The sequence below is a fragment of the Strigops habroptila genome, chromosome 10, assembly GCF_004027225.2.
Source record: "Strigops habroptila isolate Jane chromosome 10, bStrHab1.2.pri, whole genome shotgun sequence".
NCBI classification, from domain to species: Eukaryota; Metazoa; Chordata; class Aves; order Psittaciformes; family Psittacidae; genus Strigops; species Strigops habroptila.
Genome location: NC_046359.1, coordinates 41,932,891 through 42,135,014, shown reverse-complemented (window position 1 = coordinate 42,135,014; position 202,124 = coordinate 41,932,891). Strand labels below are relative to the sequence as shown.

The window sequence follows — 202,124 nt, the reverse complement described above, 5'->3', positions numbered from 1 at the left end:
GGTCTCTAAAATCACAGAGAATGTAAGGAAGCAATGAATCACTGTTTCTCATAAGCACAAGAAATAATAGGGAGCACCAAACAAAGCTAGAAGGTGGCATGTTCGAAACAGAAGGAAGTGCTCTTTTCACACACCACCTATTAAATCAGAACTCAGTGCTATCAATAGCTTAAGAAACAAAATGATTAAGCAAGGTTGTGGAAAATGTCCCCATCACTGCTGATTAAACGTGATTATCCAAACACAAATCCCTGCTCAAGTCATCCCTGAACTGCTGCTTACCAGAAGCTGGGATAAACCAGGGAAAGTCCCACTAGACTTCCCTTATTTCCAATTCTCATTCCCCAATGGCCATGAGACATACAAAATTCCTGTAAATCTCTTCTTTGTTATATGTTTGGTAGTCTCCCAATATTCAGTGAAGTGGCATTTCATCTTCCTATGGATTTCTGCAAGAGAATGGACCAGCTCAGCTTGACTGGCAGCATGATGCTGTATCTAAGTAGACAAGTGTGAGTTACTCGAGTGCCTTCTCAGGAAAGAGCTCAAAATGTTTGATGTTTATTAAGCTAGCTTAATGCCGGGGAAGTGAAGAATTCCCACTGTTTATTTTGCAGGTGAGGAAGGGGAGATGCAGAGCAGGATATTTTTCTTGAAGTCACTGAGTGGGTCGCTGGCTGGGCCAAGAAGAGAACGTACCATTCCTGACACCTCGTTGGGTAATTAGGTCCTCAGCCTGGAGAGTGTGGGATCCACTCCAGCACTCACACACTGGTCATACAGATATTCTAGTTGTTCCATAGTAGTGTGCATTTATGACAGATGGTAATATGGCTACTCCTGTAATAAAGAATCAGTTCTTAACATAAAAATTCTATCTACAAGTAGGCACAGAGCTGAAGTAATACTTTGCTAACATACAGGTATTTGTACTTAATGGAAGCTAAATGGTCTGTAAGCATTTTGATATCTTTTCTCCAACGGAACTGAATGAGGATGGAAAACAGTAGGATTGCATTTAAATAAGCCTAATACAGCAGAAGCTGCTAGAACAAGATCTTGCCAATTGTTTTCTTTAAAAGCCTTAGGAATGTAACAAGGAGTTTACTGCATTATGGAACTGCACTGCTTAATGCTGTATCAAAGGGCACCCAAGATAACAAGGACAAAAGAAAACCAGAGTTAAACCAAAAAGCCTCTTTGTACATTCATGCCTTTTGACTCTTCCTGTGGAGGCCTGGTATTGGACACGCATCTTAACATCATGCTGTATGCCAGGTATTTCAGCATGCTTCTCTCACAGCAAGTATTGGCAGCTACGTGTACAGCAGTGGGGACAGCACTACTGCATGCTGATGGAAATCTGTTCCAGCAGAAGCTTCAGGCCCTTGCAGGGTCAAGCTAGAGAAGTTTGACACAAAACCCATCAAGTCACCGAGACGTTCCTTAACCATTTCAGTTGTTGGATTCCTGATCTCCCTCCTCCACCCCCTCCAAAAAACCCCAACCCTAAATGTGGAACATTTGAGTGCAAAAAGGCTCTGAGGCACTCTAGTTCACATTGGTATGGAAGTACCTACACAATACTGCTAAACTGAGTTGTGAAGAGCCGGTAAGAGCAAGAGACTTGGTCTTGCTGAGGGTTGTTACCACATAAGAGCAGTAACAGGGATTTGCTGTACATGGCAAACATCCTTTCTGCTTTCTGAGGAGGCACTTCAGTTGTGTTATCAAAGAGCCAAAAATACAGTTTCCACAATAAATACACTTTTCCCTTTATCCTATACAGAAGCACAGGCAGATGAGTCCATCGAAACCGAGGTCTTCACAACATCATCATTCTACCGAGAAAAGCACCTTCAAAGGGTTTTTACTGCAGAGGTGAACTGAATGAGTCATTCCATTATTTTATCTCCATGTGGATTTTAAAGAGAGGTGCTGTCATGTTGTATCTATCACTATCCTCTTCTTTTGTATTGGCAATTGTGCACCCAAAAGGCTTCATCACTGCCTCCTGTTTTAGAGCTGTGTGACATGCTGCTGGACTGTGGCTCCAGAGCAGGTAGCACCATGTGTCAGGCTGTTACTGGACCACTGAGTGGCTCTGGGAACAAGAGATAAAATGGGTGGTACGATGGCAAATTTACCCCCTGAGCACAGAGCTCTAATGCTAATGCCCTGCGTTGCTAATAATACTCCCACCCAAGCTAGCTGAAATAGTTCTCTAAAATCAGCTTTCCACCTTTGTAGCTCTCTGTCTGTTTGCATTCTCCTTAGCTAGGGCAGCAAGAAGTGGTTTTGCTGTTAAGATTTACCTCTGACTTTTCAGGACCAACACAAGAACTTCTTCATATGGATTTGAGCAGGTCTAAGAGACAAAGAGAAGGTGATCCAACAAGACTGCCTGCCAGTTGCCCAAAGCAAAGCCACACTCATTCAGATGGAGAAGGGAAAGGGGGCCCTTTTCTCCCACCCAACAGGATGAACTAACTTCACCCTTTTATTAATGCCCACCTAACTTCAGTACCAGCATGTTTGTGTAAGGAGCAGTCCATGCATGAAGTCCAATAGGTGTGCATGCCACAATTATTTCTCAGCAGCAAAGATGGACAGGTTATGAGGGGGTGAGGTCTAGCTAAACCAGTCTGTGTGTCAGGAAATAGATAGTCTGCTGTAGCCACCTACGCAGGATTGAAGCCATCCTCCCCAGTTACCAACGAAAACCAGTCAGTGTTCTGGATGATAAAGCAATCTGCTCTCTGCACAAAACATGCGATGGATAAAAACAGTAAAACCACTGGAATCAAGGAATATGAGCTTGTATCCTGGGAAACAAACTCCACGCAAAGCTGCTCAGTGGAATTAAGCAGAAAAAATTGCACAAGGCTCACCTATATTCTAGCACAGGTTAACAACCTCACACTTTTGCATGGAATAGTTCCAGACTAGGCAGCTGCACATCCATATCTAGAAATCCCTCAACATGGTTTCCTTATTCATCAGAAAAGTATACCTATCTATCTTATTTGTGAAACAAGTGATGATAGTACTGGTAGCCAATCTCTAACACATTATGCAAGTCTCACAGTCTTAGATGCGACTGTCAACAAAACTCACCTTGAACCAGCAAAGCAGCCTGGAGAGCGTGTATATGCACACACAGGGATGAGCACATTCCCCACTCCAGGCTGTGTTTTAATCACAGTTCAAACAAATCTGTTCTTTACATTGTGAGCCTTCCATCTCCTTATACAGCCAGTAGATCTGAGGAATCTGACAGCACTTGCCTCGTCCTGGCACTGCTTTTGTAAAGCACTGTCACCTGCCCATGTTATTCTGTAGGTCCCCAGTTCAGTAGGTTTCTTAAGTACAGCCTGAACTTTAAAGACCTCTTAAATCCAATGGAAGTCTGTGGACTTAAACAATATGCTTATAGTTCAGTGTACTCCTGAGTGCCTCTCTGAACTGGGAGCTCTAAGGAGATTTAGTCACTCGAAGAAAACATGGGCTGCTTAGTGCTAATAATTAGCTGCTGACTCCTGAATCTGTATTTTGAGCAGGGATTCTGGTTATATTGTAAAGATATGAAAAGCTTTGCTAGAGAAGGCTACTTGACTCCCAAAGGACCATTCACTAACTCATATCACCTCAAACTTCAGCTCATAATAGTGAATAAATCTATGTCTGGTTTTAGGCACTTGTCTTACATTCAAGCATACTAGGAAGTCCACTTCAGCTATACACAATCCTTAGGAAATTACAGTCCTTGGCCTGCAGTATTAATAACATCTCAGATCACCAAAACATGGGTTTACATTTCCATACGAGGGTTTTACTGTTTCACTTTTGCTGAAACTGAACGAAATTAAACAGCTCTGATGAGAGCTAAAGCTGAGCAAGGATGGCAAAAACCTAGCATTCTGTATCAGCAAGCTCCTAGTCTACTTGTTCAGTTTAACCATGGCAGTTAGGTACCAAGGGCCTCGCCAAAAATCACTGACACTTCCTTCAAATGGCTCCAGGATTTCATTTCAAATCTAGTCTGTGATCTCCAACCCAGTAACCTAAGCTAAGTTACACCTGATTGCAGTAGCTTCATTTGTGTGAGGTGAATCAGTCTCCAGGTAGCTGATGGTATTTGCAGTGTACTTGAATCCTTCCAGAATTTCAAGTGACTCAAAGAAAAGTTTCTATTGACCTGAAATACAAAACAGGCAAACTGGATCTGAAAGAAAATCCCTCTCATTTAAGAAGTTCTCCTTTCCAGCCTTGTCCACATCTAAAGGAACAAACTTACAGAAACTCTGCTTCTCAGCAGATGTGGCTGTAGCCGCAGAAAGGACAACTTGGATAAGCGTTTAGAAGACCTTTGGAGAATAAAGTCACATCTCTGACAATTCATACCAAAACGTTTTGTTCTGGTTTTGACTCTGAGCTCAGAATCTCACAAAGAAGGAGACTTTGCGTGACACAAACGAAACAAGCTCTGCAGCCTTGCAAGGTTCATGCCACTTGTAGGATTGAAGTATTACATGCTTGTCGAGAACATCAGAAAGGATTTCACCTCTTCAGACGTCCAAGCTGGAAGGGGAAGGATCCAGCTTAGTATTTCAGCCAGAACCAAGGGCTTCAGTAAGGTACATGCTCTGCATTTGAATTTCCAAATGCAAGCTCATAGATCTTTAAGTGGAAGATTTTTCTTAAAGTTGCTACATATTAGACAGTCACAGAGTATTCAAGAGGAAACAGCAGCAGTGCAATAATCTTGTGATTAAAGTACTACACTGGAAATGCGACGATTTCACTTGAATTCCTATTATACTGATCTTGGGCAGTTTTGGGGAAGTTATGAAAATCTCCATTTATCTCACTGTCTGAGAAGAGAATTTATCCAGTTCTGGCTGTCTTTTAGTTAGATTGCATGGTCCTTCTTTCTCCTGCACATTTTCAGCTCCTAGCATGGCAAGCCCCATCCTTTTTAATTGTTTCCACACCAGCAATGAAGATTTCTGAACGACAGGGCTCTGGGTGAGAAGGCAGAAGAAGGGTCAACTGTTCATACTTCCAACACAAGACGAAGGGATTATCGCATACAACTAGTCCATACTAGTTTAAGACAAGCAAAATACAGTGTTTTACAGCGGAGTTGTAGTGCAGATGTAGAACTCTGCCACGGGGTGCCACAAATGCTAAAATTTACATGTGTTCAAAACCAAGAAAAGCAAACCCCCACGACCTAAGCAAACTACTGAAAGAAAAAGGCCATGTAGGGCACGTATGGACAGAAGGGCCGCTTCTGGCTCCAAAAGTCTCCAAGGCACAGTAAGTTGGAGGCTATATACAAGACACTGTAATTGTCCATACTGCTGTATTTGCTTGCCCTGTTCTTTTCTCTTTCCCTTGTGCTGATGCTACTGGCACTATCTCACAAACAGACTGCACATCAGATCAAACAGACCTTTGACCCAACCCAGTTCTGCTGTTTTTGTGGCTATGACATTCCCTTCTCAATCAGGGAATTGAACCAACAAACGTTATGCAAGTCTCATTTATTTAATGTGGCTCTGCTAACCATAGTATGGAACAAACAAAACCATGCCACTTCTTGAATCATACTGTAATACAATTTATGATAGCCTATAATAGCAATTTCTAAGAGGATTTTAGGAGGATGGTTTTATCTTTTTTCAATCATGCCCACATAGAGGCCACCAATGTTGCTGAGTATGTTTATCTACTGTCAGCAGTATGCTGAATCCTGAACAACCACTACAAGCACTGAAATCACACATCTTGCATGATCACACATCTTTGCATGAGCAAAGCAGGAGCAAGGTGTAGATGGCTCAGCTTAATACTGTTTTCTGAAGGAGCTGATGAACCCTGGGGCCTCCCAGCTCCAGCAGCTCTCATGGAAATAACCTGTTTTCCAGACAGCCCTTGCTCAGTGGCCCTGGGGAAGGTGTAAATAACTCTGAACCCCAAGGGCTTTGAAGTGGCTTGTTTACAGCATAGCCTGGAGTTAGACAAATACAAGGCAGCTGCTGTTCCCAGCAAACTTCCACTGGGGAGAACCTGGCCACTGAGTGAGCCCAAATTTCCCATTCTGCCACAATGACAGCCTTAGCAAGAGCCAAAGCCCTGTGCCAGCTTGCCTCCAAGGTTCAGCCCCAGGGCAGATGAGGGCTAGAGAGGTAGCTTTGGCCTCCACTGTAAGACAAAGGACCAGCTATTTCTAGCCCTCTTCCAGTTGTAATTCAGGAGCTGTAAATTCATTTGTTCAAGAGAAAACAGGTGCCAGCATATGCAGTGAGGGACTGCAGGGTGTTGAGAACCCCTTTGTATATGGCCTGCCAGGACTATTTTCTTTCTAATCCCAGCTGAAGAATATGCTAGAACAGGGGAAGTGGATTATACAGGCCCATTTCACATCTTGGCTTTGGCTACGGTGGACCGCGCGGTGCTCAGTGACAAGATTTAACTTCAAACACCTCCCCCAGAGGAAGAGTCCCTTCCCTCCCCGCATTTTGGGTGCTAGAGCAGGCTCGTATCTATTTCTGAAGACATTTTCACTGAAGGTTACTCAGCTGGCCAGCAGCAAACCTGTACCTCGCACTTGAAAGGCTCAACAGCAAGTCCAAGAGGCTGTATCTATATGTACGGTGCAGAAGGCAGAAGTACCACCTAGCTGTTCAAGCCAACTGCATGCCCCACCTGCCTCCTACTCCACATGAAGGGTGTGGAGGGAAGGAGTGGGAGGGAGAAGCATGCAATCCCTCCTTTCTCTGGGAATACCTGGCTCACAGGCTGAAAAACAGAGTAGCACCTTTGGCTAGTCTGGACACTGGGGACAAATGCCTCAATAGACCTGCTGGACAGCTTAAACCAAGGAAGGCAGGCTCCAGTGTGAGTGGATAAACACCAAAGCAGGTTGTTCAGAGGCTGTGAAATCCCTGTCCTCAGAGATACTCAACAATAGACAGCACAAGGCCCTGAGCAACCTGATCTAACTTTGAAGTTGGCCCTACTTTGAGTAGGAGGTTGAAGCATGTATCTCCAGAAGTCCCTTTAAACCTCAATTATTCTATGGATTCTGAAGACTGAAGCAAAGGCCACCACGATACTTGAATGGTAACTGTTCATCGGGCAAGACAAAGCTTCTCTGGCTGCTCAGGGGCATAAAGCACTCAAGCCAGTCTCAGGGGGAAATGGCATTTAGTAACTTTATGGAGGAAATGACACTACATTAAACTATCTTAAAACATTAGATTTCTCTTCTTCCACAGAGACTCTGTCCCAGAATGACTTACAATACAAGATGCCAAGTTTTGGTTCTGTTGGTTTGAACCACTCTCCCTCCCTGCTCACATATCAGAAAGAGGAGAGGGGGAAAGGAAAGGTCTGTATCAGCACATCTCTTACTGTACCTGAGTATGACAGGCCCGCAGTAGGAAGGGTGGATTTTGGTACACATATCCTCCAGCTGCAGGCGTTCTCCAGGGCTGATATCATAGCTCTGCTTTGGATAGCTGACCAGCCAGCCGTAGTCCACCCCAGTCTTGATCTTGCGATACTCATTCTCCCGCTCTCGCTGCTGCTTCTCTGCCTGCTTGGTCTGCCAGCTCAGCTCCATCATGAGCGTCTCCACCACCATTTCTGTGGGGTTCTTCTGGGAAATGCGGCTTGGGGGCTCATTCCACCTGAACCAGGAGGCCAGTGACATAGTGCTCTGTGTGTCTTCATAGGGAGGGGGTTGAGGGAAAGAGAGAAAAAGAACAGTGCCATTTTCAACCGATCTCATCCAAGAACATTCTCCCCTGCATATCCCCTTGAGTCTGTTGTTTACCTAAAAATGCTACTGGATTAGCCAGTTAGGACTAACTGGTGCTGAGCACCTTGAGAAATCTCACCCACAGCAGCCAACTTGTGCAGAGGGTGAGGCAAAGGGTGAAGAGACAGTTTCCCTTGAACTGCCCCTCACCACATCACTAAAATGACAGTCATAGTTCTATGTCTGGAGTTAAGGAATAAGGATACCTTGCTCCCTCCGGTCAGGCTGGGGAAGCATTCTCCTGCCCACACAGAAGAGCTGCAGCTAAGGTTTGCCTGTCTGAATCCTCATGGGAAGGCACAACCTTGCAGCAACCCTCTATGAAAAACTCAACACATGGAGTCAAACTATTGCTGGGAGCCACATTCTAGCCAGCAGGAGATGCTTAGGGACAAGGGCAGGATAGCTGACCTGGTGTGGTGAGTTGGCCCTGGCTGGACACCAGGTGCCCACCAAAGCTGCTCTGTCACTGCCCTCCTCAGCTGGACAGCAGAGAGAAAATACACCAAAAGGCTCGTGGGTCGAGACAGGGTCAGGGAGGGACACTCACCAGTTACCAGCTCAGGCAAAACAGACTCCAGCTGGGGACATCAATTTATTACTTATCAAACCAGAGTAGGATAATGAGAAATAAACCAAATCTTAGAACACCTTCCCCCCACCCCTGCCTTCTTCCCAGGCTCAACTTCACTCCTGAATTCTCCACCTCCTCCCCCCGAGTGCCACAGGGGATAGGAATGGGGATTTAAAACATGTTGTCTGTGCAGCTCCTTCCTCCTCAGGGGAGGACTCCTCGCACTCTTCCCCCGCTCCAGAGTGGGGTCCCTCCACAGGAGACAGTCCTGCATGAACTTCAATGTGAGTCCTTCCCATGGGCTGCAGCTCTCAAACTGCTCCTGCCTGGGTGCCTTCCATGGGTGCATCCTTCAGGAACAGGCTGCTCCAGCCTGGGTGCCTTCCATGGGTGCATCCTTCAGGAACAGGCTGCTCGAGCCTGGGTGCCTTCCATGGGGTGCATCCTTCAGGAACAGGCTGCTCCAGCCTGGGTCCCCCATGGGGTCACAGCTCCTGCAGCAAACCTGCTTCAACGCGGGCTTCCCACAGGGTCACAGCCTCCTTTGGGCATCCCCCTGCTCTGGCTTTGGGTCCTCCATGGGCTGCAGGTGGAAACCTGTTCCCTCATTAACCTCTATGGGCTGTGGGGCACAGCTGCCTCCCCATAGGCTGCGCCATGGGCTGCAGGGGAATCTCTGCTCTGGAGCACCTCCTGCCTCCTTCTTCACTGACTCTGGTGCCTGCAGAGCTGTTTCTCCCCCATGTTCTTGCTCTTCTCTCTGGCTGCAGCTTCTCACAGAAGCCGCCCCTGTAGCCTCCCCGCTACCAAAACCTTGCCACACAAACCCAGTACACGCAGGTAGGTTTGCTGCTGCTGTAACCTAAGCAGTAGAGCTCACCTGTACTTAGGTAGTACTGGCAGAAGCAATAGGTACATTAACTACAAGGCCAGGCACAGCTTTATTCGTTATTGAGCAAATGTGCTGTTGCAAGCAGGAGAGGCTGCAGCATCTTCTAGAAACTGAAGTTGAATTATTAGCTATGCTAGAAGAGCACTACCACCAGTGTCAAGGGAACTGAGGCTGGGCTGACAGGGAAGTAGGCACATACTAAGGTTTAAATTGTTATTACTTCTAAGTGAGAGGTTTCTGCTGCTGGGAAGATACCCAGCACTGAGAAGGCAGAACAAACTGCCCCAATCAGCTCAGCAAAAGATGGATTTAACTCTCCACCCAGCCAATCTCTTCTTGGAGTCACTTCAAGAGGACAATGCATGGAACAAAGTTATTAACTATTGTATTTGTATTTAAACACAATGGAATCCAAAGCAGGCACTAGGGACGTGAACAGGAGCAAAACAGCATCTGTTTCTTCACACAGCACACTTACGTGCCTTGTTGCTCCCTTCCCTTGGCCCCCAGGGAGAAGGGGTGGCACAAAAAAGCGTTGCAGCTGGGATTACCAAAAAGCTACTCTTGGAAGCAGCCCAATCAGGACATGGAGTTAACATGAAGTTAATGACTGAAGAGCCTCATTCTGCAGGGCCAGAGCAAATCCTCAGTATTGAGACACAGACACAAAGACATGAAAGGGAGAAAAATATGCTTTTGATTCAAGCTGCTGTATTGGGGCCTAGGGCCTTTAGTGACAATGCAGATCACCAAAAGCTCATAACTACCCAGGGCTCCCACTAGAGCTGAGAGCCATAAGCTTCCAGACTCCCTACAACAGCAATGGTCAATAGGATTCTGCCTTCAATGCCTGGAAAACCATCACCATCTGCACCAGGTGAGAAGGATGCTTCAGCTGCCTTCATGTCTTTAGCACTTGCCATAATGTAGCCTTGTTCTCTTTCAAAAATGTTCATCTTATGTAAATATGTCACACCATTCAAGTACAGAAAAAGCTCCAAAACCACGGATAGTCTGTACAGTGTCCAGGTATGAAATTATTTCAGGATCTAATGCTTAATCTTTTCTAGAACCAGGAAGTTTGCCAAACTGCACCAAAGGACTCGTTTCTCTGGTCCTCTATCCTACCTCTCCCACCAAGCAATACCAGTTTCTTCAGGAGTGACAACTTCACAGGACACAGATCTAGCTAGGCAGATATGTAAGGCCACAGGCACTCTTATGAAACTGTATAAACATTAACACCTTTGCTACTTTACAGTGCTTACATGTGAGAGAGCGCTGTAGTGACCGCTCTTACCTTGGAGTATCAGCTAGGATTATCCTTATGATAGCAGCCATAGTCAGCAGCTGCTGGAAGTAATCTTGCTCCTCTTTCATTTCTGTGCTCGGCAGGAGGAGGAGCAGCAGGTCCTTTCATTTGCTTTCATGGCCAGGGTGAGTCCAGCTAACAGCTCCCAAAGCAGCACACAGTGCTCTGCCTGCCTGCCGCTGACTTACCTGCTCAAGACACATGAATGAGCTCACGTTGGAATTGATGTGCTGACAGCTTCAATTCCATACTCCCACCACCCTCACGTGTACCTGGATTTGCTACATGGTGGCCTCCACTCACCATTTACACATTATTTAGGATGAAGGTCCCTAAAACTTAAGACCCTTTCCTTCATCTTACCATTTATGTATCGCATAGGTAAGCCCTACCAGCAAAAGTGAGCAGCATAACAGAACACAAGTGGTTGTAAATGATTTAAAAGTCTCCTGTTTCTTTTCAGCTTATGTGACAACAGCAATTTTTCATAAGCTTTTACAGATACCTGACCAATTAATGTATCATTATTATTTCCATTTGTGCCTTCATCTGATGAAGGCGAGCATGACCTTCTCTATTTTACCAGCGAAGGGTTAGCTTGCTTTGTGCTTATTCTGGCTATGACCTGGTCTCACATTGGTGTAATTCTGCTGACTTCAGTGGTGTCAGGGGTAAATCAGTGTAACTGTGAAGCTGAGGAATGTCCTTCCAGCTATTCCTAGCTCACCAGCTCTTTTGCTCATTAGAAGAGGAGCAAGAGGGGAATTCAGTGGTCAGAACTGGGAAAGAGAGCAAGGAGACATGGGCTCTAATTTGACCTGCCCAGGCTTTCACATGGTCCTCAGCTGTTCTTACTGCCTTTATGTTTTACCTCACAGGTCTCCCTCAAAGGAAGTAGTTCTGCATGAGGAGAACCCTTTTACCTGGCACTGGTACTGCAGACAACAATCAGCTAGAAAAGTATTTTGGATAACTTTGTCTGAGCAAGGCTGCTGAATCTGAGCTCTGCCCTGTCCCAGAGCTTTCATAAAGCACTGGTAAAAGGAAGTTTTGCTTTTAATATGGGAATATGGACACCACTGATACTGAATGGGGCTTCCACTTGTCTCCCATACAATACCTGAAAAATCTGCTTCCACAAGAGAAGAGTATAAAGTAAGAAAAGCACCTTACCTGCAGTTGAAATGGCCTGTTCTCAAACGAAGACAAATCCCACGCAAGCATTTCATGCTCACTGGCAGCTTGTGCTGGCTGCTCCTAAGGGAGTCTTGTTTGTATGAGATTATTTCCTTCCCCATCCCTCATCCATCATCTCCTCTTTTTGAGAGCTGGAAACTGGCCATTTCTATTTAGCAGGCTTGACAAGCCACCACTCTTCCCCCTACTGGTCTTTGCAGCCTGCAGAAGACACTGTGGGCTCCATTAATTGTAGCTGCTGTTTTTAATTTAAAGCTTGCATGCAGGCTAATCATTAAATGGCTCAAAATGGCTTTCCTAGTAGGAAAGACACAGAGGACTGTCGGCAGGATGTGGGCAACTGGAGGCAGGCAGAAGTTTCAGCCTGACATTCTTACTGGGGAAGAGAACAAAGTCACACTCTGAAAGCATTCACTTTACAATTATGAAAAGAAAGAGACATTGCCCCATCTGAATACAGACCTTTATGTTGCACAGTGAGTCCATTTTCTGACTCCTTGTAAGAGGCGATCCTGGGAGCTGACAGAATCCAGCTGATGAACTACTCTGGTCTTACTCCAGTAAAATTTCAGAGTGGTTTATATACGTTCCACTCCAGAAACTGATCTGGGTTTCAAGACTTTTGCCTCACTGACCCTAGACCTTTGTCTAGAAGACAAACCTTCTCCTCACTCCATCAACTGCATGTGTGACCAACCACCTCACAGAGTTTTAAGCATACATTTACCTCAGCTGTGTTAAGGTCTGGAACACCTCACTTCCTCTCACACAGACACAGAGGGTTTCTTCAGTTTTTAGTGACTGCTAGTAAGTCCCTCTAGACTTGCATGTGGAAGTTTCCTGTTAGCTTTAGTTCTAAAGAAGCTTTTTGTCTTTCTCCAAATCTCATTTCTGCTCTCCATATTGTCAGCAATTCCTCAATTTTCCTCCTCACATACTTGACGGCTTTTTCCATTCTCTTCTCGCGGCAGGTTCCATACAATTTCACCTCCTCTTCTATTTTTTTACCTTCTCCCATATTTCCCCATATGATTTCCATTTCTTGCTCCAGAGAATGCACCAAAGAATCAGAATAAGTATCAAAGTTCACATGCCTTATTTGTTTTTCACCTGTCTAGAACAGGATTTCAGCCTTTCCTAGCTCTTCTGCTAACAAAGACAGTATGTTTCTGTAGCTTGCTCTCTGGATGTTCTTGGCCAGCTGCAGGCTGTTCATATAACCTGACAGACATCAGTCTCCTTCAGGCTCTTGCAGTGTGGATCACCACTTGCTAGACTTGCTACTGCTCGGCTGCTTTCTGGTAAACCCTAAGTCAAGCAGCAAGACCCTTTTGTTTTGTAGAAGATGAACATCTAAGAATAAAAAATGCCCTTTCCATTGATCCTATTCCTGGTGCCCAGCTTCCAATGCCCTCCAGGGCAGGAAAAGAATAGGCAAAGGGTGGGAAATGTGCATTTGTGGAGAGAGAAAAACCAAAAAAGAGAGAGAATGCAGCTGGACTCTCTATGAAGGTATGTCCTCAGTTTGACAAGCCTGCTGTGGTTTGCCTTCGCCTTCACAGTCTGTCAACCCAGGAGTACATTGACAATCCTTAGTGACTCTCAGTAGTCCTAGGGGGATGGTAGTTGTGTGAGAGCAGAAGAAGAGAAGTCTTAAGGGGTTTGACAAGTAGAAGCCTAACCCAAAGTCCAGTGATGTCAATGGAAATGTTGTCACTCAGCTGGCTATAGATAGAGTCCCAGGAAATCCACTGTCATCCAGGCAAAGCATACCAACAAACTGCTGGGCTGAGGAGCTGGGAAATGCCTTCCCTCCCTTCTTGGGGGTGGTAGTTCCTTACTGCCAGGGATCAGAGAAACAGAACTGCTTTTTCCACACACGCCAGATCAGAGGGTAACAAACAAGGAAAGTTATTTCTAAAAGAAGTGGGACAAGCTCCATCCCCAAATTGTGCTCATAATTGTACTTTTTAAAAGACATGCAGTCACAGGGAAAACAGAGGCTATTGAAGAACAAATTGAAGAGTTGAAAGAAAGAAATTGAAAGAAATTGAAGAACATATTAAACATTTGTTCTTCTTTTTCTTCTTTCATTAACCAGAAAAATTCGGCTTCCTTTGAATAGCAAAGGGTATCCAGTATCTTCCTAGATTGCAACTCAGGTAGATTAAAGCCAGTTTGGCTACCCCCATCCCTGAATTCTGTGTATGCTAACTGGTGTGACATTTAACCAGCTTCACTCGCAGACTTTGTGGGCATGGCTATGCTGCTTGCTGTACCTGCATGGAGTGGCACTGAGTAGCAACAACATCACAGGTCAACCCCAAATTCGATTTCTCCTGTAATAAAGACATTTTAATTCTGTTCCGAACAAAGAATCTTAGCAAATTCTAATTCAAGAAACTGCTGACAACACTTTCTCAGTTTTATTTATATAGTCCATCATAGTTTTGCAAAAGAATCCCTGTTCTCTGTTCTCCACTGCTTTTTTGCAGAATTGCTTATCATTATCCTCTCCATACAGAAATTTTTACTTTAATAGGGTCCAAAGAACCCTACTTCCTATCTGTCTGGAATCTCCCTTCTTATTTAGTGACATGGAAGGCCATGGTGTCCACATATTGCCACATGACTGTAATCCTAATGGAAATTATTATAACCTCAGCCAGAGAACCCACATCTATCTCCCAAAGTTGCTACGAGGCAATTAATGCTGAAAAAGCAGTAGACAGAGCTTTTCAATTAAGAAACTTAAAAGCAATCCATATATAATGATGCTAATACAGCTGCATTCCTCATGCTGACCTGCAGAATACAGAGAGAGAACTGCTGGGGACACTCAGAGGTCTCTTTACAGACCACAGCAGAGAACCTGTGTTTTGCTTTATGAGTGTACTGATTCTCTTGTTGTGATGGACACAAGCTATTTCTGGACCAAAATGAAACAATCACAGTTCAAATGCATTGAAGGACATGACCCTGTTACAAGCAGCAAGGAGTTATGAATAACAGAAGTACAGGGGATCAAGCCAACGTTTTAAATGAAACATTATTTACTGTCAAGTCTTCATGGCTGCAGGTGTTGAGGACAGCAAAAATAGCCTCACAGCAGTGTCTAGGAGTGAGCTAACGTGACAGGGCACGGTGGCACTCAGCAGGCCACAGCATGCCAGGTAATGCCTGTCTGCCCCTGGCAGGGCAGCACTCATGGTCTGACCAGCCTGCTGCAGGCTGACAGCTCCTGCTGCTGCCCAAGTCTGCTTCTGAATGACAAGTGCTCCCAAAAATGTGTGAGAGCCATGCTGCCATTCAGCATACGGTCTAATTTCTGCATTAGTTTTTTTCTCCAGCAGACTGCATTCTCTGCATTATAGAAATGGGCTAGGTCTTTGTCTGGTGTAATTGCCACGGAGAGTTACAAGTCACTTAAGCCATTTGTTAACGTGCATGACTAAAAATCACTGCTAGCTAGCGTAACAGTATAGTGACAGTCAGAGTGTACTACAAGGTGCTGCAAGACAAAAGAGAAACAAAAGAGGTACCATTTCTACCAGGGAAAGCTTGAAAGCCCTTCTATGGTGCACATGGGTATGTCACTTTTTGTACAGCTACTAGCCCTCGAAAGATTTTTTGTAATGAAACTCTTTAATGAGAACGCACACAAAAATACTGCTCTCACCTCCCCAGCATCTGTGTAGTTTGTAATATATTCTTAGAGCTTCAATCTTTTAGAAAACAAGTCTCTCTGATGCATTTTACATCTGCACTTTGATTGTAAGAGGGGTATAGAAGCAAGAATTCAGCATGAACTGGGCTCCAAGCCCGGGTATGAATGAGAAAGGTATTTTCCAGTCACTAGCCAAAATACGGTGAGAAAAGTTAGCTGATCCAATGGGTACAACTTCATGATCTACCATAGAACTGCACTAATATAAAACAGATTTGCCTCACCAAAATACATAAAAGAGCTGTGTTGATTAAAATCCAGTCCACAGACCTTAAAGAAAAAGGGAAGGAAGAGCCTAGAGCTCTACTAATGGCTGGGACTCTCTACAGAAGATAATCTTTGTGTTATCTGCAGAAGCAAAAGGGTGGGTGTTACTCAAATCTGCTTATGAAGCAGAGTAGCATTTTACAGTTTGTCTGCTTATGAGAGCAAATGAGTTCCATCTGCTGAGAAACAGGACTATTTTCATGCCAAATTCCCACTCATGCTTTAAACAGTATTTTCTAATAGCAACCATAAAAACACTCTATGAAATACAACCTACATTGGACTGTTACCTAAACCTGCTGAAGGTAGGAAGTTAAAACACACTGATCTGCTCTGTTTGCCTGACTTGTTATTAAAACTCCTGTATTTTGCTCAGATCTTTCTGTGCTGGATCAAACACACCTTCAATTCTGTATCTTTCTTTGATCTCTGCAGACTACAAAGCCAGGTTTCCAGTCAGGATGGACAGACCTAAAGTATTCTTCACCATTCATTGAGCCATGGAAATGAGAGTTCAGAAGGTAACACACATAAACAGTTTTGCTGTTACTAAAACTACTTAAACCATAGGAAAAAATAATTAATACCACCCCCCCCATATTGCTGCATAAAGCAATAGCAGCAATAGCATCCAATGGAAGGCTCCACAAAAGGCTTTCAAAATTAAAACTCAGAGAGATCCCCAGCCCTTCTTTCTCTTATTCAACTGTCACCGTAGCTATACAGTGTTACTAAAAGAGCAGTCATGTCACAAACCAGAGTTTCTAATACTGTCACTCACTGCAGATACTTATATCTACAGGATTATTTAAAGTAAGAGCTTGAAACTCAGACCCAAAAGCATATTTCACCTGTTGTCAGGTCCACTGAAGTTTTGGGGGGTTTATTCACATGTAGTGGCATAGACCAGACCGAGTGCTGTGAAATGGGTGGGTGAGATGTGCATTCTCCATCCAGACTGAGGACTGATTCTTCTGGGAAAGCAGGAGTAACTCACTGCATCATAAGGTAAGAATGCATTTTAATGGATGCCTGTACATTTCTATTCAGTACTGAAGCTTGGTTACAGTATCTATCAGAAAGAATATCGACCGGAGATCCCCAAAGTCTCACTCTGTCTCAGTTCACTGCACAACTATCAGCCTGAGTTTTCCCTGTACTGGAGAACACTAGGACCAGTGTCAAAGTTTGGTCTTTTGTGACAGGAGTTACTTAAAAATACACATTGTCTTAAAATTAGCACCCAAAAGAAGAATGCTAAGTTAACAGTTTGAAAACTCGAGCCTCTCTTTGTAGAGATCACGTACAGCACAGGGAGCAACCGGCAAAGCTCTGGGAAAACTCACCCTCTTCTTGTATGACCCACCTACGGCCCATCCGCAGAGAAGCTGCATAAGCAAAGAGCGCTGTCTTGAGACAGATCTTAACTAATGTATTAGCACTAAGCGAGGTAAAGTGTGTAGGGGATTCTCAGTTACAATGCCATAACTCCACAGCTATCTGACTGACCTTAGTGGTACCACACTGGGGTTACTAATCATCGGGGTTCCACATGGAAGACGCTTAGTAGGGCAGGTGTCTAATCTGAGAGATCGTAAACAAGAGCGGGATAAGCTTAAGGCAGCATAAACCACGCTTTCCTCCTCGGCTGCCTGCTCTTTATGTAACTGGTGACCCAGTGCTTAGCCATGCAGTGCCCGAGCCCAGCCTGGGGTTCCAGCTGGAGCACCCCAGCCCCTTCCCTGCCCACCCATCCCGCCTCACCTTGGGCAGCGGTGCTCCTGTGCGGGCCGACGGAGCCGGGCTGAGCGAAGAAAAGAGGACAGGGCTTGAAGTGAAGCCCTCTAAACCGGCACCGCAAGCTTAAACCCACACTGGGGCAGGGATTAGCCCTGGTGACGACGGATAACAGCTGGGCTTACAGCAGTGCTTTTGAGCTATCAGGGCTTGGCGCGGTACCTCTACAAGACACCCGTCAAAACCAACACGCTTCGGGACTCAGGCGGAGCTCGGTACCTGTTTAAAAGTCCCTCCAAACCCTGAGAACTTTGTGGGTGTTTCTAACCGGCAGCTCCGCCGCCTCTGTGAAGAAACGGACGGAACTCACAGAATCCGGACTTTCAGAAGCCGCCGGCGCCGGGCCGGTGTTTGACCCCTCAGCCGCCCTCCCAGCCCCTCGCCTCACGGCTGCAGGGCGGGCAGGAGCCGCTCGGCCCTGGCAAACGCGGGCACTGGGAAACGCAGCGGTCCGCTCCGCTCGGCACCACCGCCGCCGGGCGCCCCGCGGCCGCAGCACCCCGCCCTTCGCCGGCAGCGTCCCCTCCGCCTTACCGCGGTCACCCGCTCCCGTCCCGCCGCCGACGCTGAGGCGAGCGGCCGCGCCGCGCCGGGGCAGCACCGCCTCAACACCGCCCCTTCGCCGAAGTTGAGCGGAGCCGGCGGCGGCTCCAGGCGGGAGGAGGCGCGGCCGCCGCTCCCCCGGCGGCAGCTGCTGTTGCCATGGCGACTACTCTAAACCGGGTTGACCCAGGGGCGGCACGATCCCGGCCTCAGGGCCCGGCCCCGGGACGGCACCGGCCCCCTCAGGGTCTGCTCTGTGGGTCAGACATGCACTGATAAATAACGGCGCGGCAGAACCACGGAATCACAGAGTGGTTTGGGTTAGAAAGGACATTAAAGCTCATCCAGTTCCAACCCCCTGCCATGGGCAGGGACACCTCACACTAGAGCAGGTTGCTCCAAGCCCCTGTGTCCAACCTGGCCTTGAACACTGCCAGGGATGGGGCAGCCACAGCTTCTCTGGGCACCCTGTGCCAGAGCCTCAGCACCCTCACAGGGAAGAGCTTCTGCCTTAGATCTAACCTGAACTTCCCCTGTTTCAGTTTGAACCCATCACCCGTTGTCCTGTCGCTCCAGTCCCTGATGCAGAGTCCCTCCCCAGCATCCTTGTAGCCCCCTTCAGACACTGGAAGCTGCTCTGAGGTCTCCACACAGCTTCTCTTCTCCAGGCTGAACAGCCCCAATGTTTTCAGCCTGTCTCCATACAGGAGGTGCTGCAGCCCCTGATCATCCTCGTGGCCTCCTCTGGACTTGCTCCAACAGCTCCATGTCCTTCTTACGCTGAGGACACCAGAACCACACACAGTGCTGCAACCACATGGGTGGTTTCTGGGCTGCGAGTGCACACTCTTCAGTTTCTCATTGATCTCTCTCATTTATTTATCACGAGGGCTTCCAGTAATAGCTAGAGCTGTCCAAGGGGCTTCAGTCATGGGTCACACAGGTTTCACTGGCTTTAGAGGGATGAAGAGTGATGAGGGGTTGGCGTGGAGCTGGAAGGGAATGAAGGAGGTGAAGAGGAGGAGGATGAAGATGGAGAGTTGTGCTGTTGGGAAGGTGAAGGACATGCAGCGTCAGAGGGAATAGCTTCATCTGTGAAATAAGCACCTTACAAGAACAGTCCTGTGCACTGAGAGCTGCAAGGGTTGTGTGTGGATTTGGGAAATCATGAGGAGTGGTTGTGTTTATTAAGAGGTCAGTGAGGAGAGTTGTATTTAGTGAGGGATCAGTGAGATGAAAAAGAGTGAAACCTGGCCTGGAGACCATGTAGGTCTGTACAGTCCGTGCATAAATCAAAACAGACCAGCTAAAAAATTGCAGGCTAAAAGATGCCCGGTGCAGTCTAAATTAAAATGCATGAGGACTTTTTTTTCCTTATGTCTAGTTTATTATTAGATCAAATAACAAAACCAGACTAACAAAGAGATTAGAAGCATTTTCTGCTCTAATTATTCGTGGAGGATTATGTGTCTGTCCTGAGCTCCAGCTCCAGCCCAGCATACTACCCATTTTGCAGAGGTTTATAACATTCTGGCTGGGCTGTGCTCAACATGGGATTGTTGAGTTTTAATTAAAAGTCATCTTACATGGCTAAAGACCTTTATATTTTCATCCATTAAAACTTCTTTCAACAGTCATCAACTCTGACTAATGCAGAACAAACCCCATCTTGAAAAGACTTAGGGATGATGCAGATGAGTTGTTATATATTCAAATGGTGAATTCCTGGGAAATTCCTGCCATGAATTTGAGACAGTGATGACTGGGGAATATCTTCAGGAGCATTTGTTTGCAGACATATAAGCCTCACAATGAAAAAAGTAATTTATCTCTCCTATACCTTATTAAGCAGTTGAAACTAAGGATTCTTCCACTGTTGTACTGATAGGACTTACCTGATCAGCCAGCATTCAAACCACCAGTTGCTTAGTGCTCTGGTAATGTAGACAGGGTAAAGATTTATTCAATGGGACGTTTTCCAGGGCAATTCCATGATTCTCAAGTTTCACCATTATCATTTGTAGTGCTGTCCATTTGGAACTGCTATTTTGTGTGATTTATCAGATGCTGCCCTGGCTCACCTGAGCACATTACTAACACCAACCTGCAGGCCCCTGTGATGTGAGCTGTAGAGCCTTCACATTTCAGTGCCAAAGTCATAGACTTCTTCAATCTGCATGGGTCGAACCACAAGCAAACGATCTCACTTAATCACAGATAAAAGTCAAATATAATGTGGTAGGGTTATATCTGGCCTGCTGTTTTTTAGCTAAGTTGGTGAAGCATGCCAATGAATTTAATGGGGCTCACAGAGGGGAGCTGCCTTTTTCATAGGCTTAAAACCCTGCTTAGAAAAGTGCCACTTTCAGAGCTATTTGTCATATTTTTGTACTGCTTGTTTTCCCTCAGCAAAGCAGTTTATCACTGACTGGGGAGATCTTCTTCCTGCTGTTTACTTCCAATCCAGTCAGCCCACCCACACAGAAGTGCACTATAAGCAGAAAAGAGAAAGTTCATTCAGTCTGTAGCAGCAGTCCCCAGCCTTTTCGTAGCTGAGGGTCCTTCGGGAAAACTGGCAATGTTACTCAGCCCTTTCTAGTGAATGTCTCTTTCTTTTCCTCCTCACTGTGGGGCTGCCCCTTTCTCCCTCCGTTCGGCTGTGGGCTGTGCCCAGCAAGGCTTAAATGCTTGGATTTGATACTTCAGCTGCTGTGGGGTGTCCCCAGAGGTGTCATACTGCTATCAGGGACCACAATCCAGACAGTTAAGAAAATCAACTCAGAAAATAGTATCCCGGGTCAGAAAAAGAGGCAGATACTTGGATATTGTATTCCAGGGCACCGCTGGATGAAGAACACAGTATACAGGTCTTTCTCAGGAAAGCCTGTTGGATAGGACTATTGCAGAAAGAGCTGTACTTCATCAAGGACTTTTGTTTTAGACAAACATACCATAATGTTATTGCAAGGATAGTTCTTGCTGTAGTGAAAAGCATTTCTCCTGTTCGAGTTCCTCAGTGAGAGGCCTGTTACTGTATCTGAGTAGGCTCTGATGTTTGTTTTTTGCTCTCCTCTCATTTAAGAGAAGATGACAGTTGCTATGGTTTACTAAACCCTAGAGATCCTGAAGCCACTGAAAACAAAATCGCAGGGTACTACACTGCCAGGAGTGGAAAAAGATCACTTAAAATTAGTATGAACTAGAGTAAAGGAAGAAATTTAAGGAAAGAAAATCAGGCAGAAGCAATGACTTCAGACAAAAGATTTGTGTAATGGACAAGTATTTATTGTGAACGAGCCCCCAAGCCAAACATTTCAAAAAGGGCACTAGGAAAGCAATAGAAAATGTTTGGTTCACTGTAGGGAGGTGGAATAAGGTACTATCAGGAGCACTATGCCCCTAACCTCGATGGCACTAGGAAGTGAAAACCAACACGTTTCATCTTCGCTGCATGCATTGCCCACTCAGTGCAGTCAGCTTTAACTGCTTATTCATTCTGATATACTGTGATCAGTGAAGAGAGGCTGGATCTACACTGCTCCTTGTGTATTACAGAACCCTGTTGCAGTGATTGTAGGTAGCTACGGCCCTTAAAACCACTGATAGTCATTCATGAAGATTATCCAGAATGCAATAACCAAATAACCTTCCAGCCACGACATAGCCCCTTGTCCCTGAAACATCATTTGAGCTGGGGATTCAGAGCTTAGAACCACTGATGGTTTTGCCTCTGTGCATTTGAAGTAAACAGCACCAGAAAACCTGATACACAGTTGTTAAAATGTTGTTCCTTCCTTCTTGCCTTTGTGTTCACCATTGTAAAGAATCATTTAACAGAAGTGTAGTGGTCTGTTTAATTGTGGATTATCTTCACTGAGCAATTTAACAAATATTAATTCTGTATTTTTAGCGCTGTGAGTGAAAATGACGAAGTGTCATGAAATATTCAGCCAAAAAACAGATGTAGAAAGGCAAGCTGAGCAGCAAAAATTACAACACAGATGGTCGTGATAAATTAATTGAAGACACTTAGGCTGCACGGGGGGAGATGCAAAAAAACCTGCCATAGAGCCTATAAGTAGACAGATGTCAAAAATATCTGTGATTATGCACTTAATTGCACACTCTATGATTGCTTGATTCCTAATGTGCACTATTAACAAACAGTAATCTCCAAAGGGTATTATCAAGGTTGTTGGCTTTTAAAATGACCACATCTCAAAGGCTGTCACAGTCCCTAGTATCACCTTTTCACAGTGGTAGTATTTTTTTCAGCTTGAATTTTCATTACATGACAAAAGTTGCGCTAGTACTAGAGATGTAGATGCTTTCACACCACATTTAAAGGGGTTTTGCCTCTGTCTTACCCAAACATGTGTTGTTAAACTGATGCAAATCGAACTGACAGCAATTCACAGATTTTCATTAGTCCCAGGAGACTTTGAATTGTTTGTTCTCTTGCACCCAAAAATGAATTTTGTACTGTCCAAAATTCAGTGCGACAGGAATTTTGCCATTAAATTCAACAGGAGCAAGACTTCGTCCATATGCTGAGTTTGCTCCAGAATCCAGAGAGGATTTGAGCTGATTTACAAGGGAATTAAAAACAGAAAAGGGGTTGGGAGGAGGAAGATGATAATGCTGTAGTTTCTTTTAATACAAATGTAGAACAGAGAGAGAATCCAATTGTTGCTCCACACGGTGTATAACCTAATTATATCACTGAAACTTTATGGGATATATCATGCAAGAAATAGTGGCTTTACCTGACACATCCCCTTCAGGAGAGATCAGCAGGAAGAAAGAAGCCAAGGATACCTATGAAACTGCTTTGGGGATACGAGACTGGAGGACACAACAACGGGAGGATCCTCTGGAGGCAAGAACTGAAAACTCAAACAAGTCCCAGTGGTATCACACTGTTTGTGTAGTGCCTCCCAAAGAACGTTGTGCCAACTCTTCCCACTCTGAGGCAGACAGAGCTCTGGAGCGTGCCTGTATCCTTGATGGGTCTAACAGATGCTTCTTTTAAACACTTAAGAAAAGATGCAGAGTCCAAAATCTCCCTGTTACTACATCCTCAGACCTTGAAGCCTACATGTTGCAGTTAGGGAAGTAGGATCACCCTTTTCCTATTGCTAACAGAATAAAGGTTTCTGAAATGGTGGTGTTTCGGGGGGTGGGGGGGGCACCCTGTGGGCATTTGAATTAAGCCCACATTCCCTGGGGTATCACTTATAGCCACGGATCTTTCCCGGGTCACCCACATAGCACGTGGAAAATACTGGTGCCAAAGTAGGTTTCAACCCAACATTTGGGCTGCTCCTTACACTGTCCCACCAACCTGTCAGGCAGTCAAACACAGGCCATGAGCATCAAATGCCTTTTGGCACAGCTAGAAACAAAAGTTGGCATACTGCAACCGTCACACGGGCTTGGCCCTGGAGAAGTCTTTCCCTTCAAGGAGGCTGCTGCCTGCTTTCCCCATACTTTCTACACTTAGAATCATAGAACCATGGAACAGTTCATATTTAAAGCCAGAAGAGCCTGAGTGTTGCAGGGGCAAGGGGAGATTATAGTTGCTGCTTGTGGGTCACAAGCAAGCCGTTAAAGTAGGATCACAAGAGTGGGGAAGTGGGGAATTCCAGCATGAGTTTGTTTTTTCAGTTCTTATTAAACTTGTTCTCTTTAAAATATGGATTCTTCAGGTATATCTCAAATGCCTTGAACATAATTCCTTCAGTTAAACGCCCATTTTCCAACAGATACGTAGCATTACCCACCCACAGACCTGTATTTCTTTCAGCGTGGGAGATCAACATTTGGAACTCTAATCCCACAAATGGTGAGATTTATTCTAAATCTAGAGCCTGCAATTTATTTATTTATTTTAAGTTTCATTTAAATTCAACTCAACAATTGCTCTTTCCTTACAGCCAGCTCCAGGCCACCCCATTCATCCATTACCCAGCATTATGCTGAGACTACCAGCAACCAAAGACAGTACATGCCGCAGGGGAGCTTCACTAGAGAAGGTGTTAAATGCAGTGATTTAGCAATAGCACATGTTTTTAATCTCTTAAGCAGACGGTGATCTATGGAAGCAGATGCATCTAGTAAATTGTATCCACAACACGTAGAGAGTCAGCTCAATCAGTCCTAAGCCTCTGTGCCCACAACTGAGTTGTAGTATCTCTCTGCGGGATGGTCCTGCACAGCACTGGAAGGTAAAACTCCATACCTGTGGCGTGGAGTAGCAAATAAATGCAAGAGAACATGCAGGGGGTGCTGGGCAGCAGCTATCAAGATATATTTGAAATAACTCAGGCTCAGTCTAGATGAGATCTTCTCATTTGATGCTTATCTGCCACTCCACCCTGCTGTATGACAGAAATCCTCTGGAGCCTGCCAGTAAAATGTTCTACATCATAACTCAAAATACTAATTATTTGACAAGCTAGTGCTCATTTTCTTATCATTGCAGTTGTCAGGTTTCTGTTGTGATTCTAAATGGTTAAGCAAGCTGTATAGTAGGAGACGTAATCTGCTGTAATACACCGTGGTCTGATGCACGCACCTAGATTGGAGTGTTACTTAAGCCTTAATCCCCGAGAAATCAGTGATTACCCACAGGGACAAAGGGAGGGCTGTTTATAGTATAGTTGCTAGACAACAGTGCACCATTTAAAGTCTATTTGTCCAAAGATTAAGTGCATTTCAGAGGCTAACAACTTTTCCAACGACCTGCTTATGAAAACCAAAATTTAAAATATGCAGATTTTCAAGAGGGAAGAGAGTAACAGAATTATTTATTGCCATTTTCAGTGACACAGGGAAACAGTGAGTCTGATGCAGAATATAGAGAAAGAGGCTCGTAGGGCTTAGTCTGCAGAGAAGAAACAAAGGAGCAGCATGGTGGGGACTATGCACAGGTTCTTGCCACCCCTCTGCACACCCAAGGTATGCATTTCCTCAGCACTTCTATAGTAGTGCCAGGCAGCTGCTTAAAGCCTTTCATTCATTGGCTCCCTCACAGAGAAGAACCAAAAATAGTAAAAAATGACAATGTGTACCATTAAATCCATCTTTCCCCCCACCTTTTCCTCTCCCGTGAGTGTTACAGTGACTACCTTTGCTCCTTTTGGCAAGGCATGATATGTAAATGGTGCAGACCTGGGCTGCATGGATCAAGATCTCTTTGGAAATGCTCAACTACAAACTGCATTGCTAATGTCTAACTTAACTGGTGCTTCCTTATACACTGCAATGCTGTCACACATAGTTTTGCCTCTTCTTAGAGTTTTTTGTTGTCTCTTTGACCACATCGTCTTTTCCTTCTTCCCAATACAGAAAATGAAGCAAGGAAGGAATATAGGGTAGAAGGGGAGGCAGACCTGTGTGTGAAAGAAGCAGGGGGACAAGAAAGCAAACAGGGGCTCAGAAAAGTGAGATTTTCCTGACCTGTCCTTCAGATCCCATTCTCTGGTTTTTAAGAAGCAAGTGTCTGGATTATATAGTCTTTACAATATATGGCCTCTGTGTTGCTTGGCAACTTTCTCAAATAATCTTGGGTTTTTGCAGAGAAGGAGCTGTTCAAAGTGTATATGAGTGCTTCAAAATCCAATCTTCTGAAATGATCTTCTCAAAGCCTGGTCAGTGCTCTTGTGTCTCTTCTTAATATATGGCAACAAGACTGTCCCTTCTCCTTTTTTTGTTGTAAAGTCCATGTAGGACCTTACAGATACTTGGTGGCTGAAATGCCCTCTTATGACCTCTTCTTCTACATGGAGAAATTCAGCAAGTTTGGGCAATTGTACCACAACTTGTGCAGAATCAAAATCCTGTCTTTCCAGGCCTTATTTTTGCTGCCCACTGACATTCAGGGACTGTTTGTGTGGTGAAAATGCATTCCCTCAAACAAGTATTTAAGGATAACGTCCACTTTGCTGTCAAATGGAGGCAGAACCAGCTCCAATCAATCCTTCATGGCAAGAAGGTCATTGCAAAATGATATATTCTCCAGTCAGTGTCATTGGACACTAATAAAAATACCCAGTGGAGCCAGGCTCATAGCACATCCCTGTGAGACCTTATCTGAAATTACCTCCTACACTGAGATAGAGGAACCAGAGAGAGCTCTGAGAGTGGTTTTTCAACCAGCACTTCTTTGTTATGGTACTTCATCTACACCAGAGTGTCTCTAGTGAGTCATTAACTTCTAAATGGTGGCACAGAAAATCTGTGCAGCTGAGAGCAGGATTTGGCCTGCATATTACTAAGATTTGCTGTTCTGGTCTGTGCTGTTTCAACAGCCATCAAGTTGAGGACTATCTATTCTTAGCTTGAGAAATGGCATTAATGCACAGCATTGTGAGAAAAGCAGAGATACATGGCCCCCAAAGCACTGCCTTCTTGTGAGACAAAGGCAGTCAGGGCCAACTATAACTCCCAGGCCACCCATTCAGGCATACATACACACACAAAACCTCCTAACTACATCACACACGTCCTCCCAGGCTGAAGCTATAAACTGCAAATTCAGAGAAAGATTTGATCCTGGATTATCTGCATGAACTTGAAGGGACAAATGGGAACTAATACACACTTTGTTGAAGATTTCCTCCCCATAGACAAGCCAGGCAGATTGCAGTCACTGTACCAGACCATTTTGTTCCTTTTCTATGATTAGTGTCTCAGGAAGAAAATTGAGAATATGCAGGCTCTGGTTTTGCAAGGCACTGAGCTCCCTGTGTCCCTTCCCTATCAGGAAAACCTGGAATGTGAGGGATTTCCACACTTATGCCCGGTGTGGAAAACACCGGTTTAGTAGGTAAGGTCATTTTTTGAAATAAAGGGACTGGAGCTGCTGAAAAGCTGAGGGCTGGGTGATCAGGCAGCTCTGCGAGCAAGAGCCGAGGCAGTTCTTTCCATATGCAAAAGCTGTCCACCCCCTTACATCAAGAAAATACAGCCATTCCCTCATGGAATTCTGCAAAAAACCCTTGAACATCTCCATTCAACATCGCCCTCAATACAGTCTCTGCCCCACTGTAGTCACTTGGGCTCTCCACAGAGGAAAAGGTGGTTTGAAGTGCAGGAGTGGGCACCATTCCTGGTCCAGGCTCTGAGAGGGTCACTCTCTGCAGCCCCCGTTTCCAGTGCTTGTGGTCTGGAGAGAATGGCTGCACGTGGAGATGGGCACAGAGCCTGAGCTGTGCTCCTGGGCTGGGGCCTGGCCCCTCGGAGGGGATGGAGTCCTTCAAAGCAATGGACTTACCAACCTGCAACAGCTCTGCCTGTTTAGAGGTGGATGCTGCAGCTCTGCTTACCGAGGGCTGATGATCTGCAAGTGGTGCTGGCGCTAAATTCACACCAGTTACTTTCCCAACTCATTGCCTACCTGGAAAGGAACGGTTTAAAAATGAAAGCCTCCCTTCCTTCCTGAGTGAAATGGTACTGTGGAATGGTAGCCTGCTCAGGGCTTGCCTACCAGGAGGATGAGACTGTTTCGTTTGAGAATAGCTACTGCAAGGACAGTTATTCTGCTGTAAGATTGCTTTTTTCCAATTCTCACAAATAAGATATTCCATAATATTCAATGCTGTCTTATTTTTGTTTCATACAGACAAGCCTCAAGTGCCAGCAAAGATGAAACAGAAACTCGAATGACCAGGCTACTCTCTTGAAAGGGGAAGGCTAGGTGCTGCTTTCCCTGAGGATCTGTTTTAGCAGCTGGTAGCAGAACTAGAGAGATTCTCCTGGAAAATTACTGACAAAAAGTAAAATGCAAAACAAACAACCCATCCCACTTCCAGCTGCTTATTGCTAAAGTGAAATCATCTGTCAGCAATGAGGACATAAACATGCAGCATGTTGTTCGTGCCTGACAGCTCGGATCGTCTTCATTTTGCCAGCGGAGTCCAGCACAGCTTCCTGCAGGCAATGACCACCTTTCTTTGACAGTGAGGGCTTTTAATAGGGAAGTGCACACACAGCCACGATGCTGAGGAGAAATGTAACTTCTAGAGTGAGATTTTAGTGGCAGCCAAGCTGCAGCATTCAAAGCAGAGAGTCTGACTGCTGGGTTATCTTCCCCTGTTAGGTCATACCAGAAAGCAAACTGTCCTGGTGGTGGTGGTCTCTGGAGGAGCTGCTGGAATATGGGGTTGATGGATCTGAGGAATGGTCTCAGCAGCAGCAGATTGACTCCTTGGGTTGTGGTGCCCAGCGGCTGGCAGCTCTCCTCCTTGCCAAGTGGTATCTCTTCACACTGCCCGTGAACGTGCAGAGCATACAGCTTGTGGCACTGGCCTTCCTCTGCTGCCCAGGGGTGTAAGAGCATCTCCTTCCCCAGGATCTCAGCAGGTCTCTGGATCAATGGGACAGCTGAGCCAGAGAAATGAGCCTTGGCATTGCCTACTTTGCCTTGGTTTTCTGACGTGCTTATGAATATGTTGCTGTGACAACGTAAGAGTCTTGATGTAGGGATATATCAGCCCCAACCTCTTCAGTGCCTTTATGGGGACACTGCTCCTCAGTTGCTCCGTCTTCCTCTGTCTTGGTCTTCATAACTCCCAGTATCCTGGAAGCAGACCAGGGCAACCTTGGGATCTGCGCTGAGTTACAATGGTTCTGGCTGGTTCTGGCTCCTCCTCAGAGCTCAGCCCTACATCCTAATAGGAAACATGGCGTAGAGAGGCTCTGGGGCCAGGCCCTGGTGCCCACACCGACCATCTGCCTCACAGGAACGAGGAAGCTTCTTGTCCTGCACAGCTGTAAAGCTGCTCCGTTTCACAAAGGGCTTCCTAACATCTTGTTGCTGATCTAGTGATTATGGAGGAGCAGACAGGCTAAAATAAACAGAGCAGCAGCAGTTAACACTCTGTCATGAAAGAGAGCGTGTGTGTGTGTGTGTGTGAGACTGAGTCCCATTCTAGAAGGTCAAAGAGCAGACCTTAGCAGGCTTAATGCTTCAGGGCTTTTTCCTTTTAATGAAGTACATTTCATATGGCTGCAGTTCAGTAACTGTTAGTGTGAACGACTTGATATTCACACTAATATTTGAGGAGTACAACTACAGTTGTGCTGATTTCACTGTGTTCACACCAGCATGGGATCTAACCCACGCATACATCAGAGCAGTCTCTGGCTTGGGATGCCTTTGCCCTCTATTTACTCTTGTTTCAGCCCTGCTCTGAGCAAGTTCTCTGTGCCTGTCATACACTGAAGCTTGAGACTGGAGATGAGCTCCATGCAGAAGGTCAGATTTTAACCCAGCTCAGCCACAGAGAATTGAGGTCTCTTTGCTGTAAATATTTATCCAGCACATTCCTGATGCTCTGGGCGATAATGATAGAAGATTAGAATGATTATCATCTCTGCAAGGAGTGGCTTGCTGTGATTCATGAAACACAACTCAGCCAGAATGAACCTAGTCCTGTACCAGTAGCTGAAATGCAAGGAAGCTGAAAGGGAGAAACACTGATGTGTTTTCAGTGACAGGGCTGCAGGAGGATTAGTTCTGTGATGTCTGAGTCTAGCATTCCAGAAACTGCCTGGCCTCTGCAGAATAATTCATTAACTCTACTGAAAGGCTTTACTATGGATTTGATAAGGGCCGCAGAGAGTGGCCAAAAAAATCACACTGACTCATGGGGCCCAATTCTTGGCATTGAACTGATGTTCCTTTTATGCTAGCAAGAGAAAGCTGGAAGATGGAGGTGGGCACCCATGGGCACCATGACACTTTATAAAGTAGCAGGGCCAGCACTCAAAAATGGCTGAGGCAGAAGCACAAGGAAAAAAAGAAAGATTGAGTTGCAGTAAGCTGAAGTGTTCACAGAGCTTGTACTATAGTGCTGTTTTCCTCCCTTTCCTCCCCAGCCCACCATGCCATACTGGTGCTTGACAAAGACAGATAAATGCAGTTCTGAGTTATTATACCAACTGTAATGAAATCATAACACCAGTGAGGAATGCTGTTTTCAGCAGAAACACATCGGTCACCTCTCACAGGGGTTTCAGCATCCTGATTCAGATGGCCCTGTGACAGGATTTACCTGCACATTTATCCTTTAAGATGTTTCCTTCATATTAGAGCTATTATTTGGCTCAGTGGGTGGTTTATTTATTCTTTATGGAAGCTGTAACTGTCCTGAGAACTAGTCTTCTTTCCAGTGACCTAACAGGTACCATATGGAGAGCTGCTCGCCTGCCATCTGCTCCAACCTGGCTGTGGAAGCAGCAATCATCCAGTTCCCACTGACACTTAGTCCTTGAGGTGTGTGCTGATTGCCCATAACAGTTCAATAAGCCTTACTTGTGATGTGCACAACTATCCAATAAGCAGAGGATTAAGACCATCTGTCTCATTAATGGCCTGGATTCCTAAATGGCGATCATGCCCTGCCAATGCAGGTAGCTCCTCTGAGGTTAGCACAATGCGAACAACGTGTGGCAGCCACGGATCTGGCCAACATTCTGAGCCTGCACTTCACAGATGCAGTGCTATGGTCTTGTGCTTGGCACAGGGCACCCCTTACACTGCCCAAAGTGGTGTGACTGCTGGAATAATGTTTTGGCAGTGTGCAGGGAATGATGTGTGATGTGAGGGATGACAGCCTGTGCACAGCACGTTGCATACCTCATACCTGAGGAACATGGAATCCTGGAATCTGTAATGAGCAGGATGAACATGAGTGTGTGCACTCTTAGTGTGTTTTGGGATGATTTAAGGACAGACCTGCCTAAGAAAGGGGTAAGAAGCATAAGCATTCCATGCATAACAATTTTGGGAGCTGATTACGTACATTAAGTTGTCCTCTCAACTGGGTGCTACAGGAGTCAGGAGTTGTGCTGCAGGAACTGAATGACACCAAGGCACAGAAGCAGGGATCAGTATTTCAGGTCAGCAAAAAAAGAAAGGAATTGAAATGACAAAGATAAAACGCAATCTCGTCACTGCAGATTGCACTGCATGTCTCTGGAGCACCTTGGTTTAGAGGTAGAAAAGCAGTAGAAAAAGCAGAAAAATGAGAACTCCTGCTGTCCTCTATGACCAGGTCTCACCCCGCCTTGTCCTGCCACACACAAACCTGCAGACCAGGGGAGTTTAAACACCTATTTAGCAGCCACTTTGAAGGGGACAAAATTTAAGGGTCGCAGAATCTGGTTTTTGTAAGTGTGCAATGAGGAAACCTAAAAAGAGGAAGCTCCTGGCTGTGAAGTAAAAGATGCTCAACTATAAGATGGTCCAATATCTTTAAACAAAAACTGTGCTAATTTCACTAGCAGGTTTCACACTAGGCATCTACTCAGGCATTGCCCCAAGTGAGCATGCGGGTCACTTCAGAACAATGGTTGTGGAAAGCCAAGCCCTCCTTTCACTCTGCTTGCTGGCTGCAAGAAGGTTACACCAGGCGCTGATGCTGAGAAGAGACCTTGTCTCTGCTACAGACAGCTGAATCTGCACTGGAGCCAGCACTGCTGCCCTGCTTCCTGTTAAGAGCTCAGCTTGGTCTAATGAAATCATCTGGGTAGCAAGCAGCTCCACTGCACTGCTGCCCAGCAGCAACTCGCCAGGGTCTGCGAGGGGAACACTGGGAGTTACCTGCATCTCTCCTGCAGATATCCCTGTAGGACCATGCTGTCAGGTGAGCCCTAGTCTCTCCAGCACATGAGTTAATGCAGAGCTCTCATGTATCTCCCTGGCCTTTGGCAGGGACCTATCACCTGGAAGTTACAGAATCACAGGATCAATCAGGCTGGAAAAGACCTTTAAGCTGATCAAGTCCAACCTTTACCCCAGCACTGCCCAGGCCACCACTAACCCATGGCACTGAGGGCCTTGTCTACACGGGGTATGAAGACTTGCAGCAACGGTGACTCCAGCACCGCCCTGGGCAGCCTGTTCCAATGCCTGAGCACCCTCTGGGGAAGGAATTGTTCCTCATCTCCATCTAAACCTGCCCTGGTGCAGCTTGAGGCTGTTTCCTCTTGTCCCATCCCTTGTTCCTTGGGAGCAGAGACCAGCCCCCTCCTGGCTCCATCCTCCTGTCAGGTAGTTCTAGAGAGCGATAAGGTCCCCCCTGAGCCAGGGAGTCCCAGGCATGACAGCTCTGACACAAACAAACTGCGGTGGTGGATGAGGCATGTTCCATTCATGCATTCATTCCCAACACCACTGCTTTTGCCTCCTGTGACCCTGTCAGAAGTTTCAAGGCTCTCTGAGAAAGTTAAACCCTGTATTTTCAAGGAAGGGGGGTTACTTTAGAAATGGATGCCTTTCACCTGCAGTCACTGCTGCCTCTGAAAGGAAAATAGCTATCAAACCAAAGAGGAGCCAAGCCCCCTGCACTCCAAGGGAGCTTGGGATCAAGCGTGGGCTGATCTCTGCAAGCAGAGGTGAGCTGCCAAGAGTGCTGACATCCCTTCCTACACAGGAACCAGGCAGGGCCCGGGAGTGAGCAGCCCTTCCTGATGCAGTTAGAGGTGACAATAACCCAACCGGTCCTGAATCTTGATGATCTCTGCCTATCAGTAGCACATCCTCCACATTGCTTAATGTGATCGACAGTTTCTGCCTATAAAAAAACCAACAAAAAGCCCACCAAATATTACAGGTCAAAAGTGAGCCACTGCACAGAGCTGGAGGAAGGGTTTGGCCCTGACAGCACTTGCTGTCAGCAGCACCAAAGGCACATAGCAGCTCTTAAATGAACGGGAATAGACACTGCATCACTCGAAGAAGGTCAGTTTTACTGCAAGGTCAGGCACCTCTGCACCACGGGCTGGCTTTTAGCCGTGTAGTATTTCTATTGCTCATTGCAAATGTGGCAGGTTTAAGCACCAAGATGTCCCTTCCTCCCACAGCCTGCCTCCCTTACTGGTAAAAACCCTGCTTCACAGTTACCTTTGAGCCTGTATCCAGCTATTTAAGTGCTAGAAACAACTCAGATTTCATCACTACCTGCTGACTACAGAACATGTCTGTACCAGGTGACTAATGTCATGTCTGCTCTGGAAGGAGGTGGTATGGTAGCAAATACTGATCAGCTTTGCCTTAGGTCTGTCCTTAGGAACAGTCACTGCTATCATTGCTGGATTATGCCTGCTTCCATCTGGCATGAAAATTTGCATACAAGGACTGCTTGGAGACTGCACCATGGCTATAACCGGTTTCAGTCGGTACACATCTTTTGGCCCTAGTGATGTGATGTATAGATGTTTCAATCTGGAGAGGAAAAGCAATGCCAAGTTTGGTCTAGAAACTACTGGTGAAATCCTAAAATTAGCATTAAGCAGAGTGACTGCCTGAAAAATCAGAATGGTGGCTTGTGGATTGAAGACATAAAGCTGAAAGCCTGAGGATTTCTGTTGGGTGAATGCTTCAGATGGCTTTGGGCAGGGCCTGTGCATAGGCTGCATGCTGATCACATGGAGTCTGCCAGCTAAAACTAGGAACAAATTCACTTCTAGGCTGTCCTCAGGCTGTTCAATCCAAACAACTCAAAGATAAAACCGACAAGCTCAGGACAAGCAAACCACTGAAGGAGCAGAATCTCAGAGGGAGTTTAGCTGGCTTGCCTGGCTGATCCATCAAAGACACTCACTATTCAACAGATGGGAGCAGTGTGGGCCTCTTCGTGATGCAGCAGAAAAAAAATCTCCTCCCGCACCAAAATAGCCCAACCAAATGTGAATGTGTATTACTACCCAAATAGCACTGCCTCCCATCCTCTAGATAAGGCATAACTGTAACCTAAGATGTTCTGCAAAAACTGAGAAGACTCTGTGCCTGAGGCAGAAATCTCAGCACTGTGCCATAGAATCCCAGACTGGTTTGGGTTGGAAAGGACCTTAAAGCTCATCCAGTTCCAACCCCCTGCCACGGGGCAGGGACACCTTCCACTAGAGCAGGTTGCTCCAAGCCCCTGTGTCCAACCTGGCCTTGAACACTGCCAGGCATGGGGCAGCCACAGCTTCTCTGGGCACCCTGTGCCAGCGCCTCAGCACCCTCACAGGGAAGAGCTTCTGCCTTAGATCTAACCTGAACTTCCCCTGTTTCAGTTTGAGCCCATCACCCCTTGTCCTGTCACTACAGTCCCTGATGAAGTGTCTCCAGAGGGACTCTTGCTGGTGGTGCAGTGGTAGCAACCTGCACCTCTCACTTTTGCCAGAGAAAGCTGGCTCCTTACAGCAGCAAGGACATCAGCCCACATGTCTTTCTCGTTCTGGTTCCCTCCTGCAGATGCCTGGGCTCTTGCCAGGGCTGGTCTTTGTGCCATCTGAGCCAAGCCCAGCTTCATCCCAGCACAAGAGACTTGTGTGAAGGAGAGGGGATTACTCTTGCCCACATCTGGGCTCCTCCCCTGGCTCACTCATGAGGACCATGGCAGGTTCCCACTGGCCTCACAAAGTTCCCAGTAAAACCTTCCTACAGCCCTTCATTTCCCATACAGCTACACAGCAGGGAAGGGCTGGACATCCCATGGAGCACAGCTTGTGCACACAGGCAGGAGCAGGGGGCTGTGCTCCTGCCTGGATTCACAAGAGGGAGAAGCAAATTTTCCCTCTGAGTGAGCAGTAAGCAGGACAGCCCTGGCCAGGGGAGGTGGCTGAGTCGCTGCTGCTGAAATTCTGCTACATAGCTGCCACAAGGCATTTTAGTGGAAACTAAAAGCTTTGCAGAAGGACAACTTGACTCTCAAGTGAGCGACAGAAAAATGACAGGCTAATTTAATGTTTCATTTTTAGCAGCATTATTCTGAAGTGTAGGATAATGGTGAACTGATTTAACCAGGTTCTTACTTCTGATAAGAAAGGCAGAACAAAGAGAACTACTATTTTTTTTTCCTTTCTTTTTGCAATTCCTCATTATAATCAAGCAGCAACATTCATATCGTCAGCTAGATTTCCATATATAAACTTTTAATTGTCAATGAATGTGATCATAAGAATAGCTTTGCTTAAAACCAATACGCAGCACCATAAGTGTGCATTTAGTTAGGTTTGTGTAGTAACAAATAATAGTCACCCTCACGCTGGCTGAACACAGCGGTGTGCAGCCCTTTGAGATGTATAGAAAGCAAGCCAAGGAGAGAGTGGCTCCAAGGACAATGCCCAGGGATGGATTCCCAGATTAGGCAGGCTGCCCTAGGGAGGGGGCATGGATCGTATTCATCAGTCAGGATGAGTGCAAGAAGGTGGGACCTTTCCAGATGCCAAGACCATGCTCTGCACAGGGGGTAACTGAGCATCGCAGTGTCAGTGGGCTCCAGCCTGAGGGACAGAGGTGCACTCCTGCTTTGTTTGGAATCCTGCCCAGGAGGCTCAGGTGCCAGCATCAGTCCCCAGTGGCAAACCAACTTGTGATTAAATGCACAAACAGAACTGCTAGTAGGGGTTGTGCCTACATTACTCTGAGCAATAAGGGTAGGCTAATAACCAGCTGCGTATCTGTTATGGTGTGATTTACACTGGGAACAGGAATCTCCCAGGTAAACCAGGGGTACTTTGTCCTTAGCTCTAATTCTACCAAAGATGTAATGCTTGGCAGATGCTGGCAGGATGAAAATCCCCTCTTTCCTCTCCAGCTGCCTCTTAGCATGGATGGGGTGGAAGCAGACGCAGAAGGCAAGCCTGCACAGCCCTTTCACACCTCCTTTCCTGGGAAAACCTGAGAGAGCTGACTTGGTTCAAAGGTATTCCTCTCCCATTATCCCTTCATTAGATCCCATCAGGGTCTCTCAGCAGAAATACATGCACTCACAACACAGGCTTGACTGCTCTAATTCCCCTTTGCAGGGCTTGCCGCTTAGCTCCTGTGGCTCTCACTGCTTTGGCAGAAGGGACCAGCGTGTTGCATCCATTTGGGAGCATCCTACACCCTGCACCCCGCTGTGTGCCCAGCAGTGCTCCTCTGACCTGCGGCTGCTTCTGGTAGCTTTCCATGCCTGCAGCCAGCACCCATCAGCACTCACAGCCAAGGGAGTCCCAGCAGGGGGGCTCAGATCAGCAGGAGAACAGACTGTGCTGCCCTGGGTCGTGGGAGAAGCTGTCCCCCTGCCTTTCTCCACACACCCAAAACACACTGACGGCTTTCCTAATAACATCTTAAAACTCTGAAAACCAATAATGATTATGTGCTTCACCCGTTCTGCTTTCTTCTCCTCTCTTCCATGGGTCTGGCCTCCCCCCTTAGAGAGGACAGTGTTCTTAGGATGTTGCTCAATAGCACTTACTTTTTTACAGCAGCAAGATGCTTGTCAGTGGGACAGTAAGTAATGATTATTGTCTTGCTTCCCAAAGGGCTGAATGTTTGCATTCCTTTTCCTTCCTGATTACCTATCCCTGTGTGCTAACCCAAACCAGACCTTTGTTAGCAACATGATCAAACCGATGTTGCGTAGACTAAGCTGGGCAGGAACATGATGTGCTCAGTCACATGAGGTGGGGACGGTCAGACTCTGAGGTGAGCACTGGTAGGCATAAGCCTCTTATACTCAAATTCCCTCAGAGTTCAGGAGAATCCAGAGTCTGGTGTATGGTGCAGTCAGGACACCGGTGCTTTAGGGTGCCATGTCCCCCAGCCAGCCCTCTCTAGCTGCTGTCCTTCCTTTCTCCATCTTTTCTGTTTGGTCTGAGATACATCCTTGCTGGCAAATGCTTTGTTGCGCACCGTTTCTGCTCCACAACAGCACTGCCATTCCTAAGTGCCACAGGAGCATAAGCAATAACAGTACACAAGTGGAAAAGAAGAAACCACCAAGGTGCATCTACTGCTCAAGCAACCTCCAAGCAGCAACTTCCCTCTTTTCCCAGTTTTCCCTTAAAGTTTTCCCTCAAGTCAAGCAGAAGCAGAGCATCTCCTGCTGTTGCTGTGATGTCCATACATCCCCGTAGCCCTTAGCTGCAGTTCCACCTCAGTAAGCTCTGGGGTTTGGTACAGCCTCACGAGGCAAAACTGATAAAGAAAATCCACACAGGCAAAGACAAAAAGTGCTCATACAATAGTGACCCATTTTTTAAACTGTGTTTTTTTAGGAGCTGAGCCTGCATTTGATCTCCAAAGGCAGGGCTCTTGAGGTAAAAGGCACTGAGCACCCTTCCAGCAACAGACTAGAAATGACTCTACCATGCACAGCATGGGGAGTAGGAAACAAACCCAGCATTCCTTGATCCTCTGATCTCCTGTAATCCAGCCCGCTAGCATCCTGCAGTGATTTCCTCCATGCCCACCGTGCAGAACGTGCCCTCATTGCCCTGGGCCTGCTTAACCCGGCTCTACCTTCATTTGCACTAGATGCAGTGTTACATAAATTACTTACTCGCTAATGATGCCTCTTGTAAGTAAGCGAAGGGGTTGACATCACCCACCAGCAAGATACCAGCTGCTGGGGAGGGATGGAGAGAGGGAAGGGATGAGCACGTGTCTGCGGGCACAAGGACCATTTGAGCCGTGGCTGCACAGAAAGCCCGGTCCTTCCAGGAGTGAAGGCAGCATTCAGGGATGGTTCGGGCTGAAGGGACCTCAGGAGATCTCAGCCCAACCTCCTGCTCACAGCAGGGTCAGCAATGAGGCCACACCAGGTTGCTCAGGGCTTTATACAGCTGGGTCTGAGTAGCTTCTGAGGACACAGGCTCACAGCCTGGGCAACCTGCTCCAGCATTCGACTGTCCTCACAGGGAAAAAGCATTTTCTTGTATCCAGCCTGACCTCTTTCTGCAACTTGAGGCAACTTTGCCAATTGTAAAGCTGGTTTAAAATACCCCTATAGACAAAAATACCATGTAGATGCATTCAAATCAACCCACACCTCTGCCCACATCTTTGTTCATAGCAGCCCGAGCCCTCTCCAGCATTTAATAAACTTGTTATACAATATTTGTTGTACACAGCATCATTTAATTTCTCTGTGGGAGTGCAGGAATTTGTTCATCTCCTAAGTACCTTGAGCAAGCAAGACGATATGCACCAACACAGCCAAAATGACTGTGCAGCTTATGTTTCCTCCAGATGCTGTGTTACTCCCTCCATGCTACAGGGTCCTACCATTCAGGAATTGCTCACTGCTCCCCTCCAAGCAGGACGAGCCTTATCTCCAGACGATCTCTTCCTGCCCAGGTCAGCCTTCCCCATGGGGTTAGATGCTCAGGGCAGTCCTTCATGGGCCCAAACTGGCTGGTGACAGAGACATGACCCTCAGCAGAGGCCAGACACAGTCTTCTGAGTGTCTGATGCATCAATTACCTGCGCTCTGGGAAGGCAGATCCTCACCTCCTACAGGCACTGCTGCTCCACAGGACTCTACCCACCAGCACCTAACTTCACACCTCCCAGAAGGGCAGTAAGTAGGGTCTGGTGTGAGCTGCTGCAATGGGCACGAGAGGAAACTGCATCCACCTGCCCCATTCAGAACTCATCCAGCACACTGACAGCTGGTGGAGAGGAGGGAGGGAGGAAGGCACCGGCAGGCATGGAAACAAGTGGTGCTTGTTCATACCCACCTGTGGGAAGGGAGCTTTGTGTGGCAAGGTTTGGTGGTATCATGCAGGGTAGTGCCAGCCTGCATTTCTGGGCCCAGATGTCCCTAAAACCAGTTCAGATGAGAACAGTCCTGCCAAATCTCAGCAGCATTGTTTACAGTTTTACGCACAGACCGGCTCTGCATTAGACATGTGGCGGAAGCAAATATTTCCACCTGCATGAGACAGTTATTTCCAACTCCAAAAGCAAGGAATGAATCAAAATCCACTCATCCCCACCCCTGCACATAAAATGTGGTTTCACAATTGCCAGCTTTAACATAAAAGCAATTGCAGAATACTTTAATTTCTTTTCTGGTTTTCAGCCTCTTGGGTGTGCTCCAGTTATGTTGTGAAGCTTCTTTTTAGAAGGATGAGTGCCAGAATTGATTGGTTTTTAAACCTAAAGCAAAACTGTCACAGCATTCCATTATTCTGTGGTGGCACTCGGGGAGAACAACAAACTGTGAGAGCTTGCACAGAAGCCTGTATTGCTGCAGCCCATATCGCTTGCACTGAGACATACCTGTACCTTAGGGGAGCCCTTTAAGCTGAGGAACACCCCTAAAAGGCAAAAGACAGTGATGGAGTAAACCCTTCGGAAGCCTAAGGAAGGAAGGAGTCTTGCTGCTCATTTGTTTTGCTCCCTGCCTTGCCGGGGGGGCTGTTGGCCACACCAGCACCTCAAGCAAACATCAGTTGCAGGTTGAATACCCCCCAAAGACAAAAGATTGTCAGGGAATTGAGAGACCTCCCTTCTCCCTGTGGTTAGATTCCCAGAGCTCCCCAAATCTACAGCCTGCAAAACACTGTTCTTGAAAGTAAAACACAGGGGAAAGCGTGTTCAGCCTGAGGGCTGCAGAATTCAGCCTCTCCCTGCCCAAAGAAGAGGATCCACAATAGCACTAGCTGTCCTGGACTCCTAGCAGAGCAAAAGCCCCATCTGTACCCAGAAAGTGGTGCTGCCTGGTGGTAAGTAGTTCCCAGCAGGCAGCCCGAGGAATGCTGGATGTGTCTTCACCCAAAGCAATGCGGGGCCGGAGCACTGGGGAGGCAGCAGCAGCTGTAGGTGTTTTTGTGGGAGCTGGAGACCAGCCAGATGGAAGCTGCTCTGAAACCTGCGCTGAGACAGAAGTGAAAATCAATAACACGATGAATAAATCAAAGAGCGATCATCTGCATTCGGCCCAGCTTCACCCCAAATGTGGATTCATAGAATCCCAGGCTGGTTTGGGTTGCAAAAGACCTTAAGATCATCCAGTTCCAACCCCCTGCCACAGGTAGGGACACCTCACACTACAGCAGGTTGCTCCAAGCCCCTGTGTCCAACCTGGCCTTGAACACTGCCAGGGATGGGGCAGCCACAGCTTCTCTGGGCACCCTGTGCCAGCGCCTCAGCACCCTCACAGGGAAGAGCTTCTGCCTTAGATCTAACCTGAACTTCCCCTGTTGCAGTTTGAACCCATCACCCCTTGTCCTATCGCTCCAGTCCCTGATGAAGAGTCCCTCTGCAGCATCCTTGTAGCCCCCTTCAGACACTGGAAGCTGCACGCAGCTTCTCTTCTCCAGGCTGAACAGCCCCAATGTTCTCACTTGTCACTCCCGGCTGCTCTCCTCGGGGGGTGCAGCGAGCGGAGCCGCCTGGGCCTCACACGGGCAGCACCGATGCCGGCTCCTCCAGCTGGCTCCGGGCGGGGACAGCGGAAGATCCCGGCTTCGCCCATCACTTCCCGCTGCATCCCGGCTCCCGCCTGCTCCAACCCCCGGGATGCCCCTTCCCGGAGCATCCCCCGCCCGCGGGACGAGCAGGGATGCGGGGCCCAGCCGGCTCCCCCGGGGCTGCGACCCGCACCTCCCGCCCCGCACAGCTCCGCTGCGCCGCCGGGCCCGCAGTGACACCGCGCGGCGGGCACCGGCACCGCCGCACCCGTTCGTCCCCCTGCCCCGGGGCGCAGGGCTCTGCCGCGGTGGTGGGCTCGCTGTGCCCGCGTCCCACGTCAGCCCCGGGAAAGGAGCCGTCTCCTTCCTCCCCTTCTGAACATACAAACAGAAGCGCGACCAGCAGGTTGAAGGAGGTGATCCTGCCCCTCTGCTCTGCTCTGGTGAGACCCCACTTGCAGCACTGTGTGCAGCGCTGGTGTCCTCAGCATAAGAAGGACATGGAGCTGTTGGAGCAAGTCCAGAGGAGGCCACGAGGATGATCAGGGGCTGCAGCACCTCCCGTATGGAGACAGGCTGAGAACATTGGGGCTGTTCAGCCTGGAGAAGAGAAGCTGCGTGGAGACCTCAGAGCAGCTTCCAGTGTCTGAAGGGGGCTACAAGGGTGCTGGAGAGGGACTCTTCATCAGGGGCTGGAGCGATAGGACAAGGGGTGATGGGTTCAAACTGCAACAGGGGAAGTTCAGGTTAGATCTAAGGCAGAAGCTCTTCCCTGTGAGGGTGCTGAGGCGCTGGCACAGGGTGCCCAGAGAAGCTGTGGCTGCCCCATCCCTGGCAGTGTTCAAGGCCAGGTTGGACACAGGGGCTTGGAGCAACCTGCTCTAGTGGAAGGTGTCCCTGCCCATGGCAGGGAGTTGGAACTGGATGATCTTAAAATCCTTTCCAACCCAAACCAGTCTGTGATTCTATGATTATATATATATACTTATACACAGAGACACAAGCACATAGCTGCAACTCACCTCCTTCCTCCTCAGCCCATCGTGTCTCACCCCTGGCCTGTTGCCACCATCCTGCAGGCTGACGTGGCGTGGCAAAGGTGCCACCAAGCCCCCCCGGCTCAGCAGCGGGAGCCTCCAGGAAGCAGCCTCATCTGTAATCAAATGCATTCACTTTTTCCCAACCTCAATCCCTGACACCACCCCCATCTGGCTCGCCCTCCTGGGATGTTTAAAATGAGATTCTAATTTCTTCAGGCCAGGGATGATCTTTTATCATGTCTCGTACAACCCTCACCATGCTGGGGCCGGGCAGCATGGGACCTGCAGGCATAATTACAGTCCCGATGATAAATACCAGTCATACTGTTTTGTCTCCCCATTGGGGCTGTGCTGTAATCAAACTTGCTGATTGTTTTTAAAAGGCAGGTGTGCACTCTGAGCCTGATGCAAGGCTGTCCTACATTCTGCTCTGGGTCACGGCGGGCTCTTTGGATTCAATACTGAAGAGCAGTGGTGCTCCTCCAGGTCCATGTGTGGCAGGGCTCTGGCTCATCGCCTTCCCCAGAAGCCCCAAGTTGCTTGCACAGCATGGCACGTCAACACAGTGTGTGGGTACGATGCTCCCGCAGAGGATGCACCCATCTGTGTTTGTCTGCTGGGAAGGAGGAGTGAGCTGGTGCAGTCTTCTCATTATCGCTGTGAACTGCAACGAGTGTGGCAGCAGGTCAAGCGAGGTGATTCCTCCCCATCTGCTGACCCTGGTGAGGCCACCGCTGGAGCACTGTGTCCAATTCTGGGCTCCTTGGCACAAGACAGACAAGGAGCTACTGGAGAGGGTCCAGCGGAGGCCACAAGGATGATCAGGGGTCTGGAGCATCTCTCTTATGAGCAGAGATTGAAGGAGCTGGGCCTGGTTAGTGCGGAGAAGAGCAGACTGAGAGAGGATCTCATCAATGCAGATCAGTATCTCAAAGGTGGTGCAAGGAGGATGGTGCCAGACTCTTTCCAGTGGTGCCCAGCAACAGGATGAGGAGCAATGGCCATAAACTGAAACACAACAAGTGTCACCTCAACATGAGGAAGAACTTCTTTACGTGAGGGTGGCAGAGCACTGGGACAGGCTGCGCAGGGGGGATGTGGAGTCTCCCTCTCTGCAGCCATCCCAAACCCGCCTGGACACGTTCCTGTGCGACCTGCTCTGGGTGGCCCTGCCTTGGCAGGGGTTGGACTGGGTGATCTCCAGAGGGCCCTTCCAACACTAATGATGGATTCTGTGATGTGCTGGAGGCCGCCAGCCCGGCGGTGCCTGTCATGTGCTGGGTACAGCTCTCCTAATTTTCCCTTTAATAAGCACATGGTAAGGGCTGGTGCCGGGCGGCGCTGTACTGCCAGCCCCACAGACTCCCGTAAGGAGACATGGGAGGACAGGAAGACTCCTTGCTGCCTCTCAGATTTGCATATGTCAAGTCAAGCAGGTCGTTCCAGCTGTGCTGATCAGTACAGAAGAGATCCACCAGCACATCCCGAACTGCCAACTGCAGCTGCGGCTCCTCTGTGTGGCCAACCTGTCCCACAGGAGCAACATGCCAGGACTCCAGCATCCCTGATGATTGCTTGCAGATGCTTGCAGATGCTGCTGGCACATGATGCTGCTGTGGAGCTGCACCACAGTCACAAACTCGTGCAGAGTTCGGGTCCCAGGTTCTCCCCAGAGTGACCTGGCTAAAGGGCAAGTCTTTAGCTGCGGAGGTAGGACCAGAAGTGTCACTGCTCATGTGCAGATCACTCAGGGAAGACCTGAGGATGCACTGAGCCCATGGAGGACAGCCCTCCTTCCAGACGTTACTGCAACCAGAGCAGCAAACCCTGTTGGAGCGCTGACACGGCTGCATATCCTGCACTCAAGACCCCTTGGGATGTGTCACCCCAACCCTGGAGATGAGTCACCATCACATGTCCAGAATGAGAACTCAGGAATATGTCCCTTCCTTGTGCTCACTCCGCCCTTTGAACACCAATTGTTTCTCCTCAAGTCTCTGCGAGGTCCTCAGATGCTCATTCTCAAGCCCCCTCAAAAACACGGTTTGGAGAAACCCAAAACACATCCACACCTAGCATTGGGCAGATGCTCATCTGGATGCTGGAGAGCGCTATAGAAGAATCTGTTCTCTGAACATCACAGATCAGAGAGACCTGGGCCTCCCATCTGCTGAGCAAACAGAGTTGCATAAAGTGAAACTGCCGCAGGCTCGCTGGGGTAAACTCACACCCAAACTGTGCTGGAGCTGAGGGTTTGGAGGAGAAGAGAGCGGAAATCACCTTCTGCTGGGGCCGGTGCACTGCTCCTCCTTCCTCGGCTCTCCTCCGGCAGGGCGGCATCACTCCTCGCCTCTCACACAGCGCTCACTCCATCAGATTTGATTCACAAAGGCATTTCACAACACTTGCTCACTTAAATGAAACAAAAGCCCTGGATCTAAGGATCGTAATCAATGGCAGGGAAGATTCTTTGGAAGCAAACTACTGGTAAGTCACCAAATTTTAGACAATGCGGTTTCCTGCCAAAATCCCTTGCTGAGGAAAAAGTTCATGTAAGTTCAGCTGCTCAGCCCATGGCTTCCTGAAATAACAGGTGACAGGGGTTTGGCTCTTGGCTCCCACTCCAATTCTGTCAAATTAACCACTTGTCAGGTATGCAGGAAGCTTTAGCTATCTCTTCAGGCCTCAGACAAACAGGAAGCCACCAAGGCTGGGGAGGACATTCTATCTCCTACACCTTCACTTCTGGTTCTTTTTGCTTGGATTCCCAACCTGTGTGTCCAGTGTGCACATTAGGAGCAAGAGCAAAAAGTCATCACCCGTGGAGCAGTGTTCAGTTCCCAATCACCTCTGCTGAGGCTGACCTGGGAGGGAACATTCCCTGGGCTCCCATGGTTCCATGCTGAAAATGCACTTTTTCTCCCTAGCTGTTTTCTCCGTAGCTATGGATAGGTGGGAATGAGCTGGCTCCTCGCTGAAAGGTAGCACTGATGGTTACTGCTGGATTCATGGTTTGCCTCAATGCCTGCAATCATGTCTGCCCATGGCAGGGGGTTTGGAACTGGGTGATCTTAAGGTCCTTTCCAACCCAAACCATTCTATGATTCTATGATTCTATGTCCAGCTCCACACCTCACAGCCTGCTGCTCCCCTTGCCAGCCCATGAGCTGGAACTGCTTAAAAAACGACAAACGAAGGACGCTGCACAAGGAGAAACCTAATGGTGACATCCTGACACCCTTCCTGGGTGCTCAGGGAGGAGGCAGAGCTCACCGCTTTGGGATGAGGACCGGGAAGCACCGTCTGTCTCCTGGCAGAGAGGTCAGCCTCTCCGACCGGCCCAGCCATGGGCCCTTCCTGAAGCACTCACAGATCCCTGGAGGTATTTAAAAGGCATGGAGATGTGGTGCCTGGAGACATGGGTTAGTGGTGGCCTTGGCTCTGCTGGGTGAACAGTTGGACTTGATTATCTTAGAGGTCTTTTCCAACCTAAATGATTCTACAGCTCTACAGATGCTTGGGCCAGGCTGGCCTTGGCTCCAGCCCTTCTGGAGGCTTCATCCCAAAAGACAACCACTGCAGGGACATGTTCAGTTTCCCCTCCATGTGCCCACTTAAACCCATTGCAGCAAAATAATCTCTGCCAATTGTACTTTCATCAGAAGCAGCATGGAGCCTGCTCTGTGAATCCCAACAGCAATGTGCTCATTGAAAACATCCTGTTACACTGCAATGAAAGTGCTCTTGAGGAATGGATCTAAAACAGCAGTACAGTCAAGAGCACATCAATTAATTCATGGGAAAAGTTATCCAGTCAGACACACCATAGAATCATAGAATCAACTAGGTTGGAAAAGACTTTTAAGATCATCAAGTCTCCTTCGCTAGGATGGAGGTGCTTCAGTCTTACTGGAAAACGCCTAAAGGCAAAGCAAGAGCTGTTCCTGAGCAGAGGAAAACATGCAAGCATGCATTTCACCATCTTCACGTGGTGGACAGGGCACCCCAGGGCCACAGGATGGGTACCCAAGAGAAGGTCATGGTTGAGGTGGACCTCTGAGAAGTGTGGAATCTGGTCTGGAGCTCAGCACTGTTCCCATCAGCCTTGGTGAAAGTAGAAGGGTTTCACGCAGTGAAAGATGCAGCATGGGACCGTGCCGCCGCAGTGGCTGCAGCCCCTGTGCCCACACTCAGGCGCAGCCCCCCATGTCCTCCAGGGGAGCACAGCCCCCAGCTCACCAGGTAGGTCTGGAGCACCGCGCTGCAACATGAGGCAAGAGGAAAAGCTTTTGTCCGTATCAAAACGAGGTGCTTTGCTCGTCCTTTTAACTGGAAATTGAAGCGAAGTCCAGCCCGTTGTGCAAAATGTTTCCACATGGATGAATCAGCCGCTTCCAGAAGGAAAAGCTGTGCCATTTGAAAAGCCTTAGCCCGTTATACATAATGAGCCCTCCCCCAGAGACCTTGCAATTAAGGCCTGAGACAAGCTGAAGCAGGCAGGCCAAATAAACCCAGGTTTGGAGGCACCAATTATGCAAGCGGAGCAGAAATCTGAGTTTACCACTGACCCGACCATGCCAGAGGGGATGAGTTTGTTGGGAAATATCAAAATTAGACTTAAAAGGAGAAGAGCTGGTTAATATGAATCAAGCAGCCTCTCTAGGCTGAGAAATGATGAACTAACCTTTTGCGTGCTCCTGCCTTCCCCTTTTATGCACGTCATAAATAAGTAACTGGCTCTTTGTCTTAAGCCCTTGATGAATTCTGAGGTGTAATAACAGGAGTAGTCGATGGTATCTCGACTGTTCTCTCTTCAGACAACACCAGGCTCTCCATGTAATCCTGCAGTGGCACGGAGCAGGTTCTCCTTATCCTCCTGATCAGGTTCTCCTTATCCTCCCGATCAGGTTTCCATCCCGGAGGAGTGTGTCCTCCTCCTGTGCACATAATTATCCTCTGGAGCCACGTTTGTGGAAACAATAGGCACATACACTGCTCAGCAGCACGGTGCAGACTGGCAGACCGGCTAAGGCTGGGCTGTAATTATACAGTAAAAGGCCTTTGGCAGCAGTCACCAGTCCTGGACAACAACAGCAAGCAAGTAACACCTTGTAGGCCAGCTTCCCCTTAGGTGTTCTTATGATTTCTGTGGTCATGAGTCATATGGGAGTACCTAGCAGGTAACATGTCACATACAAGTGTTGGGCCTCGAGACCAACAGAGCAGACAAAAACATCTTTTCTTTGGCTGTAATCTGGGCCACCCTCAAGAGACAAGGCAGTCACCCTGGCATCCAGGCAGGCTGGGAGCAGGGTAGCACACCTATCAGCATCACATCTCCCTGGCCACAAGCGAGATGGCCACATCTCCCTATCTCACAAGGCCATATTTAGTAGAGAAAAGTGATTTCCTGTGATTTTGCTGAAGAAAGCTACAGCTCAGGACATTGTGGCAGGTCCTCCTGCCTGGTAAGCAGATGTCTGTTGGTACCCATGGCTGTACAGGGCCAGGAACCCATAGAGCTGCAGGAGACCATCAGCTGCTCACCCACTGTGGTCTTGCCTGCAAGTGATGCTCCATGATGTGAAAGGGTAGGACATTGGCCAGCTGATGGCCAGGAACTCCAGCCTGTCATCCCCAACGCAGCTCCTGGGGGTTGTCCAGAGCCAGAAGCCTTCCTGGTCCACACAAGGGACATCACCATCTTCCTGCTGACTGCCTTTTACCATTGCCCAGATGTCCCCATCCTCTGTCCTGAGAGATATTACCCCTGGGAAATTCCTCGGGATTCTCTCTGCATGTCCCATCCGTGACCAGGGGTTAGAGAGCTGCCAAAGCAACCGCAACACAAGAATGGAGTGGTGAATAAGTCGGATCTGCCACCACTGCAGGTGAGCACAGTTGCTGGTGAAAACAGGCAACAGAGAACAGGACAACGTTTGGAAATGTTGGTTATTTGGAAAGAACACAATTCCCACACTTCCCTGTAAACTAGCACTGTTTCAAAGGAGACTGTCTGGGCCTCCATCAAATGCCTGGAAGACAAGGGTGCCTAGTCCTTCTTTCTGATATCCCAATTTGCTCGTAGACGTATCCCACGATCACTCATGGAAGGTAGGGTAAGACAAGCAAGTTTTTACACTGAGATCTTGGGGGCTGATTAAAAAGATGAAGCACGAAGGAGGCCTGAAGAACTGCACGAGCACTCACAGTGAAGCACCACAGAACAGGAACTGCCAGTCTGCGTCTCCCTCCCTCTCCCCCACACCCCTCATCCTGCCCCACTGCTGGCTCCACAGTGCTTGCATCTCCATGCTCCCTCTGGGAAAGGAGGGCTTCCACCCCTCTGCTCTGCCTTGTGCCAGCATCTCCTCCCCAAGTCTCCCTGCCCTGACTTTCCCACCTTTCTCCATCCCCAGGGACACATAAGCCTTTTTGTCTTTACACACTTTCCTTCTCCCCACTGTCGTTTTCTGCTTCCCCACCAAGGCATTTCCCTTTCACCTCCCCAGTGAGGGCAGGCCATTGCTTCCACAGCTGAGTAGACACCCATGGGTGCTCTCCACCTCCACACTCCCATGGACCTCAGAGGGTCCCCATCTGGCAACGCAAAGGGGCGAGGGGCACCAGAAGGCTCCTGCAGACAGCAAGGAAGGAGCTGTGGAACCGCAGTGGTTCATTTTCCCCTCCTCCCCTCATGTATTACAAACCTTTTGTGAAAGCAAAGAATTAAAAACTACATTAATGAAATAAAATGAGCAGAGACATGACCTCAGCCTGGCCGCTCGAAGCACGAGGCGGTGTCTGGACCTGACCGACCTGACCTATGGCACAGCCCAATGGGAGGCATTTTGCAGGGTAGTCAGAGGAAAGGCAGAGTCCATGCTGCATGTTATTAGTGGGTTTTGGTGAAAGAAAAACACCATATGCCCTATTTTCCAGCTTTCTTATGGGACATGGAAGGATTTGACTGGGAAGGGTTCATATAACCACTGGAGCTAAGGGCGAAATGTCTGTGTTGCACTCAGTAAACTCTTCTCTTTTGTTTTCCTTTCAGAACAAATAAACTCACAGTGGGATCAAAAGCTGCTCTGTCCTATGGCAGAGGCAAAGTCCTCGCTTTGACCGGTCCCAGCCCAACTAAAGGTCTCCCTCCAGCTTTGCCCTTCACTTTGCCCCCAGCAAGCCTGGGGCTCCCAAAGTGACATGGAGACAACGCGAGGAGCTGTGCAAAGCCATCGTCTCTCTGCCAACAGCAAGGACTTCTTGCAGCCAGCAGGCAGACACATGAAGGGTGACCTCAGCTCTGGGTGTGCTCACAGCAAGCACCCAAGCTCTGCCCCGAGCAGGAACCCCGAAGACCAATGGTTGGCACAAACACTCCCGTGCAGGGTGACAGCAAGCACAAGGCAGGTGATTACCACGGGCTAGGGAGTGTATCCACCTCGGAACTGCTCCTGACTGCAGATGTATGATGAAACATGTCACCATTGCAGACAGACGTGTGCATAGCGATGTCTAATTCAGAACACTGCTAATTACTCAGGCGAGTATTTGAGGTGCCTTAGAAAGCCAACACCCACTGAAGAGGCACGATGCTTCCTGGAGTGATGTTCTGCCACTTATTGCAGCTTGGGTGTTTCAGCCCGTGCTTGTCTTTCTCCCTGAGAAGGGGGTTACAACTTCTTTTGGCCCTGAGCACCCACAAGGAGTGTATTCACTGCTCTACCATCAACTTCATAATGAAAACCCTAAAAGCAAGTAGATTTAGCACAGTTCCATACCAAGCTATGTACAGAACTGCTTTTGGGGTGTGGGGTTTCAGCCGGTTGTGCTATTGTCTGACAGTGAATTCATTCAGGAACTGAGGGAAAAGTATGATGTGAGCTGTGCCCTAGGCAAGGAAGAGGGAGGATGCTGACTCTGCCCTCTGGGAAAGGAGGGCTTTCCATGCATAGTCAGAGAGGCTCCAAACAAGACAACAAAGAGTAAGACAAGAAGCAATGATGGATGTGCAAGGGAAGAGGGAAATACAGCTAAATACCTTTCCCAACAGGCCATCATGACACCTCCAGCCCATCGTTTCCTCTAGCCGGCAGCAGGGACCTGAGAGATGTGAGGGACACTCTGGCCAAGGCTGGCTGAGTGTCCCCCAGGGCACTGTTCATCCTGCCCATCCATCTCTGTTTTCCAGCCACTGTGAGTGGAGAAGTAGATGCCAGCTCTCCTGGACCCTCCTGAAGTGACAGGGAAGCCCTGCAGCACAGGCATTGCTCCTGCAGGACAGGTAGCCTTCAAAAGGGCCAGTGCCCTGGGCCATAACTATTGAAGCATATTTGCAATTTGGTTTTAAAGGTTGGAGGACCCCAGGCAAAGAGCTCGGGAAAGGGCTGTGAAATGACCCCACTGGTTTTCTAATTGGCATCTTCTTAGCATTGCAGCGCTGTTCCTCAGCACACGTATTGGCAACGGCAAAAGGTCCAAGACAAACTCAACAAACACGAGGTCACTAGAAGAAGACACACTATTATCACCACAGCCACCTTGCCTCACCACACGTCTGGTCTGTAGAAGACACCGACCCCAACGCGATAAGGGATGAAGTGTCAGAGGCCACAGCACATGTTTCTCCCCAGTTGAACGTCAGCCTCTTTGACAGCTCCCAGTTTCACCTTTCGCTTCACCCTGTGCTGGTGTGAGGCTCCACGTTACCAGCCTCGTGTGACCAGGCATCTGCAGCAATGCCAGTAGCTTTTCCTTCTCCTGCACAGTATTTCTCATACACTGGTGGCACTGCTGCTGTCACTGTTGTGCTTCCTCCCCAAACCTGCCTCCTCCTGTGCTCTTACTGCTGCCAGTCCCCTGTCAGTTGCAGGGTGGGGTGTGTAAAAAAACAGGAGTCAGCTGTGGAAATAACCCATATTTTTGGCTAAGAGATGATTGGCAGTAGTTCAGACTGATAAAGCATTTGGCATTTCAGCTGCGTTTCTACCCCACACGAAGGCTGTATTCTCTCATGTTGCTCATGTATTTGTTTTCATACTTTTCTTTCCAAAATGTGACATGGAATTCATTTTTCCCCTCAGGTTTTCTTTCTGTTTGTTTTCGTTGTTGGATTTGGTTTGGGTTTAAAGCATCCCAACATTACTTGTGGGAAAAGGGCTTGCATTTTGGGCCTTGAAAAGTGGACCGGTGCAAGTAGGCATGGCTGAAAGGATACCCTCATTCAGACATCACACCGAGGTCATGCAACACAGGGAAGCCAGTCGGAATATTTTTATCACCATTATGGTAAAGACTTTGGAAATAAAGCAAAGGTCTTTGCTCCCAGTGCTGGGACTTAGATCTGTCTCCATGGGGCAGGAAATGCTAAGTCCCAGCACTGGGAGCAAAGACCTTTTTTTCTTTGCTCATATGGAAAAAGAAAGTGCACATGCAAAGAGCACTGCTAAGGGAGGGCTGGACCTGGCTGCCCATCTGGATGCCCTCTGGGAAAATGGCAGGACCATGCTCCAACAGAAACAGTGGAGCAGATGCCTGCAGGTGGACGTCAGAGCCATGGCAAAGTTAGGAAACCCACCGGTTGGACCTGGAGAAAGGAAGAGCCTTTGGCTGCAGCTGAAGAAGCACTTCTTGGGCTTTAACAGAGATGTCCCTCAAAGCTCCCTCAAGAACTAAGCTGGACTCTGGCTGTTTTTCTAGAGAAAATGATGCTGCAGGTGTGCTGAAAGCTGGAAAACGAAGGTTTGGAACAGGATGTTCCTGAATGACAGATCATGAAGACACTCTCCTTCACACAGAAACCAGGAAGTGTCTCTTCTCAAGTGTACCAAGGTCTCGAGGAGGAAATGATTGCAAAAACAGTTACTGAGTAGATTGCTGATAATGACATCTATTTTTCCACTGAAGTAATCTCCCTCTCTCTTCTGCAGTTCAGCTGGGGTGATGGCTCTCAACACTCCCATCATCAGCATAAAAAGGAGTGTCCAAAGTCCTGCAGGTACTGGGAGAGGCAAGTGTGAGGTATCAGCTCTGCTTCCTGCCCAGGAGCATCAATGGTGCCCAGCAGGTGCCATCAGCATCCAGCCTGGGCTGGGGCAGTATTCAGGCACATCAAACCAGCAGGTTTCCTACTCATGAAACAAATTAAATCTGCTGAGATTTCAAGTAGTTTTCTACTTGAAATAGAAACGCTTGCGTGGAGGAGGAGCTGAGAAGAACAACGAGGCTGCCAGTGCAGGCTGCTCTTGCAGGGTGAAGTGGGAAACACCATCCCAACATTGCTGTATTTAGAATCATAGAAATCAACCAGGTTGGAAAAGACCTTTAAGCTCATCAAGTCCAACCTTTACCCCAGCGCTGCCAAGGCCACCACTAACCCATGGCACTGAGGCCTCAGCTACACGGTGTGTGAACACTTGCAGGGACGGTGACTCCAGCACTGCCCTGGGCAGCCTGTTCCAATGCCTGAGCACCCTCTGGGGAAGGAATTGTTCCTCATCTCCATCTAAACCTGCCCTGGTGCAGCTTGAGGCCGTTTCCTCTTGTCCCATCCCTTGTTCCTTGGGAGCAGAGACCAGCCCCCTCCTGGCTCCCTCCTCCTGTCAGGCAGTTGCAGAGAGCAATAAGGTCCCCCCTGAGCCTTCTCTTCTCCAGACTAAACCCCCCCAGGTCCCTCAGCCGTTCCTCATCACACTTGTGCTCCAGGCCCTGCACCAGCTACAGTGCCCTTCTCTGGCCCCGCTCCAGCACCTCAATGTCTCTCTTGGAGTGAGGGGCCCAGAACTGAACACAGGGGGAACCCAGGCGGACTTGTCCCTGGAGTGGGCCCGAAGGCAGGGGGATGATGGGTCCAGGCAGCCCAAGGAGTGAGGGATCCCCAGCAAGGGAGTGCAGGAGTTCACCCTGTGCTGCTGCTTGTGCTCCCTGCACCCTCATGGGCCAGGTCAGTGCAGGTATTCAGATGCCTACTGATGCAAATCAGGCACAAGGTGGTGCTTCCCAAAGCATTTGCATCTCAGACACCCACATGTTCTTAAAACTCTGCCCTTCTGCCTCTGCATGCAGTAGTTTCTTCATTTCCAAAGTGGACATGGTAATCACCCACCTCTGGCAGGAGGAGGAGAGGAGATACCTGGTGTGCTGCCATTAGCACCAGGTCCCCTCCTCATTCCATGTGCCAGGCCCTGCAGGTGAGCCCATCAGCACCTGCAGCTGCATCTGACTTTGGGAGAGGGGAAAAACGCCAGCTCTGAGTCTAGCTCTGGTTAAGATGGTTTTCTGGGATGGTGCTTCCTGACCATTTCCTCACTCATAGAATCATAGAACAGTTTGGGTTGGAAGGGACCTTCAAAGCTCATCCAGTTCCAACCCCCTGCAATGAGCAGGGACATCTTCACCTAGATCAGGTTGCCCAGAACCACATCCAGCCTGGGCTGGAACGTCTCCAGGGATGGGGCATCCACCACCTCTCTGGGCAGCCTGTGCCAGTGTTTCACCACCCTCATTGTGAAGGATTTCTTCCTCACATCCAGCCTGAATCTCCCTCCTTTAGTTTAAACCCATCACTCCTCGTCCTGTCACAACAGGCCCTGCTGAAAAGTCTCTCCCCACCTTTCTTATAGGCCCCTTTTAGGAACTGAAAGGCTGCAATAAGGTCTCCCCAGAGCCTTCTCTTCTCCAGGCTGAACAACCCCAACTCTCTGAGTCTGTCCCCATAGGAGAGGTGCAGGTCTGTGCCCTAGGACAGCTCCGGGCTGCCCATGGTGGTAGCACATCCATGTTTCACACAGGCAACTGCTGCAGGCACGTGACACGGATTTGCCAGGAATACCATGGAGTCATGCATGCACATTGCAGGGAAACAAAACCTGTGTGGGAGCCTTAAAGAGGAAACCAAGAGCCTGCCTCTGAGCACCCCAGCGTCACACAGCCTGTGGGAATCAGCCCGAAAAGCAGCTTGCATTTGTAGAATGTCTCCTGGATTATCAGCCTTTTGTACTTCCCCTGACAGATAAGCCATGTCTGCATCTCTCCTTGGCAGCGCTCATTTCTCACACTACGAGAGAAAACTAAGAAGAACAGAGGTGTATTCTTGCCCATCACCAGAAAGCAGCCCCACATTAAACTGACCTGCCACAGTGCTTTATATCCTACTTAAACATAAAATCCTGTTCTTCTTTCTATAGGAAAGCAGGAAACATAAGGCAAAGAGGTTTTAACTTCAGGAACAGGAAAAACAAAGAGAGTTCCACAAAACAGCTTACAGGCTGAACTCAGCAATTAAAGTATTAGGACACAAGGAGGAATCGGTCCACCCAAATAAACACTTGAGCTGATCACCCAGCTACTTCAGGCAGGCAACCCATCAAGTTTGGCCACTATGGCACTCCTGAAAACCTGTGCAGATACAAGAGCAGGCAGCAGAGCCAGTTAGTCCTGGCGGAAGGTGCATAGGCTGTGGGCACAGCTACATACCCTGAGCTAGAAGCACCCAGGCCAAGGAGGGATCTGTGAAGACCAGGGTCATGGTGCATCATGTACAGTGGGGCCATGGTATAAGATCTCCAGTGCTCAGGTGCTTCTCTGCATCTCGGACCCTAGATAGAAGGTACCATGAAAACAGCAGCTCAGTAAGCAAAAGGATGCGGCTCCCCTTGGCTGCGGGAGGTGCAGTTGATTCCTTGCAGCCTCTCAGGGATGTGCTGGGTGCTGGCATGCTAAACTAGCAGGGATGCTGCAGCTCTCCCCTTGGGTGGGCTGCCAGGCTCACAGGAACTCAGCAGAAACGCTCTGCTCAGCTGCAGATCTGTCTGCTCAGTCATTCCAGCTCTTCCTTTCCATCCATGGTGACGGCGCAGTGGTCCTGTGTTTCTCCCTTTCCAGCAAGCGTACCATGGGGCAGCCCTGCAGTATTCGCTCAGCCATGGTGCTGCCTCCCAGGAGTCTGCTACCAGTGCTTTCCATCCTGCAGAGCACTCAGAAACGTGTCTGGTTATCTAAACACGCCAAGATACACAAAACCCTGGGAAGATACTAGGAGTGGAGAGCTGAGCTTGTGGTGATTAATACAATGACACCATCATTAGGGAATACAGCAGAGACCTGAGTCACCGGCTGCTGTGGCACTCAACAGCACCTTGCAACACCTCTACTGGCTCAGCCACCTCACCTGCGTGGAGGTTTCACTGCAGCCCATGAGAGTTATGCTCCAAACTGAGCTGGGGGGCTGAAAAAATGCCCAAAGCACCATTTCCTGAATAGCACATTGAGCTGTGGAGTGTGCATGTCATGTCACTCGTGCAGCATGTTGATGAGTACCAGGGTACCCACATACAGGAGAAGAAAGCCACAAGTGCCCTGATCATTAGAAGATCTCAGGACTTAGCCCCTAAGCAGGGTGTTTCTTCTATTTGCACAGGGTCACAGGGATCCCACATTCATAGGTTCATAAATCTCTGTGGCTTTGTCACCTAGGGACTACCACACTCGGTCCAATGGGTCTTTCCACTGCAGATCCCTCCGCAGCAAACCCCACTCTGCTCTAGCAGGGGTTGTCAGCCACGGGAGCAGAGCTGGGCGAGGGAAGCAATGAAATCCCTGCTCATTTCTATGACAAGCAGCAAGCCAAGCCCTGATCCTACAAATATTCCCGCCAGACGCCAGTGCAGATTTTATCGGAGCTGGTTCCTGTTGCAATGAAAGACACAAAGAGTTTCTCTGGCCTCCTCTAGCATCCAGAGAGAAAGGACGAGAAAAGACTTTGGTAATTGTGGAGCCTGGTCTTACGCTGCTCCCTTCTCTCCCAGGTGACAACTGCAAGCGTGGTGGAGGCAGGCTAAGACAGAGCCAAAGCCCTGCAATAGGTCTGGTTTAGCAAATGCTGCCTAAGCCTTACCATGAGCAAGAGCTCAGACTTCCTCGGCACTCATCCCTCTGCAGTGTCAGCTCCTGGTTTGCTCACAGTGGCAGCTGTGGAGAGCCTTTTGCTGATACACAGACTTTGCAGGGGTTGTTATTAGCTTATTGAAATGAAATGGCTGTTTGCATGAAAAGCTTTGGTACAAAACCAGGACAGGGTGACCTGGAACTGGGAGGACTTCATTTTGTTGATGACAAATGTCCCGGTCCATCATGCATTGCCCATATGCACATACAAGCTAATGGGGATTACTGCACAGCAGTAGTGCACTGCTGCCACTACTAAAACGGCAGCAGCCTCTCCCCAGAGAAGAAGTGGGAGAGAGGAGGACCCTCCACAGGGATCCCTGTCCCCCCAGGTCTGGGGGATGAGCGAGTGGGGCTCCCATGTTGGTCACTGATGTGAGGCATCCGCTTGCTCTGGGCTGGCTGTGTTTTACCATGCCAAGATGCCCAATGTCTTTGTCCTCTGTCTTTCACGGTCATCTTAATCCTGCAGAGCAACAGCTCCTGTTGTAGCAGAAACTGGGAAACGAAGTCAAATATTTCCTGAACTGTCCCATAAAGTTTCTGTGTTGTGGAGCAGCAGTGATGCCATGAGAGAAACAGTGGCAGTAGCTCCACGATCCCTCTGCCACCTCAGCAAAACACCGTAGGAAACAAAGACAATAATCTATCCTGTAACAACTTATTTGCACCAAATCATCCAACTACACTTAAGAAACAAATCAGATTGCTTGCCCAGAGCTTAGTTAAGCTGATCTGCTCTCCCTTGGACACATGGGGAAGGGATAGGTGGCTGTCCCAGCCATGGGGGCTCCAGGCAGGTTCCCACCTGGCTCCCTGGGATGGGTAGTGAGAGGAGAAGGTCACAGGGGATGCTGCAGATGGTCACAGCTAAGGTGCCTGTGGTGTGGCACCCTGAGGGGTGGGTGCTCGGGCTGGTGCTGCTCAGCCCAGGCTGTGCTTGGCACAGCAGCCATGGAACTTGTGTCCAGCTCTGCAGGCTCCTGCCAAGGCAGCACGGGCACTGCGGTGCTCCGGGCAGGCCCATGCTCAACCACGTGTATCTCCCCAGTGGATTCCTCAACATAAGAAGGACATGGAGCTGTTGGAGCAAGTCCAGAGGAGGCCACGAGGATGATCAGGGGCTGGAGCACCTCCCCTATGGAGACAGGCTGAGAACATTGGGGCTGTTCAGCCTGGAGAAGAGAAGCTGCGTGGAGACCTCAGAGCAGCTTCCAGTGTCTGAAGGGGGCTACAAGGATGCTGGAGAGGGACCTTCATCAGGGACTGGAGCAACAGGACAAGGGGTGATGGGTTCAAACTGAAACAGGGGAAGTTCAGGTTAGATCTAAGGCAGAAGCTCTTCCCTGTGAGGGTGCTGAGGCGCTGGCACAGGGTGCCCAGAGAAGCTGTGGCTGCCCCATCCCTGGCAGTGTTCAAGGCCAGGTTGGACACAGGGGCTTGGAGCAACCTGCTCTAGTGGAAGGTGCCCCTGCCCGTGGCAGGGGGTTGGAACTGGATGATCTTAAGGTCCTTTCCAACCCAAACCATTCCATGATTCTATGATTCAACCCGCGGAACTGCTCACAGAACCCACCCAAATTTCTGCTCATCTCAATGAAAGATGAGAGGTCAGTGACAGAGTTGATGGTGGAAGGAAACCTGATGGGTTTCCCCCTGTTCAGATCTGCCACCACCGGAGAGCCTGCTTCAGGAATCTCTCTCCGAGTTTCCATTTAGATGCACAGAATTACTCTGAGTACCAGAGGACAGCGATAGTGCACTTAATTTGTTTCACCCTGGAATCCATCATCATTTAAGAGCCCAGAATATTTATTGGTGGCAGAGATATCGATTGCCTGGCCACAGGCAGAGTAAAAATCATTGAGGGGAAAGAGAAAAAACCCCAAGCAACAAAACAAACCAGAAGGATGGCTCTGGTGCCTCCTGCCACGCTGCCATGCAACGCGCCGTTCCGGTCTTCTCTGCTTTCCAGCATCCCTCGGCCCTCACAAGCTTCCAACGCACGAGAAGTGGCTTTTCCCTTTGAATTTATAGGCGAAAGGTTTTCAGCGGCTCTCAGGCACTTTATCACCTTCCTGCAGAGCAACATAAAACAGGGCCCTCGCCTCAGCCTGTGTGATAGGAACAAATAAATAAGGGCAGCTTCCTGCAGCTCATCCACACGCGGGAGCCGCTGCATTGTGTGAGGAGCTCAAGCTGTGAGCTCAGAGCTAACGCTGCTCTCAGCTCCCCGCTGGCCCTGCGTGTTTGGAGCCGGCTATTTCCTTCTTCAGGTCTGCCCAACAGGAAAGCTGTTTCCCACCCCTCAAACCTAGTTAAAAGCTAATGGCCCACTGTGGCTCTTGTCAAAGATGGATCTCCCTGCGAACAGCAGCCGCCCGTTTTCTTGCGGTGATGGATGATCCCAGCGCTGCCCGGGCTCTGCACCATGTGGCCGGGGCAGTTTCATGTTGGCAAATCACATTTTCTAGCACAAGGGAGGTCGCTGACACTGTTGGGGTTGTGGCAAGCCCTGCTGCTGCTCCCCTTGCCACAGAACCCCCTTGTGCTGGTTTCTACCACAGGCTGTGCCCTGGAGGAGCGGTGCCGTGGGGCTGGTGTCTTCTGGGGCAGTTGTGGGGCAATGCCCTCATCAGTCAGTGGCAAGGGGTCACGCTCAAGCCCAAGCACAGCGGTCCCTGAGCTGCTGCCCCAGGCAGGGTGGTGCCGGGCTGCTTTGAGAGATAAGTGTGGGGCTGCCCCCCTGCAGCCCAGCCTCTGATCACCCCCTGCACCAGTCCAGGGCACCCCACACAGCTCTGCATGAGGACTAAGGACTGCAGCCCTGCAAGGTGACTGCATCCATCCACAAGGATTGCAGCCATGCATGGGGATTGCAGCCATCCATAAGGATTGCAGCCATGCATGGAGATTGCAGCCATCCATAAGGATTGCAGCTGTGCATGGGGATTGCATCCATCCATAATGATTGCAGCCATCCCTAAGGATTGCAGCTGTGCACGGTGACAGCAGCCATCCATGAGGATTGCTGCCATGCACCAGGATGGCAGCGGTGCAGCCCCTCTGGCTCCCTCACGCCCAGTGACAGCAGCAAGGCTGCACTCGCCCATGCTGGCATCAAATGGAGAGCAACATCCCCACGCAGCCAGGCTCTGATGTTCCCAGCACCCTCTTTGCTGGGGCGAGAAGGATGTAAATTAGCACCTCAGTAGGGTTTTGCAACCAGCCTCTGGAAAGCTGGTAGGCGTTCCTCGAGGGTTTCACTAGTAATTTTTGCCTCATTCTAAAGGGAAAAAGAAAAGCAGAAGGTGCCACCTGTATTTCAAAAGGAAGAAATGTGGCTCAGCCTTGCAATTCACTTACAGGGAGCAATTCGTTGTGTTTTCGGCAAGCTGGACTTCTATTTGCATTTTGCAAAAGGAAAGCATTGTATTTTGCCAGCCTAATATTACTGGTTATCCCTCCCCAGAAGCTTTAGATCTCTATTTGCTTCAACATTTATCATTTAAAGAGTAAGTCATGTCCTAATATGCATAATCCAACAGTACAGTTTAATTGCAACATCTTAGCTCTATCATTGAACTGCATTGTTGGGATTCATTTCTCTCATTCTTCAATGGGTTCTCATTAGCCCTGTGCAAAGAGCTGATTCTCTAGATGTTAGCAGCTCTGGAAGTCTTTAGCAAAACTACTGGGATCCAAATGTTTTGTTCTACTCAAATCTGAGCTTGTAATTTCACTTAGAAAGGAAGAGGAAAGTATTTCAAAATGGAAAGTGGTTTGGAGTGGGGGTTTTAACTATTTCAGGAAGTTAAAGCATTTTACCCCTAAAAAAGTCACCATTCCCCATGAGCCCGTCACTGCAGCGAGGCCACCACCACCTACTGAGATGTGTGTGCTGGTACTTTCAAAGCGTGTGGGGAGGATGTAGGTTCCTGCTCTATTCCTGCTCTTGTTTCAACATCATTGAGAGCAATAGAAGTAAACCAGCTCCTTATTAATAACCTGAGCAAGGGCTCTGGGTGCCCAGGTCACTCCTGTGCTTTCCAGTCATGCCACATGAGGTAGCATCTTTTCTGTACAGAAGAATAGCATTCCCAAGACAATCTCAATCCTGTTTAAAGCAAACAAACATGCCTTAAGGAGCCTTAACTTGCCAAACATGCCTTAAGGAGCCTAAATGCTATGAAAAACCACATGGAATGTACGCTCCTAAAGTACGCAGGGGCTTGGCAGCACTTGGGAGTGCAAACTGATGCCTCTGGGCTTTTCAGAAGCATCTTAAGCAGCACGTGGACAGGGTGGTTTGTCCTTACATCCTATGAGACTTGGTCCACAGAGGTGCTGGAGGCAGCTGTGAGCTGGAGATGGTACTTCCTTGCCCTGAGGGAGAACAATGGAGCTCACTGGGACAAGGTGGCCGTAGGTCTCTTGCTTGCACCCAACGTGCTCTGGACTTCTGAGCAACAAGAAAACCTCTTTCTTTCAGCCTCTCTGCTATGTAAGAGGCCGTGTGCTGGGGCAGCGATGCTTGTTGTATCTTTGCAGCACTGGCTGCGTACAGGTGGTGGAGGCCTCTCATTTCACCCCCGACACATAAAAAATAGAGAAGTTAGAAGCATTATCACCATGGGACGGTTCTGGGGGAGCTTTGTCTGGGATTACAACCGAACCAGGAGCATTTTCGGCATGGCAGGCACGTTCCTTCGCTTCCAGAAAGGAAAAATATGAGTCAACAGGCTAAAGAAATCACAGAAACAGGTGGCAAGAGACACTATGTGGAGTCCAGTGTTTGTACAGTTGTTCTGCTCCTTCCATAGGCCTGTTTTGAATGAACCAAAATACCACGCTGTGTTTGTGGCTGGTGTACATGCACTGCCTTAAAAGCAGTGGTCATCTACTGAAGGTTTGCTCCAGTGATGTTTATTAATTTAATAGGATGGTCCCTTAAATCTCCTTTAAGAGAACCGAAGTATGGCCAACTCAAAATTAAAAACCAACCAAACCAAACAAAACCCAAAGCAACAAAACCAACCCACGTTACTTTGGGTTTGGGGTTTTTTTCCTGGCTCGTCTGGACATCAAAGAGAACAAAATGAGGAAAACCCTTGAGCCAAACTGCTTCTGCATCCCTCCTAATTGACCCGCACAAAAGCCTGTCTCAATATCACTTTCAGGCTGCTTTAGCTAAACAGCTTCAGGATACAAGAGGTTAAAGCATCCTGCCGTGCAGAAGGCTTTTACTTGAGAGGTCTAACAGCCTTTCCCTTCATCTGCAGAGTGGAGCTGTGACCATACAACAGCTAAAGTCATGAGCTTGTTAATGCTAAAATGACAGATGTCATAACAACAGGGTATTTATTAAGTTTCCCATTACCCTGCTGTGCTCTCAGACCCCAGTTTCTTTCCAACACTTCTCTTTGGTTTTTTAATAACCAGAATTTAAGAGAAGTCTGTTTCCAACCTTCTAACAAGAAGCCATACAAAGCATGAAGGGGAAACAACGGGACAGAAAACATTTATAAATTCTCCTTCTCTGCCTCAGCTTGACCCCTATTAAAGAAGGAAGCAGCACTAATGCTGTCTTTCTGCCTCCCTGTTACAATATGGGTTTATTTTAAAGTAAGTATATTTTTACCCTTTTACCTCAACACTATATAGCATTACATGAAAAGCCAGAGTTCGTGTGATTCCAAAGTCCTAGAGACTTTATTATGTATGTAGTGAAGTGCTGCAGACATGGTGCACCTCTCATGGAGGGTGTTTTTCCCCATTACTGGATTAGGAAGCATCCAGCAGCCCTGCCCGGAGGGATTCCTACCTGCAAGCTCAGTGCTACGGTGGGAGGGGACACCCCTGCCCCAAGCAGTGCCTAGGAGTCATCATGGAAAAGCAGACACCGTGGAAAAGCCACCTGCACAAGGTAAGGAAAGTAACCAGGTTTGGGCAGTCATTTCTGCATCCCTCCCTTTACACCTGCATCAGGCATGGCCTTGATTTGGAGGCCTTCCCTATGCAGAGAGTGAGAGTTTTAAGCATGGCAACCCGGGCTTCTCCCAGGAGGAGTGCTGGTTTTCCATCCCTCACGTTGGGTCTGCTCAGGCTGCAGTCAGAGGGAGGATGGCTTTTTTCCGTAGTGGTCCTGCTGGACGCCCACAGGATTTCTCCCATCCCTTAGGGCCATCCTTAAACTGAAATTTCAGCTTTTAGGGGAAACCAAAGTCCATATGGAGACAAATGAGACCATTCAGAGAACCATGGTTACCACACAGTAAGCAGTCACATTCTCTAGTCTCAGAGAGTACCTCATATTTCTTTAAACACTATCTAGTGACATTTGATGGATGAAAAGCATGATAGAGGTCAGAGGCCCGTCTGTACTAAGAACAGAGAGCTCTTTTCTTCTCTTCCAGAGTTCCCAACACTGTACCAGGGCAGGTTCTTATATTCATAATCTACTTATCACAGATGCTAGAAGGAAAACATGCTCTAGGGGGTTCTGTAAAACCCATTACCATCCTACCCAATTTACTTACTGGTAGCTTACACCTACCAAAAAGTGCCTCGGTGAAATCTCAGGGAACCCTCAGCTCTTCTTCCTCTAAATCTAAGTGGCAATGTTTGGAATTAATCACATTTACAGGTAAAAAAGCCAACAGCCAACAAAAACCTTTCTTAACAGAGGCTAAAGGTGTTGAGAATTAACCTAGCCTCATCTTCAACATGTGTCTCTCCTACTCTCCATCCAGTATGTGACTTGGTTCAGAGTCTCATTCTTATTGAGCACAGGAAAACACAGCATCCACTTGAAGGCACTGACATGACAAGGCACTCGGGAGCCAACCTGGTTAAGACATTCTCCTTTGAACAGAACCTGTCAGAACAAAGTTGTTTGAAAAGCAGGATGATCAGATTTGGATAAAACCCCGAATACACTTTCACATTATATACAAGATTGAAATGCATGTACTCCGAGGAGTAGCTGAGTGATATACAGTCCAGAAATGCAGCTATCATGCTCTCCACTCTTCCCTACCATACCTTCGCTGCTTGGATAAACCATTGCACAGGATGGATCTAATCTGGTATTTCTGGAATAAAGTCATCAACGTACAACTGTTATGTTGAAGGGTTAGTTTTGCAGGGTGCTGTGTATAATACAAGCAGAACTGCAGCATAGGACAGATACCTTTTCTTTTCTTATGTATCACTGAAGTAGTTTCTTCTTTGTGAAGCTCAAGCAAAGATTTTTCCACCCTATTTTATTGTGGTGGTCCCTGTTCTCACACGTTCTACAGCCACTCTGAGCTCTGCACAGTGCTAAAGTGACGAGTGGATAGTGGCAAGTGATTGTGTAGTTACCTCAGATTTTATGACTGAGAACTCCTTTCTTTCTAGCTGATATTTCAAATATGCTATGCCCACAAAACCTGTACAGGCTTTTGAAAATGAAGTTTATTTCTATGTTCTGTGAACTACCAAGATTAGAAACGAGGATATGGAATTACTAAATAATGTTCTTGTTGATTATGAAGCACTTTATCAGGAGACCTAATTATTTCATTTGAAAAAAATCTTAATGATATTAAAACCACTTGCATTTGAACCTTAAAGGACTAGAAATACTTCTGCTATCTAGAGGAACTTTCAAACCTACATCATCGTAATAAGTAAAATCTATTAAAATATGGCTGGTTTCAGTAGTTGCAGTTTCACCACACTGTGTTAACCTCAGATTTGTAATTTCAGGTTAAGGTTTAGAGATAAAGAGGAAGGGAAAGATGGCAGACCAGCCTTGTTTGTTTTGTTTAAGCAATCTTTGTCCTAGCCCAGACCAGTGACTTTTTCTCTCCAAAACACTGTTCCGAAAGAGGAACTCCACATTGCGTAAGGACTCTCTGCATTTGACTTTACCTCAAGTCACTTGGAGAAATACTGCTCTGTCAGGATTTTAACCATTGCCAGCAACAAAGCCTCCAAGCAAAGACGTTTATAAGCTGCAGTCTCTTAATACAAGCTTACCTCTTCATATGCTCAGTGTGAAACAAAGTACTGTTACCTGAATTTTCTACACCATTTTTGAAGTGGTGTCTAAGCTTGGTACTTTACACCGTCCTTTCCGCATGTACAGCTGAGGTTTGTGGGCTGCTTTCTCAGTCTGGGAAAGATGAAGGTCTCAGTTTCAGCTGTGACCTGTTCAAGCACTTTTTTCCATGTCTTTCACTAGCTTTGATTTCCACAGACACCACGTGTAGGTCTCACAGTTATAAGCTGTTTAGCACTGCAGAGCTATAGAGGAAAGCCAAAGAACATCATTACCCTCACCAAAACAGCTGCAGGGGGGAAAATGATAACTAATCCAAAAACAAACCCCATACACCTTCCATTGCTCGTCTTTCTCCACTGATGCCATCATTTCATTTGCTCTCTGCTAAGCAGTGTGACCACCATGGGAGAAGCAATCTGCTTTCATGATACTTCCAGAGCTGAAAGGTTTGGCAAGAATCGTGCAGATCAAACTTTCCATTCTCAAAAAATCTAAAGAACTCCAGCGCTTGTCCCCTTCTTTGTCCATGTCACTTTCATTGTTGCAAAACTCCCAAACATGCAGTTACAGCTAGGATAACTGTCCAGGCAGAGACCAGCAATTTGAGGACCACAGATGCTGGTCTTGCGATGAATCTGTGGTCAGAGGCATTGCAAGCCGGCCAGCCAGCCTCTTGTTGACAGAAGGCTACTGCAGAAGCTGCAGACTTTAGAATCCAAACAGCTTTCAGTAGAGAAATGTTATTTTGACATTACCTCATTTTCATAGGTACTTTTAGAAAGGGCACACAAGGGCAGTGGCACTCAAACTCTGGGTTCAATGGCACACGCTGTTGCAACACAGGTAAGTTGCATGCCACGGTCGAAGGCCTTCCAGCTCATCACCTTAATTGGTAGTGACATTATCATAGCATCACAGAGTGGTTTAGCTTGGAAAGGACCTTAAGATCATCCAGTTCCAGCCCCTGCCATGGGCAGGGACACCTTCCACTAGAGCAGGTTGCTCCAAGCCCCTGTGTCCAACCTGGCCTTGAACACTGCCAGGGATGGGGCAGCCACAGCTTCTCTGGGCACCCTGTGCCAGCGCCTCAGCACCCTCACAGGGAAGAGCTTCTGCCTCAGAGCTCATCTCAATCTCCCCTCTGGCAGGTTAAAGCCATTCCCCTTGTCCTGTCCCTACAGGCCCTTGTCCAAAGCCCCTCTCCAGGTTTCCTGTAGCCCCTTCAGGCACTGGAGCTGCTCTAAGGTCTCCCCTTCAGGAGCCTTCTCTTCTCCAGGCTGCCCCAGCCCAGCTCTCTCAGCCTGGCTCCAGAGCAGAGCTGCTCCATGGCTGAACTCTGGACATGTTAAGGAAAAAAAAAACCCCAAACATGCAAGTTTTCAGCACATGCTACCAAGGTTTGAATAACACACAGCTTGGGTGGTGCTCTGAGCTTTTCACATACAGCTGATGTCATGCTGCAACCGTGACACCAGCATGGTCCTGACATGGGGCATGTCAAGCTTTGCCCACCACAGCTTGACTCACTGTTTAGTTCTGTAGCTTTCCTACTCCTTCAAAAAAAGATAACTGGGACACTATGGTGCCAACTGTCATTTCACTTCCAAGCTCGAGCATATGCACCAAACACCTTTTCAGCAATAGCTTGCTGACTAACTCATCAGTGTCTCCGCTGTGCACCTACATTATGCAGGAAGATCTGCAGACAGACTGGAAACACAGCTACCAAGGCTGGCTACTAATTCTGGTGATAATTAAACACAAATCTTCCCTTCTTTTGTTTTGAACAGTAATGTGAGAAAAGCAAATCCTTTCAAAACAGCAAGACACAAAAGTCTGAGACCTCTGCCACTGCGGGTATGATGACAGACATTGGAAGATGAACTGCTTGAGCCTAGATTTGACCTGGTATTTTAACCCACCCCCTCCTTATGCTCAGCTGGAAGCACAGAGACTCAACCCCATCCACTCATGCCAGAAGCTTCCCACTTGGCCACAGAATTACAAGTGAAAATTATCCCCCAAATTCTGTTAATTCACATAATCTCTTTCCCAAGGGAAAATAAGCTCGTCTGCAACTGGCTCAGGGAGAGTCCTATAGCACCCCAGGATGGGCTGCACCTCCAGCCAACGCTGCCTGATGCAAAGATCTCAAGGGTATTGCAGTCTGTGCCACATTTATCTATGGGAGTTTTGTTCACTCCTAAACTGGAGTATGAGCCCCAAGATCAGGCAAGCGCCAACGGCCTGGTTACCTGCTAAGCCTCCCCGTGCTGTACTTGCTGCACCCTCTGCTAGAAGGACAACACGGTCCCATCAAACCAAGCATCCAAGCTGACTCCACGTCTGCAGCCCTCACCCAACGCTCTGCAGCAACCACTGGTGCTCAGCACTCATCCTCCAAAGCAAGAAAGACCAGCAGCAAGTAAATCTCTCAGCTGAGGGTTTGCCTATACTGCAGAATGCAACTGAAACAAGCAAAGGCCAACCCACAGCAGGCCTCATCTAAGACATTAGATGTAAGGAATTCACCTAGGGAGCCCAGCAGCGAAGATGAAGGGGGACAGGCTGCAGCCCAGGCCAGCAACACAAGCACAAACGCAGGAAACCCAGCAGGTTGCACATCCTGTTCCGCAGCATCGCCACGGCTATTCTTAGCTGCTTTACACTAGCTGGTGTAAAGAGAAACGCTGGGATGCCTACCAGCACTGCGGCTAGAAATGGAGCTTGGGTGACAGGAGGGGGGATTACAATTGGGCCTGAGCACTGCTTTAAAGTTCACGTTGATAACACAAATACATATGCATATAAATGCTAACCAGTTTTGGTGGCAAGGGCTTCATGCTGGGTTTGGGATGCTGGCAGGGATCAGACCGAGGAGAAGGTTCCAGCTGAAACTGCTTGCCGGCCCATAGTCAGATACAGCTTCAGTCCCATCCTGCCCTTCCCTGAGGAACCAGCTCCTCCAATGCGAAAGCAGCAGGAATTGTTCCAGGAGCTGGATGTGGTGTTGGAGGTGGTCAGGCAACCATGTGGGGCAGGAGGTCTAGGAATAGCACGGGCGAAGGTAAAGCAAAAGTAAACTATAGACCTGAGCTTCCCTTCCCATCCTGTTATTTACAAATGCCCACACTTGCATTTCTCCTAAAGGATGTTCATACTTAAAGTTTAAACCACATTTTTTCATTATGAAGTAGAAGCAGCTTTGGAAAAGGCAAGGCTCAAGCTCACGTTCAATGCTTTCAGTACAACCAAACGTACCCTCCTGCATATATGACTAATAATAAAGGTTCACTTTCCCTCTTGGAGCAGAAGCAAGCAGCTGCTGAAGCTGCAGAGGCAAGGGCTCCAAAGCGAACTCCTCATTGCGAGCCGGTGAACAGCTCAAGGCAGGTACTAGTAACAATCCTGCCCTCCTCAGTATTACTGCTGTCAGCTGCATCTTTTTCTGCAGTTAGTACTTTACTCCCACCAAACTTTACCAACTGCAGTGCTTCTGAACTGAAACAAAGGAAGCTGAAAACTCCAAACACCTTCTGCTCTAAAGAAGCCGTCTTCCAAAGACATTAAATAAACCAGTACTGACTTCTGTTAGGAAGGCTACCTTATTTCCTTAGGGGGAAAAAATGCAGGGGGAAAAAAACACATTTTGCATAATTAACTCTTCACATGACACTAGAACTGAGCAACTATGATTTAATTGCACCTGGAATGCAGAGAGTTGGATGCCATCACTTTGCAAACCATTTATTAACCTCCTTTTCTACCTGTGCTCTTTGTACTTGTTTCTGAGGTTCTGGGAGACGGTGAAAGTGCATTTTTACTGGTCAAATGTCTTCCTAGGAAACGACCTGAGAAAGAAATCCCAACTAAAGGTATTTGACATTCAAGAGTTCCATTTATTTTCTCAGGACTTCAATACTTAATACCAAAAAACCACTCCCAAAATTAAAGAAGGAAAAAAGAAATCTCACAGATGAACACCAGCTATGCCAGTTAGAGATCAACATTGCTCAGAAACAGGATCCAGGACATTAAAGATATAAAAAAGAAGCAGCCAAATGAATCCCATGGGCTTTCTGGAGACATGCAGATGAAAGCTATTTTTCAGTATCGTGGTTTTGCTCTTCAACTACTTAGATAACACAGCGAATGCAAAAACACAGAAACGTGAGTGTGTTAAAACATGGTGCTGCAGCTCGCAGGCAGCAAACCACACAAAGCAAAGGTCATAAGGAATAATCAGACCTCCTGTTATCAGCAGAGCTACGTTTGATTTGGAAAACTGTCCAGACTGGCTTCAGCTCAGGCCAACGGAGCATCCACCTCTTGCTTCCAGCAGAGAAAGGAAGAACCACAGTGACTACGGAGCTGAACAACTTAAATGCATACCTAGAAAGGGTGTAACTGGTGCTATGCTATGAAACTAAAATAGTCAGAGCATATTTAAATATAGTTAGCAGTATTTCCCATTCCCTCCATGTGGAACTCAGAATATCTACATACAGAATTCACCTGCTTTGTCCCCCCCCAGTCTCTCCATAGCTGAAGAGATTAGAAAGTGCAGTCAAAGCAGGGGGCAGGGGAAGGAGAATGGCAAGAATCTTTATCCTTGCCCCACAAACTCCACTAGGCAGCCTTCAATAAATTCGGATGGCCCGAGTTCAGAAACAAACAGCACTGTCAGTTTAGCTAAACTCGTTAGCAAGTCTTGGGACACTCAGTGGGCTTTTCTTCCTTCCTTTTTGGAGAATAGGGAGAAAGAACAAATCCTGGAATTCTAACAAAGTGATAGTGCTTCTGCAGCGCGTCCAGAACCAACACAGTATTCCTGACTTTAATACACCCGTAAAATCCGAGTGCTTTCAGAAGTTCTTCAAAAGCCAGGCTGTACTGGCAGAAGCTTTGGACTCGCTCCCACAAGTAATTCCTGGCATGCAAGTAACTACTTGTCAGCCCAATGAAACTATTCACGAATACAGAAACTCGCAGCATTGAGCCCCTACCATGACTTTTGGGGAGTCACAAGCTGGGGCTAGTTTGGCCTTTAACATAACGATGTGTATGCCCACACCGAATACCGTGATGCAGCAGTAACAGATCTTACCAAAAGCCTGGAGTGGTTGTTGAAAGCAATCAAGCTAAAATTATAAGGGGTTCCACAGAGGCAATTTGCTAAAATTCAAAGCTTCATGGTACTGTGACACTGAGTGTCTGAATTATTTCTGCGCTGTACCTTAGGGGCAGATAAAGAATCACAGGCTGGTTTGGGTTGGAAAGGACCTTAACATCATCCAGTTCCAACTCCCTGCCACGCGCAGGGATGCCTCACACTAGAGCAGGTTGCTCCAAGCCCCTGTGTCCAACCTGGCCTTGAACACTGCCAGGGATGGGGCAGCCACAGCTTCTCTGGGCACCCTGTGCCAGCGCCTCAGCACCCTCACAGGGAAGAGCTTCTGCCTTAGATCTAACCTGAACTTCCCCTGTTCCAGTTTGAACCCACCACCCCTTGTCCTGTCGCTCCAGTCCCTGATGAAGATATAATCGAAGAAGTGATTCTAAACCAGCATGTTTCTGGATGAGACAAGTACTAAGCATAAAGTATTCCACCCAGTGATGTTTGGTACATCTCCGACACGTTTAATCAGAACCCTAAGCAATCTAGACACTGAAATACAAACTTATTTTTCCTCAAAATCAGTGTTCCATATTCTTTTATTTTAAAAATTCAGGAATGTGATACACAATACAATTAGCTCCCCACCACTGCAGTGCTCATTCACGAGAGTCACTAGTTTCATGTTTTGTGGGGGGAAAAAAAAAAGGGAGAAAAAGACTGTGCAGTGTTTTTGAATGCTCCCAGTATTCCGGAACTGTGATCTTCAGAACAAATCAAGTCTGTGTAACCACACAAAGATCAGGTTAAAGAAAAAAATCAAACTCTATTGCAAGCTAACAGGCTACAGTCGGGCCTCACGCAGCTGGAACAAACACAAAACTTGTGTTTCTGCTGCTGTGCAGCCACCAACCGGACCTGGCTATGTGCTTCCAGGGAATTTACCATCGAGGGCTAAAGAGACTAAAGGGCCCCGTTAACACCAGCTGGTGCTGCACAGGCAACGCGGCACAGGACAGAGGGGCCATGCAAGTCCCCTTCTGCCCCCACCATCACCATCATCACATCTGCATCCTGTCCTGATAACAAAAATAATGGAGGGGTAGGAGGAGAGCTTTTTGTCTTTTAAGCTAGCCATTGCCTGCAATGGACACAGAATAGAAAAATATGACTTCTGGCACCAAAAAAAGATTAAATAGTTACAATGGAAGTAGCGACTACAACTCCATCTATTCAGATGCATTGACTGAGGCTGTTAACAAATGGTGGCAACTCTCAAGACTCAATAATTGCTCTCTTCTTACAAGAGCAACAGGAGAGAAGGAAGTCAGGCTTCTCACTGCTACTATGGTTTGTCTTGGTGCTTGGGGTTTTAACAAACTAAAGAGCAGTAGTTCTAGGGTGCACCAGTGATATCCAGCAGGGCCTCAAGAATTCATCCTAATAACTGTGACCAATATTAAACTAGTGAGAAAAATAATTAGTGAAAGTTTACCATAAAAAGCAAGGATACACATCTAAAAAAAAAAAAATAGTACTTTGTTCATTTCAAAATTTACTTGGTTAATACTTTGTAGCATACTAGCAGTTGTAGCATATTCTGCAAACGTAGTCTTATACGAGATCTTATTTAACAGTCAACTCTAGATCATATACAGGTAACAGAAGAAAGAAAGTAATTCAGACAAAACAAAAACATATATAAATACTATATTAACACATTTAAGTTAGTTTATGAGACTATACAATAAGCATAAACACAGAAAAAGGCGAGCGATGCTGATGGCTGTGATGCACCAACATCCCCAAGCCAGCACAAAGCTGAACCGACCCATCCACGCACCGCAGCTTCCTGTGGATGCATCTGAGCAGCCAGGAGGCAAAATTAACTGCACCCAAGCTAACAAACCCCGTGAGAGGGAACTCATGTGAAACTGGACTGAGCTCCTCTACTTTTCCAATGCTTTGGCACCCAGCATTTGGCCAACGCACTGGCATGCGATACAGAGCTAGTGTGGCCCTGTAGACTGCACGGTTAATGTACAACACTGGTAATCCACCCATGGATAATCGAGAGTTGACTGCAATGCTCTGCTGAGAAGTTGGGTAAGACCACTGACACGACCTGGGCCAATCCAAGTCTGAGGAGCAGCAGACTATTTTGAACTACTTAGGAGCAATTACCATAGGAGACATGTATTAGAAATGCCAACTAGGAGGTGTTCTGTATCCAGAGGCAAAGCTACATTCCCTTCACTAACAAAACATTCTTTTCTTAAAAAAAAATCTACATTTAAATACTGTTAAAAACCTGAAAACCACAGCATCAAAGAATTTCATAAGGCCAAAACGATCCTCAGTTCCCTCTGTTGTGCCTAGGTATTGCGATACATTTGTAGAAGTAGTAAATACCATGTAATTTAATATCTTACACTCCTTCCAGTGCCTTCCAGTAACACATCTCAGACCTCTTCGCACAAGAGTTAAGCCTCACAACACCCCTGTGAGGTAGGTATTATCCCCATTTTAAGACGGGGAAACTGAGGCAGAGTGTTTACCATGTCCAGAGTCGTAGAGCAAACAATGGAAGATCCAAGATGTTTTCCAGTTTTGAGCATAGGAGCAGTCAATTAAACCACAAGACATTACATCCCATACATAACTTGAGGGTGGATCGAAAGGGTCAGGGTTTTACTTAGATCTCTTGTATGTTTTATCTTCAACTCTCATCTAGTCTCTGCCGAATTCACAGAGTCCATCGACCAGTTTCTCCTTTGTTAAGGTGTAAGTTGGCAGCATACTGTAACAGCTTCTTTAGAGCCAGTCGTCAGTTAACCGAGTTAACATCTTAAACCATAGATTCGGCTACTTAGGTGAAATTATGTGATACATAAATATGCCAAAGTCTGAAATACAGCAATGAAATCCTGCTCCCTGCCCCACTTCCTCAAAAGTCTGCGGAAGGCTCCTGAGGACACAGGGGAGGGACCAGGACTGCTGTCACTGCAGGTGCTTACAGACACTCTCAGCTACAAGCAAAACGCATCACTGAGTTAGTTGTTACGGAGGCGACTGTCTACGCTCAAAGGCCCGAATTAGACTGTCGGTGCTTGGCAGACTTTCCCCAACAGAGCACTTCTTGACATAACTAATTCTTTTATCTTAGTCAACTGAGCATCAAGTGAAAATGAAGCTCCAGCTCTCCATTCATAGCACTGTGAGTCAAGGATTCATTAAACTTTGAAGACTTTTATGACACAACTTGGAAATAAGGAAAACACCAGAAAAATCCATCAAATATGAAAGGATGCATTACTTTATCGGTCAGTCTCACGTCCTGATCACAGAGCAGTACACAGTAGCTTGAACTTCCATGCTGATTGAAAAACACCCCTTTCACATCTGATCTTTTCACAAGCAGTTGATTTTAATCACCTCACTACCTCACCAGAAAAAGTGGGGACAGTTTCTAACAATCACATGATGTTCTCTTTAAAATATGCTATACGATAAATCCTTTAGAAAAAGCCTTCACATTTATTATTATATAGGTTTAAGAAAAATATGTGAAACTGCAAAGTGGTTTCCAGTTTTAAGTAGTTATCTCTTTAAAAACACTCTATGAACTTTGGTTTTCCTTAGGGCTTCTAAATAAACAATATATTAAAATATCTACAAATCAAATATTAAAGGAAAGAGTAGGTCCAAGAAATCCGTAACGCAAACTGAGTTCCTACATGCTTATCCCTCAAATACCTTTAAACTGGAAAAAAAAAAAAAGAAAGCATTTCAGTTTGAAGCACAGCAAGAAGTGTCTCTGCTGAAATGTTGAAACTGGTTTTCTGAACTTGTTACAGCATTGGTGCACTTTCTGTCTCGGTACAAAGTCAACACAAACACATTGTATCATGACAGTGACGTTATGTTCCTTAAAACAAGCATTCTAGGTTTAGCAGTATGACAAGAACAAGGACTTCAGCAACTACACTACTTGGCAAAATTGCACCTCAAACGTCTGTGTCTTCCTCCTGCAATAGAGCTGCTGTCAAAGTCCCCAGAACTCAGGTAGCACCGCTCAGGGAGTTACAAAGATGATTCAAACTGCTCGTTTTGGTCGGTGTTTGCCTCTAGCTTAACTGAAGGGGTGATCTCCGGCTTAGTCCTCTTAGTTTTTGGAAATTCAATGACAACTTCTGAACAAGAAATACTAAGTGACAAAGATTTTTCTGTCTTCTTTGCAGCAATATCTTCTCCTGTTCCACAACACTGCTTCAAAGCACACTGAGTCCTGCAAGGAAACTCACATTTCCCTCTCCCTGATTCAGAGCCAACACTGGCAAACTCAGGCTGAATGGTAGTTGCATGAATCCCTTCGTCATGGAAGATCTCTTTTATGCGCTTTGCCACCATCATGTATGTGGAAGGATCAGGACACTTTATGTGAGCAGTGCCAATGATCCTACTGCCTGCTAGCTGCCAAATGTGTAATTCATGGACTGCTTCAACTCCTTCAAGGGTACGTAATCGTGAGTTCAAAGAATGAACATCTATTTGTTTGGGAACAGTCTGTAGAAGTATAAGGGCTGACTCCCTAAGTAACGGGTAGGTTGTGTAAAGGAGTATACAAACCATTATCAAACAAAGGACGGGATCTAAATATAGCAACCAGCATGGACCAGCCACCGTAACGCTCTCTTGCTCAGACTTGTTTGCTGTGCCAAGCGTTTGGGACAAAGTAGCGTTTTCCATGCAATGATTATTGACACATGGATTAAAGCAGGGCCCATCTTTGGGGCATGGATTCCACAACCCATAAAAGAGCAAGGCATTCACTACCACAATTACTGAACCTAGGGCATCTCCAAAAACATGCAGAAAAACTCCACGCATGTTAAGCTGTGCACTGGAGTCTTCTTCAACCTCCTCTACATCCAGAGGGTAATGACCGGCGTTGCCATTCACTTGTAGGTCAGTCATGTCATCTTTCATATCACCTGATAAGAAAACAGTAAAGTGATTAGGCATATGCTATAATACCACATGTTACTGTAATTCCACATAAAATAATAACCAACATTCAGCTTGCTTTTCATTTGAGTACAAAACTAAAAGCAAGCAACTCTACCCGTAACACTTAGCAACATTTTCTCTAGCTGAGAAATATTCAGTTGTCCCAAGAAGTGATCAAAATAGTCTAGAAGGATTGTTTCTACACAGAGCTATAAAGCAAAGTATAGCTTTACACTACAGAGTGGCAAAGTATAAAGATGACTGCACTTTAATTTATTCTGCTGAAAACCTGTTTTCATGTTTTGTAGCTGTTTAACCACTTGACTACTCACTGCTCATTTCCTAAACAAAATGCAGAATTACAGAGCATATAGCAAAAAGCTGGTTAAGGAGCTAAGCAACTGAGGTTTTTTCCCCTCTTTTGAAAAGCCAGAAGGCTAATCACATTGCTAAAAATCTCTCTTAAACCATAGGACTGCGCTGCTATTTTATAGTCAAACTTATGAGGCCAAAAGCTCAAAAGCTGTATGGGTCCTGCTTTACAGTAACTCCTTTTCAGGTTTAGGAGTTCATTTCCACAAGACTTCTGAATTCAAGGAAAAGGAAGTTTTCCTGAGATGGCGCATGGAGCCAGCAGAACTGTGAGATACAATGAGCTGAGCTTTTAAGTCTAAATTTACTGGCAGTACTGACTCCAGGACAGTGTAAGTTATCACTGAAGCTCTCAGAGCCTATGAACTAGTGTCATTTATAGTTGAGAATTTTTTTAAAAGTACTAAAAATACATTTTTTTAATGCAAGTGACATAGAGCTGTTGAGTGACATAGAGCTGTTGATGCCTAAATCCATGGCATGGGCCATGCAATGCATAGAGCAACATTTTAGTGCTCTCCTTTGCCAAAACTTTCTGCAATACCACCACTCCAACCCACCTAACTAGCTGTGTAGGAATAAATGCACACGCATCACTACAAAGAAAAACATTTTTGAAAGAAAAATATGTTCCAATGTTCAAAATTGAAAGTATTTTACACGAGTAATCTCCCACTTTTCTTTAAAAGTTCTTCTTGGGGCAGAAAACTCCCAGTGTTAAAGAAACAGCCACTGGCCACTGGCCCAACTAACTGAAACACAGAGCTCTTACTGCTTCTGTGGTTATTCACTTCAAAGCTTTGCAAATATTAACATGTTCACAAGAGCTGCAGCTTCTGCCACTCCTGTGATTCTGTAATCACAAAGTGTCTCCAAGTTCCTTCCTCCCTGCAGAAGGGGTGGGCTCCTGCAGATGCAGCTGTGTTCCAACCCTCAGGCTCTTTACCTCGTGTATCACACTTCTGTCCGAAAGCTCCAGCTACATTTTCCACACAACCTTTAGGGAGTTATGGAATATGGGACCTGTAACTTTCCATGGAAATCAATAAATTAGAGGAAAACAGCTCAGGTTACAGAGTTCAGACCTCAGGGTCCACAGTAAGGGCAAGGAAAGAGGAACTCTGCTGCACACCACAGAGTTGGAGCAAAGGAGATGTGAAAAGTCAGTAAGACCCGTAACAGGAAACACTGTGCCAGAAAGCTCTTCAGATTATTTTTTAATGGCAAATGGTTAAATCACGTCCAAACGAAATACACTCACTGAAATCTAACTACACACTTCAAGCGTATGCACAAAGCCACCCGTGCAGGACTAGCCCCTAAGGCTATCACTAGTTTTCCACTTTCACCTTAGGAAATCAGGATCTACCCCTCTTTGTAATTTCCAATGAAGGCACAGTACCACTCTCAGACACATCCCTAGGCTTCACCTACGCACCCTACAGCTTCTCACAAGTCTCCAAGCACCTCCACCTGTAACACTTGCATGGGTAAACTATGAATAACTCCATCCATTACATAGTCGTGGCAGGGCATAGGAGGAAATATAAACTTCTTTTAAAGTTTCACTGTGACCAAAATTATGCCCTATTACCACCTAAATACCCACAACAAATTATTTGTTATTGCCAGAAGGGCACCCATGAGAAGTTCCAGATGACTTAGCTCAGGACAGTATATGTTTTAATCTGTGCTATAAATTAACCTTTTGGTCTAGAACTAGCCCAAAACTTGACTTTTCACCATGTTTGAGCAACCTGGTCTAGTGGAAGGTGTTCCTGCCCTTGGCAGGGGGTTGGAACTGGATAATCTTTCAGGTCCCTTCCAACCCAAACCATTTGATGATTCTATGTTTCACCAGGCAAGAACAATTCCCAACCCAAGATACCTATCAGATTAACGGTTAAGGGAACTTTACATTGTTTGAAAGTAATCACTAGGATACTTTTGTCAGAATTAACCCAACATTAAGAGCTTATTACGCGGTCAAGAAAATGGTGTACTCTATTCAGAAAAACTTTCCTATCCTCTTGCAAAACCTGCCTTCTCAAAAGCAACACGGACTCAGGGAAAGAGAGAGCTGCTTCTCCAGTGTGTACTGGAACCCCTGACCACTGAAAATGAAACTGCAGCAAAGTTCACTCTGCTCAATTAAAGCCCAGTTTCAGTGAAAAGAGCAGTCTCCTGATGTCACCCCAAAAACAAAGGAGAGACATGGGCTCTGAAGAGTGAACCCCCTTCCTCCCAGTTACGGGGATGCTGTATGGCTAAAGCAGCAACTGCACACCTTTCACTCTGCTAGCACACAGCACTTGGCTTCGGCCAAGTGACTTCAAAATAAACTATCCAGGCTTCTGGATCCATTTAAAACATAACCCAAGCAATTGCCTCCCACGAAATAGACACTTTGATCACAATCAGGAAGCGGAGATTTTAAATTTATCTCTATGTGCAAATGAGTGGGAAGGAGCACGCTTTAGAAAGCTACAGAAAACTAATGCAAAGAAGCCACATGTGTGCTTTGACACCAGTGAGCTCCACATTCAGTGCCCGCTCCATGACTTCCACGGTTCTGATCGGTAATTTCCAACACTTCTTCCTATTAACACGGATGTCATGATGAAGTACAGCGTTATTGCAATGGAATATACTTCGGTATGTTATGTTCAGGTTGAGACTACCTTCTCAGGTAGCTACTAACTGACCCAATGGAGAGATCCGGCTGTCAGGACCAAGGTGTTGAGCTGTGCTCTATCTGATGTGCAGCCAGTTCAGATGGCATTAGGGCAACGCCTTGTGACAGCTCGTGTCTCTAGGCAAAACACTCTTGTCATGTGCCTTCTCTACCAGCACCAACTTTTGCCAAGGCAACCTGCTTTACCCCAAGCCTCTTTCACACTCTGACTTGTCTTCGAGATAAACACACAGCTGAGGGCACTCCTTTTAGCACTTGAAGGAAAGGTGTGAGGTAGAAGTGCAACAGCCATGTGCCCGAGAGCACCGCTAAGGAAGTTTCTTGCCTCTTCCCACCCAGAAAGGACAGGGGGTCCCCACGAAGCCAGCACCAGGTGGGACCAGGACACCCACCACCCTACTCAGAGAAGGGTCCTCTCCCACTTTGGTGGCACTCCTGTGCTGGGACGGGACAGAGGCGCCGCAGGGCTTACCTAGCTTGTCCTGGCTGACTCCGTTGGAGCTGCTGCAGTTCTCCACCAAGGTGCTGGTCTCCTCCCGGTGCAGCGCAGCCTCCCCATCCCCGGGCGGCTGCTCGGGCTTGGAGCCGCTGCGGGAGTGCTGCCTGCTGCCGTGCGAGTGCCCGTGGCCGTGGGAATGGCCGTGGCCCCCCACACCGTGGTGGTTGAAGAGGCAGAGCCCCAGCAGGTTGATGATGAGCCCCGCCACCCCCACGCCGATGACCACCAGCGGCTGCTGGATCTCGTGGGGCTCGGTGAAGCGTTCGATGGCCTCCAGCAGGATGGTGAAGCACAGGGCGGTGAGGAAGACGGCGTTGACGAGGGCACCCATCACCTCAGCCCGCACCCACCCGAAGGTGTTCTTCTTGGTGGCGCGGGTGCACTGCGCGAAGCGCACGGCCACCAGCGCCACGACCAGAGCCATGACATCGGAAAGCATGTGGAAGGAGTCGGACAGCATGGCCAGCGACGCCGTGACCCGGCTCACCACCACCTCCACCACGAAGAAGAGGAAGGTGAGCGCCAGCATGCACAGCAGCCGCGCCCGCCGGTTCTGCCACCACCGCGGCCCGCTGGGACCCTTCGCCGCCATCCCCCCGCACATCGCGCCGGGGCAGAGGCTGCCGGCCCGGCCCGGCGGAGGCGCGACGAGAGCGGCCGGCGCTGCGAGCGGCCCGCGGCGGAGCCCCGAGCGCGATCGCGGCCCGTTCCCCGCGGGCGGGCCCGGGCCCGGCGCTGCCTGCTCCGGCGCTGGGCGAGCAAACTTTGCACCCGAGCCCCCTCACTCTTTCCACACGGAACCCGGACCGGCGCGGCCACGCCCCCCTGCCCGCTACCCATTGGCTACTGCGCCCCCACCTCGCCCGGCCCCGCCCCCTTCTCCGCTTCTCATTGGCCCGGCGGCCCTCGCGACAGAAGGCCACGCCCCTTCAGTACCTCCCATTAGGCCTTATCCACCCCGCCCCGCCGGAGGAGACCGAGCGAGGCCGCGCGTGACGTTCCGGCAGCGGCGGCTCCCATTGGCTGAGCCCCTCGGCTGCCCCGCCCCGCGGCGAGCGGGACTCGTGCAAAAGGTGCGCTCCGCACGGCACGGACCGGCCCGGGGCGGGGAGGGGCGCCCCCTGCGGGACGGGCGGAGCGGGGTGCTCCCCGAGGGGCCGGGCGCCGGCAGCGGGACAGCGCCGGGACGCGAACCCCGCCCCTCGGGGGCCCTCCCCAGGCAGGGGCCGCCCGGCCCTCCCGCCGTGTCCGTGCTGGCGGTGCGGGGGGCGCCGTGTTCCCGTGCGGTTACAACACGGGCAGCGGCCGCTGGGGCACCAGAAACGGCGTTATCATACAGCCCGCAGTGGTTTGGGTTGGAAAGGACATGAAAATCATCCGGTTCCACCCCCCTGCCACGGGCAGGGACACCTCACACTAGAGCAGGTTGCTCCAAGCCCCTGTGTCCAACCTGGCCTTGAACACTGCCAGGGATGGGGCAGCCACAGCTTCTCTGGGCACCCTGTGCCAGCGCCTCAGCACCCTCACAGGGAAGAGCTTCTGCCTTAGATCTAACCTGAACTTCCCGTTTCAGTTTGAACCCATCACCCCTTGTCCTGTCGCTCCAGTCCCTGATGAAGAGTCCCTCTGCAGCATCCTTGTAGCCCCCTTCAGACACTGGAAGCTGCTCTGAGGTCTCCACGCAGCTTCTCTTCTCCAGGCTCAACAGCCCCAATGTTCTCAGCCTGTCTCCATAGGGGAGGTGCTCCAGTCCCTGATCATCCTCACAGCCCCCCCGTGCCTGCCTGGGGAGGGGAGGAACCAGCACCCGGCCCCAGCTGTCAGGTCCATGGGCCCGCGTTCCAGCTGCCACAGTGCGTCCCAACAGCTTCTTCCTGCTGCCTTTCCAACTCCCGGGTTGTTCAAGGTTTGGCCTTTTTGCAGGGGGGCTTCTAATTCATTTTTCTCCTGTTTGTGCTGCCGAGGGCAGGAGGATGAATGATGAGGCAATAATAACTGGTGAGCAGCTAAAAAATTTGGAGCAAAGAAGCAATTAACTTTGCTTGGGGAGTTTTTGATAAACTGTAATATACCATATATAAATGCTAAGGAAGCCCCTAGATATAGTATTTGTTTTATTAAACTTGTAGTTAAAAAGGGAAAAGGAAAGCAAATACTTTGAGACCCAGAAAAATGACAAAAAGGTAATCGCAAAAAAAGCCCAAACAAATCACAAAAGTTACCAGAAGGCAGAGCTGACCTCTTGCTTTGCCTGCTCTGTTCCAGGGAACCAACAAACACGGCCACAAGAGAGTGAGCATCCAAGAGCATTCTGTGAGTAGAAAATGGAGAGGGAACAAATAGCCATAGCTATCTGTAGCTACAGAGGTGAAGCTGTGTCTAAGAATACACAGAGGCAGTAAGAAAACTGGTGCCCTGGAAAGGAAGATCTAGCAGGAATGCACACGCCTGTTGCCGTGCTTGGAGATAAGAACTCGTCTTCTCCTTGGCTGAGAACATTGGGGCTGTTCAGCCTGGAGAAGAGAAGCTGCGTGGAGACCTCAGAGCAGCTTCCAGTGTCTGAAGGGGGCTACAAGGATGCTGGAGAGGGACTCTGCATCAGGGACTGCAGCGATAGGACAAGGGGTGATGGGTTTGAAGGTGTGGTGATCTGGGGTCTGTACAGAGGTTCCTGGCAGCTCGAGTTGGATGGCTGGTCTCATTCATTAGTAAAACAGCAGAAGGTGCTCACACTTCCAGGAGAGAAGAGTTACCGAGAAGCGTAACAGAGACCAGTCTGCCGGGACCCACTTCCCTGTGCTCAGCACAGCGCCCGTGAGCCCGCGTCTGTCCATGCACCACGCTGCTCTGCCCCGTGCGTGCCGTCCCCTCTGCCGCCCCGGTGCTGCAGCATAGTGCTCCCTATGCTGCAGACACAGCTTGGACACCACAGGTCCTGCTCTACTGACCTGCGACCCCGCACCCTGCTTTCCGTGGGGTTGTTCGTATGTCAGTATCTAGGTGTGCTGTGTTTTTAGCTTAGCGGTAGGAACCCATGTGGGACACTTTAATGACCATTGTAAGAGTCAGTAATTAGATTGCTGTAACATTCTCCTCATCTACTTGGCTTCCCATGTGCTGTAACACCATTTAATAAGGTGTTGTAAATAACCAGGAAGCTGACCAGCAATTACACTGAAACAGAACATGCCCATGTCCTCTCCTCCTCACCCCCACGCAGGGCCATTAGTTTATAAGGAAGAATTAACCAATTTTAAGATATATGGGTCAAAGAAACTGGTACAACTCAAACCTTTTTTAATTCCTGAATGTGGGGCAGGTTATAATTTTATGGGGATTGGAGTTAATCCGATGGAATTTAGCTAGGAACAAAGGGAGGATGAGGAGTTTGATGTCTCTCATTCGCTGGACTTCAGGAATTACTGAAGCTGAGCATTACTTGGTTGCCCCCATGATGTTGTCATAGTTTGCTTGTAGTAAGAAAACTTCTTGTAAGACCGAGTACTTGTAAGTTCCCCTCCTGAGTGGAATAAACAGGATACCAATATCGGTACCACCCTTAGGAATAAAACTGAATCAATGTTGAACACACACTGTGTCAAGAGTTTTGTCCGACTTACAGGAGGGGAGTTAAGGCTTTTTTGGCTTCTTTCTTGGGGTGTAAACAATGTGTAGATCAATTTGTGATGCTTTTAACATTTCTTCACCACAAGACCTCTTACTCTGCTGAAGGATACCACACCACTGGCCAATGTGCTGCTGTCTTCCCCTTATAGCATGGCATCTTCTTGATCCTGCCCTTGTTCTGGGATAGCTCTTCCTACTATACCAGGCTGAATACTGAATTCCTCTTGGGGCCAAATGCCAGAAGACATGGGCCATATAGCTCAGGAGAGAGGGAGGGCATGGTTTCTTCCCAGGCAAAGAAGTAATAATGGTTCCTCAGGCCTTCCACTGCTCCCAGGTGAATGGGACTGGATGCGTAGTTTTGTCCTATGGGACCCAGCAGCCACTGTTGCTTCACTGGCTTCAAATACAGGGGCTTTGAGGAATAATCCCTGTGGCAGCCCAGTCCCACTGCCAGACAAAGCAGGCACAGATCACACCAGAGTTCAGTTCGCTACCTCTTCCCCAGGCTCTTTCTCATGGACCAGTTTGCTCTGGACTTCTGTTCTCAGGCTTTTCTATTGTGTTTCCACACATCAGCATCCAAGAGGAACAGAGGTAGTTCCTAAATTTAAGGCTGTCCACCTGGCAACATTATAAATTTTAAGATTACTGGGAAGGTGGCTGATAAAGGTACCTGATGAAGCCATAAATGGTGTGTTACAGGAGAACACTGTGTTCCTGCCTATGCTTTTGAGGAGAATGCTGTGTCTTCGAAGCAGGGAGGACTCCAGGTTTTTTATTGTTGGGGGTTTTTTTAGGCTTCCAGGCATTGTTCATGACTCACCCAATTCTTTCTCGCTCAGCTTCCGGACTGCACGTGTGGAAAGACCCGTTTCCAAATCTGCTTGTGCACCATAAACTGTGTTCTGAGAGGAGGAGCGACTCCGACTCTCTGGCATCCAGCTTCATGCCAGCCCAGAACTGGGTGACAAGATAGGGAAAAGCTACACAGAAAGCTGGGGTGGTTCTGCAGGGTGTTTTGCAGCGGGCGCTGCTGAGCTCTCTGGAGCCAGCCGAGCGCTGTGGGGAGGACTTTGGTTGGAGATTCGCTATTACTCAGCATATTTGCTGAGTAAACAAAGTCACTGCTTTTTCCTTTGAATTTCTGTGCAGGTTTGCACGTGGAGAGCTCGGTGCCACGGGGGGCTCTTCAGCACTGTGCCTTCCACTTGGAAAAGGTGAAGCCCTGCCTATAAACCGCTAATGCAGTCGCATATTACAGAGCACGCTGCCTCCTTCTAACACCTAACTTGTTCCCTTTCTGTGCAGTCATCAGACCTGTCTGCTTTTAATAAAGGCTTGTGGGGCTCTGGCAAACATGACTCCATCTGTCTGTTCCACTTCAAGGCTGTCGGTGTTCATTTGAGGCTGCTGTTCTTGCAGGCAGTGTCTCTCTCTGGTAGCTGTCCTTACAAGGCTTCTTCAAATAAAACCCAGTCAGCAACACCAAAGCCAACAGAAGCACTCACTGTCCAGTTACCTACATCAACAAGGTTGTTCCTTGTAATGAAAAACACTACAAATGGAAAGTGAGTATTGCTGTTCACACAGCTCTATATCAAATTCACTGTTACATCCCGATGCAGGAAAGCAGCTTTATCAAGGAAAGGATTTAGACATGTGTTTGCAGTTAATTAAAAGGCCTTCTTTGAACAGAGGGGAGTTAAGCATGTGCTTACATGCTTCTGTTTGTGACCTGTGCAGAAAGCCTAGAGCTGTAACTGGCATTAAGATAGGAAATGAAGAATGCCTTGCTCTGTAAAGAGGTTTCTTCTTCTACCTGCTTACTGTGCCTGTGAAATCCCAGCTCTTTGGAGTCAGTGTTAGGACTCCAGGCAAATGGAGGGGTCAGTGTACCCTCCACTATACTTCTGAACCATGCAAGGCAAATTAAAAAAACCCACTTCTTTCCCTTCCAAAATCTTTTCTCCCTAATAAAGAAACAGCTGTTTTAAGAATAGGCCTTTCTTATGTCCAGTTCTGACCTTTCCTTTCTAGGCTAGTTATTTTGCTTTCTTGCTGTCAAGCCATTTGATCCAATGGCATTTGGCAGCCTGTAACTGCTTCGTAACTTCTGGCACAATTAACTGCACAGCCAATCTATAACTGTTTTTAATGAACATGCTTTGTTGGTTGGGGTTTTGTTTTCAGTGGACTTAGGAGCATTTCCTGGCTGCTTTGGTTACACTTTGTCTGCAAAATAGTTGCTCTAGTCAGCTGTGAAGTTAATGCTAATAGCGTGTTAGAACCGATACTTGATTCAGCTCAAGTGGATCCTACTAGAAAAATCACCACCATATTAATCATTAAAAGAAAGAAGTCAGACAAAAAAGTGGTATTATTCACTTTTGCACACAGCGTAGCTCCTCTCTGCTGGAAAGATAGTAACAGTGATTCAGCAGGAGTGGGAAATTCTGCGAATATGGAATTCATGGAATGAACAAATCCCTCTGCAGCTGATTGGTTGGTGACACTTTTAGTTATTACTGAAATCGTCCTTCCTACATCATTTTTAATAAATCATATTGTTAAGCTCTGCCTTCTATTATCTTAAGAAAGAACAGAAGATTGCTGGCTCTGATCTAAGCCAGTTCTCTTGGACCTGTGGTGACAAATATCAACGAATCAATGGGTATTTGCTGTGGACAGCCACTGAGAGAGATGTATGCTAGTCACTGCAGTGCCTGCTCCACCTACCTGCACTATCAGGCCCTGTCAGAGAACATACAATGCCTTCTGGCATCAAAGTTGGTTATTTGGGGGCAGGGATTTCCATTGTCACTGTAGGGTGCTGGATTTCATTGGTGTAGGATTTCGAAAGGTCTCTTGCTGAAAGAAGGTCGCTCAGGTCCTTTGAGGTAAGTCCCTACAAGAACAGCGAATACTGTGGGGAAATGATAAACGTGCATGTTCTAGCATTTGAATAGCCAGTTCAAAACTAGTTCAACAAGTGCAGCTTTGAATTGTGTGAGGCTGCAGAGCACCTCTGTGCAATGCTGCCACAGAAGAAGTGTCCTGTGGTGGCACATTTGGCCTTGAGAAACGGGGCCACGCTGGTACACCTCCGTGTGTCCTGGGGACTGAATGAGGCCATGTGAGAACTTGGTGTGAGAGCAGTATTGGCTCAGAAGAGGAAGATCCCCAGGCAAATCGGAATGAAGCCATCACACTGGCCGTGTACATCAGAGCTCACAGGGTGGTTCCTGGAACATGAACGCAGGATATGGCGCATCCCGTCGCTTCTGCTCTGCAGGACAGGCCTGCTGCAGTGTGGCAAGAGCCTGGTGGCACAGCACTAGCAGGGAACGGGAGCCTCTGTGCAACACACAGCCTGCCACTGACCCAACACCAACAGCAGGAGGGCAGCCTCGGGCTCATCCTCAGCAGGCAACCCAGGTCCTCCTGGTGTTTCCAGCCAGCTCCTCTACACACACATCCCTGCTCCTCTCACCATCACAACACACATCAGGCAGAAACTGCTTCTGCCTGTCTTGACGCAAAGTCTTTTCTATGTAATGTCCTTCAAGGGGCTGAGCTCTTGCTAATGAGCTTCAAGGGCAGTGAGCTTCAAGGGTGATAAGCTTTAAGGGCAGTGAGCTTCAAGGGCAATGAGCTTCAAGGGCAATGAGCTACAGGGGGCATGCTCATCATTCTACCATTTATATATTTGATATTAACTGTATCAGCTTGAGATGGATGAATTTCCCTTTATTACACAAATTGATATCCATATTTATTTTGCTGCTCGAAGTGCTTTTGTTAGATCCTGTTTAGGTCTGTAGGTGCTGTTACTGGCTGTTCATCAGCCATTAGCCAAGCTCATGTTCTGGTGTTCCCAACATAAGAAGGACATGGAGCTGTTGGAGCAAGTCCAGAGGAGGCCACGAGGATGCTCAGGGGCTGCAGCACCTCCCGTATGGAGACAGGCTGAGAACATTGGGGCTGTTCAGCCTGGAGAAGAGAAGCTGCGTGGAGACCTCAGAGCAGCTTCCAGTGTCTGAAGGGGGCTACAAGGATGCTGGAGAGGGACCTTCATCAGGGACTGGAGCGATAGGACAAGGGGTGATGGGTTCAAACTGAAACAGGGGAAGTTCAGGTTAGATCTAAGGCAGAAGCTCTTCCCTGTGAGGGTGCTGAGGCGCTGGCACAGGGTGCCCAGAGAAGCTGTGGCTGCCCCATCCCTGGCAGTGTTCAAGGCCAGGTTGGATGGGGCTTGGGTGACGTAGGCTAGTGTGAGAGGAGTTGGAACTGGATGATCTTAAGGTCCTTTCCAAATCATTCTGTGGTTCTGTGGCAGACTGCCCTTTCTAAGCTGTAGATATCTAGAAAGAAGCCATTCTAGCAAATGATGTCAAATAATTAATGCCATCTACTGAAAGCAAGTTTGCACCCACTATAGCATTTTCTGCAGAAAACCATCCTGAGACCTGTTTGAAAAGCATCTTTGCCCAGAGCAGAAGTAACATTTTTTTTAGTCTCAACCATTTAACATTTCCTCTCCCCAGGGCTGATACTGTGATTTGGAACATGCTGTGATCCCAACTCTGAGACCGGCCTCCACTGCTGCTTTCCCCAGGCATCAGTCGTGGCCTTCGCAAAAGGGTGGAGACATGAAGGTCTGTTCTATGTCTCATCGCCTCTTTTCTTTTCAAGGATCAGTTGTATTTGATGTTTGTCAAATCATACTCCAAGACAGTAAGCATAAACAGGTTAACTTGATGCTCTGCAACTAAATCTATTCATTTTCAGAACTGCCTTCCACAGAGGCTATTTTGTGGTCAACTTATGCTGGTCCAAGTAAAACCCAGTTCCAAAAAGGGCAGTTCACATTTCCTCTTCAGAAATGACATTCCTGTCCCCAAGCAGATCTTAGATCTAGGAATTAGGGCATATGATGCCATGAGGGACATCAGCTCTGCCTGGCAGCACAACCAAAACCAAATTCTTCTTCTTCAGCATTAGTTTTCAGCAGGTTCAGTACCTTTTCCTATTCACCAGGGCTGCAGGATTGCTGGAGCTGATGCATGGAACCGTGTGATTAGGGCAGGGAAAAGTGTGTGACAGAGTACTGGCAGCAGCCCATAGCTGCTGATGCTGATCGAGAAACCACAGCCTCAACTCCACAATAAGGGGGGGATTCATGCCTAGGAATTGGTAGCTAACACACAAACGTCTTCAGATCATGAGCCTCCCTTTCCGAGTCAACAGAGATCTAATCAGCTTTGTCAGTGCAGCCTGCAGCGTGGTTAATCTCCTCCAACGGTGGTATGGACTTGATTAGATGAACCCCATCCTTACAGTGCCCGTTTCTGTCACTGACTGTAAAGAAAACCTGGTGTGAATAGCTCAGAGAGTTAATACGTCAGTAGTTAATGAGGCGACTTCTGCCCCCAAGTGTTAGTTCTCCCCATTATAAGACAAAGATTTCTTCTTACTCGTACATTAAAGCATGAGTTAAGTGAGTTCTTTAGTGCCACAAACTGAATAATGCCAGAAGGAAGAGTAGGATCCAGTGGCCCATCCTGCTAATAACAGTGCTTATACTAATACACCAGAAATGTGCTGTTCAAAGCTGTGTCTCCAAGCTAAAATTAACGGGTGTAGAGGAGGTGTTTTGATTTAATCAGTCTTGGAAGCAAAGAGGAGTGGTGGCTGCTTTTGGAAAGCAGGTCGGTTATGTAGAGATGAAGCATGGAGGAGCCCCACTGCAGGCATGAGTGTTCAGAAAACCTTAGCCTAAATCTTACAAGCTAATTCTATACAGTCCATTATAAATGGCTTTTCTCATAGCAAAATAGCAACTGGGAACACTGCTTCTTGAAAGCTTTCTTTGTGTTGACCTGCTTTTATCTAGCCAGATGCTTCTGACTTAACGTTTAGGAAAACAAAAGCTCACATCAGCATGGGATGATGAAATGATGCCACAGTAGCTGCAGAGCCAATGGAACCCATTTGTACCACTGCCAAGATGACAAAGCAAATATGAAATACAGCAGCTACCGTGGCTGGCCCGGGAAGGACTTGTCCATCAAGTTCCCAAGTAATCTGTTTGTGAAATATGTGCTCCATCTCCCTTATTGACCAACAATGTCTATTATCTGCTTACTTAACAGTGGGGATAAAGGTCTTTTTCCTGCTGTATTTCAAGCTCTTATGCAAAAAGCTGCAGTTAAACTGTGTATAACCTTAGGATGGTGAACAGTGCCAAGTTCTAGGAGGATGCTTATTCAGTTTTTCATTAGCCACATACGATAGACAGGCTTTGTGGGTTTGCTAATTAGAGAAACCAGAGCCGATTTCTTGGAAATTTCCCTATAGGAAGAGATTCTTGGAAAAAAAGGGAATAGGTAAATAAGCAAAATATGTGCTTATTTGATGAGCAGCATCACAGCACACCATTGTTGATAACGCACTGGTGGTACCTGCACTATATCATTGTAGTGATATAAAATCACTGCAAGCACTATCAAAATACATATATAGAGAGACAATAACTGTTAAAAATCAATGAGTTAGTAGATCTTTTTCAAGCCAGCCTTCAGAGCTTCTATGCTTGTTAGTAATGATAGCCAACACTTCTATGTTTAATCCTAAGTGGGAAAAATGCTTCCCACATGATATTTCAGATTCATGGAGACTTGATTGCAGCCTGTAAGTGCACAGAAAGACAGCCAAGAGCGTTCGTGTGCCCATGTTTCCCCGAGGAGCCAGGCTGGGCTGACATAGCCCTCCATAGGAGGCACCCACACCAGTGGATTCCCCTCTAGGACACTCGGTGTGGGAGCACAAGGAATCGGGTGTGCACGCTTCTGAGATGCTGGGAATGGCAGCACGTGGGCTGGGAGATGTTGCGGAGGGAGAGGAGGAGCTGCTCCATCTCTGTTGTTACTTCACAGGTACTGGGTTCCTGGCACTGGCTCCGGCCTCATCTAGCAGTTGGCAGTGCTGCACAGCCCGGTGTTTCCTGGAAGCATGACTGAGCCTTCTTGTTATTGAGGTGATTCATCCTACCCCCACACACCACAGTGTCCTCCTGACCTCCTTAGTCTCTCGCTCGCCTGCTGTAACTGTGTCACACAGCCTGTTTGTGCTCCTCAGGATGGTAACACAGGTCCCTGCGCACGGATGTCCTCCCCGGCAGCCAAAACACAGCGGTTCACACACCACCTAATCCGGCCATAGGTAAAAGGAGGGTCTGTTGGTGCCATATCACCTTTAGCCTATGAAAAGCATCTTCAGGGTTGCCCAAAGGCAGGTCCACAGGCAGTGAAGCCTGTCCTGGGCTCCGGCCAGGCTCAACCTCCGGTGCTCCCTGCCCTGCTTACAGAGCTTGAGGAGTGACTGACGTGCCCCATGTAACCCAAACCTGGAGGCAGCTCAGTTTCATGTTCCTGTGTTATCTGTTCTGCCCAGCAAGGGAACCCTGCAGGGATCATCCCTCTGTGCTGGCGGGATAGCACCAGTGCTCGGGGACCCTCCTGCCTGCGGCAGGGTGACATGAGCAGCAGCAAGCAGCGCCTCACGCTCACTCCTGCTTATCTGGGAGAGATGGAGCTTTTGGAGGGGAATGGTCTCCTCCACCTTTTCCTTTCAAGGCAGCCTGAGTGTCATGATCTGCAGTCCACACACAGCCTGCTGAAGCCACCGAGGTGGCAAAGCAGCTAATAATTAAACCTGGTTTTACTGCTGGAGAAATGCTTCTGTAGCCAAGCACTGACGAGAATACAATACTCCTTCTACATCAAAAGAATATGCAGATACCCAGGGTAAACTCTGGCCTGCATTTAGCATGCTAATTTCTGTGCTGCTATCTACTTCCCCTGACAGTTCCAGTGAGGTCAGCGAGTTCTTCAGCCCTCTTAGCAATCCTCAGGGTTGTTAATCTTAAAGGGGGGGGGGGAAGTAGTTGCATTTCCAAGATGGACTCAGTTTGGGGAATGTCGAATGACCACAACTGTAGCATAAAATGTGCACACAAATCTTGGCAATTACAGGCGTGGTCATCTTCCCTCTAACTGTTATTGTCAGTGTAATGTGCACATCATGTTCACACACGCACAGAGCAGATGCAGTTCAGAAGGCAGGTTGGGAGCAAAGATCCCTGCTTTCCTAAGCCCTGGGAAGACGCTGTTGGCTGGCTGGTGCTGAGGACTAGTGCTGTGGTCAAACAAACAATGAAATAGTCTGGGCTTTATTTGTTCCAGTAAAAAACCAAACCAAAAACCAAACAACCAAAACCAGCGTGACTGAAAAACACAAAGGAGATGGAGCAGACAGGCAAGATGGAGCAAACACAGCAGGAGGGGAGAAAAAGCAAAGGTGAATAATAGGCAGAGTTAGTTATTTCTATCAGTTCCAAAGTTCTTGCCTCCTTCTGCCAGCCTCACTTGCTTGTTGGGCAGTGGGGGCAGTTTCTACAGGTTTCTCTTTAGCTAAAATGACTTCTTAATAAGATGTGTTATTTGTAACAAACGTAAGGGTATCGCTTTGTAAAAACATCCTTCTTCAGGAAGTAATAAAACACTTGCTCAGTTTAAAGCCTGTCCTCAAGTGTGTTTGCTGGGTGGGTGTTATCTTCATGCGGCTTTATTCCACTGAATCGTCCCCAGGGAGAGTAGAAATGAGGGATGGTGGGGAAAGAGGTTTGGAAACAAATAACACTCTAAATCAAAAAGGCAGGACTTTGTGCACAGCCCAGGCCACAGTAACGGCCCCCACAGGGCTGGATTCCTCCTGCGCTTACAATCAAAGAGCAAAGCCCAATAATGCTGCTGTAGCTTTACATACTTCAGCAACTTTCCTTTTAGTTCCTCAGTGCCTGATGTACGGCAGATGTGTCCCAGAGCTGCTGAGCACTCACACCATCATCCCGCTCATGGCACCCAGGCCTGAAATTTAGAAGACTCACCAGCAGAGGAGGGGAGACAGGCATTTCTCTGGAGCTTTTAGCAGGGTAGTTCCCAATGGGATAGATTTTGCCCAAAAGGTCGGGTTTCGTTGGGAATCCCCTGTCCTTCACAGATGCTCTAAGGGAGATGAAAGAACAAAATCTCGGATAATCTCAAGGACAAATTCTCACAGAGTTGCTCAGAGGTCGATCAGTAGGAGCTGTGGCATTGACATAACTTTAACCCTGACTCAGAGATTCTCACGTCAAAGATTCCTGCCTGAATTGCCTCCTGTTTTTCTGATGTCCAGCCAGCAGGGATGGAAAGGTTTCGGGTCATGGGGAAGCTGTCTCATTCCTCAGTACCTCAGCCCTGCAGTCTGCTGGCCCCTGGCTGCCAGTGTCTCCTGGCAAGAGCAGCCACAGTCACTCAGGTCCAGATATTGGGAATGTTTCAGAAGTAGACAAATAAAACCTTAATGAGGATCAATATGAGAGAAAATCCAGAAGTAATTTGCTGCAAAGAGATGACCCAAAACCAGCAGCTGAAAGGGTCAATGGATTCTTTATTGTGATATTTGACCCAAATTTTGCAAAAAGGTTTGTTTCTCCTTAACTCACAGAGGAAGAAGTGATTGTGAAATGGGTACTAAAGGAGAATTCTCACTCATAACTCCTGCCTCGCAAAGGCAATTACATGGAAATCCTGTGCTTCCAACAATGCTGAATTAGGGTTAATGTTTCCACCATCCCAGACAATGAAACCCCAAGGATCTGTAAATAAACTGCTGTGGTTTAAACAGCCTCTCTCACTCCCATGCTCAGACATAGTAAAACAAGAGGAAAAGATATCAAATATGATAATTTGTTACCTCCTCAGTAATCTATATAAGATCACCTAAAATTGTCCTTCTTTTTTGAAGAAGTAACCTATTCCTGAAACAAATAAGCAAGAATGACACTAATCTCAGCATTCTCCATGAGGATACAAAGCACCAAGTCCATACAGAGACAGGCTCGTCCTGTTAATTCAGAGTGAACTCCCTCTCCTGTGGAGGAAGTAATGCTGTAAGTCAGTTAGAAGGCTGGTATTAATTGAAGTAATACCACTAGAAGGGTAGATGTTGCCACAGAGCAGTTTACTTAGTGACCTGCATTGGTGTGTTGGGAAGGACCCAATAGCTGCGCAAAGACAATATGTCAGCATGGGTTTGTTTCTACTAGATACATCCTTCAAAACCCTCACTGCCCGGTAATGCAAGTCCCAAATTATTCCTTAGAATAACATCAAGGTTGGAAAATGTCTGGTGTGCTTTTCATGCATTTACTACTATTGATTATTGACCAAGGGCAGGAAAGGACCTCACCAGTAATCAGGGGTCTTAAATGTCTTGCGTGTGGTTAGGGAGGTGCGGTGCTGAGGCTGGGTGCTCAGCACTGCTGAGGCTGAAATGGGATTTACAAACATGATTCACAGTGTGATAAGGAATTCTGCTGGCAGTAAAGCAGTGAGCAGCTACTGTTCTTCCAATACAATGCTCTTACAATACAATGAGCCTGTAAGTAGGGGAAGAGGCTGATTGTTTTCTGTTTGGTTACTAAAAAGAAGAGCAGAAGATAGTTCTGTGTTTGCATATGCTGGAAGCTGTCCTTACCATTGCAAAGGCATGATTTTATTCACTGCTTTCCTTGTTGATGCTTCTGATTTTCTGTAAGAGAACTGTTGGTGATTTTACTGTAAGATCACTACAAGATACTTGTTCACAGCTTGGCATTGGGTTAGGGCTAAAGCTGACAGCATCTTATAGAGAGTAACAATAATAAATCCGTGCAAAACATACAGTTTCTCTCCAACTTTGTACCAGTGATAATTGGTTACGTACAGTATATATTTAAACGTCCACTAACAACTCCAAAGTTAGGAGCTAAATAGCATTATTCAGCATGTACACATCTGAAAGTGCTTCACCACAGCACAGTAATTCCTTCAATCCCACTTGGTAAAGATTTTTGGGGGAGTTTTGGGTCGGTTGTTTTGAGAGAGGTGGCTGTTTGCCCATGCTGAGGATGTGGAGACACAGCTTAGGAGGGGATGCAGGGGCAGGACCCGCACCAAGCCTTTAGAAACAACTCCTATTTCTGGCAGAGTTTTGCATGCAGCTGAGGCAGTGCAGGCATAACGGACCACTCTGCAAACACTGCAAACCACTGCAGTAATGCTGAACTTAGAACTGACCTCCAGCAAGTGCTATTTCACATCCAGAAAGTGGCTTTGAAGGTGGAATCTAAGCAGTAAAAAACAGGATTAAAGAAGCAAGTGACCCTTGGAACATCTGCTCAGTTTAAGCCAGGCTGTAGGATTTCATGTAAGAAGTTGCTGCAGTGTCAGATTTGGAAACAAAGCTCATGGTTTCTGCCTGGCACAACCCCAAGGCTGAGCTTTGCCATTCGCTTGAGCTCATTCCCTGGAGCACAAGCAGAGGACCACGTGTCCAAGGCTGTGATCAACTCCCTGCTTCTTGCCAGCACTCATTTGTCTGGTTTCACCCACGGCCATGCCAGCAGCAAGTGCAAATTAGCAGCAGTGACAGGATGAGTCTGCCACGGAGCCGGAACGTGAGGCAGCAAAATGAACATGGGAGGAGGTTAAAAACATGCACAAGTGAAGGCTATGGTTGTTCATATACAAATTCCATTCTGAGCCTCTGAAACACCATTTCCAGGGCTCTGCCCAGAGAAATTCCCTGGGCTCAGGCGATAAGGGTCCAGATTTCAGTCCCTTACTTAACATCAGTAACTAGAAAATAGAATTTCATGCCCTTTCCCCTCTTGATAACAGGTAGAGCTCCAGTGAACGTGGCTTTGTGCAGAGGTGAGGTCACCCCTGTAGCTTCCAGTTTCATCTTGAGACATCAAGCACTGAGACCAGCATTTGGGTTTGAAAAACAGTGGGAAATTTAGAGCAGGGAATTTTACTCTTTGTGTCTTACACAGGAATTCAGTGACACGTTCTTGGTTGCTCGCCTTGCTCATCTGTGCCCATCGCATTGCTGAATTTGGCTGAATAAAGATTGGTGACAAATGACCTTACACCTGATGAGAGTGAGTCCCCAGCCTGCCTTAAAGGCAGATGCATCCCTTTGAGTACATCACACAGCAGCAGTTCTCTGATTATACTTGTCCCCCTAGGAACTAGCACAATGGTGAGGTTTTCCTAGCATTTAGTTTACCTGGGAGAAAGATTTAAATGTGCCCTTAAAGGCTAGTCTGTAATAATTCTCATAAAAATAGGCTGTTTTCCCAACTGACTACTTCTTTGATGATATAATTTTCTTTAATGCTGATGCTTCCTCCTGCTTTTAGTTGCAACCACCAAGTCCTTACAATCCAGTACAAGCTAATTACGTGGATCATTGCCATAGGAGGTATTTGCTTCACCTCCCAGGAAATCATTATCAGTCACGATCTGCCATTTGCTCTGATGGCTTTGTTTATGTTGTCATCCAGGTCCCATAAAATCCATATTTATCTTTCCCTAGTGGCATCTACAGATTGACTAGTAGTAGCCAGAAAAGGCTTTACATGGCAATTAGCACTCAGGGCGCTCAGTGACTTTAACACTTGCATTTGTCAGGAGGGGTTTTTGGAACTTCCTGGATGACCCAAGTAGCCACGTAGCTCTGGGGTCACTGGAGTGGTCCCCGGTGATTAGGGAGAGCCGAGAGTTCAGGTAGATAATATTGCTGCTGTTTGCAATTGGATGATAAAACGCATTGTGAGCAGAAAAAAACCCCATGCGTTTGCTGTTCCCTAATACCAGATACAACTCCAGCGGGGTCTGACAGCTCCTGGCACAATTCTTGTCAAGGGAAGTCTGATTTGGTAGAAGCCAAGATCAAGAGCTCTGCCTGAAGTGGCTTCTCTTCACTTTTGCTGAGGAAGATGGACCGCTTGTTCCTGCCGTGCCTTTGGCAATGCTCTTCCTCCCCAAACAGCAAACAAGTGGAAGTGTTTACAAATGTCTAGTATGTCTAATGCTGATGAAGCTGAAGCTCAGGCAGGGGTTCACTGCATTTAAGGAGAGCTTGTCACCGGCTTCACTGGGCTCCTGTTGTGTCCCTGGGGCTTTGACTGACACAAAGACGTGCAAAACTTTGTGTTATGGGTATGCTCGCTTCTGCTAAGCCTTGAAGAGCAGGACCGCCTAAAAGAGCTGGTTAAACGGTAGAAAAGCATTTAGCAGCTCTCCTTGCAAACCAAAGGTCTTCAAATTAGGATGAATAATGGAAAAAAACCCAAACCGAGCTCAAGTCATGTATTTAAGTACCTGCTAAGTACCTGCCACATTCCTCATAAATCTAGCTGCATGTTGCATTCATTTTACCACAGAAAAACGACATATGAAAGGTGACAGTGGAAGCTGTGTTATTAGTTATTACTCACTGCATGTCGTGTCCAAGTCTGCATTTCAGTTGCCAAGGAAGTAGACATAGCGCGCTGAGACCAAGAATGTGCTCACAGCGGTGAACAATGCAGTATAACCGGGCCTGTAAATTACCTCTGCTTGAACCAGGTAGCCCAGCAACAAGCATCCTGCATCAGTCAAAAATGAAACGAGTCACAAATGAAAGTTAATCAGCCAAAAGTCTCCAGAAATATGTTTTCTTACCCAGAAAGAGCCTACGTTGAAAAATGAGGCTTTGTGGAGCCAGCAAATTCCAGGTGTCTCTGTAGCCTTTCTTTTCCCTTTATAGCATAAAACTCTGGCATGAGTCCATTTTATAGACTCAGAGGACTTTTTTCCCCAACAAAGCTTCATCCTTCCATGGCAGCTGAGCCTCCGAAGTGCACTTTGCCTCCAAAATGTCAGATAAAGGTGCTGCTGCCTCTAGTATAGTAACTTCTCAGCACTGCTGAGCTGGCTGAAAGCAAAATTGAAGGAAAAGCAGTATAGCAGTGTGTGGCGTTACACTATCAGTCTGTGCAGCTTTTTTGAAGTTGTAAAGATTAATATTTAGCTTTCAGGTAAAGATATAAATAAAACACACTTCTCGTACCTGATGTGGATTATACTGTATGTAGCCTTAATTAGGCCAAAGTCTTCCACAGTGTCAAACACGTATTAAGCAGGCTCCCAGGGCAGGCTTCTACATGAACACACCAGCTTTTTGCCTACTAGGATTCCTCTGGCTTCACACAAATCACACAAGGGAAGAATGAGACAAAGACACAGCCCAAATGCTGTCACTGTCTTTTGGACTGTGGATGCTACAAGCGTTGCTTACTGGGAAATGGGCTTCCTCTTTATCAGCACAGCAAGAGGTACACACGTGTGGGGATGACCAGCAGCATATGTGAGGAGCAGTCTCTCTCTTTCAGATGAAGACAGGAGCAATAGCAGGAGCTTCTCCTCTGCACTGTTTCTCATACCTGCAGGAAACTGCAGGAGATTGAATCCTGCAGTAAGTGCCTGTGAACTGGCTTGTGCCATTATCAGGGTCAGATCACTTCCTCCTGGGTTACTTACCGACAGTAAAGGCAAAAATGTGAAATTCCCTATGATCAAGCATTTATAATCGTTCCAAAGGGATTTATCTCTCCACCTGCTCAATGATATAGTATGGATTAAACAACCTATTGATATTTATGTTGAGGAAGCAGCTTCATGGTCCTCTATATTTAAGTCTGATTTCCTCTAAGCAATTTATCTGTCCCGCTGGCCAGCGCTTTCACACTGTTTATGGAATGGCCTGGTCAACTGGCTGCAGAGGGGACACTGACCAGGCTAATCAGTAAATAAATTACTTTGGTAACTCACCATTGTTTTCCCAGTAAATTCCATTCCCCAGTTCATGCGCACCTGCCCAAAATAGGAGACCAAAGTGGCTGCACCCCAGCGCTGATCCCTGGGACAGGGCCTTGGTCAAGGTCACACACAAAGGCTGAAAATCAGGGATCCGGTCCATATTTTTCAAGGATGATGCAACTTCCCTCCAGTCTATCCTTGAGCTAACTTACATTCTGCATATTTAAATCTCTGTAACTTCAGAGGTGACTTCTATCATTTGTGTACCCACAGCTACACGTTATTAAAATTCCTGATATTTAATTAAACATTAATGAGTTTATCTCACAGCATTCAACAGTGTACACCATTATCATCATCCTGCAAGGCTTAAGCTGTAAAATTATATCCTGAATGTGATTCCAATGTGCTCAGGGAAAAACAATTATGCTTCTGTAGGAAAATATGAATTTCAGGATTCCAAAGCAAAAATCCTGAGAGAGAACAAAGACCAGCTCCAGGATGCCTTCCGCTGTGTGACACATACTGGTAGGAAGGTCTGGTTTCCCAAACCTGAAGAAACACTGCGTTTGTCATGTCAGAGTGATAATACTTCAAGAAGACATTGTAAGGCAGCTAAGATAGCTCAGTGCTACAGCTGTAACTTCAGCTGTTCCCGTCTATTCCTGCCATTGTGACTGATACAGTTTGCACTCTCTGTAGCATGTCTTACTCATAGTAGTGTAACTGTTAACCAGGACTTTGAGTCAACTATTTTTATGAAACACGCAAAACGTCAGATTGGAATTACAATGAATTAAGTACTGAAGCATCTGTAGCCCAAGAAAATCAGAATCTTACAGCAACGCACTGAGGATTTTCTGAAACAAAGCAGGTAAAAATACATTCAAATCAGTTCTGAAATGTTGTATGGATGGACCCATAGACCAAAGGAAATTCCCAACAATTCCAGGGCAACAGTGCCATCTTGAGGTCACCAGAGAACTAAAGAGGAAAGCTGCAGGATTCCTCTGAAGGTGTTTTACTTCGAAAGGCAGAAATTACTTGTTCCATCTGTATATTCCAAGGGGGAAAAAAGCCCAAACCTCTCAAGGCATTTTCTTAACTTGGCCCTGTTAAAAGCAAAGCATTTGCAAACACCAGCCATCCCACAACGCTGCCTTTCCTGACCCATTCATTAGTACTTTATGTTCTTGGTTGCTTGCTTTCCTCCTTTCACTAACTGGTACCTGCATTTTGAGGACGACAAAGCCCACAACTAATTCTTGCACTCTACGGATTTTTGTCAGATTAGACTAACCTCACTGCATCCTGCAGCCTTGGGTTTTCCATGGGCTGTACAATGCAGATCCCCATGAGCGCCAGTAGAACTGCATTGCAGATTTTCTGGTTGAGGCCCAGAAGAGAAAGATCTGAGTGCACAAACATGATGAGAAAGCAGGGATTCACCCTCCAAACACATTTGAGAGCTGCTTTGGCTCTGCATAGCTGCCAGGCAATTCCACCACCCCAAGCACTGGCTCATGACCACTAGGACAGTGGTAGTTTTACACTAGCAACCAAAATGGTCATATTCTAACTTTTAAGCAAAGGTTGTGGTGAAAAGAGTAACCACTAGGCAAGCAATTATGACAAGCTCTGCTGGGTAGTTAAGAATCTAATAGAGCAGAACTATTGCTTGGTGACACAAGTAGTTGTCTATCAGCAAATACATCACAATTAATGTTTCAAATAAGATTCTCTTCATGTAAAAAACCCTACTTAGAATACATCTTTAGCTGTATAGACAGATGTGTAGATGTATGAGATAACATTCATGGCCCAATAAGGAAACAAGTGTTTTGAAAATAAGCTGTTTTCTAAGAATGCACGTTTTACGGCACTTCAAACCAGAGATAAGAGATCTTTATACAAAATAGATGCCAGGCATTACAGTGCCAAAGGATTGTTTTAAATTCACAAGTCATTTAGTTCATTAAACTTACACCAGCTTAAGCAAGCAGCTCCCACTCTGGCAGACAATCGTGCAGGGAAACATGGAGATACCTCCATAAGCTTCACCAAAGTAAGGATTTTCTATTCAAAGTACAATTGCCCCTCCTCAGAATAGAGATGTAACACTCTGGCTGGTGTCCCATCCAGGACAGCAGTCTCAGGGGATTAGTTTATAACTGATTTCAAAGCAAAATGAAAAAGGTCTTGATGATCTTTTGGACTTGATAATCTTAAAGGTCTTTTCTAACCTAGTTTATTCTATGAAGGTACTATTTCAAATGCTGTGCTCTGAAGCAGGCCTTTCAGGAGCTGATGGACAAGCCCTTCAGTTACCCAGGCAGAAAGGAATATAAATTCCTCAATTACACTAAGCTGACCCATGCCACTCCTTAATCAGACATTAAACTACAAGTAGCCTGCTTTGATAGGTCACCCCCTTAGTAGAAAGAGACAACACAAAATCTCCTTTTGCTCTTTTGACAGTTCAAAAACAATTACAAGCGCAGACAAAAAGCCACTGATTTTCTACATATACAAAATATACTTCTCTCATCAAGTACTGTCCGTTACATACAGCATCATTTTAACCTACCGATTGTGAATCTCTGAACATTTTTTATCTAAAAAGGTCTTCACATCAGATTTAAGAACATCTGATTTACACTGTTTATATTTCAGAAGAGTAATGGATGGTAAACAGGAGGACCAAATGTTTTTTCTTAATACAATTCATTCAGTTTGCTTGATTTGGTATGAAAACTGCCTGTTTTCATAACATAATCTCTTATGCTTTGTTCATGAACTATCTATTGTAGATCAAGAACTTGTACAACAGCTGTTAAAATAAACTTTCAGTAGGTTCCAGCTTAAAAGAGAGGCATGAGTAGCTTCCAGCACATTTAATCAACTTTTAAAAGTTAAATACTTTACACCTGTGTTATAGTTTCAGCGCATGCCCAAGATTTGTCTGCTCTTCAGTTGATAGTTCTTTTCCAGTTCAGCCAGTGCTTGAGCCCGTAGATTGGCAGCATACAGACGTTTTTTGATATCAGAGCATTTCCCTTTAGAAAGGGGATGGTTTTCCAAATTAACAGGAGTCCCAGCATTCTCTTCGCTTCCAAAATGTACTTTCTTCTTGGTTGTAGGGAAAGGCAGCAGCAGTGCGTTATCTTAGAAGTCAAAACATAAAGACTGAATCAGTGCATCTTTCAGCATCTCTTGCTTAGCTCATATTTTTTAAGCCTTTTACCCATTTTGCTATCTACCCATGGCTTTAAGTGATCTAATTAAATGCATTTCATAGCAACAATTCTTTTCCATTCTTCCTTTCCAGCAGTAACATAATCCAGTTCCAAAGGGAAATAGAGAATGGGAGTCCCAGCTATGAAACACCTTGTCTTTCCTTCATAGCAGGGACAGACCCAACCTGCCCTTCCTACATTACCCGCATTGTTCTAGCTCTATCCTTGTATTAAGTCAATGGGGTACAAACTAGGCTCTGACTTGATGAATAGTGAATTTTGGTGCATTTAAGATGATCGAGTTACTTTCACTGCAGCCACCCGAACAGGAATTTTCATGTTATAGCTCTGCTTTAGCTGTACAGAACTGCCACAGTGAAAAGGCAGTTAGCTTGGTTTGTTTTTAATGACTTGGGATACAAAAACTACCATCAAAAGCTATCAAAACATCTGAGTTGTTTCTCATAAGAGCCAAGTTCACAAAGCTCAGCTTAAGGGGTGGGGGTTTAATTTTATTTTTAATCAAAGGTCTAACTATCCTAATCTTAACACTGCTGAAGCCTTAATTTTCAATTCATTAAGCTGGAGCAAAGACACAATAAGCAAGTGAGAAGGGCCAAAGGGAAGAGGCTAGTGAATATTTCAGCACTTTATAGTTTCATATCAGTAAACTATATCTGTTTTAACATTAAAGCTTTCCCTAAGAATCAGAAAATCCCTGCAAAAATAGGGTAGCATGTAGGGGACTGTCTTAGAAACCAGGATTTTTGGTTTGCCATTTTATCGTGAAGTGAACCACACACTGAGTTTGAGGAGAAATTAGGGCTCTAAGATGTGTGATATGTTCTGAAAAATACAGTACTATTTGAACAACTGAAGAGAATGGACACAAGTGATGTTGGTAAAGTACTGGAGAAACAGTTCATTCATATCAGAACAGGGAGACTTTTAGAAACAGTATTACAAGAGTACTGTGGAGTGAAGAGCAGCAAACATTGTGACAAGTGTTTAGTCAAGTGATCTACAGATATCGCAAGATTTGGTCAGTCTTTTAATAAATATAGTCACTTTTCCACATTACCCAGCTTAAGGTATTAACTGCTTGAAGTGGTTCAAAAATTAATATCCCTGTTAAGGTCAAAATACCTTGTAAAGGGGTGGGAGATTCAAAAGAGAACTGAAGCAAATGCTGAAACTCATCAACCTTCAGTCATCCAATATTAGAGGCAACATCAGAAAAGCTCAAGGCAAGTTTATTTTTCATATTCTTTCATGTGCCAAAGTCAGACAATACGTTGAGAGAGGTGGAATTCTCAAAATTGACAGGGATGTTAGAAATAGCTCAAGCACCACTCACTGCTGGTGGCATTTAACTTGTGCTCTTGCATGCTGCGAGAGGCACTGGAACTTCAGCTTTATTTGTATTTGAGGCTGAGAGATGCTTATCTTGCTTTACCTGACCAAACTAAATGAAGATGTTATTGCTGCATGTTAGAGTGTTCATGTTTCTTTGTTTTAGAGCACTACTTAGGACCCAGCCATTTAATATTCCATTTAATATTCTACCAATATTCCAAAATGCATTGAGATACTTGAATTATTTTTACTATTAAAAGATGGGTGCAATGAAGAGATGATGCTACATCTTATGATAGCAAGGACTGAACAACTGAGGCCAAAGTGGATGTCAGATACTGACGGCATAACAAATACTATAAGAGATTAGACTACAGGTAGTCAGGAAGCACTACAGCACATTTTTAAAGCCCTCCTTCAGTGTGTTAAAAACTGGAGTATGATAGTTATAGTTTGTATTCTTCAGATGCAAAGATCTTTAGACCTTGTATGATGCATCAATCACAGCTGGGTCACTTGCAACAAGTATTATTTCCCACCAAATTTTTGGAAGCTGAAGAGATTAAAAACATGTGAAATTTTATTAAAGTTAGCTATATCAAAAATCTATAAAAAACATCCATAAGTAAAATAACTGCAGCTCTGAGAAAAGGTTGGGTTACAAGTCAGCACTCCTATTAGCTTACAACAAGAATCTAGTTTCCAAAGCAGCACAAGACCGCAGTGCTGACAGTGGTAGCTCATACTCATGGTTGAGCATCATCCACTGTCTTTTTGCAAAGCAGAAAATCAAAAGTCTCTTCCCAACAATGCAGAGATACTGGGGTTTGTATTGCTACAATAGGGCTAAGTACAGCATATTGAGCATCAGAGGTATTCTTCTCATCATTCCAGCCTACATTTATCAGTGCCAGTGGCTTCTTGTGTATTTTCATACCTGGACCATCTGCACAAGCTAAAATCTTCTGCTCTTTGTAGAGATTGTAGCTCTTCATCAGGTTTTCAGCTCTGTTTTCAAAAGAGAAGTTTTAAGCTTTTTGTCCTAAGATTGTAGAGTTTCTGCTACAGGCAGTTCTAGGTTAGTAAGATACCTGGCAAGTTTGTCCTCTGCCAGTCTCTCACGAACACAGAGTTCCCGTTCTCTCTCTGGAAGTAGAAATACAGTAGTATGCAGTGTTAACATGTAAATGTTAAAGTTAAGAGCGATTGTGCATGATGGATTTTCTTGCAGGAAAAGGCAGTAGTTATGGGTGCATCTGACAGTCTATATTTCTGCATTTATGGCTCTAAACAAAGGTAACTGCAGATACATCTTTATCAAAGCACTGATAAAGCACTAGGCAAGTACTCTGAAATGCTAGGCAGGTCTTTTTTCCCCTTCCCCCAAATCTCTGCCATATGAGAATGGCATAGAAGCTACAGCATCTTTTTGTTCTGCACATTAAGTCATGGCACACAACAGCAGATCTAAATATTTCGATACCAGATACTATGATTCAGCTATGACTAAATGCCCCATTTACAGCAGCAGCAGCTGTTATTCAGGTTTAGAAAACAATTTATATTGTTAAACTCTGTAATAGAGAGTCTACTGCATATGCAAAGAGGCATTTCAGGATATTCCAATGCCTGAGGACCAGTTATCTATACAGTTTCACAGGTAAGCTACCTGTAGGGTGCAGCTTTTATAAAAGCAGTTTGCTTACTCAAGTATATTTTGCTCCAACATCAGGCTGACCTTAGGTTACATGCTAGTACAGACAATGTTAACTTACACAGTGGGTGAAAAGCAACATACACTGCACAGTGCAGAATATACCCAGACCCATTTTTCCTGTATACTTTCCTAATTGCCACTCATGTTTCATCTTCCCAAGCCAGACTTCTATATCCAAACTGCCAATTATATCTTACTATCTTGAAACAAGAACTAGTCTAGATAAACCCAGGCATTCTTGGTTTAGTCTTCAAACAGAAATGTAGTAGTGAATGTCAGACTACAATAACCTAGTGCATTAAAATGAGGGGTTTTAAAGCCATCTACCTTTCCTTCCTCCACACTTACTGCTTCGAATCAGAATCCCACTGCCACCCCCTTCCCAAAGTGGAATATCATACGCTCCAAACGTTGCTCTCTCTCCTTAATGGCTTGTTCCCGCTCCTGTAGTTGCTGTTCCTTCCGTTTCAGCTCATTCACTGCAGCATCCGAGTACTGCAGCCTTTCTGGCTCCCATGATCTCCAGCCTCTTTTATCCGGGTTTTGTCTTTGTTCTTCTCTCACCAAGTCTGCTATCAAGGGGTGCTGCAGAATATCTTCAACAGAAGGTCTGCAATAATCCTAAAGGGAAGACATTACCAACAGGTTCCATCTGTAACCAAGAAACATTAAAGGCCAGGGATTCCCAAGCAAGACCCACTACAGGTGGAAACCAGCTGAGGTGCTATACAGTGAAGGAGAAGTTGGAGAAAAATGGAATTAGGAAGGGGTAGCACAACCAGATGACAAAAGCCAAGGGAGGAGGCTGTTACCAGCCCTCAGCTCCAGAGGCTACAAGGCTGGCTCTCTTAACCCAGGGTCCCACTCCTTTCAGGGACAGAATGGGGTGGTGAGCCTACATAGGCATTGTCAGTAAGTTCTCTAGCAAGCACTCTGCATCTGTAGTTGTCACTTGATTCCCAAAGGATCCATACCTGTTGGGAGACTTGGGTTCTTGTTACAGCTTTGTTGTCCCATGCAGTATTCTTGTCAACACCCCCATGCCTGCCATGGGGGGCAAGCCATATGGTGGCCATATAAAGCAAACCTCAAAATGAAGACAAACCAACCCCTCCAGCTTCCAAGCACACCAGAACCATTCTAACCCTAAAGTTATAAGGCCTTAAGTATGCTGTCAGGAAATTCTATATAAGACAATATTGAGACAGCCTTTTGGCATCCTGAACATAACACTTGAGCTGCTACCTTTGTTTAATGGACTCAAAGCACAATTCCTCCTTCCCCTAGAGGTGATATTGCCAGTGACAAGGTGATAGCAACAGTACTTCAGTTTCTTTTGTAATTGAGAAAGAAAACTAGTATTTCAGTAGCGGTCCAAGTTCTAGATGGAAAAATGAGTAATTGATTCTTACCTTTACATTCAGCATCTCTTTGAGAAGTTCATTCAGCTGCTCTGAGTAACGATATGGTATTCGTCTGAATTTCCCTTCCCTTATCTTTTCTGCCAACTCCTTTTGGCTGCAAGCTCTAAATGGAGGCCTGAAAAAGAACATTTCTCTTGGTTTCTTCCACTAATTTTAGTGACTCATTTTCATTTAAATAAAAGAATCAGACTAAGAAAAAAAGCTGCAATCTTGCAGGCTTGCAAGGCTTGTTTTGACTACCTAATGTCAAGACCAATACAGAAATAAAAATCTAGGACTAGTTTCTAAAGCCTTTATGCTTTCATCTCTACAAATCTTAATCATACACGTGTTAATGGCTGTGTTTCTACATTCATTACCACACTACTATACTTACGAGAGAGCACATAATTCATACAGGAGACATCCTAGAGACCAGATGTCAGATTTTTCATTGTATGACATGTAGTTCATTTGTTCCTAAAGAAAGAGAACAATCTTTGGTTTATTAGCTAAGACATTGTTCTACTATTGCAGGATAATCAGCTACTCTTCAAACCTGAATTAAACCATTATTTACTGGGGTTACTTTTAAGATACCATCTTAATCTCCATAGCTACTCCTAGTAGCAGGATTTTAACAAGTTGTGGTAGTGCTATACTGTAGAAGTGCTGCACCAACCTTTAGTTGATACAACTCCATATTTCAGTCAATGTTACTCTTTCCCACACAAAATGCACTGTATTAGGGAAGTAACTCCTGGCTCATTTCCACAAATTAAAATCCTACCATCAAGAGGTAATTTAATAAGCTTTTTACTTTAACATGATGAAACAAAAGCATTCAAGCTTTCCTGTTCCTTTTCAGAAACAATATACTCCAACATCTCTCTAATATTCTAAGAACACGTCAAAACTTAAACAGTGAAGAGCAACTAGTAACTCTATCGAAACCTCCTAAGCTTTCATGGACTGAGAGCAACACTGCAGAAAACACATCTTGGAGGAACAAAAGGGGAGATGAGGCACAGAAAGGAGGTCTTACTGGAGACATGTAATATGGAGTTCCAACAAATGTTTTGGCAAAGCTGGTGTCATGGTGCAATATTCTTGCCAGTCCAAAATCTCCAAGTTTCACATTCTGCTTGCTATCTAGAAAGACATTTGCTGGTTTTAGGTCACGATGCACGGTGACTCCACCATCACTCCGCCTGTGACATTCCTTCAAGGCCAGTGTCAGTTGAGTCAGTACTCTGAGAACAAAGCTTTCTTCCAAGTAATGCCTGAAAGATGATCACATTGTTTAACAAAGGTATTCTCAGAGAATACATCATTTTTAAGCAGTTGCTGCCAGTCTTAGCGTGGCAGTAACTTTTTAATACTACCGTTACAAAACGTCACTGAATCAACCCAGCACCTTCACAGAAAACTAACAGCAACAAGCACTAAAAAAGGAAATTAAAAAAAAAATCACTCCAAATATGCTGGAAGACATCTAGACTTTTGTTGCAGAACCCCTGTGATATTTCCTTCCTCCCCCCAAAAGTTTAACAAAGATGTAACATTTCCATTGCTTACAGCACAAATACCAGCTTGATGCTTTTGTGATGAGATCTGTCCCTTTGATCACTTATGATAACAGTGTATTGCCAGCTGTTTATAATGAGCACCATGGAACAACAACAGAGCCAGGACAGGACTGATTTTTAATATAACCTTCCTCAAATGAAAACACTGATGTTTGGGGGCAGCTGCTGTACCATTTTAGACTGTTCTCACAAAGTGACACACATGATGCTATGTACTTGTTTAAGAATGTGAAAACTGATTATACTTAACTAGGCTGCTAAGTCTAAATCAGACCAAGGTGAAGTCTTATCAACTTGGTGTCTTCACAAGCTTTGTATGCAGGCACATAAAGTAGTTTTTAACACTCTTCCCTTTCATGCATCCTGCTGTTCTAACAAAAAAAATAGGGTACAAGTGGTTTAACTGATGGGCAAGCCAGAAGAACCAACAGATCAAGCTGCCTATCTGCAAGACCTGCTGGCTTGCGTTTTCAACCCCATGCATAGCATTGCAGCCAGAAACCCTGCAACAACTTATGCCTTATAGGAGAGCTCAGGTTTTTTACTACTTCAGCATAAACATCTGATCAGGTGGTGCAGTCATGAACACAATTCCCACCAGTGTTATATTCTTGTACAAAACCTTTCGTATTTCAGAGGAGTTGCTAGGTCCAAAGGATTAAACCTTTCCAGAAATTAGTAGCAATACATTTCACTTTTCTTCAGATTGCCTGGGTATTTCATACAGTCACAGGCTGGTTTGTGCTGGAAAGGACCTTAAGATCATCCAGTTCCAACCCCCTGTCACAGGCAGGGACACCTCACACTAGAGCAGGTTGCTCCAAGCCCCTGTGTCCAACCTGGCCTTGAACACTGCCAGGGATGGGGCAGCCACAGCTTCTCTGGGCACCCTGTGCCAGCGCCTCAGCACCCTCACAGGGAAGAGCTTCTGCCTTAGATCTAACCTGAACTTCCCCTGTTGCAGTTTGAGCCCATCACCCCTTGTCCTGTCGCTACAGGCGATATTTCAAGCTAGGCACCGCGGAGCTGCCACAGGCGGGTTCCACATACCTCTCTCTCGTGCACTTCGCAATCAAGCTGGCCAGGTCCCCGCCGTCGCAGTACTCCATCACGATGTACAGGGTTGTGCTGCTTTTGTCGATGATCCGATCGTAATACCGGACGATATTGGGGTGCCTCAGCTCGCGGAGCAAATTCACTTCCGAAACAAGCATTTGCTTCTCTGCCTCCGACATCGTGCCATAGTCAAGCTCCTTCCACACCAAGATCTAGGGAGGGGAAAGCGACCCTTAGGGAGCGCCTTGCACACGGGCCAGAGCTCCGCAGGCGGAACAGGGGCTCCCAACGCCTACCGCCTCACCTTGCCGTCTGCCTTGCGGCGCACCTTGCGGCACCGGCCATAGGAGCCGGCGCCGATGGTCAGCAGCACCTCGTAGTCGTCGGGCCGGCCGGGCATAGCGCCGGGATCACCTCAGGCCGCGGGGTCCCTGCCACCGCGCCCGCGCTGTTTAAACGCACCGCCCCTCCCTCCCATTGGCCAGACTGCCCCGCCCCGCCCACGCCACCCGCCTTCCCATTGGCTACTCTGCCGTAAACAAGCCACCGCCGGGCTGCGGCCGTTACCGGCACCAGCGGCAGCGGGCAGGTATCGCGAGAGGCGGCGCAGCCGGTCGGGGTCCCGGTCGGGGTCCCGGTCGGGGTCCGGTTCCTTTGCTCTCGACCCGGTGTTCTGAGGAGAACGAGCTCCGCAATGACCCGCACCGAACTCCGGGTGTCTGCCGCCGGCGGGCATCGACCCGCTCTCGCGTTCGGGCGGCCCCTGCCCCTCCTGTCGCCGCCCCGGTGGCGGCGGGCGCCGTGAGGCGTGCGGGTGTAGGTGAAGGACGTGCTCGTAGCTCCTCAGGAAGAGTCCCGGGAAAAATAACTTACCCTTTGATACTGAAGTAAACTCGTATGTCACTGTATAGAGAGAGTTGGGCATGGACCAAGGACTCTGAGGATGAGGCAGGCGTGCAGCAAGAGGACCCGATCGCTTCTCTCAAGTGATAGAATCAGAATCAGACAGGTTGGAAAAGACCTTTAAGCTCATCAAGTCCAACCGTTCCCCAGCGCTGCCAAGGCCACCACTAACCCATGGCACTGAGGGCCTCGGCTACACGGGGTGTGAACACTTGCAGGGACGGTGACTCCAGCACTGCCCTGGGCAGCCTGTTCCAATGCCTGAGCACCCTCTGGGGAAGGAATTGTTCCTCAGCTCCATCTGAACCTCCCCTGGTGCAGCTTGAGGCCGTTTCCTCTTGTCCCATCCGTTGTTCCTTGGGAGCAGAGACCAGCCCCCTCCTGGCTCCATCCTCCTGTCAGGCAGTTGCAGAGAGCGATAAGGTCCCCCCTGAGCCTTCTCAATCAATGTGGGCTTCCTCCTGTAGGTGAGGCCTGAGAAATAGACCCAAACCATTCTATGAAAATGGAAGATCTCGACAGAGAGGTCTTTAATGTAAAAAAACTCCAGCTATTTACAATAATAGGAATTTGTGCTGGAAAACTGTACTTTAAAACCAGTGAGGAAAATTCCCCATGATTCTTCAAGAAATTATACATTAAGAACTCCGAAAGTCCTGGTAGCATTGCTGTTAAGCCATCTGTGAACACTTGTGTTATACCACACATCAGCACCTTCTGAAAATCAACCAAATAATGTAGCGGCTTAAAATGTAAATTTGAAAACATGAGTGCATGGCTCCATACCCAGAAGTTGAACCAGCAGTACTATGGTTACATTAAATGACACTAAATAGCACCACAATATACTGGGTAACATTACAGGCATTTTAAGAACCATGTAGTGTATTTTCTAGCATCATTTAGGATAATTCTGGAGTGATACCAGAGTGCAGTTCTAGATTCAGTCTAATCTTTTTCCATCTGGAGGTGGCTGTACCTGCAGCAAGAACTCCTGGTTCTTCAGCAAAGAATTGTAACAGATTTTATAATGTCTAAATCAGGTGTGAAAGGGAACGGTTGTATTTGTTGACCGAGAAATCCAGCAATAGGACAGAGTAGATTCTCATAGTACATCTCCATATGGTCTCGTTAATCATTCCCCCATTTTGTTTCAGGCTTTGAGAAAGGTTTTGGGGGGGTAGGTGTCATGCTATTACTGAATATTTATGAAGTATTCCTACATTAGTCTATCGAAAAATCTAAGCCTTTACTGTCATCGTCAGGAGGCACAAGAGCTCCTGTCATCCATTATCAAAATCCTATAGCTTTCTGTCTGTTGATAAGGTCTGCTCATTACATGAGCAAATGAATTATACAGCATAAAGAGATTTTAGTTTTCTTGTTAATGAGTAACATGGTCTTCTAAATGGTTCATTTTTAGCACTGATTTTAATTACCTTAAAAGAAAATCCTCCCATACGCCATTAGCATAATAAATAAATTATGGCAGTATGCAATAAGAATGGTCGAAAGTACTGTATGTATTATTCAGGCCGTAAGCTCCATTGCTGGTTTCAACTACCTCTGTTTCCAACTTCTGTACTTTCAAATTAGCAAAAGGTCATCATGTATTCCCAGTGTTATCAATGGGAGCCTTTATATTTCAAAAGAAAGAGAGTAGCTTTTCAATACTGTGTTTTGGCGAGGGCCTGTCCTGAAAGTTTCTTTAGAAATGTTGCTTTGACTGAGGGAAATGTCAAAATGTCATGCTGCAAAAAGCGCAGTCATTTTACTGCTGATCATACTTAAGAGCTAAGATGGAGAAAAATGCTTTTCTAAAAGTGGTCATTAAAATTTTCAGTAGGTGCTCCATTTCCTTTCTTTCTAATTTTCATGCTGGCCATAGAAAAGAACGCAGAGTCCAGTGATTCCAAAAATACATCTCAAGTTTGAAATGGGGGCCCCTTTTGTCAGGTATTGTATTTTCAACTCTGATCTCTAGGTCAGGAGCAACTTCTAGATTTCTAGTCTTGAAAAGATATGTGCTGACTTCAGATCTTTGAAAGCTACCAAAGTTTTCAATTGTTTGAAATTGAAAATTTGCCAAAAAAGCTACCAAAGTTTTCAATTCTAATATTTTATTCTGCCTTTTTTTTTTTTTAACATCAAATTTCACTAATAATTCCTCAACACACAATACTGTGAGAGACTGAACCGAAATCAGACACCACTGTCCATTGTCTCAAAGGTTGGTATGAGAAGCTGAGATGGGATTCCACCATCCATTGTCTCAGAGATGGGTGGGAAGAGCTAAGACTCTTCCATCCATTATCTCGCGGATTGGTGTGAGGAATTGCTGTCCATTATCCCAGGAATTGCTGCAGACATGCAGTTGAAGAGCTGGCTGCAAGGCCAGTGAAACTGGTCCACCAGGAACGTGTGATACATGACACTAAGAACAGAGATACTCCCCCACAGCTCATTATAAAAGGGGGAAAAAGGTAATCACCAGGGAGAGACACCTCCGTGAGGACGCTCTCCACCGATGACTACTGAGGACCCTGGGGGACACCCTCCACGAAGACAACTCCAGTAGGACACCTCCACGAGGACACCCTCCACGAGGACAACTCCACGGGGACACCCACCTCCTATGACAACTGTGGACCCTGGGAGCACTCTGCTCCCATACCAATTACGGACCCTAAAGGACTCCCACCACCTCCGATACTGACTACGGATCCCCGGGGCACCACTGGATCCACGGTGGTGACTATCTCGCTCTCTCTGCACCCTAAATTCTTGCTTCATTTCTATGTTTTGTCCTGATCTGTCTCATCGCTATCCCCTTTTTTGCAATAATTTCCTTGTTTATAATAATCATCTTTTGTAGTAAAACAACTGATTGATTGCAGTCCTTTACCTCGTTTGTGTCTTAATTTCACTCTTGGGATCACAAAGGAAACGGGTCCGACACTGGGGTTTTCTCCAGTCAGACCCTGATAAATACATACACACAAATTACTCTGTAGTTCTCCACCAAAGTTTGTCAGGTTTTGTGCCATCTGTCACTTGTGCTGTAAAAGTACTTTTTCCCATATTCCAGGGCTTAGTTATCTGACAGAATATTGAATGCTGAAGATAAATAATATGATAGGTATCTGAAGAATTCTTTTAAGTGACAAGAGGAATTAGAAATATTGGAGTGACTGAGACATGAGTGGTTTATTTTAGTTAGCTTTCACCATGTGAGTAGTTTGGGGTTTTTAATATTCAATTGTATTTGTCCTTACATGTCTTTATGCACACTGGGGTTTTGGGTTTGTTTTCTTTCCTCACCTTCGCTCATTTGGTCCATGCACAGGAATTTTAGATTTACCCAGGACTATTGTACAGACAGGACACTATTTTATTTCTAATTTTCTAGTTGTTGACTTTAATGTCAAAATTCCCATCTAGGATTAACAAAAACATATAAAATGCTGAGCTATTACACAAAAGCTCTATCTAAAAAGTAGCAGAGGGTAAAAATTCCTAGTATTTTTCCTTTCTTGGTTTGGGAGGGAAACAAAGAACACGTTCACTGACGAAATTGTGCACAACACAGCTGTGGGCAGGCCAGCAAAGAATCAGAATTTAGAAGCATTAATTACAGTGCTCAAGTCCATGCTGCTCTTCCAGTTTTTGTAATGTTTGGATCCACAGCCAAGTTAGACTCCAAAAGCAATGCATGCAGCAGGCAGGCTTCAGTAAGGGAGCTTGTTGCAGCAGCTGTACCTTTATGGTTTTGTATTACATAAAAATGAGGAAAACATAAACCCACATGAAATAAGTTCAGCAGCAGGTTAAGTTTTTACATGAAGCACTGAAAACCCAAAAAGCTGACAGCATGGGAATTAATGAGGAGGAGTCTGAGGAGAGCAACAGACACTTTTGCATTCAGGGAGGGGAGCAGATTAATTGTACTAACCTGAGATTTGCTTCATCCATTCCTGTTATTCTGTAAAGGAATATTTAAATACAGTACATGGCTGGACATTTGAAAGTATATAATTACTTAGCTCTGGTTCTTGAAATCAAACTACAGCTCTATCTATTAATTACATACATCTTCATAGGTATGCTAGTTTCCAAAATAGTGTTTATTTACCTGAAGAACAGAAAGTGCTTGAATTGATCTTTAAGACCACTGTTTAAACTGATTAAGGGGCCATATTTTTGAGGTACATAGAACTTCAAAAGTCAAATTCCTGGGTTACCTTAAAGCCTAAATTCATCAAAATCTGAAGAACTGGAATTGTCTCTAAGCAAGAACTCTAGTATGACAATCCTGTTGTGGGTTTGCTCTCTAACTCATTCCTAGGAAAGCAGGCAAGTTTAGGATCTATGCCTCAGTTTTTCTTCTTTTGAAAGGCTGCAATGATCTGCAAGGTAAGTATGCTTTCCTTCCAGACTGAGGTTTATGGGTAGTAGCTCTCAAAATATTTGACCAAAAAATGCTTTAATTGGTACAATAAGTAAATATTTTGCTGACTGAAGCTGCCTGATTTTTTAAAAAGAAACAATATTAGGGTTTCTTACTGCGGAATGGTCAGTCTCAAATGATTTCCCATTAATTTATTTGTACTAACAGGCCCTTCAGATGTATTGGGAGAAATGTTTCCAAGTTTGGTCATCACCAGATCTGCATGCACCATTACTGTCACAGGTATTTGCATTACCAGGCCAGTAATCCTGTCTCTAGCCCCCCATGTTTAGACCCACACTATGATCAGAGTGATAGATTATAGATACAGTAATAGAGTAATAGATTTTCCTCTGCCTTGTGTCTCCTGTAGGAGAATAATGCGCAGAAATCACGTCAAAATTAAAGTGATATCACTGATAATGATTGCAAAATCTCTTCCACGTTCTCTCCCAGATCATCACACGTGGAAATGTCATGCAGTTCAGGCTTACTCTGAATCCAGGACCTTTCTGTACACTCAGAAGGCAGTAAGGCAATAAGATCATGTGCAATTCCTGCCAAATATCTGCTGCCTTAAAAGCCACCATGCTCGGGAAGTCAGGCAGCAGAGCCTTCAAATGGAAGGATTCAGTGTACTTTTGGGCACTCTTCAGTGACACAACAGCTTCTGTGAAGTCTTGATAACTCAGCTTTTAAGCTTGGAGGACAGCCGAGCCCTCTCCAGCTTCATTCACACCACACTCCCTTGGGCTGAAGCGTGCACTCACTGACTCACTGACCACAGCTTTAAAACCAACTGCCAGCAGAGACACAGTGCCAGCCCTGTTCCTATTCTAATCCAGTTTAGTCCTCATCAGTCCTACATTTTACTAATTTAGTAGCAAATGGAGAAAACTTTAGTTATCTATTACAAGTAGAATACCTGCTTCAGGTACTTTTTTGTAGCGGATACCAAAGAAATCGGTTTACATTCTCTACTGATCTCAAGTGACAGTGCCTAGTCTTATTTGGGCACTGCCCATAACACACAGTCAGATTTTTGTAATGTTAAAGGTTACAAGTTCATTAGATAGATGGGTTAGAGACAGTGTTTTCCGTGGAGCAAGGTCCATAAGTGATTGTAGCACTGTTCTAACAGGAGGCACTTGTCACTGTGGGGACCCTTGACAGCGCAAGTACATGACATACTATAGCTCCCTGTAGAAACATGCAGAAACCTTATAACAATCCTTTGCTTCAAGGAAATGAATAAATGTCTGCGCCAAGAATATCAGTTACGTCTGGTGTAATTGACTGTTAAGGCAAAAAGGCCATGTGGTTGGAGCAGAGAATAGGGAGACAGAAATTTTTGGCAGAAGACAAAGATTCTGGTACCAGATGGTACAGAACTCCCTGGTGTCCCTAAGCTCAAATTAGAAGAAAGTGGCTGCCTGATTTTCAACAGGAAATATTTGAATTTTGGAGCTGCTGTACAACTGTAACACCCATTGCCTTAGTGGGGATCCTGGTATGTGGGTTTCCCAGTGACAATAACAAAAATAGATTTTGAAAACAAGACCGTTCAAATGCAACCATCTGGAGTGGCATTTTCCACTGTGAAGGCTTAAAAGCCAGTGTTCACTTCGCACCAGGAGCTCCATATCTCCCTTTCACTGGGGAGTCCGGAACTGGACACAGGACACCAGGTGAGGCCTCATCAGGGCTGGGTAGAGAGGGAGGATCACTTCCCTTGACCTGCAATGCTCTTCCTAATGCAGCCCAGGATACCAGTGGCCTTCTTGGTCACAAGGGCACATTGCTGGCTCATGGACAACTTGTTATCCACCATGACTCCCAGGTCCTTCTCTGCAAAGCTACTTTCTAGCAGGTCAGCCCCCAGCCATGTACTGGTGCATGGGGTTATTGCTCCCCAGGTGCTGGACCCTGCACTTACCCTGGTTGAATTTAAAATGGTTCCACTCTGCCCATCTCTGCAGCCTGTCTAGGTCCTGCTGAATGACAGCACAGCACTCTGGGGTGCCAGACACTCCTCCCAGTTTTGTGTCGTCAGGAAACATGCTGAGGAGCCACTTTATCCCTTCATCCAAGTCATTGATGGATGAAGGGATTGATGAGTAAGTTAGACAGTACTGGAGCCAGTATTGACCCGTGGGGGACACTGCTAGTTACAGGTCTCTGGCTAGACTCTGTGTCACCGATCACAACCCTCTGAGACCTGCCATTCAGCCAGGTCTCAATCCACCTCACCATCCACTCATCCATCCCACACTGCCTTAGCTTGCCTATGAGGATGTCATGGGAGACAGTGCTGAAAGCTTTGCTGAAGTCCAGGTAGAAAACGTTCACTGCTCTCCGCTCATCTATCAGCCGGTTGTCCCTCTATAGAAGGCAATCAGGTTGGTTAAGCATGATTTCCCTTTGGTGAATCCATGCTGACTGCTCTTGCTCACCTTCTTGTCTTCCACATGCTTAGGATGAGCCGTTCCATCACCTTTCCAGGGATTGAGGTGATTGGTCTGTAGCTCCCAGGGTCCTCCCTTCTTGCTCTTTTTGAAGGCTGGGGTGACATTTGCTTTCTTCCAGTCCCCAGGCAGCTCTCCTGATTGTGACCTTTCAGAGGTGATTGAGAGTGACCAATGATACCCACCAGCCCCCTGAAAGTCCTGAAATAGCGGATGGCCTAGGGTTAAGAAAACCAATTTGCAGTCTCTCTTTACCCCACTCAAAACAGGCTCGCTTCCCTTTGTCTTCTCTTCCCCTTTCTAAGAAGAAATGTGATTTCAACCTATCTTGTGTGATCCTGCCATGCCAGATACCCTACCCAGCAGAGGTGTGTTCAGCACTCTCTACAAATACCCGCAGAAAGCAGAGCCCAGGGCAGCTCTAGGCTCACTACCAGTTGCTCAGACATGGCCTCTCCTTGGTCCCAACCTGCTGCTGGAACTTTGTGACCTTCCTGTGGAGAGCCATACTAAAGACTGATGCTGGAGCTGGCCACTGAAGAAACCCAGACATGGCCAAAACAGCAAGATGTGTGAGGACAGGCATTACAAGCAAGAGAGAGGCAGGTAAGAGGGCTGGGAAGAAGAGGGCTCAGCCTGAACTGCTCCTAACTCATGGCCCTGATAGCCTCCTGTTAGCTCAGAAAAGCAGTTTAGGGCTATTAATAGTTTTACAAACAACATGGACAGGTTCCTATCCAGCTGATGACAGACATTTCCTTAGCTTTTAATATCTTAACAGCTGAATTTGTGAAATCAGAACTTATTTCTGTGCTAAGGCGTTAACACAAAGTCCCAGCTCTGTTCAAGTCAATAGGTGTCTCATCTCTGACTTCACTCTGAATAGCTGGTGTAGGCTTATTTTAGTAACTAGCCCTATCTCACAGTGACTAGAATAAAAAGACATAATCTGTAAAAATCAGTTTAAGTATGATACTTGAAAAGCTTCAGGAAACAAGATGATTTGAGGGTGCTTCTGTAAATGTAACTTCTACAAGAATAACAGAATCGCCTGCTTGGTCTGACAAGCAACATTTTTGCTGCTTCCACCAATTATCTCTGTTGACTCCAACCAGGATACAGTCATCTAGCTCCAGTTTTGAGTGAGTCCTTCCTTTACTTTAAAGAAGGACAACAGGAAAGTCAGTTACCCTCATGCTGCTGTTCAAAATGGTGAGGCTTGTTTGTACTGAAACCCTCCCTGTTGGTTTTCCTGTGCAGCCACAGTCAAGTCAGGCACAGTGGCTGAGTGTCACTTTTGTGTCTCTGGAATGAAAGGAGCTCTGCTACCAACTTCACAGGAGACAGGTAGTGATCAAGAGTTTGATCTTTCCATGGGTTGCAGAATAGAAGAAAAAGATGCTTTTATCATTAATATTCTCATACCCTTATCCTGTAGCAATTTATCGCACAAGCCAAGAATTATCCCTCAAAGATATGTAGAAGATAAATCCTCTCAAACTGGTCTATGAGTAGCAGAGCCAGCGAATGCTGGATTCGTACAGATTTGAGTTCTTTGTCTCCTAAGCTCTGCTTCCCAGCGTGTGATAGCTGCATGTTCCTCTGAGATGCCCACTGGGCACAGACAGCACATGCTGCAGTTACTGTGCAGCCATCCACAGGCTGGCTAGCTGACCAGGTTATAGAAAATGCTGTATTCTGCCTACTTTTCTCATGGGGGTCATTAAACTGGGGGGTTTACCCTCCATGTAGCTATCAGATTTTCAGTAAAAAACCCTCTTAGGATCACACTTGGGACTTCTACATCATTTAGATGCAGCTGAGTACATATGGCAAATAGGCCTGAGAGCTATAGGGCAGAGTAAAACCAGATGGATCAACCACAAAAATCATCTCTCCTTAGGAAACTGGGGATGTTTCTCCCATCCCTAATGTGTTCAGCTTAGACATACCCTGCAGCACATTTCCTGGAAGCTTGACGCTTGCTTTGCTGCTATATATTGTGTCAGAGAATCTAAAACTGGATTCTTAACTTTCTGTAGGTCATTGCAACTACATGGATATGACTCAAGCAAGATTGTAGGAAGAGACAGTATCTTTACTATTCAGCCTAGTAAAATACGTTTCTTTACCAATAGTACTGGTGCACTGGGGTGATAATCAGAGTAAGGTAACTTGTAATTTTGAGTGAAATCAAGGTATCAGTGTCTGAGGACACTGTCTGTGATTGCACGGGACGTGCATAACAGAAAGAGGAAAGCTAGAAGATGCACCAGAAGGTGCAGGACCCCAGTTTGAACCTCACTTGAAATGAAGTTGTTAGTCCTGTGTTTCCAGGGTGAAAGTCATATTGGTGACATCCAATGGAAAACACTGATCTGTCACCTAGGCTCTGTAGTTCCATTTTAGACAGAATCATAGTGCTTGTTTGATCCCTCCACAAACTAATGCAGCCTATTGTGCTGGCAGAAAATAGCTGGGTTTGGTTTGGGTGGGCATAGCGTTTTTGTCACTGTTATTCAGGGCAGAACACAAAAGCACAGGGAGGCAAGGTCACTTGGTAGGCCAGAGGGGCATTGCTTCCAAGTCTCTTCCAATGCCAGTCCAGAGGAGAGACCACAGGGGTTGATGTGTTGTTTGAAATACTGACATGGCCTCCAACATCTCAGTGTCAAAATCAATAGGATTCAGATGAATTGGGCCCTTCATTTGCTCCTCCCCTCCCCGCTTCCACAGTTTTAATCTCTCTGCAGATGTACTCAATATGTTTTGAGGTTTCAGACAAATTTGGAACATTTTCATTTTTAATCTTAATTAGTTGACATCAGAGGACCTGACCCCTTTTATAATAACTGAAAGGGTTGAGTGATTGAGGTCTGAGCAGTCAAGGTCAAAATATGTTGCTTAATGCACATCTTACAATTATCTAATAGGACTTTATAACACCACAGATGTTAAACTACAAAGTCTTCAGATCCAAAGATCGTTTTTTTTCTCTATGATCAAATTAAATGGGATGTGGTTTTGGAATTTAAAATTATTAATGTCACAGTGGCATAACACTGCATGCAGCAGCAGTGCATCTGCTCATGTTTAGGTCTGTTCACATTAGTAATACTTAGGACAAAGCTGCTTCTGTCTTTAATACAGGATCTGTTATGTCACGGGAGGTTCCATGTCTGCAACACAAGCACCTTTACATAAGGTTGCTTCACCCACAGCATCTATTAGTGTGCATTAGTCAACAAGGATGAGAGCTTACAGGGATCAATGTTCCTGTTAACACACTGCATCAGGGATGGGAACAGACACCCCCATGAAGATGGGGCCGAGGAGCAGGTGACCTGGTTTTCTGAAGACATTGTTCTCAGTCTCCCTAACAGTAAGAATATCATCTCTGTTTGGTTATGCTAATCTGTTTTCAAAGCTTGATATAGTTTGCCAGAGCTGGCTGTTTCACCATTATAGTAACTCTTAACTCAGGGTGTTACTTCTGCAGTAGGAGAGAAAAGGGAAATGATCTACATTCAGTACAGCTACCACAGCAGCACCGGTTCAAGGGACTGCTTACAACAGTACAACTACTGCGTTTGGAGGCCTAGGAGCAACAGAGGAAGCTGTCTCAGAGCAAGAGGAGGGTGCTTGCTCATGCTTGAGCCAGTTCAACTAAACCACTGTAAAACTTGTACATGATTATTTCTACAGAGCTGCTTCCTATCTCTTACATTCAAATTCACCTCTTCAGTCAGGTAATTATTTTCCTTGATTTTGGAAAGAATAAAGTAGAAGTAAGGTGCTTGTATCAGGGTGAGTGCTTTTGGGTTTCTCTTAAATAACGTGTGTGTGCGTGAGTTGCAGCTTGCCTGCTCTCTGCACTGCTCCAGCGCAGTGTCATGGGCACGTGTGCCATGGTGACATGTGATGTGAGGGTAATGACAGCCTGGGCACGCCAGAGAGTAAAACGGGTATCGAACCTCACACCGAGCATAGTGCCAGGATTATATCACAGCAGGGATTTCTGGCTCTAAATTCTGGGAGCTGATCCATCACAAATAGCAGGGAAGAAGGAAGCTCTGGGTTTATTCCCGCAAGGAAAGTAAGAGCGAGTGGTGGGAACTTAGGACAGCACAATGTGAAGTGTTTCTGATGGAGGTGGCAGGTTTACAAGCACTAGGAAGCCTTCACCTGCAATAGTCTGTGCCAGTCACAGCCACACGTTCAGGAAAGGTCAGTTTAAAACGAATTCACAGGGATGCTGCTGAGGGGTTGGAAGAAGGTGCCCTTTGGAGGAGAGGAACTGCAAAGAGCTCCTCACTGTGTAGCCCACATGGCACGTGCCGAGGCAGGATCTCATTTTGGGATCTCATTTGCCACTGTTCTCAGATCTCCGAAGTAAATACCAGGACACAGAAGCAACATGTTTAGCTCCAGAAAAGCACTGAAAGGGCACCAAGTGGGTATAAGGTGGTACTTTGTGCTCTGCTTCTTCTGTGTGGCTCAACTGCCAGTTCTCTTCTATTAGATGAGAAGTTAAAAGAAACAGGTTTTGGCCACGGTAATTTTCTGTAGCCAGTGATAAAGCTGTAACTGGAGATTGATTTGGAGTCAGGCAGGAGGAAAATGGGCCTGGGGTGGCTTTGCAGGTGTCTGTGGGGCAGGGACCATTCTCAGGGGAGAGAAACGCAGGCAGCATTACTTCTAGAATCCGAGCACAGGAGCTCAGCTGAGCTCAGCAGCACGGTTTGGGATGTAGATGCAGTGTGAGTGCAGAATGGGAGAGGAGTTTGATCTGAGACACCCAAGACCTTTGGCATTTCACTTCAACATGCCCAGATGTGGTGTTACACCACGTTGCAGCCATAGGGCTGCAGGGAGGCTGCAGCAGAGGGGTAAGGTGAGACCTGGACACCTCTAAGCTCATCTCTAAACATCCTGCCTTAGAAAAAGCAGCCAGGATGCAGTCTGGGCAGGCAGGGCAGGGGCCCAGATCTCACTCCAGGTGGGTTTCCAGCAGCTACAGCTCTTGTGGCTCTGCAGGGTTCAGGTTAGGTCTGGTTGGGGTGAGGGTTAGTTTCCTGTAACAGCTGCTGGAAATCCATCTGAAGCAGGTTTGGGGTGTGTGTTCACTCCTGCCTTAATTCCTCAAGACGCTTTACTGTCTGACCGTGGCTGGGCAGGGAATGACCACGTACAACACTGCCGAGTTAAGGAAGAAGTGACGGTTTTGTAGAACTGGAGTTTAGAACTCCATGGAGCAAGGAATTCCATCAAGCTCCCAGGGCTCGAGGGGAGGTGGAAGAGTGACCAGTGAACCCTCTGGGTAAGAGGAGAGGGAACAACGGGAATGCTGCGATGTTCCCTCAGCACCTCCCTGCTCCCGCACCCCCCATTGCCCCCCACAGCCGTGCTGCCCTCCTCCGCCAGGGGGCAGCACCGCACCGCTCCCACCGGCAGCCGAGCGCCCGCCAGGGTACAGTGCCCCCGGGGCGCGGTACCGCTCGCAGCCGCCGGGGGGCGCGGCGGCGGCGGCAGGTCCTGCACGGTCCGGGGGTCCCCGGCGGGAAGCGGGGTCCTGCCCTGCGGCTTGCGGGGTGTCCGGGCCCGGGGCGGGAGGCGGTGCGGCGCCGGTAGCGCTGGGGTTGAGGGGCGGCGGGGCCCGGGCCAGGGGGTGGTTAATGCTTTTTTGATGGTTTCTGTGATTTAAAGACCCCGTGTCACGCGAGCGCTGCGGGATTTGCTACATCCCGCAATGAGGCGCGTTCCCGGGGCTGCACCCAGAGCGTTTCCAGCCCCGGGCAGGCCAGGGCGGTTTGGGCTGCGCAGGCTTGACATTCCCGCACACCCGGGCATGACCTTGGCATCGGAACCCCCAGCCTGGATGAGTGAGTGAGTGTCTGAGGCTCCTGGGGGGGCTCCAATGAGCGGGAGCAGAGACCAGGGGAGTCGCAGCTCGTTAGTGCCCTAATACCCGTGAGCAGCCAAAGGCACTCAACTGCCGCCCCCTGCCTCCTGCTGCCCGGTTTGTCCGCAGCTGCCTCTGGTTCCCCGCTGTGGCTGCGGGCTCCCTCCTCCGGGTGCAGGCCCTGGCTGCTTTCTGCTCCCCAGCTCGCTCTTGGAGCAGCTGCCGGGAGGACAGACCCCTGCAGCCTGGCGCTGGCCCTGCTGGAGCCAGGGAGAGCTCGGACCGGTGAGAGCGGGAGAGGCTGCTGCGGGAAACTGGTCTCCCGTGGGGCGAGGGCACCGCGCTGCGGGCGCACAGGGGCGCCTGGGGAGGCAGCAGCGGGCGCTGGTGGGGTCCAGCCCAGACCCCCGGCACTGGTGGGTACCGGCCCCTGTTTGGGGCTGCCGGAGTCGGTCTGTGCCGCTGCTGCCACACAGGGCCGGAGGGTTTTCAGCCAGATCCTGGCTCTCACCCCACCTTCCGGGAGAACAGGGACATTCCTGGGGTCCCGGCCCCGCTTCTCCCTCCCCGGCCGTGTCTGGGGTGCGGGGCCAGGTCGTGGGGCCGGGTTGGCCGGGCGGCAGCTCCGGGGCTCTTTGTGCCGGGCTGTGCTGCCGGGAGCTGACTGTGCCATGTCTGTCCCTGCCCGGCGACAGTGCGAGGAGTGCGCAGCTCCAGCGCCGACACAGCCACAGGTTGAGGGTGTGGGCCCTGTTTTGCTTATGGGTTCGTTTTGGGTTGGGTTTGGTTGGTTTGGTTTTTGTTTTGCTTGTTTGTTTTGATGTTGCTTGTTTGACTTGGGTTTGGGTTTTGGTTTGGGTTTCAGTTTTGTGTGTACAGATGCTGAGGCAATGCCTCAGAAGCCTGGACCTTCCTAGTAAATCTGGGTGACAGTTTAGCAAATACCTGGTATCTAGCACAGATCAGGTGAACGTAATGTAATCAGTAACCTGCTACATCACCAGAGAAAACCAATGACAGCAACCAGTTTGAGAGGTCTTCGAAAATATCTCAGCATAGTTATAAATCACACAAGCATAGAGCGGTTTGGGTTGAAGGGACCTGCAAAGCTCATCCATTCCAACCCCCTGCAATGAGCAGGGACATCTTCACCTACACCAGGTTGCCCAGAACCACATCCAGCCTGGCCTGGAATGTCTCCAGGGATGGGGCATCCACCACCTCTCTGGGCAGCCTGTGCCAGTGTTTCACCACCCTCATTGTAAAGAATTTCTTCCTCACACCCAGCCTGAATCTCCCTCTTTTAGTTTAAACCCATCACCCTTCGTCCTGTCACAGCAGGCCCTGCTGAAAAGTCTCTCCCCACCTTTCTTATAGGCCCCTTTTAAGTGGGTGCAATAGAAAGGTGCAATAAGGTCTCCCCGGAGTCTTGTATTTGTACATCTCCTTTTGGAGGGGATGAAGGACTCGAACATTTCGGTACTGGAAACTTCCACTGACGATACAAGTTGGAAGATACTCAGTGTCCTGAAGGGCCGGGGTGGCCGCCGCAGCGTCACAGCACTGCGTGTGCACTGTGCAGTTAGTGAGCTGTGAAGCAACCCGGGTGCGAGCTGTTCCTGAAGACACTCGAAGGCGGGTGTTAAGCTGACAGGGTGTAGGTGCTGGTGCACCCTTAACCCAGTGTGTACTTCCCAGGCTACGTGGCATTTGAAGAGAGACCTGGGTGGAAGAAGCAAGCTAGCTTCCTATCCTCATCCTCTTCCGAATGGGATCTAACGATCCTTTAAGAGCTATGAGTCCTTTTCCCATCTCCCAAGGTGTAGGACGCTGTTTTGACTTTCCCACTGATTCGATTTTGTCTGCCTCCAGCTTTTCAGGAGTGCCGATGTCTCCCTGGCAAGAAGGAGATGCCATCGTCGATGTTTGATTTAATTACCAGCAGTCAGTACACAAGGCAGGAAAGAGAATAAGCAAATCTCAGCATGGAGCCTTTCCAACAGAGAAGAGATTTTGCATCCCCATGTAAGTCAGCTCCTACTCCTTGTGGAAACACACCCCCAAGACTCCTGCATGCACATCACTGCTTGCTCATTAATTGAGTCTTAAGTAGCAGTTATCATCACAGTAGCAGCTCTGGAGTAACTTAACACCCAACTTCTTGTTCTAGGCACAGATTGACAACAGTGATCCAAAAACACAGGTTCCCCTTTCACAGGAATGTGGGATGGGTTTTTCCCCTTTTTAAAGTTGAAATACCACGGTCTTTCTAGGAAGAAAGCCCATGTGCCACCCTGCATACTGAGGCTGGAAGATACGGGTGTTAAATAAGGCATTTTGGATTAACAACATCTAGTCCCATCCCAAAAAGCGCAATGCTTTAAAATTATTTAACAATCAATTTTTATTTATCCTCATAAGAATCATAATCAAAAACTCAACGCAAGCCTGAACATGGAAGGACACATCGCAAAGAGCCAGAAATGGATTCTCAGCTGTAGTTCATTCAGTCGCCAGGTTGAGGCACAGGAGCCTTGTTTGGGCTTGCTCTGGTTTGCTCTCAGCTTGTAGCTGGTGAAACTGCCTCAAGGTGCTGCTTTGGGGCATCCTCTGATCGAGTGTATATAGACATACACAGCAATGACAGCTCGACTGAGCGACTTACACATTGGGCATCTCTTATTCCTTACAACCACCCGCTGTCTTTAAAGAACCTCTGGTGAAGTTACAGCATGACTCTTTCCCCCTTTGTCAGATTATGACACAGAGGATTGATCGGTTCAAATGCTGCAGTTTCCTACAGCTCCTTTTTTATTGTTGCCTTTTTTTGACCCTTTTATCAGTTTTTGCCTCTTTAACCTTCAGCAGCAGATGATGCTGCGGTCAGAAGTGTAATGAACTCTTGACAAGATGTGTTTCCTTTCCCTTGTGACTTGCAAACACCCAAATATTTTCTTTTAAGAAAGGCCTATTAAGCTTCCCAGCCACACTTGCACGTTACCATGTCCCTGTAACACCTACTTTTGATATCAAGCAGGGATTACCATCATAACCTGAAGCCTTCCACACAGTGCTGCAAAGCGAGGACCTTTTTGTTCCTGCAGGTCTGTTGGCTTAGCGCTGGCTCTGGCCTGTCTCACTACGCAGCTTATTCCCGATCCATCTTCTGAGCTTACAAAATATGAGATAAAAATAGATCATCGTTCCATCTAAATTCCCATAATCCTTGTGCTCATTAAAAATAAAGCCATGAGGCTGCTCTGAGTCAGGATTGCGCTAATTGGTGCAACTGGCACTTCTGACCTTGTGGTATCTACCCTTCCTACAGCCAGGCTCGCAGCGCTGCCTGCCCTACACGGCATATGTAACACCTCCTTCCACAAGCGCTGCAGAGGGACGTGCATGGAACAAAGCTCAGGAGGTTTTGCATAGCAGCGTGTGGCTTTTCCACATCCCACCCTCAGCTTAACCGAGTGTTTTGGGTTTATTTTACTATATTAAGTTAAAGGGCCACCACTAAGAATGAGAGGCCAACGTCCCAGAGCTCCATTAGGGAGACAGAGCTGTTCCCCAAATTGCTCTCGACAAGGGGCTCTGGTTCAGGTAGCAGCATGTTGGTATCTATGAACAACTGCCTGGCTCTCAGTGACTCAGGGAGATGCCAGCAGGAGCTTATTGAACTTAAACCTCATTTGAGCAGTTTTGTTTTAAAGAAAGGCCGGGATGAAGGAAGTAAACTCCCTTTGCTCACTTTATCTTACGGAACAGCTTTATCTTCTTAGTCTCCTTCACTACGCAATGAAATTAAATGTGTGTGTTTTTGTGCAGGGAATTAAAAACTATTTGCAGCAGATATTTTGTTGCTGCAGCCGCCAACAGAGTCACTGTTTGATTTATGTGTGTTTCACTGGGGTCAGGAAATCACTAATGGTAAACCCATTAATAAATCTAATCCTCTCACTATCAAGCTGTATTTAAATAAGCACTTAGATAAATTATACTGATAGGACAATCAATTCTCTGAATGTTATAATAAAAAGCAGAAGGAACTGAACTATGCAAGGGATGGATGTACCAGAACAGGAACAGAAACTGAAATGGTTCAGAGAAACTCTCATTCATGGTGGGCTCACAGAGGTACCTAAAGGAAAAAAGCTACTTTTTGTTTAAACCTCTCGTAACACAAGAGGGAAGGAACAACCAGTGCAAAACCAGCACATCCACAGCGAAAGCAGCTTTTCCTGAAACCAAGTGGGCTTTTGGAAGGGCTTGTAAGTGGTCTGCAGGACTCACTGACCTCCCCAAGCTCCAAACCGTACCAGGACAACAAAACCAAACCGGCGAATTAAAAGGGAAACAAAATAGGGACCTAAATTCCAATGGGCCAGGACACAAGCCAGCTCCTAATGGAAGGGTAAGGAAGACAATTCCTATATATAGCAAGATTATTCCACACTTGTCCACTCCAGGGATCCTTACACTTTTCCCTGAGGCACTTGTCCTTGGCTATTCTGGATGTACGGATAATGGCTTGGACGTATCAGGGGCCTGATTCTTTAGGCAGCTCCAACTATCTGTGGTTGGATAATGAAGGAAGGCAATTTCATAGGTACCTCAAACATGAAAATGATGGATAGTCTGAAAAATGAGTATTTAATGTTGCTTTTTCTTGCAGAATCAGGGTCTTTGTAAGCCTGGGGCAAAACCCAGGAACGCTGTGGGAAGTTAAAAGCCTAAAGAAGGAAGCCTAAAAAAGCCTGGCCATCTAGCTACTAATAAACTGATGAGTTTCATAGGTTCTCAGGCCAAAACCCATCATGACAATCATCAAGTCTTACTGACCTGCAGAATGTAGGTCACGACCTCCCGCTGTAATTAGGCTAAACTGGACCTACTTCTGTTTCAGCTCTGTAATAAATTATTTAAGCCAACAGTTTTGATTTCAAGACTCAAGGGATGGAGAACCAAACACACACCCAGGCTGGGGCTTTCCCCTGCTTCCTTCTTCTCACCTCAGCGATATTCCGCACTGAACTGCTGCATTCCATCTTCTCTGTTTCAGTTTGAACCCATCACCCCTTGTTCTATCGCTCCAGCCCCTGATGCAGAGTCCCTCGCCAGCACCCTTGTAGCCCCCTTCAGACACTGGAAGCTGCTCTGAGGTCTCCAGCAGCTTCTCTTCTCCAGGCTGAACAGCCCCAATGTTCTCAGCCTGTCTCCATACGGGAGGTGCTGCAGCCCCTGAGCATCCTCGTGGCCTCCTCTGGACTTGCTCCCACACACATTTGGTTAGCACATACTTGTCTGCAAACCACGCTGCCGTTCTGGATGGTGGATAACAGCTATAAACATAAGCCACGCACCACACCTTGGTACTGCAGGGCAATGGCTGCAATGAGAACACCCTCAGCTGCAGCTTTAAGCGACAACGGAATCAATACTCAGCACTGGAATAAACAGAAGCAAGAGAAAACGTGCCAGGAATTCATCCAGCACTGGTTAATGGACATTCTTTCAGCCGATACACGGATACTGCAGGCTTGTGGGCAATGAACAGAGCTGAGTTTTAAGACTCTATTGGACCATTAAAGTAATATTTATACTCATTTTTGTCATCAGTTTTGGCTGAGGAACGTCCTGAAGAAACAACCCACCCTCATGACAGCCTCAAGGTCCAGCTCCGATGGCTGCATGTGTCAGGGCCCACAAGTCCCTGCCTGTGGGGTAACAGCACGAGCACTGCACATTCAATGCTCCCCTGCTTTTACCAGCTGCAAGGGAGCTGTCAAAACAACAACAAACCCCAAACAACCCCAACCCCAACCCCAACCCCTCCATTCCGTTCTACAGACTGAAGATTGCCATTTTCAATGCAGGCAAATTTACCGTAATTTAATAACGATTTACAACAAAGCCCGTTTCATGTTTTCTAAGTAGAAACACAAACAGCCTTTATTCAGCTGCAGGAGGCGTGATATGTGGCAATGCCCAGTGGCCTTTCAGAAAACCAGCTGCCAAAGGAGTAAAAATACAAGATAAAGAGTCCTGAGAGATAAACATTTATTACTGTGTGATCAGCATGTCATGATATGGTCACGACTCGCGCTGCTGACAGGAGAGGGATGGGTTTGCTTGTTAAAAATACAGGTTTCTTTCCAGCAGGAAGGATTTTTTTCTTTAAAACAGCCATTCCATACTAGGCAGGAGTTAAAAACAATGGCTTCCTCAGTGTGACAACATGGCTGGTGACAACACACTGGATCCCCCACCACTGTCCCAATATGCCGACAGCAAGTTTTCCCTCCCAGTTTCTCCCTCCCGCTCCCTCAATTCCTCCCACCCCTCACAGCAAAACACCACACATGGAAAAACAGGAGGGAAACAAAGAGGTAGACGTAACTACAACCATGGTGCTGTCGTGGAAGTTGTGCTGGATGTCTCTCAGGCTCCATGGAGTTCCTTTTGTTCTGTGTTGCGGTATTACACAGCAGCAGTTGACACAGAAGGCGACACGGAGCGAAGAGCTGGCGCTAGCAGAGGGATGCCAGGGCCATGGAGCGAAGGGAGCTGTGCCACTCCGTACTGCTCTGCCTAGCTGGAGTTGTTTAAAAACACACCACGCTGTTAAAAAGTGCAAGTATCTACAAAAGGATGACACTAAAAGGTTGGTTTCACGTCTCTCTGGGATGGGGGCAACCCAGGTTCCACTCCTGCCATGGCCTCAGCTCTCGGGAGCTTTAGGAGGATGCATTCCTACGCAGTGGCCTGTGGAGAAACTGCAGTTTCCAATGCATGCTGGAGCAAGGGGTGCTGCAGAAGCTTCCTTCCCCTCCCAGCTCCCTACTGCTCCGCTCCTCCCCTTACCACTCCTGGCACAGGAACATTTGTCTCCACGTCCCTCCTCACGAATGCTCCACCAAGCAACGTTCTCCATCGCAAAGCAACGCTACAGCTGGATAGTGAACCAAAGTGTTCTTTTACTATCTGTTGTGTTTATGGTCAGCACAATAGAGAAAAGCACATGAAATAATCTTGGGGGAGGGGGGAAATATCAACTCTATGTTTGCCACACACAAAATTATAATGGGAAGAGACACCTGATTTCTCTTAGAGAAACGCTGCTTCTGGTATCTGTCTACATTTCTGAGAGACATCTTGGCTCATGGAGAGGTTTGATTAAGAAAAAGTCCAATGAAACAAATTCCATGAAATAACACCAAACAGGAGCAGCCCTTTGCAAAACCACTGGAGTCACTACAGGCTCCTGCATCCATTTAATCACACAAACCAAAACCGCAGGTAACGCAGGAGGGAAGGAGAAAATCGGAGGCAAAAACAACTGGTACCAAGAAAACTCGTTTTTATCATACAAAATGAACACCATTGTAATTTGAAGGAACTAACTCACTTTAATAGGACAGTTGTTCACTGAATAATCATCCAATGGTAAAATAAAAGCTTTAACCTTAAAATGCATAGAATCCTTTTAAAGACTTCTTCCACACCACAGCCAGGTAGTCTACAGGTTGTACAGGCGAACCCAAGCTGCTCAGAGGTGCTGGTAACCTATGCAGACGTTTTAAACCAGAGTGTGGTTTCAATTCTACTCTCCCAATGGTTGCTTTGTTTAAAAAACAGTGTAAAAACTATCAAATATGCAATTTTGCAAAATAACCCTTTATTTCTTATGGCTCCATTATTTCCAAACAATACAGTACCCCAGGTGTAGAATTATTTTGACTGATTGTACCAGATCACCACAAAATCCCCAGCTGGCTGTCAAGAGAATGCACCCAACCGTGGACTCATGATTTGGAAATCCCAGTTTGAAGTACCTTTGGTCCCAAAATGTTACGTCAAGGCAAAGGGGAGCAGTTGAATCCTGTCACACACAGTGATCGGTATCCACGTTACCTCGTACAAAGAGGTGAGAAACGTGAACAGCACTTTATGGCAGTGTCAGACAAAAAGAAGTGACATCGTTTGCAAATCAAGTGACTAATGGACAGTACCACAGTGATCGTTGGAGTTTTACTGCTGTAAGATGCATCTGAGTTGTGATGCTGGAGGTGGAGAAGAAAGCTTTTAATTCCCCAGTAAGCAACTGACACTGAAATCTTGCTTTTCACAATCTGGTGAGAGCAACTTAAGAAATCAATCTCTCCTGCAAGAGACATCACTGCTGCAACACTCAACAGAACTGTCCAGGGCAGACAAGAGCAGCTGTAAGGGACACGCACTTGCCAATGAGTGCTGAAGAAAACACCGCTCCGTGCAAAGGGGCAGATCCTCTTCCTGTAATGGGACTTGAGGAGCAGCAACATTAAACCATGAGGACTTGTACCATTTCAATGGTAACAACTTGTTTACGAACAATTCAACACAAAACGTTAGAGATATTTCGTGTGCAACCCTGGCAGAGAACCATCTTTATTCACAACACACTTAAACGCTACGCTCGCGCTTGTGTGCGCAACAGCGTTTTGTCTGTGAATTTTTCATTCTTTAGCACTTCATACATTCTTCCATTTCCCCCAATAGAAATCCAAAGATATATTAATTAACCATTTTGTGATCAACTGTATGGTTCATTAACATCATTTTCTATGGATGGCATGGCAATCCCCCCACCTGTAACACCAGAAGGAAGAACCGAACTGCAACCGACAGGAATTCATGTTCCTCAAACCAGCCTGCGGAGCTCCAAACTGGCTTGACCAGCACAGTATTTTTAGCACAGTATTTCCTATGCACTGGATCCACTTTTCCCCTGAAGAGAAAAACTTCTTATATCCAGTTTATCCTCTTTGATGGAGCAGCATCCAAGTTCATGCTGGGAGGGTACTTCGGAGTTTCTTAACAGTGGTTTAATTCCACTGTCATCCACAGCAACTCAGCTGTAAGGAGACACGATGCCAGGCTCTTCACGTTTGCCAGTGCAGGCAGGAAAGAAGCCTAAGACCTAATACTATCTACTCACCCTATTGAAACAACAATCAGTGCTTGGAAACAAACGTCTCGCAATAGTAAGCACTACAGAGGAACAAACTGAAAATGAACAGGACCAGATAAATCAAATGATTATCATTATTGCGCATTACTAATTTCTTTAGGCAGCATGTGAACACTCACTATTGACTGCAATCCACTGGAACAAAAGAAATACTGCATTTGAAAAAACAATATGCTCTTACATGGAGGTCACAGGGTCTATAAAGAACAATCTCCTGATGTGAGCTACTGCTGTGCAATCTGCTTAGATAAACTTCCCTTTTTATGTATCACTCCAGTCTGTCCTAGCTCAAAATAAACCCAGCTGTACTGTGGGCATCTCCGTGGTTGTGATCAAGCCACCTGGTGAAGGGCAGGAGTAAAGAGCTTGCCATCTGCATTCTGCACTTTCCAGAGCCTGTTTACACCATGCACAGCAGACGTAACCGCTTCAACAGCGCCCTTCTGCAAAAGGGCAGATTAAATACATTCATTCCATCAGCTGGACTTTAGCAAGAGCAACAGAGAAAAAACCCACCAAACAAAACCACGCTCCCACTTCCTTTCGGGGCATACCTCTTTTAAAGTGGATTTCCCATTACACCAGAGTTCAGGTGTGTGACTGGGTGTAAAGAGGTGGGATAGAGAAACAGGACCCTACCAAAACATGAAGCTGGAGGTTCTTTACCTCCCAGCTGCAGGGGTTAAGTCAATGAGGGGACTCACACACAGTTTAGGGGCACAATTTTGCAACCATCCCCACTGAGCCACCTCAGGGGGCACAGGGGTGCCACAACTGACCGGGTGTTTTTCCATTAAGTCAGAGAAATAGGCATTGCCTGGTATTTTGGGATGCTCTTAGCTCCCCGCCAAAGCGAACATTGGCCAGGCTTTGTATTCTGCACACCACCCGCTGTGATTCACGTAGCAGGAGAGGGAGGGAGAAGGGGGATCAATATTGCTAACTCAGAGCCAAAACTACTGAGAGCTTACTTTGTTCTCAGTAAAATTACTGTGTAAAAGGCAGTATGCCAACATCTGAAGTTCTGGCTATCCTGCTTGTATTTAGAGATTAGTTTTATTTTAGGAACAGCTCTCGCAAATCTGCGTATAATCACACAAACACAATGCCAACTAGACCTGCCAGGAGTAAGACCGTATGTCATAGACATCCTACATATCTGAAAGCATCTCCTGTTCCAGTTTGCCCTTCAAGTCAACTCATCCTTCTTCCAGTATGGTTTTAGCACAGTGGTGAGCTAACTAATACTGCCCTCCATGTAATTATTCAGAGTAGTTACCATCCTTTTTTGCAGCAGTATCCTCCTATAGATTTATGACAGAAATTACACCTATTTTTTCTTTTTAAGAAACTAGTTTTTCTTCTCTGACTCCTTAGCAAAACATTAAGATGGTTGGCATTGAATTATTTCAACTCTCCCACAAGTACATTTAGTGGTGTTGCAACTAGCGGGGAGAAAAAGGCCTCAATGAAGCACTCAAAGGTCACCTTGGTTGGACTGCAGTATACAAAATACAAAGGTGGCTCAAAATCACCAGCAGCACCAGCAGACCTTCAGAAACAGCTTCTGATGCCGGACCAATAAAGCTTCCCTCTATTCCCTAAGCTTTATGTCTTTCCTTCACTGTCTTTTCACCTTTAAAAGCGCATTTTCAAAGCTGATACTGATGGCTGAGATGCATTCTGAACAAAAGGGGAAAATTAACCAAGCGAACTTTCTATTTTCCAAGTCTCCTCAGAACACGAGATACTGGCAACACATGGAATTCGGAAAGCTGACGGCACAACCACAGCAAGGATGGGCTGATCCATCAAACGTGGAGAGCTCTGAATCACACTACGACGCTGCAATGCTTTTTTTGAGGACTGATTCCTCACAAAACACACCTGATGCTGGATCTTATTTGGAACTTGGGTTTAGATCAATGTGTCTAATACAACACCTGCTGACTGCGTAGCTGCAAAGATACCGCCACCAGCTCTGTCCAGTATCTTTGACTCCAGCACAATGAGTTGCAATAAAGTACAAGTTGTGCAAATGAGGAATCTCTACCACACCAATGCTGTACAGGCTACTGAAGAGACAAGTTGCTGAGTTTTCTGAGCTCTAACTACAATGCCAAGAAGTACTTGCGGTGACAGAGCTTTCTTGTCACAGACATTCTTCTACGGTGGTTGTACGATTGCACCTTTTGTCCAAATGCTGAATTTGCTTAAGTGTGGGTGAGAATATACATTTTTAAAAATACAGACAATTCTTAAAATAATACGTCATCAGGTCACTATGTTACTGATCTTCACTTTCAGCAGAGTTCAACATTTCCCCGCAGAGAGGTAAGAGTCCGTCCAGTATTTTCCTTTACTCTTGAATATTCACATTTGCACATACAACATGATACTCATTTGCAAGAGCCTGGATTCCCATTGTGTCCTCAGGTCCCATTCCACTTTTAAAAGAGGCAATGATAAAAATACTGAAAGATGCAGTACCACATACCACCCGACAGGAACGCAAACGACTGTACGCCCACTAGCCACAGGTTACTGAGGGTCATCTCCCGAGAAATAGCTTTTGTTTGACCCTGCGGTGGAGGAAAAGCTCCTAAAAGAGAAAAGAAAACATGTTTAATGCTTCTGCAGCAGGAACAAGAGCCTTCATGCAGGATTCTTTACCACTATCGCTTGTCCCCACAACCAATTATTTGGTTACTTCTGTATTACGCTGTTAAACTTCCAAATGACTCTCCAGCATCACCAGTTATCTTCAAGAAAATAAAATTAACCCCCCTTATCTTAATTACTAAGAACAATTTCCATTTCACCTGCATATAAAGCATAAACTTCAAAGCATTGCTTCAAAGTGACAATCCTTATTTTCAACCTTTGCAGGAAGGTCTGACTGTCAACCGAGTTTTCTGTGTTACTTATGATGTTTAACAACACCTGGATGATCAAATTGAGTGGATTCCATAGGAAACTTTACAGCTGCTTGTAATGATGTTGTATAGTGTGAAGAAGCAACACATACACAGTCTCAAGGTTCCTCTTGGAATATATAAATATATACACACACTTTTGGATTTTAAGCTAGTTTTCACCTGCTGTTTGATTTGAACACTCAGTGCCCAGTCAGTCACACACACTCATGAAACACTGTCAATCGCCACAGAGTTTTCTAGGAAAACTTTACTGAAATGCCTGTTTAGATGACAAAGACTGGGAGCACACAGCTAAAAAAAAAATAATTTTTCCCTATTTTGACTTTTTCTGACTTCCAACACTAAATTAAACGTGTCTGAATACATCAGAGCTTTATGATCATAAGCAAATTGCATATATTTACACTGGCACATTAAATCTGCATTCATTTTCCTGAGCTGCACAAAGCCTGCATGAGAAGAACCACTTTCGTTGTGGTTATTCCTAAACAGCAGATATAAAACCTCTAAATATACCAGAGAAGATGATGTGCTTGCTGCAGCATTATGAAGTCACAACCACTCCCAGAAGAACAAGAGATGAATGATTCAGAGTAAAGACACAGCAGTGTCAATTCTTCATCTCAGAAACCACACAATTTGGGCGATTAGACACCATCAGCAACTTAGCTCTGCGCTTCGCATTTGCAATCACTGCAGGAATTGCAATCAAGCATTTAAGACAAAGCTCTTCTTCCTGTATGAATGCTCTTAAATTAAAAAATAAAATCAGAATAATTAAAAAAAACCGAAGGTAACCCTTGATGAGCCCCCTCCTCCTCTCACCAATATGTATGTTCACTCATGGGCAGATTTGCCACACCGTTTATTCCTCAGCAATCCTCACTGCTAAGCTTCTATTTGTCCACAATACATTTGTTCTTCCATGGCCCATTAGTTTTACTGCACCAACGCTGACCTTTGGTTTAAAGAACATTCCTTTCTCCTTGGAACAGACAGCAACTGTCTCTTCCCCCCTCACCCAAATCTTACAGAGAAAACAATCCTTCACTTTCCTGGCTGGGACAAGCCAAACACTTCGAGTTGTCCTTCACAGACATGACTCCTCCTTCCCCTTCCTCATCCCAGCACCTATTATTTCTTCCATTTCCAGATGAGGTTTCAGATCGGGTACGATGAAGAGTGTTTCTGCAGCACTGGTGAAAACCCTCTCTCATTGCCCTGTAGGATGACACTGCCGACTTTCCAAGCTACAACACACCAGCTGGCTTACGATCAGAGTGAATGAGGAACATGATGACTTCAGTATACAATTACTCATTTCCAACTGATAAGCTCCTGGTTTATAGTTTGGGGTTTTTAATTAGTCTCCAAGTGCTTTTGTCCTGCCAAATGTAATCTCCTTGGGGTTACTGTAGTGTTAAAGGTTATGCCTGCTGAAGACTTCAGAGAACTCGCTGAGCTTTCCACTAGCTGCTAAAACAGGAGTCCTTGTATTGCTTTTACCTACAGATATTAACTGTAAAGAGCTTTAATTTTATGAATTTCAGGTGTTAAAATGCACCTTTAAAGAAGGATGGGACAGTTTCACATCCAAATTTTAGGCAGATACTTTTTTTGTTTAAGGTGTCTAACGTGACAGGTTTCTCCCAGATCAACTGAAGTTCTTAACACTTAGGAATACAGCAAAGAGACAAAAAGATGGTTTTGGCTTTGTTTCTTCTTCCTAAATATGCCAAAAGGAGGTAACCCTACCAATGCTGTTGCCAATGCAAACTTCCGAAGGTTCATGTAGCATTAAACATTACTCCAGCTCTATGAAGTAAACTTTATGAACTAACAAGTTCCTAAACAGTGTGTATTTAAAAAATCAAAATGCTGAAACAGCCCTATGGCTTAAAACCACGTGCCCCATCCCTGGCAGTGTTCAAAGGCCAGGCTGGACAGAACCTTGGGTGACATGGCCTAGTGTGAGGTGTCCCTGCCCATGGCAGGGGGGTTGGAAGTGGATGACCTTAAGGTCCTTTCCAACCCAAACCATTCTGTGATTCTATGACTTGAGACAACGCACACACCAATACAAAGCCAGCTCTTGGGCAGCTTCAAGGATCGCCCTCACATTAGGCCCCAGGACTTTTCCAAACAGGACGTTTCCACAACCTGTAATAGCCCTTTTGCAGCAAGCCAACACAAGCAGTGCGAGCAAGTGCTCAACTGGCACAAATGGTAGTAACTTTAAATGATGCTAATTTATGCCCACTAAGGTCCTATGCCATCACATTTACATTTGAAACGTCTTATTAATTTATACTGATTACACTGGCAAATTATAACCAATTATCCTATTTTGGAAGCACATTTCTATGAATAAATCTGATTATATCCATTAAACTCTGAAACTGATTTTGGGGGTATGACTTATTTTAATGGTACTTGTGAAATAATGTCTTGGTAACAAGAATTCTTTACCTCCTACTGACTACACTTGTAGTTTTAAACAGATTTACAAAGTTATTTGTCTAATGAAGTCTAATATATGTGTTTGGATGCGATTTATGGAGCAGGGTCTGACTTTTGCCATCAATGATGGCTGAGTGACAGCAGTTATTTCATAGAACAAAAATACAGCTCTGGGTTGCTAAAGAATTCTATGAATCTTTTTTAGCACTCCAATTGATAAATTAAGCACTCAAAATCAAATTAAAGCAGTCTTTGCAATAAATCATCTAGAACATGTAGCGTCTTTAACATAGTCACTCTGGAATATGAAACTCAGTTGATTTGAGACACTGTGATACCTGCTAACAAAGAGATTATTTTTCTTCAGAAATAAGTTGCTTTATTTCATCTGGAGTCTACTCAGTCTATGTTTGATAAACTCCCTTTCCTGTACATTGAAATAAAACTCTATTTTTTCTTCCCTGGATTTTCTTTTTCTTTTGTATTATGACAAATTCCTCTGTTCTGTGTTCTGCACACACACGCCAGAGGGCAAATGGCATACTTCAGTATCAACTGCATGGAAAGAGAGAGCCTTGAGGAAGCACTTCTCCAGCTAGAGTTTCAGAGTATTTACCTGGTATTTTAAATCCCATGTTTGCCAGTATCTCTTCAGTAAAGTTATTAATGCCTTGAGTTTATTCAGATTCCTCTGGTCCATTAACATTGGAAGTTATGACAGAATATATATGTATATATAGTGTATATTATGACCAAAGTGATCCTCAGCACTTCACAGCAACGAGGCCGGTACCGACAGCACAGGGCTGCAGATCAAGACTCCAAAGACTTTCTGCTATTTAACTCTTATGGATCCTTCTAATCCTAACATCCTTCTGTTTAGCTTAACAGGAAACTGAAGAGGACCATGGTTTTGGATTAGACCTTCAGACGAGTTAAATCAGTTTTCTCCAACAGTACAAGTGCCAGAGGCCCATGCTAAATAGCCACGCTAAGCAGATAAAATAACCTGCCTCATTTAAGAGTCTTATTTAATCCCTTTAACTCAAGAACTTGCTCATTTTAAACCCTGAAGGTTTTAGATCCCCTCTAAACTTAACATAAGCTCTAAATACTTCCACTATATATATAGATGTTTGCTACCTCTTTGCATCTTGCTAAGTTATTCCACTCAATGAAATGCCACAGCAGCAAGTTTCACAGCTGAACTACATGTTATTGCAGGAAAAAAGAGGATTTCCTTAGATCTGTTTTGAATGTGCCATCTGCCAAACACTACCCTGGAATATTAAACTATCCTATGTTACCCGGTAATTTACCTTTCCTAGATCATTTTTGTCATACTTTTTTGCCACATAAAAAGTAGTAATACTTAAATCTACTATATTCATCTGAAGAATGCATATATATCCTTAAAGCATTTTGAGATCCTTGTAAGAAAAGCCATTACAAAGCACAATTCTCTTTGCTAGATATCCTCCTACCTGTTTCATAGAAATGTGTCAAGAGATCCTCCTTTTCAATGAATCGTTGATAAAGCCAGTGTGTAAGAGCTTCAGGCTCTGCAGGTACATCTTTAACTGGGAAAATCCTACCAAAGAAACAAGCATAAATTAAACCTAGGCAATGTGTGATGAGCAAAGCTCTTCCCTTCTGCCCAGCCCACCCCAAAATAGCGAGAACAAGAGTTGGGTATAAATCTAACTGCATGGTCCGTTGTCTCTCTGGTTCACAGGTCACAGAGGTATTACAGATACACAACTGGAATATTTCAGGTTACCAGCCAAATACACACAGGCTGTGCTGCCCCATTTGATCAAAGCTGAAACGTTGCTGAGGCTTTTTAAAATACAAACCCACCACGCTATTACTATCCTTAAAAAAAGTACAAACCAAGCAATGAAGCTCATGCTGCAGAAAGACTGAGAAGGTCTGTCCACAGGTTTGAAGAAACAGTTCTCAACAGGCAGAAGCCACGTAACAGCATCACTAAGTACCAATGTGTCTGACCTCTGTGCTTTCCAAAGGAGACAGCTTCTTGTCTGAAATGTCTAAGGCAGGTTCCACACTGAAAACTGCCCATGTAAGTAAGCGTGCTCAAGTATTGCTACTCTATTTTAAAAACCCCAGTGGAAGAATCACCAATGTTTTGGTACTTCTACGCTGAATACTAAAGGTCTACTTAGAAAATCAGATATCCAGAGCAGAATTCACATACAGAACCCCCAAATCACCCGCCGTACCTCACTGGATTTTGGTTTTTCCAAAATAGAATTTCAAGTCTTACAGTAATGGTGCAATCTCCTCAGTAGACCCCATGTGCCTAAGGGCCCTTACAGAGAAGAACTTACCTACCTGCTGTGTTTCACTGGAGGCCAATGCAGGAGAGATTTGTGTATCAGGCTACCCTGAAAAATTCATACTCTGAAATGTAAGACCTTGACTGTAGGTTTCTCTTTTCAGGTGAGCTCCCTGTCATCTACACCATGCTTCTGCTTTCATTAGTGGGGTTTTAATTCCATTTTCAACACAGTCTTGATTGATTGGAAAGAATTTGAAGTAATGTCACGATCATTTGGGCAGTGTCTGAACAGATACGGGAATATCAGATAGAGAAACAAGATGCTCTTGAAGAATGCCTTTCTTGCTGTTACTGCTTTCAACATCTTTGCTTGCTTTGTTGCCAAATCATCTGTACCTACTCCTTTCAGTTTGATGCATGGAAAAATAAGCTGTAAGTGGAGGAGAAAAGGAGCAAAGCATTGCTCTAATGAACCTACTTCAGTATACAGGGATAACTTGAATATAAGGAGATGAACAGTTATATTTACCAACTCTGGCATCGACATGAACTCAGGTATTTCTGTAACCTTTGCAGCAATTCTACCTACGTCCTTCTCACACTGTGGAGTTCTCTGTGCTCTAGTAAAGCCAGGCTCAGTAAACTAGAAATTTGCACTGTTAGTAAAATACAGCTTGAAGAAAAGTCTTTGTCGAAGACAAATATTATGAAATAGCTGGTAGCGCAGTAAATAGCTCAAGTCCTCAGTGTGAATATCAAGAACGATGACAAAGAGAGGTAATAAAGAACTATTTTATCTTGAAGCCCAGATGTTGTACAGCAAATTAAACCATGGAAAGGCAAGTAAAAAACACACCCTCCGAGAAAGGACCATTTCTGTTGAAGCTATAACACTATGCCAGACTTACTCTCCGTCCCCAGACATAACTGAGCTGCCAAGCACTATTTTTACTCTCTTCTGCCTATCTGCTGTGAAGAGATAAAGAGACTCAGCAACTGAATATTGTGTTTCACAGTGTATTTTTGAAGGCCAGATGCTTGCTTACGCAAGTTTGAAGATGGCTCAGAACTAACAGGATGCCTGTGCAGGCTCAGGACAGAAGTCTAGGGTTACCTGGCTTTGCTGTCTGTAAGCTGCAGATACGCTCCATGTCCACTGCTCAGTTACCTAATGGGTAGCAACTCTATGGCTCAATAACCAAGTAAGCCTGGTATTTACCCAAGAATGTACCTTCTAGTCTGAAAACATCACAAGACCTTACAAGATACTCATTAGAAGCAATTGATGAGCTGGCACTTTAATGGAGCAGCAAAGCAGCGTAAGTGATACCAGTACTGCGAGAGGCTAATGGAACGCAGCACACCACTTTCCTGATTGAATCCACGGAGGCTCTTGTATGAATCAATACAGTACCAGAAGATTTGAATCTCTGGATATCAACTCTGCTTCTTAAAAGTTGAAGAAGCAATCACCCAGTCGGAATGGATATTAATGCAGAGTGGAAAACAACTGGTTTTCCAGTAACGCTGCCACAATTTAGCAATGGTAAGTACAAGTGTATTTAGAAGCATTTTCAAACGTATTTTTAGATTATCCAGAGTTATTTTTAGAAGTAGAACATTCTTACTAATGAGTGAGCTAAATGAGAGATGAAATGTTTATTAAAAAATCCTTCAGCTCTGGAAACAAGCCCATCCTGCACTAGATAAGGTGAAGCTAAACACCCCCCCCCCCCAGTATTTATACTAAGCATACTGCCAATATCATCATTCTCTGCCCATCAGATGGCTCAGCTGGCATCTGTGCTTTGTAAGAATGCTCTCTTTAAAGAGACTGGCTTCAGAGAAGGTAACTGAGAAAGTATACTGATACAAAACTATGCAGATGACCCAAAATAACAGTGGAAAGCCATTGCTCTGACTGGAGCAGGGTCATCCCCAACCGTCACCTGCGAGATCTGGCAGGTCTAGTGTTCAAAAGTGCAGGAAAGAGTTTCTTCTTTTCATGAGACATGTAAACAGGCGTCAGTGTGGTCAGTGCATGAGCATCATCATGGCTCTACCCCACCTCTGGGTATCCAGCACCAGGACCGCCACTAAAAGCAAGCAGTTTGCTGATCTCCTCAGGAAAAGAAAAGGTTATCACCACACAGAACTGTCCTGACAAGGAACAAAGTCAACAGCTAGTATCTGAAGGTTCTAGATTCTCTTGGGCACTTAAATTTTTCTAGCTTTTGGACAAAAGTAACCTCACACTGCATGAAAGTAAGAGCATCTTTGTTACTAGTGTGGCAAACAAGGCATTTGATAGCACTAGATAAGCTGACTTGACCAGAAAGTTCAGGCAGAATGGCAACACCTCCTCTGATTTCTCCTCAAAAGGGCAGCTGCTTTGCTATCATCAAGGGGGGCTGAACTTAAGTAAAAGCAATGCTACCACAGCCTGCAGCCTGAGAAGGGGTGGTGGAGTAAAGATGGACTCTGATGGGAGTCTGCAAAGCTGTCTCAGTAATGAAGCATCATCTTCTACCTGGAGGTTACCTGTCTACAACTGTGAGGTGACAATGGCTGTGGGACACCCCGCAGAGGTGACTGAGGGACATCAAACTTTCTTAAACCGCTACACAGATGTGTAAAACCACAATATATTTGCATAAATCACAGTCCAGGAAAGAAAAAAGGATTTTAAAAGAGATACAACTGCCAAAAATGTGGTGGCATAAACAAGGAACCATGGAGACTTAGCTACTCACAGGCCATTTCTCAAAAGATGCCAAATAATTTTCAGAAATATGTCATTTTCAGAAACATTTAATCTCTTTTAAATGGTCCTTATTGGAGAAACAGCCTCTGATTCTGCATTAAAATTGTAAAGTTCATAGATACCACCTTTATGTAGTAGTTCCCTTTCATTATCTGTCCTACCCTGAATTCAAGTTCTTTATTACCCCCTAATAATCATATTTCTAAATCATAATACTACCTGCTGTTTCAATGACTCTTTAAATAAACTCAGCACGATGAAAGCTGCTAGTACATCTCAGGCATGACCAAAAATAAGTTACTTGCACAAAAAAAGCATCGTAAAACACATTGCCAACTGGATGCCCTTCATGGACGTTTCTGTGAGGCTCATTCAGCAACCACAATGTATTCCATCTTATTTATAGCCAGGAGCCTCGTTTACTTCAATAAATCTGTATCAATGTGAACACAAAAAAGGAACTTCCTCAGTAGTTGAAAGCTTGTTTCCACAAGAGCACCGTTCAAAAAGTGGTATGAGGAAGGAAAGTGACATCGTACTCATCGCATTACGGCACAAACACAGATGACTTAGCTGGAAATAGCATGGTACTTTCATGCAGCATGAATTTTCTAGTGTGAGATGTCCCTGTCCATGGCAGGGGGTTGGAACTAGATGAGCTTTAAGGTCCTTTCCAACCCAAACCATTCTATGACTCCATGAAGTGCAGCTATCCTCTGCAGTGGAGGAGGCGACTGTGGCTGGCTCTGCCTTTGGGCCTCAATCACTATCACACAGGGAAAAAGTGGGATATGGTCATACAAGGGCATGATCCAGAGGGAAACTAATGCAAAAAAACCTGACCCCGTACCTTTGTTGGCTGAGGGGAAGCCAAGCACTGAGCAAAATCCACCCCCAGGGTTCTTTCAGTTTTTAACACCTGGGTTTTGACAACAAAACTGCAGCACGTGGGAAATCTTACTATTAGAGAAACTTGGAGACCAGCTGAGAAACACCAAGTCAGCCAGACCAAAGAAGTGACGGGTGTAAGAAAAGAAGAAATAATCCCAAACCTCGTCTCACTGCAGGGAAATGGTGGGAGCTGAGAATAGCAGCCAGTATGCAGTGCTGCTACATCCACACCAAACCACCCAGCTCATTTCTGCTGAGTGTAACTGCAGGGGATCTGGATTTACCGTCAATGCGTATCATAAAGTGACCCAAGCACAAAGCTTAAACCATCCTGAGAAGAGGAACCAAACCTTTCCAACAGACTCATGAGAAGGCAGGTTTCAGAGTGATGCCTCTAGTTAGAGTTGCCTTGCACCCTCCAGCCCCTTGTGGGTTTTTATGGTGCTCACTGCTTTAACAGATGGGTTGAAGTTTCCCCTCACAATGCCAGCACCGTGTGCCCTGGAAGAAGTTCATTAGATACCTTCCTTGAGCACTATGTTTCAAAAAGCAAACCCAGTTTCTCAGCTGGGTTTGCTCTCTGAAAACTCATTCCAATGAGTTTTGAGACAAGTCTGTCAGGGTCAAAACACTACTGGATACTTAGAGGGTAAGTTCTCACACCTTTCTGTTTTGAACAATCTGAAACTTGGTGACTGTCCTTTTTTCTAGGGAAGTTTCTTTTGGTATCCTGAGGAAAAACCAGGATTTTTCCTCACAGCTTACCCTGATTATGAACTTCTGAAAAGGTCATAATTTGTACCAAACACATCATTTGTACCAAAAATTGCAGTTTGAAAAGCAAGATTCAACTCATGATCACAATGAAGCTTACAAACACACAAACTAAAAAGGTTACTGGATTAAACTGATCCTCCTCTGCCATGTCCATCAGCTGGAAAAGCATCCGATAATGAAAAGGTAAGGCTGGTTGCTGTGTCCTCTATGCTCCTCTGTTGTTCCCTACCCTAAGTAGTATGGAAAAGAAATAATCCTACAGTAGAAGGACAGGCTATGAGAAAAGGAAAACACTGGATCTGAAACACCACAAGGTTGTGGTGTTTCAAAACAGAGACAGGTTGTGACCTAAGGAAAGAGCAGAAAGGACTGACTGAGCAGGCAGCACAAAGGCTCTGCAGTCTCCTCTGCTCCACTTTGAGTAGCACAGAAAATGCTGCTGTTTTCCCTTTTGCTGTCATACATCAATTCCTCACTCTGGACTACTCTAAAAGGGGAAAAGCATGTTTAAATCCTGATTCTCCTGTCATACAGTAGAGATAGCATCTGGTCAAACTATTCTCCAAATTACAAACAACGTGCGAATTTTTATGGCACTAAATGAAGGAAAATGGGGGGAAACCGACAATCCAGACACATCTGATATACATTTCATGAACATTTCAGAGGACATTTGTGTCAAATGCAGAAGAGTAGAAACAGTTCTGACATTTCTATCTTTGGAAGATGTTTCTGACATATCCACCTTTCTAAAGACGAAGCCCACTTTACCTTGGGTTTTCCTTTACTAACAGAGTTTGTTTCAAAGGGTTAAATAAATGCACCAACTTTCCAAGGGACATCTCAGGGCTCAGCACAGCACAGGCCTTTTCATACCTCAGCCACTGACTCAATCCTTGCCTACACTGTAAGGACAAAGAGTGGTTAATACCCAGTTGTCATCAACATTAAGAACTACTGAGGAGCCACCTCGAACGTGTGACTTGCAGAGTAAGTGCTGGTGTTCCCAGCTGACACCCCCATTGCTGTTACAGCAATGTTCCGATCTCCACATAGAAGATGAACTTAAAGAAGTAGTTTAGATTCCCTGGCCAAGTTGTACAGCTACGCAGGTCTGGTGCATCAGCCTCCACGCTGTGGCCTGACCAGCTTTCAGGGAGCAGCACCACACAGAAACCTCCCAGAACTGCTCCAGAGCAAGATCTGACATGGAAACAGGCTCGAGACATCACTGCATTTTTGGACCTAGGAGGCACACATGCAAAGCTCTTGAGAGACCGTTTTCCACTCATCTTACTTATAGTTTCAAAAATAAGCTCTAAGACATTGATGTCAACCCACTGGGCTTCAATCCTTGAGAAGGTTCAATAAAGTGATAGCAGAGCTGTAAGGTTTTCTTTAACATCAGAAACCCTCCATGAGGGACCAATTGTTCCCTACTCTTCCCTGTTCCGCATCCCCAGTTTCCCAGGCACATACTCCACCTTCACAGGATCTCAGTGGTACCAACAACTCCGTTCATCAATACATGATGAACTCATTTCATCAAATCATCAATATATGATCTGAAGTTGTCAAAACCCTGAAGGTGTCCATCACATTACAGCATTCTGCTAAAAATATAACCCCTTCTGAGGAAAGTCAGCTCATCTGGGGAAAAATAAACACATACAAAACATCAGTTGCTGTAATGCCCCGAGGGGAATCCAGCAGGAAAAATTCTGTGTACGCAATAGAAAAGGATGATGCAACAGGAAAATTCATGTGCACACACTGTTCACTCCCCCTCTGCTAATCCTGCTACGGATAAATACACCCTTTACGTAAAACAGGAAAATATTTTTAAAGCCACACAAAGTATCTAAAAATAAATGTTATTGTCAGAAACACTGAAGCTGAAAATTCACCACATTCATTCCAAGCTACAGCTTTAATTCCAGATACATTAAAAGATCTTAGCATAGTTAAATGATATGCTAAATCTGGACAAAAGGATACAAAAGCGATATGACTTTTTGGGTATAGAATTACCAAGGAGAAGAGTTGCAGAAGGACCTGACCACAGTTGTAGATGAAATTAAACACCAGTAAGTGCAAGGTAATGAATGCTGGGGAAGGAAAAAGCACCAGCACCTACACAGACACTGCTACAGCCTCTAAGATCAGCTATTATTACTCTGTAAGTGATCCTGAAATCACTGTGGGGAAATTCAGGATGTCAAACAACTCAGGAACTAGTTATAGCGGAACCAGAAAAGGCACAGACAAAAGTAACAAGATAATCAGGGAAAGGCTTTTGTGTAAGGATACACCAAACAGATGAAGACTTGTGAGGCTGGGAGGGGGACAGGGGCAGCTAAGGCAGGATATGAGAAAGCTGTGTAAAATCACAGGCCACGGAGCGCATCGCTGAAGAGCAATTCATCCAGTGACGGCAGCACGTGGGAACAGGGCGTACCCAGGGAAGGCAATGCGTGGAGAACCTGATACAAGCAAAAAGGAAGTGGTCCTGGCTGCCACCCTCAAGAACAGCCATGGGAAACAAAGCATAAGCAGGTTAAAAACTGTATGGGACAAGCTGATGAAGGCCAGGTCGACCAGTGAGTGGTCCAGATGTGACGCCAGCTGGGAACGCAGTACAGCCACCCTGTGCTGATGCGCAGAGGGACCTGCTCCAGGCCAGGGTACTTTGTTAAACACACCTTCAGGAACTGCTACCCTGCATCCAACTATCGCCGTTCCGGTCCAGAGGACACATGCTGAAACTTAATGTGCCAATTTAAGTATTAGCAGGACTGAAAAGTTAGACAAAGCTCCAGTAAAACCCAAACCACTCAGTTCTTGTTTCAGAGGTATGACATCCCGAGCTCAGCCTTCAGAGACAGGCTGCTATGTTAGTTTCCATTTGGGGCATACTTCAAATGGTTTGACAGGGTCACCTCTAACAACTAGAGGTTATTTTTTAAAGAAAGCAAAACAAAAAATTCCAATAGATAGGCTTGGCCCTGGCTAAAGCAGGGATTTAGACCCTCTGGTAGAGAAAGAACCAAACTTACGCCTGACAATAAACCATTTCTAATGTTTTTCTCTTAGAATTTTAGTACTGCAAAAACAGTAGCATTAAAGTTCAGTGCAAGGAAGGTTACATCATCTTTATGCTTGTGCTCAAAACCAGGTTTTGAATATACACATTTAGAAGCAAGGAAGTTAATTCAACTTGAGATAACTTCTTTAAAGGAAGTATTTTTGGAAGCACTCTTTAGTAAAATTCTAAATACATTCAACTTGCAATTATCCCAGAGATCTGGGAGAGCACTAAGGTGACCTGAATAAAGCACAATAAATATTATGATGTCTTACATAAGTGTAAGTATGTTCACCTTCAGAAAAACTTGAAGGTAGAGTTCTATAAAAAGCAGGGACAGATTTAAGCATGGCTGTGGAAAGGAGCTCCACTGAGCACCCTGTACCTTGCATCCCACAACAGTGACACAGCAGTGATGCTGCTGAAGGTCATTCCCAGTTAAACTGCCACACAGAGGATCCACACAAGGATACCTGACAGCTTACTGGAAAAGCCTAAAAGGTCCCTAAACCAGCAAAAGGGAATTCAGACAAAATAATGCAATTCTGGGATAAAAATGTGATTGACTTATTTGGTATGAGAAGAGAGTTAAAATATTTCTGGAGATGTCAGACTTGCAATTAACTGCAAACCAAAAGCAAAGTGCAACTTCCCTCTCCATTACTTTAGGTCTTGAGACAAAAAGCTGCTGAGGAGGAAAGTTTTAATATCCCATCCCAGGTGTCAGTGAGATTTATTACTAATTCCCAAGTGCTGCTCTGCTCAACTATTAAGAGTATGCTTTGAAAAAGCTGCTATTTCTTTGTCAGAAAGACAAATACGATATATAATAATCTCTCAGGAAACCTGTTATTAAGTAACACAGTGATTTTTACTTTGGTGTTATTATTAAGTAAATAAATAAAAAAGAATCAAGCTGAGTCTACCAGCACCTTAACATGACAGTGGAAAAGGATGACTTAGCCATCAGATCTATTCCCCATAACTATATCCAGCCACAGGATATTAGTCAAAAACTTAACTGTGCTGAAATACAAAATGGTCACTGAACTTTTCAAATGAAAACTGTGTTGAGTTTAGACAGCACGAGTTGCCCACCTGTGTGAGACACATACAGAAGCCATTGCTACTGATTTCCCATATCCTGAAACATGCTGTTAACTCATTTGTGAAAACTTGCTTCTCAGTATTTTAGTTCAATGTAAAAGTAGAAGGTTTATTTCCTACCTGTAATGTACATGTGTCACCGTTGGTTGTCGGTAGCCAAGAATCCAAGTTTGGATGTCTAGAGGTTCACCTTTGGGATAGGCAATGGTTGCATCTATCACCCACTGGAGGCCTTTTGATTTGCTCTCTAAGAACAAAAAGAAATGTGGTATTAAAGTAATCAGAAAGTGCCTGGCACTTATTTGACAGTTACTCCACTTTTATAGTACTTCATGAGGTATGAGACACAAAAAAAGAAGAGAGGCGAAAACCAAATCCAGATTTCATTACAGAGCACAGAAATACTCTTAAAAACTTCAGCTAGACCAAGACTGTACTTTCATCATTATTTTTGTTGCTCTTGCATACTGTAGCACACAGAATGGAACGAGTTCACTCACTGGGTATGAGCACAGTCATATAACATGTTGGTCCAAAAGTCAGGTGCTTCCCCCTACTCACCAAAAGGAAAACTTCAAAAATAGAAATCAACTTTCTTGGTCTGCACTTTAAGCACTTTTACAACTGGGCCTTTGTAAGAGCTCACAGTTACAGCTCACTGATGAAGCAACAGCCATGCAGATCCCTAAAGGTTCTTAAAAATCTGAGTTACGAGATAATGAGGAAATACATCACGTTGTGTATTACAGACAAGAAAACAACAAATCAAAGATGGTCAGTTTTCACAATGGAGAGGAGATTGCATCCCCAAGGTCCCACAAGGACTGATACACAAGTACATGTTCATATGCTGCTCGGCATAGTTAGACACTAAAAATAGGATCCAAGGAGGTGAAAATATTTGCTATGAATATTATTCAGGATTATTTTAAATCCAAACATAGGTCACTCCCAGCAATAGTCAAGGTCACATATAAACCTAGCCACGACCTCTCTCTGGCATGTCTTTAATTCACAGGTTTGCAAAGAGGGAGAGCAGAGATCTGGAAAGCAAACCAGGAAGGAGGGCACATTGCCAAGGTGGCACTCGGAGTTTAGCCTGTCAGCTTTCTATCTGTTCTGTGGGAACTGGAGCTGTCTTGTATCTGAGGTCATGTTATGTTCAGGTTAGTATAGTAACGTGCTTACTTCATGCTTAACGCACTAGTATAGGAATATGCTTACATCATATCCAGCAGTATCTGAAAGCATTTAAAAAGCTGACTATTAAAAACAGCCACCTGTTGGCAGAAGCATGGAAGAGGTGTAAGGTTTTAGTACCAAGTACAAGACTCTGCAAGCCTGCAGCTGAGATACCTATGAATGAAATATGCCAGGTTGACAAAAACACTGTTGGCATGAAGAACACGCATGGGGAAAGACTGTTCACCGTTGTTCTCAGTGCAAGAACAGACATATTCAAAATGAAGCCAAGAGGAAAAGTTTCCAGAGCAAACAGAGAGAAGTGATTCCTTGCACGGAGGGGAATGAAACTGTGGTAAAACTTGCCAAAGGATGTCAAGGATGCTGAGAGTTCAAGAGGAAATCGGACAAGTACATGGAAGGAGGGTTAACTAAACAGACACAAACCCCCACGTGGCTTGGGAAACCTACCACACTGGAAACAGTCAGAAACCAGGAGAGTATGGACACGTATGACGCACGCCTGCTGTGTTCCCACTCTTCCTGACACCACTAGCAGTCCCGGACAAGATCCTGGGCTAGACAGATGTTTGGTCTTGCCCAGCATCACCACTTGAGTTTGGCAGAAGAGCTACCACATAGCTGAAGACACCTGCAACACCAAGTTTGAGGCACACTCTAACCCCACAGTTATTAACACCGACTAGAACAGACGCGCAAGGGCTGACTCGCGAGTTTCTGCTTGCATTTCAGTTCATTTGCATTTAATTTCATTGAGTGTGAGAAGACAATTACAGCAAAACTATCACATCCATCTATCAGTTATTTTAACAAGCAGCTAGTGTCTTCAGGGTGTCTACTCAACGACGGAGTTGTCCTGCTTTGCTACAACCACACATACACTACCTGAATAAGGCTAGGCAGTATTTCCTAGGTGATGAGTTATTAGTAGCTATTCCAAAATTTGATGAAGGGCAAGCTACACAGGTCAAGCTGAAACATCCAGTGTCACCTTCTGGAAATAGAGTATTGTAAAACCCTGACAGACACATGAAATGAGAACACGAGGTCCCATTAGAGGCTCCATGCTTGCCAGCATCATGACAGAGTGCTTGTCAAGTCTCTCTTAAGAAGAGCACTAACTACAGAGTCCTTCATTTTAAAAGTAGCAATGTACTAGAGAGAAGCCAATATGAAATTAATAGTAAATCCACAGAAGTATTCATTTAGAAATGGATTTCGGAACAAAGCCATTCAATTTATTATTTTCCCAGATGTAAAGGAAGAATGGCTGAAGACAAGTAAATCGTCTGAGTAAGCAACAAAGATCATTAATTGCAATTAAAAAGTGCCAGATGAATATGGGCACATTATCTTATTTACAGTAAAACGTTTTAAAATCATTTATTAAATATTTAACTAGCATTTCAAACTGTTCATTCAGTGGATAATGGTTCAAACTTCATTACAGGAAGACTCCCGCAGTCCTCTTCTGTGCCCATTCTGCTTTTGTGGAGCAGAGCTGCTGCATGTATTCCTCAGACCAGCTCCAAACTCAACTCCAGCCCCTTCCAGGGTAGGATGGGGAGATAAAGCCACCTCTGACAGCCTGCCAGGAACCCCAGGTTAGGAAGAAAAACAGTGTAAGTTTCTGAAGGTAAGGTCAGCCTCTATAGACCCTCCAGAGCGAGCAGGTCTTAGCGCAGCTATGTCCATGTGCAATTACCGAGATGTGCTCCCAAATCAGTGTCACAGGCATATTTTGGCATACTCTGGTTTAACATAAGCCTTACTTCATCATCCAAGATCCCAGACTGCCAAAAAACACCCCAAGTCACCAAGGATTTCAGAAAATTAGTTTTAAAGCAAATCTTGCTGTCCTTTTTGGGGGGTTGTACTTAGCTGTGCCCTGCCCATGAGTGTATTTAGTTTAGAGCCATGAAGCTCTAACACAAGAGATTGTAAAAGAAACAGACAACTGCATACAACACAAGGCGTAGGACCTGAGAATCTCTGAGGATGCTGCTTTCAGGCCTAAGCAGACCTTTGAACAAGAATAAACCCTATTATTTTTCAAATGGAGCATGCTAACAGGAACTTGGAACAGAAAATTGCTGCATTAGTTACAATATAGAATCACAGACTGGTTTGGGTTGGAAAGGACTTAAAAGCTCATCCAGTTCCAACCCCCTGCCACGGGCAGGGACACCTTCCACTAGAGCAGGTTGCTCCAAGCCCCTGTGTCCAACCTGGCCTTGAACTCTGCCAGGGATGGGGCAGCCACAGCTTCTCTGGGCACCCTGTGCCAGCGCCTCAGCACCCTCACAGGGAAGAGCTTCTGCCTTAGATCTAACCTGAACTTCCCCTGTTTCAGTTTGAACCCATCACCCCTTGTCCTATCGCTCCAGTCCCTGATGAAGGTCCCTCTCCAGCATCCTTGTAGCCCCCTTCAGACACTGGAAGCTGCTCTGAGGTCTCCACGCAGCTTCTCTTCTCCAGGCTGAACAGCCCCAATGTTCTCAGCCTGTCTCCATACGGGAGGTGCTGCAGCCCTTGATCATCCTCGTGGCCTCCTCTGGACTTGCTCCGACAGCTCTATGTCCTTCTTATATGGTGTGAATCTCCTTCTAGCACAACTGGAGGATTATGCCACCTCAGACTGCCTCCAAACGGTGCAGCCTGATGCTTCTTCAATAGAATGTAAATGTTCAGAAAAGGCCTGCAGGCATCTGTCCTACACAGCTGCACCCAAACCACACAGTTATAATGTATCTTAGTGTCAGTGGTACCTACTTGCTTTAGAAGTGCTAACACAAGACTGAACAATCACAGCAGTAACTTTCAGGGTTAGACAAAAACCAACAAAAACCAAAATAAAGTTTATACCGTTTCCTAACTTGTGATTTTATTTTTTCTCTAACTCACCAGCAGAGGCAAATCTGCATAACTATTTTCTTCCTTATCTTTGCTCTAGCTGTAGATTCAGTGATAGTAAGTTGCTTCCTATTTAGTTATGAAGAAACTTACTGTCAGCATTATCAAGACATTCAGTGCTCTGTCATCCTCTATGGTCCTTTCACAGCAGATACTTGACTGTCTACAACCACAAATTTATTGTGGTTCAGAGCTTCTTTGTCCCTTCTATGTCCTCGCTGGGGTTACTCTCATTTGACTCTGCACAAGACTCTTCAAACCCACCAGCAGACCATCAGTGTTCACCACTGAGAAAAAGAGCAAGTTATAAAGACAGGCTTCAGCAGGAAGCCTCGCATCCAACCGAGCGGGGCCAGAGAAGGGCACCAGAGCTGGTGCAGGGTCTGGAGCACAAGTGTGATGAGGAACGGCTGAGGGACCTGGGGGGGTTAGTCTGGAGAAGAGAAGGCTCAGGGGGGACCTTATCGCTCTCTGCAACTGCCTGACAGGAGGATGGAGCCAGGAGGGGGCTGGTCTCTGCTCCCAAGGAACAAGGGATGGGACAAGAGGAAACGGCCTCAAGCTGCCCCAGGGCAGGTTTAGATGGAGCTGAGGAACAATTCCTTCCCCAGAGGGTGCTCAGGCATTGGAACAGGCTGCCCAGGGCAGGGCTGGAGTCACCGTCCCTGCAAGTGTTCACACACTGCGTAGCCGAGGCCTCAGTGACACGGGTCAGTGGTGGCCTTGGCAGCGCTGGGGAATGGTTGGACTGGATGAGCTTAAAGGTCTTTTCCAGCCTGGCTGAGTCTGTGATTCTGTGATACTGCCAGATTGCATCCAGAGCGGAAAAGAATGCACCCGCCAGGCATGGACCTAAGGACCACAGCTTCCACTTGGAAAAGAAAGTATTTACTAGCGTTCACTAGTATTCAGGAGTGGTTTCCTGAACACTTACATCACTGTGATAGCAGCCAAAAGAGACTGTTGCCTTCCCCTGCATAGCAATGTGTCCTTGTAACTCATCCTTTGTTCTCTACCTGGCCTTGTGTGATCAACTGGACCACTGACCTGAAAATGAATGTTTTTCCCCAAAGATTAGTTCTCAGACTGAACATCTTACTCATCATCCCAAGATCTCTCCACAGCAAATCATCTGGAACAAAACAAGCAGCCCTTTTTCCCAGGTAACAAAAAAAAAAAAAAGCCTTCCCACATTTCTCATATAACAGTGAATCAAAAATCTGATTTAAATAAACCCAAACAATTATGAAGCCCAGCATCTAGCTCTGCAGAAGGGAAAATTGCATTTCTCTTAGAATAAGCATCAGAACTGGATGTACTGTGCTGCATTTGAAAACAGTAAGATAAGATTTCAATATGGCTTTAACCAAGCTAATAGCAAGCTCTTATCAGGCAAAAAGTTGCTGCATGGTAAAATAAAGCAGACTTAAAAAAACTTAAAGCAGACTTAAAAAAATACCAGAGCAATATTGATCAAAAATAAGCTCTGGAATGCCTCTGTTCAGTGAGCAATTGCTCCAAACTCCTCTGAAGTGCCAACTGTTTGGGAGGACTTAACATACCTCAGCTTCATTATGTATCAAATAATGTATCACTCTTCCCTACCATATAAAGTTTACTTCTCTTTTTCATCCCTTTTGTTTTCATATATGTTACTCTGAAAGAATGACAGCTAAACCCACACATTTCTTTCCTATTTTTGCCCACTCATCTTTCCTGCCATCTTCTGAATAGGATGGACAGCAGTGCTTCTAGGGGATTTCTGAAACAATTCTTTCATTTAGCACCCAGTTAGGTCAAACACTGTCAAATGCTCATTTCTCTGGAGCCTGACCCATGTCACTCAAAAAGCACCAGGTTTGATGTTCAGCTAAGTTGATAGCAGAGAGTATGAAAATATAAAGTTGGTGTTTGATGAGTGCTTTTGGTCCCCTCCAGAACTAGAAAGCATGTAATTAATTGAGGAACTTCTTACTTTTCATACCTTTTTGCCTTTGAGACAGGAAGAAATAGAACAGGAACAGGTCACACTTTTCTCCTTAAAAAAATTAACTCTTAACAAGGCCTGAGGTATTCTTTTTCTGTCTTTCAAACCTAAAATCTTCTAAGACAACAAGGCCTTCCTTCAGTCTTCTTTTCAGAATGTAGCCTGAAAGGAAATATGCTGATGCATTCCACAGCTTCATTTTCAGCTTATTTAGAAGATTCCCTCCACTCCTGCAAGAACATCATCTCCATCCATTTCCTATGTTGACAAGATTATCTGGAAGCAATTTCTGTCTGAGGGTTCCTGCTAACCCCGGAACTTAAACAGAAAAAACCCAAAGCCATTTGTATATGTGGCTTCATTAGTATGAATCTTTGGTTCAAACCGCTAAATGATTATCATCATTTGGCTCTGGGAATCTCAGCACCACCTATCAATAAGAAACCACCTCAACCCCTCAACCATTGTTTCTATAACAAGTAGCAATCCACAACTAGGTTAAGCAAGATCTAACCCTGCACTTGAACAGGGTTCAAGTGCCAAGAAGTTCATTATAAAAATGAAGAGACTAAAAGCACCAAGTCCTGTTTAACTACAGACATTATTTATATCCCAGCTATACCCTCCCCTTCAGCCCAGGTGTCCCAGAACTACAATGCTGCAGGAATATTCTTATTCCCTCGTAACTCTTTGAACATAGGACAGCCAAAATCATCCTTCAAATCTAGCCATCAGCAACAATTAACTCCAGCAACAAAGGGGACAGTTGTCATCAAAACCTGTGAAGAATAGAAGAACTTGAACTTAACAGAAAATAGTTCAAGAGGAGGAATAGAGAGTACTAGATGCAAAGAAACTTCTGAAGCCTGGAATAAAAATATGAACATAGTTTGCATATTCCAGAAATACTTTTACTACAGTTCCATACTACCATAAACCAGTGCATACCATCAATCTTGCTCCAAGGAGCAGCCCACCTTCTTGCTCACTCTGGGTGCTCATTCCAGGATCTGCTTTACCCATCATGTGCCCAAGGCAAGCATTCACGCAGCCACGATAAGACTTTATCAAATTAAAACTATGGGTTTCTTTTTTATCTCAACATCAAAAAATAAAGCTCGTGGAGCTCAAAGTAAATATGAAAACATGTATATAAATACAATGGTCCATTATGGATGCATTCTGACATTAAAAGAGACCAGTTCAACACAGTAACTCCAATCTTGGACATTCAATTTGCTTTTTCTCCAAAAGTGAAGTAGTCTTTACCTCTTATCACAGCATCTCCACCTGCTGGAGTTCCGTTTTCTTGTGGCGCTACAAGTGTTTGCAGGATTACTTGTGTTGCCCCAAGTCTTGGCAGGGTAACATGTTTAAGAAATGGCAAATTATTTTTCTTGGCAAATGCCTGGCTTGTTTCTCTCCTTTTCCTAAGAAAGCCACCCTCTGGAAATAAAACAATCCATTTCCGATTGCGGCTCCTGTAATATCTTTCTAGATGCTCCTTGAGTAACACAAGCTGCTGGTCACGGTGTGCTCTTCCCTGTAAGGATAAAACATTACCTAAATAAAATGAATGTTTAAGAGAGATAACATTAGCCAGACAATTATCACATTCCTAAGATTCCTCTCTTGTCAGAGGTACAAATAAGCCCCTAAGACAACACAAACCAACGTTCTCCTCAGAGTACCCACTGGTGGTCAAATTAATGCCACTTTGCAGAGAGGCTCAAAAAACCTTCCTGAAACTGGGGATGAAGCTCCTGATTTGATGACTTCTCTTCAAGAGTGACATCCAGACCGTAACTAGGAACTTCATGTAAGAGGAGGATGTGTTTACAGAATTCCCTAGTTGTTACCGTGTCTCAAGTTGAATTTGCTAAACTGAATTCTGCAAACACAGTCTAGAGGTCAAGCGATGGTTCTGTGGTCTATCTATCATCAGACATTTCTGCAAGCCAAACAGGATCTTTGCTTCCACTATCTTCTATGCACCTCTCCCCTCACCCCCAGCCTGAATTAGGATTGCAGAGGCACCACAGGCAGACCTCGAGACCAGGCCTCAGTGGAGTTACCACTGCAGAACCACAGATTTCACACAGATCTGTGGTGCTCAAGTGACTCGTTCATCTCTCCTCTTCGATGTACTAGCACAGCTTCTTCACTTGAGACAGTGAGATATGTCCTTAATTACTGCAGAAATATCTTCAGTATCTTCAACAACAATCTTTCCTCTTCCATCTCTGCACACAGCAAGAGCAAGCTACCCAAATCTTCACAGGAATTAATGTACACCAATTAGCACTTTTGAGTGCTCCAAAGTGATTTTCCCAAATCATTCAAAAGACACAGGAGTCCAAAATTTAAGCTCTCCTCAGCAGAGATGACTTTAATTCTCTGAAAGATCACCACAACTGCCACAAACTTTCCATTGTTTAGTGGTTGGCTGGGGTTTTTTTGAAGGAGGGAGGAGGAGCGAAAGAGCGGGCTGAGTGGAAGACAAGAAGAAACAGTATTTTACTACAGATGAGTTTGGTGAAAGTGGCTCTCCTAGATTTTGAAGTCTGATGATTGCAATTACTTTCAACTTACTCATAGAATGGTTTGGGTTGGAAAGGACCTTAAAATCATCCAGTTCCAACCATCTGCCATGGGCAGGGATGCCTCATCCTAGACTATGTTGCCCAAGGCTCTGTCCAACTTGGCCTTGAACACTGTCAGGGATGGAAGGGAAGGAAAAAGCTCTACCTGCTTACATTAAAGAGCAATATAAAAGTTCCTCAGTTAAACCAGTGCTTTCTCACCAGACCACAGGACTCCAGATAGCACAGTAATTAGGAAAACAGCAGCAAACAATAATCTTTCCACATGTTAGACATTAGAACTCTCCAAAACCTAAACAAACCTAACAAATATGACTGGTGAATAAACTGCAGTTTAGCAAATCCTGTGAGGTTTAAGATGCTTCTGCAATACAGAAAAACTAATGGGAAAACGGAGTGTTTAAAAGCAACCATGACTAGCAAATACTGAAGAATCCTGGAAGATAAAACATAGCTAACATGTTGTCCAGAAAGAAGAGAAAGTCAGTCATACAGAAGCAGCTCCTTAATACACCCAATTCTTGAAGACCATGGCTAGTTGATCACCATCACAGGGCTCAGCCTTCTTTCCTTTAGAGGAAAGAAAAGAGGCAGTAACAGACTGCTGACAAATTCTTTAGGATGCACTTTGCGCCATGGATATGGCGAGGTACTGACAGTCTCTGTTTCCAGTAAACTCTTCAATGGGAGAAGGGAAAAAAGTAGTCAACTCCTGGTAGACCTCAAAAGCATCCCTAAAACTGCCACTGGGGCTGCTCATGAAAATGAAGCTAATGTACATTTTAAACAAATCAGATGCATTGCAGCATAATCAGATTATTTTACAGAGGAAAAAATATTTGCTCATCCAAATATTACTAGGGGCTTTCTATAGTTAGTGGTTTTGCTACACCCAAAGGCTAACTAACAGCCAGGAAGCAATTTATTTCACTTGGTTTATATTTAGGCTCATGCTGATTTCATTTTATTTGTGATGTTGTTGCATATCTCAGCCACCTGACAAAAATGAGGAAAAGCCTTAGTTTTTGTAGCTCAGAAACGGTTTGGATTTGTAACTGGAATTGCAACACCACATTCAGAAATTACAGTTAACAACCTGACAGCCATGTGTACCTCAAAAAAGTGTATCTTATGTATTTTAACTACTGAAATAGATATTTTACACAGTGTCAAACCCTGTTCCTTTCCATACTCTCACAGTACACAGTTGTGTATCTCTGCAGATCTTTATCTTATTATCTAATTTTGCCTGAGGTTTTCTAACCATGCCTCTGGTCTTAACGAGAAATATAATTTTAGCCGTGTACAGCTGTGATAAAGTATTTCATCATTTCATTCTGAGTAAATTAGCTGCTTTTTCCTCTGTAAAGTGAAAATTCCTTAATTCTCTCTGGCTGCCCATGCATTTTAAGTCCAGACAAATAAAAATAAGGAGAGGAAAGAAAGGGGTATACTGGATGTTGCCGTTCACATAACTGGCTGCAGGTTCACACTTAGCATTGTACTTCCAAGTTTCTGCTTTTAGAGTGCAGTTTGATCAACAGCTACCAAACAACAAGACCCCCAAATAGTAAGAAATGATCTGAGGTTTTCACTCTTTAACATTCGATATGCTGAGCTCAACACACATTCTTTCCTGATGCTCAAATTATAATTAACCTTCAAGAATCAATTACTATTTATGCAGGTCCTTCACTGCCTTGAACTGGTCTGCTACCATGTCATCATCGAAAGGAATGGTCCTGCCTTTCCTCATCTGAAACTGTGACAGTCAGAACAGTGACCTAACCAGACCTGAAGCACTGCACAGCTGCAAGGTCACTAAGGACAGAAGAAAGGTGCCAACAATGGCAGTAAGAAGCAGAGAGACTAAAAGGCCTGCTCATGTACTGTGCTTGCACACCTCCCGTAAAAGGCTCCCATCATAGCTGGGTTCCATAAACACTTGTGTCTAGGAAAACAATAAAATAAGCTTGGGAAAAAAAGCAGTTTCAGAACAAAGCTCTACCCAAATATATACATTAAAGCATAGTTAGTTCATCCTGGAAACCATCCACGAGGTAATGAGTAAGTTCCATAATACCACAATGTTCCAAATATAAGGATAAATTCAAAGCGCTACTACGTGTTTTCACTTACCTGTCTTATAAAGAAGTCTCCGTGGATTAGAGACACGATGCCAAAGTTTGTATACTTAAAAATATGATCCATCAGCCACATCATCTGACGGACAACCTGAAAAGTTACCAAAAGAGGTTGAGTAAATACCAAGTGCAGAGAATTATGTATATACCGGTCACATTCTCATCACCCTCGCAACAGCAACAAAGCTAGCAAATATTTATAAAGTCCTTTATGCCCTTAAGTCTAAAGCAGCAGAAGTGCTACACTTCTCCTCCAAGAGCAGGATTAAATAGCTGCCTTTTGGTAATATAATAAACAGTCCTGCACTATTAGCCATATGCTAAAGTAATTTCTACTCTGTCTTTACATATAGGTACTCTAATGCTTCTGCTGACATACCACCACAATTTTAAGCCAGCTGCAAACTAAACCATCTTCAGTGATCATTAAAGTACACAAAATAATACAGATCTGTATTTGAAACTTCCAACTGTTTTATGTATACCACAAAAACGTGTTTCCTTATATTTTTTTGTACTTGGGGAATGAGATCATGTTGTTCTCGTGCTTCTGATGTGCACATGCTCCATAGATGTTCACTCTTTAAAAAGCAGCATTTACAGAGACCTCTGTACAGCCCACATGCAATTACTCATTTCTCTCATGGCAGAGCACCACATGCATTCCTGAGAACTCCATGAAGTCATTCTCCTTATCCTGGCCAAGAAGCATGATGAGAAGGCAAAAATAGAGGTTGTGCCATCCGATTCGCTTTGACCATCATTTCTTACAGAACAGTGAAGGCATATACCTGATCAGTCCTTTGAGATTTAAAATAGCAGAATTACTCCAAAACAGGTAAATAACAGAAGGAAAAAGCTTCTTTTCTAACAAGGTCTTTCCCCTGTATATCTCCTACATGTAGATGGTGAGAGGGGTACAAACTGGCTCTCCAAAACTGAAAAACCCACAGTCTCTCACATGCTCTCATACACGAGGCTCGCTGCCTTTACTCCTCCCTATGTTATAAGGCCACACTAAGACTGATCCAAGTTCAGTGAAACAAAGCCATGTAACATAGTACTCTTCCCTTTACCTCTATCAAAACTAGCATATGGAGAACCGTGACATTTCTCTGGTAGTCAGAAGATAATTTCGTAATTTTAAACAGGCACCTTCTGCTTTGCCTCAAATGATGCATCTTACAGAACTGAAAGATGCCAAGGCAGAAAGAAAGCGGTCTAGGAAATAAAGATTTCCTCTAGAAAATATAATGTATTAGCTGATTACATCTACAAACACCAAAAGCTTGCACAGTAACTGAAATACTTCCATCCATCATATTAACAATACTTCTAACAAAACAGTTTGATACAGTGAAAGAGGGTGACTTTTCCCTGTTTTCACATCTCCATGTGGAATCTGGAGAAGGAAGCAGATCTATTTAATGCAGGAATTCTGTTTTGTAAAAGCAGCTCGATAATTTGCAATTTGGGTCTAGAACTGCATGCATCAGTAAGTCTTTCTTCCAAAGAAATCTAATTATCTCTTGGAGTGCTCTGATTACCTATGCTCCCTTTTGACCACAGAAGCTATAAATGAATCCCGAGTTATATATTTGGAGAAAGATAATTGTCACATACCCTGTTTCTTTTACTTAACCTTAAACAACTGTGGCTGGATGCTCAAAGTGAAGTTTTTACACACCTGCAAGAACATAGCTGCCAAAGAACACTGAGATACTTGACTGCCTTAGACATTTAGCTGATTTCCCAGTGAATTCCCAATGCCACATTCAGAAGGCAGCTATCCTTGCCTAAGAGCACCTTAAGAACACCTCAACTTCTGTGGCTTTTTTTCTAATACTAGCAAACTTTCTACTTGAAGATCTTGGATAATGCAAGAGCACCCATTTCTGGACCCTCTAGCATCACTGGAGTGGAAAAGGAAAGCATGTCTCACAGAAGAGAAGAGTTTTCAAAGATATGAAAGGTTTTGCTTTAGAAACAAGCAACCATTTCTTCTCTGTGACATGCTAGTATCCTCTCCTGCCTGCTAGTGGCATTTCATACTAGATGCTACACATCCAAGGGAACAAAGACACACCAGGTATTTGTGAGTGAGAGAAGAAAAATCTGTTCCCAGATAGAACTCCCCACTTCAGACTAATACTGGTGAAATGCTTTCCTATACAGCTATCTTCAGGTCTGTGTTCAATAAAAGAGAGGATCTTAGAGCAAAAATTCCTCTGCAGAGATTTATATTCTTTCCATTTCAGTAAATTAGAAAGCCTTAGGGAGGAGAAAAGAAGGAAGAGGTGAGCCCTAGGGACAAGAGTTAAAAAAAGCACTGAGATATTATCACTCCTCAAGGCACTACAGTATCTAAGTTCATGCCTGTGCACCAGCCCACAGATGACAGGCGGTGTAAGGAACCGTGTCCTTTGATAAAAACACCACCAAAATTCCACTGACAAGGACTCAGCCTGCAGCAGTACCCATATGACTGTCAGTGTTCACCTAATATGTTGGCATTTGGACAATTATTGTTCTATTATAGCAACCAACCTAATCAATTTTACTGGAGGAGGTCAGCAAGCTTAATGACGTGCTTCCCTGCTAAGAAAAGATTTGTGTCCTTTGAGAAGTCACCATTCTTCTCCAGGATGTTCTACGGCAGTCCTGGAGGAGGAACTCTTTCCCAGCAGTGCCAGTGCTTCTTTCCTCCCATATCACCTTTTACTGTCTTTTTATTTAGATGACAGTAGGTGTATGCTGAAAAGTTGATGCTCTTCTGAGTCTGAAGTCCATCTCACCATGTTTTAGATGACAAAGGTCATCTAAAGGCTGTGTCATTCATAGGCTTCCTCAGGCTTTTTGAGAGGGAATGATGTGCTTTTGTCAAAGATGAATGTGACATACAAGTTATAGCAAAGACAAAACAGACAGGCAGTTTGCTGCAAGTGGGCTACAAAGAGGCAAAATCCAGAGCTCAGTGGTTACAAACCTGCCTATAAGCCTGGGCAATGGTTAGAAGTACAAAGACGAAATATTTGTAATGCATGAATTAATGAATATATACACACAAACACACAAAACTGAAAAGAAAGAGTTCAAAGAATAGGACACACATCTCATTTGCAACCAGAAGGCAAACTAGACTAATGGATATTCATTCTGTTCTGCTACCACGGGCAGGACAGATCACACTGCAAGATATTGCTGGTGGCTCTTCTTTTTAGTATCCTCAGGAATGAAACAATGCTCGTGAGATGAGTCTCTTATCACTTGCATTTCAAGGGGGTTTAAGCAAAGACGTTCAGAAGTGTTTTGAGCACAGATTCGTAGTTGTTTATGGACTGAAAGAAGTTTTGGATGCTGTTTCAGGTCCTGTATGCTTTATCCTTCCTGCTTAAATAAGTTCAGAATGTAGAAAAAGCTTTTACCAATTTTATTACAAAATCTAGGTGCCTCCTATTCACAGACCCACTTTCACTGCACCATTGCACAGGTTTCATAACAAAGCAACCTGAATAGACTGACTTTCATCTTTCAAGCACCTCTACCTTAACAAAGAAACCTGCACTCAAACCAGCTGCAAGCTCTACTTTTTTCCTCTTCTCTGCACCCTTCCTGGCACTGCTTTCTGCTCGAGATCAGAAAAAACAGCCACATTTATCGGTCCTAATCCAGTTGGAAAGCAGCAATAGCAGCATTTTAACCTACTTCTCTTTGTTAAACGCATAACCTTTAATGTTCATGAGACCTCAACTAACTGAGTGTGTTTTAACACTTAGTCTCACAAATTGGGACAATTTCTTGAACTACATAAAAAGTGTAATTAGGTCACTTTTGATTCACCTGAAACCTTGCTATGTGGCTTGTCTTATGGTAACATGTATTAGTCCAGCAATACTTGGGGTTGTTGGTTGATGAGAAACTGAACATGAGCTGCTTCAGTGTGCGCTTGAGCCCAGAAACCACCCGTGTGCTGGGCTGCATTAAAAGCAGCATGAGCAGCAGGCTGAAGGAGGTGATCCTGCCCCTCTGCTCTGCTCTGCTCTGGTGAGACCTCCCTGCAGCACTGTGTGCAGTGCTGGTGTCCTCAGCATAAGGACATGGAGCCGTTGGAGCAAGTCCAGAGGAGGCCACGAAGATGATCAGGGGCTGCAGCACCTCCCATATGGAGACAGGCTGAGAACATTGGGGCTGTTCAGCCTGGAGAAGAGAAGCTGCGTGGAGACCTCAGAGCAGCTCCCAGTGTCTGAAGGGGGCTACAAGGATGCTGGAGAGGGACTCTGCATCAGGGACTGGAGCGACAGGACAAGGGGTGATGGGTTCAAACTGAAACAGGGGAAGTTCAGGTTAGATCTAAGGCAGAAGCTCTTCCCTGTGAGGGTGCTGAGGCGCTGGCACAGGGTGCCCAGAGAAGTGGTGAATGCTCCATCCCTGGCAGTGTTCAAGGCCAGGTTGGACAGAGCCTTGGGTGACATGGTCTAGTGTGAGGTGTCCCTGCCCATGGCAGGGGGTTGGAACGGGATGATCTTAAGGTCCCTTCCAACCCAAACCATCTGTGATTCTATGAATACCAGCCCAGTCCTTCCATCAAAATTTTAACTTTCACTTCTCTAATAAGAGATCACATTTTTCTTAGTCACTTCAGTGAATCTGAAAGACATGAAATGTCTTAACACATGTATTTTAGCTTACTGCTTCGTGAGATTAAAGTTGCTTAAAACAGACAAGCTACACTGTCACTGGAATATAAGAATTTATAAAATACTAGGAAAAAAGATACCATCGGTTCCTGACACGGCCCTTAGGAAACACTGTCAAAGTTGCAGGAAAGCTTCAGTTTCCTACCTCTCTATACAGAATAATACAGAACTTTAAATCAAACACTTCAGATGGCTTACATTTACATTTTGTAGAAAGCAGCATTAAATGGTGGCAGATTACATCTGGCTTCAGTCCCCACTGGCTGGCAAAAGCAAGCAAAAGCAATGTTGGCCTGCCACAGGACGAAGGTCTTCCTAGTTCTGCCACTGCCCCATCAGCACTCAGAGGCTGCCTGTAGTAAGTTGTTTTACTCCCTTGTGAGCCCTTCTGTGAAATGGAAGGGAGCCTTTCACCTTCACTAAACACTCTGGGAGCTTGTCTGAGTGGTAAAGTGTTTAGGAATTACTGCAGCTTAACTGTCCTAAAGAAAATAGAAACAATTCTTTGAAATTATTATTTTCATAGAATCACAGAATCCCAGACTGGTTTGGATTGGAAGGGACCTTAAGATCATCCAGTTCCAGCCCCCTACCACGGACAGGGACACCTTCCACTAGAGCAGGTTGCTCCAAGCCCCTGTGTCCAACGTGGCCTTGAACACTGCCAGGGATGGGGCAGCCACAGCTTCTCTGGGCACCCTGTGCCAGCGCCTCAGCACCCTCACAGGGAAGAGCTTCTGCCTTAGATCTAACCTGAACTTCCCCTGTTTCAGTTTGAACCCATCACCCCTTGTCCTGTTGCTCCAGTCCCTGATGAAGAGTCCCTCTCCTGCATCCTTGTGGCCCCCTTCAGACACTGGAAGGCTGCCATGTTGTTACTAGCTGATGAATATCAAGGTTGTGAAGGACTCCACGTTCAGTTCAAACTGTACTTAAAGAAAACTGCCTAATTTAAGTAGTTGCCTATAGTATAATAATTTCTTTTAGACAGGTAGGTTTTGGGTTTTATCCCCTCCAGTGGTTTCACAGTCACTTAAAGGCAACTCTCTCTGTTCAGAAATCTAAAGCACGCTATTAAAAACACCCGATTCAGCAAGTTCTATCAAGGATAAACTATCCTGATCTTTCTCATTATTTTTAGCCACTTGTACTACTCATGCCACATTTTAAGCATGCGTTGAAGCTTTCTTTTTAATTATTTCTTGATTAGCTAAAACCATTAAAGCCATATGAGGCTTTAGACACGTATATTCAAAAAGCAATGACGGCAATTATTTAAGGGAAAAAATAGTGCTTTTAAGGATGATCTGCTTTTCAGAAAGCCTGCAAACCTAACACTTTCCATAGTGAAAATTATTCCTTCCTGGTTTTAACATCTTCTACATTCACTGCTCTGTCTTGACTGAAAATTTTTAGCTATGGAGTCAAACAGGGTAAACAGCGTAGATTTATATATATACTCTTATACATACATGAGTCAATAAAGCTCAATGATATTTAAAAACACCTGATACATCCATAGTCAAGACAATATGCAATAATATATCCACACAGGACTATGCCCTCACCGTCCTATTTTCACCACAAGATCATCCTATGCATAATTTCGATGAAGGGAATTAAAGAGTGTTTATTCTGTCATTCTCATCATTAGGGTAAGGTACAGAATACATTTAACTTCCTCAATACCAAAAGAAATTAAAGCAATTAAAAGTACTTTTAAACCTAGTCTTCTCTAGGCTACATTAGAAAGAAAGAAATTCCTCTCTGCTCAATCCTGAGGGGTATTTCCATACTTTCTTTTTTTGAGTTGAGTTTGTTTGAGGGTTTGGGGTGTTTCGGTTTGGTTTTGAATATTTATACAAAACTTAAATCCCTGATAGAGATACAATGTAGACACAACCTATATTCATATACCCTAACAGTATATTATATCTATAACAGCCAGTTACAGATGCAACAAAAAGCAGTTGTTGTTTTCCTTGCTTCTTCACTGTATGGTCTTGAGAAAGAAGACAACACTAAGACACAGCTGAGGCATTTTTTCACCTTCCCAGGTATACTGTCCACCCTTTGCAGCCTAATCATACATTCCCCCTTCCTCCTGACCTGCACATAAATCTGATTTCCTATTTAGATCCCATACTCCAGTTTCCAGCACTACACTAGATGGGAATCTTCTGAACAGCAATACATGAAACAATTGACATTAGTTGCACTTCTCACCCAAAAATGCTTAAGGGCTTGTAAAATCAGAGCTCAAGTAATTTTGACCTTAGCCAGCTGGCTTAGCATGGACATGTTGTCATAGGGAAGTCACCTTCAGTTTCTGAACTCCTATATATGAAAATCCCAAATGCTTCTAATTTTGAGAAAAATTCCATGCTGGAATAAAGTCATAATCAAGAAGGTAGACTTGTGTTGGTTTGAGCAAAGTTAGCAGAAGTTGCACAAGAGCATGAGGTGAGAAGAGAAAGTCAAGCACATGATTACCTGCCAGGAGATCTGCTTCCCTCTATGTTAACCTAGACTGGATATACACTGACTCAGCTCGTATCTGACCTTCTTTAAAGGCAACCTTTATGGTCTAAAACCTGCTCCAAGCTACTGGCTGTCACATTAAGCCAAATCTATTCAGCCTTGAGATTATTAACACCCAAGTTGGTCATCAGTACCCCACACAGATGTGAGTACCCCACACCCCAGGTGACAGATCACAGACACAGAACCTATCCCACTCCCCAGTTGTAGCCTACCATGCCTTTATCCTGAAGGCACATCATCAGAGTGCAGACGTCACCCGTTGCTTGATGGTTCACCAGCACCATGGCTTCATCTTCTGATACTGCATTAACATCATCACCCCATTCCACTACTATTAGAAAAAAATAACATAAAAAGGTCAATTTTACAATGACTATAAACATAACAAAAGCCCCGAAGACCCAGATAATTATAATAAAGGAACCTACATGCCACATGTCCATTTAAATTGGCACATAGCATAAGATAGGAATATCAGCAAGACCGTTTTTCTAAGCAGAGGGTATCCAGCTTAGTTTTAAATTGCATGCACAGAATCAGAACAAAACAAAAGTTCTCTACCAGAACATATGCACAGAGATCGATCTTTTTGTGTCATTACACCATTCTATATTTAGGGTCTCAAAATTACATAAGCTTTTGACCCAGCTTTCAAATTCAACTGTCTCACCTTATTAGATTAAAAAAAAAAAATCATGTTGGCAGAGATGGTTTTTGGTCCCTTTTTTTTTTTTTTTAACTTAGCAAGTTTGTTTCATTTCTACACTTACTATTATTAACCTACCCTGGCAAAAGCAACCAAAAAATCTGCAGTTGGATCATTGGGTTTAAGATGCTACATTAAACAAACTCAGTAATTCACATCTAAACAAGTTAGCTCTAGGCAAGAAGGTGGCTTCAGAGAATGCTGCTCAGATGACAGAAACTATTAGTCACTCTTTTGTAGAGCAGATACTCCAGTGGTAAGAATGACGTCAGGAGGAAGCTCCAGCTGCTGATCAGCCAACATTTACACTGACTAGCAAAAATTCCTGAGGTAAAGAAAAGGAGTCCCAATTGCTAGTTCTGTCATCACAAAGTAACTTAAGAGAAAAAGAGACGACTGCCTCCCAAAGAACAACACAGGATGGAAAAAACAGGAAAAGACTGTTGTAAATTGAAGACCAGAATACATCTAATGCTGCACATGGGCAAAGAGACAAGCAAGTGGAGTCTGGCCCCTCTTCGATAAAAGTGATGGTTACTGCAATGCAGGGTAAAGGGAAAAGATGAGCAGAGTAGTTCTGTGAAGTTCAAAAGGAGAGGTAAGACACATCGCCCATGCATGCAGGATAGGATTATTGTTAATGTGTTTGTTCAGTATCTTAAGTGGTTCTCACTCGCTATTGTTTCTGACATCAAAGGAAATATTTCAGCTCCACTGCTGAATCTTTAGCACTCTTATTAACAGATATCCAGGCAATGAACAACTCTCATCACAGGACAATTAATTACTTTAGTACTATCTGTCTTTGAAGCAGTGGTTTAACTGATGCAAAAGCAAAAGGTTACACACTGAAGACAACACACTATAGTCCATGCATAGCTCCCCTGTCCTTGCAGAAACCCATTTAGCAACAGGCCTTTGAAAACTGCCACTTTATTACTTTCTAACAGCTCCAGAATTAGTACTGAATTAAGACTTGAACACAAAGTAAATAAATGAAATGCTGTATTTACAAGTAGAATCAGAGATACGAAGGTGGGGAGGGGTATTCACTCCGTAATGTTCAACCTCCTTTCCCTGGGCAAGCTAGGCACAGATCATCTTTTTCTTCTTAACATGAACTTACAAGATCCTCCTTTATCCCTCCTCCTCAATTACATGCAAATTCCCTCCAATGTCCTCTCTAACTCCATGGAAGTTGGAAAATGCCTGGTTGTGGCAGTCATAGTTGACCATGCACCTTCCTTATCAAGTATTTCACATGGCTACCTATGGCAGTTCCCCACAAAGCAAGAAATTAAGACGAAACAAGAATTGCTTTAAAGGGAAATGAATCATACTGATTTTGAAAGTACTGCAGTGTCTTTATTAAGCAGCCAATATACAATAGTCTTACTGAAGTGTGGCCTTCCAAAAGCGATAAAAACTAAGTACTAAATACATTCAGCATCTGCAAAATAAGGTTTCTCACAAGTAGCTAATCATTTCCAAATATGATTCTTTTATTTCTAGATCACCCAGAGAAAAATAGATTACTTTATTAGAGATACTTCCCTGGAACACATCGGTTTATGCTACTCATCAGTTCTACTGTAGAGTAGTTTAAAAAGAAACTCTTTTTCATCTTCAAAAACATTTCACAGATTTAACTTTCTGCAGGATTAAAGTTCATGACTGAAGAATGTAAGCCATGAGAAGTGCATGCAATGAAAAACAACTAAAGAGAATTCTCTTTATCCATCAACTGGCCAGGCTAACAGCTCAGCTTCTGCAGCTCAGCTGACAGGTAGGAAGTTGTTAAATTCACAGTGATTCGGCTGGACATCCTCTAGTTTCTTTGCCCTGTCATTTCTCCTCAGGCAATTGGTCTGTCTCTTGTGCTTAATAATGCTTTATGGGCAACTGATTGACCTGATTATCAAGAAGAAAGGAATCAGTTTGTGCAAGTCCTTCACAGAGCATTTCTAGATTGGAAACTGAACAGCAAACCACACAAGTGTGCAGAAAAGCCACTGCCATTACCACATATTTTTAAAGAAGAAAAAACCCTTCAAATATCTAGAATTTTAAGTTCATTGTGTCCCTTTCAACTCAGTGGGGAAAATAAATGCCTGTCTTCAATTATTCCACCACACTGAAATATTCCAAAGGAGCAACTTTTGCTTTAAGAAATACTTGTGCTATTACATTCCTCCATTGCAGTTGGAAACAGTCGCATCAAAACCCCAGCTGCATGGCAGCAGAACCAGGAACGCTGCTTTGCTCCACTGTAACAAGACAAAAAACAGTTCAAAGACAACTATTTGCCACTCAGGAGCCTGAAAGCCAGCAAACATTCCTCCACAGCTTCCTTCTATTGCCAGGGCACATTTTCTAGGGATACTGGGTCTGTATCTACAGCCTTGCAATAGTTAGGTTTCTGAAAATGCAGTTTAGCACAGTGAAATAACATAAAGTAAGGAAAGAGCAGGAAACCAGTTTAACATGGAAATTCAAAGTCATGGTACACTCAGTACCAAGCAGATATGGTAATCCTGGTGAGTAATGACATCTTTCCCCCACAAGATTGAGACAGAATTGGCTTAGCTGTAACAGATTCTTCATTCGTGACTTAGCATTGCAAGGAATAGGCTTCTCCAGGAAAGGATGAAGACAACGTTACTTGCAACTGCATGCGCCGTAGGTCGAGTTACCCTTCTCTTGTAACAAGAAGCCCAAGATGTACACAAGTCTCTAAAACATCAAAAAAACATTTCGGATGATGAGCTGCAAACTGAGCTTTGTACGAGCTCATCCTTGCAGAGCTTAAAGAAGAAAATAAAAGCAATGAAAGTTTTTTCCATGTTTTTACTGAACTGTTATACATCTGAATGTTATCTATTGAGAGTTCTCAGAACACTGCCGACCTCATGAAGTTCAACAAGGCCAAGTGCAAGGTCCCGTACCTGGGTCAGGGCAATCCCAGGCACAAACACAGGTTGGGCAGAGCAGTGATTCAGAGCAGCCTGAGGAGAAGGACTTGGGGTTGTTGGTTGAAGAGAAACTGAACGCGAGCTGCTTCAGTGTGCGCTTGAGCCCAGAAACCACCCGTGTGCTGGGCTGCATCAAAAACAGCGTGAGCAGCAGGCTGAAGGAGGTGATCCTGCCCCTCTGCTCTGCTCTGGTGAGACCTCCCTGCAGCACTGTGTGCAGTGCTGGTGTCCTCAGCATAAGGACATGGAGCTGTTGGAGCAAGTCCAGAGGAGGCCACGAGGATGATCAGGGGCTGCAGCACCTCCCGTATGGAGACAGGCTGAGAACATTGGGGCTGTTCAGCCTGGAGAAGAGAAGCTGCGTGGAGACCTCAGAGCAGCTTCCAGTGTCTGAAGGGGGCTACAAGGATGCTGGAGAAGGACTCTGCATCAGGGACTGTAGCAACAGGACAAGGGGTGATGGGTTCAAACTGAAACAGGGGAAGTTCAGGTTAGATCTAAGGCAGAAGCTCTTCCCTGTGAGGGTGCTGAGGTGCTGGCACAGGGTGCCCAGAGAAGCTGTGGCTGCCCCATCCCTGGCAGTGTTCAAGGCCAGGTTGGACACAGGGGCTTGGAGCAACCTGCTCTAGTGGAAGGTGTCCCTGCCCATGGCAGGGGGTTGGAACTGGCTGATCTTAAGGTCCTTTCCAACCCAAATCATTCTGTGACTATGTAATTGGCTGCTTTGTCCTCAACATAACTGTGTGCATGTAAGCAATGCTATGAATAAATATTCAAGCACTTTAACTGCAGTATGTCACTGGGCTGGGCAAATGACTACTCAGCTAACTAACAATTCCATAGATTTATTTTATACTTACGAACATACCTGGCAAGAATGGCAGTATCTGCACAATTGCTTAGCAATGAATTTGAACTAACTTCACTTTGCATACTGCATTTTAAAACTTCAGATATGTTCTGAGATTTTCAACCGTCTCTTCTTCATTAGATTTAATAGTTTTACTACAGTGTGTAAAAATCAGCATAAATTTTATTGGCAACTTAAGTTCTAATGACAACCCGGGGCTATTATTTCAAGAAGTATTGAGTCTTAACTTCTTATTTCTCCACTGAATTGGAAAGTAAAGAAAAAAGAAACAGCCTCCAGCCATTTGGAAATGGGCAGTGAAGGAACCAAACGCAATTCTCATACTCGCACCCAATCCTACAAGCTACCATATTAATTCCATATATAAAAAAGATGAAAGACCCATGCTTTATAGCAAGGTCAGGGAAACTCTAAGTGTTCTAATCACAATCATTAAAACCCCCAAACCCATAAACCAACCTAGAAAAATCACCTGAAAGTTGTTACATATGTAAACATATTGATTTGGAAATCCATTTCATTCGCTGTTTAGATTTGAGTCTACACACAATAAACACAACTTTCTCTAGAAACTGGAGAAATGTTACCCCACAACTTCCCACTCCTTAGTTCATTTTTCTTCTCATCACTCATAATCACTTGCATCCCTGAGGCAAGACTTCAAGAAAACCTGTTCCAAGAAGTTGCAGGTTGGCAACACCGAGAACTGAAGAGTACAATCGCTTGGAAACCTTCAGTAGCAAATAAATGTCACTATTAGTGGACAGTCTCCTTTGCTTCCTCAACAAGGGAACATTATTATTAGGTATTCAACAGTGACTGTAACTCAAGCAGGTTTCTATGTTTTAAACACTCCTTCTCATACTCAAGCAGTTTTGTCTGGCAAGTTGCACCCTGCTTTACTCTTACTCACAAAGGGCTCAGCAAAGCATGTTTCAGCTACAGTAGCTATGTACAATTGTTAAACGCATTTGTCTCGCCTCTACAGATGAGAATCTTTGATAGCGGCATTAAGAAATCCCAGAAGTGATGTGAGAGGTGAAATATTACTTAGCATGCCTAGACAGCATTAAAAAAATATATGGATATACTAAAGGTGTGGGGTTCCCCCTTAACAAAAAGGCTAAAGGCATTTGTCTCTCTGAATTGGTTGCCTACACGAAAAAAGGGGAAATCAAACAGTGGACTAAGTAAATCAGCATACAGTTAGGTTTTTACACTTATTAAGCATGTATTTTAGGGTTAGAAAGTATTTTAAACCACCTATGTTCAATCAGACACATATTAGTGAAAAGAGAAAAATAGCTCTTCCTATCCCACCCCTTCCTTCCAAAATTCTTACTGCCAAGGAAACCTTCACATATTGTGTCTACGTACACACACGATGTACAAGTGATCAATAAAAGTAGAGTCTGGAACAGGAGGGAAAGAACATGCATACAACATAATGTCTCCTTAAACAGAGCTTCACTTCATGTGTTATCTTGCATTTCCTAATAAAGAATGTACCCTTGCTACAAAAGCATTGGCAATTTCAATGCTCTTGCAATATACAAATCTTAAAGTTGTAAAAATCAATTTCAAACAAGATTTTGATACCAAAAGAAGCCTCTTTTACAGCTAACTGGCTCTGACTTTTATAATGATGATTAACTGACCTGCGCTGACAAATTGTTCCTTTTATTTCCATCAAGAAAAATGTTTATCATCGAGAAGTCAGAGAAGCAGCAGCAGCTGGGGAAGAGAAGCCTGCAAATAAAGGGACGTCCTACACTCCAAATTAAATAAACCAAGGCTGGGTTTAAAAAGGCCCAGTCACCACCTGCGTTTTTCTGCGACAAACCATCTTGCACACCCCTACACTTCACTGTAGGCAAAACCGCACATTTCCTTTGGCTTTCAGTTCCATTCTTTTTAGCCTCCTTTCCCTCTCTATCTGCAGTTTACAGGCAGATCTGCTTTGTGAAGAGGACTTCAGCAGTCACAATATTTACGCCCTTAATCAACCCCCACTCTTACTTCAATTCACTGACAGGAAGAGGTGTTAAAAACAGGAGGCAATTACAACAGAGATGCCCTGGCTGCTTCCTCTTTCCAGCGAACCCAAGAACCACATTTTCCCTAAAGCACAGCAGTTCCTTTTGGAAACGGGCCCTAGTGATGACTGCTTTTGAAGAGTGACTTAATTTTCCTGGAGTGCATGTTCAAGACCTCATGGGTACGGTTTGCTTGAGTTCTATAATTCACTGGCACAAGAGATGATGCTTGTGGCTGAAGAGAGGCCTCCTTTTACCCATCTGTGAGTGAGAATCAATAAAAGTGAAACCTTAGCTCATCTTCAGTGAAGCAAACTTCTTCCACTGACTTCAGTACAGGCAGCATCATCTCAAGAGCTTCACCTCCTCACAATTATGCTAGGCAAGCAGTTTATATGATAAGAAAACTTTTCAAGTCAACAAATTCTATCAGGATACATAAGCTATGCTCACCACAGATACTGAAGGAACAGTTCCAATATGTCTTAAGTCTTACAAGAACACACCTCTCACTGGACATACCCTCTACATTTTGCTGGAGGTCTCCAACAGCTATTTATGCTGCTCCCACAACAGTGCTTGAATGTAGAGGCACCAAGGTCACACAGCTCATAGATCCGATCATCCAAACTGGAACCTCAGCTGTATACAGTGGTTACTGCTTCCAAGGAGCAGTATGAGAGAGACAGCATTCGTAGCCACATAAGCAAATGTGGACTATGAAAAGTGAAGACTCTGACTGATATCAGCTTTCATGGCTATACTGGTCAGAGACTGTAACAGCCAAGAAGCCACTCCACTGTCTGTTTTGCTGCTTCTATTATTAGAAAAGCAACTGCAAGGCTGAGGAATGGGATGGAGCCCTGAAATCCCTTTGAAGTACCTCGAGCTCATGAGTCAGACCACTCGCAGAAGGAGCAAGTTGTACAGCACATTCCTTCCTGCTGACAAATACATTAACTACCCAGAGGAACATCAATGCATTCATGAAATAATACCCTAATACCCTAATGCTCTAATGCCTTACATGCTGCAGATGTTATAATGGCCAGGAAGAATTAGTTTGGTTGAAGCCTCGAAGAAGGAGAAGCAAAGCAATGGGGCAGTCTCGCAATTTTTCTCAGCACAAAAGAATACATTTTATGTATTTAGCACACTTAAGAAATAAAACATGAGAACAACAAGTAAAGGTTATTAAGGGATATTGACAATCACCTAGTAAGGCTTGAAAGTTAAAAACAATCCTAAGAGGTTCAAAGTATGCACGAAAAATTACCTAGTTAGAAGCACATTGTTGCCCAGGTCCTAAAAAGACAGAAGAATCTGAACCAACGGTAAAAAGGCTTCAAGTTAACTGCTATCACTTTAGTTCATGTTTGAAGCTTATACTCTTTAACATGAGTACTTTTGGTCATTCCTAGTTACACTGTGGAAAGAAACACTGTTAATCTACGCTCAAAAATGTTTACTTCCAACACCAAATAAAGACAAAGTTTACAGGACTGTCTTCAAGATGACCAGAATAGAAGCTGAAGTGGAACTTGTGCCTTTTGCTGGTTAAAAGCTTCTAAACTCTCTGGGGACGACCAAAGAGCTGTAACACCGTAAGTGACAGAAGCAAAGAAACAGACTTCCCTAAAACAAGCACTGAAGAGACAGAAACTCTGTATAGAAGGAATTCAGCCAAGTTACACAAAGCGAAGACAAGATTTGCTAAGAACATGCAATTTTAAGTGGCAAAACCCCTCCTTTGACATCACAGGGCCACTGTTTGTTCCACTGGTGTTTTACTGCTCCCTAGATGGAGAGTAAGGGTTTGAAAATGCTAAGAAGAATGAAGACATACAAGGGTCTTTTTTACCTTTCTGCCATTCAACCCTGCTCAGAGACAATGATAGAAACACCACAGTCAATCCCTCAACACAAAGAGATCCAGCACTTGCCTAAATAGACCCTTTTTAATCAAACAGGGTTGTGGGTCCTACATTTCAGTCTCTTTATCTACAATGATAACTTCTATGAGTGAGAAAGGATTCTCACCACTCAAGCATGACTTTATACAATAAATCCACAGAACACTTCCATTTTTTCAGCCATAACACTGATGGTTACTCTTAACAAGAAGGTAGCCCAACATCAAATTTGCTTAAGTTGATACCACAGTCTTAAAAGTCCTCCTCAGTCTACTATACATTGAAACTACAGTATTTTAAGTACTGTTACAATGCAAAATACATCCTAAGATGAAAGAAAATTGTATCTGTAAGACTGCTTTATGAAAAATAGGCTGGCTTTTCTAGAGTTAAAAGGGAAAGTGACTTTAGAGAGTTTCAGAATCCACCGACATTACAACAATTCAAGCATGTTCCTCTTTGTGAAAGAGCAGTGAGCGGAGGAGGAAGTGTTTCTTTTCTATGATCAAAAAACTATACCGGTGCAGCTGGGTAACTAAAACATGCTACAAATACAGAGCTTGCTGTTATTGTGACCCTGATCCCCCTTTCAAACAAAGGAACAGTTGGCTGTGGCTCTGTATTTTAGTAATGTGAACCCAGCAGGTCACAACAGTGCTGTACCCATACTCATCTGCCCAATCCCTACTGCTCTGCAACTAACCAAACAGGAACAGAGCTGACAAGCAGGATCTGACACATCAGTCACCGACAGGAAGAATTCAATACAAGTGCCATGGCATTTTTGGTTTCATTTTCCCTTTAAAAACTACAGGTATCGTTACAAAGATTCCCATCTGCTGCGTGAGCTGGAGAACTTGTTTCTTCCAGGATTCAAGACAGCCAAAGTCTGAGGCAGGCTTTCCCTCTATATACATGAAAATAACAAGAAATAAAATAGGACGAAAGAGGAAGATTTATTTAGAGCACAAAAAAAAGTGCAGGGGTAAGCTGATCTGAAATTCAGTATGGCAACCCAGGGACTTGAGCTTGAAGAAGGAAAGCTGTAGGAGAGAAAATGATCATCTCCAGAGCACGAAGCCCAGTCACTAGGATTGTACCCCAGGCTCCATACTGGTACCAGTAGTGTTTAACATCCTCATTAGCAGCCTGAGCTATAGAGCGCACCCTCTAAGTTGGCAGCAAGCTTGCAGACAATGAACTGGGAGGAGTGGCTGATAAGCTTGCTCAGCACTGGGGAGCACCGGGTCCAGTCCTGGGCTCCCCAGTACAATGTAAGATGCAGACTTACTGGAGGGAGTCTAACAAAGGGCCACTAGGATGATTAAGGAACTGAAGCATCTTTCATACGAGAAGAGGCTGAGGGAGCTGGGACTGTTCAGCCTGGAGAAGAAAAGACTACAGAGGGGTAAACCTTACCCATGTGTAAGTACCCCATGGCGGTGCAGGGAGAGGAGTAGATTTAGCCAGACTCTTTCCTGTAGCATCCAGAGACAGGCTGAGAGACAACAGGCACAAACTGAAATACAGGACATCCCACTTCAACACAAGGAGAAAAAGACCTCTAAGAGTGGTGAGACACTGGCAGAGGTCACACAGTGAAGCTGTGAAGTGTTCATCCTTGGAGCTATTCAAAACCTGACTGAACATGGACCTGGGCAACCTGCTCTAATTGACGCTGCATGGTGCTCAACTATATGATCCTGTGGTCCATTCCAAACTAAACAATTCTGTGATCCACAGCCTGACACCAGGAGGAAAAACGCAGCCTTAACTGAATTCTTTCTTAGTGGATACCTTCAGCTACAACAAAACCTACATTTTCCTCCTGCGGCATGAAAAGGATCAGCCTTCAGAATCATAAAGCACACATTGCAAACACAAACTGGCAAGGTTTTTCTGCCTTACTGCTACAGAACTGCAGCGTAGACATAAATTTCAAGGATAGTTCAAACTTTCATATTACAGAAGCAGAGTATGATTCACCTGGGATCATCAGATTCAGGCAGGAAAGTGAGACCAGTAAACACCACCACAAACTTGAAGCAACAATGCATTTTAGCCAGAATAAGCCATTGTGATCACTGCTATAAAGTCTTGAGATCTTCATTTGTATCTGTATCTTTAGCTGCATTACACAGTATTATGGCAAATTACTCCATTGAGGCTGTTTTGTTGCATGTCAAACATGAAGCATACAAGCAGCCACATTGAAATTGAGCTACTTTTAGTTACTCAAATACAAAGACATTCAAATTACTACTTAATGCTCAGGTGTAGCTATTGACACCTAATTAAACTTAAATCTTAGACTAGTAACAGGTAAACAAAAAACCCCCAACACGTAAAGTGGGAAGGCCTCAATTATTTCCCCTACTATCTTTATTCAAGATATTTCTTACTTTTCCAGTTTCGGACAAGTTGCTCTAACACTTGAGACGCAGAAAAGAGCCACTGCAACACCATGTGATAAAAATCAGCCCAACCAGAGCTATCAGATGAAGATGGGATGATGGGGCAGTAAGCAACAGCTGGACCAGAAAGGATGCTTGTCGAAATGAGATCTGCTACACTGGAAGAGCTGCTGGGCAAGACTGGTTGTCCCAACATGCAAAGCATAAGCAGCACGAGTCACCTAAGTTACCTTTGAAATTGCTATGGATTTCTTTTAAAAACAAACTTGTTAGGCATGTTGTGGTCTTTAAAGCGTACTGAGCTTAAGAGTTTTGGTCTTTTAAAGAATGCCAGAATAGGTTAAAAACATGCACACACCCCTTCTTTTCCCTGTAAGCTTAAGTACAAAAAAGAATGCGAAATATCCTTGTCACAGAAGTTCTGTAGCCATGTGCCAACAGACACCACAGAACCACTATTTAGGTGGGATCAGGGTGGCAACTGTTTGACTTTTAGCAGGCTTTGGATTTGGTTGGGGAAAGCAAATTAAAGCAAGTATTCTCTCCCTCAGAGAGCCCTCTGAAAGCACACCCTTTATCACAGTCCCAGGACTGCATCCTAACAATACCCTGAGCTGTCTTTACAGAGCCAACTGACTATGCAGCAGAATCTACTCAGGGGCAGTACTGAAAACCCACAATACTATTACTACAGTTTCCCTTTGAGTCACTAGCAATGGTATGCATTACTCATTTGATCCTGTTGCTTGTCCTTCCAGATGTGAAATTCCCGGTTATGCTGAAGAGTCATTCATAAGGTACTTCACTTCCCTCAACTATTAAGGTGGCTCCAGGAGCACAGCTACCATATCATACAGCCTTAAAAAAGGAAACAGATGTAAGACAAAAGCAGATCTTCTCAGTGAGGTTCCAGGGGAGGCAATGCCAAGAGAATACACCCAGGTGCACAGCCCTAAGTAAAGGGATACTTTTCACACTGTGTGATCAACACCAAAGAACAGTATATCCAAACCAACCGTGTGAAAAATCCCATTAGGGTAATGGTCTGTGCAAAGCAAATTACTTGTGAAACAGCACTCCTGCTTCCTCCATGGAGAGAACTATCTCTTTCAAAGCAGGGGGAATGGTTGAAACCTGCTTTGCAGCCTCAGCTCTTAACTTGATCTTGATGTAAAATAGTTAACCTTGTGCAAGCTGGCTACAACGAGCTAATAACCCAGAAGCCACTGTCCAGGACCACAGCATTCCGAGTTCCATCCCACTGTTTGGCTCCTTACGCAGAGCTTCACACTGCAACACCACAGGGCTTTCTATTAGGAACCAAGTTTTCTTCTTTATACGACAGAAGTAGCATCTGCACTATGCAGTCCAGAATAATATGAATACTGGGGAAACTGGACAAAGACTTCACTGAAATGAAATGCACCACCAAGACAGAAGCAAGCCTTCAAGTAAAAACAAATTGGGGAAAATCCATAATTCTGTTTCATGAAGAAACATGAGCAGGGTCTGATGGCTGGAAAGAAAGAAAGAGAAGAATCATCTATTAACATAAATAGATGGATGTTATCTATACTACATTTTTTGCTTTCAAAGTGGACAGATTAGAGTCCTTACTGCTTCTGACAGCAACATGTAAGATTTACAGGTGCTTGTTACAGAAAGTTGAAGTATATTCTGTGATAACTGTAGAACTGCCCAAAATGAACTCCTGATAGAGACTGCTCAAGATTTGTCGCTGTTATTCAAGTGGGAGCAAGCTCTGTTACAACAAAGTTCTGCAAAACTTGCTGGTTTGCTCTTAATTAACAAAATTAAAAGTGGAAAGCCACAGTTCCAGCCATATGGAAGACTCTGCTCCTACTTAATCCAGATTTCCAAGTCAGGCCAGTTGAAAGTATGGCATTAAAGAGCAACGAACCTGCCCAGGTTCGTTGAGAGATGGCCATTTCCTCTCCTTTGAAGATTTGTAGATTGCTTCTTACTTCAAAGAAACCAGAGCATCTACAAGCTTTTCGGATGTTTTTCCCAAAAACACAGCTGCAGAAATAACATGACATCCAGCAATGAAATATCCCAAGGCTATGAAACATCAAGTCTTTCTGGGGACAGAAGAACTCAACAGGATTTAGCTATTACCTAGTACATAAGGGACTGAGAAGGCTAGCTAGCAATGAGAAGACATGAGCCCCCCAAAACAGGCGGGGACATCTTCCACTAGAATAGAATCACAGAATGATTTGGGTTGGAAGGGACATTAAAGATTCTATCATGAAGATTATATCACTTATACCACAGCTAGAGAGGTAACTCATCAAGGGTTTTGTGGTACCCATGAAATTCTCTCAAGTGCCTTGAGGTCTATCAAATATGGGAAGCAGAAAACCATAACAGGACTGGAAGTGAGCAAACGACTACTTTTTCTTTAAACAAGATGTGGAACTTGCCTAAAACTCCAAGTGAGAGCTTGCATTCATTTCTCCCCATATACCAAGCCTAATCAAATCGCACAGTGAAGAGGCTTGATCGACTCCAAGCATTCAACGTCTTAGGTCTAGAACTGCACCACCAGAACAAGGGCACAGGAAAGGTTATAGCTCAAAGAATACAGAAAAGCTGCCAAAGTGACTATAGGTAAGAACTAAGACTATGCTTTTCAGAAGATGTTCTAGGTAACAATTACCCTACTGAGCAAGGAAACTGTTTTCCCAGTGCTCAAATCCAGCTGGGCTCAGAAATACATGATTTTGCACATATACTTTAAATAAGTCATTCTGATTCAAAAAACCACCAGATCTTCACCATTTTTTCCTCCTAAAGGAAAGCAAACTGCATGATTTTAATCACTGGTGAAGGTTTGAGTCAATAAAACCAACAATACTATTACTGGAAATCAGGATTCTAACTATGGTAAGACTGCCCCTGTATCCCAGCTCTTGCTAGGTCAATCCCAGGTCTTGCCTAAGTTACTATAAAATACTGTTGATGCTGTCTCTTTTCACAGCTGACATTACTGAACCCAGTTCATGATACAGTACAAGTAATCACTACATAAAAGCAGTGCCAGATGCATTTGGAAAACCCCTTACTTTTGGGTTATCTCTGCTAAATGGCCTACATGGGAAAGGCAAAAGGCCACTGTATTTATTTGTCATGTCCCTGCAGTGACCTCAGAACTGAGGAGTTTGTCTCCACTTGAAGGACATTGACCATTTAAACCTCTTTCAGGTCATCTGATAAAACAGCAGATAAATAAATATAGCAGTATTTATCTGCTATATTTATATTCATTAAAAATATTTATATATTTTAATACTTATATATTAAAATAGCGGTAGCAGTGAAAACAGAGCTACGGAGTGCCTGAATGATGGTAAGAACAGAAACACATATTCAAGCAGAGTATTTTGAGATTGCAGAAGTAGCATAATCTAAAAATCGATACCCTCAAGCACAGCTGCAGCATTATTCTCTCCTCTACACCTCAGCACCATCCTGCAGTTCCAATGGCTTACCGTTGCCATATGCCACAAACCAGAACCAAGCCACTGGATGTTTTCAAGTTGCAATGTGGAAGGGAAAACTTAATAATGAGAGAATCAAAAGATAACTGGATACAGATGCAAGGAAGCAGAAGGACAAACCTTTCAAAAGAAGCCTTAAATGTTTGCACCCTCAGGTTTCAAGGACTCTATTAAACTTCTCACCCATGCTACAGTCTTTACAACAAAGAAGTTATAACATGAAAACATTTCCCCTTGGAAACAGCAAATTCCTACATTCAGTTTTATGTTCCTGTTTATGCAAGTGCCATTATTAAAACATGAGGCCACAATGAGTTTAAAAAGCATGCTGGAAAGTGCATGACAATAATTCTAGCTGGGAACTTAAGCTAGTACTTTCACTGGTATGACACAGCAAGTGATTCAAGCTGAGAAAGCATCTTACCATACTTAAATTTACCCCAGGTTATCCTATACCAGTTCAGCGACTCTTAAAAATTAAGTGTGTGGCCACGTTTCAGCTTGCCAGGAAGCAGAAATCTATCATTATCAGAAGCAACACCTTTCATGGCACTCTCGGGCTATCACAAATGAAGTAATTAGCAGGAAAAACCCAGCCTCTCTCATTAGATTATTCCTGTTGCTACACCTCAAAGCAGCAGCAAAAAGTTCACTGTTCCTAATTTTAAAAAGTTTAGCTCTCTGGCATCTGTTACTATTACAAAACAAGTAATCCTCTTATACCTGCTGACAACTGCATAAAAATACCTTGGATTTGTTGCTGACAGTCTTACTGGGAGTTTCAGTAGGACTTTTTACTGACATAAAATGGTGAGACTTGAGGCAAACCAATTTATTGCAACATCCTGAATGGCTGGCTCCAATAGCTGCCCTTCACCCTCAGTGCACAGCCTAACATTCAACGAAATACCCGGTCTCAGTTTTGAAATATGCTGCTGCAATGACAGTAATGGAGGCTTCTCTTCCTCTTCCTCTCCTCCTTCCCCAAATTAAAGAAAGATGTATTTAAAATCCAAAAATCAGATCAAAAACCTTTTATATACATTGGGAAGAAATGGTAAAAATAACAGCAGAAAAATGCTGGGGGAACTAAAAAGAACAGACTTCAAAGTACATCGATTAAAACCAGTGCTTCACTGCAGAGCAGCTTCTCTGGAGAGCACCTGTAAAAGGGTTGAACAACAGAACTGTGAAAGAGACTGTGGAAATGGACTTCTCCATTTCAAACACAGCCACAAATGCAAGAAAACGTTACGAATCTCAACATTTCACTTTGCAATTAAATGATTAATGTGAATACTCTGAAGTCTGTGGGTAACAACAGGCACTGTAAGCACTTTTCATGAAAATTGTCATGATCTGTGGCTACAAGTGCCTTGGCTTACTCATGAAGCACTTGTCAAGTATCTTACAAATTACTCTCCTCAGACGAAAAGAAAGCTAGGCAAAAATAAGTCTATTCAGGCTACAGAAGTCTGGCACTCCCACAGAGCAAGAGCTTTGGTCAGTACACTTCCAACACCGAACTCTTCCTATCCAACTAAACCCTCCGTACTTGGCTCATAGAAACCTTATCTCAAAGCAAAGCCATGAGTGACCAATCCCCCAGATTTACCACATTGTTTTTGCCAGGTATGAAGACCAGGTAATGGGACTGGAAAAGAAAGGAGCAGACCATCTGCTATGGTTCTTTCTTCACCGCAGCAGCCACCAGAACAACCCTTAATCCTCCTACAGTGACGCACGGTGACGCCACGCGTGGTTATGTGACCTCAGCTCTGCATTTGAGCTTTTAAAGTTTAGTGGGCTGTTAAAACATTTGCAAGGAATGTGAGCAGTAAATGGGAGGAGGGAATGGTTCAGCATTTTCTTCTCCCTCTGAAACCAGTGCGGGATAAAAGTGCTTCTCCAGCCTCTACAAATCTTGTCAACCTCCAGAAGACCAAGCTAGGCATTAAATGATCTTTAAAACATCTAAGACAATAGAATTACCAGGGCAAAGGCATTGCTGTTGTCACATTCCCCTCCTGTGTTATTAAGGTTAATGTAGTAGTATTAGGTTTGATGATACGAACAGAAGTGTTTCAAATTAAAACAGATTCTTTCTTTTTTGTTTTTATGCAATCCCCTACGGGCAAGAGGTTTAACAGACATTTATATTAACTACACCTGCATCCAAAAGCTTTTTGCAATGTAAACTGAACTTCATAGGTCCTTCATGTTGTATTAGTTACACGCAGGCTATGGTTATATTTATTTCCAAGCAAAGCTGTTGCTAGGAGGAACATCTGAATTTTATGCCAGAGACAAGCACAAGAAATAAAAATGGGTATGAAAGAAGAATACATTTGGAAATGAAACAGGCAGTTACCAGAGCTGGAGTTTTGCCAGGCCATCTATATATATTTATGCATATCAAAATAGAACAGGTTCAGGTACAAAACTCAAGAGGCCACTTTTCTAATGCAATGCCTTCACACGTGCTATACGGTGGTACAGAACCCTTCTTACCACCCACACTTGCTCTCCCTCCAAGGTCTCCTCAGATACGCTCAAATACACATCCAGCCTCATGTTTCTGCATGTCCCTGGGTCAGATTCGTAACTGACTGTCCTGGGTTTTTATACACAGAGTAGAAAGTCTTAAACCCACAATACTTTAAATTCTTTTACCACCTTATCCTTTTTCCTAATATTAAGACTAAACACTTACCTGCATATGCCTTTTGGATCTAAAAGGGTGATAAGCAAGGTGGACTAAACATCACCTAAAGGAAAGGATGCAGCTATTATACGGTCTGCCACTGCCAGATTAACAGGTTGCTCCAGAAGCAGCACAAGTAAAGCCCAGTTTCCCAAAAACCTGTCTAACGTCCTTCTCCTCAGCAGGCTGGAGAAGATATGCCAGCACTGTGGCAAATCCAAAGCCACTGATGCACTGGGTGGACACACAGCAGATGTCAAACAAGACACAGAATGGCCAAACCTGCCTGCGCTGCCCTCAGCTGAGGCACCAGCTTGGGTCTCTCTCCTCTGCTCAGCTGCCAGTTTTCACCGAACTCCTGAGAACACCACCATGTGCAGTGCTGGTGTCCTCGGCATAAGGACACGGAGCTGTTGGAGCAAGTCCAGAGGAGGCCACGAGGATGATCAGGGGCTGCAGCACCTCGTGTATGGAGACAGGCTGAGAACATTGGGGCTGCTCAGCCTGGAGAAGAGAAGCTGCGTGGAGACCTCAGAGCAGCTTCCAGTGTCTGAAGGGGGCTACAAGGATGCTGGAGAGGGACTCTGCATCAGGGACTGGAGCAACAGGACAAGGGGTAATGGGTTCAAACTGAAACAGGGGAAGTTCAGGTTAGATCTAAAGCAGAAGCTCTTCCCTGTGAGGGTGCTGAGGCGCTGGCACAGGGTGCCCAGAGAAGCTGTGGCTGCCCCATCCCTGGCAGTGTTCAAGGCCAGGCTGGACACAGGGGCTTGGGTGACATGGTCGAGTGAGGTGTCCCTGCCCATGAGAGGCAGGGATAATACACAAGTCACCAAATTACATTAAAATGGTGTTCAATGGCCCACCCTAAACACCACACTGGAGCATAACTGATGCCTAAATTAACCAAAACCACTTAATATTAATTTCCTCCTTTTATTTCTGGCAAGCAAACTCAGACACTACAGTTACAGAAAACTGCACATGCTTTTAACTTTGCTTGAAAACAAATTAAATTGAAAAACTTCAGAAAAATTCCTCCTTTTTGCCACCAAAAAACCCCACGTCCACAAGCACTCCTGCCATTGTCCTAAAGATTCAACCTTCCAGAACCACAGCAGTGCTGCCCTTGCTCTTAGAACACCATTTCTATTTATAGTTCTACATAAGTGAGAAGCTGTAAGAAAGCTATTAATCTTTCTTCTCCCCCTTTACTTCAATTACAAACCTGAGGTGAATATTGAAACTAGTTTAAACTATCAGAGTCCTTTAACAGGGACAATTCCTTACCTTTTAGAACTATAACATTTAAAAAACAAGCTTTCCAGTTATGTCAAAAGAAGTAACGCCACTGGCACTATCCCGTAAATACTTGTGAAAAGACATAATGAAAGTACTTAAAAAGAGCAACCAAAACAAACCCCAGGCACTGCTGTCTTATTAAATCTTAAAGACTTTAATTTTCTTCCTTGCAATAACACTAAAAGTGTCCTTCTTTACAGAGCAGCAGTGAGACTGCATCTCTCCTAATCCAGTCTGCCCAAGAAAGCGAAACTCCAAGTTGTCCAATTCAGTTCTGATTCAAGCTCAGCTGTGAATGAAGCTGTTCTGATTTGATTTCAGCTTGCACTAGTGAAACTGCTGACCGTCTCAGAGCCCCTTCTTAATTCTTCAATAGCTTGAAAACAACGGAGGCAAACCCAGCAAAGCGTGAAGTTGAACCACTGGTATTTTTAGCACTAGTCTCCATCCTGTTCTTTACATATTTTAATAACAGAAGGTATAGCTGTGCACTGAGACAAAACTTTCCCATAGTTCTCCACCACGACACTCATCTCTTTCCTGAACTGCTACTTTACTTAAACGTTTATTGCTCTGGACTGTTCAACACTGAACAACTTCTGCATTTTGCTGGCTATTCATACAGCTTAAGCACTTGTGAAGTTCTTTACAATTGTCTGTGTAGCTGACAAACTCAAACAGTACACACAGAGAAAACTTCAGAGGAACCCCACTGCTAAGCTTTCATCCAAATGAACACTGGTCTTTTTATTCCTTTAGCGACCAGTTTTCAGTTTATGATAATCCTTTGTTCTCACCCTACACTTAATTTTCTTCTCTAAAGGAACTTTGCAGAAGGCACTTTTCCCGTCTGAAGGACACTAACCAGCTAACAAAAGAGAAAGAAAAGGCCAAGAAATCTACTTCGGTGACACTTTATTCACATACTAAAGCCATATCCTGCACAGGACTGCTCTCTTAAATCGGGGCTGTAAGCAGTAGTTCAACAAACATACTAAAGCTGGTACTGTCACCAAAAGATGCAGCTCTTTCCTCTTTGCCATTTGTACCTCCCTTCTTCTTTCACCACACGCACAAAATGAACGGGGTTAGGGACTGTGTTTTGTAAGTCTCCCAGCAAAACGGGGCGGGCAGTTTTAGCGTGGATCAGGGACGTGATCCAGATTACCACACAATCATTAAAATATTTGGCCAATAAAACTGAACCAGCAGTGACAGAATGAGTCTGAAAGGCTGGGACTGGCTTTTTGCAGCGGCACTCCCTGTTCGAAATGCCTTTGGGCAAACAAAATAACAAAACCCATCAAAACATGCACAAAAACCCAACAGCTTCATACCCAGAATCGCTCACTGGTGTCACAGAACATTTTCAGGAATGCAAACGTATTATCCTTATTTATTCCAGTAAGTGCATATACAAATGGCTGGACTATTATCTCAACTGTGCTGACTGCAAGAGCAGTGCAATTACATGCCCACACAATCACACATTTGACATGTCATCTGAAGCATTAGAGTTTATATTCCACTGTCATAAACACAAGCAGATTACATATCTTGGAGCTGTATTTTGGCTCACTTCACACTGGAAAGTTACACCACTAAGCTTATATTCCATACAGGGTTTATTAACTACCCTGTCTAATTAAGGTTGCACAACTCTTCCATTTTCAAGATCCTGTTTTCAGAGGCTAAACCCGTGCCAAAGTAACCTTTGGCAAGACTTCTCTGTCCCTCACACACACCCGACAGAGAAAGGAAAAGTGATATATTCTGTTCCTCTGTTTGAGCTTCATTCTGAAGAAGTCATTTCCCAGAACAAAATGACAGAGAAAATAGGTTTTATCCACATTAAAATATCCAATTTTTTTCCTCCAGTTCTCTGGAAAACCTATAAAATTTCTATGCTTTAGAATAGTTACATTAAATGAGAATGAAAAATTGCGTCTCTGACATAAAGGCATCATCTCTGTCATGTTCCAATACAGACACAATCACACTGTTGAAGTAGAAAAAAATTCCTCCTTCATACACTCAGCAAAGAATTGGTGGACAAAGAATCTAACTCCCTAAGATTCTGCTTCTTCAAATCAGAGCCAGACAAAAGCTTTCCTGTAATTATTTCATCTGGTTCCTAAAAGCCTACCATCAAGAAAAAGAACAAGAAAAGGTACAAAGAATGGAGACACCTCCCTCAGGTGTTCTTAGTCATATCCTTTCAGGCACTCAATCAGCAAAGGGAGAAGAAAGATGACTAGCGTGAGTAGATACACTAAAAACAAAGACTCAGAAGGACCAGGAGGGATGAAAACACATCCTAAAAATAGCAAACTCAGCCAGAAGCAGGAATAGAACCCAGAATTCCCAAAACTTTGTCTTCCTTTGGCTGTTGGCACATCCCACAGCTATTCCTGGGCTTAAAAGTAAATAATCACACCTTTCTGTATAGGTTTTCCTCAGTAATTTCATCCTTCCTATCCTTAGGCAGATGTGACACATTTGGCATGCTTTCAATAGTTTTTTGTCATCCAGAGGCGGGGAAAAAGAACAAAAGGACCTAAAGAGCAACAAACAACAAGACTGTCACTAACACAAACCCAACAGTGTGTGCTTTTACTCAAAGTTTAGTGCCAGGAGGCAGTAGCTTCCTAAAAATAAAATTCAGAGAACATTTCAATAACTATAAATGATCATTCCAAAAGATGAGCTAAATGAAACAACAGAAAATGGAAGATAAGCTGCACTGCTTTTGACACGTCGCTGATGCTACATGAGCTACGAAGAAGTATGGTAAAGCCTGTAACTCCTACTCCAAAAAGGAGAGATGGGAATTTCCTGGTGTAATTTTACATAGTTTTAAAAACAGGACAAGAGTAACTGTATAGCCCTCTCTACAAACAGACATTACTTGCACAAAGAAGTTGACAGCAAGTTCACTGCACTCCTTACCTCCTCTTACGCAGAGGCACACAGTCAAAACAGCTCCAATGTCCCCAATTCATCCAACTCTGACCTTTTCTTATCAAGACAGCTCACAAATTGCACACAAACTTCCTCTCACAAACAGTAAAAAATAAATTCAAAAATCCTTGCCTGATCTCTGCATACACATAAATCATACACATCAGAGAAAGCTGCATGTAAGCCAGGGATTACCTAGAAACCCAACCCATAGCCATAGCATAAACTAGAAGTTCTGTGTGGTATGTTGCTATCCAAATCTACTGAGTCTTACCAGGGATTTTTGCATGTTCAAGGGAAACACAAAACAAGAACAATTTTGTTTCTGCATTTCACATGCTGCCTTGACCTCGAAACCAGAAGGTGTTTCCCCCCTTCCTGTCCAGTGCTCAGAATAGCGACCAGTCCCGAAACAGTTAAAAATCACACTGTAGGAACAGAGGAGGGTAGAAAACAACGGCAGGGTTAGAGACATAAGCAGAGCTCCTGAAACAACACCTCCTGCCTTATTTGGGGCAAAAAATTTACTTTATCTCATCTGCCACTGTCTAGCTTCTGCTGCACTTCCTGCCCGAGGAGAGGGGCCGACTTGTCATGAGAAGCAGGGCAGACAGCACATGCTGCTGCACTGAGGAAGTGCTGTCACAGCAGCTCCACCTGTACCTCTCACAGTTCTGGAAGACAAAATTATTCACATTCTTAGAAGAACAGAAGAGTTAAGGCTGTTTGACGAAGTGAAATAAAGACGGTTTTAAATTAGGGGGGGGGGGAAAGTATGACTGCTGAAAAAGTTATAGAGTGGTCACTACTTCATCATACATACAGATCTGCCAATCAATGTTGAATCACTTGAGGGGAGCAAAAGGAGGACACGACCAAAAATTCAAGTCTCCATTTTAGTCTACTTGGCTAAATAACAAAGGAGGAGGAAAGGGAAATTGTCCTCACTTGACAAAACTTGATGGTTCTTACAGACACTCTTTAAATGTCACCTTCCTGGCTGACACAGAACAGTAGCAGGCAAAGCCATAGGATTTGTTCGCTCCTTATTAGGCACTGCATCATTACACCAGTAAGCATACTCACAGCACTAAGACTTTTTTGTGTGTGGTTACAGTTATTACTCTTTCTTTCATCAGCCCACAGCCCACCAACCCGACCAGCGTTATTGCAAGACTGTGTGTGTTGGCAAAAGGCTGAAACAGAAGGTTTTGTTGAGTTGGTCTCTTCCCTGCTGGGGTATAAAATACTCTTGAGCACAACTCTCAAGGAAACCCCTTCCCAAGATACCCACAGCCCTGCTGGCCACATCCAACACTTCTCTCCTCCGGTGTTCCGACCACCAGAACAACACTGATGGTTGCTGCAGACAAGAGGACATTCCCCCTCCGCCAGCTCCTCCCTGTCCCCAGCCAGAGGTGCAGGCTGGGCACACACCACTGAGCTGTGTGGAGCAGGGTGAAGCACAAGGTTAACATCCTGAGTACCAGGACTGCATTACTAACCCATTACTCTGCTGTCCTAGAGACTTCTAGTTGCCATACTGCAGCACTACCACACTAGTGCTAACTTCTGCACTTTGCAGGAAAAGACTTCAAGACAGTTTGTCTAAGTGTATTTACACAAAGCAAGCTTTTCTCTAGCAGTCCTATTCTTATCAATTTGATTAGATACAGGTATATTAAACTTGCGTCTTCAAGTTACATGCCCAGAGAAGTTCTAATCTACAAGACTGTTGCTTTAAAGCTAGCTTTGTAGGTGAGCAGAAGGTCATCAGATATTTACCACCATAGATATGCTGCATCTCCCTCCCCTTACATCTACTACACTGTTTTGTGGTTTCTGGTTTACTTGTATATTAAATGACAAATTGTAGCATGGAGGGGGGAAGGTATTTGCTAACAAAGGATCAAGCACTCTCAAGTTTGGTTTTTTTAGAATGCATCTTCCAAAAAATGCAGGAAAATGTTTAGAAGTGTTATTCAAAGGTGCCTTTCAAATCACACTACTATGCAGATTCTGAGTTTCCTAACTGAACAGCTCCTCCAATGACAGCAATACATTTATACAATAAGCTTTAAAAGAAGAAAAAGGCTTAGAAGAGTTATAAGAAGGCCCTTCTGAAAGCATATAAAAATATCATTGCTAGACTATCTAAACATGCTTCACAAGAGGACACTCAGTTTTTCTTTTCCATAAACATTACAGACTTCAAGAGAACAACACAGATATTTATCATACTCTGCCCTTTAAAAATCAAAGGCAACCAATTATACCCCAGTTCTCTCTCATACTTGCATCTTAAGAAGAAAAAGATCAGGGAAAGGAAAGTGACCTTTACAATTTCTCTTCCCATTCTCTCCTTTATTTTGCTTATCCAGTTATACACTCTCTTTACATAACATCAAGTGCATCTGCAAACAGAAACACCTCATTCAAGCAGCACAGATTAGAGCTGCTGATATACACGGATCATGTCATTTCTGTAACAAATCCCCTAGGATCCTAGCATGAAAACACAGGTTTATGTGGTGGTGGGGAGGAGAAGGGCAGACCTAATTCATGAGTTTTCCTCATCTCTTCCAGCTTTATTCAATGAAATTCACCACCAATTTCACAACAGCAGCAAAGCCCAGAAGGAAAACGTAGCACTCACCAGGTTTCCTTCATTCAGTGTTGAGCTCTCACCTACACATTACAAAGTTACAGGGGAAAAATAAAAGCCTGCCCTGAATCTATGTTGCAGGCTGTCCAAGTCCCTAATTACAAACGGTTATGTCACTTCACACCCAATGGATGACCCAAGCTCAGAAGGGGAAAAGGTAAGTAAGTTAAAAACCTAAAATACCCCTTCAACACAACTGAAGCAGAACACTACCTCTGGTCAAGACAAGTAAACTTATTTGGCTGGTTACCCTCCCAGTCAAGAAGAAAAACGAACAGGAAAACCAACTCACCAACTGCTCTGCTACTCAAAAGAAAGGCCAAAGCCTTAATCTTCTCAATGAACCCATACATACCCACTACCTTGTATTTCCTTTTGCAGAGATGGATCATACTGAAGTCTGTCTTTGACTTAGTTTTTGGAATTGAAGACAGAATAATTCTGGAGCACCGTCTCTGAGAGGCACCACTGCAAGTCTTAGATGCCAACTCTAACGAAGCAGTGTATCAGTTCTGAATTAGTTATGACATACTCCACAGAGAGGGGACCTAGTGACGGTCTTTTATGAATCTATCAGTCTGGAAACAAACACGTAAACTACTCTGTCTACATATATTGAAGCCATAAACATATGCTTTTCAGGTTTGTTCTGCATAAGGCACTGAGCACTGAGGAGGGTAAAGGAAGAATGGACAAAAAACCAAGCTATTCTATTTTGTAGCTTTCAGTATAAAACATGTTAACGTCTTCATATCAAATCAAATATATTTAAACTGACTTCATGTAAGCATTTGCTTAAAATCTTCCCCAAAACAAAAGCCATGCCTTATAGGGAAAAGCAAAAAGAAGGGGCCTCCTTACCCTTACACCATCCCAGCAAACACTTCCATGTAGCTGTTTGTAAAGGATACTTCAAACAACCATACTAAGACATTTCAAGACTGTAAAACAAATGATTTCCAATTGTCAAGATACATCAGCAACGCCAATCAACAGATGCTTCAGGAAGACTCTAGAGGATATGCAGATCATGCTAAGACCACTTTCCAAGCAATAGGCAAAAGAAACCACACAGTTCTGCAGTCAGCAGTAGAACTATCCCAAAGAAACTGCTTTCAAAGATTGACAACCATATCGTCATGGGACAATGGCTTGAATTTTAACTAGCACGTTCAATACACCCAGTGAGTCCCCAGGGTCATATGCTGTAGGACTTTAACATCACCATTATGCCCATGAACTTTCTCATTTCCAATTAATAATACACAGGACACCTTGAAAGTCGGTCCTTCCTTCTGGAAGGCCTTTGTGCTTTAAGGCATAAAGCAGACTTTTCAAATCATACCTGCCACTGCAAATACTATGTGGACTTCTTTTGATGAGCAAATACAAACATAGGAAAAGATTTTTCGAACAGCATTATCTGGGAAAGCTTGAGCTGTACCAGGCAAGGCAGTTTTGAAGCAGTGCAACATTGCAACAGTTCTAGCCCGAGAGACCAGTATCTAGCTTGCTGCTGCCACCATCTCCTTAAGAACCCTTAAGAAGAACTGGAAGCTCACCTAGAGTATCCACAGAAACTTTGTGCGTCTCGGAAAGGCACACGACAGGGTACCAAAAGGCACATTATCACAGAAGCTTCAGCTCTTGCAGCCTAACAAAGAGAGTGCTCCATCTGCATCAACACTGACTTTCTGACTAATCAGGAGTCTGACCAGACTCCAGAGCTGTGTGCTGCCATTCCTTTTTTTCCTTGTTTACATGGCAAGACCTGCGGATGCAGCCTGGGCAGAAGAGAGGGAAAGAATTTTAGGAGGGCTATTCATACTTTGCACTCAGTAGATTCACCTCCTCCCCTTTCCAAGGTTTAAGCACATACAAAGAACTGACGGCTGTTTCCTTGCACGAAGTGCAGTAGCCAGGATGAAAATCAGTGCATCTGAGGACAAGACTAGAGCCCTCCTTAGTATTTCAGTTCAGTCCATCACCTTGATGAGCCTATGAATACTAACAAGCAAAAGTAAGTTGCCAAGCAAGCATGCAGAGGGGCAAAACCCTTACAGGTTCTGTAATTAGCTCTGCTAACCGCAAACGAAGAGCCATACATTCGAGAAACATCACGCATCGCTATTTGTATGAAAGAGGTTCCCTCTTGTTCCTCTCCATTCTGAAGCAGCAGAAAAGACAGTTGTTGTTGCAAGGAATAGAAGACCTCCCGTTCTGACACGAGCTTCATGTCAAAGTTGTTAGCCTTGCGCCCTGATAGTTTCAAGTGGAGACGATTTAGAGACGCACAGACTTAAAGAGAAGTTTGGCTCTGTCAGCTACATGCACAGTACAAGTCAACTCTCTTTTGAAGAGATGCACCTTTTCATGCAGCACTAAAATAAAGACACTTAAAAAAAAGAAAGAATTGCTGTACTAAGACTTTCAGTATACTCAGCATCTCGAGCCAGAAATACAATGCATCTATGTAAAAAACCTGGAAGAAAAACATCCCACACACCCACTATATTTAGATATTCCCCTGCACGTCCCCATACGAAAACATCTGTGTTTTAACACTTATTTACATCTTTATATTTGTACATTTGAAATTATTAAGACATTCTTACCTGTATATCCTGCCCACCAGCCCCAGGAAGCCACCATAGCTAAAAGCCACTTAAATAATACTCCTTCGATATACCAGAAGCTTTGACTATCCAACACTCGGAGAGGCTGCAGCATAATTAAATACAAGACGTAGGACGGAATAGCAACCAGGTTATTGGCGACCATAAAAGCGAACCTGAGGAGTGCTTTCAGGCAGACGCAGCCCACCCGCTGGGCCTGCTCTAGAGTCACGGCCATTCTCTTCACAGCGGAGGGCGCGGGACCGTCCTGCAGGGAAAGGGAGAACGAAGCACAGGTAGCGCTGCCCGAGCGGAGCGGGGCGAGGCGAGGGTGCCCGCAGCCCGCCCCCGGGAGCTGCCTCTCACCGGTGACCGAAGCTGCTGCCCCCGCTGCAGGAAGCGCCGCGACCCTCCCGCCGGCGCCGCAGCGGCGGCCCCGTCCCCTCCCCTCCCCTCCCCTCAGCGGGCTCCGGGGGACCCCGGCCCGCAGCTCGCCTCAGGGGGACAACACGCGGGGTCCCGGCCGGCCTCCATCTTTCCCCCCCACACCAAAAGGTCGCGGGCGCTACGGCGCTGCCGGCGGCCTCTCCCCCCACCGCGGAGCGGCTGACAGGAGCCGGGGCCCGCGGAGGGGAGGGGAGGGGAGCGGAGCGGGCGGCGGCGGGCCCGGCCGCGGGACTCACCTCCGGCAGGGCGGCGGGGCTGGGGGAGCTGGGCCCGGCGGTGGCAGCAGTCCCGGCCGGCGGCGGCTCATGGACCTGGAGGAGGCGGCGGACCCGGAGGTGTGTGGCCGGGCCGCGGCAGCGCTACTCGCCCTGCGGCTCCCTGCGGAGAGACGGAGAGAGGGGGGCGGGCGGCGTGAGCGCGGGGGCCGGCGGGCGGGGAGGCGGGAGCGCCGGGCCGGGCGGGCAGGCGCAGACCGCGGGTTCACCTCAGTTCTCCCGCGCCGGCGGCCGGGCCGGGCCTGGCACCCCCTTCCCTTCCCCTTCCCTTCCCTTCCGCGCCGCGCCAAGCGCCGGCCCCGCAAGGACGGGCGGAAGGACCCTGCACCTGCCGGGGGGCGGGGGCCCGGGGCCCGGCCCGCGCAGGGTCCGTACCTCAGCACCGCCGCTTCGGTGCCCGCCGCGGGCCGCCGGCGCTTCATGCCGGCCGCTGGGGCCGCGCTCCCCGCCCCCGCCGGCTGCGTGTCCGCCGTGACCGCCCGCCCGCCGCCGAGGAGCGGGGCCGGCGCTACGGCGAGCGCCGCCCCCCGTCCCCTCACACGGACACACGCAGCGCGGAGCGGGCCCCGCCGACCCCGGCAGTGCCTCCCGAGCCGGCCCCACTCCGCGGAGGGGAAGAAGCAGGGGCTGCCCCTGCGGAGGTCCCCCCCCCCGGAGCCCGGCGGGGCGAGAGCGGGATGGGCGGGAAGCAGCACGGCCCGGCCCCATGCCCCCCCACCCGCCTTGGCGACCCACTGCTTTGATCCCCCTTGGCTGCTGCTGGTTAAAGTTGGGTACGGGGCACCCCAGAAAAGACCGTCCTGGCCCAGACAGCAACAACGTGTTTTCTCCCTGGGGGGGGGGGAGGGTGAGTCCCTTCCACGTGCTTTTTATAGATCAACTTCCAGCTTGCTTCCTTCTCTCTCCTCCGTCCCTTGCAGCCACAAACACCATCATCTACTGCCAGAAAAGCCCTGCGGAGGTCAGAGACAGCCCCAGGCCCAGCAGCAGCCGAGAGGTCAGACTTTACAGCCCCCTCCGACAACCTGCACCCCGCACAACCCCTGCCGGGTTTTTGCCTTCTGTGTAAGTAAATCATCCCTTGTGGCGGTACTGGACTGTTGTCTCTCCTCTGTTCACTGTGCCTGCCTGACACAAGTCGCCTCCGTAACCCCCGGGCAGGCCTTGGAGGAGCACTGTCAGAGCTCCTTCAGCTCTCTACTGTCTGACCCAGTCCAGTTTCCTCAGCTTACTTCAACTCTTACAATACCTACAACTGGGCAGAATGGCTCAGTGCAAGTGGTTTAAACTCTGGGTTCTTAAGGAATAGAAGCAGGTGAAAAAACTTACACCTTAAGAAGGAGACGTGCTAGAAGGTCTTTTGTGCCGAAAAAAAAGGAGAAAGTTTTCAAATGGCAATACTTCAGACTGAAAAACATACCACTTTCACATACAAACAACACCATGTGTAAAGCTAGCCCCCTGTTTCCTAGACAATGAGGCTTTAGAGACGACTGTACCATCAACTAAATTAAATCCAAACCTCCATTCCAGGAAGAAAACAAAGTTGTTACTGCAGATAAATTTCATTTGAGAATTTAGAAAGATGCAAACAACCAAATAACGCCATCGTGTTCTATTTGAGCAAAACAAAACAAAACTGCTGACCTCCTGCACAGAAAGGATGCGTCTTGCCTAAGTGTTTCCAAGTCTGGCAGGTTTTCTGTCTGTTATTTTCATTACTAGGATAATTCTGACAGTTGCACTCAGTAATCATTATGAAGTCAGCCTGAGTTGTTCTGAAGTGCTACCAGCTTCAGTAAGCCCTGAGTGGCTATTTTTTATCTTATGCAAACAACTCTGGACATACACTTGAACTTACCCTCAGCAAAATTTTACTCCAGCATCCTCAGGAAAGAGAAAGGATAATTTTTAGGCCATAATTAAAGTTACATTTTCACTTTAACATCCCAACACCAAAAAAAAAAGAGCCTTTTTTTATGATTCCAAGATGAATTACAATGAATTATATAGAATTTGGTATCTTAATTATATTCGCACTGTACAATTTGGAGTAACATTCTCAGGTCTGATGCATCGAACTGAGGGACAGCAGAAATGACGTTAGACAACTACTGAATTAGGCAATTTATACTGCAGAGAGGGATTGCACATGGGGAAGCAGGCGCTACAAAGCATTCTTTGTCAGTGACTGCCTTAAAGCTTAGGAAGCTGTGGTTTAGCATTTTGCTGAATGAGCTCCTAGCGAAGACCCACCCCTATTCCTCATTTCCTGGCCTTTCCATGGACAACCCAAATTGTGGAAGTGTGCACAATGAAATACCCCTCATGGATCTTGAGAGGCCTGCTCTCTGTCATCCAGCCTGAGGCTCTCAGGGAGCCTTTCTAGTATAAAGTAACACGTGTGTATGTGCCATTACTGCAAACAAAAAGAAGGAAGCAACTAAGCAGTAGAAACTTGGTTCATTTGGCCAATAACACCGAAGTGCAGAAGTTTCACATCTGGGTTTTGGTTTTGATTTAAGAAAAAAAAAGCGTTTCTCATTTCTGGAAGCAATTCCTCCTAATCTTTGAACTTCATGAGCTTTCTTTATATACTGTTTGTCATTTTACTATTAGAAAGGCAAAAAGAAGGCAAAAGATTAATATAATAAGCTCCCAATTTCTGGCCCTTTTTAACCATTTCTTTCAAGTTTACATGTTTTTTGATGGAATACCCCCCTGTAACTATGTCTTCTCAGCCTCACCTAAATACTGACAGGAATGTCATTACTCATCGTTGTACAAATACATGTTAATGTGCTTATTAACTGGCAGATACAGATACTACCATTGGTAATATCAGGTGATTGACTGAAGTCAGGGATTGCTGGAGCAGAGAATTAAATTCTGGAGTTGTCTCCCACTCACCTCCAAAAAAAAGGTACAACCAAAACCACAGGAAAATAAGGTTAGGCTTATTCCTGCCTGTAAGAAGGAAAAACATGTTATTACTGGGGTGGGGATGTAACACAGTAATAAACAAACACACGTGTTACATTCAGTTACTTTAAAAAGCTATGCTAAACAGCACATAGCTTACTGCAAGGGAGCTGCACAGTCTGGAAGGTTCTTAACTCACATAGGCTGGTCTTGATCACTGGATCTGGCTGCAAGATTCAAGTCAGGTTTTGGTCATAAACCCCTTGAGAGACTTCTGAAGAAGATCCTGGGTTTTGTCTTTGGGCACACTTCAAGAAGGGATGAGCGACTGTTGTTCTCACACGTTATGGGTTCAGTGGCATGTATCTGCATTAGAGCAGCCTGCGAGCGTAGCTGCGAGGCGGGAATGCATTGCAGGCATTCAAGTAGTCCACAAGTCACAGGAGCATGGATAACCATAATGAAATCAGGTCCACAGCTGTAAACACCAAACCAACTGAAAGCTTTGTCTCTGGAATTCAGAAACAGCAAGTTTTGGAATGCTTTTGAACTTCTGTCTGGGTCAGAGACTGGGAAGTAAAAAGCTGCTCATTCGTCCTGACAGATTCAATCAGTTCTCCCTGCTTGCTTTCCTTGGAGCAAACTGAAGTCACAGATGCCATATGGTCAGAGAAAAAAGGGATTAGGAAGATGCATCATGTGCTGATGACACCAAAAAGCAAAGTTACCTTTAAAAACCTTGTCATATAGAAAACAGAGACAAGAAAATAGCCTGAGAAATCTCAGATATTCTTTAGAGCAGGAAACAACTACTGTACCCAACCTCTCGGAAAGATATAAGTAGACAAGCTGCCACGAGGAACTACAAAGATGGGAGCATGTGCAGAGCACAGGCTGCTGGAAGATGCATAGCATGAATCAGGGCATATACTCAAGGGACCATAAATCCAGAAAGCGTCTCAAGTGAATTGTTAGCATTAGATTTGGAAAAAGAACATTTTAAAGAAGCGCCAAGAAGAACTTAAGTGTGTTTTCTACAAGCTGCAATAAAGAAAGAAGGGAAAAGAAGCAAAGAATAGTTAGGGTTGGAAAGGACCTTAAGATCATCCAGTTCCAACCCCCTGCCATGGGCAGGGACGCCTCACACTAGACCATGTCACCCAGGGCTCTGTCCAGCCTGGCCTTGAACGCTGCCAGGGATGAGGGATTTACCAAAATAAACAAAAGGAAGCAAGTTGTGGGCCCTTAACCCCCATCATTTTTAACCTCTAATTCTGAGCTGCTTTACAGAGTGTCAAGTACCCTGGTGTGGAGGATTTTTGCATTGCTGTCTTGAGAACATTAAACATTGCGTTCATTTTCATAACAACAGTTAATCCTTCCAAATATGCTGTAACAGTAGCTTCCATTACATCCTCCATGAGAGGCAAAACCCCCTCCATTCTCCAAGTAAGTCCTTAGCTATAAAGGATGGAATCAGTCACTCCATCTCTACCAGCTGTACCTCTGGAGAAACACCGGAAACATGCTTGTTAAGGTCCCTTACTCTTCAGTGCCAAGCTGTTCCTACATCCTCTCTTACTCATCCAACAGCAGACCACACTTTTTAAAAGCTCTACTTTCAGTAATCTTTGATACAGGAGTTCCTTTTGAAGACTCACATCCATCTATCCCACACAGAATGCAAATCCCAGGCCATTTTCTGATTTTCCTCTGGGAAGTAAATGTTATCAGACTACTTGGCCTTCCGGTCAAAGATGATTTTGTTTGCGTCTTAGTTCCTTTAAGGACACTTCAGGGTAACATGAAAATGGAAGTAAAATGTGGCATTGACTTCAGTACTTGTTACATTCCTGTATTCATGTAAAAAGGCTTTAACTGCCCTGACGCCGAGCTCAGCTCCCTTCCCTTGCCCCCCTCTCCAGATCCCACGTGCAGTATCCCTCACCAAGATCAGCCAGCTGCAGACAAGTCAGCCTTGCCACTTCCTACAGTTCTAGCATAGAGAGTTGTCATTTGTGCTCACTTTCTCTAATAGTTTAAGCTCTTGGATGAGAACCTAAGTTTTTTCACATTAAAAATTACACAGGAAATGGGTCATCAGTGGGACCAAAAATTCCAGGCTCGTGATAAATACATGCTTCCCCCTGCTCTACCAGCTTGAGCTGACATCAGATCTCAGGCAGGGTTAGTTCTGACAAGACTGCGGGGTGCCAGGTTAAGGCCTTGAGTTGTTTTAGGGCCATTTTTTGTCCTGGGAGAAGGTGGCAAAGAACATTTCCTGGGTTTAAACAAACAAAGCAAGGCAAGCCGTAGCCAAGGAGGCCAGATGACATGGAAGACACAGCTATACTACGTCAGTACAAGGGCACATTATCAAGTGTGACGCTGGGGAAGAGAGAAGACCACTTACATCTTATGCTGAGCCTGGCTACAGTCCTGTCACTCCATCTAGTAAATCCTACAGCAAAATGGATCTTTGTACAGGGAGAAATCTGCACTCTCCTGCTCTGTACTTCACATAGAGCTCATCTGTTGGATTACTGCTGCTCAATTGAATTGGCAAACATAGAATCATAGAATCAACCAGGTTGGAAAAGACCTTTAAGCTCATAAAGTCCAACCGTTGCCCAGCACTGCCAAGGCCACCACTAACCCATGGCACTGAGGGTTTGTGAACACTAAATTCTACATGATTTTTGAGCCCAAAATAGTCGGGTGCTCTCTACAGGAATGCATTTTTGTCCCATTTGATACCTAATTCTTACTTATCATGTGTTTTCCAATGGCTTCCTGAGGCCAAGGCAGTGTCAAAATAGATTTGCTGGGTAGAGACACATATAAAGTGATAGTTTGTAAACTTTTTCAAGTAGAGAGTATGTTCTAAAATTAAGAATTATTCTCTTATTTATGATTTGTCAACGTTGGAGCTTTTTTTAACTACTTTCGACACATTTATTTCCCCCGTAGCACAAAAGCAGTGTGATAACCAGGATCTGTACTTTTTCTATAGCACAGCAAGACCAGATCAAGGAAGTTTGGAGCTAGATAAGAACTGCACACTCAGCTTTCTTCATGACCTTACCATTTGTAAGGAAGGTGAAAAACCAGAATACATCACATTTGAACAATTTGCCAGTTAGTCACGACTAGCAGAAGGTGAGGCACATGTAACCACCTCTCCCTTTCTTCTACCAGCTCTATGCAAATATCACCATTTTCCACTTAAGCAGAGAGTGTTAGCCTTCACAACAATGCCACTCTTGGATTTTCCATCTCAATCTGCTTTACATAAAATGTATACATCATCTGTATATAATCTTTTTGGTTCCTTTTGGTCTAGCATATCCGGAATATAAGCCCTCTTGTTGCAGCTCCATGTCCTGTAACTCATACGCAGATCTGGTAAGATTACTTGTAAGCTATTTCACAGTTGTCCAAATCAGGATCACCTTCAAAAACAGAGAGGTCAGGTCTCAAAAACAAAAGTTAGGTTTTAAACAGCTAAATCCCTCAAACTATATTTCAGTCTCCTTAAAGATGCAGAAGTTCTCTTTTTTGGCTACAGTTCTTGTAAGGGTATAAGATTAGCAAGAACTTTGTATTAATCACAGAGGGACAATGCCTTGAGTCTCAGATTTGTGACTTTTTGTTCATTTTAACAAAATACACATTTTGATCTGACCCTCAACATTGCAATAATGTAACATATACATCTCCTACCAGGAACCCCCCCCGCCATTCCTGTTTTACAATGCCATGTCGCACCATATGATATTTTCAAGTACCACCGCCTGTAACTGTGAGCTGAATAATTCAGGTGTTTTGGGGTGTTTAATTTCTCATTAAAACTAAAAGACTTCAACAGAGACGAGTTATTAAAGATGGATAACAGATAACACCACAATGCAACCAGATGGTCAGCAAGCAAGGCTTTCATTTGTTACTGCAGCGTAATGGGTTTGTGCCGTACTGTGTGCGTCAATCAATGGGAGGCTTAAGTAGAGCACAACAAAGCTGGGTTCTCATCTCAGTTACACGGGTGTTCTTCACCCATTGACACCCCTGGCACCAAGGGAAGTCTGAGCTGAGGGTTTGCTTTTGGTTTGTCTGGGCCATGTTTGGGGTTGGTTTGTTTTTAAAGAAAGAAGCTCTAGAGCCACTCCAGCTACTTACTGAATCTTTAACCTCTGTGTTAGCTTGGTTCTGAAATCTTTTATCTGTGACATTGATTTACTTCAGTCATATCTATAGATTCATATTACTTCAGGCAATGATGATATGCTGATTATATACAAACTTGCACTTTGCAGGATTTTTGTAAGCCCATAAGGTTTGCATATGGAAGCAGGATACAAGCACAAAGATTAAGTCAATCTGTCTTTAGGCAGATGGGACACCTAACATTTTCTAGCTATCACACTGGTTTGTGATTAGCCATTTTGAAAAAGGAATGTAGTAAAAATAGGGACTTGACTCCACTGAATTCATCCCTAATATTTTTCTCCATCTCTAGTGGCAAATTAAGCTCTACACTGCATGCTCCTGACCATAAAGATCACATGCTGTGAGGTCAGTCATTCAACGAAGCTCCTGTTTTCTTCAAACTTGTTCAAGTTCATTTCAAGTCAACTTTACCAGAGAGACTGACTTGTATTTTGGTAAACTCTTATCAATGTCCAGCCAGTGTTTGTAGATCAAACTGCAAATACAAGAGAACTAAATAAATACTTATCCCTGTTACTAATACGTTTCTCACACTCAAATTCATAGTGAAGAGCTTGTTACAAAATTGAAGAGATATTCAGACTACTTGATCATTCCTATGCTTGTTGGATTTTGTATCACTACAAGGTAAAATTAACATTGATGTTTCAGAAAAGCAGTAGTTTTTCTAGCTGAAAAAGAAAGGAGAGTCCAGTGTAACAACGAAAGCCACCTTTGTGGGGGCTGTTTGTCCCTGTGCTGAATTCCAGCAACTTCAAACAGCGCTGTGCAAAGTACAAAGATCCATCCCAGCTGAGTTGACTGAAGAACTGGGGACAAACTAATCGGGTCTGATCCAAGGTCCACCGGGCATTTCTAGGAAGTAGGTATTGTAAAATAAACACAGTATTCACTGAAATGGTATCAGGACCCAGGTCTATCCAAAAAAAGCTTCATCTTCCCTCCCCCAATTTAGCACGGCATGCACCCTCCTTGTCTTATGATGCCATACGCAGCTTTGCAACTCTTCTCCTTAGCCTCCTCAAGACTGTGTTTAACTGGGTTACCAAAAGAAGGTAATGATAAATATGGCCATGCTGCAGGCTGGTGATGCAGTTTTTGCACGGGCTGAAGCTAACCAAAGAAATAGCACCAAGTCTGGGAAATCCACAAGGAAAAGTCACACCATCATTTGCATGTAAGCCATGTTCACCCACATCTTCTGCAGTCTCACTACCTGCTTGTTTCATGGCTCAAACACGCTCTTGATTTCTCTTTGCTGAATGTTGGTGTCTATGGTTGATGGCAATTAATCATTTCCTTGGGAAAAGTTCAGTTAAAGCTGGTGTTTGTTAATCAGTAACCATTAAGTTAGATAACACTATCACTTATGCATTAAAAAGTAGCCTGGTTTTCTTCTTCGTCAGAGTTAAACATGTAGGAGGAGGCTGAATCCCAGAAAACCCTCATACATCTCAGTGTGAAACTCCAGCTAAGTTTATCATCCTAAGTCAGGGACAGTCCCAACATGCATCAGAGGGAGAGAAAGGGAGGAGGCTGCACTGCAGATTCATGACTGGCATCAACGGGAAGGCCCCTCCTGTCCTCCCCACAGCAAATCCAAGCACTTCATCCCAATACATACTAACCCAACAGTCATCATCCGTCAAAGAGGAATCTTAATCTAGTGAGATCAAAGTAATGCTTTTATATACTTCTTACCACAGACATCCAAGACCAGTTTCCTTAAGCCTGTGCCACAGCACAGACGTGTTTGTAAAGGACAAATATTCCATGTTTTCATGCCACAGAGTCAAGTGCTGCCCAAAAGCTCCACAGCTTGGCATGTGCAGTGAGTGCTGGAAATTGTTCTTCCTAAAATACCACAATTGTTTATCATTAGTGCTATTGATGCATTTCAACTTAATAAAATGTTATGAAAGCCATTACTCCATTGTTAACTGTGGCTAAGAAAAGCAATCCTAATGGTGTGGATGAATCCAGCCAGACCACAAGCGATTACATAGCTTGATTTGCTCAGCCTAAGTCTCATAACAAAAAGGCAGAGGAAAACAAACCGAAGGTTTCAAAATTATAAAGACATAACTTTAATGCTACTTTTGCTTAGATTTATTAATCTACTGTGTCTTTAGGGGGAAAAAAGTATTAAAGAACATAAAACCACAAGAGAAGGTCCCTTTATTACACAAAAGTGATGCAAGGGGAAAAGAAAAAACCCTTTCAAACATCTATTAAACTATTATCCCTTGTCCCCTGATAAGAATACTCTGCCCTCAGTAGTCCCAGTTCCACTGAGCTCCTTTGGACACACATAAACCCTTGTCAAGCCCCCTTGGCCAAGGCTGTGGCTGACCCAACCTCCCAGTGTTTTATGCCGAGTGCCTCACACTCTCTCAAATGCAGTTTCACTAAGGTCCCAGATTTCACCTCTTAGCACTCTATAAGCCCCAGGCTTCAAATGGAAGCTGGGGCCAAAAGAGCTCAGAGCACGAGGAGACTGAAAAGCCCAGCTGCTCTGACAGCATATTCAAGTAGGACAGAGTGTCCTAGGGTTAGTATGCTGCAGGTCCTCGCCGTGTTGTTCAGGTGGGGATGCGTCCCCATCTTCGAGGCTTGAAAAACAGTAGTGAAATGAATTTGTGAGATTGATAAATGAAGTCTGGTTATCGATATAACTGAGGTCTCTCCACTTGCTTCCACTAGTAATTGTCAAGGCTGTCAGACAGGGGAAGGGGGAGGAGAAGAGGAAACAGGCTGAAGTGCTGAGGTTCTGAGCAATTCTCAAACAAGATGTGTTAATCCTGAGTGGTAAAACAATCCATCGCAGCGAATTCAGTGTGGCAGAACCATAACTGCGTATCACACTCAGCTGTGAGAACTTTGTACTGATGTAACTGGGGTCAAAATTTAATTGCGTGTCTTCCTGATAGTATTTCTAAATGGCAGCTTGTCTGAAGAGAAAATATCAATTCAAACCTTTTAGGCAAAAAATGTACAGAGAAGCAGAAATTTCCAGTCAGAACAATATGGAAAAAGTAAGTAAAATGTTATCTTGTCATAAAATGTGTCTTGATTGGCAAACTGTAAGGATCAAAGCAGTAATATGCTGGAGAAATAGCTAGATACAGCAGTGTAGGCTTTAAGCTACCATTCAATGTTCTTTTCTCTGCACTTCTGTATTCCAGAGGATTCTTCCCTCCCAAAACCAGCCTCGTGTCCTCTTCTCCACTGTTAATACTCAGTGATGACTGGACTTAGACCCTTACTAAAGCAAAGCTACTAAAGATAAACACACAACAAGATCCAACAGTTGAAGAACAAACTGTATTGGATTCGTTACAGCTTGTAGTAAGGATTCTCGAGCTTGAGTGGTGAAGGAACAGGACAAACTGTGGGGTGGTACTTTAATTCCAGACTATTTTGGTGCCTGAGATTACCAGCTGGCATCTTAGTAGGGAACAATCCCAGCTAGGGCAATGTCTTGGACATGGGAGTCTGCAGGAGGATCTACCATGCCCAGCTATAAACTGTTTCTTCTCCCGAAGGCAGGGAGGAGTGGAAGCAGAGGCTGGCTCGATACCTGCCAGCCCCACATCAGCTCTTGCTATCTCAAGCTGGGGTGGAGGCCAGTCATTTGGAATATGCAGATTATATTGCACATTCCACTCCCTACCGCACACACTGGTAACTTCTGTCTCCACGCAGAGATACTATTGGAGTTGTTACATACCTCAACTACTGCTCATCTCTCCCCTAAGGAGGGTGTACACTGTAAAAACAAACAACCCACACCCCGACCAACCAGCCCAAACCCCAAAACAATGGCAGTCATTAGATGAGGCCACAAAAACATTCCATGGGCTCCACTCTCACACATGGCAGAGGCATTATCTAGGACTGCAAGCAAGCATAAATCATGTGTGTACCAAACTGTAGCAGAAAGGCTCACATTCCAGGGGAGGGAATGCTCTTAGATCTCTGCTATTCATTATGGTGCCAAACACCTTAACACTTGCTCCTGGCCATTAAGTTTTCCTAATGGAATGTAAGGAAGAAAGCAGCCCCAACACAGCCTGTTCAAGCAGAGGCTGTTGCTCACTGTAAAGCAGCAAGGGTGATTCTCACAGTTACCCCACTGCACACACATGCACATTATTTCTTCCTTCTCTCTGACAAATTCCAAAGTATCACAACTTGTGCAAAGATAACTTAAGGGAATGACAAAAAGAATCACAGATGTGTTTGGAAGGACTGGCTGCAAGCACTGTTGCACGGGATGACCTGTTAGAAGCTCTGGATTATGTCTCGAGGAGATGGATAAAAGGTGCAAGATAGCAGCTGGTTGAAGACACAATTGAGTAGAAACCCACTCGTGAATTTGAAGAATGAAGGCAACAGATTGTAGGGAAAAAAGTTAATCAAGTGCTTACATCACATTGCTCAAATATACTACGTAATACACTCTAGAGAAGTCTAAACCACTGCAGGAAGTCAGGAAGCTTTGCATATCACTGCTCTAACCAACACCCCCAGCAGCAGTCATTCTTCACCAGTTTTTACCTTAGAAACCACCACTACTTGACTTCATGGTCAAACCAAAAAGATAAAAACATTAACTTGCAACTCGAGTCTCGCAGTCCTGCAGGCCAGA

General features: G+C 45.3%; 4 protein-coding genes and 2 long non-coding RNA genes across 13 annotated transcripts in view; 1 reads left to right on the top strand and 5 right to left on the bottom strand.

Annotated features, from left to right (window-relative positions):
- Positions 1 to 18,243, bottom strand: part of RD3 (retinal degeneration 3, GUCY2D regulator) — a 21,630-nt gene extending 3,387 nt beyond the window's left edge. The window contains exons 1-2 of one of the 6 annotated variants that reach the window (XM_030500206.1): positions 18,132 to 18,243; positions 7,428 to 7,737 (exon numbers count right to left, since the gene is read on the bottom strand). In XM_030500206.1, coding sequence (XP_030356066.1) covers positions 7,428 to 7,723 — 296 coding nt within the window. In that variant the 5' untranslated portion in view covers positions 7,724 to 7,737; positions 18,132 to 18,243. Of the gene's footprint in view, positions 1 to 7,427; positions 7,738 to 10,597; positions 10,964 to 11,782; positions 12,179 to 15,485; positions 15,750 to 16,651; positions 16,993 to 17,564; positions 17,814 to 18,131 lie in introns of those variants that run through there. The other 5 variants (XM_030500207.1, XM_030500205.1, XM_030500210.1 and 2 more) reach the window with 5 other exon arrangements.
- Positions 18,244 to 69,059: 50,816 nt separating this feature from the next.
- SLC30A1 (solute carrier family 30 member 1) lies at positions 69,060 to 77,857 on the bottom strand. Its single transcript, XM_030499837.1, has 2 exons — positions 77,028 to 77,857; positions 69,060 to 73,472 (listed from the first exon to the last, which is right to left on the bottom strand). The coding sequence occupies exons 1-2, from the start codon at positions 77,656 to 77,658 to the stop codon at positions 72,562 to 72,564; spliced, it is 1,542 nt and encodes a 513-aa protein (XP_030355697.1). The 5' UTR covers positions 77,659 to 77,857; the 3' UTR covers positions 69,060 to 72,561.
- Positions 77,858 to 90,741: 12,884 nt separating this feature from the next.
- LOC115613801 lies at positions 90,742 to 92,107 on the bottom strand. Its single transcript, XR_003993527.1, has 3 exons — positions 91,847 to 92,107; positions 91,266 to 91,319; positions 90,742 to 90,792 (listed from the first exon to the last, which is right to left on the bottom strand). It is a non-coding gene; the product is annotated as an uncharacterized LOC115613801 (long non-coding RNA).
- A 5,198-nt stretch (positions 92,108 to 97,305) lies between these two features.
- On the bottom strand, positions 97,306 to 107,584 carry NEK2 (NIMA related kinase 2). Of its 2 annotated transcripts, none has more exons than XM_030499871.1 (9): positions 107,526 to 107,584; positions 105,768 to 105,985; positions 104,174 to 104,411; positions 103,526 to 103,608; positions 103,138 to 103,264; positions 102,127 to 102,346; positions 101,100 to 101,154; positions 100,946 to 101,016; positions 97,306 to 98,580 (listed from the first exon to the last, which is right to left on the bottom strand). In XM_030499871.1, exons 2-9 carry the CDS (start codon positions 105,950 to 105,952, stop codon positions 98,357 to 98,359), a joined length of 1,203 nt encoding a protein of 400 aa, XP_030355731.1. In that variant the 5' UTR covers positions 105,953 to 105,985; positions 107,526 to 107,584; the 3' UTR covers positions 97,306 to 98,356. The 2 variants fall into 2 exon arrangements, with proteins under 2 accessions (XP_030355731.1, XP_030355730.1); XM_030499870.1 differs by lacking the exon at positions 107,526 to 107,584 and adding an exon at positions 106,078 to 106,223.
- An 11,765-nt stretch (positions 107,585 to 119,349) lies between these two features.
- Positions 119,350 to 123,366, top strand: LOC115613452. 2 transcript variants are annotated; one of them, XR_003993392.1, is made up of 3 exons: positions 119,350 to 119,474; positions 121,363 to 121,515; positions 121,661 to 123,366. It is a non-coding gene; the product is annotated as an uncharacterized LOC115613452 (long non-coding RNA). The 2 variants fall into 2 exon arrangements; XR_003993391.1 differs by having other exon boundaries at positions 121,363 to 123,366.
- A 2,167-nt stretch (positions 123,367 to 125,533) lies between these two features.
- Positions 125,534 to 190,822, bottom strand: LPGAT1 (lysophosphatidylglycerol acyltransferase 1). The gene is made up of 9 exons (XM_030498850.1): positions 190,700 to 190,822; positions 190,286 to 190,427; positions 189,603 to 189,870; positions 163,132 to 163,250; positions 155,674 to 155,769; positions 152,201 to 152,474; positions 144,949 to 145,075; positions 135,387 to 135,493; positions 125,534 to 131,105 (listed from the first exon to the last, which is right to left on the bottom strand). Exons 3-9 carry the CDS (start codon positions 189,838 to 189,840, stop codon positions 130,954 to 130,956), a joined length of 1,113 nt encoding a protein of 370 aa, XP_030354710.1. The 5' UTR covers positions 189,841 to 189,870; positions 190,286 to 190,427; positions 190,700 to 190,822; the 3' UTR covers positions 125,534 to 130,953.
- Between the last annotated feature and the right edge of the window lie 11,302 nt (positions 190,823 to 202,124).

Bases quoted from the DNA above. Each gene is read 5' to 3' on its own strand.
- SLC30A1 (XM_030499837.1), bottom strand. From the start codon at position 77,658: ATGTGCGGGGGGATGGCGGCGAAGGGTCCCAGCGGGCCGCGGTGGTGG. The intron at 73,473-77,027 runs GTAAGCCCTGCG...TTTTCTTATCAG, and splicing joins AGTCAGCCAGGACAAGCTAG to GTGATATGAAAGATGACATG.
- NEK2 (XM_030499870.1), bottom strand. From the start codon at position 106,173: ATGCCCGGCCGGCCCGACGACTACGAGGTGCTGCTGACCATCGGCGCC. The intron at 104,412-105,767 runs GTATGTGGAACC...ATCATCTTTCAG, and splicing joins GCGAAGTGCACGAGAGAGAG to GCATTACTTGGAAGAAAGCT. The intron at 101,017-101,099 runs GTATCTTACTAA...TTTTGAAAACAG, and splicing joins GCAGAGGACAAACTTGCCAG to AGCTGAAAACCTGATGAAGA.
- LPGAT1 (XM_030498850.1), bottom strand. From the start codon at position 189,840: ATGGCCGTGACTCTAGAGCAGGCCCAGCGGGTGGGCTGCGTCTGCCTG. The intron at 152,475-155,673 runs GTAAGTGAAAAC...TTATCCTTACAG, and splicing joins GAGACTTCTTTATAAGACAG to GGAAGAGCACACCGTGACCA. The intron at 131,106-135,386 runs GTAGGAGGATAT...TTTCTCTTTTAG, and splicing joins GACACATTTCTATGAAACAG to GAGCTTTTCCTCCACCGCAG.